The 285744-nt window shown below is 35.8% G+C and overlaps 4 protein-coding genes and 2 long non-coding RNA genes across 18 annotated transcripts; 1 reads left to right on the plus strand and 5 right to left on the minus strand.

Annotated features, from left to right (window-relative positions):
• Positions 1-11150: 11150 nt before the first annotated feature.
• LOC106059813 (FRAS1-related extracellular matrix protein 1-like) lies at positions 11151-169557 on the minus strand. 7 transcript variants are annotated; one of them, XM_013217518.2, is made up of 26 exons: positions 169362-169557; positions 168200-168536; positions 100866-101371; positions 57123-57986; positions 54830-54955; positions 53529-53689; positions 48134-48373; positions 46539-46762; positions 38503-38715; positions 37894-38048; positions 36369-36607; positions 35865-35958; positions 35168-35331; positions 33382-34838; positions 32821-33062; positions 32067-32265; positions 31446-31536; positions 30660-30803; positions 30190-30399; positions 29671-29873; positions 27519-27668; positions 26775-26857; positions 18259-18450; positions 17570-17717; positions 16315-16485; positions 11151-15364 (listed from the first exon to the last, which is right to left on the minus strand). In XM_013217518.2, the coding sequence occupies exons 3-26, from the start codon at positions 101100-101102 to the stop codon at positions 15027-15029; spliced, it is 6345 nt and encodes a 2114-aa protein (XP_013072972.2). In that variant the 5' UTR covers positions 101103-101371; positions 168200-168536; positions 169362-169557; the 3' UTR covers positions 11151-15026. The 7 variants fall into 7 exon arrangements, with proteins under 7 accessions (XP_013072972.2, XP_013072957.2, XP_013072964.2 ...); XM_013217503.2 differs by having other exon boundaries at positions 18259-18570; positions 169385-169556; XM_013217510.2 differs by having other exon boundaries at positions 18259-18570; positions 168200-168427; positions 169362-169556.
• Positions 169558-183692: 14135 nt separating this feature from the next.
• LOC106060134 (uncharacterized) lies at positions 183693-188036 on the minus strand. Its single transcript, XR_001216385.2, has 3 exons — positions 187891-188036; positions 186452-186516; positions 183693-183916 (listed from the first exon to the last, which is right to left on the minus strand). It is a non-coding gene; the product is annotated as an uncharacterized LOC106060134 (long non-coding RNA).
• Positions 188037-215029: 26993 nt separating this feature from the next.
• On the plus strand, positions 215030-245346 carry LOC106059804 (uncharacterized). Of its 6 annotated transcripts, XM_056028474.1 has the most exons (21): positions 215589-215707; positions 215953-216007; positions 227823-227980; positions 228432-228922; positions 229100-229174; positions 229284-229360; positions 229461-229538; positions 229723-229792; positions 230861-230928; positions 231944-232019; positions 232832-232937; positions 233637-233730; positions 234003-234147; positions 235639-235695; positions 235867-236079; positions 237160-237228; positions 237343-237420; positions 237555-237626; positions 237955-238020; positions 238906-238929; positions 241412-245346. In XM_056028474.1, the coding sequence occupies exons 3-21, from the start codon at positions 227827-227829 to the stop codon at positions 241781-241783; spliced, it is 2385 nt and encodes a 794-aa protein (XP_055884449.1). In that variant the 5' UTR covers positions 215589-215707; positions 215953-216007; positions 227823-227826; the 3' UTR covers positions 241784-245346. The 6 variants fall into 6 exon arrangements, with proteins under 6 accessions (XP_055884453.1, XP_055884448.1, XP_055884454.1 ...); XM_056028478.1 differs by lacking the exons at positions 215589-215707; positions 215953-216007 and adding an exon at positions 215030-215173; XM_056028473.1 differs by lacking the exon at positions 215953-216007 and having other exon boundaries at positions 215568-215707.
• Positions 216721-224755, minus strand: LOC129926169 (uncharacterized). The gene is made up of 2 exons (XR_008777826.1): positions 222513-224755; positions 216721-217214 (listed from the first exon to the last, which is right to left on the minus strand). It is a non-coding gene; the product is annotated as an uncharacterized LOC129926169 (long non-coding RNA).
• A 4373-nt stretch (positions 245347-249719) lies between the features above and the next one.
• On the minus strand, positions 249720-260191 carry LOC106059793 (COP9 signalosome complex subunit 5-like). The gene is made up of 8 exons (XM_013217478.2): positions 260027-260191; positions 254981-255215; positions 253460-253588; positions 252470-252535; positions 252272-252357; positions 252014-252125; positions 251206-251351; positions 249720-250450 (listed from the first exon to the last, which is right to left on the minus strand). Exons 1-8 carry the CDS (start codon positions 260158-260160, stop codon positions 250327-250329), a joined length of 1032 nt encoding a protein of 343 aa, XP_013072932.1. The 5' UTR covers positions 260161-260191; the 3' UTR covers positions 249720-250326.
• A 3516-nt stretch (positions 260192-263707) lies between these two features.
• Positions 263708-276532, minus strand: LOC106059777 (4-galactosyl-N-acetylglucosaminide 3-alpha-L-fucosyltransferase FUT6-like). Of its 2 annotated transcripts, none has more exons than XM_013217459.2 (3): positions 276332-276532; positions 268107-268800; positions 263708-267910 (listed from the first exon to the last, which is right to left on the minus strand). In XM_013217459.2, exons 2-3 carry the CDS (start codon positions 268798-268800, stop codon positions 267054-267056), a joined length of 1551 nt encoding a protein of 516 aa, XP_013072913.2. In that variant the 5' UTR covers positions 276332-276532; the 3' UTR covers positions 263708-267053. The 2 variants fall into 2 exon arrangements, with proteins under 2 accessions (XP_013072913.2, XP_055886628.1); XM_056030653.1 differs by lacking the exon at positions 276332-276532 and adding an exon at positions 268994-269274.
• Positions 276533-285744: the final 9212 nt, after the last annotated feature.

The following is a 285744-nucleotide window of genomic DNA, read 5'->3' on the forward strand; positions in this document are numbered from 1 at the left end:
GGATCATCCAGGTAACAGGAAAACTAATAACTTAGTAAAGATCTAATTAAAGAAGGCTACACAATTATTTGAACCCAAACATAAGTGCAAGACGCCATTTTTTTTTACAAGTAACATATTGTATGTTATTTTTTTTTAGATTTTTTATCATAAATATTAATAGAAATAAACTCCTTATTTAAAAATAAAGATTAAGGCACATTCCTCGTTCCATATGCTAGGACAAATTTGTACAAAAGCTCCTTCTTCCCTAGCGCTATTAAAGCATGGAATGGGTTGACTGAGCTAGCCAGGAAAACCAGTGACTTGGCAGAGTTTGGGTCATTGGTTAATATACATGACTAAATGCATGACGCGTAGGACGCAATCATCTTCTTTTTTTGAAGTAACGTCTGTATCATATAAGATAGGAATAAAATACAATAAAAGCTACATAAATAAACATAGGTAACCTTTTAAAATAGAAACTACATATCCTATCAACAGTTCCTATAGTCTGTACACCAGATACACCTAAATAGCTGGCTATTCTTTAAAGTTGAGACTCTCAACTAACGTAGTATTTATGTAATCATCTAAGCAGAGGTTGCAGTGGCGTAGTTAGGGATTTGGGGGCTCGGAGGCGTGACCTATTTAGGGCCATGCATTTTGATACTCGACATCATGACATGGGATAATGTAGGCATACTTAATAAATATATGTCTAAATTCCAATTGTTACAGTATAAAAGCAAAATTAACAAGAAATAATGATTAAGACCCTTTTAATGAATAATACCGTTGTTTATTGGCGAGGTAAAGCACAAGTGACAAATCTCAATTCATATCGCCTCTCGTCGTGCTTTCTGTGCAGTAAAAGCATCTTTAACATCATCTAGATCAATGCTGTCTAGTATTTTTTTTTTACTCCACGCGAATAGCAAGATTTTATGGCAGTGGCGTAATATTTAATGTAATAAAAAATTAGGACATTCATTTGGGGGACCCTCAAGTGGGAGACCAGGGGGACTTTCCCGAGCTACGCTACTGAGAGGTTGTAGACATTAACAGCGTAACAAAATGTTCAGGTATATGTAGGCCTATAGGCGATTTTAGAAGTATATACTTTTATTCTTTAAATACTACAAATTGTTGGGAAGGAATTGGACTACGCTAAGATGTCTAGATGTTTAGATCTGATTCGAATACATTTAAAATAGAATATGAATGTTTTGTAGTGGCAGTACCAAACAAAATATGAACTCAGTCAAGTTATTTAGAACCTATATTAGAACACTTACGCCTGCTATAACAGATGCACCAACTAACAATGCCTAATAAATGTTCTCAGTATATAAATGTTATGTATGCAAAGTTACGTTACATTTTATTTTAATTTTTTTTTACAAATATTTTTTAAACTGTTTGTTGTAATAGTATCTGCTAGGTATCTACAGTATAAGCTAGGTATCTACAGTATCAGATAGGTATCTACAGTGTAAGCTAGGTATCTACAGTATAAGCTAGGTATCTACAGTATCAGCTAGGTATCTACAGTATAAGCTAGGTATCTAATACTGCAACAAGTCAACAACACAGATTAAGACTTCGATACTCTAGATTCTAGATCTACTGAAATAGCATATGCTGTGTCAGCGAGACATCCATTAAAAACGTGGGCATCGACTCACTAAGAAGGCGTGGAGGACAATTCAAAAAATCAACTAACATTGAATTTAGATTTTTTTTTTAAACGAAGAATTCATCAGCCAACTAAGTAGCTTGTCTATGTTTAAAGACAATGATAAGGCCCTAATATGAACTTCGTAGGCAGGTCAATAAATTATAAAAAATAATTGAAATGTTAAGACTTTCCCAATCTGAAATAAAACGTATTTAATTAAAGAGGTAACTTGTCTCTTATCTCATCATGAGGACGTTGTGTACACGATCTTATTATCCTGGACTTTGTTTTCATTGTCAGTTCACAGACGCACATTAATGCTAATCAAAATAAAATAATAAAATAAAATCCAAAAGTCATTAAACCATTTAATGGGAAGAGTCCCAGAATCAACAGACGATGCATTAAGTAAATTATGAGTGAGTCTGGTGTGAGTGTAATTTTTTTTCTTGTAGTTTTAATGTTTTGTTTGGTGTAATGCACAAATTGTAAGACAAATTTCTTTACGGACAATAAAGATTATTATTATTATTATCCCAGTTATTTTTCTACTGGCAGAGAACATCGTTCAAATACTCTTTTTGTTATTGTATGGGCTGGATTTTAATTAATGAAGGCAGGCTTGCTACTGCCCCTGGGAATACACAAATTTGGGGCCCCACAATATCTAAATTTTGAAAGGTCAGAAACTTTTAGTTGGTTTTTTTTTTCACATTTTTTTCTTATTGTTACCGACATTACAATCCGGCCCTGATTGTGTGCGTGTTTGCCTCTAGAGTCTTAGGAAGCGTTACTCAAAATACAAATGGTCTCGAAGTGTTGTAGTTAGTAAAACCAATAGCGCAAAACAGTTTTGAAAGGAGGAAAGACAAAAATATTTTGGATTGGTATAAAAGGGAAGGAGTTTGAGAGAAAAAATAACGAGACGTTAATGGAAGCTTGCTAGCTAACGGATTGAGATTCACTGTAGGGTAGATTTAGGCCATTTTCCATTAATTTCCCCACTAAAAATGACTTTTATATTTATTTTTTTAATATGTTCAATAATGTAACTTCTAATAAAAAGGTTTTTGCCAGGAATTTTATTTCGCTTTTCCAAACAACAAAAAGTGAATGCATTGTTAAATTTGATGCTGGATAACTTTTTTTTTTTTACTAAGATAAGTAAAGTAAGGAATACATCTCAATTGTGTTAATATTTGTTAATTGTGTTAATATAAAAACTACAAACAGTAGTTTAGTTAATTTTTTCTTAAAAAAGAATCTCCGAAGAGTTCTTTAATTGGCTCATATTATCTTGTGACATTACAATTAGACGAGCTATTCATTAGGAGAATTCAATAAGTATAGTAAGGGATACATCTCAATTGTGTGTTTCGTTAATAGGCCTATAGTATTGACAAACAGTCGTTTAAATTTTTTTTCTTTAAAAAAAGAATCTCCGGGCATTCCTTTAATTGGCTCGTATTATCTTGTGACATTAGGCCTACACTTAGTCGAGCTATTCATTAGAAGAATGCAATAAGTCTATCCTGTGGGACTCAAGACAGTGTATCGTAATGAAACAAACACTGATCGTCCCAAGTAGAGTGAAATAAAAAAAATGTTTTCTGTCAAACTACATAACACTCTCTAATCTATACAAATTCAAGATGACAACTCTACTCTCTAATACATTATCTGTATTCTCCCACTTACGGGGTAAAACACACACACGCAAGACAATGTGACGACGAAGTCTTATTAGAACAAAACAAGCGTCTGGTCAGTCAGACGCGACGAAACGGGAACATAAGGAAAGATGGCATTTCCTTTATTGACTTTGCGGTCAGTCGCTAAGCCAGTCGGTGATGTTTTCACCCCCCTGGCCCCACTTCAATAAAACAAAAGTCGTAGATGTTATCTACCTTGTTTGTGTTAAGTGGATTAGTAAAAGAAAAGTCTACATGTCACCTTTGAATGCAGGGAGGGGGAGAGAATATGAACAAACGTGAGAGTTTGATAGCACAGGGTCAAACGTTGCAAACAATAGTTGCCGTAATGGAGGATTATTAGGTTACCTTGAAATCGACTTATAAACTTGAAGTGTATATATTGTACAAGCAAAATACAGAAAAAAAAAATCTTTTTTTAAAAAAAGAGAGTAGTTGTAGGCCTTTCAGTTGGTTTGGATCAGTCATGTAATTAAAATTGTAATAGATCTAGACTAACATTAATAAATGTGTGCGATTAGAAATATTTTTTCCAAATCGTTTTTGTTTAGCGTAATCGCAAGCTTTCTCAATACGCTATGATCCTATCACTGTCTAGTTAGAAAGAGGTAGAGGGGGGGGGGGGTGATAGAAGAGGGTATCTGGGTCAACGCTTTTTAAATTTTTTTTTTTTTTTTTAAGTGAGCGACCTGAATTCGAACTCGAGAGCTAAGGCCTCTTCAGCCTCATCAGAAGCTAATACGGTCGCCACTGGGCCAGGGGTCTGCTTATGAAAATAGGTTTATAGTTATTTATAATTATTTACATTTTTTTCTACAAACAATAAAGGGGACTAATTCAGCTTCTGCCACTTTATCAGCCAAAGAAATAATCCTGCAAAATGTTCAGCTTGATCCGAGATTGGGTGTGGAAGAAAAAAACGTGTACACATTTTTACAAGACAGATTGTGTTGAAATAAGCTTTGTAATGAAAACAAGTAACTTTTAAAAAATTAGCTTTTTGAGAAAACTAATGTTAAATTTATAACAAAACAAAATGCACAAGATGCCAATGTTTCTAATAAAAAGTTAAAATGGTCACAAAAAAACATATTTATTTATTCCTTTTTCTGCGGAGAGCTGGGTTTTGAGATCAGCCCACAAATCGCGTTCCACATGATGAGCACTCATTCGTACATGCTCTCATCATAATAATGTTAATCTTGATAGTCCATCGAAACTTATCTAATGCGTACGATATCACATCTGAGAGAAAAATAGTGTAATACGATGATTCCAAATAACACATGCATTACGACTTAATTTGCACGCCTAGATAGGAAGTGTTACATTAGAAGCCTTTTATTCACCATTTATATATTAAAGCGTTACAATATAAAGTTAATAATCTGACGGTCAAACCCGAACCAGTGCGGACGTTATAAACAGGTATATAGCCAAACCAAATAATTCCTTACTATGCATTCGAAAACAATGTCTATTTCTGTGCCGGTACTGGTGTAATTGGTCTTAGGATGGAGTGCGGCGGTACACATGCTCTTGCTGGTTTTTCATAGACTCGACTGAGACCATTTAGAAATCTGTCTTGTCACACAAAGATAACATGAAACATCTGATCCTGCGACATGACACGAAAGAGACCCGTGATTTTATAAATCTAATTTTGAAAATGAAAAAATGATCCTCACATTTTAGATTTTCATACATGGAAGAAAATCCAAAAATAGCAACATTATAAATTATTGGTGTATCCGGTGTAATAAATAATGAAAGTGCTGATAAGCTATGTTTTTTATATATATTTTTTTTTTTTCACTCTTTAGAACCGCAGAAATAAATTGTCTAAGCTCTTTCGTTTGAAGCTTTTAATGAGTTGGCAACATTCAAGTTCCATTCATCGACTTAATTACAAGGTCAAAACTCGACACTAAAATCATTTAAAACAAACAAAGTCACAAAGTCATTTTTGTTGACTTATTGTGTGGGATGTGTAGCTGAGTGACATAAGCCAATCTATCAAGGGGGCTCAAGTTCGAATCCCGCATCCAGCTGTTGTGGTTGCTTAGCGTCCTAAAGGAAAACTTCTGCCAATACTCCCCCCCCCCCACACACACACACGATGTATATAAGAGCGTAAAAGACACACTATACAAAAGCAATACAAAGAAAAGAAACCAAAGATGATATATAGGGGCTTGAAATGAAACCTGATAATTCTTACACCACCCCTTTTCCAGCCCCATTGAGACAATAAAGCATTAGAGACCTCATGAAACTTAGTGGTCAATAAAGCATTAGAGACCTTATGAAACTTAGTGGTCGATCAAGCATTAGAGACCTTATGAAACATAGTGGTCAATCAAGCATTAGAGACCTTATGGAACTTAGAGGTCAATCAAGCATTAGAGACCTTATGAAACTTAGTGGTCAATCAAGCATTAGAGACCTTATGGAACTTAGTGAACCATTGTCTTATGAGCAAACATTTTACTCGGTAGTCGAGTTGACAATTGTTTTTCCCCAAACTTCCAATTGTATCATCTCAGTTTATAGCAATCAATTGTTTAACTTTAAAAAAAAAAGGAAATAAGAGACAATTAATTTACTGTTACATACAAATGGACATTGACTACCTCAGCATTATTAGTATATTAATAACAACATAGACGCAAACACAAATAATATACACTCGACAATATACAAAGGCACTATCAGCGTTTGATTACTCGAGCTCCTGTGTACTTCTAGGTGACGACGAATGACATGGAAACGCCCTGCTGTTTTGTAAGCTAAACGAAAAGTATTTTTTTTCCCGGACACTTTCCCATTGGCCGAAGAGTTTACTTCAAATGGACTCACAGAGTTGAATTGCAAGACCGAACTCATATATCAAGATATTTTGTAACACTCGAGAAATGTAGCGCGTGTCCAGAGATATCTAAAGTGTTAGGGAGATAACTGCTCGCCTGATTGAGAATGTGAGTGTGTGTGAATGAAAGAAAGTGAGAAAGAGAAGGAAACCGATTGGAAGGAAAATAAAAACGAAAAAAAAAAGTTCCAGCTTTTGATAATTAAATAAAGAAATACGAGGCGCCTAGTTCAATGTTAACCCTAGACACACACACACACACGAGGCGCCTAGTTCAATGTTAACTCCCGACACACACACACACGAGGCGCCTAGTTCAATGTTAACGCCACACACACACACACACACACAAACATACACACACGAGGGCATGCACTACGTTCAAGATGTAAAGGTTTAGGTCAAAAAGGTTGCGCACAATGTAGCTGGTTCACTGGCGGATCCAGGGGGGGGGGGGGCGGTAGGGACGATCGTCCCCCTTCCCACTACAAATATGGATCGCTAGTGAGCTGGTTGGGGAATCAAACGGTTACTTTTCTTACGTAACATGAGAGTCCGCTGGAAGACTCTCGGTACAATCAAACGATGCCGAGACTGCGGCTACGATACAGTCGTCCTATTTTCCCATACTGTGGCGAAAATTCGTTACGTGGTCACTCTCAGCGGTATACATCCACGTGGCGACAAGATTAAGGACACGCACTGTGACTGCTTGGAGAGCGTGAGAGAGAATGGGAGGGGGGCGGGGTTAACAACTGTAAGCGAAACTTGATCAACCTTTTATAAAACTAAAATGGAATTGTGTGTTTAATTGTTGCTTTTATAATATATGTATATTGTGGTGGGGAAAAATGCCACACATAAGTGGAATAAAGTTTGCAACTATAAAAAAGTATAATGATGAAAAAAACAACTAATGATGGACTAAATATAAACCAAAAAACGAAACAAAACACTAGTTAACTGAATTATTGTTTTGTTCCATTGTACAGACCAATTTTTTAATGATTTTTATTTGTCACACTTAATTTTAACAATATGCTTTTTTTTTTAACCTATCTATTCTCTGCTTTCGTGGTGTTTTGAAATAAGGCCACTGGATATGAAATTAGGCCACCTGCAATTAGGGCACCGGAATTATGACCCTCAGAAAAAGGCCATCGGTAACATGGGCTTTTTTGACAAAATAGAAAAATGGACATCGGGAAAATGAACAGTCTTTAATAGCAACTTTAATCTTGAAGATTATTCGATTTTTTTTTAACGTATACCTTATTCTTTTGCTTGTGACGTTATAAAAAAAAATCCCAAATATGATTTTAACAGTATTTTCATAACACACTCACACACAAACAAAAGGCTAGAAAATGAAAAAAAAAAGCAGTCATAAAAATTGCTCAGAATAAAGTGTCATTATCTAAAACATACATTTTCGTTATTGAAGGACAATACCCTAGCCCATATGGTATACGTTTAAAATCAAAAGTAGCTTAAATAAATCTGAGCATTTAGAAATATTTTTACTAATTGTTTAATTGTTTTCGTTTAGCTATATTTCATGCTATTAGCTTTCTCAAAGCACTATGATCCTATCACTTGTCTCAAAGCACTATGATCCTATCACTTGTCTCAATGCGCTATGATCCTATCACTTGTCTCAATGCGCTATGATCCTATCACTTGTCTCAATGCGCTATGATCCTATCACTTGTCTCAATGTGCTATGATCCTATCACTTGTCTCAATGCGCTTTGATCCTATCACTTGTCTCAATGCGCTATGATCCTATCACTTGTCTCAATGCGCTATGATCCTATCACTTGTCTCAATGCGCTATGATCCTATCACTTGTCTAGACCAGTTTGGAAAGGGGTGGGAAAGAAGGGGGTTCTATATTGAGGTACCATGATCACTTTTTAAAAAGCCTTCTCAAGCCACTACACTAACCTTTGTGCTTATAGTTATCTATTGTTAGTTTTAATCTTTTAAGCGATGTCCTTCCTACACAGCGCCTTCTATAAAGAGGACTAATTCAACGTATACCACCACATCTGTCAAGTACTATTATTTCCCCTTGTTCGATATTTAAAAAAAAAATAATTACCAATAGTTTTTTATATAGATTACAACTTTATAAATTGATTCTTGTTTTGTCTGGTAAAAAAAAGTTACTAATTGTAAGTTTTAAAAATTGATTCTTGTATTGTCAAGTAAAAAAAAAAGGTAAAGTTACTCTTTCAGACCCTGCGATCTATAGGGCAGATGATGTTGTGAGATATGCGGCATAGTCGTATAGCCGCTTGGCCACCTATCAAGGGGGTTTGAATCCAAATCCCGACTTCAGCAGTGTTTACAGAGCGCCTAAAGGAGGCTAAAGGCATCACGTTAGATGTGGTGAAGTGGTAGGATCAAGTAGTAGTATTAACCTTGGTCACATCATTACCAACATTTCCTAAGTGGTTTCAGTTCCATAAGCAACGAGAGCAAACATGGATGTGAGCTACCACAGTTCTGCTCTAGCGAGTGTACTTGCACGTGGTGGGGATGTGAACAAGACTTGCTAACCAGTCCGAGTCTTTATCCTCCATTATTTATCTCACAAAGTCGTGAGTGGTTAAGCACTTGGCTTCTGAACCTGGTGTCTTGGGTTCGAATCTCAATGAAGACTGGGATTTTGAATTTCGGGAATTTTAGGGCACCCCTGAGTCCATCCAACTCTAACGGGTACCTGACTTTAATTGGGGGGGGGGATAGTAAAGGCGGTTGGTCGTTGTGCTGACCACTTGACACCTGCTTGTTAACCGTTGACCAAAGAAACTCAGAAAGACGCAAAGATAAAGGCACATTCCTCATCTCATATGCTATAGACTAATTTGTACAAATACTCCTTCTTCTCTAGTGCTATTAGAGCATGGAATGGGTTGCCTGAGCTAGCCAGGAAAACTAGTGACCTGGCAGAATTTAAGTCATTGGTTAATATGCATGACTGAATGCATGACGCGTAGGACGAAATCATCTTCTTTTTTGAAGTAACGTCTGTATTATATAAGATAAAATAAGATAAGAAACATATGAGCTTTACATCATCTGCCCTGTAGGAACTTTACTTACAATGTCATATACCTACTGCTTTCTCAATAACTTGGAAACTTAAGACTGCCTGCATCTTAGAGCTGACTACACACACAACTGAACATGTTCACTTGATTGAAAGGTAATTTAATATCCTTACTTTCAGTAAAACAAATGCTGTCAAGTTTGTTTCATATTTTAGCAAAGCCTCTTTGTATTTCGACCTAAGTCTATAACTTTGCCGTCTTGGTATTAGTATTTCTTATGGCGTTGAGCCTGTTCATTCATAAATGCTGTCATCGTAAGGTTGACGAATCTCTAGTAGGCCTACTTGTAAGAAAACATTAATAATTTCAATATACATTCTCTTGCACAGGATCAATAGTTGCTTTTTATCTTCTTATTTTCTGTTATTTCTGCTCCTTCTGTTTGGATTCTTTTGCATTTTGATTTCAAACAAAGCATTGACATTGCTACACTATTCAAGATAATAATTGTGATTTGTGAAAGACTTCGTAGAGGGGCCAACTCGAGATCATACGCCACTAAACCAATAAAAATTCTTATGTGACAGGACATGTCATCTATAGGACTTGGAACATTGTTGTTGGTCCCTTTATAGATTCATCCGAATATATTTTAACGAACGTCGATCTCTATAAGAAATAAAGGTTTCTTGTTTATCCTTTAGTAGCCTATGAATAAAGAATTGACGCCTACCGGAAGCATTATAGGCCTATAGGGATGTAGGGTATTTACGACAATACTTAAGGTTAGTATTAGACTTTAAAGTGTTGGGGCCTATAAGATGTTGTTTTTTTTTAAATCACTATGCTCAAAGTGTTGCTTTTAAAGAGAATATTATAAAATCTTTAAAAACAATTTACTGGTATTCATACGGCCCTTTCGATGGCCCTACCGGCCCAATTGGTACCGACCCACCGGCCATTTGCCCGAGTGCCCATATAGTCAGTCCGCCCATTGCACATTAGAATATCCTGCTAGTGTCCAGCCGTGCTACGCTACCCAGCAGCAACGTGATAGCCGGATGCAAACAGTCGTTAGAGGAGGCGGCTAGGCCAATAGGGTAGCACAATAAGACCTGTTGGGGTGCCTCAGAACATTGTTCTATGTACGGGAATTTATAGAGAGCCCCCAAAACGCCACAAGCAGTTCCTCAAGAGGCAATTCTATTGCGAACTCGCGCACGGTTAGTGTAGTTGACCTAAATTGAAAGAAAATGATGGAGAATCCCCGGTGTGCTTGGCCTTCCGCCCTATCTCTAGTCCCAAGAGTCTTGGATTTTGAGCCACTGGAAATAGAGATGTGACCTATTTAGCCTACATCTGCCAGGCAGACGGACAGGAGCTTCGGCTAGCCTAGAGTTTCAAGAGTCTAGGATTAAACTCTCTCGACAATTACAAATTTGGTACTTGTATATAGATGGCGGATTGTACACTTTTCTGCTCAAGTGTATGAAGCCAGCCAGGAAAACCAGTGCCTTAGCAGAATGTAGGTCATTTGTTAATATGCATGACTAAATGTATGACGCGTATCTTCCTTTTTGAAGTAACGTCTGTATTATATAAGATAAGATAAGACATCACAGGCCTGAAATGTTGTCCATATTAATGTTAATAAATAAATCTGATTGCTACAACTAATTTGAAGTGACTTAATTATCTTCGGTGTGGAGAAACTAAGCTTCAATGAACAGGATGGCCAAGTTGGTTTACACTTTGTAATGCATGTTGTTTCTGGTACAAAAATCTGGTCGCCCACCTTAATTGATATGAAAAAAACATGCTTCTCTAACAAAGTCACAACACAAACCTTTGGAAACAATATTTTTAATGTATTTTTTTTTTTTACGATTGAAGATAATGATATACATGAATTAAATGAAATCAAATAAAATAAGTTCCATCTAAACAACTACAGTAAATGAATAAAACAAAGTTGATTTTACATCTAAGTTAAAATAAATGTTTTATGTAAGAACAATATTGTAACTTTTACTTAAAACACAAAAGAAATTATTATAATCAAAATAACAATATCAAGTTTTTAATGAATCTGTCAAGTCCATATTGATTGTCACATTATGCAGTGTTGAAAATATATATCTATTTAGAACCACTTGTGTATTTAGTATGAAAATTATTTTATTTTTGGTATGACAAAAAATATTTAAAAGCTTTTGATATATTAAAATAAATTGTTTTTGGTAAAGTAAAAACAATCAAGGGAAAATATTTTGCTGATCAATATAGAACATTGAGAAGAAAACATGGAATAATAAAACTGCACTCTAAATCTCTCATGTCAGTGATGGTACATACGATGTCAATACATAGGCCTAATTGTCATTTGTTTAGTAATATTTTTTTGTGTGGTGTTTGATGAACAAACTTACTTTTTAATAATTCATAAACATGTTTTAATGTCTGTAAAAGTTATAAAAAAAAGAGAGAATATGATAATAATAAATGCCCTAATACTGTGATATCAAAATAGTTTATTTCAATGCCTGCAAACTAATAAGATGAAAGGAAACTTAAACATAAACAATTAACTACAATGACATGTCTACACACACAGATATATACTACAGCAGTTCAATGTTGTTGTTTTTTTACAGCAATACAAAATTATTTATATACAAAAAAATTACAAAACAACAGAAATAGATGGTGACTCTAGGAGCTCCTTGTACAGCCACAAATAATCAGTTTCTTATTCTTCCAAATACTCACATCATTTCAGTCAAAAACTTTCAAGATAAATATAAAAAATAGATACATCTGATGGTTATTATATAAATGAAAAAACATACTTAGGACAACAACATGTGAAACACACCAACAAATTTATTGCTTATGTGTATCTACTATATTTTATTTGTTAATGCTTATATATACAGGTTTACATAACATCTGGTATTTTATCTTTATTCTTGACCAGATAACAGACCTTTAACTGTGATACTCCATGTAATCAGAGACTTCAAATGTTTGTGATGGTTATTAGTTTAAAGAAAGTACTGAAAGGACAATTTTAGACTGCAGTGAAAGGAAAGCTCATTAAGATTTGTAGAGAACATTATTATTTTTAAAAACACTTTCTTTAAAAGATAGAGAAATGTATAAAAAAAAATATATAACTAGTATTATAACTAGTATTACCAGCCGGATATATTTGTACTTTGATTCAGTATTTATCATTTAATAAATTCAGAGGTAAAGCCAAAAAAAATTAAAAAAAAAACAAGATAGTGGAGATTTTTCCTCAAAAAAAGATGCTGGACTTAGACTAGACCTTGATGTATTCTACTGATGTATTCTACTCTCAATAGGGACTGCACAGTATTTCTAAATAAATATCTTCTCTCTGTATGTATTTTTCAGTTTAACAAAATTACAAATAGTTTCAACAAAAAAGTATGTAATCCATGGGCATCCAACTTTAAACAGCGTTATAAAAATGTGTACAAATAAAATATAAGACACACATTCTTTCCCAATGTATTGCCCAATAATCAACCAAAAACTATTTTTAAACATTATATATATTATTATTTGTAAATGGATCTAATTAAACATTTTGATTATATCAAATTTTTTTTTAATGGTTTCAAATTTTTGGATATATTTTAACCTCAAAGGATATTCAAAATTGTAATTTACTTCTCTTCAAGCAAAAGTCACATTTTGTATATATAAAGGCTCTTTAAAAAGCATGTCTATATAAGTCAAAATTCATTTTAAAACCAGTGTATCAATTCTGTGGCTCATAAGTTTTTGGGATAATGCTCACTGTCTTGCCTTTCAGTTCCAAATGTAAACAAACTTTTAATACTGATACCTGGAAGGGAGCTTGGAGGTACAAATAAAATATAAATTGTTTTTATTCATTTATTGATTATTCAAGTTTTCATTCTACATTAATGAGATAGCTATGAAACACAATGAATGAACAATCAAGGGGCTCTTACAGTGAAAAATGTAAAGTTTCCACTTTAAAAAGACATTATCAAATCAAGATAGTCAAATCAAATGGGTTGCCTGAGCTAGCCAGGAAAACCAGTGAATTAGCAGAATTTAAGTCATTGGTTAATATGCATGACTAAATGCATGACGCGTAGGATGTAATCATCTTCTTTTTTGAAGTAACGTCTGTATTGTATAAGATAAGAAGAAATCTACACACATCAGATTTGAAATCAAAACATTCAAAAAATTTCCCCAAAAATGACTTAACATTGTTTGAAAATGTATAAATAAAATAAAATACAACTACCTAGATAGCAATAAGTTAAAAAAAAAAAGCAACTCAAATCTAAAATACTCATATAAATTAAGATTTATATCTACATTTCTCTAAGATAAATATATCATGTAGGCATATTATACAATGCAAATAAACTATCAGATAGTAAAGCTACTGGTTCCAATCATATGCAGTGGCAAACAGGACAGTAATGCTTTGAATTTCATTAGTTTTAAAAATGTATGTTTGAGGAAACCGCTACATCAAAAAAATTTGTAAAAAACATTTACAAAAATAAATTTATACAAATAAAGTGTGACCGTGTTATTTTATGATAAAAAAATCTCTAAATGATATATACTAGGAAGTCAGTGCTCCATGCCAATGGATGTAAAAAAAAATAAAAAAATGTTAATTCTACATCCAAAGAGCACTTACTCTCAATATTTTGATAAATTGTGCTGTAAGAGAAACTGGGACAACTTACTGGGAAGATACAACACAATTACACTATAATTACTATAACAAAATAATAAACAGTATACACATGTATCTATCACATGTATTTAAATTAATACAGACGCAATTCTAGAGCAATCATATGTAAATATTATGTGTTCGTTCAACAAATTAACCAGACTTAATTATCCTTCTATACCAAGATAGATAATCAATGTATAAAAGCCATGATACATTAAGACACAAGTTATATTCCTTGGTCTTACTGTTGGTTCCAGGGAGACAATACATTTAAAAGTCTTAACACATAAATGGCAGAGTTGTGTATCTTGGTTATAATGAAATGACTTGTTACATTCCAAGAACACCAACAATAATTGAATATTTATATTGAAGTACAATATGTTAATAACTAAAAATCCAATCTCTTTTATGCAAGATAATCATTACTAGAATTCATGAACAGAGTACCATTAACCATTATGCTCATCTATCTAGAAATATGACAAACAATGTTAGCCTACAATCAAAGTTAAGTGGTACATTTAATTTCTTAGTAAATATTTCACAAAATAGTACAGGATAATCCTGACAAAAATTTTGATTTGGGATAAGACAACCCTAAACTTCTAGGAAGCTGTCATTTTTTTTTTTTGGTCCTTAATATATGCAAATGACAAGCAAACAGCCGTTTGATTATTATGTCATGTTTTTCAAATGCTATAAAAAAAAAATTGTTTTACTAATAAATACACACAAAAAAATCAGCTTATCACATGTCAGTCTTACCAAAATGATAAAAAAAACAAGCATTCTAACATTCTGAATTGTCATGCCATTTGCATTCTGAAGCCCTGAAACTTCTGCAATCGATTGTTTATCACAAGTAAGTCAATGAACACTTTCAGTCCACATTAATAGGTACATCTCTTGTCATGTAGTTTTGTAAGTCATTTGTAGCCTAGAATGTTATTAAAATGAATCAGGAATTTCCATAGAAATTGAAACCATTTCTACTGGGCTGGATTCTGTCTGTTATCCTTTGGTGCCTGGTCTGCCTCTTAGTGGAGCCTCTCTTTGATTTCAGTGGCTGTTTAATTACCTCAGATGGCTGCTTATTGGGCAAAGCCTCACACACATACCTGGCCTGGTAGTTGTCGCACTTCTTATTGCGCCATTTGTATTTCTTTTTGACGACAACACAGTTTTTCTTGTGCCCCTTCCGCCACATGTGAGGCTTGCCATTTTGCCAGTTGTACATTGTAACAGAGTCCCCATTGGTGTATTGCCATCTGCCATTATGAACTTTGTCATTGAGTCCTATGTTGAACAAAAAAGAATTATATATATTCTTTTTTTAAAATAATTTAGTTAGCTAATACAAAGTTTCCATTGAAGCATTAGCTTTCAATTATCTTATCCACATCTTCCTTTCGTTTTAAACATTAGTACTTTTAATTACGTACGTTTAATTATTGTTTTTGTTCTATTTTACATGTTTCAGATGTTCTTTTAGAATTGAAAAATTATAACATCTTGGACCAGACTTCCTTAAATATATCAATGGATTGTAGTGGGCAGGGTTTGAGTCCAGTACTGATGAGACCACAGTCCAGAAAAAGAAAGGATTGTGGAGGGGGAGAACAACAAGGATAATGGCCAAGTTATAAAAAGTTTTTTTTCTCCACCAATGTCGGAAAGTGGAACTTTACTTTTAGTATGATTTATTGTGTATAAGCTCTCTTATGCTGTGTCTTGTTGTGTATTATAGTAAATTTAGTCTCTTATTTTGAAAGAAACATGGAATAAAATTAAGTAAATTTGTATACTTTTAGTTATTTTGTAGTTCATTAGTTATGACTGATCTAAAGTAGGCTCATTCATAGTCACTATTATTTGAAAGCTTGTTTAGACATGAGCCTTACTAATAAAACTAAAAAAAAAAATTTTTAAATTCTATTTTAAAAGATTCAAACCAAACACATCAAATATGAGTAGTTTATGATTAACACAAAGAAGAAACTCATTTCTTAATGAAACCCACAGCTTTCTTTGGGCATATCAAGAGAGTTTTGAAAGAGATATTTTATAAAAGGCAAGTCATATATATATATATGGGTTGCCTGAACCAGCCAGGAAAACCAATGACTAGGCAGAATTTAAATCATTGGTTAATATGCATGACTGGAGGCATGACACGTAGGACATAATCACTTTTTTGAAGTAATGTCTGTATTGTATAAGGTAAGATAAGATAAAAGTGCACAGACCTATCCAGAATGGTTTCTCCTCCAATTTTTCTCCCAACCATTTCATGTGCTTGACATTTTTGATGGTGGTAAGGTGTCCATGAAACATCTTGACACACTTGTCCTCAGCTTCATCCCATGCCAGCCTCTCATTCATTGGTTTATAACATCGACCCTCATAATCAAACCAGCCTGAAAATATAGGCCTATAATTGAAAAAAAGAATACTATGCCAACCCTAAATTTTTAGATAGCAACAAAAAAAACAACAACCCAAAATCTATGAAGATTTTTTTGAAAATTTTGTGTAACACAATGGCTTCATCTACATGTGAACATAATGACTTCATCTACATGTGAAGAAAATGTCTAAATCTGAGGCTAATAAAGTTTTTTGTGACTTGATATGTTCTATACCATGTACCAACACAGAGAATTATTTGGTTAAGAGTGTGTGAATAATTAAGTCTTGTTATTTGCAGTTCTTGAGATTTACAGGCTTGAAAGAAAAAACAGTGCATGCAGTGTGTTCAAAGTTAAAAACTTATTTAATAATGATAATAATAATAATCTTTATTACACAAGGAAATTTGTTTTTAAATTGTGCATTACAAAAAAATACAAGCTTAGAGCAAACAATATACATTTCTCTTTAACATTACATGCAAAATTGACAACAGTAATTTAGATTTAATTGCCAAAGGAACAAAAAAGTTCTTGTGTCTATTTGTTTTTGTGATCAGTGTCTTATATCTTCTTTGTGAGGGTCAAATGTTAAGATCCTGGAGAAGAGGGTGACTTTTTTATGCTTGAAAACTTTTATCTTCTTAGCAATGTTTTTCTCAAATAGGTGTCCAAGTGTGGTTTGTTTGTTGCTTATGATCTTAACTAGCAGCATTTACAATTTTATAAATTTTATTTTTATTTGTTTGTTCAGATTGCCATACCAGGCAGTGATGTTGAAACTTAAAATTCTGCAGATGTGAGCATGTTAAAATATTGACAATGCTTTTTTCCCTAACATTAATGGATGACATTTTTATTAGTAGCCTTAATCTTTTTTGCCCTTTTTTGGTGATCTGTGTTTTCAATAAATTTAATTTATTGTATAATACAGTTCCAAGGTACTTAAAGCTTTGAACTATTTCTATGTTCTTCCCAACTTCTGAAATAATATAATTTTCTTTCTTGTCCTTTTAGAAATCGATAATCATTTCTTTCATTTTTTTTTACATTCAATTTAAAAAAAAATTGTCATGCAAATTAATATTCTAACCAGTTTCACATATGGGAGTGGTGACTCCATCATTGCCAGAGTTTGGGCTCCAAGCCTGCCATTCTTTCCCATCACATTTACGCAGTTGATAATTGATGTCATCATAATGGAGGAGGTCTTTGGTTGCTGGAGTGCACTTTTTGATAACCTGGTATAGTAGGGAAAAGATGATTATTAAAGGTGATTAGTCATTGTCATGACCTGGTATAGTAGGGAAAGATGATTATTAAAGGTGATTAGTCATTGCCAACACAGAATTAATCATACCAAATTGCATTTCTCAGACATTGTGAACTTTAATTGGTCAGTGAGAAGGTTAGTCAATTTAAAAAAAGGAAGACTTATCTTTTCTCTGTGGTGGCTGCGTTCTTAATGGAAAAATACATTATTCTTTCCTTAAGACATTTCTTTTTTTTTTGGATGCTAAAGCTGAACTCCATAGCATTTAATTAGGGAAACTACCTTACTCCTAGCTCTTAAGCTTTTTGAGCCTCTGGAAAACTCCTGACACTTTCTTAAAATTAGCTTTCAAGGCATTATCATTTCAACTATTATTCTGTTCTTCAATGCGATACTCACTTAAGGTAAATAGTGCTGTCAATGGATGGCTTTTTTTTGAGGTTACAATAATCATGCTAGAAACTCTAGAAAAATACCTCATAGGTATATTAGCAAATATGATGACCCACCTGCTTTGTGGACAAGAGGTCAGGATAAGTAGGGGGGGTAACATCAAATGGTCCTTTTCCCCCAGGCATCAATGTGTCATTCTTTCCTCCAGGCAGCTTTTTCTTCTTTCCATTTCTTCGTCTCTTCTTCCTTCCTTTATCTTTTTCCTTTTCTTTCTTCTTTCGCTTCTTTTTTAGGGGAGAGGAGGAACTCTTAGGAAGAGAGTAAGATGGAGAGGATGTTTCTTTTGCTAGAATTTTCTGCTCTGCCTCAGTGTTAAGGTAAGTGTTGTCAAATCCATGAGTCAATTGACGATTGCCAACTTTGTTGTACTGAGGAATGCAAAATTGCAATCTATTTTACACATCTCAGACAGAGTAGCAGGGAATGTTTTAACATTTTCTTTTGTAAGTTGTCACCGTAGTTATTTTATATGTTATGAATGTGGCTGTGGTTATCAATGTAGGCGTGGTAGTGACATTGGGTTCTTGTTACAAATCACAGAATAATGAAACGACGCTGGGTGTAGCAGACACAAGTTTAAGTTTAATATAACACCACATAATGAATACACCATACAATTCGACCCAGGGATGGTCAGTATTAATCCAACAGTAATATACGAATATCACAACTTAGTACTTATTCTATAACCAACTACTTTAAACATCTAACTCTACTGCTTATATCTTAAGTGACTCAATACAAGTGCTTGCTACAAGATCTCTATGTGGACTGACTGCCTTTAACTCTCTGGTTCACCTAAGGTCAAAAGTGTTCACTTTAGTGCAACATGGGTTGTGAATAAGATTCACAATATAGAATTAACATACACAATACAGAATTAGGGTTTCTACTCTATGGCACCAACTTTGAGGTGGTGACATTACCTATCACCCCCCTTTTGAAAAAAATTTTGAAGAAATTTTTTTCAGCTTGACGACATAATTATCATAAGTAGGATCAATTGGAATTCTTGGGGTCTATGAAATGTTCAATTGCTGAGTTCAAATAGAACTACAAACTTGAAATAAAATATATAATATGACAGTGTTACACAAAATATTTGCTGAATCAAAAAAATTCATACAAGGGCAAAATTCTCTAATTCATCATATTCTTGTAAGGCAATTCAAATAATTCTCTGAGTCAAATGCTTAACATCCCAAATAATTCTTTACATGTAGTTCTAATATATACATCAATATTCAAATGTGTTCAATATTTACAAGTCTTTTTCATAATAATATGTGCAAAGTGTGACAAAAATTTCAATGACAATCTCCTATGTCACAATGTGAAAAATTAATACAAGTTTTTATTCACAATATCTATTTATAAAAAAATCTTTGACACTATAGAAATGTTAGAAGTCTGGTTTTTGACACCAATAATACAATATGTATAAATCATGTAGAAAATGTTACAAGTAAGTCTCAATATGTAAGTGATAAGTATAGAAAAATTAAAAATATGTGTCAAAATTCAAGATCAAATTGATTAATGATCATTGTTACAAATTCAATGTATCTGTTTACTTCAATATGAGGTTTGACATCTCCATAAAAAATTGTTGTGCATTAATATTACACAAGTAAATATGTATAATTCAAGTATCAAAATATTGGATCAAAAGTATCAACATGAAATCAAAATAAATATCTTTCATAGTGCTTGTTGCATGCACCTTATGTTTCAATTAAGTATTTCTCCATATGACAGTTCAAATAATTTGTAGCTAGTAATGGCAAAAGTTTAATGTTACATTGTTTATCAAATAATTATTGTGTACAAAGTTCAAAAAAATCTTTAGTCAAAAAAAGATTCAACTGAGAAAATGTGTCAGTTGTGATACAATCTTTGAGTTTACATTAATTTGTTCAAGCATATATATACAAGCATAACATCATAATGGTTTAGTTGTATTCATTTTAATCTGTTGTGAAAAAATGTGTAAGTCCAATTTAAAAGAATAATATCAAGTGTCTCTTTCAGTACTTGAAATATCAAAAAGTTTGTACAACAATCTTCTTGTTTACATCAATACAAAAAATATAGTCCATAAGAATAGTTTGACAAAAATGTTTTCAAAAATACAAGTGTATGTCAATATTTCATTACACTAATTGACATTGAATAAATAAGTTACATTATGAATCAATCTCCTTTTTCAATAGTATTGAAAAATGTGACTAAGTTATATAATTGTGATAAATGACATAGTAAAAAAATTCCAATCTTGTTTATAATAGCTGTAGAAAAAAATTTGTCACAGTTGTTCTCAATACAATGGGAAAAAATAATGTTTACATTGTATGGAAAAAAATTAAGCTAGGTACTGAATAAGTTTGGAAAAAATTCAATGTTTGTTTACATTGTTGAGTACAAAAATGTTATTCTTGTTGACAAAAGAATGTGAAAAAATGTTGGTTACAATGTAGTAATCAAATTCCAAAGTTTGTTTACAAATAGAGTTTTTTAAAAAAATGAAGTCTTAGTTCTAGTTCAATGTTTACAAATAGTACTCAATGTTTACAAAATAATGCTCAATGTTTACAGAATAATGCTCAATGTTTACCAGATGCGATGTATTAAGTCAACAACACTGATGTTAATTGTGAGTCCCTTAATTGGTGTTCCGTATATTTTATGTAATAACTCTTTGTAATGGCCAAAGTTTTTTTATTTGTACCCACATTGACTCTCCAAGTTCTGGATGTTTCCAAACTTTTTTATATCCAAAATCACAAGTTATATCTTGTACTATTTGAAAAATTTCTTTCTGAAAATCAGAATCAGACAGGTCATAAAACCATATTGTTTTATGTATTACTGGCTTTTGATGCACTTTGACTTTTGGATAAGATCCAATAATTACTGGACTGATAGTATTTTCAAGTACTACAACTTTTATTTTCCCTTTTATAAATGGTGATTTGATTTCAGCAATGGCAGTTTTACATTCTATCTTTCTAGAGTTCGGTAAGGTTACAATGGCTATATCATTCAAATAATCTTCTTTTTCTACTAAATTGGGCTCTACAAAAGTGATTGTGGATTCTTCATCAACTATGCATACAACATCCTGATAATTGACTTCTAGATCATATACTTCTATCTGTTTGCTGTTTTTAAATGTCAAGGCTAATATTTCTTCTGTTATTATTACTTTAGGTGAGCTAGTGTTAATGTCATTTTGTATTTCTTGTTTTTCAGCTTTATCTTTATCATCTATTTGTATTTCATCTGTTTGTATTTCACTATCATTTGTTTGTGTGTTAATTGTTTGGCAATCTTTATTTAGTTTAGATGCTTCTGTTAGCAAATGAGTTTGACATTCTACATCTATTTTATTTGTATTTGTAATTGACAGATTATGTTTAGTTGCTTCATGTATACTGACATTGTTGTAATCATGTGAATTAGTAGTTGATGCTAACTCAATGTTTTCTTGATTCACACTATTAGCCCATTTTACTAAGGCTTCTTCTGACAGTTCAACTATATTCTCTATGTTCCCTATAATTAGTTCTTCAGCTGGGTTGTTCATTACTATGGCTTTGTGTTGACCAGTGAACCATGGCGATTCAATGAAAACTAATGCTGTTTCACATTCTTCCCATAAGTCTTTATTTGCATAAGTCAGAGTGACCTTGTCTTTTAGGATCTGTTCAGGTTTTACTAGTGATTTCTTTACAATGATTGAGGTGCAGCCGCTGTCACGTAATGCATATACCTTAATGCCATCCACATATGCAGGATACACTTTCAATTTGGCTAATTTTGTCTGTATATATGCTACTGTTTCATATTCTATTGGTCTTTCAGTTGCTACAGCTGCTATGTTTTGTCTGGTATGATTGTTATTGTGGTAAGTATGTTGTCTGTCTTGAAATTGATCTCTTCTAGACATTCTGTTGTTTTGCCATCTTCTGTTTGTTTGATGTGATCTACTGTTAGTTGGACTGTAGCTTTGCCATGTTCTTCTGTTATATTGTTGTTGATAGGATCTATTAAAGTTAGGACTGAAGCTCTGGAAAGTTCTGTTATCTCTTCCATATTTATGGTTTCTATTTACATATTGCTGTTTTTCTGATGCCATTCTCTTTCTGCACTCTGCTTTGGTGTGACCCAATATGCCACAGAAAAAACATTGTATGCTCTTGGCATATTTAAATTTATTTGTAGTTCTTGGATGGTTTTCTGTCACTGTTGCAGCTACATTGTATAATTCCCTTTTGTCAATGGTGATGTTTGGGTGTGAGTCTTTGTATGTTGTTAAGTTTGATATCAATTCAGCTTCATTTTTTATTTTTCTCTCCTTCAGGAATGAGAATGCTGCATCTGTAACATTAATTAAGACGTTCTCAATGAGAAAGAAATCTAAGATCTGTTTGGGGTCATCTAAGTTACAGTTTGCGAGTTGTAGCCACTTTGTCATGTTCTGGCGCATGTCATGCACTGTTCTTTTTAAATCTGTATTCTTTGCTAGTTTTAGTTCCCTAAAAAGTTTTCGATAGTGCTCCTCCGTTTTGCCAAAATGTTCAATAAGTCTTTGTTTTACTGTGTTGTAGTCTTTTCTTTGCTCCATAGTTAGTGTGTCGATGATGTTTAGTGGTTCACCTCTTAGGTTAGCTAGAAGTTGTTGAGCCATTTGTGCACTATTCATATTTGCTGTTTGACAGATGTATTCAAATTGAATAATGAAATTTTCTAATGTGTCTTCTTTTGGATCAAAGTTCCTAAATTTGCTATGATACTGATGATGAGATGAAGTTTGACTTGCTGAATTGTCTTTATTTTCTTTTGCTAGCTTGGCCATTTTTTCTTCATGTTCTTTTAATTTTATTTCATGCTGGCGTTCTTTTTCTTTCTCTAAGTTTTCTTGTTCTTTCTCTCTCAGTCTTCTTTCATGTAGCCTTTCTTCCCGTTGCTTGTCTTTTTCTACTCTAATTCTATCTATTTCAATTTTAATGAATGCAGCTCTATCATCTTCTTTTAACTTTAGTTTATCCACTATCTCTATTAGTTTTTCATACTCAGCCATTTTCAAAGATTCAAATTAGTAATATAGTTTATTAATAGATATGTGTACACAAAAAGGTAGTTGTAAATGAATATTGTACAATAAATACTTATTATTGCTCAAATAGTAATTACAGGTAATAGTAGATATATATTTTGTGCGAAACAATTGAGGTTATGAGGTATCTTAAGTTATTCTTGGTACTTTGTCTAGTTCGTAATGTAATACTTTACTGATCAATTATGTGATTATGTATTTTTAGTATCTCCACTTGCAATGTAAAAATTTATTGCAACAAGTAATTCACAATTATGTGAGCCTTATTAGTCTGATAAATAGTGATCAATGTATCAATAGTATCAAAATAGTTCAATGTGCTCAAAGTATATATTATATACAATCAATCTTGTCACAATCTCAAATCAAAATATATCACATAGTGTATCAAGTGTGTAGTGTAGTGTTGATAATAATAAAAAATAGGTTGAAATAAGAAGTAAAATAAATATATATATATTAATAAGTAATTAGACAAACATAAATACACTATAGATACTAAACAGTCTGCTTTAAAGAGACATTACAAGATAGTAGAAATAGTAGACAAAAGAATTACAATGAGAAATAACTATGACGCAAAAGAAAATTCAACAAATGTAAACAAGACAATATCAATACAAGAGTTTAACAATATGATAGATACTTGACGAAATACAAACTTAACTAATACAGCTATACGATCAAGTATTTACTTTATCTAAAGAGTCCCTACCAATACCTGGATGCTTACTTGAAAAAAATATAAATGCTCAGACTCAATAGATAATTAAATTTAGTCCCTAAAGTCAAATGTATATATAAATACAAATGTAAACAATGAAAAAAAATTGTGGTGTAGTTCAAAGAGAACTAATCAATACTGATAATACTAAGGGTAATTAAAGTTACTTCCCTTAAATATTCACTTGATGCTTGACTTGTACATAAAGTTCCGGTGATGCTCCACATAAAATATGTCCACAGTACAGTTCATAAGTAATCCACTTGCTAAATCCGCAGCACAACGGTACAGTTCATAAGTAATCCACTTGTTAAATCCACAGCACAATGGTACAGTTCATAAGTATTCCACTTGTTAAATCCACAGTACAATGGTACAGTTCATAAGTAATCCACTTGTTAAATCCACAGTACAATGTTAAATGATACGGTACTCAAGTTCTTGAACAACAGTAATCCAATATATGTATATATTCATATGTTTGACAGATAATCCATTAAACAATTCATATAGTTGACAAGTAATCCAATAAATAATTCATGTGCTTGATAGGTAATCCACTGTTTTGTACAGTTGCTGAAACAAATATAAATAACTAAAAATGACCTTAGGTAGTGACGACAAGAGAGGTCTAAGAGTGAGAGCGCTCTCTTATTAAATGTGCTGTTAGACAGCGACAATATGAGTGTGTCATTAGAATTATGACGAGCACTCGATGTAGATGATTCTTGAATATGTCAGCTACTTCGACTGACCATATATCAGCTGTCTTCAAACGATGACTTGAATGACTTGTAGTACTAGATTTTCACCCACACCGGTTGTAGTATCACGGTTGTCTAGTTTCACCCACACAGGTTGTAAGATCAGGTTGTCTCAGCATATCATGTTTGATCTCTTTCGCTTAGGATGTTAAAAAGTAACTTTGAACAATGCTGTGCTCCTAAAGCTATCTCAACTGGTGTAAAAATACAACCACATAAATCAGGCTTCCAGATAAATGACACTTAGGACAGTAGTCAACTGGAAAAGTTGAAAATACAGCTCACACAGGAACAGTTCAAATTGTTCAGTTCATCACAGATGAAAAAATAGCTTGCTAATGGTAACTGTGTCATGGCAGGTCAACATGACATGTAGTAGTAGATCTACATACCAAGTGTGTAGTCAAAAAATTTAATAAATTCTGGATTAGTTGCAATTCATGTAAAGTTCAATCTTGAAGTACAAGTTAAAATAGTAGGCACAGTTTACTTTCAATTTCAGCTCTGTTTTTTGTTAGTAGTGTTAGACTAGCTGAAGATTATAATAATGTCACTCTTGGATCACGTGAATCTCACTTGAAAAATTGTGTGCTGGTCTCAATAAATGTAGATCTAGGTCATCTCTATAATGTTGAATGTGTCGCTGAACGACCAAATGAGAAAAATAGTAGAGTCTATAATAATCAGGTTTTAGCTTTCTTGCTCGTTGAGTGGCGTCATGTGTAAACAAATATTTTTTAGAGTTACTTTTTCATGTGTTAACTAAATAGTTCACTTGCCAACTTCAAAAATATCCGTATAAATGTTACTGTAAGTCACTGTAGTATTAAAATATTTCTGACAGCAATAGGAAAAAAATTCTTGACTTGTTCCTCTGGTGCTCATAAATCCTTTAAGTTAGTAGATCTGACACTTCTGATATCATAAAATATCGTTTGCTGACACTTCTGACACTATAAATGCTGTTTGCTGACACTTCTGACACTATTAAATGTCGTTTTCTGACAATAAATGACTTGCACTTTGGACACTTCTGACACCAAAAATGTCGTTTTCTGACACCACTTCTGACACCATTAAATGTCACTGTGTGATTTTATATGTTATGAATGTGGCTGTGGTTATCAATGTAGGCGTGGTAGTGACATTGGGTTCTTGTTACAAATCACAGAATAATGAAACGACGCTGGGTGTAGCAGACACAAGTTTAAGTTTAATATAACACCACATAATGAATACACCATACAATTCGACCCAGGGATGGTCAGTATTAATCCAACAGTAATATACGAATATCACAACTTAGTACTTATTCTATAACCAACTACTTTAAACATCTAACTCTACTGCTTATATCTTAAGTGACTCAATACAAGTGCTTGCTACAAGATCTCTATGTGGACTGACTGCCTTTAACTCTCTGGTTCACCTAAGGTCAAAAGTGTTCACTTTAGTGCAACATGGGTTGTGAATAAGATTCACAATATAGAATTAACATACACAATACAGAATTAGGGTTTCTACTCTATGGCACCAACTTTGAGGTGGTGACATAAGTAATAACTTGATCAAAAATATTTGCCTCCCTTCCCAAGCTTAAGTTTTAAATTGTTTTCTCTCTTTGAATAAAATGTTTGCAATATTCTCAGTTTGGCAAAAGTCTTGAGGTTATTTTAATGAGTAGTTAGTTGGTTCTTTCTTTTGTTTATGAATGAATGATTGGCTCATAATTAGTCATGTGATCTGAACTAGATTATGCCAAAAAATGTATAAAAATGCTTTATCTAATGATCTGAGAGTTGTAAAATGAAAAGATGATTGTAGTATCAAATATTGCATTGCTGAAAATATTATATGAGGTTTTCTTTACAAATGAAATTAGTCATTCTTCTGTATGATGAAATCATCACCCTAATGGTTCTAGAAGTAGGTAGCCGAATGTTATGGTATCAGATGTTCTCTCACCTGTCCACTAGACTGACCAGCAGTAGACTTGTCATCAGCCATGGAATGTTTGCTAACCATGCCAAGAAACTGTTCACACTCACCTGTTAATAAAAATTCATCTGACAAATGTATATTGTAATATAAAAGAAACAAATATTGGAAATCAGTTGTGAATTGATAAGTGTGATCAATTGAAAACTGTGCCTATAGAAAAAGCTTTGAAATGTGCAGTGCTCACTAAACTACAAACTCATCAAGTAAAAAAAACAAAATACTCCTTCTTCCCTAGTGCTATTAGAGCATGGAATGGGTTGCCTGAGCTAGCCAGGAAAACCAGTGACTTGGCAGAATTTAAGTCATTGGTTAATATGCATGACTAAATGCATGACGCGTAGGACGTAATCATCTTCTTTTTTGAAGTAACGTCTGTATTATATAAGATAAGATAAGGTAAATGTAATAAAATACTCAGAAAGACACAAAGATAAAGGTGCATTCCTCGTCCCATATGCTAGGACAAATTTGTACAAATGCTCCTTCTTCCCTAGTGCTATTAGAGCACGGAATGGGTTGCCTGAGCTAGCCAGGAAAACCAATGACTTGGCAGAATTTTAGTCATTGGTTAACATACATGACTAGATGCATTTATTACTAATTGTATTACTGATGTGAATTTCTAGTGTCATTGAAATATTAAAAGAAAAAACAGAACAAAGGAATGAAATGTTGATAGGATATATATAAAACATAAGTATACTTTACCATTCACAGCATTTATTATTAATACTTTCAGCTTCTTGTTCTTGCCAAGTATTGTGTTGACAGGGTCGACTAATGTTAATCTCAGTTTTTTATTAGGCTCATACAGGCCATCATCCAATATAGAGAACTGCCATGTAGCTTTAGACTCTCCTGAAATATTGATTAATATAAATCATTGAAAAATAATTTACAAATAAAAAATAAAAAAATAATTTTGAATTGGAATTAAAAGTTTCAGCTTCAAAATAATCCAAGGTAAGATCAAACATCTAGTAGTTCAAAATATTTGTCTCATCAAAGGCAAATATCCATTTAACCAATGTTAGGTTATTAGATATAATAGGTACATAGCATTAACTTAATAATAGGCACAATGTTATGCATTTTTTAAAGATTTTTTTTTTATTTTCAATGACAGTACACAATAAGTAAAGCAGGAAGATTTGAAAGCATAGATGGAAGAATTTTGTTTTTTTGTATTCCGGCTGTTACCATCCCTTCTTTAAATAAATCTTATTTTTTAAACCTATGCATATGTTAATAAGGCAAGTTTTTAAAATTTTACATTGAAATGTCAACTCTTCTTATAGCTGGCTGCAGCTGTTAAATGAGCTTTCATTTTTCATATAAATGTAACCATTGTATCTTATTTCTTTTTCTTTAGAACTAAATACATTCAATTATGAAAATGCCAGTAAACACAGTTGCCTGTATTTTCCTAAGCAGTTCTATACCACAAACTTAATGCCCAGACTCAACTACAAACAACCAACCATTAAAACATATTTGCTAAATAATACCTTAACAAAAGAATCAAATCCACTGGAGCTCAAAGTAGGCACTCTCGAAACAAATGAAATCTATCCAAAAAACAGCTATTGATATATATATATATATCAATGGATCGGCCTTCAAAGCCACCATCAATGCTGGTCCTGGTGCCTTACTGGTCTTCCCCAAAAATAAACACTTTGAAATAAGTGCACCCTGTGGCGATTACTGCTAAAACTTCCAAGCCAAAATTGAGGCAATTACCATATCATTACAGACAGTGGAAAACAAATTATATGAAGGAGTGCAATCATCATCAGATATTGTTGTCTTTACAGATTCCCAATCCACTCTGCAAGCACTTAACAGCAGCACCTCAAACAGCCCAAGAGAGTTGACAACACTAATTGTGATAATCTATCAGATGATATCAAAATTAAATATCAATACTACTACAGTGGATCCCTGAACACATTGGCATCATGGGAAATGAAAAGGCAGATAAACTATCAAAGGCAGGATCATCTATGGAACAAAGAGATAGACCTGTTAACTACATCACCCTAAGGTCAATCTTAGTCAACAATCACAAAGAGGAGTGGCTCAACCAATGGGCATCAGGAAACACAGGCAGAGCAATGTAAAAAGAAATGACTATGCCTAACAAACTGGACAGTATTAACTTCTTCCACTGCAAGGAACAATCTACAATTTTCCAACTAAGAACAGGACACACACCTCTGTTAAATTACCATCTGAACAAAATTAATTCCACACAACTTCCCCTTTGTAGACACTGCACCCACCCTTATGAAACCGTAAACCACATCCTCTTTGAATGCCCCTTCCTAATCCTTCTTAGGCAGACCCTACTTCCACTACAGCCCAACATAAACAACACCCTGTACGGCAGTGCTGAACAACAGAAGAAAACAGCACACTATTTTTTCTTGGCACAGTCTGCAAAAGAGCTCACAGCTCAGCAGCAATAAAGCTGGCTAGAAGAAGAAGAAGAAGATACCACAAAAAAAAGATGTTGGCTTTAATTTGAAGCTTATTACTAAGGTTAAACATTCCTTTTTTTCATTATATATATTTCAGATGTTTCAGACATGAAGATTTTTACGTCTTAGCTCAAACCTCCTGCAAGATGGCAGAAGTTAATAGCAGTTGGCAGCAAGCAGCATTAAAACTCAAGACCATCACGATGACAGTCCAAAGTGCATGCCACATGATTGGGTTTCTGTATGGTGGTTTCTAGGTAAGTTTTAAATCCAAAGTTCTGTTTAAATAAAAATTAGGTGCATATCCAGTTCTTAACTGAATATATTATGAATAAGCATCTTTTCTGGTTGTCTATTCTATATTTTCTAAAAACTACCTGAAGCAAAGTTAATCTGTTTCATGGCGCCTGGAGTAAAGTCTATTCCTTTCTTTGCAGATTGTTCTCTTAAGGTTATACCAACGGATGCTGGTTGTGCCAGGTTTCCAGACCTAGTCACTGTGACATACAATATGCCAACATTTTCACAGGCCACTATTTCATCTCTGTCAAACTGTGTCCTTGACCAACTAAACACATAGCTGAAATGATTACAGACAAAAATATTTTTTCAAGAAATCTTATCAAATAAAAAATAAAGAAAGCTAAAATTTTATTAAATATATCTACTAAAACGTTACATAAGATTTATAAGAAACAAATAATTTTTAAACACATATTTCTTTTAATTAGTTTAAACATCTTTGCTTATGTTCTTTTCTTTAATATTAAATATTTCTATTAAATAATAAAATAATTCCAACAAATCTGGTCTGTATTTATTTTGACTATCATCAATCAGATTAACAATGTTATTTTATTCATTTGAATACAACAAATTATATAACAAAGTCATACTGTTGTCCATCTAACACGTTCCCTCGAACGTCTTCTATTCTAAAACTGAAGGAATCAGCAAAGTGTTCTGCTTGGTGGTCCAGGATGTAAACTAAACTACCGTCATCCACATCTTTCTGGGTAAATCTCCTCCTAACGTAAAGTTTGGCCTGCGTATTCTCAAGATGTCCATATTTTGGTAATGTTGTCATGACATAATGGAGACTGGCACTATTGAAATATAGAAAATCATAAAGTATTTGAATAATTAAAAAAAACCAAAACAATGCAGAACATTATTAGCTTAAAAAGAAACAAGGCAGATCTTTATAAGTAAGACTTAACAAATGGCTATTTTTTAAGTATTATTTCAAATAGAACTCTTGATCCCAATAACTGGTAAAGAATTCATTATTATATTACTATATAGTAAAACTATTAATAAAATATGCATTGATTTCTAAATTAGATGAACTAAAACAATGAAAGACCTGTCCGAGTCAGTATCCACAGCCCTCAACATTTTAGTGGTCAATTTGTATCCATATCTTTGTCTGCCTAAGTGTTGTAACAGGTCTGGACTTTTATTGACCACTAATCTTGGTGCATCCTCCACAAGAGGCTGGATAAATATACTGGACAGAGAAAATCATGTAGCAGTGAGAACATGAAAGTAAATCAGAGTGGCAATTTTCTTAGGTTTTGGAATTTCAGACAACTTAGTTTGTTGTATTTAAATTTTAGTAGTTAAAATTCAAAATGTTTATTTACCTGTCACCATTAGATATTGCATTAATGATAATAAGGAGCTATTTAGAATACTTTTTTTTCTTGTGTCGGTAAATACTTAAAATATATTTTATAGTCATATTTTAGTTATCACTAAAATTCCATTTGTTAGATTATGAATTAAAAAAAAAAAAAATAAATTTTTAAAAAGATCACATAGTTTAAAATTATTTAAAATCTTAGCAAAATATACTGAAAGCATAACATACAAATCAACTACAACTAATAATATTTTTAACATTTTTAACCAATTTATAGTTTGACCTTTGTTTTACTAGAATAAAAAAAAAATAATGTATTGTTCCATAAACTTATAGGCTATCTTTCTACAAAGTTCTGCCAACCTCTCCCCTCTAATGATTACTTTGATGGTTGTGGTTCAAAGTATAAACAGAAAGAATTATTTTATGAAGGGCTACTATTCAGTATCACAAATTTTAAACTATTTTAATGTTATCTATAAAAAACACACACACACACTTGTTTACCTCATCATGGCTGGTTGTGTCTGGAGTGTTCCATTTATGAGGAATCCCTCATGTCGCCCATCGGTCAGTGTGAAGAGGAAGTTGTCTAGCCCTAATAATGTATAAATGTACAAAGAGATTAAGGGAGAGAACACAGCTTATCAATGTATAAGTTCCACATGCTCACTTTGTCATGTAATTAGCAGAGTGTGGGAGGACAGATGACAGACTTATGAAACATGGTTAAGTGGGCAGGTAAAATTGGCATGGTTACTGTTTATAATACCAGAGCATAAAACACCTGGATTTCAATCAAAACTGCTTCTCTCCTCCTCTAACTTTAAAAAAAAATTGTTTATTATCAGTGAACAAATTCCACAAATGTTACAGGATAAGGTAAAAAAAAAATGGATGAAAAGAATGTCCAACTTTAATCATTAATGAAGTCAAGTGTTGAGAGATTCACTAATTTTGAGACTCAAGAGATGAACTGCATCTTGTTGAAACAAAAACCAACTGCTTCCTTGCAAAGCTACAATAACATTCCAGGGCCAATTTATATACACATGTATGTTAAAAATGTTGCATCATTAGCCACATAGTACATTTGGTTTGCATAAAAATAAAGCCATAATTACTTGCCTGCTTTGGATCCATCACTTTCATAAGAGATAAAGCCAAGGTCAACATCATTCTGAGTGAAAGCATTTGTGATCTGTACACCTCGGTTAAACAATCTGCCATAAGTAGGAGGCTTGGCAATGACAAAGGAAATGTTATGAGCAGCAGTGTCAGGGTCTGTAGCCTTGAGATGAGCTGGGGTCAAAGGTTCCTCTGTACCCTGAAATTAGTTACAGATTATAATGTATAATTATAATGAATTTGATACACATAATAAGGCTTGTCTTTGAGTCCAAAGATTAGTGATGAATGCAGTATTTCCCATTGCTGCCCAGCACCAGCTGTGACCTACATATTTTGCTTGATACACATAGACATTAAAAAATTAAATTAAAAAAAATTTAAGAGCTATCAGGGTGAATAAAAAATTTGAATTTGTTACATTAAAACTCATTTTGAGAAACCTCTTTAAAATAAAGCACAATTATCAAACTATCATTTATACTTGCAGTTGCATTTAGATCGAATCAGTCATAATAAATAATAAATTGCTGATTGGAAGTTATCTGGATTGAAAACTTATAAAAGCATAGTCTGTTGATCAGACTTACTATATCCAGTTTAAATGATTAGAAAAAAGAGAATTAGAAAGTCTCAAGGATTAATAAAATATCTAATTGCTTCAATAATTTCTACATTAGACCTATATGGATGAACATCGTAATTGGTAATTTTGTTAATATACAATGTTAATGTGATAGAAGAGATTATCAACCTGGAGGACCTCCAAAAGCTTGTTGGAAATCAATGATGGTAGGACCCTGTCCATCGGCTGAATGTTTATCTTGAATTCTCCATCTCTGGCAACACTTAGGCCATTGGTGACAGTGAATGTAAAAGAGTCATCTGTGATGTCATTTTTGGTTAGGTGATTATAGACCACCCTTTGTGATGTGATGTCTGACTGAGTGAAACTGCTGATGGGGACAAAACGTTTCTTGATGTTCTCAATCTGGCCTGGAAAAGGCAAATAAAAGGTTTACTTTAAATCTGCTTAACTTATTCAAGAATACATTATTAAAAGATAATATGTTGAGGTGTAGCCAAATAAAAGGGCCACTTCAAAATAATTTACACTAGTCTATTGATTCAAAAATTTTTAAATGAACAACATACAGTTGAACAATTATATATATGTCAATTAAAAAGTAATCAAAGAAGTTGTAATTAATAACTTTAGTATTTTCAAAATAAAAAAAAATATTATAAGCTTAAGCACATAATGAATCTTAACACTTATTTAACTTTAACAAAAATTAGGATATGATATAATTACCTAATCTTGGTGGACGAATGATGGCAAAAACAATGTCTTCTGCCTTTGTGCTCTCATCTGTTGCACTTAAATTTGATGTGCTGATAGCCACCCGCTCACCTTCTCTTACAACCATCCCTTTGTTCAGCACAGCAATGTTGGCCTTCTTGGTGTTTCTGATCTTAATCTCAAAGGTCTCCTCATGACGCTTATGTGTGCCATCTGTGAGAACAAATACAAAATTGTCTTTTTCTGTGTCCCCAAGACTAGTGGTGTGGATGTACCTGATTCGGTTTTGGTCCAAGTCTGCCTGGGTAAAGTTACTTCCCATCTCCAGATCCTCACACTGCAATTCTAATGCAGGGGCCTGTGGTTCAGGGCAGAACTGCAAAAAGCCTTTCTCTGGTGTCTCCACTAGAACAAAGGCCAATTCATGGTCATCATTGTCCTCATCCTGAGCCTGAAGAAAATTGTTGGTGATTTGGGCATAGTCCCCATACTCCAGTTCCATACCTGTATTTTTAAAAATCTCTGGACGTTCATCATTTTGCAGTTTGACTGAGATATTGCAGACAGCTTTGACTTCATGCTTTCCATCAGATACAGTGACAGCAAATTTGTCACTGAAGACTTCCGAGCCATCATGTTTGTACAGCAGCTGGAGCCCATTATGGATCTCTTCAATTGTGACCACCTGAACTTCTGACTCAGCCAGCCCTCTACGTGTGTTGACTAACAAAACAATTTTGCCATGAGCTGGGGGCTGGGAGATGGAAACTTTGAGCTGATCTTTGGGCACATCAAGATCTATGGCATCTAGCATGGATGGACCAAGAACCATGCTGCCTCCTTCAGTTATGCTGAAATCATTCAGCATTAGGTCAGGAGGTTCATCATTGGCTGGAACTATTGTTATCCTTATTGTCCTTAAATCAGAATTTAACTTGCCATCACTAGCATAAAATTCAAACTCATCTCTGACAGGCTCAACACCTTTATGATTGGCCTGCACATAGTTGATGGAGCCATCCAGAATATCTCCATATGTAAATGAGTTGATTCTGACACCAATGTTTTTTTTATCTGAGCCAGGAGATGGTTTAGTGTTTTCAATATATCCCCACTGAGGCTGTTTAGTAATCATAAACAGTATCTCTTTTGTTTTTGAGTCAGGGTCTGTTACTGTGAGAACCTCTTGGCTAAACCTAAAAGATTCCCCCTCAGCAACAAAGACAGGATTTCCCAATGTGATCTCTGGCTTTTGGTTATTCACTGGAGTGATGGTAATGTTCAGATCATACATTGGCATGTCAGATGTGGCTACAAAGTTTTGATTCGAAATGATGAAAGTTGCATAGTCCTTGAGGATTGAAGTTCCAATCTCCCCACTAGTGTGAAGAAAGCTAACATGTCCTGCTTTCACATCACCTTGAGTGAATTTTGTAGCAGGCTGACCTTTTAGTTGTAGAACTCCATATCTGAAATGTTATATTGTTATTCTTTAATGTAGTGTATGTTATATTTACAGGGATAAGTAAAGCATCAAAGACTGTATAGACATGTTTAACTGCAACCATTAATGAAGGAAAGCTTATGTTAAGGTGACATTATTTTATTACCTGTGCTATAAAAATAAGTGGAAAATTAGAGCCAAAATATGGACTTATAAAATATATTTTTAAATTTTATGACTCTAAGACAGTAAAGATAGCCAAAAGAAATGTCAATAAAACAAAAATAAACATGAAAAAAGATATGTAATATGGTGCTATCCTTTCTGGCCAATTTCTTATAAAGGAAAACCCACCTTGGCTGTTTGACAATTAGGAATACAAGTTTGTCGTTATTTGAATCTCCATCAGTGGCAGCAACAATTCTGGTTGTTATGGTGGCCTCCTCTCCTTCTGAAACAATTAACTGTGGTCTTAAGTTTTTTGACAATGTTGGAGTTTTGTCTGCCACTGGCACAACCTGCAGAAATAAGGAGTAGGCTTTCTTTAAATTACACCTTTATGATCAACATGAATCGATATATTAAGTCATTCCTAATTATTTTTTAAGCTTAATTTTTTTTCGTGAGAAGAATTTTTGGTGACATTGCTATCAGAGTAATCAGAAGTTAGTTTTATCTCAGACTAACTCTTAAATAAAAAACTTAATTACAAAATAAATGAGGAAGAAAACCAAAGAGCTCATTTGAGTAAAAAGGCCATGAATTGCTGCCTGTGGTAAGCACTTTGCTTTGTTGTCTCAATGGTTTCATGTTCAAGCCCTGCTACCACTTCCTTTTCATCCAGGAGGTGGTTTGGGCAAGGACAGAATAATATTCATTTTTGAAGAAATGTCTCAACATCAAGACAAAATATGCATATAATGATGTGGCACTTTTTTCAAATGTATTTCCTGAACAACTGTAACTTAACTGGACTTTCATAAAACCCTACTTGTTCCTAGTTTCTAGTTGTTAGCCAAAACTGAGGAGAGATGTATGCATTCTACAATACCTGTATAGAAAGAACTTTGGTAGCTTGATTCATGCCGTCTGTCAGTGCAAGAGTAAAAGTGTCAAGAACAACATCAGATCCATCATGGAGGTATCTGTAGGCACACAAAATAGTGTAAAATTATAATTATTGTATTAATGTAAATGCTTGGGCCTTGAATACTTCAAAGAAATATTTAAAATATTTAGTAAAATAACAGTAAAAATCCATTTTCAAAAAATCTTTAAATCAATTTTAGCAAACATCTAAAAAATCTGAGAGAAAAAATGTGCTTACCAGTTTCTACACAGGCCTTAAAACTTAAAAACGAATTTCTCAAGGTACCAGTATTTAGAAAGCACAATATAGTCTAATCTTAATTTACTCATATAAAACATTGAATTTGTTTCAAGAAATCTTACCAGAAAAATATTTGTTCTTCAAGACAAATCTTTGGAGAAATAATAGGTTTCAATCTAAGGCTACAACATCCACAGTTAAAATGGTAGCACACCATACCATTACCTGATGCGTTTCTTTTGCAGGTCTTCATAGAGAAAGGAGGAACCAGTCTTTAGCATTCTGCCATCATTTTGGAGCGTGCCATACTTTGGTGGAGCATCCAGAATAAACTTCAGTGAAGTCACAGGGGTATCCACATCCACTGCTGACAGCTGACTGGTAGTGATGCTCAGTATGCCTCTTTCTTCCACAATCAGTTTGTTGGTCACAAACTCTGGAACATGGTTGTTCACTGGATTGACCTTCAATCAAGAAAACAACAGTTCTAGATTTTGAGTCTGATATATACATCCCAGATTAAAAAAATCTCATTTACTTTGCAACATAGAAATGATTAGTCTCAACTTTAACCTTTGTCTAATTTGACCATTAGTCTCTGACCATATGTCTTTAATTTGACCATATGTCTCAGACTATATGTCCTCGTTTGATCATGTGTCTCTAATTTAAGACCTATACTGTTGTGACTAGCAAAGAATTATCAGCTTGAATTCTCTATAAAATTTTATTTCATGTCCTAACAAATTAAAAATCTTTTAATATAATATAAGTAGAGTGGCTTAAGGAGTGCCAAAAGAAAATTTAAAAATCTAAAACCTGTTTTTAAATTGTTAAAATAAAAACAAAGAATTCTAAAAATGTGCTCTTATCTTCTGAAGATAGTTAGTTGAGTTTGTCAATTTTTTCATTTTTCTGATCTTTCCCCAACTTGAAATATGTAACAAGTAGGCTAGAGGTGCACATGAAGCTTAAAAACATCAATAAAACTGGACTGACACTTTAATATTTTAAGACAGGAAGTTAGACATCATAGAACTTGAATTTCTGTTTCAGTCTCTGGAGTGGAGGCTGTTTTCAAAAACAGGTCAGCCAAAGAAATATGAAATGCAGAAGTTTAACTTCTAAAGAAATAGTTTGATTATACAGTCTGTGGTTACTTTTCATGAGTTTTGAGTTTTTATATAACACAGCATAATAATAAGCATTAGTTAATTCATAGTGGATAATTGGTTAAGAGCTTGGCTTCCTAACTGAGGGCTCTTGGGTTTGAATCTCTGTGAGGACTGGGATTTTGAATTTTGGGATTTTTTAAGACACTTCTGAGCTCACCCAACTCTAATGGGTGCTTGACTTTAGTTGGTGGTTGGTCATTGTGCTGGCCATACGTCACCCTCATTAACCATCAGTCAAAAAAAAACAGATAACCTTTACATCATCTCCCATATAGATTGCAAGGTCTGAAAGGGGAACTTTACTTTTAATACTTAATTCATGAACAAATGATGTCTTGAAAGGACATGAATGGTCTCATTTTAATATTATCAGCTATAAGTTATTTTAGAACTAATAGTAGTACTATTTTTAAAAATAGCTTGCTAAAAACTACAACTGGTTTCTGCAACTTTTATAAATCACTTTAGCTAAGCTTAACCCAAAAATTATTTTTTCCATTTACATGAAATTTGATTAGTAAGCTTAACTTGGAATGAAGGCATATGGAACTAATTAAAACGTAAGTCTTTCTTACTTCTATATCAAATGTTTGTCCATAAAGTTTGTTACCACTGCCATCTTCCACTGTGTAAGCCAACCTGACCAGCCTGGACTCTGGACCTATGTCATTGGTAGGAGGTATGTAGGCAATCTTTTGTTGATCTATGTCAGCCTGGGTGAATTTGATAGCTGTTGAAAAGTTTTTTTTAGAACAGTTCATTATTTTTTTAAGAGCATTCTACAATGTAGTGCTACAAATATTTATAATTTCCACTGCATTTGTAGTTTCTTAATTCCACAATTAGTAAACTGTAAGTGATGAGACAGAATGTTAGGCTTCTAAGTTATTTCTAATTAGTATTTATGAAGAAAATAAAACAATATTTTCCTTATTATGCAGTCTGACAACAAGGTTCGATTCTAGCCGTTTAGGATATAACACAATTCAACGCTGAGACTTTTGATATAAATAAATGTTAACATGATACAGCAAAGTTTAATGTTAACCTTATAATATAACAAGGTTCAACTCTAGACTCAGCCCATCTGCTAGCCTTATAAAGTAACAAAGTTCAATTCTAAACTCAGCCCACCTACTAGCTTTAATACAATGAAACAAGGTTCAACTCTAGACTTAACTCACCTTGAGGAGCATCAACAGTTTTGTCAACTTTGGTCAAATTGTGTGTGGCCACGAGCCTCCCAGCATCCCTCTCCCCCCTATTGTAGACAAAGTAAGGTGGAGTCGTGATGGTGTAGGTCAAATCTTTGGGTGGAGACTCCACATCTGTGTAGCGGAGTTCAGTGGACTTAATGTAACCAATGCTGGTTTCTTCCACGTACATGATGCGTTTAGCTGAGGATGGTGAAGACTAGACACATGGATTTTTTTTAAAGTAATGTCTATAATATATAAGATAAAATAAAATAAGACGAGAAGTTTCAATAATAATATTTGTAGGCGTTCGTGTGCCGCATAAAACGATGCGGCACTTATGCGGCGTGCCAACCCTTCTGTAATTCGCCCACCCCTGCACTAAAGCCATAGACTCTAGTGTAGGCCTAATGCATGTTTTATACCTTTGTGTTCCATTCAACGTACACTAATAAAGGTAAAGGTATTTCAATTTTATTTGCTACACACATTTCCTCATGGATAATAAAGATTATTAATATTTAATAAAAAAAAACAAAAAAAGAGGAATGGGAGACCTAACAATGAGAACTTGACAGAACAGTTTCGCTTTTTTTTTTTTTTATGTATGATTTAGAATTAAGAATCTCCATCTGCTAATATACGGGGGAAAAAAACCGTTTCCGGTTGGAAGTAAATTAAATAAATCTGTGGACAGATAACTGTGTATCGTTTACCTGACGATGCCTCCTCAGTGTATTTGCGTCGTTAGTGAGTAGTCTCCCCCTAGACTTATCTAACTGCCTCATCCAGCATTCCACTAAACTTACATAGACTGAGTTAAAGTCTACATAAAATGTCTAAGGACAACACTTATTACGCTCAAGTCTTCCTAGCACAGGATATATATATATTTTTTTAAAGCAGACTTTTTATGTCACCTATTTAGAAAGAGAGGTAACCCGTAAATTGCGTTTCTCAGTGCTTGTAATCGTTGCTGAGATTAAATTATTGTTCCTTTCCCCGACGCCATTTAATAAGGAAAGCAGTTTTCCCCTGACGATAGAGGTCTGACGCCCCCTGGCGACCAAGCCAATATGAGAAAATTAAGAAAGGAGAAGGGAGGAAAAGGCCAGGGCAGTCGCTGAGAAATTGTGATGCCCCGGGGCTAATGGATACTCCAAGAGCTGTGTTGTGGCATGATCGCAGGAAGAAGGAGGGGCTCGCCACGGGAAGATATTACAATCAACTCAATGGGCAGTTCCGAATTAGTACTTCACGTCCTTCTAGTATTTTGATTGACTCTACGAGCTAACACACTGTTTTGCAGAGAATCAATTGTATTATTGATATTGAAAGTTGAAATAAATCTCTCTAACACCCCTCCTCCCAACCTATAAAAAAGTGCGGTATATGTAGTATTTTCACTAAAGAAGTAATGATCTTACATTTATTTTCCGTTGTCACTTGAAGTTTAAAAAGAGAAACTCTCGCCATCCTTTTAGTTTTCATCGGAGATAAGAAGATAAGTTTGAGATGAACAAGTTTGAGATGAACAAGTCTGAGATGAACAAGTTTGAGATGAACAAGTTTGAGATGAACAAATTTGAGATGAACAAGTTTGAGATGAACCAGTTTGAGATGAACCAGTTTGAAATGAACAAGTTTAAGAGGAACAAATTTGAGATGAACAAGTTTGAGATGAACAAGTTTGAGATGAACAAGTTTGAGATGAACAAGTTTGAGATGAACAAGTTTGAAATGAACAAGTTTGAAATGAACAAGTTTGATATGAACAAGTTTGAGAAGAACAAATTTGAGAAGAACAAGTTTGAGATGAACAAATTTAAGATGAACAAGTTTGAGATGAACTGAGATGAACAAGTTTGAATCGAATAAAATTGAGATGAACAAGTTTGAGATGAACAAGTTTAAGATGAACAAGTTTAAGATGAACAAGTTTGAATCGAATAAATTTGAGATGAACAAGTTTGAGATGAACACGTTTGAGATAAACAAGTTTGAGATGAACAAGTTTGAGATGAACAAGTTTGAGATGAACAAGTTTAAGATGAACAAGTTTGAATCGAATAAATTTGAGATGAACAAGTTTGAGATGAACAAGTTTGAGATGAACAAGTTTGAGATGAACAAGTTTGAGATGAACAAGTTTAAGATGAACAAGTTTGATCGAATAAATTTGAGATGAACAAGTTTGAGATGAACAAGTTTGAGATGAACAAGTTTGAGATGAACTGAGATGAACAAGTTTGAATCGAATAAATTTGAGATGAACAAGTTTGAGATGAACAACTTTAAGATGAACAAGTTTGAATCGAATAAATTTGAGATGAACAAGTTTGAGATGAACAAGTTTGAGACGAACAAGTTTGAGATGAACAAGTTTAAGATGAACAAGTTTGAATCGAATAAATTTGAGATGAACAAGTTTGAGATGAACAAGTTTGAATCGAATAAATTTGAGATGAACACGTTTGAGATGAACAAGTTTAAGATGAACAAGTTTGAGAAATAAAAATTGCTACGTTCTTCTTCAGGACGGCAGGGGAAGGAACCATCGTTACGACAGTCTAAAGCACATACTACATGACCAGCCAGCTATGAATTATCAGTTCTCTGTTGGGAAGCAATTGTAGGCGTTATGACGTCTGTGGCGACACATAAATGTTTCCCTTTATCAATTAGACAAGATTGGACGTCCATCAAAAAAACTAAATCACTGTTGACACTGATCCTCACAATCTCATGAACATACAAAGTTTTGGCTTATAGCATAACACAGTCAAGCACTAAGTCTAGCGTATAATTAACTCAAGAAATACTTTGAATGTAATAATTAAAAAATAATAATTTAAATATTTTTTAATCCTTTTTTATCCTATCAATAAATCCATTCCAAGAAAGTTTATTTTTATTTTAAGCTGTGCATCTTGGTTCTGTTGTTATTATCTGGCTCTTTGTAAAACTTGATCAGTCAATAAGAATGTGAAACTTGTCAAATAGAGACGTTATTTTTTTTTTTGTTGAATACGTCCTACGCGTGTTGTTAGGTCCATCTAGGTCACTCTAGTTATGCATGTTAGTCAATTACTTTTATTCTTCCAAGTTTTTGGTGTCCCTGGCTGATTCAGGCAACCCATTCCATGCTCTAATAGCACTAGGGAAGAAGGAGCAAGGAAGATAAAGGATTGCTAATAATGAATAACATATTTGTCAGTACTGGGCATCGCCCTAGACCACACTTTTAATTGCCAGAGATGGACACAAAACAAACTATGGACACAAAACAAACTATGGACACAAAACAAACTGTGGACACAAAACAACTATGGACACAAAACAAACTATGGACACAAAACAAACTATGGACACAAAACAAACTATGGACACAAAACAAACTATGGACACAAAACAAACTATGGACACAAAACAAACTATGGACACAAAACAAACTATGGACACAAAACAAACTGTGGACACAAAACAACTATGGACACAAAACAAACTATGGACACAAAACAAACTATGGACACAAAACAAACTATGGACACAAAACAAACTATGGACACAAAACAAACTATGGACACAAAACAAACTATGGACACAAAACAAACTGTGGACACAAAACAACTATGGACACAAAACAAACTATGGACACAAAACAAACTATGGACACAAAACAAACTATGGACACAAAACAAACTATGGACACAAAACAAACTATGGACACAAAACAAACTATGGACACAAAACAAACTATGGACACAAAACAAACTATGGACACAAAACAAACTATGGACACAAAACAAACTATGGACACAAAACAAACTGTGGACACAAAACAAACTATGGACACAAAACAAACTATGGACACAAAACAAACTATGGACACAAAACAAACTATGGACACAAAACAAACTATGGACACAAAACAAACTATGGACACAAAACAAACTATGGACACAAAACAAACTATGGACACAAAACAAACTATGGACATAAAAAAAAAAAAAAAACGAGCCAAACGAAAAATGTCAGGTTGACCTACCACCAAAAGTGTCTGTATCAGGACGGGACTGTCTGTCCAGAATAAAGACTCGACAGACATATGGAAATAAATAGATAAACTAGAGTCGTTATACGACTGAAGAAGGTCAACATTGACATTGTCAATCAATCATTCTATCTCTCTCTCTCTCTTCTCTCCCTATCTTACATGTTAATTAAATGTTCATATAGAAAACATCGTTCAACTTTAAGTCTTTCAAAAACAAGACAACATTAAATCACAAGGGTCAGGCTGGAATGGTGGGGCAATGTCAGAACTTTAGTTTACCTACCTGGCATATTTATTTAGATTAATGTGCGCATTTAGAAGAATGATCGCCCTAAAAGAGCTCTCTGTACACAGATAAACCGGAATTGACGTGTAACATGTTTCATGTCTGGACAAATAGGTCACGACATTTAAAGTACCAAAATTTCATACATTTGTTTTGATTTTTACCGATGAAATTTATAAGAGATGATTATTATTCGACAATCTAATAAATCTCTTTTGCTACACCAAACAGAGGAAAAAACAAACAACTCACGCAGGAAGTCAAAAGAGTTTCTCTTATTTCATGAACATTATTTAGCAATGCAGGTTACGCTCTGTGTTCTATTTGTTTAGAAAGTTTCACGTTCGCAAGATCATAAATGTTGTTTGCTCAACTCTGTTGGCTTACATTTCCCATTCAGCGAAGAATTTCAGCAGGAATAGGAATTATCTTTGAATTCTAGTTTATGCTCACTGGTTTCACGGCAGGGCCGGCCCTACAGATTGCGGGGCCCTATGCGAAACGGATTGCTTGGGGCCCAGTCTGGTTAAGAATAAGGATAAAAAGTGAAAACAAAGATTTTTTTGTTAGAAAATACACTTTTTGCATGACAATTTTGTTTATTTTTCAGGACATTTGTATGAGTTTTTGAGGATGTTTTAATAATTTCGGGATATTTTCATGACTTTTTTCGTATACTTCACATTTTCAGGAGATTTCCAGGAACTCCAGGCCGCGGGAACCCTGTTATAAATTAAAATGGTTTAATTTAATTATTTACAACTAGAATTAGCGCGGGGCCTATGAAAGTGCGGGGCCCATTGCGGCCGCATAGGTTGAAGTGCCCTAAGGCCGGTCCTGTTTCACGGTGACTTCTAGTTGAACCACTTTAGTCCACGCTCCTGAACTGCCAGATACTATGGCCGCTGGCTTAAGATGCAATCGTGGGCATGTCCTGTATTTACATGTATTAATTAACAGTCCGACCGACACCAGTTCCAGCACAGGTCCCGACGTTTACCTGTTTGTACAGACAACATCCCAACCAATACAGCACCCGCACATGCTTTGACCAACACGAGTCTATAGAAGCAGGATAAGATGAGAAGGAATCGCGCGAGGAGACGAGCCGCAGTGCTTTACAAACAAACTATCCCACATCTACACAAAGCATCTAGCTTCTAGAAACAAAAGAAAAACCCCCAGAGCCTTCATGCATCGCCCTCCTCCTCTTTCTCGGCTCAGGGCCCCAACGTTTATTTACTGTGGCCAGCGACACATTTCTACGACACCAAAGTCGAACGCTGTATACAAGGGAGCGAACAAATGTATACAAAAACAACAAAACTAGGTCTCGATATAAGCTTTAGATGTAGTCGGATGTAAATAGTTCATTGAAATTTGAGACTACTATTCTGAAAACGATGGTTAAATTAAATTTTTGCAATTTTAATAATATTTGGATGTAATAATAATAGGCCAGTGATTGTATATAATTCTATATGGTAAAGTAGTTTTAGAATGCATAGAGGTGCAGTGCTATAGTTGTGTTATATGTTTAATTTGATAAACATAAAGCTAAGCATTTAAATTATGTATAACTCTTATCATAGCTTTCTATAGAAATATATTTCATTATAATAATGAAATGCCACCGGAATTAATAAACTATACATATTGTTTATTATTCATTTATTGATACATTTATTAAAAAAATCAGTATCGATTCAAATAACTAACGAAAGGGCGGATCGAAAACTCTAAGATCAGTATATACACATTATACAGAGTTGTCCACCTTTGTTGTTTATGGAGAGTTTTTTTTTTTTTTCACTTTGCTAAGTTACAGCAGTGTGACCTTCCATAAAGACTATTTGTACATAAAGACTATTGCATCATTGGACACTGACTAAAATGAGGTCAATACGCTATATTTACAAACGATAAAACTGGGCTGTTTTATTTTAACTAGACTTGGAAACAAAATGATTATGATTGATCTCTAGAATGTTCAGGATTTCTATGCTCGCAAAAGCACTCACACACTACCTCGAAGACACCGCAAACACACACACACGAAGACATCCAACACACACACACCAATGCAACCTCCTTATGTTTTCTTCATAGCGACGTGTCTCCACAGGGACATCTCTCTTGTAGTAACGTCAACAACGAGACCTACTCCTCTACCACCTCTACCACTTCTACCACCTCTACCACTTCTACCACTTCTCTCCAAAGTGTGACACCCCCTCCCACTTTAAAACGTTTCCAGCATTCTCGATGGTTATAAGTCCACCCCCACCCCGACTCCAGCCTCTTTGAGCTAATTATTCAATTGAGTGGATCTCTGTAAGCAAGAAGGTAAACATGCTAACTAAGTCAGACACACACACACCACTTGAATTATGTCAGATTATCAGCCACCTTATAGGTCAAGGTAACATGTAGCACACACTGGCATATAAAAAAAAATCCTAGAGTGAGTAGAATTAATGTTATCATTTGATGTGTTGGCTTCAGTTTATCTGCCTAAGCAGATGTATTGACTTCTGGAGATAGCTCACAAGGTTTTGTATCTTTTAACAGTAACAAATGTAGCAAATCAATACTAAACCACTATATTTTAATAGTACTAGGATTTGCTGTATACATTTGCAAACATTTATTTCATTCCTGGAAGACAATGAAACTACATTGGTATGAGGTAGGCATTAAACAAAAAAGAACATCAACAGAGACATAGTGGGATAACATAACAACCATCTCGTTCCAAATGAACGCACGAGGAGATTGGAGGATGCACTTACACATTCAAGTTTGCAAGTCGATTTAATTATTCTAGATCTAATCAGTGCCACTTGACCTTAAATTATCTGCTTTTACATGGGATCTGAAGTAATGTCGCTTCTACCACTCAAATTTTGTCTTGCTCATTTGAATAACAATAATAATAATACTAATAAAGCAAGCCTTAGAGTAATGAGTAATGAGTAAAAGTACAGTATTTCACGTAGATATAGAGACCCAGATGTGACCTACATATTTTGTTACACTTTATACGGACAAATCTCTTATCGATAAGGGTCTATTTTGAAGTTCTATTTTTTTCGCCGTCTTCACCAATCTTTGGTGTTGGCACTAATTTTTCTTTGGATATCTCTTTTCAGCCCAGTGAGCTCCACAGAATGACGACATGAAATCTCTCCATTTTTATTCCTGTTCACACCTTTATACATTTATGAACCCCCATTACTTTCGCGATAAACAAAACAATGTCCAAGAGGTTAAATTGAACTTTAATGCTACTAACTTAAACAAAAAGAGCTTAGACAATTGAATTCTGTAGTGGATACGAATGATTAAAACACCTTTCAAAACTAACATAGCAACACGTCCTTTCTTCTCTACACCGGATATACCGAACAGCTATTTATAGATTTTCCTCTCCGTAGATGAAGATCTCTAGACTAAAAAAAGTTGCTATCCATATGTTTAGAACACCTGCATTCAAGAGATAGATGCTACCAATGAGTACAACCACGATCAATTCAACAATATGAAAACCATTTCTGTGCTGAACCTTTCCAACTAGTTCTCACCAAATGTCTTTAATTATACAAGATGGACCATCTCTCATGTGATTGTTACACCCCCCCACCCCCCCATATTTTTTTGCACTAAACGACAAGCACTCACCAGTGGCGTCAATCTGAGGTGGGTTCTCGTTCATGGGTGAGATGATGATGGAGAACTCCATGGATTCTGACTCGTTCGGTGGATCCTGGTGGTCCTGGACGGTGAATGTAAACGAATCCTTAAATACCTCCTCCCCGTTGTGACGATAATAAATCTGACCTTTGACAACATCCCTCTGACGGAATCCAAATATTTTGGTGCCAGTGTCTGACGGACGGAGCTTCCTAAAAAGAAAGATAAGAAGATAGGAGTCACGACAATGAAATTAATCAGAGCGTTGTACACCAATAGCAAGATCAAGTAGAGCTTCATGAACTTTGTTACACAAGTAAATATGTCTTGTTTTAAAGCAAGTTTAATAGATATGTTAAAGGAAGGAAACATAGCAGGCTGCAAAGGGACACAATAAAATGGTACACTTGATATTTTTTCAAATAATTGTTTCGTTCTTATTATCACAACCCATTTTGTTTCATCGTGAAAAAGAAAGGCAACATAAAAAGTTTTATTTTTTATTTTTTTTTATCACAATTGCTTCTTATGAAGCTAATGACTCTATGTAAAATCGATTACCATAAATGCTGAATGATATGAATGATAGATCTTTAAAAAAAAAAGGAAGATTTTTTAACAAAAAAAAAAATCCTGGTGAAGGGCAGAGTTAATTACATTCAAATGATAGGCCTATAGATCAAGACTTAGACGAGGAAATTGTATTTAATTATTGAACTCTTTCATCGTGGTTTAATACACTAATGCACAGAAACATTTAGCGCCTTCTAATTCTAGATCTAAAGTCGAGTAGATTTATAGATTTGCTTAGTAGTGTTCTTGTTTTGTTTTTTTTTCCTTTTTTTAAATGATATTCCCCGAAATGTTTTACTCTTTTCTTTTTTTTTTCTTTTTGTTTTTTTTAAAGAAAAGGTGATGTTGATATGGTGCGCAAAGGTGCACTCGTTCAAGAAAATAAAGGTACATTCCTCGTCCCATATGCTAGGACAAATTTGTACAAATACTCCTTCTTCCCTAGTGCTATTAGAGCATGGAATGGGTTGCCTGAGCTAGCCAGGAAAACCAGTGACTTGGCAGAATTTAAGTCATTGGTTAATATGCATGACTAAATGCATGACGCGTAGGACGTAATCATCTTCTTTTTTGAAGTAACGTCTGTATTATATAAAGTATTATTTTCCGCCATGCCACAAATGGCAGTTGTTTGCTTATTGCTGACTGTGAGCCTAGATCTTAATCAACAGTCTTCTAAGTCTAGATCTAAAGGCATATCGTTATAATTTTATAAAGTCGAGTAGATTTATACATTTACTTAACCATGATTTTTTTTACATTTTGCATTTATTTTAAACAAATCTAACATTCAATAGTTAGTAGGAATAAAAGAATTGCTCTATAATTTGTACAAAGGAATTATAGTCTTTTTTTTTTTAAGTTTTTTTTTCTTGTTCCTTTAAAGAGTAGATGTGTGTGTGTTCGTGTGTACTCTAAACTAATGAATTATTTTGAATGTGTGTTATACATCGTGTCAAGTTTTGCAAATGAATGGGCATTCTGTGCTATTAGATTTCCAATGGTCTCACCTGATGATGTCTCCAGCTGTGGGCGAGGTAACGATGGTGTAAACAATGTTGTTGTCCAGTGAATCGGAGTCGTGGGCCAGCAGCATGTCCTCACTGATCTTCCTCATGCCCCCCTCGTTCACCTGGAGACCCAGGTTGTTCACCAGGTAAGGGGGGGTGTCGTCACGTGGAATGATGATGATGGGGAATGATGACAGGACGGTGTTACTACCATCGCTGATGCGCAGTTCAATTCTATCCCTAAAAAAAGCGGAAACCAAAATGCATTAGAAAAATCCAGAGTCTAACGAACACACACACAAACACATAAACCTATAAACGCTGCACATGAATCACAGAAAGAACATGTCTACATTGCAACAATAGCATTCTTTCGGACAGTGGTGCCCATTCTATGGCTTGAATTTTATTTGGCTTTAACAAAGTGCTATTCAGCCCTGTAAACTTATGTCCACAGTGTGTAATGAAGCGGCATCCTTGGATTGAAGTGTATATGAACCTCATGCCTTTACCGGATACTGAAAATATTTTGAACTATAAGATCACTCAAGCGAGCAGCAAATATATTGTGAGAAGAATGATTTCCGAACAGAAAAAATAATCTGAAACAAATCAGACAAAGATTGCATCCTAAACAAATCAGACAAAGATTTCATCCTAAACAAATCAGGCTAAGATTACAACGAGTGTGAAAGCTGAAAAAGTCAGAGAAAAAAAAAGTTGAGTGAAATAACATTGCAATGGACAAACTAACTCAAGTGCATTAGGCCATAGAGAAAGAAAAAAAAGAAAAAAAAACAAAACAAGAGAGTCAAAACGTGTAAGTCATATATCAAATGTGAGGCAAACATTAAAATAACTGACAGAAGTCGGGGATTAAATATTTTGTTTGTGCAATCATAAGCATCGTGTTTAACAGGGAACATATGCACGTTGTAGACTCTGGTCCAAGTTGGAACATATGTACGTTGTAGACTCTGGTCCAAATTGGAACATATGTACGTTGTAGACTCTGGTCCAAGTTGGAACATATGTACGTTGTATAACTCTGGTCCAAGTTGGAACATATGTACGTTGTAGACTCTAGTCCAAGTTGGAACATATGCACGTTGTAGACTCTGGTCCAAGTTGGAACATATGTACGTTGTAGACTCTGGTCCAAATTGGAACATATGTACGTTGTAGACTCTGGTCCAAGTTGGAACATATGCACGTTGTAGACTCTGGTCCAAGTTGGAACATATGTACGTTGTAGACTCTGGTCCAAATTGGAACATATGTACGTTGTAGACTCTGGTCCAAATTGGAACATATGTACGTTGTAGACTCTGGTCCAAGTTGGAACATATGTACGTTGTAGACTCTGGTCCAAATTGGAACATATGTACGTTGTAGACTCTGGTCCAAGTTGGAACATATGTACGTTGTAGACTCTGGTCCAAGTTGGAACATATGTACGTTGTAGACTCTGGTCCAAGTTGGAACATATGTACGTTGTAGACTCTGGTCCAAGTAGGAACATATGTACGTTGTAGAACTCTGGTCCAAGTTGGAACATATGTACGTTGTAGACTCTGGTCCAAGTTGGAACATATGTACGTTGTAGACTCTGGTCCAAGTTGGAACAAAAGCACGTTGTAGACTCTGGTCCAAGTTGGAACATATGTACGTTGTAGACTCTGGTCCAAGTTGGAACATATGCACGTTGTAGACTCTGGTCCAAGTTGGAACATATGTACGTTGTAGACTCTGGTCCAAGTTGGAACATATGTACGTTGTAGACTCTGGTCCAAGTTGGAACATATGCACGTTGTAGACTCTGGTCCAAGTTGGAACATTTGTACGTTGTAGACTCTGGTCCAAGTTGGAACATATGTACGTTGTAGACTCTGGTCCAAGTTGGTACATATGCACGTTGTAGACTCTGGTCCAAGTTGGAACATGTCAGAAATAAATGGACAGAAAACTAGACAACCTTTTATTGATATGCCCACCAACTATTCTACTTTAAATGTATTCAGTAATTGATCTCTATTTAAAATCGTATTCCATTTTATGGTGTAAGAAAATTTGCAGGACCTGTCTCGAGATAGGACTAGAGAAAAATATGACTAGAGAAAGATAGGACTAGAAAAAAATATGAATAGAGAAAGATAGGACTAGAAAAAATATGAATGTAGAAAGATAGGACTAGAGAAAAGTATGACTAGAGAAAGATAGGACTAAATAAAACTGGAGAACTAGTCACAAGCACAAAGTGAAGAAATACTTAGAACTGGAGAACCCTTCAAGAGTAGATATAAGTAGACTTAAAAATTGAGGGAACTGAATTCATAGTATTGTAATAAATAACAACATGAAGCTTCAAAGATTGAAATGTTCCATCCCCTCTATTTCTATTGCAAATTGTCTTCAAAGAAAGAAATGTTTCATCCCCTCTATTTCTATTGCTAATTGTCATCAAAGATTGAAATGTTTCATCCCCTCTATTTCTATTGCTAATTGTTCTATGTCTTCAAAGATTGAAATGTTTCATCCCCTCTATTTTTATTGCTAATTGTTCTATGTCTTCAAAGATTGAAATGTTTCATCCCCTCTATTTCTATTGCTAATTGTTCTATGTCTTCAAAGATTGAAATGTTTCATCACCTCTATTTCTATTGCTAATTGTCTTCAAAGATTGAAATGTTTCATCCCCTCTATTTCTATTGCTAATTGTCTTCAAAGATTGAAATGTTTCATCCCCTCTATTTCTATTGCTAATTGTCTTCAATAATTGAAATGTTTCATCCCCTCTATTTCTATTGCTAATTGTCTTCAAAGATTGAAATGTTCCATCCCCTCTATTTCTATTGCTAATTTTTCTATGTCTTCAAAGATTGAAATGTTTCATCCCCTCTATTTCTATTGCTAATTGTCTTCAAAGATTGAAATGTTTCATCCCCTCTATTTCTATTGCTAATTGTCTTCAAAGATTAAAATGTTTCATCCTCTCTATTTCTATTGCTAATTGTCTTCAAAGATTGAAATGTTTCATCACCTCTATTTCTATTGCTAATTGTCTTCAAAGATTGAAATGTTTCATCACCTCTATTTCTATTGCTAATTGTCTTCAAAGATTGAAATGTTTCATCACCTCTATTTCTATTGCTAATTGTCTTCAAAGATTGAAATGTTTCATCCCCTCTATTTCTATTGCTAATTGTCTTCAAAGATTGAAATGTTCCATCCCCTCTATTTCTATTGCTAATTGTTCTATGTCTTCAAAGATTGAAATGTTTCATCCCCTCTATTTCTATTGCTAATTGTCTTCAAAGATTGAAATGTTCCATTCCCTCTATTTCTATTGCTAATTGTTCTATGTCTTCAAAGATTGAAATGTTCATCCCCTCTATTTCTATTGCTAATTGTCTTCAAAGATTGAAATGTTTCATCCCCTCTATTTCTATTGCTAATTGTCTTCAAAGATTGAAATGTTCCATCCCCTCTATTTCTATTGCTAATTGTTCTATGTCTTCAAAGATTGAAATGTTTCATCACCTCTATTTCTATTGCTAATTGTCTTCAAAGATTGAAATGTTCCATCCCCTCTATTTCTATTGCTAATTGTTCTATGTCTTCAAAGATTAAAATGTTTCATCCCCTCTATTTCTATTGCTAATTGTCTTCAAAGATTGAAATGTTTCATCCCCTCTATTTCTATTGCTAATTGTCTTCAAAGATTGAAATGTTTCATCACCTCTATTTCTATTGCTAATTGTCTTCAAAGATTGAAATGTTTCATCACCTCTATTTCTATTGCTAATTGTCTTCAAAGATTGAAATGTTTCATCACATCTATTTCTATTGCTAATTGTCTTCAAAGATTGAAATGTTTCATCACCTCTGTTCCTATTGCTAATTGTCTTCAAAGATTGAAATGTTTCATCACCTCTGTTTCTATTGCTAATTGTCTTCAAAGATTGAAATGTTTCATCCCCTCTATTTCGATTGCTAATTGTCTTCAAAGAACAACGTGTGCTACAATTAGTGATCTCACAATCAATGCAGTAGGATATTTTGTTTCAAGGAAAGCTTCTATATGACGCACATCAGACCAAAGACGCTCAAGAGATTTTTGAACCTTTAAAAAAATTTCGAACTTGCACGTGAACCAAAAAAAAAAAAAATTAATTCCTCAACCTTATGATCAGACACGCAAATGTCTTCACCCTTGACCCTTCCTCCATTAGCATTCATGTTCCATTAGCCTGAATTCATATGCTAGCTATTCACTACAGATGACATACACACAAAAATATCTAAAAGGAATGGAAAAACTAAAAGTGAAAATCCCAGCAAAGATTTCCACCTCCCTCCCCCATATGTCTCCTTTCTTTTCAAATCCCAATCAAATTGACAACAACAACTACAGTATGTTGATTGATATTTCTTTTATATTAACAACGGGATTCGCCAACCTTCACTTCTCCAAGATTTGTAATAATTCCTTAGATAATGATCTGTTACAAAGTGAATACAAAGTGTATCTATTCTGTTTTGAATTATGTGAAGACAGATCGAATAATGAACTTGTGACAATATTGCAGTTGTGGGACATTTTGAAAGTGTTAGTAATTCTTCTTATTGGTCTGAACTCAAGCCTTATAGATCTAGTGTAGAGGACGTTATAGTGGACTATACGCCACGGGTGAGCAAGGATAGATTTAATAAGATCGTTGTAAACACGGATTGTGGACTTCTAAACCTCACTAGTCACTAGGATATCTTTTTTTTCTATATGTATTATCAACTCGCATGAGTCTTTCCAAAAAGGTTATTTCTCCCATTATCCATTCTAGAATCAAGTTGAAACTTTGCATAATTATTCATTGTCCCTAACAAAAAACATCAATCAAGTTAAAAGAAACTAACCAATCAGTTAAATTTAATAGAAATAATTATTAATTAATTTAGTTTAATATCGAAAATGTAAATAAATATTACAGTATTAAAAGAATGAGGCTGTAAATGTGAAGCTCTTCCTAGTAGATAAGCATTTAAAAAATATATTTATATTATGCTTGTTTTTTTATTTACGGCTGAACAATCCAACACAAAATGTAATTTAATTTAAAATCAAATTGTAATTTAGAGACTTAGAACTGAATGCCAACTTATTTGTTCAAAACATGCCGAGAATTACAAATGACAGTTACACCATTGAAGGAAATGTCAAAATGTATTATTTCAAGTAACTACTCCTGTCTCTTACTTCCCTATTGTGATTATAAAACAGACGAAATAGGGATATTTTCTTCCTACATTTTTGTTCAGGTTCTACACTCTTCTACCCTTCACGTTCTTCCAGGTCATTTCTCATTTTCGATTTTCACTTGTCCAGCCTGAATCTTACCTCGTGGAGTCACTGTCGTCATGCTTATAGACCACGTGACCCGCCTCCACATCCTTCATGGAGAATATGACCGAGTGTTTGCCTCGGACAGTGATGGTGCCGTGGTTCAGACCTCCCTTGACGTACATCCTGACCCTGTTCAAGTTATCCTTGTCTACAACCTGGAGATGTCACAGGACAAGTAGCCACATTATTTTTTACATCATGGTCAGTCGTCTTTTAGGGTTAACATAGTGTTGACTTCAACAATACTTTCTTCTGTGCATGCAGTTATACAAGTAAACTAAGGTCACTGTTGTATATCTACACTGCTATTTTACATCAATACCTATTAATATTAGAATTTAGAATCAAATCAAACAGCCGCTAGAGATATTAGAGGGATTAGTTATCAAGCGTTTTGCATCCCAGTCAGTTGAAACAAGGATTCAAAGAGACCCCTGTTGGATCCCAGTTCTTAGAAACAAGGATTCAAAGAGACCCCTGTTGGATCCCAGTTCTTAGAAACAAGGATTCAAAGAGACCCCTGTTGGATCCCAGTTCTTAGAAACAAGGATTCAAAGAGACCCCTGTTGAATCCCAGTTCTTATAAACAAGGATTCAAAGAGACCCCTGTTGGATCCCAGTTCTTAGAAACAAGGATTCAAAGAGACCCCTGTTGGATCCCAGTTCTTAGAAACAAGGATTCAAAGAGACCCCTGTTGGATCCCAGTTCTTAGAAACAAGGATTCAAAGAGACCCCTGTTGGATCCCAGTTCTTAGAAACAATTATTCAAAGAGACCCCTGTTGGATCCCAGTTCTTAGAAACAAGGATTCAAAGAGACCCCTGTTGGATCCCAGTTCTTAGAAACAAGGATTCAAAGAGACTCCTGTTGGATTCCAGTTCTTAGAAACAAGGATTCAAAGAGACCCCTGTTGGATCCCAGTTCTTAGAAACAATGATTCAAAGAGACCCCTGTTAGATCCCAGTTTTTAGAAACAAGGATTCAAAGAGACTCCTGTTGGATCCCAGTTCTTAGACTCCTGATTTCACTGTTACTTTCAATGGTATGAGGAGAGTTACTAAAGGTTTGATCACTGTGCTGTCTGAGAGAATAGATAATCGTACTAAACTCTCAATGATAGAAAGACTATTTTTATTTTAAAAAATCTACTGGCTATATTTATTTATTTATTCTAATATCATAATTAAAATAAAAGTAGTAAATATTTCGCAGTAACAATCTTTTTTTATTATTCAGTATATTTAGCTTTCTACTTCTAGGTAAGCACAATGCCTACAACATATTTAGTCCAATACCTGGAATTGTTCTGTGGTAATTTCTCTACTCTGTCCCTCCAGCAAAGTGACACCAGTATTGAGAGACACCCTTGGAGCCGTGGTGTCTGCTGGCCGTACAGCCATACGTACGCTAATTGGCATACTCTGTTGAGAAACAACAACAACGAATGCATTAGTTACTACGTTTCATACACTCTTTCCATATCTTAGTATTACGATCGGACATTAGCAATGAAAGACAACAGTGGATAAGAGAGGCGGAGTTAGCTAGACGAGGATATGTCAATCATCCTGTCGATCATCCGTGCAGAGCTGGAGTATAAGTGTCTTGGCATCATGTCATAAGCACTGATTGCTATGTAATTAGGATAGAGATACAGACGTATCATATTAATATGGTTTGCCTCAGCCGTGAAGTGACTATGGATTATTTCATAGACATTGGATAAGTGTCAGGGCATTAAATATGGCCGGAACGATGTCGCCCACACAGCAGTTCCCCCCTCTCAATGCAGATGATTTTTTCAAGGGATACATAGATATATAGGTATGTGGCTTAGAACTAGAGCGATGTTGTGAAATGGCCCAGGAAATGTTTTGTTTGAAAAGTTTCTAACATTTGCCTTCGTTTGTGACCAGAAACATTTTTTGTTTTCTACTAGAGACACTTCATAAAGTCAAAGGTCTAGGCCGAGACAATCGTCCTAGAAGGCCTGAACACTGACCTGCAACGTAGCAACATGTGGGCAATTGAAATAGCTATTGTCACGTCACAGGTCTGTACAAGGTGGCAACGAGCTATATTGGTCTCCACTGCCCCCAGGTTGCGACGTCGTAGGTCAGTGTTGAGGACTTCTATTACGAATGGTCTTGTCTAGCCTCGCGCAAAGTTTGAAAACCTTAGAGACCTTAGTTTATTTTGTTCAATGTTTGACATATTTCGGATGCTCCTTCAGAGTTGAAGATTATCTACTTCCTAGTCCAAACCTCCCGCAGGACGACGGGGGATGGGAGCGGGAAGGATATGAACCCAGGACCATCAAGACGACCGAACGACAGTCCAGTACGCATACTGCATGACTAGGTCTAGGCAACAAAAGTCAGAAACTGTAAATTTTCTATAATCTATTTTGATCTAAACAAAATAATATTTGCACCAGATGTAGAGTTTCTTCTGACAGGGTTAAAGTGCATGCAAAAGGCATTTGTTTGGTAAGAGTAAATTGTCACCCCCCCCCTTTTGTTTTGCTTTTATTCTGCACAAGATTTATGGATTCTGGAAAAGATGGTCTCCGAATTAAGAATTAAGTAATCCAATTATATAAAAATACTGCACAGGGGATAAGCAAAGTTCCTTTGTTTCAAGAATGCTGTTAATGTTATCAGTTTAGTGCTCATGTTTCGACTAACTGTATTTGTGAAGGTAGTCTTGTGCCATGTTTTTAGAAAGAGAATATCAACTCTGTCAGGTAAAAAGTGTGTACACGTTAGTTCTCCCACACCCATTCTCGGATCAAGTTGAAACTTCGCACAATTATTCATTGGCATACACATGAATCAAGCTACAAGCTCTATGCCTGCTTCGGATTTTGTAACAAGCCTTTCACTAATTAGTGTGTGCAAATTTTCATTAATTGGAAAAAAAAATCTCTGACCATCTTGACGGTTTCTGCCGAGGGGCTTCAACGGTTTTCAACTGAGCATTTCAGTTGTTTTGTCCCTACAGTGTGGTGAAGCTGAGAATAAAAAATACGGCATTAACCTCAGGTGTTTTTTTTTCCCAACAGTAGTAAACTTCAGGGGTTGGTCCGAGTAGCCAGTGTATTGTGCATTATATTTGACGTATTCATGCTTATCATTAATTTCGATGTACATGAAGGATTCTCTAACTTTAAGACTGGGGTGTACCAATGCACAAGTAGGGCTAAAGAAATAGCCTTACTAGCACGAAATGTGTCCCCTCCCCCATATAGATATGCTACACAGTGCTCTATATGGGGGTCTGGTAGCCTTACATTGTGTTGTATACATTGGTCTAGTGTTTTATTTAGTCTCGTTCTACATAAAGGTCTAAAAGCCTTTTACGAAAGCGCTTGATATAAGACAATCTAAAGTTCTGTTTGAAAAGGTAGAATAAAAAGTCTAAACTAGACTTTAGCGCACAACAAAAAAAATGCTTAGAAAAGGCTGGAATAGAGTTAGTAAATACCTGAATATTACGAAGGATTTAGGCCTACTTTGATTACAGATAATTCACCAATAGCATCAACATATTTTTAAGACGCTTATACATAATTGAGAGTCACTGTACCTGAGCAAAGTGGCTGTCAAAGACAACCAGTTCTGCGTCGTAGATTCTCTGGTCTGGATAACTAACACTGGGCGGTCTGTAGGCGATTCGGTTGTTGTCCAGATCGTCTTGCAAAAATGAGTGAATAGGCTTAGCGTGGTTATCCAGATGGACAAAGTAACCTTTGCCCTCACCAAAGGGCTTGGTGATATTGAACACAAGCTGTCGTTTAGGGGTCTCGTAGTCCTCGGCGGAAATGACCCCAGGGACCACAGTGGACAGCACAAACTGGTCTACGTCCATCATGTACATATTCAGAAAGGAAGCGTGGGGCGGGGAGTTTTGGAAGGCGCCTTTGATGTGAATGGGCAGGTAGAACCGCTCGGATACAACTTCGTCACTGACTGCGGGGTCGTAGACCTCCACACTCAAAGGGAGATAATCCACTTCTGGGGTTGGGGAGCGCAGGTGCTCGTAGTGAAGATTCATGAAAAGGAACTCTCGGCAGTCCTTCTTGACCGAGTCTACCACCTGCCGCTTTTCCCCCATCACGATCTGTCCGGCCACCGGCCAGGGTGAGAAAAAGGTGGAGAACCCTACTGTGCAAGAGACATTCTGGTTAGGACTGTGCTTGAACCTCAAGGCCGTGGAGTCGATTGTGTTGGAGCGCCCATTGTATTCCGGCACCACCAACGGCCTAAGTCCTTGCGTTGAGATGATGGAATGCGAGGCGTTGTTGACGTTGACCCTAAGGATGACCGACTCAGTGAAAGTGGTAGTATCCGTAAACTTGTGTACAAGGAGACGAACGCTGTCCTGTTGGAGCAAGGGTGAGCCGTTGTGAACATATTGCACTGTTTTGGGTAGAAAGTCGCAGTCGAATATCTGAAAAAAATTGAAGAAAAAGGTTAATGCTAAATACTCTATCATAAATGTATTCGAAGAACATGTCACTGCATGGGATTTCACAAGCATGTTTGAGCAAAGATAAACTACTGGCGTACAAAGTTTCACAGAGCCAATTCAAGATTATGTTGAACAGGGCCAATTTAGACAGACATGCTAAATTTAATAGAGCCAATTTAGACTGACATAGTGCTGAAGTACAAAGTGAAGTGTTTTTCTACCATCAAGAATTCATCCCCTTTCCTTGTTAGAAATCCTCATTGAAAACAGTTGATTGAAAGAATACGTTGGCGCAGTTTGTTCACGTCTACCTCTATAGTGATGGCGAAAGAAATCGACCCGGCTTACAGCCCACAGACTCTTTCCTATTCAGCATGCACTCACAGACACACAGGAACACTCACTCACAAACGCGAGACCAAACATACAGCCATTTCCGCCCACACCAAGCCAGAGAGCAGAAGCATCAATGCCGGGCTGATTTGTAGCTCTTCACCGACTACATCTCGCCCACTTAAAAATCAGGAGTGAAATATTTGTACGGCCATTGCAAGTCACAATTATTCGCAGACGTGAGGGAAGCAGCTGGGCGCAAGAAAACAACTCACCAAAACACGTGACCAAGTTATTGGAAACTAAACGGAGGGAAGAGAATTGTGAAGGACTCATTAACATCCATTGTGCTGATAAAATAACTTAGGGCTGGGACATCTAGAGTAATTGTATTAGCATGCCTTTTCATTTCTTATTTGCATTTAAGATACCAAGTTCCTTCAGCTTTACATATCCTTTAGTCTGTTGGGGCACCGCAAGTGATGTATCGACCGTCTTTCTCCATTCTTCTCTGTGTTTTACTAACTACAAAATGTAAAATCTATGTCATCTTTAGTCAAACCCAGAATGAGTCATACGAAACTAGCGCCACAATGAACTTTGAAACAAAGGATTTCTTACCATCCTCTATGTGTTCTACTTATGTTCAGTTTCTGTCTAATAAATCTACCGAAACCCTTATTTTCCTGCTAAAGTTCTAATATACAATGTTACACAACTTTAAAAAAAAAAAATAAACTGTAGGCTTACATGGAACAAATTAAAAAACAAAAAAAAAACAACAGAAAAACAACAACATTGAATTCTATCCAGCTCCAGGCCCTATGCGGCCATAAACTTGCTACATCGTTAAGTCCTTGCCAAGGTAGACCTTAGGAAACACACGCTCTGTTTTCTTCTTATGTTAAAAATGTTTAATACACGTATACACATACATGTTGATATTTAATTGCAACAAACATTGCAGTGCACTCTGGGAAGTCCGTAAGTAGAAGCAATTGTGAAACGGGATTCAATTGAAAACAACTTTTAGCTTTGAGGCAGACCGGCTGTACCTATATATAGATCTATATACAGAGAGAGAGAGAGAGAGATAAATAGATATATATAAATATATAGATAGATATAGATAGATATAGATAGATGGATAGATAGATTGATAGATAGATAGAGGTTAGATATAGATATATATATTCTACTGAAACAGCTTAAATAACGAAGAATAAATGCTATTCTTAAATTTGCTCTGTGTCAAGATTGAAAATGTGTGATGTGTTTTTATGTGCCTAGATGTAAGAAACTTTGCATCAAGAAGAACAAGTATCATGTGTCTATACTTGAAATGTCTACAATATGTTGGTGTACTTGTGTATCCATTGATGTAAACATTTCTATACCTGTAAGAGTAGGAAGAAAGAATTGTTGACACTAGTGGTAAGTCCAGGGGTGTGGTTCCAAAGGTAAGGAATGGAAGCGTTGCCATTATTCTATTTCTTTAAAAACTCATAGACCATTTGTGTGAGATATCCAGTTAGTGTCCTAGTCTAGATATGCCTCTGAGCTCTGGCATACTCTGGCTAGGTCTGTGTGTGATGATAAAGTTGGCTGCCTCCAAATTTCATGTTGAGATAAAAAAAATTAGCTGTATAACTAGATCTATCTACCTGCTAGATACATGAAATTTATGGAGTCTGCACAAGGAAAACGAGTGCCACCTCTTTTTTTTTTCTCTTCTGTCTGTCTGCCTCAGTCTCTCTCTCTCTCTTCTTCTCTCAATCCAACCAAATTTTAAATTCGAATGAAAAAAAAAAGTTGACTTTTTATTGTTTACCTTAAGTTTATGCCCGTACCCTTTTTCTTCACGCTCTGTATTTTCCGAGAGATTTTCCGAACCGAGGGGTCTTAGTTCGAATACCGGTGAAGAATTTGATTAGGGATTTTAATGACGCCCCTGAGTCCATCTAACTTGAGTACCTGACTTACTTTGGGTAATTTAAGGCGGTTGGTCATTGTGCTGACCACATGACACATGTTAACGGTTGGCTATAGAAACAGATCGTAAGGTCTCAAAAGGATACCTTTACTTTTTCTCTATTTCCCATTAATCTGCAATGGAGGGTTCTAGAAATCGAGTTACACAACTTTTCACGTTTGAACTTAGTTCTACTACAAATGCCAAGCACATAGACTTATATATACTACTAGACTGGAAACCGGAAATAAATTCTTATCCGCGACTGATCGATCGTGAAACTGAATATTCTAAAAATTAAATTATATCTTATATAGGTTAGGGTTGAAAAAAATAGCATTTACTTCTTTTAACTACTTTACAAAACAACACCTTGATCCAACTTTCTAAAAAAATTTCACATTTTTTGTAGTGTTAAAAAGTCGCCATGTCCAGTCTAGATATAGTATATATAAGTCTATGGCCAAGCAGCTATGCCTGTAAATAGATCTATGACATCTGCAATTGCGTAGTCAGGAGATTAAAAAAAAAAAGATGACAGTATAGTTACACCAGTACGCCCAATGTTAAACGTGGCTGTTGACTTTTCAGTTATGTACTAGATTTGCACACATATGTACAAGGGATGATTGCTTGTACACAATGCTCTTAGTCGACTGAATAAACACAAATACAAACAAAGCAATATCAGTCCAAGTCTAGCTGGGGCATGTCTTTCACCATACCATCGTGATTGACAAGTTAACTCGGCCACCATCCCACGCAGGCCGTGTCTAACGAGACGCGTTCACAGGACGTGGCCGCGCAGCATGCAGTGGAAAGACTGGTGGTGTTACGCAGGTGCGCGAGCGAATCTCCGGAGGAAAACATGCGGATAAAATAAAAACACATACAAACATACAAACGTGGTTTTGGAGAAAAAAGTCTCAGAAAACAAAACCTTCCCCTCCATTTTCGTCCTGCTCATCTTAACTCACGTTCCTGATTGGATAAAAAAAATCACGTGACTGTCTTATGGTTTAAAAAAAGCTCATCATTCAACACCACTCAAAATGCCGGGTAGCTTTCTTTTTATCACCAGCCCCTTCAGTTGCTAAGATTTGAGCTTAGTCAACGATGAAAATATTTTGTGTAGACTTAAAAGCTAGTTAAATTCGGAGGAAAACCGTTAAGGATAAATATAAAGCAAAATATATAAATGTCAAAGAATCTTTATTTCTGACATGACATACTTCTATACATAGATTGAACTGAAGTGTTCAATCCTTTTATCTTATGATTCATATCCACAATATAAAGGAACTTAATTTTTGTCAGCGGTGCGCTACAATTGTGGAAAGCTTGGCAGAGAATAGATAGTCAAAAGTTGTAGATATCCAATAAGTGGTTCAAATATGCATACTTTTTTTTATATAAATATTCTCTTTCTGTCCTTTTCCGGTCTTTTTCATTCATACAAATTGTGAGATGACCTATCGAACAGACACATTAAATGATGACAGATTGAATGATGACTGGCTGAATGATGACTGATTGAATTAATAAAGATGAAACTGTCAGGTTTAAAGATGGCAGATAGAATGATGAGCTATTGAATGATGGCAGATCGATTACAAATTGATTGAATGTAAACTGACTAAATGATGACGAATGATGACAGATTGAATGATGATAGACTAAATGATCGCAGAATGCATGATGACAGCATGACTGATGAATGATTGAAAATTGAACTTAATGATTAAAATATTAATGATGACTGATTGAATGATCGCAATCTTTTTTTCTGCAAACTATACAACGACGTCATCTATCTTGTTTATTTTTCCACAAACCTTACACTTCCATTCGCCTGTTTGTTAAAATAATTTTAAAATTCCTTTCAGTCAAAGACCGCCGATGACCTACCTTCCTCTTGTAGACAAAAAATCCAGGTGACTTTTAAAATAACTGCATGTCTGGCTTTTTTTTTCCTTGAATGCTTTCAGAAGTGCCTTCTTGTAAATAAATGTTCTAAACATTGAAAACTTTATTTGAGAACAGGGGCCTCACTGATCCGAATACATTTGAATCAAGATTATGATATTTACATTGTAAAAGACAACCAAGTTATCGAAGATGTTCAGCCTTCAAAATGTGTTGCTGCCAAGATTACATAGTGTTTGTTTAGTGGAAGCTGAAGCAGTCACAAATGAGTTGTAGTCGAGATGCTAAGTACGCTTGAAGGGGGCTCGAGGTTCGACACCCGACTCGAGCAGAGTTGTGTTTACTGAGCGCCTAAAGGCAGCATGGAAAATCTTCTCCCAAATACCCCCTCCACCCACTGGTCCATAGCTGAGATTGGACCATAGCGCTCTGAGCATGCTCTAAGCATGAAGGTAGCGCTATATAAGAGCTATAGTTTAATTTTAATATAAAAGGTTAAAAATTTACTTGATAAAATCTCATTCATAACTGAAAACCACGTGAGGCTACGTTTTTTCTTGTGCTGCTATTTTCTGACATAAATAGTGAGAACTAGACACTTGTATTCCTGGCTGGTTCAACGAGAGGAGAAGTGGAGGACAGCCACTTGCAAGTTTTCAAAACTCTATCAGCCAAGCTAAACACTACAGCCTCGTTTTCAGAAAGACGATAGGAAGTAAATAGCAAAACATTTGATAGCAAGAAGGTCAACAAAACTAGTCGAGTGAACATCAGACATGAATACAAACAAATTAATCCCTTCGTGTTGCTCAGGAACATGATTGCTGCCCTTTTTATGTCAAACTAACGACAGCCAAAGTTATGCTTCTTATAGGTTCAAAAGTTGGTATCAATTTGAGAGTCCCACCAAGGATGGATAACCATAAGTTTCTGGTCTACAGAATATTACAAATGTTATGTTTTATAAAAACTATACGATTTTTTCTGATCTCTGTTGAATACTGTGAAATTAATCTCTAAGCTCATTAGTATCTTTATCCATTCAATTGTAGTATTTAGTTGACAGCAGTGATCTTACAATATGGAAACCTTGACATTGTTCACTTTGTCTATGTATTTCAAAATCTGTTTCTTTCTATGTTACACTCTCATCCACGTATCTTTCATTAGATCACTACTACTTGTAAACACCATATCACTCAATAACGCCCTTTTTCTATTGTTTTACTACTTAAAGAATGTAAACCGGGTCTTTAAAATGTTTAATTTTTTTTTTATAAAATTATCGTGAAAATCTGAAAATGATTTAACCAGATTAGATGCAGCATTCAGCAATGGGTTACCTTTTTTATATGTTTGAAATAATTTCAAAATCTGATTCCTGAATCAATGACTGGCGCATATTGGTAGCAATGTTTTATTTTAAATCTATTCTGAAGTTCAATGAGAACTCACATAGATCGAAACAATTAGCCCATGTGGAGTGTCACCACAGAATACCTACCATTTGCTTCAAAGCTGCATTCTCCATCGAGAGGCCCAAACAAGACTCTGGCCCTAAAACACCCCTATAGAAAAAAAAACTATATGGAGAGCTACTTGATCTGGAAACTACTGCACAGTTTATCTCATTAAACTAGTCCTCTGAACCATCTAATAGAATAGTGAGAACCAGAAGAAACAAAAAGACCCATTTTTAATTGCCATAGGATCTAAATTGATAAGTCAAAAATGACATTTTATCATCCATTCGTTGTCTCATAGAAATGTGTACTTCTGAAAGCTCATTCCAATGACTGTGTCAGGGGGTGAGTTCAAAGCCTGGAGTACAACGTGCTAACCATCACATACTAAGTAGCAGGTGTGGCGGAAATCAAAGAGTGAGTTGTCCAGACTTGGCAGCTGTAAAGATTGGGTAACTAGTTTTATATGGGGACTCTGATAGCGTAGGGAACATGCACAAGGGGAGAGACAGAGACAGAGAGAGAGATAGAGAGAGACAGAGAGAGATAGAGAGAAGCGAGAGAGAGAGAGAGAGAGGCGAGAAAGAAAGAAATGAGAGAGAGAGAAAAAATAGAAAGATAGAGAAAGAAAATGTAAGAGATGAAGAATGAGAAAGAGAGAGCAAAATACATACTAACAGAATTTAAAAAACAATAGAACTTAGAAATATGATAAAGATTCTACAATTGAAAAAAATGTTAAAGAATAAATAAATACACAAAATAACTTGACATCTAGTCAACAACAAGGGGTCAAAGTAAAAAAAGAAAGAGTCAGAGAGAGATGGAGGAGAGAATAGGGCGAGGAAGGAGCAAGACAGACGTAGAGAAATCAATAAAGCAAAAACTAAACTATAAGAAATCTCAAGTTGTAAAAGTGACAAAGCCAATGTGTATCAACATCATCGCCAAGAGAAAGAAGAGAAGAGGAGAAGAGAGAAAGAGAAAGAAAAAAAAATCTCCGCTCAAATCATTTGCTACTCATTTCACCGGCAAATTTACTTCTTCTGCCGAGCTGATGAGCCGAGGATGCCAGCTCGGGAAGTGCTCACGGCCCAGGGCCCCGAGGCAGGTACAGTTTTTACCCCTCTCCCCACCTCCCCCATCACCAGCCAGCTGTCTTTGCTATTCGAAGCGACGAGAATGAAAAGAAAACACACGCAGGCGTACGGCGTGAGGGGGTGGGAGTTCATCCAGACCTGCACTCCCCCCTTCAGACCCGAATCTCGTCTCGAGGAGTTCTTCAGCGATCGCTCCTACCTTGACTCATATCTACTGCCTGGGGGCGATGAAGTGCGACTTAAAATTTTTTTTATATAGTGTTTGCTTAATACAAATCTTATTGGAAATTGTAAAATTATGTTTTTATATTCATTTTTGCTCCAGTCATTCCGTGACCTCCTTTAATTTCGTAAAAAAATAAGACAGACTGATATTTAAAGAAATGAATACATTTACAAGAACTGCGGTGTTTTATTAATAAATCCTTGCCGTAAAATCAAAATTATTACTCTATTTTTTTATTTTTTTTTTCAATTTAATTTTTTTTAAATTCTTGGTACCCCGCTATTGCTTTTTAAAGAAGGGAATTATTTAATTCTGTTTTGACCACTACAACTAAATAGGTTAGTATAACTTTGAATAAAAACAACTCTGCTTGATACATATTTGCACTATTGAGGACCAATTGACCATTTACCACATCCATGAAGCTACTCACTTATTAATAGACTCGATTAATAATATTTCAAAACCAAACTATTACATTTTTGAATTGTGTTACGTACATCGAGGATCAGCGCTGTTCTTTGTGCATTGTGAATTTCTGCAGCTTAGAGTACAGAAGATCTATTGAAGGCCGGATCTTGGAACGATCGCTCAGAAAGCTAACTGCTATTACCTTAATACGGCCCTCTCAAATAATAAAACTAATGATTCCATGCTTTGATAGGACATCGCATAGAAAAGAAGATACCACTGATTGATCACAATGGCTAAGATTTTAAATATTGAATTCACTGCGGTAATGTCTACTAACACTCCAGTATGTGTACAAGGCTTCCAGTTGCATCCCCTGGCCTTCTTGTGTGTTTCAGATAGTGTGTCCGACGGAAATGTATTCAAGGCAAGTAACTAGCGCCCAAATCAGTAAGCTTCGGGCAGGAAAGGCCAGTTAGACGTGGCTGGCAAATCTAATTTAAATCTCTGCTGCTTTGCAGCTATACACAAACATTGGAAAGGCTTCGGGAGTCTACCCTGAGGAAAAATCAGGAGCCGGCGGTAACCCTTAGACAGCTTGCAGTACTCAGCGGTACATCATGGCGCTGATCTCAAACTGTATAGGCACTTGCCCTTCCTTTGGACTCATCAGTTGCTGCGTGGAGAGGGGGGAACTACTGTGTGGGCAACAGCGTTCTGACCATACTTAATGCCCAGGTATTCATCTTTTTTCTACGAGATGATCCATAGTCGCTTGGCGACTAATTAAGCCAATAGTCTAAAATTGTCCCTACTGTCCTCTCAGGCCAATCCTGTTTGCCGTGTGTGTGTGTGTGTGTGTGTGTGCATCAATTGAATGGTTGGTGCATCCGGTGTAGAGAATGCGGAAATTGATAATGTAGGAAGTGGTAGAAAGTGCATGTTGTCATTTATCCGAACTAATTGACACATTTACACTTAATATACGCTTTGTTTTTAAAAAGTATTTAAAAAAATTTTTTCTTGTTAAATTGAGTGTGAAACTATTGAATTTAAGAAACTTATTCAGAACTGTATTTATACATGTATCCAAACAGTGCTGTATATATATATATATATTTAAAGGCACGCCCTAATCCACCAAGTCTGATGATTGTGGGGACGAAATAATACAGTGCTCTCTTCAAATACAATCTTGACAATATGATTAAAAGAAGCAAAATGTCGTTTTTGTTCATAGTGTTTCACCTTCCAGTTCAAGAAAAAAATGGAAGGATATTTTGAAGGAGGTTTATTTCAATATATATAGGGAATTGTTTTCAAACGTAGTCAAATTTAATGAGAGCATTCTAGAGCATTGTTACAACTGTGTGATTCCACAACGTGTCTATAACAGCCATCTATTTTACATTATCCTCGGCTAAGTGTCCGGTAGTTGTCACCTGTACAGTGCTAAAAGTCAGACATCTTCCAGCCACTACTCAAGCTCAGGTAAATCTGTTTTTAAACAGTCTGGCCAGCCAGACAATGACCCCCTGGGTGTTTACAAAAGTGACGTCAATGCTTCGCTCGTTAGCCATTTTCAAAGGAACAGAAATAGGAATTTCGTTCTTGAGTTTACGAAACAAATAACAAATTGCAATTTATTTGAACCATTTCAAGACAGTTTACAGCTCAATAAGCTCTTCAGTAGGTCTTCAGTTGGTTAGAGATACAAATGTAACAATCGAAAAGAAAACTTCGCAATTCTCATTCATAATATATTCGAACATTTTAAAAGTTTCTTCCGGTTAATCTTTGGAAAGTTCTAGCACAGTACCAGTGTGTTTTTTGTTTAAACAAAATTAATAACGAGCAACCCAACACGGATTATTACAATTGTAAAATATAAAAGCACTGTCTTCTCCCAGTTCTTCGAATTATTTCATTTATTATTATTGCACACATATAAATGTTCATATATCTATTTGTCTACATTTATATATATATACATACAGTGCTTTTTTGAGGCACCTTTTTCAATGTGAGGGAAAATGATTACATTTCTTGTATTTTAACGTTTATTATTAATTTATTAGTAGTTGAGAGTTACGAAATTCATCACTTAGTACTGTATCTATATCTATATCTATATCTATATAGCTTAGCCCTCAGCACCAAAATCAGACTAATGCGCTCCCTGGTCATGGCCACATTTTTATATGCTTGTGAGTCTTGGACGCTGACCGCAGAGCTAGAGAGGAGGATCCTAGCAATGAAAATGAGATGCTACAGAAGGATCCTAGGCATCACATTCAAAGACCGCATCACAAACCAAGAGATTAGAGACAGAGTTACTACAGCCATTGGACACCATGATGACTTTTAACTTTCGTAAAAAAAATGCAAGCTATGGCCATATTACAAGATTTTTGGGTCTCGCAAAGACCTTCCTTCAGTACCAGGAAAAAGAAGTAGAGGCAGACAGGGAAAGCGATGGGAGGACAACATAAAAGAATGGACGGGCCTACCATTGAAAGATGCTCTAACTAAGGCATTTCTGACCCGTGGAAATTGGAACATTTTTTTAATCTCTATTATGGTGGCCAGCTCCTGTAAAGACCCAGGGGCACTGGTCCTGCCTGCACTCCGGCTCTGTATCTATCTAGATATATGCCTTCAACAATTGACATTGTCACTTGTATTTTCTTATCTGCCTAAACGAAACTTGTAGCAGTTTAGCATGAAACACAAAAGGTCAAAGGTTATAGGCCAAGCTCAACTCCAACCCAAAACAGGTTTCTCTATTTCCCGCCACTTGATTGGTTCCATTCTAACCAGCGAGCTGTCTAACGCGTTGTCACGTGCGACTTAGTGCGTAGTGTGCGTAACGTTTGAAAAAAAAAGTGTGTGTATGAGCTTAGTAGGTGTGAGTTTGTGTGTGCCACACGTGAGAATTTTCAAGTATGTATATGTGTTATTTAGAAACCGCAAAATGAAACACACACACATACACAAGTCTACATACATAGAGTCTCTCTATGCGTACGCCGCACGCGCACGTTTGTCAGAAAACTAGTTGCGTTGATTTTCACGTTTATTAAAGAAATACTACTTTGCGAAAGATGATCTGGAAACGACAAATTTCAAACCATTAAAATAGACAAATCAATCCTAAACAAAATCAGTTAAAAGAATTATTTATATATATATATATATATATATATATTCCATTGGGCTCCTTCAATATTAAAACAACTAAATTTAATCTGGTGAAGCAATTTTTCGTGCGACTCTCGAGCCCTATTTTAGTTTTAAGGGCGAAGCTCTTCGCCTTTAGTAAAATTTTTTTAAAGGATTTTTTCATATTTTGCTTGTATAATTTTGTATGTTCTATCCCAAACCTCCAGCAAGACGGCACGGATGGACATTGAAACCATCGAGGCGACAGTCTGGATAGTTTAGCACTTGAGCAGCCAAGTCTTACTGTTATTGGCAGTTTATGTAACTGAATATAGATTGTAGCCAACTACAACAACAATCTCCAAGAAGTCGACAGATGAAACGAATTTTACTCCTTCAAAGTTCGTTCCTGTTAATACAATTCTCAGAAGGTTTATTTCGGGTAACTTGTGACGGCGGTTCAGGTATGATCTTACCTGTAATGTCATGTGCTAGAATGACTGACCCTTTTGGCTATTTTCTGTACAATTCAGGAACAAAGAAAAACATTAAAAATACTTTGTAATGTAATGAATGTTTGATTAAAAAAAATGGAACATTATTTTACTCCCCCCCTCCACTTCTCCCCGAGAAAGAATCCTGGGCGAATGTATAGATCCGGTACACTTTATTCCAATGGTAAGCATTTACATCTAGAATTAGAAGACGATGCGCAAAATTTTCCTGAACAATTAATTTATTTCAGTCAGAAAAGTCTTGCTTTCGGAAATTGCCGATAGCGATAGTCACATCAAGAACGCGAAAGTCCTTTCAAATCCGATGTTGAATATAGACTTAGATCTAGATCTCTAGTCAAATTTAAATTTATTTCATTTTTTTTACTTGAAAAATGATAAAGGTCAAATTAGAGAGAGTTTTCCTTGTGTGGCCAACGAGCTAGTGCTTTTCGCAGCTATATACATCAAGTGTTAAATTTCTAGAAAAATCGTTAGAGCAGCGTCCAGGTTCCTCCATGAAGTTCTGACTTGAATAGAGGTTTTGTAAAACCAAATATCAGAGTAACATTTTCACCAGTTCAAAGATCGCGAAAGTAAATTCGGTACAAGTAACATTGCTTGTCCAGAAGAGGTGCTTGGATGTGAGGGTGAAAATATTGAGAACCACTGCATAGCTCAATTTTCTACAAAATTAGGCCCTTTTAACACAAGATATTGTTGTCAAGACAAAACAAACAAAACAAATAAAACCAAACAGACTCAGTCAGATGGTGAGCTGGGATAAAGGAAATAGTTTGGGTTTGGAGAAACCTTTTTTTTTTATTTATTCGCGGCTCACATCCCCTGGTGCACCTGCCTCATTATGTACTCATCTCTAATACATCTCGACATTATGCACTAAGCCATAATGCATAGCGACACAACAAGACCGGGGAAAGACCTACCTGCCATAACTCTCATTTCAAACATCACTTACCCATAAACTCAAAGGCAAGTTTCTTTCTTTCCTTTAGAGCTTTTTAATTCTTTATTTTCTTAATTTTAAGCAAGAATATATATTTTTTTTTACGTAAAGCCACCGGGGGCGCCCGTGTCTCTGAATGCGCCCTCCTCAAATGTCATTAATTATAGGAGTAGAGCTCCCCTGGACGGAGCTCAATCCAATCCATTAAGTAGGGGATAGACGCAGCACTCAAGTACGGCAAGACACGTGTCACAACTTACACCAAGTGATGCGGGGGGCTAGAGATGGAGATCTTGAACGGCCCACGCCCAACTCTTCCACCCCCAACAACTATTCCAACTTTGTTTCTATCCTTCAAACTTGCCGTCCAATCCTTAAGGACTCGATGCAACGAAATGCAATAAAAAGAACATATATTATATATAAAGAGAATACTTCCTTTAGACAACTTATTGAGCGATTGTTTTCCTCTTGAAAATATATGATAATTAGATTGAAAAACATTTTTTTCACCCCGCCCCCTTCTCCCCTTGAAAGAATCCTAGTTAAGCGAATGTATAGATCTAGTACACCTTTTAATATTCCAGTGATAACCATTTAGATGTAGACTTAGAAGACAGTGGCACAATTTTCCTGAACATTAATTTATTAAACTCTTGAATCATTATGATTAGAGCCTTACCTTAGGAAATCCCCGAACGCGATACACCTTTTAAGAAAGCGATAGTCCTTTCAAAACCGATATAGGATCTAGACTCTAGACCTAGGTTTAGTCTCTAGCCAAATTTACATTTATTTATTTTTACTATAGAAAAATGATAACGATCAAACTAGAGTTTTCTTTTCGAGGAATATACATCAACTGGCTGCCTGGTCGTGCGGTTTGCACGCTGGACTGTCGTTCAGATTTATCGATGGTCCCGGGTTTAAACCCTGCCCGCTCCCATCCCCCGTCGTCCTGCGGGAGGTTTGGACTAGGAAGTAATTATCTTCAACTCTGAAGGAACATCCGAAACATGTAAAACATTTTTACAATTAATTGGAAAATCGTTAGAGACATTTTGAAATCAGCAGTCCGTCCACCCACCATGAAGTGGTGACTTGAAATAATATAGACGTAATGTAAAAATAGTTCTTTTTCTTCCTTTCCTCAATATTATGTTGGGTGGTTCGAATGACTAGTTGAACATCTGAGATGAACTGCCCAGAAGTTTCCAGATCAGACAATCCTTGATATTTTAAGAAAGATATATACACCTATCCCCTTCCAAAAGAGAAAAAAGTAAAATAACCTAGTTCTAAAGAAAAACAATTCACAAAAAAATAAGGTTGTCTTACAGACATAGTGGCCCATGAGTAGCTGATGTTAGGTCAGAGATCTGATTATATAATTTGGCTCAAAGTTGACCTGTTTTGATGCAAGGTGTTCTATCAGCAAAGTCATGTGTTTTTGAAAGTCGTAGTTCTTTGAAAGAAATGCACAATGTCGAAATGTCAAACACTTAGATATTTCTTACAAGAATTTCTTTTGTTCTTGTTGAATCAAGTTTATAAATATGTATTTTGTTTAATGCTCAATCTCAAAGTGAAAGCTTGGTTTCAGAGCGAGACATTCTGTTTGTTTAGTACTACGCGGCACTAAAGTTTTGGAATATTTATGTCTAAAATTATTTTCTACTGTCTGACGGAAAGCAACATTTTTATCATACAAATTTTTGGATACACGTTTTCCGGGTACGCTATTCTGCCTCAACGTGACACTCGTGTGGAAACGATCATTTGAGAATTTGAGGACGTGATTAGGCTAAATGAATAGCAAAACAAAACTCCTGTGGGAGTGTCCAAGGGAATGCGAGAGCTTTCCCATTGCAAGGTGCGGAGTTGAAAAAGAGCTTCCAAGTCCCTATCGATAATCCATGCGCCGTTCCTCATGGGACCGTTAACGCAAATGGCGAGTCCCGCACGTTAGCTTGGTACAACATAAGAAAATGGCGGAGGTTCCCGGTGTACTCGGCCTTCGGCCATGCATTCTAGTCCATGCGCTCAGGGTGCCAAATACATCAGAAATAGCAATGCTTTACATAGGCATTGACTTGGATCTCTTCCAGACAGAACGGTTATGTTCAAGCAGGCTTTATGCCTAGATCTCGAAGAACCTTCGGCTCAGCTCTTTTGACAATCAACGTTTAAACAATAGGCTGACTGCTTCTGTATTTTTTCCTTAGGCTTTGATTATAACGTTCAATTTCAATCATTATCAATATTTATTAATTATGCATCTCCCTCTCTAGCTCTCTATACTTACATCTCTCTCTCTCTCGCTCTCTCTCTCTCTCTCTCTCTCTATATATATATATATATATATATATATATACAGAGAGAGAGAGAGAGAGAGAGAGAGAGAGATAGACAGAGAGAGAAAGATTTGGGCGGGGAGGATAGATAGATAGATAGATAGATAGATAGATAGATAGATAGATAGATAGATAGATAGATAGATAGATAGATAGATAGATAGATAGATAGATAGAGGGATAGAAATTTATTTTAGTTATTTTACAGAAAATCGCATGATAAGAAACAGTGTGTAACAGATTTTCCCAGCATCTTTACAATCCTCAGATAACGCCCCCCCTCACCCCGCGCTAGCTTGTCATGTCCGCTGGATGGAGGAAAATTGTATCTCGATCCTTTATGGACGGCTTGCGACAGTTTCAAGAAAAACTGGTCGTCACCACCTCTGATATGTGGATGTCCTAGAGAGCACCATTTGGAGAGAGATAGTGACCAAGAAAGCTATGGACAGCAAAAAAAAAAAATGGCTCTGGAAGAAAAACGTGCCAAAACAAACAAAAAAATGACTGACCCCTCTACCACCACAGCGAATGTCACCTTAACCTGCGTTATATATGGACGGAAATGCCTCTCGTGAATAGGGCAGTTACATGAAGAAATGCCTCTCGTGAATAGGGCAGTTACATGAAGAAATGCCTCTCGTGAATAGGGCAGTTACATGAAGAAATGCCTCTCGTGAATAGGGCAGTTACATGAAGAAATGCCTCTCGTGAATAGGGCAGTTACATGAAGAAATGCCTCTCGTGAATAGGGCAGTGACATGAAGAAATGCCTCTCGTGAATAGGGCAGTGACATGAAGAACTGCTCTACGAAATGAGCCATGTCGTTCTACAACTAAAAGAGGCCAACTATGTGAAATGCATTTATAATTTTCGTTTTGCTAGGGCTCAGAAAGTAATAGGCCACAAAATGTCGAGTTCTCTGGAGGATCACGTAGTGGTTGTACATTGTCGGCACCAGCTTGAGGGTGCTCCATTGAGCGAGGTAACAGAAGACCCGATTAAAATTTGAGAATGGTTCTTACATTGCTCCGTCATGGGGGTTCCTAAATATTTTGGTTGAAGATTAAGGCCTCTTATCGTTTTGCCTCCATTGGCTGCGGGGCAAGGCGCGAGGCATCAAATGGACAGAAAATTGCTTCTTTAAAGTTGCCACAACAACCCTACTTCCCAAGACAAACATGACAAGCAAGACATGGAGGTCAACGGGTCAAAATATCCCTCGTTCCCCCCCCCCCCAACCGCCCTTTTCGACCGTGGTCACAATCAACGTTCAAAAGCGGAACTCTCTAGCCTCGAAATGTAACATCTGCTCTGATTGGTCCAGACAAGCGACAGCGTCTGTAACAGCTCATATATTGGTTTGCAAAGAGAGAAAAAAAAAGGGAGGGGGGATGTGTCATGACGACCTTAATATGGCCTCCGGACTGTTGAGATCGAGCATAAGAAAAAACAAAAAAAGTCTTTTCTCTGAGCGCGTTGTATTAAAATGGAAATATCACTATTTGCTAACACTCGGCTACCGACAGCGCGAGATCCACTTAAATATGGCGCTTGGGTGAGCCGTGAATAGAAAGAGTGGGCAAGAAAAATAGCCTCCCCCCTCCCTATAGCAGCAACCTCTGGGTTAGAGGGTGTGGCTCTCACCATTCATTTCCTGAGCAGCCCGAGGGTGGAAGTGTGTGGATGTTAGTTGAGGTGGGGAAAAGGGGGGGGGGGGGGTAGCGCGTGTGCCAGTTCGTGTGCTGGAGCTAGAGAGTCGTTAAGACTTTAATCAGATGTTTGGAGAAGTTCATCAAACACTGAGTGTTTCATTCCGCAACATGACTGACTGACAGACGCACTTCTGTTTGATTGATTCCAAGCACAGTTGCCAACTGAACTAAAAAAATGCTGCGAATATTTTTTTTTATTTTAGATGTCTGAAAAAATATTAGAATGTATTTTTTTTTTCTCTCTCAAGTCTTGTGAGCGCATCTTTATTTCTAATTGTTGTGGAAAAATGTTGCGAATGTATTTTTTTCTTTAGACGAGGTCTTTACTCTTTGTTTCCTCTAAGTACTAATTAATTTTTCAAAATGTCTACAAATAAAATGTATCTAACATACACACACATACATACATACGTACATTCGAAATTTTAAATGATATTGTGCATCGACAGAGAGCAGGACCGGCTCTAACCATTACGGGGCCCTATGCAAAACAGATTGCGCGGGGCCCAGTTTGGTTAAGGATAAGGATAATAAGTGAAGATTAAGATTTTATATTAGAAAAAATTCGTCTTAGCATTTTATTCATTCTTTACTAAGTACAAAATCACGATCAAATTAACTTTACATTATGAGCCTTGTGTGTAGCAAAGTCATATAGTAATATAGTGTATCATCAAACTTTTCTGTTTCCTATATAGATCACGCTCAATACCAAGAATTATCAAATGTTTTAATCTACCTTCGAAATTTAATTTTTCATGTCTACATTTCAGGAGATTTTTATGAGTTTTCAAAAGATTTTTAATAATTTCAGAAGATTTCCAAATTTTTTTTTTTATATTTCGCTATTTCAGGAGACTTCAAGAAGTTCCTTGTAAATCCGGAGGCCGAGGGAAATCTGTTATAAGTTATAAATAGTTTAATTTATTAATTTACACCTAGAATTGGTGTGGGGCCTATGAAAGTGTGGGGCCCACTGCGGTCGCGTAGGTTGCAGTGGCCTAAGGCTGGCCCTGAAAGAGAGTAACAAAAAGAAATGTCTTTGTTTCAGCTAGTTTGATGCTCACACACTCGTCAACTCTATTTTGTATGGGTTGACCAATTGACCTATGTATGGTGTAGCTGTAAACTAATACGTAGCATTCAAAATGAATTTTATCTGCTCTCTAAAATCAGATTGTCTAGCTGTTAGGTTCACTTCTGACCTCTGTAGGTGTTTTCTACACAGAGGCTCAGACTAATCGGTCGCAGTATTCCTAGCGATTTCGTAGTTTGAATTTACAATGCTTACCAGGACTTCCTACCCACAAAATGTCCTACTATAAGATTACATTTTCTTCCTGGAAGGAAAGTGAGTTTAGAACGGAAAGAAAAAGATGCATGGAAGTTGGTTGTAAACTCAAGCGGTGCCAATGTAGAAAGCTTGAAATGCGTGTATTGAATGGAAGTCTGAAACTTATGAAAAAAAATAAAAATTTATTTCAAACTAAAATTTCGCATACAGTAGTATCGTTACTTAGCTTGAGAGATAGAATTTAGTTGATAGAGCGTTACGTGAATGTCGTGGGTTCGTTTCACAATTTTCTTTATCATTCTTTTAAAATAACAAATTATAAATGTTTAGTTTGCTTACTTGGATATAAAGTATATACTTTATACTTTTTAATGATTTCAATAGAAAAGGCTTATTTGTTTAAATATATTACACATTTTTTTTTTGTTTCGGAAGAATTTGAACTAAAAAAAACGCCAAAGGAATACGGGCCAGGTGATACCTTACATTTGCCAGGCTCAATCCTCTCTAGACTAGACTTTCTTTGACTTTGTCAATATTGCTAAATGACATATGACACACGGCCGCCACATCAGGCCCTACTGCTCGAGGGTATCCCCATCGCAGAGTTAATAGAGATTTGTTTAAAGAACGTGCCATCACCATAAACACCAACGATCAACCTTTTTTTTTTTTTAAAACTCGGAAACAGGGAACATTTAGCATTAGGGAAACTGTATATTATTATCTCCCTTTTAAAGCAGGCACGGTGTATCCAAGACTGCACAAAGTTATTCAAAACTTTTTTTTTTATTGTTACTGCCCCTTCCTTGCCCTCGATTTCTTCCGTCCTTAGCGATCCTTCCATCTCTCCCTATTTCCTCTGAGATCTCCTAATGGCATCTCCTGTTCTTACTGCCCGTGTTTTAAAAGGGAGATTAACACTTAGCGATAAGAATCTGCCCCACCATCGTGGCCACACGGTTGTGGTTCCTGGCTGCATTACCGTTTCCGAATTAAGATTCTTGTTTAAAAAAAAAAGATGTCCGCTTCCCTTTCTTTCATTCTTTTCTTTCTCTTCAAGAGAACGGAAAAGTATGTCTTCATTTCTACAGTGGACTGGGCTCATTTCTTTCAGTAGTGATCGCTAGACTAGCCGCCTGAGTAGTATCTGGAGCGTTAGTCAGTGTGTGCGTGTGTGTTTGATGTGATGATAAAGGCATAGAGCTTTCTAATGTTGTCAACTTCAAATCTCGTAGTTAGAAGCTTCAAGATAATGTCATTAAAGTTTGGGGAAGTTGGCAGGACTACATCATTTTCTCATTAACCACATTGAAAGGAGAACTGGCAGTTGAACCTTTTTACTTACACGCACAATCTCGAGCTCTATTTGGTTTCGTTTTTTTGCTTAGGAAAACAAACAAAAATTATAAAAATGTACAAATGAGAAAATATCTATTTATCCGTATTATGTATCTAGAAAGTCTAGTTCTGCTCAGTTGTGTTTGAAGAGGTCTTAAAGCAGCTTGCCATTACAAACGTGTCGTGTTACCTGTGGCGTTGTGCACCACAATCGCCCCCAAATGGTGACGGGTCACGGCTCTCTTCACCCCGCTTTTTTTTTGTTAAACTAGTCGTCTGATGTGCAGACGGCTAACAGAATGCTCAGTTTCCAGCGCGTGGCATGAGCATATGATTTCTAGCTACCAAACATAATAACGCATAGAAAATCAGATACAAAATTGGTAGCGCAGCATGTGACTTCGTTTTGGAATATGTTACAAGTTAAGTGTTATTCAAGATACTGTTTACTTCATGGCATCATGACAACAGACTGACTGATTAGCCCCAAAATGTGTTGTAACCTTACTTCACATAGTACATATCTAGAGTTTTGTAAATGTTCATGGTCCCTAAGCTACATTCCAATTGGACATTTAGTATGTACTTTTAAAATAACTAAAACAAAAAACATAGTTTTATCTGTTAGCTGACAGTCGCTACTGTAACTGCTATTTAATGTACAAAGTTCCTTTTATATTTACCATTAAAAGAACTGTTTTCAGTTCCAACCTTTAAATTCTTTGGCCATGTAGTGATTTCCTTTTAGAATTTTGTTCAAACATAAACCTTTTTGGACTCGAGATTTAAAGATAGACTTTGCAGTCAAAGATTTACAGATAGACTTTGCAGTCAAAGATGTTTTTGCTCGGAGGAGGGAAGGGGGGGAGTATATTTGGTGCTTATGTTTTTCTTTCTGGTCAAACGTGTTAAGAGGACCATCCTAAGATAATCATTGTCTGTTTCTGTGGCCTCCCCCCCCCCTCCCCCGCTTCCCTCCTGCATGTACCGAAGTAGGGTAATGGGGTCGGTCATGATTGGCGGCGGTCTGTTGGTAAACAAACTTTGTGTAATGATATGTTAGTCCAGGGCAGAGAGGCTTGGCCTTACTGCTACTTGACTTGCCCGGCTAATAAGATACTCAAACTTAACTATCCACCCCCTTCAACCCCATCCCGCTTCCTCTCTCTCTCTCTCTCTCTCTCTCTGTCTTTCTCTCTCCTCACACACGCACTCGCATATACCGTCTTACTCTTTCTCTCTGAGCTCCTGGCTTTACCCTAAAGCACTATGAGGTGAATGACCCCAAGGCTATTCCAACAATTTTTTTTTAACTCATTGACTAACTGCTTCAAAAAAAAAAAAAAGAGGCAATAGAATGAGCAGTTCGAGTCGATGTATATATCTAGTTCTAATGAAATATATTAAACTCCAATAAATACAAATATTTTTATGAGATGCTAACAGCGGGATGAAAGAATAGGTCTCACTGCATGAAAGAATGTGTCACACTGCATGAAAGAATGTGTCACACTACATGAAAGAATGTGTCACACTGCATGAAAGAATGTGTCACACTACATGAAAGAATGTGTCACACTACATGAAAGAATGTGTCACACTACATGAAAGAATGTGTCACACTACATGAAAGAATGTGTCACACTGCATGAAAGAATGTGTCACACTACATGAAAGAATGTGTCACACTACATGAAAGAATGTGTCACACTAAAATCACTAAATTTAAAGAAACTTAAGGACAAAAGATTAATTAGTAAAGAATGAAAGAATATGTCACACTACATGAAAGAATGTGTCAAACTACATAAAAGAATGTGTCACACTACATGAAAGAATGTCACACTACATGAAAGAATAGGTCACACTACAACATGAATGATACACAAGTTCTGTGATGCAGACACTTTCATTTTTCAATAAGCATTTCTACGGAAGACGTCTCCCAAAATTACACAAGGATAGCGGTTTGTGTGTGTGTTGAGGGGTAGAGCAGTTGTTACTGGTGGCTGGAGGTTCAAACCAAGTCCATCAAGTTGACAGCCAGAAGCAAGTACATGGCTATTAACAATCGATTTCAACGTCTTGCCTAAACTTGTGATTCTAACAATAAGAAGAAAGGTTTTTAAAGTCTCGTTTCCCTTCATGGCTCACGTGATGCACGTGCAAGCAAGAGAAGAGATAAAATAATATGCCCTATGCTTTTCAGGTGTCGATCTATTCATGTGTCTTTCTGAGAATTTTATTAGGTTTTGTTTACTTTTTAATTGTAAAATTTGGTTCAGTGTTTTATGTATTATTGCCACTTTACTAATTAATCTTTTGTCATTAAGTTTCTCTATATTTAATGATTTTACTAATGCTGTTACTGGAATAAAATATGACCATCGGTTTGTTATAAATCTCACGGCTCTAGTTTGCGTCTGTTCTAGTTTCATTATGTTTTCTTAAGTTTGTTTTTAAATACGTGTCAAGTGATAGGGTGAAAGTCTAATGCTTCCTCCCTAAGAACATTATCTTCTGCTACCAACGAGGGAGCTTAGAAAAAATGTGCTTCTGCAGGGCTAAAAGTGTCACACAAATAGTGTCTCGTATACATTCAAAAACACCTAGCGCATCAACACGTCCTTTTGTTTGGACACCGGATACACCAACAAAACTAGGTGTGTATATATATATATATATTGTTACAAATGACAGTGATAGGTAGAGGTCAACGTATGACCCCGGCGAGATAACACAGCAGCGGGTGTTCTCTGGAATGTACATGTATCAACAAAGACAGGATGTGACGTGTCCTTACGTGTTATTTCAGAAGGTACTAGCAATGTCCAGTGACAGATAGAGGTCACAACTTGTGACCCCGGCAAGATGACACTGCAGCCGATGTTTTCTGGAATCTACATGTATAAACAAAGACAGGATGTGACGTTTCCTCACGTGTTATTCCAGAGAATACTTGCCGTGTTTGTGCAACTTTGGACAAGCGATTAGGGACTCTATATAAGCCAGAGAGTTAATGTGAAAGTCAGTTGTATGGAGTCGTGAGTGAGCCGTTACAGTTGATACAGACTATGTAAGACGTGTGCGGCTCTGTGGAAGAGAAATGAGTACGACTCGATGCAAGTTAACTAGGGTAGAGTTAACTGGAGTGGACTACTGTCGTTAAAGTCTATACAGCGAACTACAGTGGACTTGAGCCGTTACAGTCGATACAGTCGATGTAAGACGTGTGCGGCTCTGATTCGGTAGACTTGAGTGCGACTTGGTTCAGCTTTAGGAGACCTGGAGCGACACTGGGAAGTGTGTCGTTGGTCTGTTCTGTGGAATACGGCTCGATGCAAGTTGACAAAAGATGAATTGCAACGAAGTGAAGAGATGAATTGCAACGAAGTATAGCTAACTGTAAACTGACAGATATTGTACAGTCTTCTACGCTACATGTTACATTGACGAATTGTTAGGGTTAATAGTCATTAAAGTTATATGAAACTGAAAGTTGAGTCGTCATGTTCTTTGCAGTGTTTTTATTTGTGTGCCAACTAATACATCTAGCCAGAAGATTCAGAAATACGTAACAATATATATATAGTTTGTCCGACATGTATGAACATCTATGAGATAAAAAATACGACATATTTATACTTTATACTTTTTAATGATTTCAATAGAAAAGGCTTAACAACTGTACACAAAGTTACAGAGATTATGAATAACAATAAAGACAAGTCTTAATTAAGAATCAGAATAAATTGTATTTTGGCAGGACGAAAACTTTCTGATCTTCGCAACAAAGCAAACAAAAAGTTGGACTGATCAAAACGAAACAAAAAGGAACATGTTCTAATTCCGATTTGAACTCTGGGCAATTTACAGTTAAGAAGTGAGAAGACATTGGCGTTTTTATTAAAATCCCAGGATTCCAAAGTTTAACTGGGGTGTTTCAAAATTCAAACAAACTTTTCTTTTAATTTACATCAATACATCTTCAGAATTCTAATTTAGCACATGCTCCAGCAATACACCTTTAACGTTCTCATTTAGCATATGCTCCAATATTTCACACTTTCTCTCTCCTCCCACGCAGAGACACCTAGTTTCTCCCAAATTAACAGGTGTTTAATCCCTAACAGAAGTAGTTTATTTAACCGTCACGTCCGAGGCCTCTTGGCTTTCGTTTCGTCCTCCCCCTCTCCCTCTACTTCACTTTTTTTTAAGCAGCCAACTATTTTGTTTTTCCAACCAAGTCTAGACACCGCTCAATTCAAATAAAACCAAAACATCCATTGTATTGGGTAATAATTACTTATAATTCGGCAAGAAGTGAAATGACATTTTTTTTCTTTCATTTCTAGCTAGATCTAGAATGGTGTTTTTTTTTTAGCTAGGCCAATGTTAGTTTGACATTTATATAGTACGATCTGTCACACTTTGAGAGACAGAAATCTCATTCATAAACTTTCATTCATGTATTCATTCCTTATATATTCACAAGAATTCAGTTGTACATTGTGACATTTCAATTCACATGTCGGAGCTCTTGAAACAATGTCCGACTTGAGCGTCGACGAATTCTTTCCCTTCAATCCTCAGCGCTGTCTACTTTCTGTGCCTCTGTTTGATATTCCGCAAAGAAACCAATTGCTTGTCAGTATTCCGTTCTCTTTTCATTAATTTCTGTGTTTGCAGTCCTCTTTTTTTTTTTTTTTTAATTTTTAGTCAAGATACTAATTGAATTGCTGAAGAGAGTTGTCAGCGATCTCGTAACAAAATGGAAGCATGAACGGACCTCATTTACCAATCGTAAACAAACAACACTTAGTCACGTGATAATATTGTTAAAACAACGGAAAAAAAATTGTCACGTGATAGCCATTGTGTATTAAAAATTAGATCGTAATTTTTATAGAAGAGCTAGAGAATCACGTGGCTAAGTGTTGTTTGTTTACGCTAGGTGAATGAGGTCCATTGTTTACAAAACAAAACCAACACTGGATAGGTCTACTTACTTTTAGTGTTGCAACAGTTTAAAACTAAAACGAAATTTAAAAAAAAAGGGGGGGGGGGAGGGAGAAATACTGGATTTTGTTTGACAAGGTTTAAGTAGAAATTATTAATTTTTTTTTAAGTCACTGGTTACATGTTTGTTATATGGAATTGTTGTTTATTGAGATTCCATTTTCTAGTCCAAAATTTCAATGTAGATTTAAGTTTAATTTTAGATATAAGATTGGAGATCGACGAAAGTTTAAAAAATTAATTATAAATTTTAATGTACATTTAAGTCTTATTCCTTTGAACAGAAGATCTATAGTAGTCTCTATACTACATTTGGCCAATACACACCAGTAATTTATTTATTCCACGTTTACTCAAACAGAAGATAAGATTGAACTTTCGGGGTTATTACACTCCACGAGACCAAACCAGCTCTATTCAGAGCCTGATAGTTCTTTTATTATTAGATTATTAGATTTTATTATAAAAGGCGAAGGAGTTTTACCACATAACAAGCCTCATTTCGTTACAGCTAAAGAGGACATCAATAGCCCATTGATTATCATAACTATCTGGATACTAGTTACTCTGTAGATAGTTTATAGAATAACGAGGTGATCAATATAGCAAATTTGGTATAGGCCTAATGATTTAAAAAGAAATAAATAAAACAGAAAATTTACAGCTGTAGAGTTTAGTCAAATTTAGGTGACCCCTACAAAGTTCATTTTGTTAAAAATAATTTTCAAACTCATCATTACAGAATTAAATACTGCAACATAGTAATAATTTTAAACACAATAAAAATACCAAATTGAGACACTGAATATGTTTCAATAAAATTGTTCAAACGACAATTGTAACCTTCTAAATGTTTACATTTGAAATAAGAAAAGCTGTTTGCAAAATGGAACTTAGCTTCCGCATTCCTTGTTGGTTCTAAGAACATGCATATTTGAGGAGATCTGTTCGATGAAGTGTTCACCCCTAGCCTCCCCTCCTCTAGTTCATTTGAACAGCTCTCTTGTTGTTGCAGCTGTTGGAGTGAAGATTATCTACTCAACTATTTGATGGAAAATTCTTTTAACGCAAAGTCTGGCTTGGCTGCCTCTATAACATACGACTGGATTTTTGTGTGTGTGTGAGAAAGGTTTGCTTTGGACATTATACCAATAGGTCTACTTTTTTTCTCTTGCTTACACCTCTCTCTCTCTCTCTCTCTCTCTCTCTTCGGTCTCTCTTTCCTTCTTATAATACTTTCTATAGAGCTCTAGTTTTGTTTAACGCTACCCGAATCTGTCATTTTGTTTTATTTTCATTTGTTGTATGATTTAATATATTATTTTATTCAATTTATTTTGAATGACTGTTATCAGGACTAGCGTTTAATACCGATGAAATCGTTTCATTAATTTTTCATCTATGTATTAATGTCTTAAAATATATTAATCTAGATGGTATGAACAAGATATTTTGTTAAAATAATATTTGTAATGGTATATTTATTGTTAGGTGTAACTTATCTTATGAAATACAGACGCTAGTTCGAAGAAGAAGATGATTACGTCCTACGCCTCATGTATCTTGTCATGCATGTTAGTCAATGACCAAAATTCTGCTAAGTCACTGGTTTCCCTGGCTGGCTCAGGCAACCCATTACATGCTCTAAGAGCTCTAGGGAAGAAAGAGTATTTTGGTAATCTGACTTAGCATATGGAACAAGGAATGTGCTTTTATCTTAGTGTTTTTCTGAGTATGTTATTATGTATTCAATAGTCCAGAATTAATACGATACAAATTGTAATATACTTACTAAAAGAGAAATCGTTGGTCATTTTCTAATCGAGCTAAATATTTCAAGAACTTATTATATTATTATTTCACTGGTCACACATAGGTCCAATTAAAGATCTGTTTAAATAATATTTTTGTGACTATTTCATCTTAAAGTAATATGAAGAGGAATAGGTTTTTGTGTCATCTAAAATATTGGGAGAAGGCGCGGTAAAGCGCTTGGCTTCTGAACCGAGGGTCCCGGGTTCGAATCCTGGTGAATACTGGGATTTTGAATTTCGGGATCTTAGGCCGCCTCTGAGTCCACCCAGCTCTAATGGGTACCTGAAATTAGTTGGGTAAAAGTAAAGGCGGCTGGTCGTTGTGCTGGCCACATGACACCCTCGTTAATCGTAGGTCACAGAAACAGATGACCTTTACATCATCTGCCTATAGAACACAAGGTCTGAAAGGGGAACTTTAATATTTTTTTACTAAAATATTGGGGACTGTCGTGTAGTTTGGACACGTGTCTTTTGCTTTCTCCCAACTCTGTTTTATTTCCTCTACTCGTATTACTTGTTTGGGGGTAGAGTGCCTTGTATTGTTGTTTTGAATTGTTTTTGCTACGTCTCAAAGTCAGGTGACATTTATTGGTCATTCGTTGTCATGATGCAGTTCTGAATTTGGTTGAAATGGACGGTGTCTTGGTTCGTAAAAGGTTATTAGTCTGTACTAGTTTGTTTGACTTATTATTCAGTAGGATTTTTGGACCCCTGTTTAGGGTGAGTTATTCGTTTGTGATATCTCTTATTGTATGTTGTATGAGGTTGTCACTATTTCTAGTTTTAGAGTAGAAGTTGAGTTTTGTGTTTATTTCGTTTGTAGGGTGCCAGTGTTGGAGTTGTAGGTACCTAGCTCGATCCTAGGCCAGTTTGGGTGTTGCTTCTCGTCTTAGAAATATATATATATATACTACAGTCTTGAGTGTCATTGTCAGATTGGCGATCATCGACGGCGTTGAGTGTCAGGCCCTTAGGCATCATTGGTATCAGTTGGGATCAGCTGAGGTCTAACTTTATTATTGCCGATGTTGGCAGTATTGTGACGTCAGTTGGTAGCAGTAGCAAGGTGCTTATGTGAATTATTGAATTATTATCTTTTATATATATCTATTATCTATTCATCATTTTATAATTCTCATTGTACATATACATATATCCGTATCATACCATTAAATTCATTTTTTTTTGTTATTTAAACTATCCACATAGTTGGTTACTGTATGTACGACTGTGTGTGAATGATGTTCTTGTCAGGTTGAACCCCGGGACCTTAATTGTGTACAACTAGTTAACAACACAAATAACTCCTCAACCTGACAGGGACATGGCAGTGTGTATCGCCGAGATTCAACATATAACGACTTTTAGAGCCAATGATAATTGGATACAAATATTGGTAATGGACACTACATCAGAGTTTTATATTTAGTTATATTAACATGTAATCTAAGTGAAGTCTTCTACTATCTATAAGAGAAACAAATTAATTCATTCTACAATTTTGTATGTAGATTCTGCAAGACGTTGAGAGCTCAAACTTAAAAGTGATTTTATAAAAGAGTTTTACAATTTAATAAATATTAATTGGCTTTACCTTTAAGAGCATGCATTTTTAAACCGTAGTTGCGGCTAAACGGGATTTTCGATGTACAAAGCACACAGGATTCTGCCGCTGAACATACACAAACAACTTCTAATTAAGCATAAACATTTTAACTGGGTGTCAGTTTTTAATTAGCAGACGATTTCAATTCACGAGCTCAGAAGGGAATATTTCATTTGGATGGAGTTGAAGCTCCAATCGAGAAGTCTTTCTAAATGGTCCGATGACAGTTCAATGATTTCTGTTAGAAGTTAGAGAGCAGACTACATCGAGTTCGTGGGAACAACAAAATATGTTATTAATAGATGAAAACCCAATCGCTTTATCAGCTTTCTTGAGTTCGCTGTGACCTGCTATCAAAAGTTAATGAAAGGTTTTAATGAAAGGGGCGGCCCAAGCGGGGGCGTTCATACTGAGCGTGGTCTAAAAAAAAAAAATTGAAAAGTAAAAACCAACAACAAGACATTCGTTAAACAAGAAATTTTGATAATCATCTCAGCAGACGACAAGTCAAACTGATCAGTTCCGTCATTTACTAAAAAATAAAAAAAAAATATATACCCAAGTATACATAGAGGCAATACTAATAACAACGAAGTAGAGACATCAAGTGTCTATTCTTAATGCAATCTTTCAAACTATACTTCTTCGAACCAATTAGGCCACAAGTTATTTGCATTGCTGGAGCACTCCGGAAATTCTATACTCCCTTTAAAGCATTTTAAAAGTTTTTTTTTATGAATGAGTTTACAATTTTTTGTTTACTTTGTTCATTTCCCTGTATTTAACCTAAACAAAAACTTCAAAATATGAAAATGTGTCTGTTTTGACAAATCAAACGAAACGTTTACCAAAAGTCAATAGACAAGTTGTTTTCTGCTCTAACATGACCCGAGCGATGGATTGTAGGATTGTATGCTAGGCTGCATTGAAAATGATAATATTTGCTGGAAGGCTCTTTCATAGTGCAGTGTGAACCAGCGTGTGAACAAGAAATCGTTTTGAAGACTTATTAGTTTTTCTTTATTGTTAAGTTGAAATATTTTTTATTTGTTCTTTTTATTTCTATCCAAAGACCACCTCAGACGTGGGACATTTTCAAGTGATTTTAATTTCTTTTTATGGTATTACAAAATAATGCAAACATGATGAAAATCTTAAAGAGACGATTTAATTTTGATACGACTAATGCTTTCAGTTCAAATCTTAAGTCCAAAGGAAACTATGAAAGCTAGAAAAAGCCCGAGGTTTAAACCCACGACCACATTATTAAGTTGTTCCCATAGGTAGTGCCGTCATTGTGTCTGTGTGAACAGTGTGTCTCGAAATAGAAAGCGTTACAGAAAATCAAATTCGCATGCGTATAATGGCTGCTTATGGTTGTCTGTACTCAAGAACCCTTTTTTTAAAAATTCAAATTCGTTAAGTATGCATATATGTATAAACTATTTTAAAGTTATAATAGAACATCCTTTTAAGAGAGACAATAAAGTGTCTTTACAATCACAAGAGCATAAATAAAAGTTAGACCAATATACATGAATTAAAGTTACTAAAAACGAATACGTTTGTGTGAAGGCGATACCATATTAATTTGCATTGTATTATCATATCTTATAAAATACAGACGTGACATAAACAAAGATGATTACGTCCTAGGCGTGTTCCTAGGTAAAACTAGTCATGCATGTCAATCAATTAAATTGTATTGTTGGTTCACGAGAAAAATTTCAAATTTTTAAACAATTTCGGAACCATACGCTCTGCTGGCTAGGGTAAACTCCTGCAAGTTATTGTATAGATTTTAGATTTCCTTTTGTCATCATATGTTTTAACAACAGGCTTCTGAAAAGTCATGGACTCGACAAGAACTGAAACAAACAAAAAAAAAGATTTTAAACTAATAGAAGAATATATAGCCATCGTCATTTAAAAACAGGAAGAAACTTTATAACTCTAACACGGAGCTGTGCTGTGTAGTATGCACAAGGAAGTGTGCTGCAGATGATGTGTTATGAGGTACATGCATGGCACAAAATGTTGATCGTAAATGTATCCCAGATGGACACACAGGAAGAGCTGGGCGCATATAAGGGAAAAAAAAAAGACTCCAATGATCTTTTTTAAAAACAAGGAGCAGACAAACTGTTGAACCAACCTTGTGAGCAGACGAATATCGCTGTGGTGACGTTGCTTCACTAAGATGTTCACTAGAAATACATAAAGATATAACGCGTCCGTTGAAAGACAGAATGAAATTAGATCTAGAGATGTTCAAAGCGTTTTCAGGAGCATTACTGCAGACAAGATGGACGAGATAGACAAAGAAGTGAGACACGAGGTAGAGGAGGTAGAGCAAGGTGTGTGTGCGAGGTGTGGGAGTGAGATCCAATCCATTTTCTATTGCCCTAACATTATATAGTGGCTTAGTGGTTAAGCGTAGGGTTACCCGTATCAGAAACAGGTTCGAATCTCGTTGGAGAATGGGGGCACTAAACATGTTTGCCGAACTCCGTGTTTTATCTCAGTATTTAAAACATTTAAGAAAGTAAAAGCGCCGGGTCGTTGTTCTGCCTACATTGCATCCTGGTAAATATTTGTTATTACACCTTTCAATACTGTGTTTGAGGAAACAAAAAAAGAAAAGTAAGGGCCTCAGTGACTTTAAATCAGCAAATACTATTTGGACACACATTAAGTTCAGAGTAAAGCGGTGATGACATGTTAGTGGCGCCATAACGTAGTAAATAGTTTCTAAGCCCCCAAGACATAAATAACAACAACAATCTTGTAGAACATCTTGGCCGAACCCAGGCACGATAAACAAAAGGCGCAAACTCTCGTTTCTTGAAGTAGACCCCGTAAAATTGTTCTGCGCTCTCTCTCTCTCTCTTTCTCTGTGTGTTCTCGTTGGTGGCATGGGCCCAGGTCCCCCCTTCCCTGCACACATCACATTTAAACAGTTACCGCGCCCACGAGTTACCATTGTCGCCCCAGGAGTATCCCATTACCTCGCTGGGGTCATGTACACCCAAGGCTCACGTGGGGCTGATTAAACTACTCACCTTGTGGAGGCCGCCTAATGGAAAACATAAACTTTTGGCACCTCAGCAGGCCCCACCCCCAACCTCCTATCGATATTTATAGTACTCTCTAGCAACAGAAAGGCAAGTAACCCTCGTGGTCATATTCCACATTGCATCTCAACTGCTAAGCTTGTCTTTAGATTAGCTTAATGACCCAATTGGAAGGTCTCACTTTTGATGTTTACATACCTGTACCCACGTGGTATTTAGCGATTCCACACCAAAAAAAACCCTCAAAGGAAGATGACGTTATTGGTACACAGACAACATCAGCAACAGAAAAAAAAATGTATTTAAGAAATAAAAAAAAATTGAAGTGAGAATTTACAAGTAGTCCTCATCATCATCCAACTCCATTTGAGTGAATCTTATCTTATCTTATATAATACAGACGTTACTTCAAAAAAGAAGATGATTACGTCCTACGCGTCATGCATTTAGTCATGCATATTAACCAATGACTTAAATTCTGCCAAGTCACTGGTTTTCCTGGCTAGCTCAGGCAACCCATTCCATGCTCTAATAGCACTAGGGAAGAAGGAGTATTTGTACAAATTTGTCCTAGCATATGGGACGAGGAATGTGCCTTTATCTTTGTGTCTTTCAGAGTATTTTATTAAATTTTGTTTTTGTATTTGAAGATTATGGTTCAGTGTTTTATGTATGATTGCTACTTTACTTTTGAGCCTTCTGTCCTGAAGGCTTTCTAAATTTAGTGATTTTACTAAAGGTGTTACTCTAGTCAAATGTGAATATTCGTTTGTTATGAATCTCACTGCTCTATTTTGTGTCTGTTCCAGTTTCTTAATGTTTTCTTGAGTTGAGGGGGTCCCAAACGGAGGTTGCATATTCTATTATTGGCCTAACCAAGGTTAAGTAACATTTTAGTTTTATGTTCTTATTTGATTTATAGAAATTTCTTTTAATAAATCCTAATGCTTTGTTTGATTTTTTTGTAGTTTCATCAATATGTGGATTCCATGATAGTTTTTCATTTATTATAACACCTAGGTATTTTGCGTTTTTAGTCTGTGATACTGGTTTGCCATGAATAAGATAAGTGGAATTAATTTGTTTTAGTTTTTTTGTTACTCTTAACAACTGACATTTTTCTGGGTGGAAAGACATGCTCCAATTTGATTCCCATTTCTGTAATTCATCTGATTCTCTTTGTAAAATATCTGTGTCTTGTGTTATTTTTATTGTTCTATATATAATGCAATCGTCTGCAAATAATCTGACTTTTGTTCCTGAACTAATGCAATTTGGTAAATCATTTATGTAAATTAAAAATAGTAGTGGACCCAAGACTGTACCTTGAGGTACACCTGAGTTTACTGTTATCGGTGTTGATTTAGAGCCATTTATTATTACAGTTTGTTCTCTCCCTATCAGAAAGTCTTTAATCCACTGATGCAGTGGACCATTAATGCCGAAATATTTTAATTTTTTAAGCAAACTATGGTGGTGAACTTTGTCAAAAGCCTTAGAAAAATCTAGTAAGATAGCATCTATTTGTTCACTATTATCTAAACCTTTTGAAAAATCATCAATTAGTCCTATTAGTTGTGTTTCACATGATCTATATTTCCTAAAGCCATGTTGGTATGGTGTGAGGACATTATGTTTGTCTAAGTGGTTTATGATGTTGCTACATATTATGTGTTCTAGGATTTTACATGTGATGCTGGTAAGTGATACTGGTCTGTAGTTCCCTGGGTCAGATTTTTCTCCTTTTTTAAATAGGGGGGTGACATTAGCTTCTTTCCAGTCCTTTGGTACTCTGCCCTGGTTAAGTGAAGCCTGAAAGAGTATTTTGAACACTGGGGCTAGCTCATTACTTAGTTCTTTGAGTAATCTAGCTGGAATACCATCAGGTCCAGAAGCTTTATTTGGTTTGGTGTTGGCTAATAGTTTTTGAATTCCATTTTCTTGTACTACTATATCTTCTATGTTGTCTACTTGGTTCAAATTCAGTAATATGTCTTTGTCTCCTGGGGCTGAGAATGCTGATGCAAAGTATTTGTTTAGAATGTTTGCTTTAGTTTCATTATCATTATGTATTTTGTTATGTTCATCTTTTAATGGCGAAGGCTTGAGAGGCTGCTGTTTTGCGTGGTGCATACATGTCACCATACATGTCGAGAAGAGAATTTACAAGTAGTGTCTTGTGATTTGCAAACTAAGTATGTATCTGCATAGTAGTATTATTTTTAATTGGTTCCTTCACCTCAAGTCAGGTTCTACTTTGAAATGTAAGCATGCGGGCGAGAATGCCTTTCCATAATAAGGTTTTATAGCCACTACAGGAAATATTCCTTAAGATAAGCCAACCACGTTTTACAAATGATGGTGGCCAACTATTATTTTGGCACTTCTAATTCTTAGGAAATTCTACAAAAACATACCAATGTACACATTCAACACATTGGTACACACAATTTCATGAAGACATATTTAGCGATCACAAGCGTAGCACACAAACTTTAATCATTAGTTGAATTTCAATGCTGCTAAGTCTACTTGTAAAACGCAGAACTTATGATGCTGGATCACACGTGCAAAGGTGTTCTCAATAATCCTATGACTTAAAAAGAGATGTTTGAGAATCTGATTGGCAAAGTTGTGGGGGAGTGGGCTTGGGTTAATGAGAACTGTTGAACTTATTATTCATTTTTAGAGCAGCACAATGGTTAGATCTTTTGTTGGAGCAGCACAATGATGAGATCTTTGGTTGGAGCAGCACAATGATGAGATCTTTGGTTGGAGCCACACAATGATGAGATCTTAGGTTGGAGCAGCACAATGATGAGATCTTTGGTTGGAGCCGCACAATGATGAGATCTTTGGTTGGAGCCACACAATGATGAGATCTTTGGTTGGAGCAGCACAATGATGAGATCTTTGGTTGGAGCAGCACAATGATGAGATCTTTGGTTGGAGCCACACAATGATGAGATCTTTGGTTGGAGCCACACAATGATGAGATCTTTGGTTGGAGCAGCACAATGATGAGATCTTTGGTTGGAGCAGCACAATGATGAGATCTTTGGTTGGAGCAGCATAATGATGAGATCTTTGGTTGGAGCCACACAATGATGAGATCTTTTGTTGAATCAGCACAATGATGAGATCTTTGGTTGGAGCCACACAATGATGAGATCTTTTGTTGGAGCCACACAATGATGAGATCTTTTGTTGGAGCCACACAATGATGAGATCTTTGGTTGGAGCAGCATAATGATGAGATCTTTGGTTTGAGCAGCACAATGATGAGATCTTTGGTTTGAGCAGCACAATTATGAGATCTTTGGTTTGAGCAGCACAATGATGAGATCTTTGGTTGGAGCAGCACAATTATGAGATCTTTGGTTTGAGCAGCACAATTATGAGATCTTTGGTTTGAGCAGCACAATTATGAGATCTTTGGTTGGAGCAGCGCAATGATGAGATCTTTGGTTGGAGCAGCACAATGATGAGATCTTTGGTTGGAGCAGCACAATTATGAGATCTTTGGTTAGAGCCACACAATTATGAGATCTTTGGTTAGAGCCACACAATTATGAGATCTTTGGTTGGAGCAGCACAATGATGAGATCTTTAGTTTAAGCAGCACAATTATGAGATCTTTGGTTGGAGCAGCACAATTATGAGATCTTTGGTTTGAGCAGCAAAATCATGAGATCAATATAAATATGAAAAAAATTAACATCTGACAAAGCTATTTGATATTGTGTAGAAAAATTTGACTGGTAGACTTTGAATCAAGTATTATCTGATTATGCTACATGGCCTTCCATCAGTCACAAAGCGACAATGTATCATAAAAAATGACATTAAAGCCTGGGCATTAGCAATGGTCAGAAAGATGTCTCCAACACAACAATTTCCTCATTTCTACGATACATGAATCTCGTGTTCTAAATACGTTTTGTTATTCATTATTTTCAGATCATAAAAAAATACATTCTTCAAAATCTTATTTACTATTAAAAAAACAACAACATGTGGTTTACATGATGTAAAGACCATCTTTGTCTATGGCCCACGGCTAACGAGGGTGTCATGTGGCCAGCACAACGACCAACCGCCTTTACTTTTCTCTAATGTCAGGTACCCCTTAGAGCTGGGTGGACTTAGAGACGCCCTAATGATCCCGAAGTTAAAAACCCAGTATTCACCAGGATTCGAACCAGGGCACTTACTTACAGCCATCGCGTCTCTATGAGTTATATAATTCGGCTGTAATCAGATATTCCGAAAATTACATAAAGATCTAGCAGAATGACCTGCCATGCTTTCAATACAGTTGCTAATATCTTTAGGGAATGGTCATTGCCAATAGTTGAGTGGTCATGTTGTATGCGTGCTTGACTGTCATCTCGACGGTCCCGGGTCGAACCCTGCCCTCCGCCATCCTCCGCTGTCCTGCTGGAGGTTAGGTGATATTTTTTTTCAATTCCTAAGGAACATCCTAAACATGAAAATCTACTGTATCGGGGTATATCTTTTGTGATACTAGCTTGAAAGAAAACAATCAGACAGCTAGATCTAGATCTCAAAAACTCCTGTCATAAATTGTTCTGTGTTTGTTCGCTCTTGTCTTCGATACCATCTAGTCTCTCAACCAAGAAACAAGGAAAGAGAATCGGCCGTTTAGCGCAATGACAGCGTGGCAAGGGGAGAGTACAGCGATGACAGCAGTGGTGTGAAGTAATGAGCTATTTGTCAGACATTGCTACAAACCAGACAGACGCTTCCGTCATTCACCAAAGCTCGCCTGCGCAACTCGAAGCGGAATATCATTATCATTCGTAATAAAAAAAAAAGTTTTTAATAGGAACATTTTCTTAGGTTAAGAGGCGCGTCGCGTGTTATGAATGTTACAACTTTTATGGTCGTGTTCTCTAGGAAAACTTTGACAGGTACAAGTATGTTTTTTTTTTTTGTTAAATGTTTTCTCGCCCAATTGTACATAAGAAAAGAGTGTAACAAAGGTTTTTTCATGGACTTTCAAACAATTTGAAGTGAAGAACTTCTAATACTTCAGAAATACGAAATAGCCTTCCAGCTGAAGTACTCAACAAGATCACTCAAGTTTGAGATGATTTGTTCAACTGGACAACTCTCAGACTTGAAGTTCGACAGTCTCCCCCCCCCCCCAAACTCTGTTATAAGTAATTTGGTTAGCTGTATGGTATGTTACGGACATAATATAGTAGTCAGGGGCAAGATGTATAAAGCTGCCATACGTCCAGCGTCATTAAGCTCGAGAAGCTCACGATATTAATGAATAAAGGAAACGTCTGCAACTCGTAAGCAGACATTTGTTAAAGACTTTCTTAAGTTGAATTTAAAATATTACAGTGTGTGCGAGTGTGCGTTCATTTGGAGGAGTTGACAATCACGTGACGAATGACCTCCTCTTTGCTTCCCCCCCCCCACCTCCCATGTTATTTTATAGTGAAAAATAAAACAGTCTACCTCCCATGTTATTTTATAGTGAAAAATAAAACAGTCTAGAACATGTAGAGTCTTGGATTAGTGTGGATACAGCCCCCCCTCCCTTTTACTCAATGCACCTCTGTGTTTTCCCCCCGTCTGTTGCTCGTACACTCCCGACGTTGACTGAGTTGAAAGCGACATTTATTGTGACACCAGTGGACCTTGAATTTTTTGGTTTTGTTTCGCTTAAAACGAATTAAATGAGATCCTACTTTCTAGACAATCTTAAAACTATTTCTTCTAGATTTTGTTCAGGGGGAAGGGGCGGAATGCAGTAAGAGGAGGCCAAGAATCTTTAAAAAAAAAGTTTAACATTATATTTTTCATTCTTAGACATTTTATTGGCCTATATTAGTTTGAAGTTATTGTTGTATCACTGATTATACTGAGATAAAGGCTAATTATGATTATTGCTTGGCCGCGTTTATCACTCAAAACTGTGGACTTTTTTAAATACATGAACCGAAGGTTTGGAACTTGCACCCTGTAAAGTTCAGACATACCACATGATTCATTTAGCTCAAGAAAAAAACCTTTTAGAAGTTCATTTTAGCTACAGTTTAGCTTAAATTGCATTTTATTTGTTCTATGGTAGTTACACTCCCAGAGCATCGTATGTCGCTATGTACATGAAATTATTTTTATTCATGTAAGTGTTAATCAGTTAATCTAGACCCCACCGCCCGCCTTTTTTAATGTGATTTTTTCTCAGTAATGTAATTTAAAATAAAATTAATCAAAATGATTTTTATAGTAATAAGGCTTGTCTTCGAGTTCGTAGATTAATGAGGAATGGAGTATTTCCCGTGGTTACGCATCCCCAGCTGTGACCTACATATTTTCCCCCACATATCTCAGGCATAACCATTGTTCCGCCGGTGGTCGATTTAAATTTTCTTTTGCCGTCTACGTCTGTCCTCGGCAGCGGATTTTCTTTTGATCTCAAATGTGTATCTAGTGGCCTTTGTGTGTGACCTCCAGTAAGAGACTGAAAAGAAATATCTATACAACAAATGTCAACAATAATACGTACAAGTTTATACAACGAAATAAAAACACTTGGCTTTGGGTAGATTGGCTCATGTTCAAGCTTTACAAGGTAATAGAAGTGACGAAACGATAAATCTTTGCAAATCAGACCAGAAGTTAGCAATTATTAAAGACTACTGAAACTGGTCTAGAAGTTGTAAGCACTGACCAGCGCATATGTAGAGAATAAGGCTTGCAAATAGTGGAGAGGGGCAGGACATGGAAGTATATGAAAAGAGAGAGAGACATAGAGATAAACAGAAAGTAGTTAACATGGATATAAGCAGAAAGAGAAAGAGAGAGAGAGAGAGAGAGAGAGAGAGAGAGAAAGATAGAGTGAGAAACTTTAAATGGAACACACTTATCTAACGTCAAACCAAGTCTTTATGCTAAGTAAAAGCAAAGAGAATGTAAAGGCCAGGGTGCGCACGTTGTGTTCAAAAGTCATGATGGTGGGGGGGGGGGGGCACGTACCACTTTTAGTATGAGCTGATAAAATATCAGAGTTTATTTCAGAACTGTGTAGCGATTGGAATTTTAATATTTTCATTACCATTATATTATACTATTAAAGAATAGACATTTTTTTCCCTGTATTTTATAGACATGAGTAATAGTATTGTTATTGTTATAATATTTTGTATTTCTAACTCTTATTGTTAGCCATGCTGGCATTTTTCAGCCTCCAGAAGTTTCGGAAGAGTTTTTAGAGAAAATGACAAAAGTTGAGTGTGGAAAGTTTACAAAAAAAAGTTGAGTGTCGAAAGATTAAAAAAAAACAACTAAGAATGAAATATTTTTTTTGGGTACAATTCTCTAAAGCCTTTGTTAATATTTACTCTCTTGTTGTAAGTCTGCCTATGTGTAATGTAGAACAAGCGAAGAACATAGTGGCAGCTCTAATGTAAGTCGATAGTTTATCTCTGTAGGTGTCTCAGAAGTTTATCGGTTAGTGCCTCCTAAAAGTTTCTCTTGTGTCTTCCTTTAACGTAGTATCAACTGTATATGTGACAGAGTGTCATATCGCCAGTCGCGATGACTATAAAAATAAAATATGTGTAACAAAATGGCTTCTCTAATCTGTTCCGTTTTCTGGCCATAGATTCCCAAAGCCCCGACCAAGCCCGTAAGAAATATGTTTAGAAAGAAATAGCGCTCTCGGTTATTGCAGAGGAGGGCAAGGAAGGGGCAGGGGCGCTTCCACACCCTTCCTTACTACCGACCCCCGTCCTTCCCCCTCCTACTTACGACGTGAACATCTAGCAGGAAGTGTGAGTTGTTATTTGTATGCTCACACCTTTCAGTAGCGCTTATCGCCCCCTCGTCCTCCCTCTAGCCCTCTCCTGTGGAGTGTCTTCTTCTTTCGCAGTGTCCTCTCATCTTACCCTCTTCATGCCAAATGAGCTTTTTTTTTTTTTTACCCCTCCCTAGTCTGAATGAATAGCTCAAAAACTTTCAGCTTGAGTTCCTGCGTTTGGTCCAATCCATACAATCTTCTAGTTATTGCCGTCGGGATGGTTTAGTCTTTGCTAGTTCATTAAACGTCCGGTTCACTCTTCTGGTCACTTTCACTAGTCGTGGGCTTTTTTTTTTTTTTTGGGTTTAGTGTTTCAGACACACAAGACATTAATAAGAAGAGCAATAAATTAGGACTAAATGTGATCTTAACTTATTTCAGCAAATCTCTTTGACTTTATAATCACAAAAATAAAAAAAATGTTGAAATTGTATGACAAAAGCTATTTAATTGAGCTTCCTGTTTTCCAGATAGATCATTAGATCTAATTGTATTATTATATTACTCTCGAATAAGCCAGCTTCTATTTCTATCAATGAATCACAATACAGTGAGATCATTTAGGGACCAAGACTTAATGTTTCTCATTCTTTGACCAAAACGTGAGTCTTGACTGTGCTGTAACGATGCTCGCTGCCAAGACTCACCAGTCCTCTCGGTCAAACACAATCTGCTTGAAGGTATCAGAAAAAGGAGACCACGTCAACCAAACTTTTTTTTCAGGTGTCTTTGTCTACGTACACCGTTTCTCGCAAAGATTATATTTAGAAACAAATTACATCGCAGTTTTGGTTGCTTCTCGCGATTTACCTTCCTTGTCTACCTACCAATTAATGGATAAATAGCAGGCTGTGGTCATTTTACTCCAAGTATTTTTACCTTCATAGATCATTCTTCCAAATTAGAATTTATAGGTCTAATGATGACATATTTTTTTAAACCCTTAAACTTTTTATATGATATAATTTAACTACTAATACTAAGTAGCCATCTAAAACATGAAGAAATTTTAACATAGATCTATGTTTTTATAAGAGTATGCGCGATCACTCGTCAAACAAAAAAAAAAAAAGTTATGTTAGCTGTATTCTAGCCACGAGACAACTAAGTACAAGCAACACTATGGACACCAAGGTATCAAAGTAAAGGCTTTAACCTTCATATTTATTTAAAGAGGGAGGGAGACAGACAGACGGACAGACAGACAGACGGACAGACAGACAAACAAAAAGACAGACAGACAGACAGACAGACAGATAGATAGATAGATAGATAGATAGATAGATAGATAGATAGATTGAGAGAGAGAGAGAGAGAGAAAAGGAGCTCTATATATTCCATATAGTAATGTATAATAAAAAAAAAGAAATATAAGAAATGCTGGTTAGATAATGATGTTGATGGATTAAGAAAAAACACTGGCACTAAAGAACAAGAACTACACACAAACACACCTGCACACATACACTTGCATACATACACACACATAACATGCTAAGGAACCTTCTCGTACAGTTGTTCTGCTCCCGAATTTATTTTTTTTTAATTTGTATTTTGGACGTGTCATCTCACCCTAACAATGTGACAGAAATACAAATTACTGGTCTGTCACGGTGACACTAGCGCGCGGTAAAGTCTGAGGTTGTCAGCCGAGAGCCCACTTGTCACTTCTGGAGAGGGGCGCCAGATTATTTGCGTTGGTGCTTTATTGGCTACGAGAACTAATCTATCCCTAGCAGGTGCTCTCTACACGCTAGAGTCGACAGGATTGAGCAAATAGTTTTTCTGAGATCTACCGGAAGTTATCGAAATGTTGTCTACATTTAGAAGTTTATGGCCATTACAAAGAGTTTCATTTATAAAATACAATATGACTACTTAATAACAAGATAAATACCGGTACTGTCATTACTGATTTATAAAAAAAAAATGTAGATTTGGAAATGATGTCTCTACTTACAATTCTGTGGCATAACAATCTAAACTAAAATGGTGGATGAGAGATCGAGTAGTGGTTGATAGTCTCTTAAAACTCACAGTCAGACACATGGTCAAAGTGTCAATAACGTCACGTTTCTATAACACCATGTCAAAGTCTCTATAACACCATGTCAAAGTCTCTATAACACCATGTCAAAGTCTCTATAACACCATGTCAAAGTCTCTATAACACCATGTCAAAGTCTCTATAACACCATGTCAAAGTCTCTATAACACCATGTCAAAGTCTCTATAACACCATGTCAAAGTCTCTATAACACCATGTCAAAGTCTCTATAACACCATGTCAAAGTCTCTATAACACCATGTCAAAGTCTCTATAACACCATGACAAAGTCTCTATAACACCATGTCAAAGTCTCTATAACACCATGTCAAAGTCTCTATAACACCATGTCAAAGTCTCTATAACACCATGTCAAAGTCTCTATAACACCATGTCAAAGTCTCTATAACACCATGTCAAAGTCTCTATAACACGTCGCATAAATCTATTAGAAAAAGAAAAACTCGACCTTTCAGAATTCATCCTTTCCTTTACACACCATTTTGTGGACCACACAAGACCTTTTTAAATGTACTAATAACCAATCTAGTATGTTTTATTATTTTCTTATATTAAATATGTTAAATATCTTTCCTTGCCCTGAAGTATGTACCAGCAATGCAATTTTGGTATATCTCTACTTTTTCACAAGTTAACTAAAAAAGGAAGTTAAGGCCTTTGACTTGTATTGTAGGAACGACATTGCTTAAGACAAACTATTTACACATTTATTGTGCAACATCTCTATACAAACTAAAAAACAAAGTTCACAATTCTTGTGTGTAGATTAAGGGAAAGAAACAAACACAAAGACAGACCTAAAGTTTTATTTTCAGCGTGTGGGTCCAACGTTGCCTGGAAGCCCATGTGTAGAGCTGGCACTGCTGTGTTCACGTTAAGACCCTTTATCTAACGTGTCTTGCATTGATGTTATCACTTCTAATGAACTTGTACATAACCCATGGCTAATCTTCCTTCTCTCTCGACCTGTCATATCTCTCCAGTTAGGTCTTCACCAAAGACCGCCCGTGGACATGGGCGACTCTCCCCCCACTTCCCTCTGCTTCCGTTGCAGGCGCCCTGGGGTTATGTCTGACATATAGGAAACCCAAAACTAGATTCTTTTTTATCATCTTCTATCTCCTCCTTTCCCCTCCCCTCCCAGTCTGACGAAAACAAAACAACAAAAAAATGTTCTTTCTGGTTAAAAATTTGAAGAATGCTGAGATGTATTCTTTGAAGTAAGAGTGTGTTGAAGCTTCGTGTGGGGAGTCAAATAATGTTAGCACTAGTGCTAATTTGAATTGAATACTGTCACTAAAAATACTGACATTTCTAAGCACTGGCTTCATGAACCATTACGTGAAAGTGTCTTTAGAGAGAGTGTTTCTCTTTTCTCCTCAAAGCATTTTGTTAAAGACTATTCTAACCTTCAATGACATTTAAAGGTAATACTAATTACTGCTGGCGGCAGAACACACATTTTTACCCCTCCCCCCGACAAAAAAATGATATAAGTTTAATACCCAAAGAACTTAATCACTAGTATGAGCATGAAGCAATACACTCATGAAAATCTTCATATATTTTCTGATCAATTACAGGAATTCGTTTTGGTTTGTCAATTTCATTGTGCATGTTTATTAGAAACTTAAACTCTACTAAGTCTTTGGTTTTCTCTAAATTTGATAATTCTACTAATGGTATTGGGTCCAATGTGAATATTTATTTGTTATAAAACTGAAGGCTCTATTGACGTCTGCTTCTTGATGCCTTCTTGAGTTGAAGTGTTCCAAACGGACAAAAAATGTAAGAATCTAATATCTAAAGTAAAAATTAATTAAGGCAATTGATTATACATAAATGAAGATTATTTTGACTTTATGCTCTATAGAAATGGGGGGACAGTGAAATCAGGGCCGGCCTTATGTTATTGGAGGCCCTATGCAAAGTAAATAGTGTTGCCCCTAAATGAAATAAAAAAAAATAATACCGATAAAAAGAAATGAATTGAAAACCTTCCTGTATCTACATCTAAATCAACCAATAAGTTAAATTCATATAACGCCGATTGGACAAATGTGCTTCATGGACGATTCATGATCACCAGACTTGAGATAACGTTTCGACATTTCACCAAAAGGAAGAAGCAATGGTCTTCTAACACATGTGGTCTAACAAGCTGATCTAACATTTTTTAATAGACCTTGGATACACGGATCATAGTCGAGACTTACACGAGTCTAGTAGACATAAAGCCATAGAGTTATGCAATAGCTGAGATTTCATCAATGTTTCGCATTTCCTAAAATAAAATGAGTCTTGTGCGAGACCCCAACCAACTGGAAGCCCTAGGAGGCGGAGTAGTTTGCTTATGTCTAAAGCCGGCCCTGGCGAACTGGAAAATTAATGATAATGAACTTCCTTGGGAAGGTTACAGTCTCTAGACTGATATCACTGTTTAACAAGACAAGATTGCAAATATACACACAATTACTGCTCTTGCAGTATGCAACTCATAGGCCAAGTAAGGCGGAATGATACACTGTGAAATCTTAAAGATTTGAAGATTCTTATTGTGTATCAGATAGTTCTTTTTTTTTTCTTCTGTTCTTTATGATATTATCACCTAGCACGTCTAGAATCTCTGCTCTAACGCATAAAATCAAGATTAGTTTGAATATTCTTTAACTTACCGGCGGATGTATTCGTCCTACTCTCTGTGTGATTGGGTCATTGGTCACAACCTCTATCCTGCAGCTCTCCCCTCTTCTAACGCTGGAAACCACCAAGTCCTCGCGCCCAAGGAAGGTAGACCGCCCTATATCCACAGAGATGTCCTTTTGCCTGACCACGAGCTGCGCTGGGCAGTCGCGCGGCATCAGCAGTAAAACCATTGTCAAGACAAGCAACGCTGTCGATACCGGTGCCATGGTGACAAACCGGATGTGGATCAAGCCGAAAATAACGAGATTTCGGAAATTTCCGTTCTCATCCCTTCTAATCCACGGTTGGCGCTTGGTTAGGTACTCGGGAAATTCCCTAAGGAGCCTCCCATAGAAATGGCGACTCCATTGTTCCCAAAAGACTTTGGCACAGCTAATCTTTGCGCTGACTTCAATAGCAAAACTTAATTCCAATCTTTGCAAACTGTAGGAATGTTCTAGTACATCGATTTCGTGCTCCTGTTGACGATTCAAACCTGCAGAATAAAAACAACAAAAAAAGTATTATTAGATTTCTTTACAAATATTTTCAAATATTTCCTAGTATTCCCATAGTTACAAAAGATTATGAGTTGTACACGTGTCGGCACGTATTCCAATTGAGTACAAGAATGACAGAAATACGACAGAAAATGTTTCCTTCAAATTGGTCGAATTTCATAGGCATCATCAATAACTGGATTCAGGGCTTCCCTTTTTTGTGTGTGAATTCCCTACACTTTTAAATCTGAGTGATGCAATAAAGTGCTCTAGTCTATCAGCGTGTAATGCCTATTGCTACCAAGTACTTTCCTGTTAGAGTGCTGTCATCTTTTGTGCTCTTTTCTCTTTGTCTCCCTCATTATTTGTTATTAACATGTTCCCTCCTCTCTCTGTCTCTCTCTCTGTCTCTCTCAGCCCCACAAGTCTATCTCAGTTCTTGTGCTAGTTGACTGACTTCCTCCAATGTATGCTTTCTTTATTAAACTGTATGAAATGTGGCAGGATGTCAAAATATTCATAGGAACACCTTAGGAGTGAGCTCGTGGGCCAATGTTACACAAGAAAGCAAACACATACTCTGAAACAAATTCAGACACACGAACACACACACTCTTAGATTTACACAGAATTCCCTACAGTTAAATAAAAGGTAGAAATAGTCGTGTCAAGGTTAATACCGTTCCATAGTCAATGAAAAGTAGAGGGCGCTTTGTACATTCAATGTGACTAATGAAATTATTAGAAAGGGGACGAAGAATGGTAAATGTGTATTTTTCAGCATTTATCATAATGGCATTATACGAGAGAGAGCAAGTGAGAGAGAAGAGAGAGAGAGAGAGAGAGAGAAGAGAGAGAGGAGAGAGAGAGGAGAGAGAGAGAAGAGAGAGAGAAGAGAGAGACTGAGAGAGAATGATGGAAGGGGGGGGCAACAGAAAAAAAAAACGAAAAAGAAAAAATATTTAAAGTGGGCAAGAGATGGAAAGAAAAAAAAAAAAGAAAGATAAATAGTTTGACGCTCGCAATTAATGATTCCCCAATTAAAGACTCTTCTGTGCGTCTGAACTGACTCGCCTATCACGTGATCCTGTGATGGACTGAGATGTACACTGAGTGAACATCGCAAACTGATAGGGGAGGGGGGAAGTGGACGTTCAGGGGATGTGCAAGGGAAGGATCCAATATTTCACACCCTCCAGACACAGGCGCTCGTAGGTCTCGTCCTGGAGGGTTGTGGAATAGATAAGGAAGGACACAGATTTTTTTTTATCAGAGGGGAAAAAATATTCTTATGACGTCAAAATATAGACACTTAAAATAAGATAGAGAATAGGGAACAAGAGAAAGAGAGACAGAGAGAGAGAGAGAGCGACAGAGAAATGAGCAAACAATTTTAAAAATTTCGCTTTCGGAAAAGAAAAAAGTAGCCGTTCCATCAGAAATTTGAAAGGTCTAAAATATCAAGATGTCGGATTTTCAATATCTTTTATAAACGGGACGGACGGACGGACGCAAAACTAATTTCGTCTTTTCCACTTTCGGTGGCCGCTAAAAAAGTGCTGTTAATTGATGTGAAAATATTTCATAGCTCAAATATTTTACCATAAGTGTTTATTTTTACGTGCAAGTTTGATCTTTAAGCTTCTTTCATACAGTTCAAAATTCGAAGTAGGCACCACCATTTTGGCGCCGGATGTTTTGACGCTAAATATTGTAGACATATATTATGAATACATTTTATAACGGGTTCGAATAGTGGTGAAGAATGGGATTTTCAATTTCGGGATCATTAGGGCACCACTGAGTCCAGCCAGCTCTAATGGATTGGGGAAAGCCAATTTGTTTGTTCGTTATGCTGGCCACATGACACCTTAGTCAACCACATGACACCCTAGTTAACCACATGACACCTTAGTTAACCACATGACACCCTAGTTAACCAGCTGCCCTAGAGACCGAATGGTCCAAAAGGGAACTTTATTCTTTTTTAAAGGGGGACATTGTAACAGATGACAGGCGCCATCTAGCCCTCACTGGTTCAGAGGAAGGAAGCTGGCAGCAGACAGCCTGTGAAAGAAACACCTGGTGATCTCTAGCGACGTGACATACACTTGAAACCCAAAGAAAAGCTTGTCAAAGAGATATGCAGAAAACGTAAAAATAACTTCAATAGATCCCCAGGCAGACAACTGTCTGCATCATATGTGCATATGTAGGCAGTTTGCAACTGGGTTTGAGTAGTCATGTGAAACAATGCGCTCATCCTTACTCTTGGAATCAAAAACATTGACATTATTTCGATAGTGTAATTTGGAAATGGACCCTTGTCCTTTAAAATCGAACATGTCCTATAGATCAGCAATAATTTCTACTTCCTGTGGTTGTGCATGCTATCACTAGTGCCTATGTTTAAGAGTGTAATTCTTACACTGCAACAGAAATAGTCCTAGCTTAGATCATGATGTGTGCAAAAAAAAATATATATATATATATATGGAAATTCTTAGCGTACATATGATAAGCACCACACACCAGATTAACGGTATAGCATAACATGATTCGTTTATCTCCCCTTAGAGACTACAAAATAGACAATGGCGTGCAAGAAAGGCAACAATAAAGCAACTGGTATCAACAAACAGAGTCCACCATCAACACAACGCAACTCGCTAATTGAGTCAAACATTTTGGTCGTCTCCGACATGCTAGAGCCAATGATAAACAAGAGAATTCTTTCTTTCCACGCAAATATTGAAAGCGCTGACACGGCGCTCGCTAGCTGCAGATAAAGGAGTTACCTTTCCGATAAACATATCTACCTGTGGGATAAAGCTGTTACCCGCAGCGATTGTTTACCGTTGGAAATAATGAGCTCCTACAGCTAATAGCTTTCATTACAGCAAACACATTTTTTTCCCGACAGAACACAAAATTCGAGGCGTCTTCACCATGTACCACCTTGCATTTTCCTTCTCCGCCCATGACTCCAACAATCACAAGGGCGTGCAGCATCCGATGCATTCTGAAAATGTCATCCAACAAACATGTCATGCAGCAATATGGCGACCTATGGGGCAGATGGTGAAAAGATAATCCGTTTCTGTGGCCCACGGTTAACGAATGTGTCATGATGCCATCACAACAACCAGCACAACTAATATCAGGTACACATTAGAGTTGGATGGACTCATGGACAGCCTAAAATTTCTGAAATTTAAAATCCCAGTCTTCTCCAAGAATTGAACCCATGACCCGTCGGTTCGGAAGCCAGGCGCTTTACTACTCAGCTGTCACCAATTCAATCAACATAAAATGAATCATAATTTTTTAAATATATTTTCTAATTAGTAAATAATTTTTATTTTATAATCATCAATAGAATATCAAATCTAACCTGTCGACAATATCATTGATCTAAATTCTAATGTGAGAACATTTCTAAATCAATTTTTAAAAGTATATGTCTTTAATCTCGTATCGATAAATATTGTTTTCTAAATAGACACAAAATTAGCTACTTGTACTAACCTACGCCTGTTTTTTTTTTAACACGTCAGCTCAAAAAGCTCCAAAAATTTACGTCCGTGTTTAAACGAAGTCCTCACAATAAGGCACACACACCACCACACACACCACACACACACACCACACACACCACCACACACACCACACAATTATTACCACATACCGACTTCCGTTTTCTCAGCCGAATCGCTCACGTTTGAAGACCAACCTTCGCTACACCAGAGAATCGCTCACGTTTGAAGACCAACCTTCGCTACACCAGAGAATCGCTCACGTTTGAAGACCAACCTTCGCTACACCAGAGAATCGCTCACGTTTGAAGACCAACCTTCGCTACACCAGAGAATCGCTCACGTTTGAAGACCAAACTTCACTACACCAGAGAATCGCTCACGTTTGAAGACCAACCTTCACTACACCAGAGAATCGCTCACGTTTGAAGACCAACCTTCACTACACCAGAGAATCGCTCACGTTTGAAGACCAACCTTCACTACACCAGAGAATCGCTCACGTTTGAAGACCAACCTTCACTACACCAGAGAATCGCTCACGTTTGAAGACCAACCTTCACTACACCAGATGAAATTCGACTTTTGTGTTTAAATAAAAACTTAAGCACCTTGCAAATTTGGCAACCCTCGAAGCGTTCTTGTTCACTGTGAAATAGGTTAGCACCGGCTAATATGCTTTTGATTAATACATGGTGCCCTCGTATCACGCTCGGTGTAACTCTTCCCTTGGGCTGGAGGAACTCTACCAGATAACGAAGGTATTTCTGCGAGACTCGCCTCTTCCTCCGTCCTCTACTTACCTCCGTATTTCTTAGCTAACTTTTGGTAATTAGCTTTCGTCCGGCTCAGAGCCATAGTTCTCATATCCTACGAAGACTGTACTATCTTAGGCAGATTGCCATGTATCCCGTTAAAATGGTAATTAATATGCATAATGTGGGATTAGGGGACTATATGGTTTACTTTTGACTCTGGATTTTACCTTTTCAAAATTATTACAAACATTTCAGAGCATGTGTTATCAAGAACTTGGGGAATTGAGCTGAAGATACGGAATTCTAAATTTGAGAACTACTGGGTTATAGGACTGGTAAAGAGATGTATTTTCAATATGGCAACATCCATTAGGACTTAGGGAAATCACATTACATTCTAAGGGGATCTAATCAGGAGGGAGCGCGCGTTGAGATTATCTCCAGTTCACCACGGGCTTGGCCGTGATCTGTGAAACGAACTAGGGGGAAAAGTGGGAAGTCTACTCTTCTACTTTGTAACAGATATCAATCTTATGCAAGTTTTATGTCAAGTCATTACTTAAAGACCTGAAATAGTATGGAGAGAGAGAGAGAGAGAGATTGTGCTACAAGAAATAAAAAACAAGTATATTTCACATATTGTCTTCATAACAAACCTAGGCGCATTAAATCTTTTTTTTTTTTCAGATAATGTACATTTTCAGCTCTCGCAGTGTTATGATTTACTTATTGGCCTACCGAAACTCATTATCAGAATGGCTAAAGTTCTAAAGCCAAGCAATTTTCAAAGGACGCAATCAGTATCGCAAGCTAAGCGTTATGTCGAGTATCACACACTACATCTGCAAACGTATCAAACTATACACATACACTTGTAAAATTATTTCTATAATCATTAACAATGTTCAAAATCCTGCTATCAATGCCAGCAATACATATGACATGTTATTGATCAGAAATAGATAAAGAGAACTACTTTCTTGATCATTGAATAGTTACGCCCCGCCCAAGTGGACATTGAGGAGCTGCCAATGGTTATTAAAAACTTTTTCTTGTATGATAATGATTTTTTTTATGTTTAGAATTGGATAAACTTAAATAAAATGTAGCACACGATCATTGTCAGAAAATTAAAAGCTCCAGGAATATTACCCAATTACTGAGACGGTGTTTCGGGTAAATTACTCCATACATGGCAGCATTTGTGTGTGTCTGTTGTTATTAGTTAATGTCTGCCTGTTATTCTGTTTAAAACTATCTATCTATCTATCTATCTGCCTGTTTGTTTACCAACCAACATCTATATCTAAATATATACTTCAAAATGATACGTCTAGTTAAGGGTGCTGTCAAATTATACTATAATATATAAAACAATAAAAACAACACAAGACTCAGATATTTTACAAAGAGAATTAGAGGAATTACAGAAATGGAAATCAAATTGGAGCATGTCTTTCCACCCAGAAAAATGTGAGTTGTTAAGAGTAACAAAAAAACTAAAACAAATTAATTCCACTTATCTTATTCATGGCAAACCAATAACGCAGACTAAAAACGCAAAATACCTAGGTGTTATAATAAATGAAAAACTATCATGGAATCCACATATTGATGAAACTATAACAAAATCAAACAAAGCATTAGGGTTTATTAAAAGAAATTTCTATAAATCAAATAAGAACATAAAACTAAAATGTTATTTAATGTTGGTTAGGCCAATAGTAGAATATGCATCCTCCGTTTGGGACCCCCCAACTCAAGAAAACATTAAGAAATTGGAACAGACACAAAATAGAGCAGTGAGATTCATAACAAATGAACATTCACATTTGACTAGAGTAACACCCTTAGTAAAATCACTAAATTTAGAAAGCCTTCAGGACAGAAGACTCAAAGGTAAAGTAGCAATTATACATAAAACACTGAACCATAATCTTCAAATACAAAAAAAAAATTTAATGAAATACTCTGAAAGACACAAAGATAAAGGCACATATCTCGTCCCATATCCTAGGACAAATTTGTACAAATACTCCTTCTTCCCTAGTGCTATTAGAGCATGGAATGGGTTGCCTGAGCTAGCCAGGAAAACCAGTGACTTGGCAGAATTTAAGTCATTGGTTAATTTGCATGACTAAATGCATGACGCGTAGGACATAATCATCTTTTTTGAAGTAACGTCTGTATTATATAAGATAAGATAAGATGTACAAATATAGAAGTGTCTCTCCTACTGGGACACACTCTGATGTTGCTCTCTTGTCTCCCTGCATCTTATCAAGAAAGGACAGTGATAACACAAAGTAACGCTAGGCCTAAATGATAACCATTGAGAAAACCTAGATCAGAGAAAAAACCTAGATCAGAGTCTACACCACACTATATAGAGAGATGTGGTGACAACATACTGGCAGCTTGTAGCCACAAAAAGTCTTCTGATCCTGAAAGTCTACATTCTCTATATTTTCAACAGACTTTTACCAGTGTCTATGTAACATAAGAAGCAGTTTGGTTTGAGATGGAGTCAAAGAAACATAGTGACGCATTTAAAATTCAAAATGACGTATGCCAGTAAACATCGATGTTGTCTCACCGGTAATCAAATATTTAAAAACCGGAGAAAACTTCATCAAAGTATACTACAAAGGGGTAAGGTTTAATCTAGACTCTACAAATCATACCATGCTTTAACCTACGCTATGTCACACTACAAGAATGATGACATGACAAACTCACTAAACACCCTCTTTCCTCCCAACACCAAAGCTCAATGGCGTATTTTTACTTTCTTTCTCTCACTTTCTCTTTCCCCCACCTTCTCTCTCCCCCTTCTCTCTCCACCACTTTACACTGAAAGGGTCATGTAGTTTCTTTCCTATTGCAGTAGCCCGAGAACGAGGCCAGGCTTCAAGTACTGGAGTCAGTATCGCTTGCTCAGGTAGATCATTCAAATATTCCTGACATCTCTACGACGGCGACTGTTGAAGGGCTCTTGTACATTATGCGCCAGACATTTTTATTGTCATCTCTTTTTAATTACCAAGACTCACTAGCCCTGCACTGGGGGAATACAGAATGGGGTTTTCAATTGGGGGTACGGGGAGAGACACTAATCTCCTCCAGTGGGTCACTACTGGACCTGTGCAACCACATACACTACTGCACTCGTCCTTAATCTCATGATCTGAAGACAATGCACTATTATTATTAATCTCCCCCAGAAGAACGAAAAGGTCTGTCTCCGGATAGACCTAATCACATACATATACTTCAGGGTGCTGTCAAACATTATTGTCCACATGTTAAAGAAATAAACCAGGACATAAAACAAATTATCTTCTTGTCTTATATGTTACAGACGTTACATCAAAAAATAAGATAATTACGTTTTACGCATTTCATGTGTCAATCTAGTCATGCACGTTAATCAATGACTTCAACTTTTGCTATGTCGTTGGTTTTCCTGGCTGATTCAGGCAACTCATTCCATTCTCTAATGGCATTAGAGAAGGAGCATTTGTATGAATTATTTCTACAATCTAAGATATTCATATCAGGGGGAAAAAACATTAAAAAGGAAAATGTAAGAATATATGTTAATAACAAAACAAACATTTAACATCAAAATATTAGAAATAGTACCTAGACCCCCCCCCTTTTTTTTTCCCCCAATGGTTGGACTTGACAACACAAAGAAAAAAAGCTAATGATGCTATTATATGATGGTGGACATGCACACACACACACACACAAACATATATATGTGTGTATGTGTGTGTGTGTAACAGCTAAGTCTAGGTGTGCGATAAGGTTAATAGCTTGATTTAGTACAAAACTTAGAGCCACAAAGGTCCAGGTGAGCAATGGTGTGGGATCCATCAAATTCCGTGCCATCAGAAACCCTGAAAAATGCCATTAATTGAATTGATGCATTTGTGCTGCAAGACATCTTTTCTACTGCTGGAGATGAACTCATTACAGAAATAAAAAAAAAACAATAAGTAGACTTATTTTTACTATACAGGACGCCAAAGTTCACTCACAGTAAGTAGTGAGTATTCTAAGTGAGAGTTTGTGAGCTGTTAAAAAGTCCGTGTTTGTTCAGTTTTCATTCATTCTTGTTATATTAGTCTCTTATCTGATTGTAGGAAGTCTATCAAGTCAGTGCCTCCATACCGCTCCACCTTTCTGTTTCCTCATCTTTTTTTTTCTTAAATTTTGTTCAGAGAGGCGTATAATAATAGCCCCTTGGCCAAACGGAGACCACTGGACGCTCATTGTCTCTGCAGGTGTCGGGGAGATTGCGGATACATTTTGATCCCAGGTGGCAATTAAGCGTGGAGCCTGGCAGATTACAGACTGGTCAGTGACAGGTGGGGTCACTTTCAGAGAGAAATGTTTCCGCCCCGTTGGAACTGTGTTGTACCCATTAACGGCTGGAGATAAGAGAAGCATTTTAGTCGAGTTTAGTCGAGTTTAGTAGAGTTTAGTAGAGTTTAGTCGAGTTTAGTAGAGTTTAGTTAGCTGCCAGATGTCAATGTGGAAGTGTTGTACTGAAGTAGCTAAAGACACATTATTAAAATGTATCTTAAATAGTCTTTTAGTAAGTAACAAAATATATACGCCTATGTTGGAAGTGGTGTGTAATTGAAACATGGTGTAATATGTTTTCGATGGAATGAAATAATATCAGACTAAAATTTCCTAATTTAGTATAAAGTTCATTGAAGAATATAATAATAATCTGACTTTTCTTCAAGTCCGAAGATTACAGAGGAGTACAGCATTTCACGTGGTACGCAGTCCCAGCGCGACCTACATATTTTGCTAGAATATAAAATAAAAGAAATTAAAAGGTGTTTTAAGTTCTATTCTAGAACTTATTAACTTATTAATGAGCCTCTTATAACGTTTCAATTTTGTGTGTGTGTGTAAAATACGTGTACGATGATTAAGCCTATATTCTCTCTCTCTCTCTCTCTTATACCACTAGGATATATACAAATTAAGATACACTTAAAGAGTCATTAAAAAGAGGAACACCTTTCCAGGTTCTTGAAGAGAGATCACCTCCCATTAAACATCCATGAAGAAACTTCAAAAGCGATGTAGAATTATGTTCCTACTAATGCAGACATGTGTATAGACAGTGTGCATTAAACCTGTTGAAAGAACTTGTACTTGATATAGAGCCTGCATTCATGAGTTCTATCATGATATTGTTTTACGAACATCCACTATATCATCACAAGTATGGCATCACGCTAAGAGATCTTCTAGTTACTTACTAATTCCTGTAAACCCCCCGAGGGAAGCATCGGGCCGCAACCAATCATCTTCACCGAACTCGGCTCTGAGAAGCTTTCTTCATCTGCTATATCTCTGCTTCGCTGATGACTCAATAGCTTAAAACTAAATAAGAAGATCCTAAATAATTTTTACGGCGCGACTATACAAAGTCTGTTAACTTACGGAATAACTTGTTTGCAAGGCAACGCTTCATCTAACATGTTGCGACGTCTAGAAAACATCATAAAAAGGGCATAAAAACTGCACTCAGAACATTACCACATTTAAAGGAACTTTTTGAACAAAAGTATCTAAGGAAAATCGAAAAAATCTTGGAAGACAACGGCCACCCGCTCCATCAGAACTATGTCAGGTCGTCGTGAAGTGGGCGACTGCTGTCAATCAAGACAAGAACAGAGCGGTACAAAAACTCGTTCGTACTTCACTCGGTCAGACTATATCAACGCCACTCGTTGATCAGGAAACATGATCAGGACCAAGATGCCTGTGTGTAGTCGCTGAATGAACTTTCTATGTTGTGTCTGTTATATTTATGTGTATGTTTCTGTTGTGTTGTCTTTATATGAGAAAAGAGTCTTTGTAATCACAACAAATTTCCATAAGGATCAATAAAGCAGTCTTAGTCTTAGACCGTCCTATACAAGGTTTGTGTGGGTCTGCCCACTTTCCTCTTTCCCTGCGGATTCTAATCAAGTGCCTGCCTTTCAACATCGGTAGTTGGTTTTCGCAGAATGTCTCTTATCGAGCTCCACTTTCGCTTTTTTTCATTTTTTGCTTGGTTCTTTCCAATAAGTTGTCTGTAGATTATTTTAATGGGGCGACCAAATTCCCAATTTCTGACGTAGGCATTTGTTGGCAAAGGTCTGTAGTTTTCCATATTTGTTTTCGTGACTCTTCGTGTCTCGGAACCGTCTAGAAAAAACGTTTTTTGACGTTGATGCTAAAGATTAGGATCTTGTTTAGTAACGACACAGTGCTGTCAAGCTCTACGTTGTTTGAAGAATGGTAAAGGAAATAAAAAAATCTCTCTATATATATCTCTAAATATCAAGGCCATTGTCTTGGTGGGCGAAGAACTCTAGCGGAGACAATCCCAGTCAATTGAAGCGTTTGTGTTTCCCTCTGTTTGATTTGTCTAGCCTGATCAGATGTAAAATCACTCGAGGGAAGAAACACAGATAACTACAGTAGAGATTATAATGGATAAAGCTGTCTAGGTTTGCCTAATCCTCTCTAGCTACATTTTATTTTTACTTGATACAAATGTCCCTGTAGTTCACTGCTGGGACTGCGCAGCCACGTGAAATATATATATATATATATATATATATATATATATATATTAATCTTAGTACAATTGTATACAAGCCATTGTTCAGTTTTTAGTTTTTTTGTTAGAAATATATTTTAAATAGTTCTTTATCCATATCCTAATGTGGACATCGTTGGGGTGCGAATGTAAACCCTTTCACAATGGCACTCAAATTGTTTCGTCGTATTCACTTTCTTCAGCTTTATCCTTTATCAACACGACACTATCATTACGTTTCTTTGGTCAGATGGTTCAACAAGAACAGATATATGGGAATAATACTTTGGGAATTATTTTTTTTAGGAGTCGTAAGTAATTAACCAAAAATCTTAAAAATTATAGCAAACATAACAATAACATAACAATAACATAACAATAACATACGGTAACAATAACATAGCAATGACATTTCACTTTCAATACACAATAGAGTGTAGAAGGTCGTCAGGTCTAGCTATGGACTCACTGTAAATAAGTAGAGAAGGATGGCTGCACAAGAAAAGATGGATAATAAACACCAGGGATTGAAGGTGCTTCAGAAAGGAAGTCAGAAGAGAATTAGAGGAAAGTGACAACTTTGGGCGTTTGTCTAAACCAAGGAGCGAGTGGGCTGACAGTACAACGACATACTTCGAGTACATGGTCTTCTGTTATTACATTCAGAGTTATCAACGTTCTGTAAGCTGTGGAGGCTGATACCAATATCAGATCGATAATTAAATACATCTATTTAGAGAGATTATGTAACTCTAATATATTATGTAAAGCTGTAAATAATTTTACACTTTGAATACTTATTATGGAAAAATTGTGGTTATAAATTCTAAATAAATTATAAGGGTTCAGAAGAATATAAAAGTAACTTAGTCTAAGTACCTACCAAATATAAAAGGTGAAAAGTTTAATAATGGTATATATTAATTTATAAAGTTATATCTTAGTAGTCTAAAAATATTAGTTAATGAAACTTTCTACCTAGTCCAAAGAGCAATGACAAGCTATGGTCATTGAATACATTATTTTCAAGTTATCGGTATTGTTGTTAAAAATAGATGCTCTATAAATGGTGTGTACCATTTTGTAAGTCTTCGTGAGCGCGAGAACCACTCTGTCTGCTTGTTCTCTCAACTTCAACAAGTTTTTGAAGACTAGAGAAGACTGGAGCTAATAATAGTCAGCAGAGTGAATAGAAAGAACATTCGGGGGAGCTGATTTAGAGGGGGGACAAGACCAAAGTGGACTCTCTCATTCCCTCTCTCCCCAAACTCTTTGCTAGCTCTCCCTTTTTGTCTTCCATATCCTCTCCCTCCCTGCTGTTTAAATGTAACTCCCTCTATTTTCTCTGCTCTCTTTAGTCTGCCCTCTCCATTATCCGTCCCTCGCTTTCAAGTCATTGAAAGAAATCATGCAGAAAAAGAAAGGTTTTCTCCCTTGTGTCAATATAGACAAATAACAATACAATAGTGCGATATAAATATGCGACTATACGAGAGTCTAGTCAGTGGGACAGAGTCTGTGATTCAAAGCTTGCTGGAGGTCTAACGGCTTTGATAAAAAAAAAAGTTAATTCTACATATTGAAAAGCGAAACTAAAAAAAACTGTAACAGTTTTCTCCTTTTTTTTTTTTTTTTTTTTTTAGAACTTTTAAAAGGGCTTAATAAAAATAGGATTTGTAGATCGATAATATAGACACAGACTAGCAGTGAGCTTTGTGGTTTAGATCTAGAATTAAAGGGCGGAGATTGGGTTTGAGGTTGGAGAGAGCAAACAGCAATCATAATATTGTATTTCCCAATGTCAACAGTGTTAAGAGATTTAGCACTAGAGCGTCAAAAATTCTTCTTTCAAAGACTGTGAGCAGTGGTGGGCGAGGATCAACCATTTTCAAGTTCATGCTCTGGGAATCTTTAAAGAGAAAGTGTTTTATATTCCACAAGAATTGCACTGAAAAGAAATCATTTTATTTTGACAATGGACCTTGTAAACTATTTGTTGACATTAGTAGACAGAATAGTAACTGGAAACTGACTAGATTTAACTATTGACTTGGATTCGTACAACTGATTCAGACACGATTTTTTTAACCTGGTAAATATAATAAATTTTCTCAGCCACTCTCACCTAATGGGATGGCCGTACCTGTCTCAAGTTAGGGAATACATCAGATGACAACTCTCTCACTTACTATAAACTATCTCCTAAAACTGAGGTAATATTTTAAGCCAAAACTTACGAAATGCAAAGCGTCTATAAAATAACAATTCAATTATATTTATTTCTATTAAATTTTCTACAGCGCTGACACATTAAAAAGCTCACACGATTTCTAACACCATTCTAAAAGACGCTTTCTAAACTACTGTTGTAACCGTTTCGATAACTTAGCAGTAGCATTGCGTGTGTCTCCTGGATAACTTAGCCAGTAGCATTGGGTGTGTCTCCTGGATAACTTAGCCAGTAGCATTGGGTGTGTCTCCTGGATAACTTAGCAGTAGCATTGGGTGTGTCTCCTGGATAACTTAGCCAGTAGCATTGGGTGTGTCTCCTGGATAACTTAGCCAGTAGCATTGGGTGTGTCTCCTGGATAACTTAGCCAGTAGCATTGCGTGTGTCTCCTGGATAACTTAGCCAGTAGCATTGGGTGTGTCTCCTGGATAACTTAGCCAGTAGCATTGGGTGTGTCTCCTGGATAACTTAGCCAGTAGCATTGGGTGTGTCTCCTGGATAACTTAGCAGTAGCATTGGGTGCGTCTCCTGGATAACTTAGCAGTAGCATTGGGTGTGTCTCCTGGATAACTTAGCCAGAAGCATTGGGTGTGTCTCCTGGATAACTTAGCAGTAGCATTGGGTGTGTCTCCTGGATAACTTAGCCAGTAGCATTGCGTGTGTCTCCTGGATAACTTAGCAGTAGCATTGCGTGTGTCTCCTGGATAACTTAGCAGTAGCATTGGGTGTGTCTCCTGGATAACTTAGCAGTAGCATTGGGTGTGATGTGTCTCCTGGATAACTTAGCCAGTAGCATTGCGTGTATGTGTCTCCTGGATAACTTAGCCAGTAGCATTGCGTGTGTCTCCTGGATAACTTAGCAGTAGCATTGGGTGTGATGTGTCTCCTGGATAACTTAGCCAGTAGCATTGCGTGTATGTGTCTCCTGGATAACTTAGCCAGTAGCATTGGGTGTGTCTCCTGGATAACTTAGCAGTAGCATTGGGTGTGATGTGTCTCCTGGATAACTTAGCCAGTAGCATTGCGTGTATGTGTCTCCTGGATAACTTAGCAGTAGCATTGCGTGTGTCTCCTGGATAACTTAGCAGTAGCATTGGGTGTGTCTCCTGGATAACTTAGCAGTAGCATTGGGTGTGATGTGTCTCCTGGATAACTTAGCCAGTAGCATTGCGTGTATGTGTCTCCTGGGCGGCTGCCTTCTACTTCAGAACTTGATCATTTTCCGTTATGCTGGTAGGTATGCCATCAGCATAGGCCACAACTGTGTTGACTATTCAAATTTACTTTTTAGTTGGAAATAATCAATTTGTATCGTCAGTACTTCAATGTTATGAGTGTCACTAATAGTTTATTTAATTATGCAAATCTTCCAACTTTCACTCCATTAATGAAGAAAAAAAATCCTGAACACATAATATATATTATTTATTTATTTATTAATTACCGTACTCGGATTTATTATATTAGAAAATACAGATGTTGTTAGTCGTATGATCATATTTTATTTCTAAATAAAAATTGTATTATTTATTTTACAAAACAAAATTTTTAAAGAATAAATAATAGTGTTAGTCTACATGTGATATCCCCCAATAAATTAGATAAGTGAAGCTTTTAAAAAAACGCTATGAAAAGTCATACATTGTAAATAGCCATGGTTTTGTCACAAGATAGTCATATCTGATCTTATAAAATACAAACATTACTTCAATTTTAAAAAAATTGATTACGTCTACATCTGTCCCTAGTCATACATGTTAATCAACGACTAGTCTGTAGTCATACATGTTAATCAATGACTAGTCTGTAGTCATACATGTTAATCAATGACTAGTCTGTAGTCATACATGTTAATCAATGACTAGTCTGTAGTCATACATTTTAATCAATGACTAGTCTATAGTCATACATGTTAATCAACGACTAGTCTATAGTCATACATGTTAATCAACGACTAGTCTATAGTCATACATGTTAATCAATGACTAGTCTGTAGTCATACATGTTAATCAACGACTAGTCTATATTCATACATGTTAATCAATGTCTTAACATCGACAGGTTGTGAAGTTAATCAAGCAATGTCTTAACAACGACAGGTTGTGAAGTTAATCAAGCAATGTCTTAACATCGACAGGTTGTGAGGATAACCTTGTAATGTCTTAACAACATCGTAAGACAAAAAAAAACAACGAAACTTATATCTGACTCTTGTTCCTGAATCATTAAATCTTTGCAAAAAAAAAAAAAAAAAAGAATGACTCAGTGACTTATAAAAGAGACCCAAATAACAAACCTCTCGAGATGCATTATGTTTTGATTCCTGATAACAGCTTGACAAAATTTTTACCGTTTTCAAAGGGCTCGCACGTCGTCCTACCAATGCACGGGATTTACAGACACGGATCCGGCGCGTTCGCGTCGAGTTGCGACAAAGTTTCCACACGATTTCGAACCTGGACGAGAAATTCCCCTCCAGCGGTGTCCCACCTCTCAGGTGAATCGTCCAGACGGGGTCTCTGGCCATGTATCTAATTTTCAAGTGGCCAAAAGTGAATGAAGTACAAAGCACCCACTTCCGGTGCAACGATTCAAACACTGCACGTACTGGACTGCCCCTTTTATTCTCTGACCCTCAAAATGGGAGGACAAAGCGTTAACCATTTACAAGGCTGGACTTTGGACGTCTTATGAATGAATACTTGAGATCCGTTGTTTAATTTCTGACCGACTGAAGTGAAGAAAGAAAGAGGAATTAGAAAGTAAGGTTTTAAAAAATATGGACTTGAGCAAAGAGTGAAGACTCAGGATTGTGTTTTAGGCAACGAGAGAAACTTTACCAATTTTTTTTTCTTCCGTTGAAAAAGTTTTAAGTTTTTAAGTCTGCTACCTGGAGCGAATGGCAGCACCTGCTTGCTAGGCTGCTCTGTCTGCCCCTGCTCTTAGCACTTCTCCAGCACTCCCACTCCCTTCCCCTCACCCCCCCCCCCTTATCCTAGAACATTTTATTCCCTCTTTCATCCATTTTTTTCCCTAAAGAAACCCTCTCACAAGAGATAAGGTGAGAGAAATCATGTGTGAGGCAGATAGACGGACAGGAAGAGAGGACGGATTGAAGCATATTGGTTGTCTCAACACATGGCATGATGTGTCATTGACAAAGTCTCGCTTTCATGACTGACACGTTACACGCGTGACAAATTGAAGCGGGGAAGGGGGCAGATGACAGACGACAGGGTAACCTGGACGGGTAAATTAATGCTTAAAGATAGACAGAACTCATACAGCGGAACATTACATTCGATTTAGGAGTTAAGATGTAGGTTTCTATTTAGGAGTTAACATCTAGGCTTCTATTTAGGAGTTAAGATCTAGGCTTATATTTAGGAGTTAAGATCTAGACTCATATTTAGAAGTTAAAATCTAGGTTCATTAGATTTAGGAGTTTACATCTAGGCTCATTAGATTTAGGAGTTAAGATCTAGGTTTATTAGATTTAGATGTAGGGCGAACATTATTGCCTTCTGTATTCCTAATTCTCTGCCACATTTCTTGGTCACAGAACAGAATTTGTTGTAAGTGTGTCTGGGTTAGAGGAATCAAGATAGATATTGTCTATCATTTCATAAATTTGGTTACTTTTAGAATTAGAATGTGTCTTAAAGTGGTTTAATAATTAGGAATATAAGTCTTCTTGCTTTTCAAATTTAGTGCTGTTATCTTTTTAAATGCAAACTTGAGAAACCCTACAAAGAGAGCTCTCATATTCCAACAACATGTTTCTAAAATAGATCCAACTGGATTAAACTACATGACACAGAGAAAAGATCTACGTACCAGTGCCAGAAAGTTGACATGAAGTGCTCATATTTTTACTATTAGGTTACCTAATTATTGCCTTTTTAATACATTATGTCAAAATTCTTGTGAGAGTAACGAGCCAATAAAAGATTTAGAAAGCATACAAATAATAAAAGATTTAGAAAGCATACAAATAATAAAAGATTTAGAAAGCATTTATTATTTAGTTTAAATTACTTACATGTTGCTTAGTATTAATTGAAAAAAATGTAGACATTTTTCTAAGCAAAAATGATTTCATTGAAATTTGTTTGCCAGTTTGTTACATTTCATATCCAAACCTACATTTCATTTCCAAACCTACATTTCATATCCAAACCTACATTTCATATCCAAAGCAACATCTCATATCCAAACCTACATTTCATATCTAAACCTACATTTTATATCCAAACCTACATTTCATATCCAAACCTACATTTCATATCCAAACCTACATTTCATTTCCAAACCTACATTTTATATCCAAACCTACATTTCATATCCAAACCTACATTTCATATCCAAACCTACATTTCATATCTAAAGCAACATTTCATTTCCAAACCTACATTTCATTTCCAAACCTACATTTCATATCCAAACCTACATTTCATATCCAAAGCAACATTTCATTTCCAAACCTACATTTCATATCCAAACCTACATTTTATATCCAAACCTACATTTCATATCCAAACCTACATTTCATATCCAAACCTACATTTTATATCCAAACCTCCATTTTTTTTTAAAATCACGTATTAATACCATGATTAATAAGAGACGGCCTTCGAAAGATGCAATCTGTTATGTGAGCATTGCAATGAAAAGGCAAGTTTTAATCTTCTCAAACGAATATCGAATACTATAAAATATAAACCATCAAAAAAACACAATCCTATCTCCAAAGTAATTGTAATTTTTGACGACAATATCATTTCTAATTTTTGAGATATAAATTTGACACATGTTTGGACGGACGGACGGACGGACGGGCAAACAGTATACACTAAACTAATAGCAGCTTTCCCCCTTTCAGGGATAACTAAAAAAAAAAAAAAGACATCAGTTGAACAGACTAAGTAGAACGGGGCGTGTGTGGTCTGTAGTGGTGTAGTATAGTTAACCTACCTGCCCCAACAACAGACTTGGGTCAACACTTGACAAGTTTTTTTGTGTTTCTCTAACAACTAAAACTTGAGCTTAAAAACCAAGTCATTGCCTTGATGTAGGTTAGGGAAATATTTGCAGGACGACGCTTCTCTTTCTAGTAGTCCGTGTCTAAGTGTGTCTGTGTTTCATAGATAGATAGATAGATAGATAGATAGATAGATAGATAGATAGATAGATAGATAGAGATAGATAGATAGATAGATAGATAGATAGATAAGATAGATAGATAGATAGATAGATAGATAGATAGATAGATAGATAGATAGATAGAGATAGATAGATAGATAGATAGATAGATAGATAGATAGATAGATAGATAGATAGAGATAGATAGATAGATAGATAGATAGATAGATAGATAGATAGATAGATAGATAGATAAGATAAGATAGATAGATAGATAGATAGATAGATAGATAGATAGATAGATAGATAGATAGATAGATAGATAGAGAGAGAGAGAGACAGACAGACAGACAGACAGACAGACAGATAGATAGATATAGATAGATAGATAGATAGATAGATAAATAGATACAATTTCTGGTTTAGTTTTATATTTTGTGTTTATTTTCAACGAATTTCTGACATCAATAAGAAGCATTCTTGGAGTTAATGAGCTCAAGTGAACACAATGGTCAGTAAGACCTCGTCTGGACGTCTAGGTCAAGGATGTTAAAGCAAAAATGAATATTATTGAACGTAAGCCTGAACTGGCAACAGGAAACTGCAAATTTCTTGAAAATAAAAACTAAAAAACCTACGGAAGAATATGATGTTTGATAAATATGGCGTCACTGGAGAAATGATTCATGTCATGAAAAAATTGTCTTAGAGACATGTGCATATGGGGGAGGGGAGAGCTTGTGTTTTTGGAAGATTTGCACTGTATTACTCTCTCCCTCCTCCCCAAATGCAAAAAAAAAAAAAAAATACTCGTTGGTTGAAGCATTCTGCATTACAAACATGAGAAAAAAAAAAACACTTGTAGGGTGTGATGGGACATAAGCCTCTTGGCTAAAGGGAATTAATTCATCGAAACGTCTTGGCCCCCACCCACCTTCCCTTCACACCAGCTGTTGAAGAAGAAGCCATTTGCCTTGTTACTCAGAGGCTTAAAATATTTGTGTTTTTATGTTGAAAGAGAGAACAGCTAAATTTTTTGTTTTATGGTGACCAGCAAGTTTCAAAGTTTAGCACAACAAAAATGTGCTTAAGTTGACAATTTCTTGTTCTTGCTGTTTTTAAATACTACAATCGATAACATAGGTACAATAGAAGTGGGATAGGCCCAAATTCTTTTAAGCAGAAATAAAAAGTCATTTCTTCCAGTATCAAAACAAGACTATAACGGAGTTTAAAATTTCTGTCAATTTCAAAAAACAAAATCACTGCCGTCTCTTAATCCTAAATAAGCACGTTGGTAAACGAATGTTTGTTTCTGTACAATGTAATGATGATATGGTTATCACTTTATAATAATAATAATTATTAATAATTTAATTTATATATATATATATATATATGTCATTGTCACAGTCTTAGTTGACATTGCATGATCTAAAGTTCACGTCATGTTAATAGTTTAAAAGACACGTGGAATTCCTGATGTAGAAAACAGGAAGTAGAATGAAAAGTTGACTTTGAGTTCAGTCAAGTCAAGTCAGTAAGGTCTTGCTCCCGGTACAGGAAGGTTGGACGTTTCTTCCTGGACTGGTGTATATATATGCATATAGCATGAAAGTCGATGGACTAGTCATTGTTGATTAATAATATTTGAGAGTTGATTTCATAATGTGCTTATTGGATATTAAGGTATTATTCGTATTTCAATGGATATCTATAGTTGAAGCTCCTGTGTCACTAGTAGTAATTGTTCTTATTGTTACCCGCTGAGATGCGGACGTGATTGATACTTTTGATACCGCTGTTATGCGGATAGGATTATTATTTCTTGACTTGTAGCACTAACAAGGAGTGCAGTATATTATTATTATTATGTTGTAAATAAACTTAATGTTGTCTGCTGAACGGACTTGAGTCAGTCGTATAGTGTTTGTCTTGTCACGTGTCTAGAGTACTTCAGGAAGCAAGAACCCAGTATTACACCATTCAATCAGTCTCTAATATTCAACGTTCATTTACAGTCATGCGCTGCAAAAGTAAAATAATTCTATATGCCTTGCGTCGTTTTCAAACAAATACACGTTCGACTTACAAAGTAACTATTAAGGAACCAACAATGCTGACAATAATTCGGATTAAAAGAATGAATAGCTGAAATGTCCACACAAGGTGGTCAGAGCGTTTAATCTGAACCCATTAAGCTTGTGGTTCACTCTAGTTGTGTGTGTGTGTGTGGGGGGGGGATAATAAACAGGGTCCAGTTACAAATAGAAATACAGGGTCTGATGTTATTTAATTCCGCCTAAAGATGAGAAACTGTGCAGTGCAAATGACTTGAATGTTTATGAAGATGACACTGAGAGAGAGAGAGAGAGAGAGAGAGATACCCGCGTGCAGTGCTGATAACTCATATGTCGCTTGTCATGTTATCAGTGCCAAAGTTCGCTGTCATGATTGTGATATACAAATACTTTACACCTGAACATGTCGTGCCGCTGTTACCGTCGCATACATGACAGCTCTCTGTCACTTCAGGGTCCTGTCGGTGACAACGGTATTGTCACCTTGTAACTACGGGGGATCGTCAATTGGAGCTCAACTATCTTGGTGATGAAATAGCACGGATACTCCCCCATAAAGTTTTATTTTTAAAATTTGTGGTTTCACCACCTGACACCTCCCCCATCCTTTAACCAACTTCCTACCCCTCCGATTCAGCTACTAGCTATTAAAGTGCTCTCTGTTGTCAAATGGCGCCCCACGCCAAGAGGTGGCTCTTGGCAGCAGCACACCAAACATTCGCGCACCAGCCAAAGGGTGTCAAGCTGTCGCTTTGAATAGTAAGAAAGCTGCAAGTGTTTTACCCTCCCACTGAAGGCCCAATCTGAGAGACAGATAAGCCTCTTATTCGAATTCATCAGACTAGTATGTCTTCGAAAGCCGTGTTAGAGTTAAACGAAGAAAATAAATAGCTTATTATATGTAGTTCTTAATCTATTCTGATTCTTCTATTTTTTGTTAATTAAAAAAGTAAGAAAGAACCATGGACACAATCTGCGGACGTATGTATTAGTCCAGTGGTGACCAACCTGTTTTAGGCATAGGATCCATGTAAATTTCCAATTAGGGCCACATTCGAAGAAACAGAACCGATCTTCTGCAGTTTGATTATGTAATTAATGTAGGCACAAGTTGGCAGGGACTGGATAGTACCTCCTCACAGGTCGGATGTGTCCCACGGGTAGTAATTGGGGCATCACTGTATTACACAATACCCAGTAGGTCAATGTCATGTCGAATTATCGTTGAAAGTTAAGATTAAAAAACAACATTCTAATTAAACCAATACGTTAACCCACATAGAGGCGGCTTAGATACTCGTCATCACGCCCTAAGTTACTCAATAAACAAACAATGTTAACAATTTTTTTTACTATGGGGAATTTTTTCCTCATAGTAGAAATAGCTGCAAACTATGATGTCCAGCAACACACATTGACCACCTGTCTTGTCTATTCATGACATACTCTCAGGTTGACAAGATTCTCCAGTGCTGCAGAAGATTGGGTTGACAGGCAGCTTCCGTGAGCAGACAGGTGGGCAACAACGTCTATTAAAAAGCCTGTAGGAATTAAAATACTTTTTTTTAAACCTGGGTATGTCTAAAACTTGAAAGGTTCACTATCAACCCCACACACATTCAACCCGACACACATTCAACCCCACACACATCCAACCCCACACACATTCAACCCCACACACATTCAACCCCACACACATTCCGCAAAATGGGTGCGTCATGTTGGTTCAACTTCAAGACCACTCGATGCGGATAGCGCCTCAATGAGGGATGAACACTTGTACAATCATATGAATCTTTTCAGACGCGTAGTTTTTATTCGAGAATCGGATTTGTATTCTATACATTTTTCTATAATGGTAAAGGTCCAGTATAAGACTATAGGTAAAGGCTGCTACTTTTTAGCTTGACAGTGCTGACTGGCTTTCAGTGTTTTATTCGCTTGGGATTTTGATACGATTGTCTGGAGTTCGAATCCCGCTAACTCCGAGTAGACAAATTCAGTTACTGGTGTCGTAAACAAAAATGTTAATGACGTCACACTTTAGTAGTTCGTTTTTGTTTTTTGTGTTTTGTGCTCCAGACTGAACAGTTCATGACGTCACACTTTAGTGGTTCCGTTTTTGTTTTTTGTGTTTTGTGCTCCAGACTGAACAGTTCATGACGTCACACTTTAGTGGTTCCGTTTTTGTTTTTTGTGTTTTGTGCTCCAGACTGAACAGTTCATGACGTCACACTTTAGTGGTTCCGTTTTTGTTTTTTGTGTTTTGTGCTCCAGACTGAACAGTTCATGACGTCACACTTTAGTGGTTCCGTTTTTGTTTTTTGTGTTTTGTGCTCCAGACTGAACAGTTCATGACGTCACACTTTAGTGGTTCCGTTTTTGTTTTTTGTGTGTGCTCCAGACTGAACAGTTCATGACGTCACACTTTAGTGGTTCCGTTTTTGTTTTTTGTGTTTTGTGCTCCAGACTGAACAGTCCATGACGTCACACTTTAGTGGTTCCGTTTTTGTTTTTTGTGTTTTGTGCTCCAGACTGAACAGTTCATGACGTCACACTTTAGTGGTTCCGTTTTTGTTTTTTGTGTGTGCTCCAGACTGAACAGTTCATGACGTCACACTTTAGTGGTTCCGTTTTTGTTTTTTGTGTTTTGTGCTCCAGACTGAACAGTCCATGACGTCACACTTTAGTGGTTCCGTTTTTGTTTTTTGTGTTTTGTGCTCCAGACTGAACAGTCCATGACGTCACACTTTAGTGGTTCCGTTTTTTGTTTTTTGTGTTTTGTGCTCCAGACTGAACAGTTCATGACGTCACACTTTAGTGGTTCCGTTTTTTTTGTGTGTGCTCCAGACTGAACAGTTCATGACGTCACACTTTAGTGGTTCCGTTTTTTTTTTGTGTGCTCCAGACTGAACAGTTCATGACAATGGGAAACCAAATGCACATTTTACGACAGGGACCATTACTGTAGAATTTGAGCAAGCATTACTCTCTAGCGAGGCACAGGGCTACACCAGGAACATTTATAATCTTCACATGGTATCAATCTTTTCATTTGTGTACGTATGACTCGCTAGTCATATCCCGTAAAGTATTTTTTCTTGACCCTTTGAACTTGGGCTTAAGGTGAGCGAAATAGGCCTAGTAAAGAAGAAACATAAAGAAAGAAATATTGAATCGGCTCGTCACATGACTTCTTGTTTAAAATCTTTACGGTGCCTCTGTTGCATACTGACTGTAACAAAACTTACTTGATGTTTAAATCAATGAGATATGTTAAGTTGAAATAAAAGAACACAAATTTCGACTCTAAAAATGTAGAGACAACACTGTCAAGCAGACGGTGAGAGACAACACTGTCAAGCAGACGGTGAGAGACAACACTGTCAAGCAGACGGTGAGAGACAACACTGTCAAGCAGACGGTGAGAGACAACACTGTCAAGCAGACGGTGAGAGACAACACTGTCAAGCAGACGGTGAGAGACAACTCTGTCAAGCAGACGGTGAGAGACAACTCTGTCAAGCAGACGGTGAGAGACAACACTGTCAAGCAGACGGTGAGAGACAACACTGTCAAGCAGACGGTGAGAGACAACACTGTCAAGCAGACGGTGAGAGACAACACTGTCAAGCAGACGGTGGCTAAAGCAATTAGTTGTTATCTCTAGGACGAGGTGTCAAAAGATAAAGAAAGAAATGACTTCAAGAACGTAGAGTTATTAGCAAGGTTTCTATTCAATGTTTTGTCTCCTTCCTATTTAGTTTTGTTTCACTCATAAACGTTCAAAGAAACACAAAGAGGTTTACCGCATAAAAGAGATTGGGGGGGGGGGGGAGGTGTCAAGCGTTGTTGTTTTTAAATCGACTTCACAGAATGGCAAATGGTTGATAGGTTTTACCAAAAGAAAAAATGATAAAAGAATCATTCTAAGACATTGTATTGTCATATCCCAAACAAAAACTATTTAAACTAACAAACATATTAGGAGAAAAAAAAACGTAATGATAAAGACCTTTTAGACATAACAAATATATTCGAAACGAATTAAACACACACACACACTTTCTATTTGATATCGTTAGGCAAGCTTTACGTGACGCTGTTATGACATGAAACTCGTTTAAACCTAAGGACATTCTCATGCAAATCTTTGTTATTAACAGGCCATAAAGTCTTTTTTATGTTTTCAACCCGTCTCGAAATTCTTGACTTCATGAAATAGCCACTGCAGGTATCAGAGTGCTTAGAATGGCTGAGCTTTCTTCAAACGTTCTTAATGGAAGATTAGAGATCCAGTCCCCAGTCTTCAGGGCCGGCATGTAAGAAGGTGCGAAGTACGTATTGAAATTTAAATACAAAACACTGAAGTCAAAATGTCCTTTAACATTATTTGACAAGTTGTGTTCTGATAAAACAGGACACGTACCATACAAAGTGCTGCATACGGTACTGCCACACTCAAGACACATACAAAGTGCTGCATACGGTACTGCCACACTCAAGACACATACAAAGTGCTGCATGCTATCACACTCAAGACACCTACAAAGTGCTGCATGCTTCGACAGTCAAGACACGTACGAAGTGCTGCATACGGTACTGCCACACTCAAGACACCTACAAAGTGCTGCATGCGGTACTGCCACACTCAAGACACCTACAAAGTGCTGCATGCTTCGACAGTCAAGACACGTACAAAGTGCTGCATGCTCCCACACTCAAGACACCTACAAAGTGCTGCATGCTCCCACACTCAAGACACATACAAAGTGCTGCATGCTCCCACACTCAAGACACCTACAAAGTGCTGCATGCTCCCACACTCAAGACACATACAAAGTGCTGCATGCTGCCACATTGAAGACACCTACAAAGTGCTGCATGCTCCCACACGCAAGACACCTACAAAGTGCTGCATGCTCCCACACGCAAGACACCTACAAAGTGCTGCATGCTCCCACACGCAAGACACCAACAAAGTGCTGCATGCTCCCACACGCAAGACACCTACAAAGTGCTGCATGCTGCCACATTGAAGACACCTATAAAATGCTGCATGCTATCACACTCAAGACACCTACAAAGTGCTGCATGCTATCACACTCAAGACACCTATAAAATGCTGCATGCTATCATACTGAAGACACCTACAAAGTGCTGCATGCTATCACACTCAAGACACCTACAAAGTGCTGCATGCTATCACACTCAAGACACCTACAAAGTGCTGCATGCTATTACACTCAAGACACCTACAAAGTGCTGCATGCTCCCACACGCAAGACACCTATAAAATGCTGTATGCTGCCACATTGAAGACACCTATAAAATGCTGCATGCTATCACACTCAAGACACCTACAAAGTGCTGCATGCTGCCACATTGAAGACACCTATAAAATGCTGCATGCTATCACACTCAAGACACTTACAAAGTGCTGCATGCTATCACACTCAAGACACCTACAAAATGCTGCATGCTATCACACTCAAGACACCTACAAAGTGCTGCATGCTATCACACTCAAGACACTTACAAAGTGCTGCATGCTATCACACTCAAGACACTTACAAAGTGCTGCATGCTATCACACTCAAGACACTTACAAAGTGCTGCATGCTATCACACTCAAGACACTTACAAAGTGCTGCATGCTATCACACTCAAGACACTTACAAAGTGCTGCATGCTATCACACTCAAGACACCTACAAAGTGCTGCATGCTATCACACTCAAGACACCTACAAAGTGCTGCATGCTATCACACTCAAGACACTTACAAAGTGCTGCATGCTATCACACTCAAGACACCTACAAAATGCTGCATGCTATCACACTCAAGACACCTACAAAGTGCTGCATGCTATCACACTCAAGACACCTACAAAGTGCTGCATTCTGTCACTCTGAAGACACCTACAAAGTGCTGCATGCTCCCACACGCAAGACACCTACAAAGTGCTGCATGCTCCCACACGCAAGACACCTACAAAGTGCTGCATGCTGCGACATTGAAGACACCTACAAAGTGCTGCATGCTATCACACGCAAGACACCTACAAAGTGCTGCATGCTCCCACACTCAAGACACCTACAAAGTGCTGCATGCTATCACACGCAAGACACCTACAAAGTGCTGCATGCTATCACACGCAAGACACCTACAAAGTGCTGCATGCTGCCACATTGAAGACACCTATAAAATGCTGCATGCTATCACACTCAAGACACCTACAAAGTGCTGCATGCTATCACACTCAAGACACCTACAAAGTGCTGCATGCTATCACACTCAAGACACCTACAAAGTGCTGCATGCTATCACACTCAAGACACCTACAAAGTGCTGCATGCTATCACACTCAAGACACCTACAAAATGCTGCATGCTATCACACTCAAGACACCTACAAAGTGCTGCATGCTATCACACTCAAGACACCTACAAAGTGCTGCATTCTGTCACTCTGAAGACACCTACAAAGTGCTGCATGCTATCACACTCAAGACACCTACAAAGTTATGCATGCTGCCACATTGAAGACACCTACAAAGTGCTGCATGCTCCCACACTCAAGACACCTATAAAATGCTGTATGCTGCCACATTGAAGACACCTATAAAATGCTGCATGCTATCACACTCAAGACACCTACAAAGTGCTGCATGCTGCCACATTGAAGACACCTATAAAATGCTGCATGCTATCACACTCAAGACACTTACAAAGTGCTGCATGCTATCACACTCAAGACACCTACAAAGTGCTGCATGCTATCACACTCAAGACACCTACAAAATGCTGCATGCTATCACACTCAAGACACCTACAAAGTGCTGCATGCTATCACACTCAAGACACCTACAAAGTGCTGCATTCTGTCACTCTGAAGACACCTACAAAGTGCTGCATGCTCCCACACGCAAGACACCTACAAAGTGCTGCATGCTCCCACACGCAAGACACCTACAAAGTGCTGCATGCTGCCACATTGAAGACACCTACAAAGTGCTGCATGCTGCCACATTGAAGACACCTATAAAATGCTGCATGCTATCACACGCAAGACACCTACAAAGTGCTGCATGCTGCCACATTGAAGACACCTATAAAATGCTGCATGCTATCACACTCAAGACACCTACAAAGTGCTGCATGCTATCACACTCAAGACACCTACAAAGTGCTGCATGCTGCCACACGCAAGACACCTACAAAGTGCTGCATGCTATCACACTCAAGACACCTACAAAGTGCTGCATGCTATCACACTCAAGACACCTACAAAGTGCTGCATGCTATCACACTCAAGACACCTACAAAGTGCTGCATGCTCCCACACGCAAGACACCTACAAAGTGCTGCATGCTGCCACATTGAAGACACCTACAAAGTGCTGCATGCTGCCACATTGAAGACACCTATAAAATGCTGCATGCTATCACACGCAAGACACCTACAAAGTGCTGCATGCTGCCACATTGAAGACACCTATAAAATGCTGCATGCTATCACACTCAAGACACCTACAAAGTGCTGCATGCTATCACACTCAAGACACCTACAAAGTGCTGCATGCTATCACACTCAAGACACCTACAAAGTGCTGCATGCTATCACACTCAAGACACCTACAAAGTGCTGCATGCTATCACACTCAAGACACCTACAAAGTGCTGCATGCTATCACACTCAAGACACCTACAAAGTGCTGCATGCTCCCACACGCAAGACACCTACAAAGTGCTGCATGCTGCCACATTGAAGACACCTATAAAATGCTGCATGCTATCACACGCAAGACACCTACAAAGTGCTGCATGCTATCACACTCAAGACACCTACAAAGTGCTGCATTCTGTCACTCTGATGACACCTACAAAGTGCTGCATGCTGCCACACTGAACATTTTGCATATATTGTTGGTCATCATTTTGTTAGGCAGCATGGACTTATTTTACAGAGACACTATAGTTTAAAATAATTTGCAATAATGATTTACAATTACCCGATATTTATTGACATATAATATATGAGACATTGATTTGAAAAAAATGAATTAAAATTAAATAAACAAAATGGAAAGAAAGGAAGAATTATTATTGACTTTAGAGAGCTCCTTTTTTTGGCATTATTTATTATAATTATTAAATTTCCTTTTTTTTTCTATTTTTCACAATCAAATAAATTGGAAGATAACAATTTAAACTAGACATAAGCATTTTTTTCTTCTTTATCAAAACAATAAGCACTTTTTTTCTTCTTTAATTATTATCTTTTTTTTGTATTCCAATTTCCTTTGCGATGCCATAGTAATAATTGCAAAGGACAACATCCACTTGTCTGCAATGATGGCATGTCCAGAAGGGACAAAAAAAAGTGCTTTTTGTTTATTATGTAACGAGTTGATTTGTTCAGTGTAAAAAAAAAAACATAACAAAAGAGTAAACGTTTCAGTGAACAGTTTCACGGGACTGTATTATACAGACAAGTGATTAGGTGATTATTAGCACAATATCTAGCCTCGTTGAATTTTGAAGGAAAGACAAACACTTGGAGTTGACAAGGCGAACTCTTTTTGTCTTGGGAATATGTTTCTAGCATCAACTGGTGAGCTGGGACAAGGGAGACAACGCAGGAAAACATTAGAAGGGAAACTGTGTGTGTGTGTGAGGTCGTGTGTGCGTGTTTTTCTGCTTGCATGCTTTGATTGTGAGCCTTAGGACTTGAGGAAACATTACTCATCGTCATAGTGTCGTTTTGACAGAGTTTGTGTACACTTGAGGGAGAGAGAGAGAGAGAGAGAGAGGAGTCAATGAAAAATGGTGAGCTAAACAGATGTTCGTTTACTGAAGGAAGGCATCAAAAGAAACACAAATGCTGATCAATAAAATGAACCAATCATAAGCGGATATTTCATTTTGTTCTTACTAAAAACACACACAGCGAATGTTCGCTATTTTACATAACAATTCACAATGAAAGAATCTTAAAAGGTTCCTGCTGGTTGGCAAGACTATGCATGGGCATAGTCGTAAATAATGTAGTTAACATCCGCTATGTTGTCAAAAAGTCCTTTATGTTGATATGAAATCCTTGTATAGAGATTTTAGGCTATTGTTTGGATTTTTTTAAAATGGTGAAACTTGTCAGCTTAAAATAGTGCCACAAGGTCAGGGACATAGCATCCAACTAGTGCCACAAGGTTATGGACATAGCATCCAACTAGTGCCACAAGGTCATGGACATAGCATCCAACTAGTGCCACAAGGTCATGGACATAGCATCCAACAAGTGCCACAAGGTCAGGGACATAGCATCCAACTAGTGCCACAAGGTCATGGACATAGCATCCAACGAGTGCCACAAGGTCATGGACATAGCATCCAACTAGTGCCACAAGGTCATGGACATAGCATCCAACTAGTGCCACAAGGTCATGGACATAGCATCCAACGAGTGCCACAAGGTCAGGGACATAGCATCAAACGAGTGCCATGGACATAGCATCCAACTAGTGCCACGTGAAATTCTTGTTGTATATATGTTCGTTTTGCTCTACAGATCTCTCCCTTCGCAAAAGAACCTCACCAAATGTCAGTGTAACAAGTGACATTACACGGCCCTGTCACGCATGAATATCAACACACACACGCTAACTCACAGAAACACACCGACCGAAACCGCAGCCAATAATTTGACAGCTTTTTTGTTTTATTTTTGGCAGTAAGAAAAGTTGCTGTTTTGTTGATTTTTCTAGCATTTTTCTGCGGCATCGACCCAGCAGGGAGTGAGTAATCGTCGCGTACAGCGCTATGGCATTCTATTGATCGAAGGTGTGCAACATCAGGTTCCTCAGAATGAAAGGTTGTCCCACTGAATTTGTTCAGTGAAGAGCCTCAATGACCCCCCAACACCCACACAAGTGGCTGTGTATTCCAAATGAGACAGTCTTATTTTACTATGAGACTTTTCGCCTAGAACGAATTTCTTTCAGACACACTATGAACAAACCTGCCCAGAATCATTCTCGCCCTAACCAATATTTAAAGCAATTGATCTGTAACTTCTTTTTAACAAACATCATTCATAATGATTCTAGCATTAGCAGCATCTTCAAATAACGCAATGAATGTGATCATTATTTTTTTTTATACATTTCTACGATAATGAACTCTAAGTCGAGGGTTCTTAAAATATTTAATAATGATCTGGTTGCTGTTGTTCTGTTTCCTTGGAAACACACATACCAGCACGGTGTTGAACTGTTCTTTGAACAAGTTTCCCAGAACCAATCCTTGGTTAAATCCACATCGATCGCTCATATGCTCAACAGATACATTGTTATTTGAAAATCTGCAAAATGTTAGTTTTTTATAAGTATAACACTGTGTGTGTGTGTGTGTGTGTGTCATTATGACTCCAACACTTTAAAAATGCCTAGTTCACATTCCATCTTCTTATTTTTTTATTTTAAAATCTTTCTCATAATAATTTTTTACATAGTCCCCCTTTCAGACCTTGCGATCTATAGTGCAGATGATGTAAAGATTATCTGTTTCTGTGGCCCACGGTTAACGAGGATGTATTGTGGCCAGCGCGAATGCCAACCACCTTTACTTTTCCCCAACTAATGTCAGGTACCCATTAGAGCTGGGTGGACCCAGAGGCGCCCAAGAACCCTGGTTTGGAAGTCAAGCGCTCTACCGCTCAGCCACCTCCATTTTTTATGTCTTACTGTAAAATATGGTCAAAGCCGGACGTTTTAGCGCCGTCGCTTTGGCGTCGCCGTTTTGGCGCCGTCGTTTTAGCGCAATGTTACTGATAATTGGTTCAGGACAATGCTCTACCGTGTATTTCGGTGCTAGAATAATAACGGAGGAAAATGGTAATCCCCACGATAATAATGTATTTAACATTTATATTGTAATGATAATCATAGTAAAAATGAGTTCTTTGCTGACATTTTGATTTGTAAGATCCGGTTTGCATTACAAAACATCAATGTCGGAGAGAAAAAGAGATACGACTATGGGACGACAGTGTAATGGAACTTATAAAAATAAACAGACCAAACAAACAATGTCAAGAACGATGTATAGAAAGATTATTGCTTTTAACTAAATAATAAACATTACCTTTGGCTGCAAGTGAAAGAGGTAACACCCTCGACTTCGCAATGCTGAAAATTGCATAAAAAATATTCTCTGCTTGCCTTAACAAATAAACTATCAAAACGTCTGTATTTTGTGCACCGATTACACCAAAAACTCCATTTATGAAAATGGCGCATTCTAAACAGTCTTACGCCTGATTAAGTTCAATTAGTTCTGCACTAAAATGCATTGTTATTATTTTTTTTTTTTGCACTTTGGTTGTGAACAGCTGGATAGATTTTGCTTGACCATGTAGTCTAAATTGCTCGTTTTGTTTTCTTGAAATGTTTTTTTTTAAAAATCTTGGACTAAGTCGATGTTGCTAATAGGTTTATAATTTGTAGGTTGAAAGTTTTGTTTCGTGAAATTGTATTTTAGCGACGAGAAAAATCTACATGCTCTGAGAACATTTGAGTAAGTAGCGGAGTAAGAACATACAAGAGAAGTACACATTATGAGAAATAACAGAATGTTATTATATTTTGTGGGATATTGTGATATATAATCTTTTTAACATAAATGTCCTCACCTAAAGTATGCAATAATTTTTTTTTTTGTCATAGTTTATATCTGTTTAACTACTTATGCATATATTTCAATTAAAAATGATACCATCTTTGATCATTTTTGCGGTAGAGCAGGTTAAGACATTCGCCTCTATGAAACTCGAAGCTGTGTAGAGTTTATCATTGTATTTTCATTGATGTCTGGATCAGTGAAACCAGTAGTAACCATCCTATAATCTGGAATTGGATCTTTTGATCCGCCTTGTTGATCATCACACCATTTATATAATTAAAACATGTTGGCCAATTTTACAAACTATAATATTCACATGACCGCATATATTCCGGAGTTTCAGTGAGAATTGTAAGCACAGTGATCTCCTCTCTGTTGTTTTCCATACGATCCAGTTTTAGCATAAATTCACGTAGACAATGAAGAGGTAACCGAAAGAAAAACTTGAGAACATTTGGGAGAGATTTTCGAATAAAGAAATACTCTGGAGTAGATCCAGAACGCTTTATCGAACGATCCACGTGACCATCTAAACGATAGACAATGACTTTGTTCTGCAATCGACAGAGCTGAGAAATATAATTTTATAGGACTGAAAATGGCACAAAACTTATCATATCCATTTAAAATAACAGATTATCAACACTTTCTATAATCTGTATACAAAAATACCAAGACAGCTAGCTGTTTATAGTTAACCACTACAGATGCAAATCTTCAGTAGTTACAACGTGTCGACCCTAGAGATTTACAATCTCTCATGCTGGCAATCGGTATCAAGTCCCAGTTTTCTAAAAGTCATTAGTTTGAGATCCACTGTTTCCGTGGGAGCCTCTATGCTCTAGTTTCTCGTAGACAATACTTAATGACTTTTTAATGACAAGCTCACTGAGTTAGAAATCAGGTGGGTGTATGTGCGTGTTGGTATGTGTGTGTTTGAGTCGAAGATTAGAGAGGGAAGTCCCGGGTGTGAACGAAGAAAGCAGGAGTGTGTTTGTGTGTGTGTGTGTGTCTGTGTTTGAGTCGAAGAGTAGAGAGGGAAGTCCCGGGTGTGGACGAGGAGTGCAAGGGCGCTCGATTGCTCGCCGGTATGCTCAAGTACTGCAATCAAACACGATTACGGATAAAAGATCAGACTTATGTGTGTGTGTGTGTGGGGGGGGGGTTCCTCGGGGAGGGGGGGGGAGAAAAAAAGTTAAGTGAAGTAGACAAAAGTAAAGGACAGAAAGTTTTTTGCTGCCCACTGTCCGACGCCCCAACTACTTCCACCTTTCAGTATTTACATTAGCCACCTCAATGAAAGGATTATCACTACTCGATTGTACCTCGAAAGTGGACACGAGGGAGTGACCCCAGGGAGGGTGAGGGAAATGGATAGCGCAAAGTGAGTCGAGAAACGTCGTTAGTAATGAGATCGCGGTCGTAGCCCACTAATTAAATACCAATGAGTTATTTAGAAGGGCGTCGCTAGGTTACCCGTTAGGCCACCCCGATACAAGAGGATTATAAAATTCAATAATATAGATCTAATTGAAAAATAAATCTTGGAAACTAGAGGGAGACTGCTGGTTAAAATAAAGAAGAAAAAAAAGCAATAGCCTCTATGCAGCGATGACCCCACCAAATTTTGATCATATGTAGAAATATAAATTATATAAACTACAATGCAATGCAGGGATATCATTGCAGCTACTGTCTTGTCTAACGGTTTAATCCATTCTTCTCCTCTCAAACCCCAAAGCTCTATCAATGTTAATTAGTGGATCTCAAAATTTAGACCCATGCATCGAGTGAATATGGAGAACTATTGGCGTTTTTTTTAAACGACGGAAATATTAATCATTAAATATTTACTTTAGTCAATGACTAATTTCTTGGAATACTGATGATATTCGAGTCCTGCTTGGACCAATTTTCAGTATCAAAATATCCTTGTGAAAAAAAGGCCAGTTTTACATTTAATAAGTGTGACTTGAAATTTGGAAGACAAGTATAGATATAGCTCAAAACTAATATTTAAAGTAAATGGTGATACAATTCATGTGTAGCCTGTCATTGTGCCAAATGTAGCCCGTCATTGTGCCATATGTAGCCTGTCTTAGAACAATGTTAGAGATCCTGATTCGGTCAACAATATCAACATGCAATACTTGTTCATTAAAACTAGTAAATTAGTGTGTGGATGGTCACCTGGAAATGTTTCTCAACTTCCACGTGACGCCCGGGTGGAAACTGTCTTTAGAGGAGACGATTAAACCAATAGGGAAACAAAACAGAACCCCATTACGTGCCTGAGTACCGAGTCCATTGCACTAACAGGGATGGAAGAGAGCCCCAACAACCATGTCACTAGACTCACAATCCAGACACCGTTATTCAAAAGGCCGTTTTATGTCGGACACCCATACGACTGTTGTGATCAAATAATAATTATGGCGAAGTTTCCCTGGTGTTCTCCACCCTGGGCCTCGCCTCTAGCCTGAGTGTCTTGGGATACGAGCCATTGGTAATATAGATGTAACAAATTTACTTCTGATTGAAGACAACAGTAGTTCAGACAGGCCGGTGGAGATGAGCTTCCATGGACCTAGAGTTCCAAGCTTTTGACTCAACTCTTAAGACTATTACAAAGAAGAAGAAAAAGTGAGGATGGATCTTGATCTTTGTTTTGAAGCCTATGAATGACTCAGTCAAAGTGTTAAACACATGATACATTCGTATGCGCTTGTGAGCAAAGTCCTTGTCAAGTTTCAAGTGCATCTCAAGTTTTTTTTTCAAACCTCAGAAAGTAACGTCCTAGCTACTAAATTCACTAAATCCAAAAACTTATAAGTGAAAACAAAGTCAGCCTGTTTAACAAATAATAGGGTTTAGATCAATTAAAGAATTCAAACTTGTTCTATCCCCCCTCCCATTTTTTTTAACTATTTATGTTTCCATTTCCCCCTATCCCCCGCAGTTCCCGCAGTACCTTCAATGACTAATGCGGAACCGTGCCCATTAAGGTGGAGCAAGAAGAGGTACAAAGCGTAGCTACAGGTACACCATAGGATTAAAAGATCTAACACTAACCCCGTTTGCCTTTATCAATAGCAGAACACTGTGGCTTTAAATAGCTTACTCTTTTATCCCTGGACTGATTTTATTGCTTCGCTAATAAATTTAATCATACTCTTTGAGAAATTCTGTTCGACTGCTTAGAACTGTAAGATTAACAAATAAGCCTGTTCGACGAATACAAACATATGAACGGAGGATACGTCTTATCTTATCTTTCATCTATTGACGTTTCTTTAAACAAGAATTTTGTAGTTCTGATGTAATTTGTGTATTAATACATTCATTCAATAAGATCGATATGGTAAAAGGCCATTTCTTATTTATCCATACAGTACATTTATCTATCCCAGACTATTTGTAGGCCTAATAGACATGAAGAAAAAAAACAACTGATATATCCATTGTTTTAAGCAAACAGCTGTGTTTCCATCTATTTAAATCTTGTAATTATAACAGGGAAATTAAAATGTAGTTAATGCCTTTTGGTTTTGTTGTCTTCCAATAAATAAATAAATAAATTTGAAAGGAACAAAAAAAGTACTTATATAATTTCCCCCCCCCTAGAGAGTTTTACATTTGCTCTTCTTTTTGAGCCTCAAACTAAAATGGGGACTAAGTTCCTGTAATAAAAAAGATAAAAAAGATGGTAGAGGACTCATCAGAATTCAGCTATTATTTTATGCCAAAAATACTTATTATAAACTGTAAAACAAATCCCTACTTCCTAGTGCCTCATTCCCCAGCATGATGGTAATTAAATTTAAAAAAAACACATTCGTTATGAAATTCATATGAAAGCTTAAAAAGAGTATTTCAATACTTTATTAGTACATATTAAATCTGAACGTTGACGATACACCATATTCATTAATGTGAATGTATTTATTCCTAATATAGAAAAAAGTCAAATATTAATTGTAATAATTTCATGAAGAACGTGCCGAGCCTGTGTTACAAGAATATCAGACAGAGTGTATCCTTGTTTTTGAGATCTGGGTTTAAATAATATGAATTTAAAAAACAACTCAGAAGTAAAGTAAAATAAACTGAGAGGCGAAGATTGTTTCATGGCTTCCAACCAGATAACTAGATGTAGGCAGTCCCCACAGCCAACTCTAAACTTGATCCTGTTTGTACAGAGATGTCTTCTTTAAACGCTGTCTGAGGTTTCACATAAACCTTTATTTCGTTGGTTTTTTTCTTCGCGCTCCGTCTTGCACCCCCCACCCCTTTTCAAAAACACACACCACACACACACACACACACACCACATAATTTCTTTCCCTTACTTTGTGTTGAACTCATAGTCACATTTATTACATCCATACCTGCAGAACAAAATATTGCAAAGTTCATTACAATAATCTTACTCTGTGTACTTCATTACAATAATCTTACTCTGTGTACTTCATTACAATAATCTTACTCTGTGTACTTCATTACAATAATCTTACTCTGTGTACTTCATTACAATAATCTTACTCTGTGTACTTCATTACAATAATCTTACTCTGTGTACTTCATTACAATAATCTTACTTTGTGTACTTCATTAAAATAATCTTACTCTGTGTAGTTCATTACAATAATCTTACTCTGTGTACTTCATTACAATAATCTTACTCTGTGTAGTTCATTACAATAATCTTACTCTGTGTACTTCATTACAATAATCTTACTCTGTGTACTTCATTAAAATAATCTTACTCTGCAGCTTTTCGCCCGTGACATAGAGAGGTTTAAGACCATTTGAGACCATTCTAAAACTTGAACTATGTATCAATATGTATGTATATGTCTTCTAACCTCAGTATCTAATATCATACGATTATGTAAAGGGGAAAAAACGCTACTTGAAATTCAGGAACTATAATAGATTATTTTATATAATTTAATTAAATCTGCGTGAAAGAGAAATGTGTTTAGGAAATAATTCCAACGCCATTGGACATTGAGTTGCATATTGTTATAATTCTAGCAGATCTTCTCACGTCAAAACATTGAGAGGAATATTTTCAAGACGTATGTCTCTGAGACTTGCAACAAAGAAATGCATTTATATTCTGTGAATAGACAAAGACTGTACATTTGGAGGTTACAGCCAAATTAGAACATGTTTCAGAAAACGGCTAATTATATTATAACAAAAAATTAGTTTATTAAGCAGCCAACATAATTCTTCGAAAATATTTGAAATGAATACTAAAATAGTGTAATAATAATAATAAATGAAATTCAACAAAATGAAACAACGAAAATACTTATATTAATTAATTCTTTAAAAATTCAAAACAAGTACTAGTTGGACTTAATTGGTGATTGGAGATTGAGACTAAAATAATTTTTTGGGGAGGTTTTCCAATCTTCAAATAGCTAGGTTTGTCTGCATCCAATAGAAGAAAAAATATTTAGTTAGCAAGAGTTTTCAGAAGACGCTCCAAATATTCTTCTTTTCATTTCTCTTTAAGCTTCATTACATCGCCTTTACATATCTCCACATTGTTTTCGGGTTAAATCGATTTATTTTCAATGTGAACGGATTAAAAAGCCCTATGTAGACAAAGAACAGATAACTAGGATTCACTTTAATTATGACAATGCCTATAGCAGATAAACTTTAAAAGCAGAAATAAAAGCAGAAATGTGCACACAGATTAATATAATAATAATAATAATAAACATAATAAGGCTTGTCTTCAAGTCAGAAGATTAATGAAGAGTGCAGTATTTCCCGTGGCTACGCAGCCCCAGCTGTGACCTACATATTTTGCCACATTCAGGGAAAGCCTTACCATTGTCCGTCGGTGGTTGTGAACTCCTGGCATAGGGCTCTGATCTGGACAATTAAACGTAAGTATTTCAACTATTCAAGATCACCATTTGACAATACACCCGAAATCTACGATTTAACTAAAAAAAAGGAAACTGATTTATCGACATGGCGCCTTGAGTAGCATCATTATTTCTCAATTTCAATCAATCAATAAACATACTATCAAACTATCGATTTCGCTGATTCAATTACCTATACAATGTTTACAAATTATCGATTTTTAGTTTTTTTTTCCCCTGTCCGCGTAGACCGCTAGTCAATGCTATGAAGAGAATACCTTGAGATCATAGCGAGTAATTTGAGTATATAAGATTAGCATTGGGCATAGACAATAAGTACAGAGAAAATAATGACATATACATTTGTATTAACTTCCCTGCATGATTCATAATGATCATAAAGACATTTAGATCTGTACCGGGTACTAATACTAAAGTAAAAGTAAAGCTCCCCTTTCAGACCTAGCTATCCAATTATCACATGTTTCTATGTCCGACAGTTAATGATGGTGCCATGTGGCCCCATTAAGGTCTTTACTTTACGCTAACTAATGTTAGGTACCCATAAGAGTTGAGTGGAGTCAGGGGAGTCCTAAAAATCCGGAAATTTAAAATTCCAGTCTTCGCTGGGATTCAAACACGAGACACCTCTATTTGGAAACCAAGCGCTTTGCTAATAACAATAATAATAATAATAATAATAATTATTATTATTATTATTATTGTGTCAGAGGGCTATACTGCTGCAGACCTGCCACATCACTAGAAAATTCCCCAGTGGAAACTGATAAAGAGACTACGATGAATTTTGTTTCCCTTTGACGAAACTCGACCCTGGCTGCGCGGGAGAATGAATACTCGATTTTTCTAACATAATAATAATAATAATTATAATAATAGTAAAAATAATAATAAAAATCTTATGGAAATTTGTATTACAATATGTGCATTAAAAATAAATTACAACTATAGAAACAAAATATACATTACCACTAGTTTCACTCCAATGTCTCACGTTACATCAGATAGATAATTTCTATTCAATTATGTGATTGTCAGGGGGAACAAAATAGTATGGTATAGGAGTAACTGAAGGACAGACATTGAAACCATAAATGTGAACATTAAACAAAGTGTACAGCGGAAGAAGTAGAAACTGCTATTCATATTTCATAATGAATGTGAAGAGAAACAATTCGCTTCAGTATTGTCATAGTTATACAACTTGACTCAGAAACGAAGTTTGGCTCAGTTTTTATAAACATTTCTAAATGCTTTATTTCTCTTAAACAAGGTGAAGTCGATATCAGCTACACAATCTTCTCCACTCCCTTCCATTAGAGAACACACAAAAATACCCGCCATAGCGTAACAAATAAGAGTCGATCCATTTGTTCACCTTTCTAACCTGCTGTTGTCTTGGTCAATTTGGGTTCAACACGCTCTAGTGCGTCATGTCAAATATTGGCGAACTGATTGGCTTTGATTGATTAACTAATGAAGCTAATCGATTATTAAATAATTGCCATCTTCAAGGCTATATTAACTGATATCGTGTTGTTCGGTAAGAATTTTTTATTTTATGGGTAAATTTCTGAAAGAAATGAAATATGAGAATAGAATTAATATGTATAATAAACACAAAAAAACAAGAATAGTTAGAGTTAAAACTATCTTCTAATACAAGCTTAATTAGAAAAAAAAAATCTTTATTAGAACTATTACAATCTTGTAATTCAAGCTAATTCAAGCTAAATTAGGATTATTCAATGTGAAATACTAGTTTGTCAGTCTGGTATACATCAAGCTTTGATTCGACCATCTAGCTTTGTTTTTCAAGGGACTAAAATTTTCGTTTACACTGTACATTTCATTAGCCAGGTTGACATACCTATGTGACTGATAAGATACTGTCTAGGCTTATAAATAAGAGGCTTGGAAAATATTCAGGAGAAATCTTAGGTGACTACCAATGTGGTTTCAAACCCAACAAATCCACAAACGACCACATCTTCACACTAAGATGTATACTAGAAAAATGCCACGAATACAACGTACCAATCCACCAACTCTTTATAGACTATAAAATGGCTTATGACAGTATCAGAAGGAAATACCTATATGACACTCTACAGGATTTTGGAATACCCAACAAGCTGACAAGACTTATACATATGACATTAAACAACTCAAAAAGTAGAGTCATAATACAAGGAGAACACTCACGGGAATTTAGGATTAAACGAGGATTAAGACAAGGAGACGCACTTTCCTGCATGCTTTTCAATTTAACACTGGAGAGAGTTATAAGAAATATATACACACACACGAGGGGAACTATCACTAACTACTTCAGGAGAGAAAACACGGGTCCACAACCAACAGGGACGATATACAGCCAACCTCTACAATACTTTGCTTATGCCGATGACATTGCCTTATTGGGTAAAGAAACCTCGCTAGAGCCTTCACACAACTAGAAGAAGCATCTCGACCAGCAGGACTTGAGGTCAATGACAGTAAAACCAAGTACATCACAATGACAAGAGACAATCGAACAGAGGGACAACATATCAAAATCAAAGACCACGAATTTGAAAACGTCCAAACTTTCAAATATCTAGGAAGTACTATTAATTTAAAAAATGACATACTAACAGAAATAAAGGAAAGAATAGCAGGAGGCAACAGAGCATTTTATAGCACCCACCATTTACTTAAGAGCAAAACGATTTCAAGGTAAACCAAGAAAATAATATACAAAACCATAATAAGACCAACAGCAATGTATGGAAGTGAGACCTGGACACTGACCAAGACATCTGAAAATTTACTTAATACTTGGGAAAGAAAAATTCTTAGGAAAATCTATGGTGCCATAAAGGATGAAACAGGGCGGAGGACACGCACTAACCATGAGATATATCAATTGTATGAATACCCACCAATAGTGACGGAAATAAAAAAGAACAGACTACGTTGGGCAGGTCACCTTGAAAGAATGTCAGACAACAGAGGAGCGAAAATCGTATACAGGCAAAAACAAAAAGGCAGGCGACCCAAAGGCAGACCCCGAATGCGATGGATTGACGATGTGGAAGCAGATCTGAAGCAGCTTGGGGTTAGGGCGTGGAGACTGTGACGAGATGTTAATTAGTTAATATATGGCTTGTTTATTTAGGTCTAGGGGAAATTTGATTAATTTTATCCCGCTCACATATAAGATTTTGTACAGGCACACCGCAACTAACAGTAAGAACAGACCAATATCATATGTTTATAAATAAAATAATTTAATAAATGAAAGTTTACAAAGGAAAATGATCAAATAAAATTATAATTAAGAAAATAAAAGAAGGTGCTAATATCTAAAATAACTGCTCATCATGGATTGCTAATTATTGAGTGATTGGAGGAGAAGAATGTTCCTATGTCTGCTACTTATTTTTCTTAGCTGCTAGCTCCTGGGTCGTCTTCTGGCGGTCGTAGGACTAGCACTCAGAAGGATGAGTCATCCGGCTCTGTCTTAGGACGTCGGCTCGGGATATCCCTATGCTGTAGGCAAGCTGGCTCTATAGGTGAGGCCGCTGCCTGTTTAGCAATAGAGATGGTTGGTGCTGCAGACTAAGTTGTAGTGGGACGATCTCTCAGCTGTGATCTCTAGCTCGTAGAGAGCCGTGCTAACTCAACACCAGTTTATCTTCTGCTGCGAAGGTTGCTCTGATCTGTCGGCATTAGGCAATAACTATTGGGCAGTGGACAGTTTGGGCCGGGTACTGGGCAGATGATACTGGGCAGTATAGGGCACTGTGGACACTGGGCAATATGTTAGGGCCAAGGACAGTAGGCAATGCCTTCTTGCTAACAGGTATGTAATTGGGGGGGGGGGGTGTATCTGGTGTGGTCTGCCTCGGTTACAGCTTTCTATGGAGATCTGGTAGTTGTAGCAATCGTGTGTAGTAACCTTGGGTAGCAATCAGAGGTAGCAATCAGGGGTAGCAACCAGGCTGGGGATAAGACAGACAATTAGGAACCTCCTAAAGACATTGAGTAGGGATTCCCATATGCCTTGCAATCATTCAGACGTAGGCATTGGTATCAATCCCAATAGGGCATTTAAGACAATTATGTATAAAACTTTAAAGTACGTATACAACTCAATAACAAAGGATATAAGTAAGATAACCACAATAAATGTGCTATAGTACAATGTAGGATGATACTAGTCAAGATTCATCCATTAAATTTGATTACGACGATAAGTAATCAGTTACAGTAAAATGGGGAATGAGCATATTATATACTAAAGGATAAGATGAAAATAAAATATTAGGGATAGGGCTACCGTAATAAGTGTTTGATATAATTAATCAAAATTACATTCATCCAAGGAACTATAAGTTCACAAGGGTGGGAGACATAATAACATGCATGAGGGATATACAACAGAAATGTGAATTGATTAATTTCACATGGGCTCTGTAAGTTTAGAGCACTGTGATCTAAGTTCTTAGACAGTACTTAGATTCACGAAAGGTTATTGTTTACATCCATCACTAAAATACGGGAATGGAGAAACATAACAAAATCAAATATAATAACTATGGTTTCAAATGTAGACAACCATAGCGTCATTAGTAATACTATATGAAGATATAGCATTGACATATAATAGTACGATGTATATACATAATAAAGTCATAATATAATGACGGGGAACGTGGTTGTGTACTAATATGTACTCACACATTCCTATAAGATAAAATGAGTATAGTAAAAGGTTTACACTTACCCGTTTGTCCCTAATGAAATCTCACAACTAAACTTCCTAACAGAGGAGACTGCATGAATCCTAGCGGGCCTAATTTGGAATGCTTTGGTCTCTCTCTATATATAGATGGGACTTTTCGTTTAACGGGTGGGGAAGAAAGCTAGCTGATTTTCTCACATGTATCGATGTACCGGAGATGTCAGGCGTCAGGTCAGATTTATGGTCAATATTCGTAGCCTACCGTGAGAGTAAAGTCTTAAGCGAATATGTATCTGTCCAGCCCGAGTGCAATGCTATTCTTAGAGCGATGTGTATCCTGCGGGGGGGGGGGGGGGGGGGGGTGTGAAAAGTTATTAGGCCGCGGCGTGTAGCGCGGGTGCAGCGACTTCATAGTGTCACCTGTCCAGCGGTCAATAATTAAAAGTTAGCCCTGGAGAGGCTAGTTAATGTTTTACGTGGAGATTCATCCCGTGAGAAACATGCGAGGGGGGATAAATCCTACAAGAAATTAGCTGTGGGTGGACAGGGAAATAATTGTTTTAAGTTAAAAATAAAGTTTCTCACGGTTTACTGGGAAAAACTAAAATGAACTTATGTATGCAAGTTTCGTATCGTCACATACCCACCCACTTAAAAAGTATTCGCAGAATACTATCAGTACTTGCATACATGTTTCATTTGAGCTTTGTCGTTGTCCAGTCTAATTATCCAAGGGGGAAAAAAAATGAATCTGAATTCGAGGAACGAGTCGTAAGGGAGATTGGGCGTCCAGGTTTCCGTTTTATGTCTAATTTCGATCCCACCGTGGACTGTTGTGTTTGGGTGGAGAATAACGTGACCTGTGGTTGAGGTCAGGTTTGTTTGGGTACCTGTGCGTCCTACCTGAAGCAGTGAGGGGTGATGGGGTGGAGTTGCAACATGATGGACTGGGCGGGAATCGGTGGTGACTACCACCTTTGTGATTCCATGCAGGTATCATATTTATACGTGGGGGCCAAAACTGTTGACCACGCCAACGCCTTCTGACACTGTCAATGTCAGGAATTAGGGGTTTAATTTCCTTAGTTCGGTTGAACTGAGGTGTTGAGTGATGGCGCCCAGTGTTTGACTGATTTGGGCCATCCTTCTGTCTAGTCGTTCTACAGACTGGCAGGGAAAAATATGGCTTCTTAACATTTCCCAATGGTACGTATTGGGAGCCAAGAATAAAGTCGTACACGGGTGACTCCATAACAGCAGCGTTTATGGTCCCGTGCACGTATCGACATTCTACATGCACCCTCGCTATGGGCAAGACCATTGGAGGTGTAGTTTTGTCGACAGTTTGGATCTCTACCGTTTCACCGGTGAGATCCGCCGAATCAATCAGCGCTTCCTTTATTATAGAAGTAAAAGAGCAGGCTGTATCAAACATGATATAAGTTTGAACGCCGTTTATTAGGGCCTGCTCTACACCTGGGGGTGATGTAGAGGGGTGAGGAGGTATATAAGGGATTTCTGGGCCTACCGGGTTACCAGTCTTGGGCCGTCGAAAGGTCGTCAGGGCCGATACGACGTGTGGGGCATGTTGTTGTCGAGTCCTCCTGTCGTCACGCGTGTTATGTGAGTCACGGTGAGGGGGGTGGTGGTGGTAGGAATTATTCTGGCGTGATTGATGGGGAGGGCGGTTCGACTGGTTGGATGGGTATTGTGATGGGACACGTGCCTGGTTGTTTTGATTTTGGTTGTGAGGTGTGGGCTGGGCAGGGGAGGTTTCGCTAGATTGTGGTTCTGTTACTAGTGTCTTAGCTTTCTGGTCTCGTCTGGCAGCTATGTATCGGTCTGCAGCAATTGCAATGTCAGAAGGGTCAATTGCCTGTTGCTCATTAACATATATTCGAGTTTCCTGCGTTAAGCAGTCTCGAAGCTGCTCAGCCAGAATAAGGTTTCTAAGACCTTCAAATGTTTCGGGCATTTTGCTTAGGGCTAGCCATTTCCCGAGGTATTTGTCCAGCCTGTCGCAAAGATTGACATAAGTTTCTTTGCGCTCAAGGCGGGACCCTCGATACTTCTTATGGTATGAATCAGAGGTTAGTTCAAATTGAACCAATAGTGACTCTTTTAGGGCTTCAAAGTCCTCCCGTTGGTATGAGGGGAGCTTTGTGTAAGCCTCGTAAGCCTTGCCTCTAAGGCATTGAGCTAGCCTAAAACACCACCTATCCTTGGGCAAACTATAATAGCGTGCCACCTCTTCGAATCGTGTTAAGTAAACCTCAACCCTTTCGCTCTTCTCATCGAAGGGCTCGAATGGGATGTTGGGTGAGCTGCTTGAGGACCCTTGGCTGGAGGCTGGGCTAGCAGGCTGAGAATCAGCGACTGTGCGAGCCGTCTCATTCTCTTGAGCTATTTTAGCTCTTTCGGTTGCCTGTCTTTCCCGCTCCATGGCTAACTCGTGCTCATACTTCTCTTTATCTCTAGCTAGCTCCTGCTCATTTTTAAGTCTTTCATGTTCATTTTTCTCTTTGTCTCTAGCTAATTCGTACTCATTTTTGAGTCTATCACTTTCGTTTTTCTCCCTCTCTATTGCTAACTCGAATTCCCGCTTCTCCCACTCATCCAACTTTTGTCGGATGTAGTCAGAGCGGCTAGGCCCCTCTAACTCTAACAATGCCGCTGTCTCTGTCAGCTCTTGTATTTTTAGTTTTCTGTCAGAGTCAGTTTTGGACCTAGTATTGCTGGCCATTATTTACGTATGAGAGAAATAAAATTGGAAACTACTAAGACTACAAGGAGGGATATTACTGAAGTAAGAACGTTCTATGAAGCCCGTATGAAACAACCACGTTGCCCGTAATGATAATATAATATTAAGCACAGTAATGCTACTTAAAATAACCACAAATAATAATATTATACTAAGTTAATATGTGATAACATCTAAAGTTAGATAGATATAAAATAAAGACTTTAGCAACACTCTTCACTCCGTTTGCAATCCGTTACTTTAAGATAATGAAAGTATATTATATTTAGGAAAGTTCTACTGCTGTATGCCTGTGCCTGTCTAATAAAGGATTCTAGTTTCAGATACCCGGACGGGACCACATTTATATGTGACGAGATGTTAATTAGTTAATATATGGCTTGTTTATTTAGGTCTAGGGGAAATTTGATTAATTTTATCCCGCTCACATATAAGATTTTGTACAGGCACACCGCAACTAACAGTAAGAACAGACCAATATCATATGTTTATAAATAAAATAATTTAATAAATGAAAGTTTACAAAGGAAAATGATCAAATAAAATTATAATTAAGAAAATAAAAGAAGGTGCTAATATCTAAAATAACTGCTCATCATGGATTGCTAATTATTGAGTGATTGGAGGAGAAGAATGTTCCTATGTCTGCTACTTATTTTTCTTAGCTGCTAGCTCCTGGGTCGTCTTCTGGCGGTCGTAGGACTAGCACTCAGAAGGATGAGTCATCCGGCTCTGTCTTAGGACGTCGGCTCGGGATATCCCTATGCTGTAGGCAAGCTGGCTCTATAGGTGAGGCCGCTGCCTGTTTAGCAATAGAGATGGTTGGTGCTGCAGACTAAGTTGTAGTGGGACGATCTCTCAGCTGTGATCTCTAGCTCGTAGAGAGCCGTGCTAACTCAACACCAGTTTATCTTCTGCTGCGAAGGTTGCTCTGATCTGTCGGCATTAGGCAATAACTATTGGGCAGTGGACAGTTTGGGCCGGGTACTGGGCAGATGATACTGGGCAGTATAGGGCACTGTGGACACTGGGCAATATGTTAGGGCCAAGGACAGTAGGCAATGCCTTCTTGCTAACAGGTATGTAATTGGGGGGGGGGGGTGTATCTGGTGTGGTCTGCCTCGGTTACAGCTTTCTATGGAGATCTGGTAGTTGTAGCAATCGTGTGTAGTAACCTTGGGTAGCAATCAGAGGTAGCAATCAGGGGTAGCAACCAGGCTGGGGATAAGACAGACAATTAGGAACCTCCTAAAGACATTGAGTAGGGATTCCCATATGCCTTGCAATCATTCAGACGTAGGCATTGGTATCAATCCCAATAGGGCATTTAAGACAATTATGTATAAAACTTTAAAGTACGTATACAACTCAATAACAAAGGATATAAGTAAGATAACCACAATAAATGTGCTATAGTACAATGTAGGATGATACTAGTCAAGATTCATCCATTAAATTTGATTACGACGATAAGTAATCAGTTACAGTAAAATGGGGAATGAGCATATTATATACTAAAGGATAAGATGAAAATAAAATATTAGGGATAGGGCTACCGTAATAAGTGTTTGATATAATTAATCAAAATTACATTCATCCAAGGAACTATAAGTTCACAAGGGTGGGAGACATAATAACATGCATGAGGGATATACAACAGAAATGTGAATTGATTAATTTCACATGGGCTCTGTAAGTTTAGAGCACTGTGATCTAAGTTCTTAGACAGTACTTAGATTCACGAAAGGTTATTGTTTACATCCATCACTAAAATACGGGAATGGAGAAACATAACAAAATCAAATATAATAACTATGGTTTCAAATGTAGACAACCATAGCGTCATTAGTAATACTATATGAAGATATAGCATTGACATATAATAGTACGATGTATATACATAATAAAGTCATAATATAATGACGGGGAACGTGGTTGTGTACTAATATGTACTCACACATTCCTATAAGATAAAATGAGTATAGTAAAAGGTTTACACTTACCCGTTTGTCCCTAATGAAATCTCACAACTAAACTTCCTAACAGAGGAGACTGCATGAATCCTAGCGGGCCTAATTTGGAATGCTTTGGTCTCTCTCTATATATAGATGGGACTTTTCGTTTAACGGGTGGGGAAGAAAGCTAGCTGATTTTCTCACATGTATCGATGTACCGGAGATGTCAGGCGTCAGGTCAGATTTATGGTCAATATTCGTAGCCTACCGTGAGAGTAAAGTCTTAAGCGAATATGTATCTGTCCAGCCCGAGTGCAATGCTATTCTTAGAGCGATGTGTATCCTGCGGGGGGGGGGGGGGTGTGAAAAGTTATTAGGCCGCGGCGTGTAGCGCGGGTGCAGCGACTTCATAGTGTCACCTGTCCAGCGGTCAATAATTAAAAGTTAGCCCTGGAGAGGCTAGTTAATGTTTTACGTGGAGATTCATCCCGTGAGAAACATGCGAGGGGGGATAAATCCTACAAGAAATTAGCTGTGGGTGGACAGGGAAATAATTGTTTTAAGTTAAAAATAAAGTTTCTCACGGTTTACTGGGAAAAACTAAAATGAACTTATGTATGCAAGTTTCGTATCGTCACAGAGACGAAAGGCCCAGGAGAGATCTGAATGGAAGGATGTGTTAAAGCAGGCCAGAGCCCTCCATGGGCTGTAGCGCCACTGGGATGGATGGATGGATGGTTGACATACCTATGTAAATACTGGACTCCTACTGCTCAAGGACGATATATTAATATTATTGTTATACCCTTTAAATATTCTTATAGAAAAGAACGATCGTTGTCACTTCAGGTTACTTCTCATAAATAGTATGGAAGAAATAAAAAGAAAAATATGCATTGATTAACTTTTCGTGAAATCTATGAGTGCTCCATTCCCCATGCACAAGAAACTGTGTAAAAAAAACAATGAAAATTATGCAATTTTTTATAAGTTAATTTACGGTACAAATAAAAATAAAGAAGATGAAATCGTCGCCGTTAAAGTGTAACCTCACGCTATTGTAGCGTGGAAATACTCAGGAACTTTCTGCCTACATCTATTTTGTTCCGTCATCTAAATCGTTACGTTCCCGCGCTGAAGTTCCGTCCACTGAGCTGTAGTTGTTCCGTTCACTGAGTTGTTGGTGTTCCGTAACATTAAATGTGTACGTTTTTTAAGCCACATAAATTTCTTTTAAAAGTTGAGAAATTCGTTTTTCATTTTCTTTCGTCCAAAAAGAAGACAAAAAGTTGTATCCTAACACATTTCTAAGCGAGTATGTAGTTTTTACTTGTTCTTTATTCCTTATAAATTAGAATCATTAATTTTGAGTTACGCAAATACAAATCAAGCATGTTAGGCCTATCCCGAAGACCTTTTGAATGAAGTCTGAGGTCTTTACGGAGGCCGTTGGGTGCCATAAAAGATCTTTATTTGAACTTTCAAAATAAATCTGTACAATGCCGTGTATTTCTGCTAGTTAGTAAGTTAGAGATAAATTCAGAGCTAAAATTGAAGGGTGAAATAAATAGTTCAAAATGGATGTTATATAACTTAAAAGCCTTATCGATGGGTCTGTATTTAGTGCAATAAAATGGGACTATGTTAATGACTAATGATTGCTGTATGATATGTTTTTATAGACTAGAAGGAGAAGCATCATACAGTGATTTCATTTTGAGTGAGAAAATACTTTATTGATGATTCAGACTTGGCCACCTACTGCATTAGTCTGTGATACTGGAAAGGGCAGACACATGTTTAATATTTAATGTATTAACGAAATTCAAAAGAAAAAATGAAATCCTCTTCTGCCATAAAAAAAAAACCGTACCTAAACATATATTATACATGGCAAGTTGATATGCTTGTCAGAGGTGTCATAGCTAAAGGTGTTCTTAATGATGCCGCGCGCTGGAGTTTTGCAGCTAATCATAATGTAAGAGTGTCGGGGCCCTGCCCAGTGACCTTAACGCAGCCAGATTCGGTTGTACGTCGCCTCGCTGCGTCCTTAACGGCCTAGAGGAAATATATTTGCTACGTCATTAACAGGCAGAGATTTACAGCGATACAGATAGGTAACAAAACACAACTGAACTTTTCACCCATGGCGCATCCACAAACATTGCAGGTTTTTACCGTAACGTCTCCCCTCTTTTACAAAGAAATAGAAATAGTGTCTAATACTCCCGAGTTTGTCACAATAAAAAAAAAAGGTGACAAGCCAGTTTCTTGACTTTGTCTTTTCAATTTCAGTTTCCACCACTACCTAGTGAATGCAAGGCAGGCCAATACCTGGATACAAAGGCAGGCCAGTAACTAGCGGATACTAGGGCGTGTGAATAACCTCCATTTTTTTAAGAGCGTATAACTGCACATGAACATTCATGGTGTTTCGGTTATCCAAAATTAAGATTCGAACTTGATGAGTTGTTTGGCTCAAAAGCCAATCGCATCACCTCTCGATTTGAAAATGAAATTTCAAATGTCTTTTAAGATGGAAATAACAAAAAGCTAAGAGCCTAGGCCAACGTGTCCAAAAAATAAATAAATTTACTTACATCTTAGATTTAAAAAAACAAAACCAAGCCCTGAGGCCACACGTATAGTAAGATAACTTTTTGACGAAACTTTGAACGATTGTGGAAGCCATTCTTCATCCTTAACATGATATGCTGTATCTCAAATGCAGGCCAAGGGAGATAAATTTGCAATGCATTGCGATAAATGAATCAGCCCCAGTCTGGTGCTGAAGCTCCTACACTCTATAACACGACGACGTAGCTGATATTGATATTTATTCCTTCACCCAACAAGTCGTGATGGTAAATATTTACTGGTAGTAACTTTGGTACACATTCCTCCCATAGCTGCAAGTAAAAGCAAAGTGGTCCATTGTTTGTTGCCCGTTGAGTGAATGGGCTTTGCAATATACCCGTGTTTGTCGTAATGGTAATGATTGAATTCCTCCATACACTTAACAAGAAAATTGTTGATCGATCTATACAATTGATAGTATTATGTGCGACGTTTGACTTACAAAGAGTGTCTTTGTCTCGTGACTTAATAGAGATTGATTAGGACATCACTGCACAATCTGTAACTAATAGAGTCTGATATGAAAAACAGTTTTTAGACGTTATGCTTGTCTTTTTTAGCCCCGGTTAGTAGTTGTGCCTCACCTCGGTTAGTAGTTGTGCCTCACCTCGGTTAGTAGTTGTGCCTCACCTCGGTTAGTAGTTGTGTCTCACCTCGGTTAGTAGTTGTGCCTCACCTCGGTTAGTAGTTGTGCATCACCTCGGTTAGTAGTTGTGCCTCACCTCGGTTAGTAGTTGTGCCTCACCTCGGTTAGTAGTTGTGCCTCACCTCGGTTAGTAGTTGTGCCTCACCTCGGTTAGTAGTTGTGCCTCACCTCGGTTAGTAGTTGTGTCTCACCTCGGTTAGTAGTTGTGTCTCACCTCGGTTAGTAGTTGTGTCTCACCTCGGTTAGTAGTTGTGCCTCACCTCGGTTAGTAGTTGTGTCTCACCTCGGTTAGTAGTTGTGCCTCACCTCGGTTAGTCTTTGTACGAGCCAGTGAGCTTGAAACCTCTCTTTTTGTGTCTTTAATGTGGACATTAGGTACTTTTAAATACATCTTGCATGTCTCAGACAAATCTACTCTCTATCTTTCACTTACCCTGACATCTTGCATGCCTCAGACAAATCTACTCTCTATCTTTCACTTACCCTGACATCTTGCATGCCTCAGACAAATCTACTCTCTATCTTTCACTTACCCTGACATCTTGCATGCCTCAGACAAATCTACTCTCTATCTTTCACTTACCCTGACATCTTGCATGCTTCAGACAAATCTACTCTCTATCTTTCACTTACCCTGACATCTTGCATGCCTCAGAAAAATCTACTCTCTATCTTTCACTTACCCTGACATCTTGCATGCCTCAGACAAATCTACTCTCTATCTTTCACTTACCCTGACATCTTGCATGCCTCAGACAAATCTACTCTCTATCTTTCACGTACCCTGACATCTTGCATGCCTCAGACAAATCTACTCTCTATCTTTCACGTACCCTGACATCTTGCATGCCTCAGACAAATCTACTCTCTATCTTTCACGTACCCTGACATCTTGCATGCCTCAGACAAATGTACTCTCTATCTTTCACGTACCCTGACATCTTGCATGCCTCAGAAAAATCTACTCTCTATCTTTCACTTACCCTGACATCTTGCATGCCTCAGACAAATCTACTCTCTATCTTTCACTTACCCTGACATCTTGCATGCCTCAGACAAATCTACTCTCTATCTTTCACTTACCCTGACATCTTGCATGCCTCAGACAAATCTACTCTCTATCTTTCACTTACCCTGACATCTTGCATGCCTCAGACAAATATACTCTCTATCTTTCACTTACCCTGACATCTTGCATGCCTCAGACAAATATACTCTCTATCTTTCACTTACCCTGACATCTTGCATGCCTCAGACAAATCTACCCTCTTTCTTTCACTTACCCTGACATCTTGCATGCCTCAGACAAATCTACTCTCTATCTTTCACGTACCTTGACATCTTGCATGCCTCAGACAAATCTACTCTCTATCTTTCACTTACCCTGACATCTTGCATGCCTCAGACAAATCTACTCTCTATCTTTCACTTACCCTGACAACGTAGGCTGATAGATAAAAAAAATCACACAAATAAGGTCCATGCATAATTCCATATTAACAAATACTTCTAGTCAAATAAACATCGCAACATCTCTGACGTTGAAAATCTGATCAAGTAATTACAGGATTAGTCTGTGCATTAGGCAGAATAACTAAGTGACAGAGGGCACCGGGGGGGGGGGGGGGAGAAGGAGGGAGGGGGTAAAGGGAGGTATGAAAAGAGTGTGTATGAGGGTTTGTGATAGTATTGTCACACATGTTTAATTGTAGGTGCATGCACACATTAAAATGACAAAATTTCAGCCCGAACATGTTGTTTTTTTTTTATAAGAAATATAAACGAAAGACTACTTATGCTTTCATTTCTTTTAGTCTATGTTATCAAGTGTGTCAGTGTATAAGGTAACACCTAAAAGTGTTTACATTCAGTGTAAGCTAGTTACTGCCTCATTAGAGCAGCGTCTTCATATAAAGCCAAATATTATATCCGATTCAATTAGCCGCTGTATATGTTATATAATAATATAACATTTAACTATTATTAATATCTATAGTACTCGAAATATAATCCTCTCTGTCTCTCCCCCCCCCCCTCTTTTTTTCTCCTCCACTTCTCTTGCTCTTTCTCCCTTTCTTCCATTTCCCCACCCAATGCTACCTCTCCAATTCAGTGTGTTGAAGGATTTCCAGTAAACACTAGTTCGAACAAAGTTTTGTTTTAAATAAACCATCTAAATCTTTGGGAACTAGATCAACGGCCAATGTATTGCTTGGTTAGCTCGTGAGAAATAAAACCTAGATCCAAGTGATTTCAAACAAGCCACGTATCATTTTTAAAAGCAGCTATATCATAGGATACGTTGATTTTGTTAGCAAAAGCATTTTATTTAAGGATGCATGAAAATCACAGAAGAAATGAATGTGTAAGAGAAAGGGAGAGAAAGGGAGAAATGAGAGAGAGAGACAGAGAAAAACGGAGAGACAGAGAGAGAGACATGGAGAAAGAGAGAGAGAGACAGTGAGACAGAGAGACAGAAAAAGACAGAGACAGAGAGAGAGAGAGAGAGGGAGATAGAGAGAGACATAGACAGAGAGAGAGACAGAGAGACAGGGTGAGACAGAGAGAGACAGAGAGAGAGAAACAGAGAGAGAGAGAGAGACAAAGGGAGAGACAGAGAGACAGAGAGAGAGAGACAGAGATAGACAGAGAGAGACAGAGACAGAGACAGAGAGAGAGACAGAGAAAGGCATAGAGAGAGACAGAGAGAGACAGAGACAGAGAATGGAAGCAAAAGAAATAGAGACAGAACGAAGGAAAAAAAAGAGTAAAGAAATAAAAACGAGAATGAGAAATGGAGAGAAAAAGCAAAAGAAAGACAGCGAGAGATAGAGTGAGAAAAAGAGGGGGGGGGAACTTCTTTCAAAATAACTTTAAAAAAAAAACGGTTTGGTAGAACAAAAAAAATGTTTGTTTTTTCATTGGGTCACGTGGTAAGTAGAAGTCTCAACACCTGGCGACTTGCTCAATTGAGTACTGGAGTGAAATACCTGCCCTTAATTACCAATAGAGTCAGAATGATCCCTCCAAAACCAACCAGGGCACGTTAGGGATGATGCTACTGGAACTAAACCCTATCAGGCCAGTGGGTGAAACGGCACTGACGAAATGACAGAGTGGGATGCGTTGGGATAACTAGAGTCTGAAAGCGAGATAGAGACTGGCAGAGAAAAAGAGACTGAGAGAGTGAAAGAAGATAGAAAGAACTTGAGAAAGATAAGAATGAAGAACTGAAAAGAAAATAATCCAGAGATTGAATTGAGAAGAAAATTTTAAACTTTGGGATCTGGAAATTTGAGGCTAATCTGTCTTAGTAAAACGACTTGCCGTAGAAAAAAGAATATATTAAAATAAGAAAGACCTATATCTCTGTATCCTGTAGAAACATTCTGTGTATCGTAAATCATTGAAAATAAGTATGTGTATGCCATAGAAGTGTCTCTAGTGCGGAACAAAGTCCCCCCTCCCCCCCCTTTTTTTTTTTACATTTGTTTGCTCATATTTTTTAAGAGGATAAAAGTGATCGGTGAATTTCGTTAAAAAGTTTACCAAAAGAAATGGCACTCATAGTTCCCTGGCACCCCTCCCCCTCCCTGACGGCTCGAGGTGTTAAAAGTTTTCAAAGAATAATAAACAAGGCTTAAGTGGGCTTTGACCTGAGGTATGAATGCCTCATAAGGGAGCCTTAAATCATAGATCAGCGTGACATGACGTGGTGGGGAGGAGACAGCTAGCGCCTACACTTTTATTGCGCCCTGTAGTAGGAGACAGAATTCTTTGACCTCAACAAAAAAAAAAAGTAAATCCATCTGTAAAACGACGCAGTGTTAAGACGATAAAGGTTCTCAAATTACTCTGAAGTTGACGGAAGGCACGTCGTCCAATAAAAATATTGGTCCCGTTGATTTTTCAAAGACTTTTATTCATCTTCATGCTGTTGGATGTTGTTTAGTCAATCAGGTAAATGGGTTATGCTTAAGTAAGTTAATCTGCACGTAGCATTGTATTCTTCTTGCACATAAGAGGGATGACCAATCTTTGTGCTGAAGAGGAGGACGAAGTAACCGAAGTGCTCCCACTAAGCGCTGCCCAACCTAGTCTCAATGTTACCCTCACTGGCATAGAGGAAAGTAGTTGGCAGCAGATGGTCTCTGAAAGAGACAGTTGGAGAGCTTTCAGAAAGTCCGCAGGACATACAATTGATGCCTAAATACAAACCCTCCTAGAAGACAGACAGAGAAGACGTAAAAGAAACCCGACGGACTGCGTCAGCTGTAGAAAAATATATAGGTCACCAATAGGTTTGCGTCGAGTGAAAGAAATGCGCCCATCCTCTGAATCGAATACATTGCCAGTAGTATTAATATTTGAGACCATTTTCTTCTCTTTAGTACATTTTTGTAATACAATTTTCTTCCCATTAGTTAAGCTGTACACAACTTTTGTTTCGTGATTTGTGAGGGGCATTGAATAATTGTACAACTTTTCAACTTGATCAAAGAATGGTAAATGGGAGAAATAACCTGTACACAATGTGTACAGACAGGCAGATAAACAAGCAGACAGAAAGGCAGACAGACAAGCAGAGGGAGTTGATGAAAATAAAAAAAAACATTGCTTACTTCATCTTCTAGGTCAGAGATTATAAAAACTTTTTTGAGTTTTTCTTTCAAAACTTGCCCACAACCCCTAAGCGAAAAAGCTACACAAATGCAAAGTATATCGGATACAAATGTAAAACAAGATTACAAGGACGGCCATTGTGGGAACAAAAACTCAAAATCGGCCCCCGATATTACAGTGGTCCACCCAGGCAGGTATCAATATTTTCAGAAAGAACATCAGAATTAAATTCTATCAAAGACAGAGAAGAATGGAGAAAGAAGGTTGACAGATCTTGCGTGGTGCACCAGCGGTCCAGCAGACCAAAATATAGGTGAAAGTTAATGTGAAGTTAAATGTGAACCTGGCCTAATTGATGTCTTACAATGAGTTTCTAATTGATCTAATTGTTTTGTAAATACTCTTATTCAAATCCTCAAAAAAAAAAACAACAAAAAATACATTTCGTAGAATTAAATTGTTTGTATTTCAAGTGCTTCAGTTCATGCGATAATATGAAAAAACTACTTATTAATTGTTGTTTTAACTTAAGTCCAAATAGTTTTTTTCTCTTAAAAAAAAAGAAAAATATATTTTTGGGTAAATGTAGTAGTTAGTAGGACATAATTTACATAACGTAGCAATATTTATGTAAAAAAAATAAAATAATTTTTTGAAAAAAAAATCTAAAACCATTTGCATAAATGTGTTGAAAATATGACAAATAGTCATCTCCCCTACTAAAGAGCATCCAGTGTTTGTTACTTTTAATAGTGAATAGTTGTAGGAGTGGCGTATTTTATTAAAAAACTGCTTGCATAAGTGATTTAAAAAATTAGATTTTTTGCTTTTAGAAAGTAGCCGTTGCATCAGAACTTTGAATGGACTAAAATATTATGATGTCGGATTTACACTATCTTTTCTAGTTTACGAGATCTAAAAGGGACGGACAGACGGACAGACAGACATTTCACACAATACTAAAAGCGTCTTTTCCCCTTTCGGAGGCGGTAAAAACAACAGCATATCTCGAAAGAGTTTATTAAGTTTATAACTTTTGGTCCGCATACTACAGTTTGAGAACCTCTGTTCTAAGGCAATCTCATTTATGAACTATTTCTTTCCAATTGCTATTATATTATAATATGGTATGTCTACAACCAAAAGGAAACCAAGGACTTATATTAGAATTTAAATTCTGTGGAATGAACAACAAATATGAAACAGAGATTAGCCAAGTTACGATACGTCTGTAACTCATATAAAGTCTATAATAAAATGTAAGTTTGAAGCGAATGTAAAGAGGAACCTTTCAACCGTACACTCATAAAACACAACGATGACTCAATGATGTGGCCATCTAATGAGGGAGGGAGGGAGGCTGTCCCGTCCAAGATTATTTAGTGCGGACAGATGGAGAAGGTTCAAAAGTTCACACCTTTGCATGCTCCTTTTTCCCCTAAATCCTCTCGCCCCCCCCCCTTCCCGTCTCAGCATTCATACCTCTGCCACACTGTTATGTTGTTTTTTCTCTCCATGCCAGGGCGCTTGGAAAGCAGTGACGGGCGGAGGAGGGTGACAAGCGGACAGGATTTGACCATCATGACAGAAGAAGGAAGGTGGACGTCAACGTCGTCCGGCCATTCACGAAGTCCATAAAGTAGCCAAGAACTATTTGGACAGGTGGCTAATTTAATGCCTGCTGTTTCAATCACACAAGACGCCCAACTATGTGAACTATGTACCTACCTGTAAACTAAGCCAAGTCACTGTCTACCACTGGATTAGTTTCACATAGTCATATAGTACTTCCTTAACATACATCTACTTTCAATTTGAAAGATAATTTCCGATTCTAGTCAAACTAACGGGTAGCAGGGCAAATTGCTCCAAAAAGATTCTTACTCGTAACAATATAGATTGTTTTACATGTTTCGGATGTTCATGATTATCACACCTTAGTCCAAGCCTCAAGCAGTTCCAAGATACAATAGAGCTGATAAACACTTATCCAACCAAAGAAAACAATGCAAGCTTTCTTATCACGCAGTTGATATAAACAACGCATTGTTTTTGTTTTATATGAGGAAGTATTTGAAATATTTCCAGATAATCCATTTTCGTAGGGAAAAGAAGGAAAATGACATTGTTTCTGTAGCTGGAGAGACCATTGAAATAGGGCAAACTTTGAAATATCTTGGTGCAATCCTAGACAATAAAATAAATGTTACTGCAAGTACTGATTATATCAGCAAAAAGAGGCAGCAAAGATTACGACTTCTGAGAAAACTGTCCTCGTTTAATGTTAGTGAAAAGGCCTTGGCTATGTTTTATCACGCTCACATCTGCAATATTTTAAGTTTCAATATCACTACCTGATATGGCAATCCGAGCATTAAAAACAAAAGTAAACTTCATAAAATCCTAAATGCTGCTGATAAAGTCATTGGCAAAAAAAAAAAAAAAAAAAAAAACATTTGGGCAGCTGTTTGAGACAAACATCCTTAAAAAAGCTAAAAGATTCTAGAAATAAAAAATCACCCTTTGGGTCAGGATTTTGTGATTTTACCATCACAAAAGAGATACAAGACACAGATAGCAAAGACAGACACAAACACTCTTTTGTTCCCCTGGCAGTCAAATCATTAAATATAAACAATCTGATATAAACTTTTCACATTTAAATTATGAGTGAGTACATTATGAGTGTACATTTTGTTTTTTTATAATTATAATGATTTTTTTGGTGTAATGCACAAATTGTAAGACAAATTTCCTTACGGACAATAAAGATTAATAATAATAATATCATTATTATTACAATTAGAAGTATTTGAAATATTTCCAGTAGAATTAGAAAAAAATAAAATCTGGAATGGATGCTATTTACATTCTTAGTTTTGAACGTAGAAGACAGGAAAATAAAATAGAATGCAACCAAGAAGTATTATGAAAGTTGAACTAAGTTTTGTATTCAAACTAGATTGACATTGCTAAGTGGAAACTAGTAGGCTATGTTTCCTGTTTATGAAATGCCATGCTGTCATCTCAAAACTTCTTTGCAATCCTGTCAAAAAGTGACATGCCACTATGTGCTGTGTCAAAGACATTTGCTTCTAGGGGAATGAATTTACTTTAACTCCTCGACTAGAGAATGCTTTGTGGATAAAAAGCAGGACAACGTGGCATTTCTCTCAGACCCACGTGGGCAACGTTTTAATTAAACTCTGGACTATGTCAATAAATGAAGATTTACTTCTAGCGTAATCAAAGAGCTTCGCTTCGGGTTCACCTAATGATGAAGTGGATAGTGAATTTAATTGTTTCATGACGTGGCACTATTTGAACGGGCAGTGGCTTCACTGATGTTATTAGAGAGCAATGGTGTCCTAAATGAGAAAGTTGCCATTAATATATGACTTTCCAATGGGACACAGAAGTTCCTTAATGACTAGTTTGTACCACTACACAAATGATATATTGGTAAAGTGAAGGTTAAAAAAACTTGTAGTTAATGCTCTTGAGCTATACGTGTAATTACAAACAGTAATTCAGCAATAAAGTCTCAAAGAAGAAACAGGATGTAACGATTTAATTTGTTTACTGTTTGTTTTCAAAATATACAGGACAAAGCAAACTAGGTCATTTTGTTAGATTAATCTTACACATAATTATATCTAAAATTAAATCTAACACATAAGGTTGTACATTACTTGACTGATACATCAAAGTGAATACATCTTTAAATCCCATCACTTCAAAAGGAAATGATTTCTCAAATAACGTGTTCATGTTCAAATAGTTGTGTAGTTAGCGGCGAGTTTGGATGGAACAAGATTGCTGAGGAATTGACGAGAGCAGTTGAAAGACAAATTGAACGTTGCTTGAAGCGACCAGACAGTCGCCGAGTATGTGAACAATGTTTCAACTAGTTCAGTTTTAACAAGTTCACGCGCAATACGCTGTCAAAGACCTGGTGGATTATAAGTTAGACAATGTCAAGTATTTTTACCAACTGTTTTTGTTGAACTTTTAGCTTTCTCGATGTGCTATGATCCTATCACTTGTCTGGAACAGTTGTTAAAGCGGGAGAGGAGAAAGGGGTATCTCTGTGGATGTTTACATGATAGTTTTTTAAATGCATAAAAAAATGTTCACTCAGGGATCAAGGAGACTACTTCAACTTATACCACCACATCTGTCAAGTATGATTCCTTTCCCTTGTTCAAGATATGAAATAAAATAATTAATTACCAACAGTTAAATAATTAACAAATTGGTTAAATGTTTTTTTATTGATTCTTGTGTTGTCTGATAAAAGAAATAATTGTGTAAAATTTCATCTAAATCCGAGACTGGGTGTGGGAGAAATAACGTGTACAAACTTTTTTACCATACAGACAGACAGAGAGAGTGAGTTGAAATAAGCTTTGTAAATAGCTGGAGTACGCTGAATAAGCTTTGTAAATAGCTGGAGTACCCTGAATAAGCTTTGTAAATAGCTGGAGTACCCTAAATAAGCTTTGTAAATAGCTGGAGTACCCTAAATAAGCTTTGTAAATAGCTGGAGTACCCTAAATAAGCTTTGTAAATAGCTGGAGTACCTTAAATAAGCTTTGTAAATAGCTGGAGTACCCTAAATAAGCTTTGTAAATAGCTGGAGTACCTTAAATAAGCTTTGTAAATAGCTGGAGTACCCTAAATAAGCTTTGTAAATAGCTGGAGTACCCTAAATAAGCTTTGTAAATAGCTGGAGTACCCTAAATAAGCTTTGTAAATAGCTGGAGTACCCTAAATAAGCTTTGTAAATAGCTGGAGTACCCTAAATAAGCTTTGTAAATAGCTGGAGTACCTTAAATAAGCTTTGTAAATAGCTGGAGTACCCTAAATAAGCTTTGTAAATAGCTGGAGTACCCTAAATAAGCTTTGTAAATAGCTGGAGTACCCTAAATAAGCTTTGTAAATAGCTGGAGTACCTTAAATAAGCTTTGTAAATAGCTGGAGTACCCTAAATAAGCTTTGTAAATAGCTGGAGTACCTTAAATAAGCTTTGTAAATAGCTGGAGTACCCTAAATAAGCTTTGTAAATAGCTGGAGTACCTTAAATAAGCTTTGTAAATAGCTGGAGTACCCTAAATAAGCTGTGTAAATAGCTGGAGTACCCTAAATAAGCTTTGTAAATAGCTGGAGTACCCTGAATAAGCTTTTTAAATAGCTGGAGTACCCTAAATAAGCTTTGTAAATAGCTGGAGTACCCTAAATAAGCTTTGTAAATAGCTGGAGTACCCTAAATAAGCTTTGTAAATAGCTGGAGTACCCTAAATAAGCTTTGTAAATAGCTGGAGTACCTTAAATAAGCTTTGTAAATAGCTGGAGTACCCTAAATAAGCTTTGTAAATAGCTGGAGTACCTTAAATAAGCTTTGTAAATAGCTGGAGTACCCTAAATAAGCTTTGTAAATAGCTGGAGTACCCTAAATTAACTTTGTAAATAGCTGGAGTACCCTAAATAAGCTTTGTAAATAGCTGGAGTACCCTAAATAAGCTTTGTAAATAGCTGGAGTACCCTAAGTGCCCATGTATTCCATACAACTATTTTATTCATTTAGTCTCTTATAAGTAAATTCAATACTTGAGACTAGTGTGCCTTACAAAATTAAACAGCGATGGATCGTATACTTTGTGTTCAGATGTCAGTGCTTAGATTAGCAACAGCTTCTAATTAGAATTTACGTTTAATCTTAATACAAGTGTGCACCCCCTCCCACGCCCTCTATGGCGCATGTAAGCATAGCACAATATGCACATACTAATGAAATGCGCTGTTTATCAAAGATTTTTTAATTTAAAAATTTGATCTTTTGACGTTAAGTTAGTCTTAAGAGAATTACTTGAATGTTAACATGTTAACTAACTTATCCTCAACTTGGTCTACCTTTCTTGTTGAACTACATTGTAGTAGCATAGGGATAGGTAGCACCAAACGATTATTTTAGATCTACTAGGGATTACATAGAAAATACGAAAAACATGCATATATGTAACCCTGCCGGACCATGTTTATGCATGTTTTTCGTATTTTCTATACAGTCGTTTACCCCTGCAGCAGTAAATCTTTGTTTTTACTAGGGATTACGTATGCCAAATAAGAGAATTCGAGCAATTCTTTAAACATTTTCTTGTCTAATGTGATTCGTATGTTCAATGATGGACATTGTGTCTGTGTATTGGCACCACAGTTTCAAGTCGGCTGCTCGGTTCTTTTGTGCTCCCCCGACTCCCCCTCACCACAACAACGAAAAAAAAACAACCTAAACCCAAAAGCAAAATGTAACACAATTCCCGTATTCCGGGCTGTTATCAGATCAATCTCTAAAGAGCAGGATTTACTTTTGGGTTTGTATGAGGCCCTCTGATGGTGTCGTGGATACGCAGGTGGGGGTGGGGGCGAGGATAATATATCGCCACCAGAGATAAAGGGAAAGATTTAGCGACCACAGCCACGGAGAAGGTGCCACAGTAAGAAAAAAAGTTTCGATTGAAATGTGAACACATTCGCCGCCTCTAGGCTCGACACGACTGATGCAGAGAGGGAAAAAAAGGGCAACAGAACGTCTCTATGCGATACACAAATGATGTAGACATGGGAACATGCTGTGATCAAAGTTTAAGTGAGATAGTGAAACATGAAAAGCATTTTAAAAAATAATTTTAAAAAAAAGCTTATATTCAGTGTCATTGTATCAATTAGATTGGATCAGTCATGTGTATAATCTACCAAGACATAATAAATCTGTGCGATTAGAAATAATTTTACCAATTGTTTTGTTTAGCTTTAAGCTTTTTCAATGCGCTCTGATCCTATCACTTATCTGGACCAGTTGCGAAAGGGGGAGGGAAGAAGGGGTTAACTTGGTGAATGTTTACATGATAGTTTTTTGAATGCATAAAAAAAATGTTTACTTAGGGCTACAGTCCTAAAGGGGACTAATTCAAATTATACCACCACATCTGTCAACTACGATTTCTTTCCCTTGTTCAAGATTCCAAACAAAAAAAATAATTACCAATAGTCAATTAATTGGCTATTCTTTTGGGTTGATTCTTGTGTTGTTAGGTAAAAGAAATAAACGTGCAAAATTTCAGCTTAATCCGAGATTTAGTATGGGAGAAATAACGTGTGCAAACTTTTTATTAGACAGAGTGAGTTGATATTAGGTTTTTTAAAAAGTAGTATGACCACTAAAACTTATAATGCAAAGAAACCGTTCTCTTAGACATTCGAATGTAAAAATAGATCTTTAAAATATTATCAGAAGCATGAGGCACACAGTGACTGAGGCAAACGAGGGCAAAGCTGAGGCACACTGAGACTGAGGCACACTGGAACTGAGGCACACTGAGGCTTAGGCACACTGGAACTGAGGCACACTGAGGCTTAGGCACACTGGAACTGAGGCACACTGAGGCTTAGGCACACTGGAACTGAGGCACACTGAGGCTTAGGCACACTGGAACTGAGGCACACTGAGGCTTAGGCACACTGAGGCTTAGGCACACTGACACTGAGGCACACTGAGGCTTAGGCACACTGACACTGAGGCACACTGAGGCTTAGGCACACTGGAACTGAGGCACACTGAGGCTTAGGCACACTGGAACTGAGGCACACTGAGGCTTAGGCACACTATAACTGAGGCACACTGTATGTATGCATGTATGTATGCATGTATGCATGTATGTATGTATGTATGTATGTATGTATATATGTATGTATGTATGTATGTATGCATGCATGTATGTATGTATGTATGTATGTAATGTATGTATGTATGTATGTATGTATGCATGTATGTATGTATGAATGTATGTGTGTGTGTTTGAAAGTATGTATGTATGTATGTATGTATGTATGTATGAATGTATGTATGTATGTATGTATGTATGCAGGTATGTAATGTATGTATGTATGTATGTATGTATGTATGAATGTATGCATGTATGTAATGTATGTATATAATGTATGTATGTATGTATGTATGTATGTATGTATGTATGTATATAATGTATGAATGTATGTATGTATGTATGTATATAATGTATGAATGTATGGATGCATGTATGTATTTATGTATGTACCCGGCATATTCAAAGTTGGGTAACAGAGTGTCTACACATTATTTCTACCTGACGAAGATCTGTAGTCTGTAGTTCCACAGTTAAGTTTTATTTGAATGGATTCTACAGAAGTTAAACTCCCATCTAAGCCCCCCACACACACTACCACAAACTACCACACACTTCCATACACTACCACACACTTCCAAACACTACCAGAAACTACCACACACTTCCATACATTACCACATACTTCCATACACTACCACACACTTCCATACACAACCGCACCCCCATACATTACCGCAAACTGTGTAATGTGAGAGAGAAGCTGCATGCGGTATGCGTCTTTATTAAATATAACTTGATCTTTTAATGTTTCTCTGCTGTGACTAAACTTTATGGTCTCTGAAACAGGAGCTGGATAAATAAGGGAATCTGACTTTCACAGAGCAAGACAGATGATTGTGATTGATTTAGTCAGGGCTTGGGATGTATTCAAACTGTTGTGATTGATTTAGTCAGGGCTTGGGATGTATTCAAACTGTTGTGATTGATTTAGTCAGGGCTTGGGATGTATTCAAACTGTTGTGATTGATTTAGTCAGGGCTTGGGATGTATTCAAACTGTTGTGATTGATTTAGTCAGGGCTTGGGATGTATTCAAACTGAGTGAATGTCAAAAAGCGTCAATGTCTTATGGAATTCCTTAAAGTATTAAAGAAATATATCAGTACTTGATTGAAGTTCAAAATAGCCTTTTTGTATACATCACAAGTGACCCCCCCCCCCTTTGCAAATAAAAGAAGTTTCTAGAATTGGAAAACTTTCGAGTTAAGCTGAAGTTGATATTTGTATGCACTTTTACTGAACTTGACATGTCTGTCGTTCCGTCGTTTCTTCCTTTCGTCCAGTGGTGTTTCATTTAATTATTTATTTTTTTTATATAGTTTGTTCGGCCACGTCACCAAAACTGTATTTGTAGAATCAATGAATCACAAACGATGTTTTTTAAAAACACTTTTTAACAATTACTTGATCTGCACTCTTTTCATTGGTGCGTGGAAGTGAAAACATGGAAAACACTGGATTGATATTTTGAAAACGGTTCTAACGGTTTGCCTAGAAATTTGACGGTATATATATTTGGGAAAAACAATTGCAGCTAATTGCCTATTTAGTAAAAACTCTAGTTTGAGCGTTATTATTTTTCAAAAATATATTCATCTAAAACTAACTTTGGCTAACATCTTTAAAACAACAAACAGATTCATCGAGAACTAGCGCACTGAACTCGTAGGTTACTTTGTACCAGAGTTGACTAAACAAACACAGACTTGAACGTCTTACAACACTTGATTGTGCAAGGCTAGATAGATAGACTCATGGCAATAATAAAGCATTACACGAAATGAATAGAATGATCAGTGGCGTAGCTAGGAATATGGGGGCCCGAGTGGAGCCTAACCTCTTTGGGGGCCCCTTGATTTTGACATTTGACATCATGCCACGAGATAATGGCGTAATATTTAATGTAAAAACAAATTTCTGACACTAAGTAAGGGCCCCCTCAAGTGGGGAATAAGAACTGATATATCGCCTCAAATCCTTGGAGTGGAAATCGATAAAAAAACAACAACTTTGCATTTGACTTGTTCTTCGCATCTTGAACTCCACACACTGTTGCCTTGGATTTTGAATGTCCCAAAAGAAAACTAAAGATACTAAATTGCTTTTTCTGGTACTTTTAATTACGGAAATTTCAAACTAGTTTGTACATATAAAAGTGAATAATTTACTTTCACACTGTATCTATGGCTGTAGTCTCAACATTGTGCAGGGAAAAAAGATATTTGTAATGTGTTCTGAAGGTTACTGTTGCAGTACTTAAGTACTAACTGTAAAACAACGGTTTGCTTTTTAACTAGGTTTCAAAGATCATTTAATAATTTAAAACGTTTAAAAACACTTTAAAAAGACTTTAAATTTGAGTGCACAAAATAGATTTTGTTTAAAATAAATAACTAGGTGAAGCACTGATCTTGGAATCGATAAAACAAATAATTGTATCGATAAGTTACAACCTTTGAATTCAATTTTTATCCGCTTTAAATAAATCATGTATACGTTTTTACCCCGACCCAAAAGATGCACAAAGTACCCAGGAGTACTCTTACCCCTAAACGATGCTCAAAGTACCCAGTAAACATACCTTTTAAAAATGCACAAAGTTCCTAAGAGTACACATACCACTAAACGATACTCAAATTACCAATATGCATACCTCTCTAAAATGTACACATACCCCTAAATCTAAACGATACTCAAAGTAACATGTAAACACACCTCTAAACAATGCACAAAGAAGCCCTAACCAAAAGTAAACAAGTTAAGGCAGTGTTATAAGCTGAGTTTTGTCAAGACTAAACTATATTAAAGGTATTATTTGAAAAAGAACTCGATTGTAAACTGTTTTTGTTTTGTTTACATTTGGTTTCGATTCGTTTTGATTTCCCCAAAAAAAAAAAAAACAAGCGAAGGTTGGAACAGTTCTTATAAGTTGGAGAGTTTAGAGAAAGTGGAGAATTTGTGTATGAACAGCATAACAAAATTTACTATTTTTAAAAAAAAATGACACATTGAAGTACTGTGATGAGATTGTGAAAAGTTGTTTTGATGAGATTGTGTCAAATTGTGTGAAAAGATTGTGTAAAGCTGTTTTGATGAGATTGTGTAAAGTTGTATGATGAAATTGTGTAACGTTGTTAGATGAGATTGTGTAAGGCTGTTTCGTTTTAAATTGTGTAAAGTTGTATGATGAGATTGTGTAAAGTTGTGTCATGAGATTGTGTAAAGTTGATTTGATCAGATTGTGTAAAGTTGTGTCATGAGATTGTGTAAAGTTGATTTGATGAGATTGTGTAAAGTTGTGTCATGAGATTGTGTAAAGTTGTGTCATGAGATTGTGTAAAGTTGTGTCATGAGATTGTGTAAAGTGGATTTGATCAGATTGTGTAAAGTTGTGTCATGAGATTGTGTAAAGTTGTGTCATGAGATTGTGTAAAGTTGTGTCATGAGATTGTGTAAAGTTGATTTGATCAGATTGTGTAAAGTTGAGTCATGAGATTGTGTAAAGTTGAGTCATGAGATTGTGAAAAGTTGTTTTGATCAGATTGTGTAAAGTTGAGTCATGAGATTGTGTAAAGTTGAGTCATGAGATTGTGTAAAGTTGTGTGACACAGTGCTCTCCTTTCACCACTTGTACCGCTGATCTCATGACTTAGTGACACACTATTTCAACAATAGGCCTATGGGCTGGTAAGTTTCTATTAAAATATCAATAGTCGCATTTCAACACTCACAATATAAAGTCACAAGTCTCCAGCGAGATATTGACAGGCACATTGCAACTTACCTTGCAGTCACTTCTTCGCCTCACAAATATCAATGAATATTATCCAGCGGAGTGGGAAAGTCGATGAATCAGTGAGTGGCTCTCTTAGGCTTTCTCTACTTCAACCTAAGTCTCTTTAAATCCATATGAATAGTTGGAACACCAATAGAACTAACTCTAATACAGTTCAAGTGACGCTGTCCAACATCCACTTTAGGGCAGACACTGCCTATTCACGTAATCCAACTTCTAACCATAAGAATGAAACAATGAAGAAACATAACTCTGCTGCACCTACATGGACAACACCGTGTTGCGGCCCTTAGCAAGTCCACAGGAAGTCCATAATTTAGACATTCTTAGAAAGATGAACGGTATAATAAAATATACTTTTCAAGACTTAGGATAAAATATAATATGATATAGATATAGATATAATTATAAAACTGTCGCCTCCGCACGAGAGAATAAATATAAATGTGACAATATATTTGAGTAATTACGCCGGCTAGTAAATTAGTTCAATTGGAACTAAATATCAAGTTTGTTCACGGCTTGTCTAAATGCTATGTGGAGGTTTCTAAAGCTCAGTAGTCTTGCGAAGCCGCCTACAAATTAAATGAGTCTTAATTAAGTTAATTTGTGTGTCAGGTAAACACGGTCTTTAAAAAAAGAGCTTGCTAATTATTTGTTTATAATACACTGAGTTTAAGACTTTAAAGTGTATTTTTTATATTTAGAAATAAATGCATCATAATATGGCCAATCAATGAATCGGATATGTTTTAATGTTAAGTGTCAACATTCATTCGTTGTACAAATATTATTGATTCAAAGTTTTAATTAATACCCAAAAAGGAAGCAGAATAATTAATTTGATTAGACGTCGCAATTATTAGGTTTTAAGCCAATTTAAAATAAGACCCTAATTAACAGAACGCAAAATCAAAACAAAAATAAAACGGCAAATATTTTGTATACTTTATTGGATGGATCAAACAGTTATCCTTAATCTTAGTGTAAACAAATAATCCGACGATTATTTCAGATTTTGTTTCTAACGTTTTCAAGTAAATATAAAGACGGTACATTAAAATGCACTTTTTTTTTTACAAACTTTATTTTAAAAAGTATCTCAGAAATTCGTTAACACTAAAAAAATAAGAATTAAAAAATAAAACACCAGAAAAACACAAATTGCACAACTGGTCCAATCAAACATCCACATAAGCGTAGAGCCTCTGAGACTGTGATTCCGTACAAATGATCTCTCTCACGGGACCCGAGTTACTAAAGAACCAAGAGTCGAACGAACTTGTCGCCTCGGCTTAAGCGTGCTTGGTCGGTGTAACTCCACGTATTTTTTTCGGTGGCAGGACGCAAGGTTGTGGTTCTGCGAACGCTGCTTGCCTAGTGTAAGGCCAGTAAAGATTGGTGCGTGATTGGCGCGGGGGGGGGGGGGGGGATAGCGGGCGGGGGGCACCCTACTAGAAAACTCTTGCTTCGCCGCACCGATTAGCTCCTCGTCTGACATTAGGGGGGTTCGGGGGCCGCTTGGGCCTTTCTTGTTTTCTACTATATTTTTTTTTGTCTTTAGATTCTTAATTTTTTTTTAAACTTAACTCTTTTTTTTTTTTTTGGACTGGATTCTCCGGTTCCATGAGTTTGTTAAGGCGTTGGAAACAAATCAGTTGTAGGATTCAATCCATTGCTCACCTGTGAACGACTCGGTAAGCGTAGCACTGCAACAACAAAGAACGAATTTTCAGCTTCGGCTTGGTCCAATTAGATTGTAGGAAACGGGGGGTGGGGGTGGGGGGTGAAGAGACTAAGGCATCTTGGGATGGGGGTACTGGTGGTGGTGGAGGGAGATGTAGTTGACGTGACGTGCTTAGAGAAATAAAAAAGACGAGAGGAGGAAAAAAAGCTTTTTTTAAAAAAAAAAAAAAGAAAAAAAAAAAGTCCAGTACCTCTTTAAAAAAATGTCTTTCAATTATTTTGTTGCAATGGACGTGCGAGTTTTGTATTTGCCAGAGACAGATTTCATGGGGACATTGACTGTCTTGTTGGAGGAGTCAGGAGAACATAACTCTGCGCGATGATCAATGTCAGAGACAAGTCGGATACAGCCTTTAAAACATGTGGGTTGACATTTTCTCAGTCAACTATAAATACATGGGCATACATTGGTGGGAGGGGGGAAAGGGAGGGCATGACAATTCTCAACATTTGTGTACATTCAAGTCGATTTCAACTATTTTTGACATGAAGAAACGAGAATACAAAATAAAAAAAATGGTATATACTTACTTCGGAAACACAATCAGTAAGTGGTGAGAACAAAAAATCAAATGTACATTTGAAATTATTTGTTATTTAGACATATGTAACATAAATAAAGTTTTGAAAATAGTATTTAAATCTAATTGTTTGTTTTGCGAGATTCAGAATTGAAGATAATTATATTCCAAACCTCCCGCAGAATGGGGGTGGTGGGCAGGGCTAGAACCCGAGACTATTGAGACTGAGATCCAGTTCAGTGTGTATGGTTATTGTTCAGGCCAACCAATTCTGTGAGACTGCATCAATGCTGCTCGTTGACTAGGGAATATGAACACGATCCAGATGCCTGTGTGTCTCTCAATCCCTTGGCTGTGCTGTCTGTTATTTTCTGTCGAATTCTATGGAATGTTCCAGTTATTTTATTGAAAATAAGTTTATGTGATTATAAAACTATTCCGATCACTTGTTGGACTTACCTCTAGGCAACATAAGGAGGAGAGGTGGCTGAGTGGTAAAGCACTTGGCTTCCGAACCAGCCGTACCGGGTTTGATTCCTGATGAAGTTTGGGATTTACATTTTGGGATCTTTAGACGCCTCTGGGTTCACCCATCTCTAGTGGGTACCTGACATTAGCTGGAGAAAAATAAAGCGAATGGTGGTTGTGCTGGCCACAGAAACATACTCTAACATAAGCTATAGCTTAGGGCAACACTAACTTGCTCCCCCCCCCCCTCCCTAAAAAAGGTTCCAGGGATATTTTTATCATTTTGAAGGAAGAGCAACGAAAAATTGCTCTATGTTGATTATAAAGGGCCCCATATTTTAAATAACATAGGACCTTATCAAGTTTAAACCCGGTCCTGTTTCCAATCAGGATCTATACATCTAAAAAGAAGATGATTACGTCCTACGCGTAATGCACCTAATCATGCATGTTAACCAATGACTTCAATTATGCCAAGTCTCTGGCTTTCCTGGCTGGATCAGGCAATCTCCTAATTTTGTCAGGCCTACTGGAAATCTCCTGAAATTGTAAAATATACGAAAACGTCATGGAAATCTCTTGAAATCATTAAAATTTCTTGAAAACTCATAAAAATCTCTTTAAAAAAATAGACAAAACTGTCATTTTGGGTGCCAATCGTACGCGTGATAAAAAAAAAAGTCATCGTCAGCTTTCATTTAATAAAAATTTATTGCAAATAAGAATGTTGCTGTATAATACAAAATCTTAATTTTGACATTATGCTTATCCCAACCCAGACTGGGCTCCGCGCAGTCCGTTTCGCTTAGGGTCCCGCAATTGTTAGGGCCCGCCCTGGTTACAAGTTGATTTTGTTATAAATTTAGTTTGATCCATGGTAAACCTATGATACGGTGATACACTATGATACGGTGATACACTATGATACGGTGATACACTATGATACGGTGATACACTATGATACGGTGATACACTATGATACGGTGATACACTATGATACGGTATCCGAAAACACTTGTGTCATCACGATGCCTTCCTCTAACTATCTAGGTCACCAATGAGTAGTACAAAATAAAATACTAATAATAAATGGAAGGTTATGCTCACAGTTAATCTAGCATGGAGGACTTTATCAGCAAGCCAACGCCTCGCCGCTAACAAACTCCAGATAGTGACCTCATTGCGATGCCAATCACATCCGGGTTAGATCGATGTAACGAGACTTTTTCCCCATTCTAAATGCGAAGGCAGTGTGTGTGTGGGGGGGGGGGGAGATCCAATTGAAGAAATATCAACTTGAAAGTCAAAGGTCAAATCTACCCACCGTCTTGCTACTAAATTCAACGCCCATGTGAAGGTGTTTTCTCTCCCTAACACCCCCTCTCTCCCATAGTTTCGCCCTCTCCCTTCGTTTCTCCTTTACCGATCTATTGAGTTAGTTACTCAAACAGCAGCGTCGCGTTTAGCACCCACCATCAGCTTTAAGTCAGACATCTGCAACTAATAACGGTAACTCTGTTTGGTTAAACTTTTCAGCAGTTTAACACTCTCCCTTGATTGCTATTTGAACCTATAGGTTGCTAGGTAAATGTGTAGAGGGAAAAAAAAATCAATATTTAGACATATTGGCAGTGTGAGAGTGTCAGAAAGGTGGTCATTGGGTGTTGAAAAATAATTTAATAGATTTCATTGAGCTTCGCCATTACCAGTAAGTAGGAGATCTAACAATTCATTTCAATCCAATTAGCACTATTTAAAGCCGCCCCTAATTTTAAAATTATATTGGCAGAGCATTGTCAACATGCCACAACAGATTAATTAAATTCGTTGGACACTTTAGAACTGCAATGCAGGGGGATTTCGTACTCTGAATCACATCCCTATTGCGTTTTACCAAGGAGAAAAATATAAACAAAAAAAAAAAACAAAAAACAAAAAAACCCCCGGAAGGATTGAAAAGGGGAAGAGGAAGGCTAGTCGATAATTAAAATTCAATGTCTATTATTATAATTAAAATACTGCACTTTTGAGAAGCTAAGCTTCGAACCCCAATTTGTCAAAGCTCTCAAATATCTAACTCCCAAAGGTTCTTGTTTCTAGTTAGATGCAACCTTCCTAAAGTTTGTAGCACACTGGGACTGCACTTTCCGAGGGGTTCAAAGTAAGTTTAAAATGACATTATTTGTTTTGTTAACGGTTTAAGATGACGGATGGCTCGTTAATTTTCATGCATAAGTTGATACAGATTACATATTTCATTTAAAAATACTGTTAAAAATCTATCTATCTATCTATCTATCTATCTATCTATCTATCTATCTATCTATCTATCTATCTATCTTTATATCTATCTATCTATCTATCTATCTATCTATCTATCTATCTATCTATCTATCTATCTATCTATCTATCTATCTCTCTATCTCTCTCTCTATCTATCTATCTTATCTATCTATCTATCTATCTATCTATCTATCTATCTATCTATCTATCTATCTATCTATCTATCTATCTATCTATCTATCTATCTATCTTATCTATCTATCTATCTATCTATATATCTATATATCTATATATCTATATATCTATCTTATCTATCTATCTATCTATCTATCTATCTATCTATCTATCTATCTATCTATCTATCTGGCTGTCTGTCTGTCTAAGTACCTGTCTGTTAACAAAAATCCATTCTGATGCTCTTGTAAGTTGTAATATATCACTATAAAAATTTCACAAATATAGCTGGCTGTACTTGTATCTATGTACATAAAGGCTACAGTTTGAATAATGTGATATCTAAATGTATTTTTTTTAATATGTAAATATCAATCTATTCCTACCCTATATAAAATATTAATCATAATCCAATCCTGATTGAGACAGGGGTTTGAAACACTCGAATTCCGATTTGATAGGCCCTGAATAGTTGTTCTGCGCCAAACACTTGTATACTATCACTCGGTTCCACATGGTGCCATATGCCAGACCTGTTCGATCGGAACTCAAGTAAAAGGAAGTCTCTTTCTGGACAGTTGGTGGTCAACAGTTTCTGCAGTTTAGTGTTTACTTATGTATTATGTGGCCAGTAAATTAACAACTCTTATAACCCTCACTTCCCCCACCTCAGAGAGGTATCTTGACATTAAAAAAAAAAAAAAAGAGGCCCAGTAGTCCAACGCATTCTTTTGCAACCAGCGCTCAAACGTCTATAAACGTAACATGTATATATACCCTCCCCCCCCCCCCATTTTTTTTGTTTTGCTCTGATTTGTTCACGTCACATCTACCTCGGTAAGTAGATATATCATTTGTTAATGTATTCTTTTCTTTTTCTGATGTCCTCGTCCATTGTTTGGTGTTGCAGTACCGTACATCCTCTCTTCCCCCGCCCATTCCATGGCATAATTCATTTGCGCTATCTCGATACAAGACAAGGGGAGATAATGAGCATATTCTAATATCTAGTCCTGGAGACAAATAAATTGTCTGCTCTCTTACGGTTTAAAAATTCTTTGCGTAGACATTACGCTAGAGCGGCTAGAGCGCCACAAGACCCGGCACTACTAGCCATGACACTAATAGTGGAATTCCCTTAGGCTAGCATTTATTATCTTAGGCGAGCTGGTGGGAGGGATAGGAGGATGAAACTGGCGCTTGGCAGACGGTTCGGTTAAAGGGCTGTGTTCAGAGTAACTCCGTAATAGTGAAAGTATATTACCTAAAGGGACGAATTTAATTAGAGGAGTAATTCCCCCTTTTTTTCCTTCATTCTTTTACATTTGTGTATTAGACTATCACTAAATGTAAGAAGCTACTGTCTATTCCACATCTCCACCCCACTTTTCATTTTTAATTTGTTATTACAATCTCACTCAAAACTACTTTTTATTGATAAATAATTCACATTATAAGATACAAATACGTATCTTCACTCTTAGTAGATCATAAATGACCAATGGCCTAATTCATATTGTGGCATAGTTTGATTGTAAAAATAAAAGTTATTCAAAGCAAAGCGCAAATATTGGCGCACATCCAGACGAACTAATAGTTTTATTTAGAGAGTACACAAAAAAACATTTTATCAACTACGTTGTATTTATCTGTGGAACTGGGGGGGGGGGGATGGGAGGGGATGGGGCGCCTCCAAAATCGAAAACGTTTTAAGCTGTAGACGACATTAGCCTACAGGCCACACAGCGTTCCCTTGGCTCCAGTCAATAGCCTCCTGCATGGTCCCAAGCAAATCTGTGTTCAAGGACAGAACGTTTGCTCTATCTACTTGCACATTTAGAGGAGGGTCTTGTCCGTTCCTCGGTCACTACTGGACGTTACACACAGTGCCAGGAGGGAGGACATCGGACTCGAGTTTTGTGTTCGCTTTGTTGCCACGTTTCTGTCAATGTTTTGATGTCGACCAACCAACGTACACACACACACACGCACACACACACACACGCACACAAAACGTTCGGTCCAGCGCAGATGTCTTTTGAGTTGAAGTACATGGCAAGAAGATCTCCTGGTGGAAAGTTCTGCACAGGTGTAGGTCAGTTGCTAGATGACTTAACAGACCGGTAGTAAAGAGCAGTTTGAACGACATTTCTTTTCTCTATGTGACTTCATCGGATGTATCTTGAGGGAAAATATTGATACATATGCTGAAAGTTATGCTCTCCGTTTTTTAAAGTTCTTATTGAAACTGTTCAGCTGTTTTTAACCATGATTGCATCGCTTAGTTAATTTATGTTGATAGCTCTAATTCCATTTATGATGGATTCTACCCTACCTCAGGCAAAAGCTGTTTAAAAATTGATTTAGATTTGTTACAGTGAATGCTTAAAATATGTCTTACGTTTGACAGATGGTAACTCGTGTATATTATGTCATATATTCTTTGCTGTCCTGATGAGTGTCTTCTATTCTTTTATTGACTAGTTTCGGGATTTAGTTATATAAATTTAACTCTTTCTCTCCTAACTGACGACACCAACGTTGATTCCACAAGAATGTGTTAAATAATTACGGAAAGAGTTAAATGATCATATGCCTATTCGCTCAGATAGTACAAAGCAATTGATGTTTAATTCTCTACTTTGCAAAGTCTAAGTTAGTTTTTTTTTTAATTCAGTCATTGGTTAGGCAGATAATTATTTGACCAAATAATTTTATTTACTTATTGTTTCAGACAAGTCATTTAAAAATAGCTCCTGGTCAATGTCCATGATTTCGTCTAGTTACGCTTCACACCGGAAGTAGTCCAATTACATTGAAATCAGTGTCACCACGACCTTCTTTATGTCTCCTCGCCCCACTGCTTCTGGAAGGAAAATAATTTGACCAGGAATTAGCCACAGGTGTTGAAGTGATTTCCCCAAAGCCAATCGGTAGCCACAACACAATGGTCACTTATCAATTCGACATCACACACCTACTGCGCGTCCGTGACGACATGTTAGTTTAACGTTAGACAGCCAAAAAAAAAAATAAAAGGTAAGGGAGGGGGGGGGGGATTATTCTCCTGACATGATGAAGGCGTTGTTCTCAATGGGACATAACCGAAGGCGTTGTTCTCAATGGGACATAACCGAAGGCGTTGTTCTCAATGGGACATAACCGAAGGAATCTGTGCAAAGAATAAGAACAAACTAAAAAAAGGAAAGTTGTCACACCATTTGTTGTCTGACCATGTTAGAAATATTTTATAGACATTGTTCTTTACCCAATAATTAAAAGTGAAATAATAATACTAATCTGAATTATCCAAATGGAAATTTGTCTTATGATTTGTGCATTTATATACACCTTCCATCCATCCATCCCAGTGGCGCTACAGCCCATGGAGGGCTTTGGCCTGCTGAGACGCATCCTTCCATTCAGATATCTCCTGGGCCCTTTGTCTCCACGCCCTAACCCCAAGCTGCTTCAGATATGCTTCCACATCGTCATGTCCTTTTCCAGGCCTAGGTTGTTTTCCGTTGACTGTCGGGTTTTCTTGTGTGTATTATCTTTCGTAACAGTATTTTATTATATGACAGAGTTGTTAGCCCTGTGCATAACCATCTGGGGGGCTGCCTCTTTCAGCTCTCTGGGTAGCTGCCTTTATTTTCAGGTAAGGTGCCCTAGCCTTTGTGGATCCCTCCACTTCCTGCAAGGCAGCAGGTTTGATTTTGGTCCACCCCGGGTATTTTATTTCCCCGGTACCCACCACATCTGGAGGGCATTCCCCTATCCGCCACCTGGGGAGGCGCTCGATGGGAGATCAAAAACTCCATACGAGATTTATATACACCTTACGACAACAAAAACTATTATAACTTTAGAAAATAAATTCTTATGATAATCATTCACACTAGAACATTCCACAACATGAACTTTTACATGAAGAGCAATTAACAATAAGTTTTTACAGTCAATGTATAGTGTAGTAGTGTACACTCCTCTGATCAGTAGCCATTTTACATTTCCGTTACAATGTGCCAGGCCCATGTACAAAATGAAATGCATCGATTCCAACCTGCACACGTCTCATTCAAGAACGGTTGATAGGGTATCATGTGGCTAGCACACTGACCAAGTCCTTCGTCAGGTACTAAACACATTTTATGGGCTCAAGACAGTTTTCAAAGCATAATTATTCAGTACTAGGAGAGGGAGGGAGAAAAGAGGAAGGACATTTTAAGGTCAATACTTTAGAGCCACTAGTTCCAACAAAAGGCAACAATTTGAAGTAAGTAGATCAACTTAAGGCAATAATTTAGAGTAACTATAAAAACTTACGGCAATAATTTATGGCCGCTATTGCATTGATGAGCAACAATATAGAACACTTTTGAGATATACTACTATAGGTAAATGGTAATGGTTAATTTGATCTATATAGTGTAAGTTAAATCTGTTTGATTGATAAACAAGTAACAAGTTGCCCCTGAAGGAAAACTATAACTGTAAGAATAGTAGTCCACGTATGTTGTTTATGTCATGCTATTTATCATGTTTACTTAACATGTAGCTAAAGACTCTGAATGAGAGAGGTAAAGAGAGAGAAAGAGTGAGAAAAAGAGAGAAAAAAAGAGAGAAAAAGAGAGGGAAAAGTGAGAGATAGAGGGTGAACAGAGAGAAAAAAGGAAGATATAGAGTGAAGAGAAAAAGAGAGAAATAGAGAAGAGAGAGAAATAGAGAAGATAAATAGAGAGAAAGAGAAAGAGAGAGAAAGAGAAAGAGAGAAAGAAATAGAGAGAGAAAGAGAGAGAAAGAAAGAGAGAGAGAGAAAGAGAGAGCAAGGAAAATAGAAAAAGAGAAAGAAGGAGAAAGAGAGAGAGAAATAAAGAGAGAGAAACAATAGAGACAGAAAGAGAGGGAGAGAAAAAAAGAGACATTAAGAGAGCGCCAGGCGGGATAGTGGTAAAGAGGCTCTAAAAAATAGATGTTAAAAATAAACAAAATAAGCGTGTATCATAACTAAGCCAACATAAAAAAAACTAACAACTAATATGTGCTAAGAAAATAATAAATTAGATCCTGCTATTCGCACATCGATGCACTGATGTCAAGCTAACCGATCTGTACACTTTGATCTTCTTTCCACATGATAGTTCCAACAATTATTATGATAATAACATTAAATCTTCAAACAAAATATTGTGCGTAATACAATAAAGACGGGCCTAACTGTGTAGAGTATAATCTACCTGAGCTTCCATCACATTAGTTCAAGAACAGGAACTGGACAAAAAAAGAATATTAAAAGGAAACGTAACTCTACCGAAGAGTTCAATGTCAAAACTGAAATAAGAATGAGATACTATATATGTAGTAAACTATTGCCAACATAGACTATATAAGTATATCCAACAGATGATCATAATTGAGTGCCTGTAGATATAATATAAAGCAATGTTTCCTTATTTAACGACAGACTAAAGGAAAGGTGAAGGTGATTAAAGAACAACAGCATACAAACTTTGGAAATACATTCAAAATAGCCTAAAATTTTACGCAAAACTATAATCAAATTCGTGTACAATAATTATATAGTCTTTTAATGAATTGTATAAGGAACAATGGAACTTCATGTCTGATGAGCCACTGTCCAAAGTATGAGGAAGATACATGACGAAGGTACAGAAATAACAGAGAGCTCCTATTTACGAAATAAAACGACTCAATTTTCCAAGTAGAAATCACGAAAGAACACACTATGAACACACAATATAACTTCATTTCTTTAATAGTTTCTCAAAAGTATTGAACAGAAAGCTTAAAACGTATGGAGTGATATAAGCTTGTCTCCCCTTTTTATAGGTTTTTAAAAATAAACATCTTGAACAGGAAATAAAGTACAACGTTTCATTTCTGATTTACACCATTTCATTCTCCAATCATCATGTTTAAAAACTTCGATTTTCGCGAAACCAAAATGTAGGTTAATTTCCTGTTTACACATCTCTTGAGACACTGGTGAGTACATCACTACACATAACTGGTCCCAGAATGTGTAGGGCCCGAGGTATGCATGCTGCGTTAGCCATTTCTGTCTTCACATGTTACCTGTACTTTCGAAACGTAGTGTCTTGAGCCGGCCCTGCTAGTCACAGCACAAGCATTACTAATTTTTGTTTATTTTCTCTTTAAAAAAAGAGATATCTAACAAGCGCTATTGCCGTGGAACTAATGATGACAGTTATAATTTCTATGCGGAAGCAGTTCTCTTAATGCTGTACACACTGGCCTGATGACAGATCGGTTCTGTGCTAAACGTTTAAGGGAATAACAAAGATAGAAAGAGAGAGAGAGAGAGAGAGAGAGAGGGAGAGGAGATACCTATATGGAGTGAGAGAGAGAAGTAGAATAAGATATTACAAATTTAAAGGAAATGACGAGGAAAAAGAAAGAGAGAAACATAACTAGTGGTGTCACTTGGGGGTTTCGGTCCGCACCGTATGACACCAGGGGCGTAACTAGGGATTTGGGGGCCCGGGGGGATTGACCTCTTTGGGGGCCCCTTGCATTTTGACATTCGACATATGACATGAGATAATGTACGCAAAAATATATAAGCCCCAAATTGGTTCAGTATATCAGTAAACTTAACAAAAAGTAATCAAGACTCTTTTAATGAATAAAAGCTATGTTTATTAGTTAAATAATGCACAAGTGACAAATCTCAATTGATATCGCTTCACGTCGTGCATTCTGTGCATCAAAGACATCTATAACATCAACTACATCGATACTTTCTAGTATTTGTGACTTCACTGACATTTAAGCCATGATAAGCCTTTCTTGTGTCATTGTGCTCCTGAGATAGCTTTTGATGAACTTGAGCTTTGAGAATGATCTCTCACATGACGTAATGGAAGTGGCCTGAGTTAGCAGTATTCGGAGGAGGTTGCAAAGTTTGAGCACACGTAATTACCATATGAAGCCTGTTTCCTCAATATGTCGGTGATTGTATTACTGGTTTGTTGATGAAAAGTGCTCGTGCATCAATGACATCATACAAACAGGAAAAGTAGCACAGTTTGTCATAAGCGGGTCTTCATCTAACAGGTGTCTTGGTTCAAGAAGAAACCCAAAGGTATCCTTTGGAATCTGCCCTTCATCTCCATATGAAATCTGTCCAGCACTTCTGTCGCAACACGTTTGAATTGCAGTTCTATTGACAGTCCTACATTAAAACTCAACTTCCCATCAAGTCTTTTCTTTCTTCTATAGCTTTTATATAGCGTTACTTTCATGCTTATAGCATGCTCAGAGCGCTTTGGTCCAATCTAGAAGTTGGTTTTCCGTTCTGCCTTTAGGCGCTCAGTAAACGCAACTCTGCCCGAGTCGGGTGTCGAACCTCGAGTCCCCTTCTAGGCCAAGACAAGCCAAGTTCAAGCGCACTTAGCCTCTCGACCACGCTTCCCACAGGGATTACAGGGAATCCATAGTATTCACTACCTTCTTTTGCTTTTTTGATGGATTGGGTTTTTGTCAGTTTCTCATCATTTTGCAGAAAGCATGAAAGGGTACTAATTTCTTTAGCAGCTTTCCATATATGCAGTCCAGACTTTTGTAGTTTCTTCCGAACTATATTAATTGGGAGCAAGAGCTTTGACCAGAATTCAAGATAAGCAAAAAATTCTTAATTTCCCACTGCATGAAGAAGATTCTGTCCTAATATTATATGGTACTACGTCATTGTTGGTTGTTTATGTATTGTGCGCAAGCAAAAGGATTCAGAGCATACAAAAGTGGGAAAGATCCATATCTCGTTATGCTCGTGTATAGAAATACTCCGATAAGTGGACTGCCGTATTCACCATCACAACTGCTGACGAGTAGAAGACTCAGGGAATCATTCGAACTGATCCCAAACTTTTGAAACCATCGGTAGCTGAAAATGCAGAGACATTACTCAACGAACGACAGATGAAAAGCAAAGTGAAATACAATGCAAAAGCAAGACTACCTAAAGATTATTCTGTCGGAGAGTTCGTCTAGGTCAAACATGGCAGAAAGCAGTTGTCATAAAAAACATTCAGCACCCAGATCTTACATCATAAAGACAAACGGAAAAACATACAGAAGAAATCAACGCTTTTTGAATAAGAGTTTCGATGAAGACATCTCTGGGTACTATGATACCGATGGAGACAATGAACTGCAAACTGTTGGAACAAACGAAACAGACAGTTATAGACCAACGTCTAGAGAACTTGTTGTGCCAGTCAAGACAACCAAAAGTGGACGAATTGTTAAAGTTCCTAGTAGACAGGGCCGGCCTTAGGCCACTGCAGCCTATGCGGTCGCAGTGGGCCCCGCGCTTTCATAGGACACGCGCTAATTCTAAGTGTACATTATTAAATTAAACCATTATAACGTATATAAAATAACAGGGTTTTCGTGACCTCCTGATTTTCCAGGGCCTCCAGGAAATCTCATGAAAAGGCAAAATATACGATAAAGTCCTGAACTTTTTTTTAATTTATTCAAATCTCCTGAAGAATAGACGAAATTGACATTTTGGGGTGCCAATAAATAAAAAGTGGCATTTCGAGCTTTCATTTGATAAAAATGTATTGCAAAGACGAAAGTAGGCCTATTTTCTAATTCAAAAAAAAATAATATTGACATTATGCTCATCCCTACCCAGACTAGGCCCCGCGCGATCAGTTTTGCATAGGGCCCCCAAATGGTAGATATCACTCTTAAGAACTTTAAAAGGAAGGGTGTGATAATAACTTCAAAAGGAAGGATGTGCTAATATTATATGATATTACGTTATTGTTTGTTGTTTGTGTTTTGTGCGAAAGCAAAAGGATTAGATGGAAATAAAAATAGAGTTTCCATTGGATTGATGAAAGATGAATAGAGGGGTAATAACTCGAGTGTGAAGTTTAATGCTGAAATTATAGACGCCAAACCCGAATAATGGACTATTCTTGCATTATTAAGAATAACTTTTGGATCTGTTATACTCGATTCTGTAAATTTTGCTTCAATGTTAATTAGTGTAGCCATAAAATACTCGCCATTTAGATCTATTATTAGTAAAGGTAACAAGATACCTGGAATTCGCTGTATATCATGCAGTTTTATTCGTGGCAACAAAGTTTAAAATGTAAAACTAACTTTAAAAAAAACTTTGATCTCTGTGGGAAAAAATATTTTTAAAATGTCAACAAAGTCAACGTACTGATAGACTTAGATCTAGGTTTAGTCTTTGTGATAAATTTTTAATCCATAAATGTTGAAAAAAAAGACACCCGTTGACACTATTTGTCAATCAAATATATTAATTTATGTATTTACAAATAAATTTCGGACACCCATTTGGGGGCCCCCCCTAGGTGGGGGCCCGGGGGGATTTTAAATTTCTCCCCCCCCCTCCCCCCCCCCCTTAGTTACGCCACTGTATGACACCGACCCTAGTGACGCCACTGGAGAGAACAATGGATTTAATAAGATAATATTGGTGCTTTTGTATCAGAATTCCATTTACTTAAAAAAAATGTTCCGCCGGTAACCCCCAGGTGCGTGTCCTGATAGTGCCCTCATACCATTCCGTGTCATGATGGCATTAAGAAGCGCTACTGATACTACGTCCTCGGCACCTGTAAGATGATGCAAGAAATAACGCCTTTGTGTGTGGCTGGCTGTGTGGCTTGTGGCTAGCTGTGTGGCTGGCTGTGTGGGACAGGGAACGCACAGAAGAATAACGAGGGGGGGGGGGGGAAATCCTGTAATAAAATAAGAAACGAATTCATCTGTACGATATAAAACCCCAGCGGGGACAATTTACTGCGCTGTTGCTCCTTGGGCCCCAATATATGGAAGGGCCTCAAGTGTTGTTGCAGGTCAATCTTGTACGTTTAAAGTGTTAACACGTCCTAAAACTGCCAGAAATTGGGCCGGTTCACACCCTTTCTCTGAATTCAACATGGGAAATTACAGGCCCATGTTATGTGAAGGAAAGAAGAAAGAGGAGAAATGTTGAACATGTGTGTGTGTGTGTGTGTGTGTGAGAGAGAGAGAGAGAGAGAGAGAGAGTCAGAGTGTATATATATTTTAATATATATATGGTCAGTGCTTTTCTTGTGACGGTACGGCGTAACGTCACCTTTTTCAATGTGGAAACAATTATAACTTTTCTTGTATTTCAACGTTTATTATTAATTTATTAGTAGTTAAAAGTTAGGCAATCCATCTGTGAGTGTTTTTTTTTACAAAAAAGCACTATATATGGTTATATAGATTTAGGGTTAATATCCCTATAACTGTATGGTTTGCAGAATCGTGGAGCGGTCTTGTGCTTATGTTCCGCCTCTGCAGTGCATGATCTACTCATTTGCATGAACCTTCAGTGATGGAGATGTACAGTACCATTCTTCTCAACAAAACTTGTTCGTTTTTTTATCATCAATAAAAATGTCTTTCATTGTTCTCGTGTCGCTGTCAAAATGTAGACCAATATTCAAACCTATAATATAATATTTATAGTTTACATTAGAATCCATATGGTGTTATCAATTGGGTTGTTTGTTTTGGCATGTCATACCAATAATTATTTTTTTTATTTACTTTAATAGAAAAATACCATTTTTAAAGAGTTCAATATTACATTTAAAGAGGTTTGACTATAATATGAGATTGAGCCTATGAATACTATACACACATAAAAGATACATTTAATGGTGTGGGTTACCAAACTAGCTACCTATCTATAGTATTTTTTCTTGTTTTTTTTTTTTTGCCTATTTATTTCTCTGAGAAAGGACCACGGTCAATTTAATGTATTTTTAATGACTTAACATGCCATAAAACTTTCCTGCTGTGGAACCACAAAGTCTAATCTGTCACTCTAGACTTCACAAAATCAAGCAACACTAACTACTGAGATTTGTTTTTTTAATAGCTTGCCCACTTTATCCCTCGTCTTCACCAGACACCCCCCCCCCCCTGTCCTTTAATCACCAACTCAACGCGGGAATAAGTGAAAATATGTGTGTGTGTGTGTGTGCTACTAAGGCGGAGTTCTGTGAATAGAGGGGCTAAGCGGTCAATGGGATTCTGCTCAACCAATTTCTAGTACTAGATCTATACAGTAACATTATCGGAGTTAGGATGGCTGCCTGGTCGTGCGGTTAGCGCGCTGGACTGTCGTTCGGATTTATCGACGGTCGAGGGTTCAAACCCTGCCCGCTGCCATCCCCCGTCGTCCTGCGGGAGGTTTGGACTAGGAAGTAAACTATCTTCAACTCTGAAGGAACATCCGAAACATGTAAAACATTTTACAAAACAAGGTTCTGGATCCCAGAACACCTCTACCCCAGAACTAACCCTGTGTGCCTGACATATTATCGGGGATAAGCTCTGGATCCCAGATCACCTCTATCCCAGATCACCTCTATGTACCTACGTCTTTTTTTCTGACTAATTGATGAACCTACAGACAGACGAGACAGACAGATGGAGTGAGTTGATATAAGCGATATATAACAGAAAAGACATGGCAGTAATTAGTATTTATTAATAAGGCAGTAATTATGTCAACTTAAAATATACAAAGAAGAATGTGTGTTGACCTCCTTCAGTCTTAGAACGTGGAACACTTTGTTTCATGTGGCTACTGAGTCCTATGTATCATCCTTTGTTTCATGTGGCTACTGAGTCCTATGTATCATCCTTTGTTTCATGTGGCTACTGAGTCCTATGTATGTATCATCCTTTTTGTTTCATGTGGCTACTGAGTCCTATGTATCATCCTTTGTTTCATGTGGCTACTGAGTCCTATGTATCATCCTTTGTTTCATGTGGCTACTGAGTCCTATGTATCATCCTTTGTTTCATGTGGCTACTGAGTCCTATGTATCATCCTTTGTTTCATGTGGCTACTGAGTCCTATGTATCATCCTTTGTTTCATGTGGCTACTGAGTCCTATGTTGGAGAGACATTTCCAATCATGTATAACGGGCAGGTCAAGTTGGCATTTCCCAAATGTGGTGGTTGAGGAACCAAACATATTTCACACTGACCTCGCTTTTCTACCAGAGCTGAAGTCATCGCCTTTGGTCACTGTCACCCTCTCACTGTGATAGAAGTACAGACACATGTAGACCTTGATTAAGATGCAGGTTTTTTAAATTTCATTTTATTTCCTTTTTTTTTCTTGTTCTTTTCCTTATAATTATTTCCCCTCTCTAATTAGATCATTTGAAAGAATTGTTATTGCAAAGAGGTCCCGTGCTAGAAAATTTGAATATGACCTTGAGACGCTTTATCGACCTTGGATGAATTTCATTCCTGCACTCGGAGGGGGAAGGGGGGCGGATTGATTGTTTTGCCAGCCACCATAAAGATTGAGAACCATTGATCAGCGGGTGTCCACATCTTCTGATTATCTTCAAGATTAGAGGATGTTGTTTTTTTTTTTAAGCGTTCCACCTGTGGCAATGGTTCCCAGTGAGGGGCATATAAAACAGTTTACACGAAAGCGGGGATAAGAGGGTGAGAAGAACGTCTGGGGACAGTTGATCACCCTAAACACAAATTCAAAAAAGAAAAAAATTACACGGCGAACAATGTGTGTGCCTCATTCTGGCCCTTATCCTTGTCTCTTATCCCCGTGACCCATCGCATGATTCAGCCATTAGCAGCGCTCCAAGGGAGGTAAGGAAGAAAAATGTTGTTCTTCTATTTCATGAATGACAGGGGCGCTAACCGAGGCGAGTCCTGACCCGTCATTGACAAACTAAATGACTCGGAACTTGTGGGAGAGCGAGGGACAAGAAGGAAGGGGCTGGAGCGGGGGGCATGAATCAAGACAAGCAAACAGTGATTTGCATGCTTATTATCAGGGGTGTGGGTGTCCGACACTCAACAGAGAGGAGCGTTTTGAAGGGAAGGGCATTGGAAATACTTGTGTTTATTTTCTTCTTTGTGGTTGTTTCATTTCTAAAGGTCATATAATGTATGACAAACAACACAGGAGACACTACTTCGATAAGCACTTACTGTTTTGGTATGACATATGTCCAGTACTAAGAAAACCCATTATCTTTTGATTCTATCATCAGAGACTGCAAGAGAGCAAACAAGAGAATTTTGTACAAGTGAGTTAAATTGTGCTGTCAAAAGTTTATGATGTAGGCTACTGATAACAGTTGATGATAACTATCTTGTAGAATCTATTAAGGGCCTGTGGAATTAAAAGAATGTTCCGGAATACTATATTCTAAAATCTCGTATATAAATTTGGTTGAAAACTGTTGAAAAACAACAACATATGAATCTATCTCATAATGACTTTAGACGTACAGCTATTGTACTTTTGCTTCTTTTTCTTTCCTGTCTTCAACACTCTAGAAATGATTCTTTTGGTTTATGAAACTATTATTATTAATTTATTTTTTAATTTTATAAACGTTTTTGATTGTTTCACTTTTGATCTTTCCACTTCAGCTATTTACATTTTGTTGCCGGTATTTCACTTTTTTTTCCTTTTTTTTTTATGACTGATCTAAGGAAAACACAGATTTCCTATTTTTTTTGTCCAATCCTAAAATATTTTTTTTTCTTAAATCTTATTCTTTCTCTAGAAATGAGGATGCAGTGTCAAATTTAAACGTTTTAGCCCGCAAGAACAGTGAATGGTGTTAAGATGGCTTCCTTCCAAAACAGGTCATTTACATGTTTATTCAGAAGAAAGCCTGGGGTCATTATTTGCCAATCCAAAAAATGGGACATGGGTATCAATGGAGGTAACCCGCAGTCATCTGGTGACTTTGTCCAGTCATGATTGATCAAAATGTTTTCCTAACGTTTTCCATTAGGCCACCCCCTCCCACCCATTTTTAAACTGAAAGTCTGCTAGCCAAGTATGAACATCTTCTGTCTGGTCCCATTCTGCTACTGAACATGTCATGAGTTCAACAAAAATCTGTCAGCAATAACATTTGGAATTAAATCCAATAGCGCCAAAACTTTGACCGAACTAGTTGCAAGACTTCATTGAAATAATATGAGAAAGAAACTTAAAACTGAAATTTTTTCAGAATTTTGTAACTGATAATTTGCCGTACAAGAGTGGAGTTTAAAAACGAGGAAAAATTGAGAGAGAGAAAGAGAGACGGGGGGGGGGGGAGATATATAATTATAACAAGCTAAAGGAAACGATGGGAAAAAAACATGGGGAGGCAGCTCGTCATCAGAAAATACTTCTGTAATTGGATAGATTTATTGATCTATTTATAATATTAATTTTCGAGTAGATAAAATAAACAAAAGCAAAAGCAATTTGATTGAAGAAAAATGAAAGAACAAAAAGACCGCCAGACAGTGCATACAACAACACCGAGTGAATAGTTACAATAAAATAATAAAATTGCAACCCGAAAAAAGAAAGATCATTTTGAAAAGATAGTGTCTAGACAAGTCGCGAGAGAAATACTTACAGACATATGGAAATGGACCGAACACAGCAGTGTGACTAATGGTGTTTATCTCTTCCAAGTGTCCCTGGACATCTGAAGGACAAATTTAGTCCTTGAGGTGTCGTGCTTCTGCTGTGATAATAATTATTGTTACCACTAGAAGCAGCGCCTGCTCGTTAGGCGCGAGATAATTGGCTCACCACCACGTTAGCAGATGGTAGCCGTTACATCAATTGTATAGCCACTGTTGTGCCTGAAGGGGGGGGGGAGGGATAAAAAGAGAGTTGAGGGGGGGGCAGAGAGAGAGGAGAGCTGAGTTTTTAGCTCATGATTAGTAGCTTCACAGGCCGACTCTTCGTTGATTTGGTACTTTTTTTCCCCCTCTCTTTTCGTTATGTTAGAAGATAATACGCCATCTTAAAGTGATTGGGCTTTAAGTCCGTCTCAAGCCGCCCCCCTTGAAACTACTTTCGGCTTGAAAACGTTGAAACTGTTTCGCTTTCATGTTTTCTTAATGAGAAGCTAGAGTAGATTTGGAAAGTAGGAGACTAGCACAGGACATGAATGAAGATATCGCACAGAGACGAAGCAGAAACTTTTCATCAAAACATAAAGAGAGAGATAAAGAGAGAGATAAAGAAAGATCAATGAAATAAAGAGAATGATCAATGCACACATGCTGATTCATGTTTTTTAACAATGGAGCCTAGAAGATATAACTCACTGGTGTAAATAAAATGACTTAGCTTTCTGATTATTCCCAATAAAGTTGTAGATTATAAGCAGTAATCAGACTTTGAAATCAAAGATACAAAAGGTAAACTATTTTTAACTCTTCATCTCCGTAATTATTTGTCCACGTTCTGACAGAATTGTTCATTTTTCACATGTGCACATTCTCTACCCTGGTATGATTAAACATCAATAACATTTTTGTTTGTGATCAGAAAACGTTACTTTGGGTATAGAATTATGTGGATATGCATGCTCTTTTTATATAACACAAATAGAAGTTTATAAAACCAAATAATTAAGTTTAATAAGGTCAAATCAACGATGGTATCGTTAGTTAGGAGGAAAGAGTTAAAAAAAAAAAAACAACCTGAGATTTATGATTTGATCAGCTAAAGATCTGAATATAGTTAATGAACTTAAAATAATGAATGAAAAGAAAGTTCAGTATCTCAACATAGTTCTGAACTCATTCAGTTTCAGCTCGGTCACATATTGACTCACGTAGCATTGAAAATATCTAATTAGAATCCTAATTTATGAGTCATCCTCGATAGTTCTTTTTTTAAATTTCTCTCTCTCTTTCTCTCCCTCGTCTTATTTTTTTGACAACACCTCCCCCCACATCTAGCATACGTCCCCCTCAGAGGGTTTCCTAACTGTGTGCCATTGAAAATAGAATGTGTTTCAAACAACATATTCTGCAAACTTCTTTTACTTATTAAATTTACCGCCCAAAGACTGGACAGGACTGTTGACAGGACTGTTGACTGGACTGTTGACAATACACCATTACGTCTTCTATAATTCTAAGACTCGAGAGTGTCGCAGACCAAAGACATTGACTATTGACTTTCAAAATAATCCCAAGTGCAGGGTAGTCACGTGGTGTGTACATGTCTGTAACATGAAACAAAGGACATCCAAATGAGCATAAACTAGGAACAATTTCAGATTTACGTGGAGTCAGAAATCTGAGATCTTCGTGTTTTTTGTTGTTGTGATGACATTAAAAACTTGTTCTAACAACTCGTACTGCTCCTATATTTGGAGCCAATGAATTCACATTTCATAAATTACTGCCGGTATATAACAATTTACAATGTAAATGAGATTATAGGCTATATACAATTCCACAGTCTGGACGCGGACTTGTTAAAATGACTGTCTTGTGTGCTAATGTAATTGATCGAACATAGGAACAAAAACAAAAAGTATCACTTAAATTAGACGCTATTTTTCCTTGGCCCAGTCTGCCAAAGAGCTGACAGCTCAGCAGCCGCTGGCTAGAAGAAGAAGACGAATATTAGACGCTAAGCAGAACAAGTAAAATATAAAAATACTTTCAAAAACAAACAAACAGAGCTTATATTGAGTGATATTGCATCCTTTATTTCACTTTAAATTCGGAAATATTTTTTAAAATTGTTTTTTGTTTAGCGCAACTTTCATCATTAGAGCCTGCTCAGTGCGCTATTGCCCTACTTTTGTGGACCCGTTGGCAAGGGGGAGGGTTGATTGGGGAGAAGGCTTCCGAGTTGCCTTTTCAAACATAAAAAGTTGCTCGAGTCTGAATTCGATCCCGGGGTCTTTAGTCTCCATGATGGAACTACGACATATTAACCACTGGGTTATTCAAGTACTTTAAAAAAATATTTTCTATTTTAAAAAAGTCTACAGTTTTAATTTTTTAGCGAAACTAATTCTTAACACAAGGCTTATCTTAGCTGAGTACATTTAAAAAAAAATATTCATTACGACTAAATGATTAATTAATTGGTTAATTTTTTTAATTGATCCATGTGTTGACATCGACAATGAATAATTGTGCAGTTTTCAATTTGATCAAAGAATGGGAAGTGGGAGAAATAACGTGTTCTAACCAAACAGACAGAATTGATCTAAGCTTTGTAAACAAAAAATAGAGTGATTTTGGAGATTAATTGTAAAAACAATATTCTATAAAAAAAAAACACCTTCTGATTGCTTTAGATCTTCATATTAGCTTTTATCTTTGTGTTCATAAGAAAAGTCTGCATATGAACATATGAGCCCTATATCTACATTTCTTATGAACAAAGAGACAACAGCTAATCTGAAGATATCAAGCATGGTGACGATACTCGATCACCTTTAAGAGAATTTATCTCTTGATTAATTATGTCGGCAGTTTGCGTGTTAGCTGGATGTTTTGTGGAGGCTAGCGTGCTGTGAAGACATTCATGCCCGACTTGACGACCGGATAATTGCTTTGAAAAGAAAATTGTTTAAATTTACTTCACATTTATAGTCTTTATGGTTTGAAATTTGCACCAAAGTTAAAGGGAATAAAAGATTCTCAAACGTTGTCCTTATGGATAGTAAAGATGATTAGTATTATAAGGGCTAATATATCAACAACATTATTGTCAGGATTTAGTTTGGAAAAAAAAAAGAAAGAAAAAAGGAAAGAAAGCAAATAAGACAGAAAGCAAATAAGAAAGAAAGCAAATAAGAAAACTCTATGTAGGTATTACTAGTGAGTTCAGCCAGCTATGTCCTTTTTGGAAGCCTCCTGGCCGTGTGATTAGCTATTCGAGGTGTCGTCATGATTGTCCCGAGTTTGAACCAATGCTCTCCTCTTTGAATGCCCCTCCCTAATCCACCTTAGGCAGACCTTACTTCCACGACAGCCCAATATAGCCAACAACTTGTAAGGCAGTGCTGAACAACTGAAGAAAACAGCTCACTTTTTTTCCTTGGCACAGTCTGCAAAAGAGCTCACAGCTTAGCAGCACTAAAGCTGGCTAGAAGAAGAAGAAGACGAGCCCCTGCTCATTATCATCACCTGCCGTCCTGCAGACGTTTGAAAGGTTGACTTAACAAATTCAAACATGACTCACAGCACTCAGTCGAAGAAAACTAGGAAACAATTGTGAAATAGTCATCAGTGGTACTCCAACGACCGTAACACAGCATAGTAAAATTTAATTTTCTTCGCTGCCTCCTGAACACCAGCCTTTTCAATACTGAAACATTTCCATGGCGTTATAAGTCTAAGCAGAGGACACCCGTTACCAGCTATATGAGACCCGCCTTCAACGAACTATCGCAATCATCTTCTCATACCTCTCCAGTTACACGTCAATTAATGTTATGACTAGCTGCTGAGGTTAAAAGCCCTAACAAATGGCGAGAATAAAGATCAACAGAACAGTAACTTTCAGGTCTCGCTGTTTCCAATCTCCCAGAGACGTCCTTTTAATGTAGCCCACAGTGTTGGTTCAAGGAACTCCCTGACTCCTTCATGTATGTGTTTATGATTGCAATTTTCACGTCAAAGTTTTTAAAAAGTTACGCCGGGATTCAAGACGAATTGATTCCTACAGGAATGTAACTTAGACCTGTCATTATTATAATATATCGGGAAGGGAATGTTGGGAATAAATCACAGGGCTAGACAACATGTAAACAATGGAGCTCATTCTAGATGTTTATTAAGTTCACAATTGTTTAGAAGGTTTTCAATACAAGAGTTGTTTTTAATGCCAAACGCATACAAATTGGAAATGATGTATTCACTTCAGAGGCACGATATTTGGTCTTCTCACAAAGTTGAAAAAGACCTGGCCATGTTGTTAGGGCACTGAGCTGTCCACTTGGCTGAAATGTGTAAGACGTAATGATCTTCTTTTTTGAAGTAACGTCTTAAAAGAAGAAGATCCAGTTCGAATCTCTGATCACAGACGCATATGCTTGGCCTTGTTAATATTTCTTCATTATTGTTGTAATTTAAACCTTGAGCATATACCTGCCTTATAATATTACAGTTAGTTGGGATAGTAGGCTACTTTCCTGGTTCTAGAAGAAATGGTATTAAAAAAAAAAAAATTAAAAATACATTTTATGAGATGCCAAATGACTTATTAATCAATAGGTTTTCATGTCAAACTGTTCAAAATTTAACTTCTGACTGATTGCACTTCAATTATATATTTAAATATTTTAATAACTACTTTTAGAAAAAAAATGATGTAAAGATTTATAGATGTGAAATGCGTTACCATTGTAACACTAGACACTATAATTTTAAAAGACGTTTAATGAGCTCTAGTCACGAAGTATTCTAACGGTAGAATTTTAATATAGATTTGTTCCCCTTTTGCAATATCAACAATTATATTATTTTATGAAATATTCATCAGCAAGTATCGCTCTACACCGGGGGCTGTTCAAAGAGAGAACATTTCCCGTCGGCTTCTTCATGTCGAAGGAAAGTTGACGTTGGTGTGTTCAATTGACCACAACAGGGGTACTAAGATTTCAGCGTACTTCTTGTTAAGTTACAGTGATACAACAGTAAGAACATATCAGCGCAATGCTAGTTAAGTTACAGTGATACAACAGTAAGAACATATCAGCGCAATGCTTCACATGGACGAGCTTTAGTTTACAATTACATAGTACATAGTACATAGTTATTTCCATACGCAGGGCCTCTCAAAAGACACTTAAAGATTTTTTTTTACAGAAAACATTGCGAAACATGGATCAAATCTCAAACCTAGCAAAACTCTACGGCTCTATGTCTGCTAGCCTAGCTCTAAGAACTCTACGGCTCTATGTCTGCTAGCCTAGCTCTAAGAACTCTACGGCTCTATGTCTGCTAGCTTAGCTCTAAGAACTCTACGGCTCTATGTCTGCTAGCCTAGCTCTAAGAACTCTACGGCTCTATGTCTGCTAGCCTAGCTCTAAGAACTCTACGGCTCTATGTCTGCTAGCTTAGCTCTAAGAACTCTACGGCTCTATGTCTGCTAGCTTAGCTCTAAGAACTCTACGGCTCTATGTCTGCTAGCCTAGCTCTAAGAACTCTACGGCTCTATGTCTGCTAGCTTAGCTCTAAGAACTCTACGGCTCTATGTCTGCTAGCTTAGCTCTAAGAACTCTACGGCTCTATGTCTGCTAGCTTAGCTCTAAGAACTCTACGGCTCTATGTCTGCTAGCTTACCCCTAAGAACTCTACGGCTCTATGTCTGCTAGCTTAGCTCTAAGAACTCTACGGCTCTATGTCTGCTAGCTTAGCTCTAAGAACTCTACGGCTCTATGTCTGCTAGCTTAGCTCTAAGAACTCTACGGCTCTATGTCTGCTAGCTTAGCTCTAAGAACTCTACGGCTCTATGTCTGCTAGCCTAGCTCTAAGAACTCTACGGCTCTATGTCTGCTAGCCTAGCTCTAAGAACTCTACGGCTCTATGTCTGCTAGCCTAGCTCTAAGAACTCTACGGCTCTATGTCTGCTAGCCTAGCTCTAAGAACTCTACGGCTCTATGTCTGCTAGCCTAGCTCTAAGAACTCTACGGCTCTATGTCTGCTAGCCTAGCTCTAAGAACTCTACGGCTCTATGTCTGCTAGCCTAGCTCTAAGAACTCTACGGCTCTATGTCTGCTAGCCTAGCTCTAAGAACTCTACGGCTCTATGTCTGCTAGCCTAGCTCTAAGAACTCTACGGCTCTATGTCTGCTAGCTTAGCTCTAAGACTCTACATTTGTTGGCAGGCCATAATTGTTTCTTCCTTTTGGTGAAATGTTGAAACGTTCTATCTAGTCTGGTGATCATGCATTGCCCGTAAAGGACATTTGTGCTATTGGCAATTGGATTGAGCTATTTGTTGATTGAGATCTAGACACAGGAAGGTTTGTAATTCTTTGTGTATCTTTCGGTCATAATTATTTTAATTTTCTAGATCAATTGGGGCCACCCAATCCACTTCGCCTGGGGTCTTCAATTACCAAAGGCCAGCCCAGCCATACCTTTATCAATGTCTAGAATTTTCTTAACTGCTATTCTAGGCTGTCAATGTCCGTATGCAATTCAAATTCCGTTTGAATCTCAGTTGATGCTCAGTTTGACAGTGTCTACGTGTATTTTCCTTGTCAAGCAATACATTTTTAAACAAGTTCATCTACTGATTTTTAGCACTTGAACAGTCTCCAATTTAATTTACTATTCGAATGCATCTTAACATTGCATCCTATGTCTAGGTCACAACATAATAAATGAACCTAACACAAGAAGTAGGGGTAGAAGAGGAAGTTCTACAGAGCTTGATTCGTATCTCAATATTAACAGTGCATTCAATTTTTCTTTTTAAGCGCAAAAAGTTTTCCCTGTGAACTTACATTCTTGAAGGATCCGCCATGGCGCCCGAGAGATTTAGTGCTAATTCGATTGCCGCTACAGTGATTCGTCTAATTGCTTACTTCCAGCGGATTGGACATGGCTCCCAAATAGCTCACTTCCAGCCCGTGGTGCGACGATTCTCAAAATATTTTCGTAAATCTTGGGGGATGTTGTTGAGTCCAGGTTTACTGTCTGACAATGTCCATTGCTTAGCTGCCCCGATTCCAAATAGACTGATTGAATAGTGTGTGTGTGTGTGTGTTTTCTGTGTGTGTGTGTGTGCGCGCTCGCACGGGCGTGTGCGTATGACTAAAGTACACAAAATAATATTAACTCAAAATATAGTGTTATAAATAAATACATAAAATATTTAAAAAAAAAATAGACTTTATATATTGTCAACTGAGAACGTGATTAAATCTGAATCTCCCTTAAAGGAATACTATAAAATAAAGTCTTAAGGTGAATGAAGGGACATAGGTTCCATAATTGATGAATTATTTAAGCCTATGTCCCGTTCACTAGTTTCTTATGTGTCTGATGAGCTTCTTCTACAGCTGAGTGTTGAGTACAATGTTGACTTATTTCTAGAGCCATAGATCTCCAGTTGCACCTTAGTCTTTCAGTAACGTCTTACAGAAGAAATGTGGGGTTCAAATAATCAAAGTTGCATTAAAACATAAAATAACAACAACTCTTATTTGAGGACGTTAACGACCATGCCCATCTCGACCTTCCATCCAAATACCGGTAATAATTCTTTTCTACTTGCCAGAAATACTAGGGTCATTGTTGCAAAGGGGAAAAAAAGTACTTTTTAAAGCATATTTTCTTATGTCTGGAAATAGGCAGATAGTTCCTAACATTTGTATTGAATTGGTTTATTACTGCGGTCTACCTATCTACCAGAGCTTGGGTTTGATTGATTCCCCCCCCCCACACACACACACACAAACACACACATGTTCTTCAAGTAATCATTGAAATGTACACCAATAGTTTATGTTAGACTCAATTGTTAGGAGAACCAAGATTTGGAACTGAATCCCTTATGGACTACAAATAAAAACAATGTACTTTGGTAGAAGGAAATCATTTTGGAAGAGGTGCACCACTTGTGAAGCCAAGGCTGCAGGTAGGATTGGAATCTAACTTTAGGAGCAAACCAAGAGTACTGAAGACGAAAGACCAGATTTCCTGTGGGCAAGACAAAAAAAAATAAGTCAAATCAATGTGCTGTATATGAGTAAAGGAGAAAAATGGATGAACAAGGACATACACATATTTTTCAATTAGAGAAATTGTTGTTGGCAAACGGTTGTGGGGTGGCATTTAATGGTTGTTTCTAATCATAATATTTTAATGTTACTTTTTATTTCAACCTACGTTTGTAACTGTTAGCAACCACTGTATCTCGTCGTCCATTTTGTGTGTGTGTGTGTATAAACACGCCTCATCTTCTGTTTACCCACACGTGTATTCAACTAAAGACATTAGTAAAAGTGTTCTACCAGCAGGATGTCAGCATGGTGAACTGACACCATTAGTATCTGCACAGAACACTGGGGCCTACCTCCGCCTCTTTGGAATACAGACAGAGGTTCTCAACTTTGCAGTGGGCGAGTGCCTGTGATAGTAACCTTACAATTAGTTTGGAACAAGAACGTTACATTAGTATTCACGGGGGTGGCGTGGTGGTTGAGTAATAAAGCTTTGGCTTCCGAAACGTGGGGTCCTGGGTTCGAATCCTGATGGAGACTGGGATTTTAAATTCGAGAATCTGTAGAGCTCCTCAGAGTCCAACCAGCTTTTATGGGTACCTAAAATTAGTTTTGGAATAGTAAAGATGGTTGGTCGTTGTGTTGGCCATACGACACCCAACCATGGACCAAGAAACATATGGCTTCAGCTGGCCTAGTTCTGATTGGGAAACTTTACTTTACTTAGTATTCATGGATATAGTGTCAAGTTAACTAACTAGCATGTGTTCACTTATTCTGTTATATCACCTGCCTTATTGAACTTAATGAGCTTTTTTTGTTAGACCATCAAAATCCGCTGGGTCTCTAAATAGCGAATAGCACTGCCTTCGATGCCGAAGATTATATATTACTAATAGAAAATCATAAAACATATATCAAGTTGTTAAAGATTGTGTAATATTTTAAACACTGAAATTTTCATTCATTGAATCCATAAATAGCAAACTACAGAACACATAAGTATTGATAAGCGAAGTATTTGAACTAATTATAATAGATATAATTTGAACAATTCAGAACATTTCTAAGATCTTGCGCCTGAAGCCCAAAGTAATCTTCATTAATTAGTTGGCAGCAGTGATCTTTCAATATGGCGTCCCGATTATTTATATATTATTATTTTAGTCCATCTATTAGAAGATCTCCCACAAGTTTTTCTTTACGTTCCATTCTATTGTACCAAATTTCTTTATATTGCTATCTATAGCTTAGAGCAGTGTTTCCAAACTTTTGACCTATGCGTACCCCTTCTAGAATTTTCTTAACGCTACGTACCCCCAGGGTATCACAATTAAGTATTCATTTAATGAGTTTATTTTATTTTTTTTATGCTTCAGAGTCACATCAAATACATTCTAAAACAATAGAAACCTATTTTTTCCATTGAAAAAATGGGCGTGTCGACGGAAGTTGTAACATCCCTATCCATTTCCTGATCTTTGTAGAAAGTAGTACTAAAATGTAAAATGGTACCGCATTTGAGTTTGTAATAACTTAAAATAAATAATAAAAGGGATTACTTTTATTCTAATTTATAAACAAAATGTGTATTTTAAAAGAATCAGCATAGTTAGATATGTGCAACTCGTACCCCCTTCAAACTCTTCGCGTGCCACTTGGGATATATGTAGGCTTACTATACTCATGGAAACACTGGCTTAGAGAATCCAAATGTTAATTTTAAAAAATCAAGGTGTAAAGAAGGTGCAGATTAGGATGTTTAATGTTTTGTGTGAAAATCCCTTTGAACACACTTGTATTTTGAATAAAGTGCTATCTATGTTGTAATATATAATATAATTATGAATCATTCAATTAAAAGGCCGATTGTCAAATATTTGGTGCAAGCAACTCTACGCAAGTGATAAATCATATCTTTAGCTAAGGGATGTTTACTTATAACAGACCGTAGCTAAAAAAATAACATTAACTCAATTGATATAGGAATGTACTGAAATGTAGAAATAAATAAGCTACAGTGTGCATTCAAACACAGCCAACAGAAATGAGAAGGGACTGCGGCCAGACGAGCAGTGCAAGAACCACTGAGTGAAGCTAAACTACGTGGGCCAGACGAGCAGTGCAAGAACCACTGAGTGAAGCTAAACTACGTTGATCGGCTTGATCCCCCAGAGTTTTTCTCCGTCTGCGGAAGGAACGACTGGATCCCAAGGCAGTCGGCATGACGAGTTCTTTGAATCTCCGAAAGAACTGTGTAAGCCAGGCCAAGTTGTGTGGGAGTTTAGTGGGGGGCTGATCCAGGCAGGCTAAAGCAAGACAGGAGGCAGGGGGTCCGCAGACTGGGATGTCAGCCGTCGAGTGATTGATAGACAAACCGAGAGCAAAGAATTTAAAAGGGGAGGCTATTGTCACTGTTCCGCTGTCGTCCTGTCGCGCCGGGATGTTGCGATAAGACGGTTCGTGGTGTGCCATCCATGACGTGGTTCTCTGAACATCCTTTTACCGGTAGGGGTCGCTCATGATTGTTTGCATAATTTGTCATAGTTAGACTCATTTCAATCTGTTAAGGCTTGGATCTGATACTAGAAAGGCCTATGATTATATCATTTTATTTTAAAGAGAAAATCAAGATAAAGGCGCAAAGATTAATCTTCTTTAAACATAAATTAGTAGGCTATTATTTTTAGATCTGAGTATTTCTATATCACTACAGCTACACACCCACGTCCTGTGTATAACACCAGGATTTCAACCCCAAAGTTTCGAACTTAGAATTCCGAGCACATTAATGTTGTCAATGGATACCTGATATAAGCTGAATCATTTATTCTTGGTATAAATAATCCAACAGATGTTCATGAGTACTCAGCCTAAGATATAACACGGTAAGTGTCGCTAAGACGTTCCGTGTTGTTGACTTGATCCATTAAACCAAAAATGTTAACCTCCACATCTAGCTGGTAACTTTTTATTCATATGTAGAAACGTGGACAGTTTTCAAAAGTTTCAAATACGAGACATAAATTATTCTCAGTGTCTTTGACCACAAAATCACGTACTATTGCATCCAGAAAAAGAAAACGTGTTAACGTGAATATTTTCAGTAGTCATGTCATTTTTTTTTTTTTTAATTATTATCTACCGGACACCGAGTTCAAAGCTTGGACATAAGGAGCTTGGGTTATAATAAAGAATATTTTCTTAATAAGAGTAAGTATATAAGAGTGAGAGTGGTGTGAAAGGAAGAGATAAATTGTAAGATAATGTATAAAAGAATGTCTTCCACCTCCGATGCGGATCTATAAAATAAGGTGGCAAAATAAAATAACCAATGAGGAAGTGCTACGAAAAGAAGGGTTATCAGCAGCAGACGCCTTGGCTTGCTTGGCCACGTTTGTAGAACGCCAGTAGGTCGACTTCCACAAGACATTCTGTATGGAGATCTAACCGAAGGCAGGAGAGCCGCTGGTCGCCCACTTTTATGGTATACGGATGTATGCAAACGTGTCATGAAGCTCTTCAAAATCGACACTAGCAGCAAGGAAAAAGTGGCACTAGGTAGATCCACATGGAGAACATAAAGGAAGGGTCTCGGATTGCAGATGCCATACAAAAGCAGTAGAAAGAAGCGTGAAAATGCATCGCGCTTGGTGATCACATATGCCCAACCTGTGAACGCAGCTGTGTATCAACGATTTGCCTTTTTAGTCACACAAGAAGTTGCAAAGAGAAAAGATCGTCTCTCGAGACGTAAAATGCCACAGATAAAAGAAAGAAGCAGATTTTTAAAAACATTTTATGGAATAGTTTCCCATTCATAGAACACCTTAGTATCGTGCATAGACTACCGGCATCATTGTTATTTCAATTACAAAGTGCAAAGGTCACTGTGATAATCGTTAACATGAGTTTTTATTTTGTAAGTCTTCCCCCCCCCCCCTAAAAAATACAAAAGTGTAGGGAAGGGAAATAAACATTGAACATCTTAGAGAGACCGTGACTTAGAACGGCGCACTTTCATAGCAGATATATGAAGCAGTTTGTTCCCCCCGATAAAAAATAATATAAACAAAAACTTTGTTCAACATCATTTTCTTTACAACCGTTCAAGAGCCAAGTTTTGAAAAGCGATCATTCTCTTCACCCCATATTTATAACGCCTTCTTATTTTTCTATTTAGACCATTCAAGATCCACTCTGGCATCCGAAATTTCAATATTGTTCACGGACGTTCACAATTAATTCTCTCTTAAATGCCGGAAGCGCACAATCCACACTTTTTTTTCCCCGAGACACTTCACACTTAAGTTAACTGGTTCTTTAAAAAGTGTGACCGTTCAGACAAAGAGACGTTTAAAAAAAAAAGAAGTAAAAAGAAGAAAAAAATCCGCCTTTTTCATGTCGCAAGCAAACTTGTACAAAAAGCCTTCTTCGTAGTACGCGCCTCGCACAAAAGGGTCTCTGCTCGGTCGATCACACCTAGATTTCTAGTCTCTCCTTGCGATAAATGGGCAAGCTATGTCTGATCCATAGAATGTTGGTGCGTGCCTGCGATGGCTTGGCCTTGTCGTCCGTTGAGTTGGTGCGGCAAGAGGAGTGTCACTCCGCCTTGGCATGTGACTTTTTGAAATATAAAAATGACGTCTTACCAGCGACATTTTTTTTTTGGTCTTTTTATGAGCCCAAATACACTCAAAGAACGACCTCAGTCTGACAAATCCTGTCACGTTTTTGTTTAGAAATTATCTTTTAAGCATTAATATTTAAATGCTATCTAAACAAATATATATATTTAAAAAGTAAAGCTCCATTTCAGATCTTGCGATCTAAAGGCAGATGATATAGAGGTCATCTGTTTCTATGGCCGACGGTTAACGAGAATGTCACTGGGCAGCTAAACGACAAACCGCCTTTACTTTACCCAACTAATGTCAAATACACAGTACAGTCCTAAAAATCCAAAACGCCAGATATTCAAGCCCAAGAAGCCTCGTTTCGGAAGCCAAGCCACTCATTGGAACTCCAAAAAGTTTATGTCAATGGATGTTTTTGTAAGTTAGTCTCTGGCGAAAGTAAAATGGATGCTTTTGTAAGTTAGTCTCTGGCGAAAGTAAAATGGATGCTTTTATACCAGACAACGACGTAGTTGATGCAATATGGCGGCAGCGTTGTTTGTGCTTATCATTTTGTTTCGTACACTCTGTGCAATAAAAAAAAAGTTATTGAAATTTTATATTTCAGATTAAAATATCTCTTTCAATAAATGTTATATTTGTTTTTCGCTTGAATGTTTTAATGTGATGAAGGTAACTGAAACAATAAAATATATTTCCAACAAGCTTGCACCGCTGGGTTACCTAACTAGGAGGTTCTGGTTTGAAACTTTTTGCGTTTTTTCAATAACACATAGAAAGTGTCATAATTATCAAACAAATGGATATTGTCAATGTTATCACTCACATTGATATTGTCATAGTTATCAAACACATTGATATTGTCATAGTTATCACACACATTGATATTGTCATAGTTATCACACACAATGATATTGTCATAGTTATCACACACATTGATATTGTCATAGTTATCACACACAATGATATTGTCATAGTTATCACACACAATGATATTGTCATAGTTATCAAACACATTGATATTGTCATAGTTATCACACACATTGATATTGTCATAGTTATCACACACAATGATATTGTCATAGTTATCACACACAATGATATTGTCATAGTTATCACACACAAAGAAAGTGTGAACGTTAACACAAACAAAATGTACATGACAATAATTGAACTTAAAAAGTAGATACTAAAACCTTTAAGTCTTAACACAGAAATTCGTTCTTATTCCTCTTACTGTCACCTTTAATTTATATCGCAAACTATGTGGACTCCAATCCTATTAAGTCTCACATCAAAACCTATGAGAATAGAAAATTACAATGATAGGGTATATTCAGTTGATGATGAAGATCTGTTGCGTCATTGATACAATTCTATCTATAGGTTAAATTATAAAGGGTTTTAAACCAGAAATATGTCAGCGTCAAAAAGTAAGAATTAAGATTTTAAAAAAGAAGGAGGGTGGAAGGGGAGTTTAGTCTTGTCCAGTCTTTCTGTCCACATCATTCCGGAATGAATCCTCGAAGCCGCTTTAGCAAGTCTTCCATTTCCGGTGTTTACCAGCGCAAATATGGCGGACCTTTTGGATCGATATTTGTCAATTTAAAACTTTAGAAAATGTAAAAAAAAAAAAAATCGAATCAAGAAGAAAAATGGAAGAGAAAGAAAAAGAAGATAGAGAAAAAATATTCCTGAGAGAGATAAAAACTAGATGAAAGGGTGCGAAGCCCAAAAAATTGTGAAAAGTGTTCTTATTTCTAGCAGATTCATTCCAAATTTTGACAGCTGAAGCTCGGTGTTTAAACAAAGTGTAGAAACTTGTTCCAGAAAGTTCCAATCAACCAGCCGTAGGATTGGTTCACAAAGCAAGATAAAATTGAACTTGGCGATAGAAATGGAACTGTCCTGAATAGAAAGAGGGGGAAAAAAGTAAAGTGAACTATTGAACGCTTGGCTGGCTATGAGTAAAAAAAAATACTTCCAGGCTTTTGAATGCCTCTTACAATCCAGGCCTCTGAGCAGTGGTTAGGCTTCACTGAGTGGGGGAAAAAGGAGAGAGGAAAAACATTTTAAAAATCTGTTTAACATTTTCTTCTCCATTGCATTCATTTGGATAGAGCTTTGGTTGCATCCTTTGTAATGAATCTACTTGCAAACCTAATCTAATGAATACACCTGCTAAGTCTTAAAGCATCTGCCCAATTATTATCAATTTTCCCAATAGCCTAATAAAAAATCACAATTAGTGTAGTCTCTGTACAAAAATTATTTAAATTTGTTATCGAGTGTGAAAAAAATGTTAGTGTATACGAGTCCAATCTTTATAAAAGACCTCAACGTCATAGGTTTGTTCGACGTGGCAACGAGCTATTGGTCTTAACTGTCCACAGGTAGTGACGTTGCAGGTCTGTGTTGAGGCCTTCTAGAACGAATGGTGTTGGTCTATACTTATTGCTTTGGTCTGGAGGAGTGACTGTAATTCCCTCCTCATATGTAGGTGTCAATCAGACATTTCAATTCTATGTCAACAGTTTTCCTAATTTAGGCCAATCCTTACATACTCAATCTAGATCTAGAAAGAAAGAGCTCTTAAATGAGTTTGTCGAACATGTTTAATGTGCCCAATCTTATATCGTCGAGTTTTTCTGAGTTTCTTATCAGGTTATGTTTTATGTTTTTATTAGTTCCCAAGGGCCATATTCTCGTTTGAACCTAGCTTAGTTTCAATAACATTTCGATTTATGTACTCATTAAATGAATAAAGATGAGTAAGGATCTCATGACACAAATAATAAAGTCTTGATTAGTTTTTCAACTATCTTATGGGCTTTGTGTTTTCATTGATTAAACACAGTTGCCCGATTTAAGTAAAATAAATGCATAGCTTTAATGGGTTCTTATTTTTGTGGGTTTGAATCCTGGTGAAGACAGGGATTTTTTTTTTATTTCGGGATCTTTAGGACGCCTCTGAGTCCACCCAGTTCTAATGGCTGTTGGTCGTTGTGCTGGCCATATGACACCCTCGTTAACCGTGGTCCACAGAAACCTTTAAATCATCAGCCCTATAGATCGCAAGGTCTGAAGGGGAGGGGGGCTACTATTTCTGTATTAATTTTAATAACAATTAATATTGCTGTAGGTTGAGGGACATGCCTCGAATTAGTTTTTGTGTAATGAATCTTTCCCCCATATGTCAACATAGTTGTGTCTACAGTTCTAGGTCATCTATCCATCAGATACATTTACGTTGTAGGTTAAGCATCAGGGTTGAGCAGCCATGTTTTATTGCTTGAATTTGATTGTACAAAGCTCACTGGAAAGACTCTTTGCCTGATTCAGATACCGAAAGAAAAAAATAGAATAAGAAATGATAGACCAATATCAGCTTCATAAAGAAGAAAATGATTTCTTGAGACTGTTTTGTTGTTGTTTATATTGTTTTATTCCGAGTACACACTACTGAAAAATATATATGCAATAACAGGAAGGTTAACGTAAGGGAGATAACCATGAAAATATTAACGTAATGCACACCCGTTTCAGACGTTTCTTCATAATGAATATTTATTACATCTGATCCCAAACCTTCTACAGAACAGCAGGGGGTGGCGGCTGGCATGTTGTGAACTCGGGACCATCACAATGATAGTCCGTCGCAAGACAAGGCAAGTATCCGTACAGAACATTTATGTGAAATGTCTAAGGGTATCAACATGAAGAGCATCGTTTGGATAAAGTAGACATGAAGCTTAATTCTTTGTAAAGTCTGTCTGTCCTTCTTTAAACGTGAGTTCCACAATGTGGTCCGTATAAGGAAAAGGCCAAGTTGGGTCATCGGATCTGGCTTTAATTGACACACTTACGATACACCGAAAGGCAAACTTTTCTTTATCTCTTATGAGTACAAAATCCAACTATCATTTAATATCTCTTAATGTATCCTTGATGTAACAGCACCTTAGTATCAATTATCCCGGGCGAACACGAAGCTGTGGCATTTATTTTGAGAGCGCCCAACAAGCTTTTTAAACATTAAAATCAGCATCAAGTTGAAAACGGCCAAGGTTGTGTATACTAACTATCTCCTTGACAACTTTAAAATACAAAAACATTAAAGAACAAATATTTTACACACCATCTGGGTTCTGGTGAGTATAAAATCCATAGCTGACAGACGATTGTTGGCACTTTGGTATGGGACGCTTTGGATAAGGTTCGTGGGCTTTGGAGACAGATGAGTAGACCAGACCGAAAGGATTCGTGGTGGCAACTTAAGCGCGAGGAACAGGCCGTCCTAGCCAAGTTCTGAGTAGCCACTAGCCACTGCCCTATTCGTGTTTACTTCGGACGGTTTCGAGAACACTTCGACACAGTGTGTCGCCACTGCATAGAGGGCGAGGAGACAGTAAGACTTCATTACTGGGTCTCTTGTTAACTTTAGAGGAGAAAAGGGGGGGGGGGGAATTCAGGTTGATGATTTTAAAAATATGTTTTTGTTTGCATCATAAATAACTTTAATTTTTCATTTCATTTGTGAGTGAGAACAAGTGGCCATCTTGTCTTGGGTATGTCGTTAGCAGTAGCAGTCGTTTGGAACAGTTCAAAGTAGAATAACAAGTCCTCGTTCTCTGTCATGCATTTTAGGTTTTTGTCTAACGTTTACTCTGTTGGGGGTTGTCGTTAACTGTCATGTCTTTCTTATCCATTTCATGTTGTCTTGCTAGTTGTTTGTCCTCCATCTCTCTTATATGTCTTCTCTCCTCCGCTTATCCATTTCATGTTGTCTTGCTAGTTGTTTGTCCTCCATCTCTCTTATATGTCTTCTCTCCTCCGCTTATCCATTTCATGTTGTCTTGCTAGTTGTTTGTCCTCCATCTCTCTTATATGTCTTCTCTCCTCCGCTTATCCATTTCATGTTGTCTTGCTAGTTGTTTGTCCTCCATCTCTCTTATATGTCTTCTCTCCTCCGCTTATCCATTTCATGTTGTCTTGCTAGTTGTTTGTCCCCCATCTCTCTTATATGTCTTCTCTCCTCCGCTTCCCTTCGCTTACCTTGTCAGTCTATCTAAGTCAATTTTCTGTTGGGCCTCTATAAATTTCTTTAACGTTTTGCCCTTAAACCCCAACATCTGAGCCTGGACTACTATCTCCTCAAATGGACGAGGTATAAACTCGGACATTTTCCTGGAGTGGTGTCCTTTTATATTAAATATTACCTCACAAAAAATGAAATAGTTACAAAATAGTTACATACAAAAAAAAAAAAATAAGCAAAATTAAAATAATACGAACATAATTTCTCCTACTAATGGGTTCAACAGGTAATCCAAAAGATTAAGGCAATTGTCCACGGGTAATTCAATCATGTGATTTCTCTTAGTCTATTCCAAGCAGATAATCCGGCAGGCAATCCAATTACGAGAAAAAAAAATGTAATGGCTTTATACATACACGCGGTACTTAGAACATACCACAAGAGTTAGATTCATAAGTATGCGATCCAGTATCAGCTTCCTCAGTATAATCAAATGAATCAGCTAATAGGTAATCCAATTATGAGGGGGGGAATATGGTCATGTATATACACTTTTGTTTAGACAAAAGCGTGCTACTATTATTTGATAATAGTGAATACATTAGGCATGTTAAATCATTATTATTAGATTAAACGAAAGTCTAAAATACAGACGACGAGTTTCCGCTCAGCATGGACTTGAACTCTTTCATTAGTATATGTACACACACTCAGAGACAGGCGTTGTCTGGATACAGTGTATTACTTCAGGTTACAGTACTATCATCTTTTCACCCACACTCAGAGATAGGCGTTGTCTGGATACAGTGTATTACTTCAGGTTACAGTACTATCATCTTTTCACCCACACTCAGAGATAGGCGTTGTCTGGATACAGTGTATTACTTCAGGTTACAGTACTATCATCTTTTCACCCACACTCAGAGATAGGCGTTGTCTGGATACAGTGTATTACTTCAGGTTACAGTACTATCATCTTTTCACCCACACTCAGAGATAGGCGTTGTCTGGATACAGTGTATTACTTCAGGTTACAGTACTATCATCTTTTCACCCACACTCAGAGATAGGCGTTGTCTGGATACAGTGTATTACTTCAGGTTACAGTACTGTCATCTTTTCACCCACACTCAGAGATAGGCGTTGTCTGGATACAGTGTATTACTTCAGGTTACAGTACTATCATCTTTTCATCCACACTCAGAGATAGGCGTTGTCTGGATACAGTGTATTACTTCAGGTTACAGTACTATCATCTTTTCATCCACACTCAGAGATAGGCGTTGTCTGGATACAGTGTATTACTTCAGGTTACAGTACTATCATCTTTTCACCCACACTCAGAGATAGGCGTTGTCTGGATACAGTGTATTACTTCAGGTTACAGTACTATCATCTTTTCACCCACACTCAGAGATAGGCGTTGTCTGGATACAGTGTATTACTTCAGGTTACAGTACTATCATCTTTTCACCCACACTCAGAGATAGGCGTTGTCTGGATACAGTGTATTACTTCAGGTTACAGTACTATCATCTTTTCACCCACACTCAGAGATAGGCGTTGTCTGGATACAGTGTATTACTTCAGGTTACAGTACTATCATCTTTTCATCCACACTCAGAGATAGGCGTTGTCTGGATACAGTGTATTACTTCAGGTTACAGTACTATCATCTTTTCATCCACACTCAGAGATAGGCGTTGTCTGGATACAGTGTATTACTTCAGGTTACAGTACTATCATCTTTTCACCCACACTCAGAGATAGGCGTTGTCTGGATACAGTGTATTAATTCAGGTTACAGTACTATCATCTTTTCACCCACACTCAGAGATAGGCGTTGTCTGGATACAGTGTATTACTTCAGGTTACAGTACTATCATCTTTTCACCCACACTCGGAGATAGGCGTTGTCTGGATACAGTGTATTACTTCAGGTTACAGTACTATCATCTTTTCATCCACACTCAGAGATAGGCGTTGTCTGGATACAGTGTATTACTTCAGGTTACAGTACTATCATCTTTTCACCCACACTCGGAGATAGACGTTGTCTGGATACAGTGTATTACTTCAGGTTACAGTACTATCATCTTTTCACCCACACTTGGAGGTTCGCATTGTCTGGATACAGTGTATTACTTCAGGTTAGAGTACTATCATCTTTTCACCCACACTCAGAGATAGGCGTTGTCTGGATACAGTGTATTACTTCAGGTTACAGTACTATCATCTTTTCACCCACACTCAGAGATAGGCGTTGTCTGGATACAGTGTATTACTTCAGGTTACAGTACTATCATCTTTTCATCCACACTCAGAGATAGGCGTTGTCTGGATACAGTGTATTACTTCAGGTTACAGTACTATCATCTTTTCACCCACACTCAGAGATAGGCGTTGTCTGGATACAGTGTATTACTTCAGGTTACAGTACTATCATCTTTTCACCCACACTCAGAGATAGGCGTTGTCTGGATACAGTGTATTACTTCAGGTTACAGTACTATCATCTTTTCATCCACACTCAGAGATAGGCGTTGTCTGGATACAGTGTATTACTTCAGGTTACAGTACTATCATCTTTTCATCCACACTCAGAGATAGGCGTTGTCTGGATACAGTGTATTACTTCAGGTTACAGTACTATCATCTTTTCACCCACACTCGGAGATAGGCGTTGTCTGGATACAGTGTATTACTTCAGGTTACAGTACTATCATCTTTTCATCCACACTCAGAGATAGGCGTTGTCTGGATACAGTGTATTACTTCAGGTTACAGTACTATCATCTTTTCACCCACACTCGGAGATAGGCGTTGTCTGGATACAGTGTATTACTTCAGGTTACAGTACTATCATCTTTTCACCCACACTTGGAGGTTCGCATTGTCTGGATACAGTGTATTACTTCAGGTTAGAGTACTATCATCTTTTCACCCACACTTGGAGGTTCGCATTGTCTGGATACAGTGTATTACTTCAGGTTACAGTACTGTCATCTTTTCACCCACAATCAGAGATAGGCGTTGTCTGGATACAGTGTATTACTTCAGGTTACAGTTTTCACCCACACTTGGAGGTTCGCATTGTCTGGATACAGTGTATTACTTCAGGTTACAGTACTGTCATCTTTTCACCCTCACTCAGAGATAGGCGTTGTCTGGATACAGAGTATTACTTCAGGTTACAGTACTGTCATCTTTTCACCCACACTCAGAGATAGGCGTTGTCTGGATACAGTGTATTACTTCAGGTTACAGTTTTCACCCACACTTGGAGGTTCGCATTGTCTGGATACAGTGTATTACTTCAGGTTACAGTACTATCATCTTTTCACCCACACTCGGAGGTTCGCATTGTCTGGATACAGTGTATTACTTCAAGTTATAGTACTATCATGCAACTTCACTAGAGATTGATGCATCCATCGCATGTAGTTGTTTTTTGACGAAGACTAAATGTACCAATTGAAACAAATTTGGACATGACACATTGATGTTGACATTGGAATTTCAGTAGTCCTTTTAGTTGTTGAAACATTATAGACACCTAAAAACATCAGCAGCTTTTTTTACCCTGAAAGGGTTACTTAACTAAAATGTATCCAAAATAAAAGTTCCACGGAATGAGGATAACTTGTATCTTCTTGATGAAAGATTTTAAAATATATATGAGAATTATAATATATATAATATACAATATTATAATATATATATATATATATATATATATATATATATAATATATATTATATATATATATTATATATATATATCTTATGATGAGCTTTTCATTTTTAAATCATTTTTAAAGTTTATTTATTTTGAAACTTTTAAATTTGAATTGAGTCAATGAAGCCAGATGTAGATATATTAATGGGAATCTTTCGATGCTAGGAAGATAACCAATAAATATCTAAACATAGGCAGAGTTGTCTTTCTTTCTATTGAAATATCTGTCCATTACACGAGGTCTGATAAGATTTAGAAGTGTGGTCTGGTATTAGCGTGGTATATGACATTATAATAAATATAAGATTATAAAATTATTAGATCTAGAGATTAAGATCATGATTATTTTACAGATTAAAAGAATAACTACGTGTAGATCTCCATGAGAGTTAATTTGGTTCCACAATCACGAATGTCAAACAAAATTTAATTAAGAAGGGGTGGGACGGGCCATAGCTGAAGTGTAAAAGACAATTGAGTTAGTAGAGCGCACGTTTGTCAAGTGCCTGATTGTATTCAGATCATCCTCGAGTTTAACAAACAAAACTTGCGACAGACATCAACAGAACGGTTTGAGGTAAGAACGAGAACGTGTAGACTTTAGAACCTTATTGAGCGAAAAAACTTTTTTTTATTGTTTTCTAAAATTGAAAATACTGATGACTTTCGTCGTAGGGATGCTGAGACAGAGTAACCAAATCCCTCCACTTTGCCCGGTCAGCTGCTGTTCTTAGTTCTTAGCAAGAGAGCGGCCGGTCCATTCTTTTACGTTACCCAGCCAGCTTTTCTTTGGACGTCCCTTGAATTTAAATGTCTACTAGATTAATAATCAGATAGATATTTATATGATTTAATCAGATATAGATTTATAACGGCAATAAAAATTCAAATGAAAAAAAAATTCGCCCCCTCCCCTGTCACAAATATCTATTTAGTTGCATAGTAAAAATGTTCTTAATCTAATAGCGCCACTTTCATCAATATGTAATGACATCATTTTCATATTTTTATTTTTGTGTACTAGTTGCTCTCCCTTTGTCGCTTCGGCGTAATTTTTCTTATGACGTCAAACTTTTCTTCTTGATCGTTTGGTAGACTCCCTCCATCTTGGGCTGTAGAGCGAAGCTGTATCTTTGGAGTTCTTGAATTCTACTGGTGTCTTCGTTACTGGATAGCCTTAGCGTTGGCCTTGGTATATATTCTTGAAGGATTATTTGACCAATGTTTAGGGTGAGTTTTATTCCACATTGTAAGGTTATTTTAATATGGATTCAGTGGTATTTTGTATTTTGTTAGATTTGAGGATTAGAAGAATTTGTTATTTGTCTTTCTATAGGGTCTCAGGTTTCAGGACTGAGGTTTTCGTCTGAGGTTTCAAATTTTGGGTTTCGAGTCTGAGGTTTCAGATTTCTATGTCCAGACTTGGTGTTGCATTGTGACATTGTGAGTTTTGGTACTACTCTGAATTTTGACTCTTCATCGTGGTGACATTCCTTTTGGCTAGAAGATACTTATGTTACCTTGTTTTACCAGTTTACAGAATCTTTGTCTTCGAATGAAATATCGTGAGAAGGATGCTGACGGTGGTTATGATTGTATTTTGAAGTAATAATTCAGTAGCTAATGGAACTAGTCTATGATTTTGTAATTTCTCATATCGTATTGGATCTATATGTACTTGCATTCATTTACCATTAATCATAGGTCATTTCATTGTATAAATCTCATTATATTAAATTTATAGTTTAATTTAAATCATCATACACATCGTTTATTGGTTTATGTACAACTGGATGTGTATGGTGTGTCTTGTTGTGGGCTAATCTAATCTGACTTCGACTATGTATCAATTATTACTTAACATTAGCCACAGAACATTACAAGTCCAGTTCTATAAAATGATACTTTATTAACCACTGGGAAATCCGTCCAGTCTTCCTAAAACGTCGCTATATCTAATTACTATTCAACTACTATTCAAAACACAACCTACTTCTAACATAACGTCATGTTGGTCTCTCGTTCGCCTAAGTCTACCACGTCATTAGTCTGTCTTACTACGTCATTACTTTTACCGTCGCTAAAACTATACACAATATATTTATCTAACAAAACTAACCTACTATCTAAACTAGTACATTACAGTCTATTGGGCTGAACCTTAGGACTAAAAGTAATAATCAAATATAAATTAATTATAACAAGCAAACACATTGCAAATTAATTACTTTTATTACCTAGACACATTAATATTCAGTAATTAAATCAACAAAGTCCTGACTCCCCCCCCCCCCCCCCCACATATTGTCAACACAGTACCACCTTTACTGGCTGAAAAGGATGGTTGACAAAGGGAGATTACTACTTCACAAATAAACATTTTCTTCACATCTCTGAGACGGTTAACACCTATGGTTTATCTCCCTTTGGTCTCGGTGTCTGAAATGTGTGACTAATCTTCCCGAGTACCGTTTTCTTTAAGTCTATTTGTAGAAAATCTAATGGATTTAGATGTAGGCTACTTGTTAAGCAGCACACCAAGGAAATTACATGGATTCATTTTGAAAAAACACACTCACACTTGCTACAGCGAATTATAATAAAAATAAAAATTAAAAGAATTTTATAAAGAAAGAGAAAATCTACAACTTACGGACATAACAAAAATTAGAAAGTATTTAGGAATATTTGTATGCTTAGGTTTTTTAATTAGACTATAGTGTAAGAGAAAAAAGCAACATACTATTGTTCAATTTAAAAAAAGGAAATCTAAAAGTGATTACTTTTTAAATAAGTCCTCACAAGAATCATCTTACATCAAATTATACTCATCTGAAACTCTGAACCACTGTGTGGTATCTGTATGCACTGGGTTATACAACTACAATGTAGAACAAAAATTATGTTCTAATACAATCTTACTTTACAAAATTAAAAAAAACGGTACGTCATTCCAAAGAACAAAAGCAGTAGTTAAGCAGGGTGGTCGCTTTGGTAAAACTGGATTTTCCCTAGCGCTTATAGTTTCTGTCAACATTACAGACAGAGGGACGAACAGACAGACAAAAAAAAAGGAACTTTTTTCCTATGGGTAAACAGGTGAAAAAAAAGGCATTATTATAATGACTATTTGGTTACAACCATAGACTATATAGAAATGGTTACAACTAAATACGCTTTATTAAAATCCAGTCTCACTTATGACTACTTCCCTATATAGCTTTCATTGAATATGAATGCACACACACACACACAAATAGGTGATTGTTCAAAAGACGTAACACTTTTATTTCTATCTTAAAATTTATTTGCACTTCTAGAATAATATTCAATAGTATTGCCAAAGTAGCAAGTGTACAATACATTTCTTCTGAAATAATCATTGTTAGTATAATTCATTATATTATGATAATTATACAATCTTTAATGACACTGACATGAGAGAAAAGATTGATTTGTTAAAGAGAAACAAAATATTCAAGTATTTGTTTTAGTTCTCTGGAAGATTCATCTGTTCAAGACGTAGACTGGTGTGAGTCTGAATGGCAAGGTGGTGCAGATAGATCTGTTGGGAAACTTTGAGACCGGACTATGACAAAATGGTGGAGATAGATATAGTCGGCAGATTTGAGAGCGGACTTAGGCGGACTATGACAAGGTGGTGGAGATAGATCTAGTCGGCAGATTTGAGAGCGGACTTAAGCGGACAATGACAAGGTGGGTCCAAAGAATGGAAAGATGTAACGGAGTATTAACGCGCGTGACCTACAGCATGACTTTTATCGTGTGGGTGAAATGGTGGTCCCTACATCTATAACCAGTTTATACCAGTTGTTATCACTTGTCTAATTCTAAATAGTCTCTAGCTTTCTTAAATAAATACTGGTTATATCAAGTGATGCTTGGCTGACCATACAGCGTAATCCGGAATACCCGCAGGCAGTGTTATGGTGGTACAACTTCCTGTAGTCAACTATGCAAGTAGGACCTATATAAACCATCATTTGGGCACTCAGTTTTTCGACTGGCTGCAAAGTTGGACTTTAAAGGTGGCCTCATCGAAATCAAATCAACAAGGTAGAACTACTTTAAAAAAAAATATACTCTTTTAATTAAATAATAGGCCTATTATCCATTCACTCTCACGTATCCTATTCTAGTCTAATAAATTGTTATTACTTTGCTAAGAGCAAATCTTTATTCTAAACATTATGGTTTAATTGCTAAATATAGAATGAGATTTGAGAATAGAATAAGATAAGGCATTTCTTTTTATTAACTATCTTCCTTTAAATGAGACGTGTACTGCGTTTAATGAATATCTATTTGATTATCTAGACCTATTATATAGTTCTTAATATTAATTAGAGATTCAACTGTACTTGCATTTGTGTTTCATTGCCTTATCCACGCACTATTGTGTCATTGTTACTAACTAATGTTTTTCACATTTTTAATTTACTGCCTTTCTTTCTCAATAGGCCTACATATATTCTGTTTTGGAGTGGTTCTAAATTTGAATGAAAATATACCCTCTTATTTTAATGGACACAAATGTCTCAAAATGTTAAGAACGCCAATAACGACGGCGCTATTTGTTGTTGTGATTTGTCTGATAGTCTGGATGAAATTAAAGTGCACTTCCCCGGAAATGAATATGTCAAAATATTTATAACTTCAAATCGTTTCTAAGTCCCGTTTGAAAAGTGGGGATTCGACAGTGGAACACCATTCCAATTGAATTTCAACATATCAACAGCTTTTTTTTTTCTCTCAGAGCTCGTCATAGTTATTTAATTTAAGAAGTTTAACAAAATGTAACCCAGACAGGTCACGTGTTAACTTGTCGACTGTAGGCTTCATTTCTTTAACACCATGAACAAAAAACTCAGTGCGTGTATCCGTCAAAACAATCAACAAAGCCAATAGACGAAGGCTGCATACAACACTATTAGAAAAAACAACAACAAAACAACAACTTTGCTAAGTGTTATATCCTGTATTTACTAATGTTAGCAATATATATATATATATATATATATATATATATATATATATATATATATATATATATATATATATATATATATATAGTGATATAACCCTATTAATGTTAGACAAATACATTTAGCGTGATTTAAGGAAAATTAATATAATTATGAGAACAATAATAATATAATAATAATGTTATTCTAAAGAAAATCTGTCTCCACATAACAAAACATAATGACGATATCACACGGAATATACTTGTGTAACACACTTCTCACTTAAAAACACTATATAATGTGAATTGTAAACCCGAAAGATGGATTGCATCCAATGCCACCCAATGATTTAATTGTCAAGGGAATAAAGGAGCTCTTTTGTTTGTTTCTCTTCTGATTGGTCTCTTGTATCTTCCCTCAGATGATAAAATAATAAATTCATGGCCCTGGAGGTGTTTAAAATATGTTTAGCTTTATTAAGAATGTGGCCAAAAACACAATTGAACACAGTGCTGAGTAAACTATTGTTAGTCTATGCTATAGCCTACTCAAATTACTTACAAAATTTAAAGTCTGTTGGTGGCATGTAGGCAGATTCACGCAGCGAATACCATGTGACTGAATATTTAATTTTTTATAAGTAGAAACTCCAGCTCTGAGCTTGAATTTTAAACGCATATAGCTGTAGCACGAAACTATTATTTGTTTAAAGGGCTGTAAAGAAGCAAGGCATCTAAAAATAAAGCTTTCTGTACATTCACTCAAATGTCTTTAGATCTATAAATAACATCAAAAGTAAGTCTTATATTAGACTTCAATAGTGTGTTGTTGTTTTTTTAATGCTTTGAATGCCTTTCATATTGTTCGTAAGAAGTAACCTGTTCGTTATTTATTTAGTCTACATGCATGTATGTTATAAGCTTGTAAACTTGTTTCCGGGTGTAGCTTTAACTTATTGTCCTTGTAATATGCCTTAAGACAGTGGTGTTCAAACTACAGCCCATGGGCCGATTCCGACCCGAGACGCGATGCTGTATTGTGTGCTCACAGAGCAGTACAAATAAAGCCGGATCGGCTTTCTTTTTTCTCTCGGACTTTTTTTTTTTTGTTTTAATGATGCGAATTTTATATTATGTTTCCTATGCCAAAGAAGTTTGGGAATCACTGATTTTAGCTCCTCTGGTGTACACATATTCTAACCCTTTCCAGTCACGGTCTACTTAACACAGTCATAATCATACTAAGCTTTAGGCCTATGTGTAGAGAAGATCGCTGTCAATGGAAATATAATAATTTTATTCATTTTTACAATTATTAATATGCAAGAAGGTAAAACACATATAAGTATGTTGTTTATTATACTTTTACATCACTAAAGATATAGGCTAATTGGAAAATTAGACTATTTCCAAATACAGGAGTGAACAGCCAAACGTCCATTAATTTTACTTTGGTTCAACAGTGTTTCCTATAGGTATGTAGGTGCCTATATGTCTATTAGCTATATTTTAGTATAAAATAATTTATGCTCACTTATATATTTTTTTAAATATTTTTTTTACTTTTCTACTCAGCTGAGATGGCGTGTTGAAATGTAGATTTATGAAACTTTAGCTTATTCGTAGCCTCGTAGGTATATTTTCTCTCGATATTTTACTCTAAATTATTGACTTAATAATCGAGATCAATCGGTTCGTGTGTTGCATGACGTCAAGCCCACCAGTTTCAGGGGACACTTCGGGGTTAACAGGTGTAAAACTATAACCGCATTTTCTTTTCGGATAATCGGGGCGATTGCATATTGCTCACCCCAACATCATCGGACCTGACAATGCTTCTATCATTATAGAGAGGGGGCGATATAATAAGAATAGGTAATCCTATTAATATATATCATATATATAATACGTACCTCATTGTGCCCACCCCCGCAACACCCCTTTCCGATTCGCTAGTGATAGAAAGTTGTCCTTAATCTGGTGTACATAATTTATTTCAAAATCTATCATAATCTTTTTTGATAATTATTTCACTTTTTTACGTTTTTCCTTAGCTTCCTTATATATTAGATCTATATTGAACCACATTAAATTCTTCACATTGCTTTCACATTTTTTTCTTAATTGACGAAACAGATATTAAAATCGGTATATAGATATATATATAGATCTAGACGTCTATACAATGTGATGTTGCTAGTTCAGGCTGTCTTGAAGTCAACCAATTACTCTGCAATCGTTTGGGTGTAATTGTCCGGGTGTATTACGTGTAGTTGCACAACAATACAAACAAGAACTGGCACATCGATTTTAACTAGTGAAGAGATGTAGTCGACTCTGATGAACTATTCAACATGTATTTATTATGATAAAAGGGCCACAGTAGAAGTCTCTGTCACTAAACACGTCGTTACCCTGGAATGTTCTATCGCTAACTGATTTTCCGGTCTCTAACCCAACATATCCCAAACGTCACTAGTCCCGTTCAATATGCGTCTACTATGGTGCGTCGCTAAATAACTAAAATAACTAACCTATATAAATAAGGTGTCTAACAGATTCCTCCCCCCCTTGAAAAAAAAATATGTCAATATTTTTCCACTACTGTCAAGTCTTACAAGGGCATTTTCAATTTAAGGGGAAGACCACAAACATAAAATCTTGATCTCTTCATCTTGACATCTTCATCTTGACAGTTCCTCATATTCATGTCAATGTTCATAACAGTTCATAACATTCCAGAATCATCTTCATTGGTATACAGTTCATCATAGAGGAAAATGTGGCATCCTATGGGCATGTCCTACACATCTCAAATGTTCTTCACTGGCAGTAATCTGATAAAATACAATATTTCAAAAAACAATTACAGACTTTATTTACACATTCAATACATTTTTTCTTACCACCCTTTTATACGCTTTTGTCCATTTTTCTTTTATACTCACCCTTTTCCATAGAACTAACTTTCGTCAATGATATATGAAATGATTCACACAAAAAAAATATCCATACTTACTTTTAAATGCTTAACATCAAATTTACTTATCTCCCTTTTTCATAACATATAAATGGTGTCAATATATTAATATATATTACATACTCAATATAATCATAGTTTATTTACAAAAGTATTTCATTTCAATGTCATTCTAGACAATAGATCAGCTACAATATTCCCAGATCCACTAATAGCTTTCACTTCAAATTTATATTCCTGTAGTGCTAAGAACCATCTATAAACACGACTGTTTTTCATGCTCTTTTGCTGTATATACTGAATAGGTTTATGATCAGTTAATAATATGAATTTCCTTCCTATTAAATAGCTCTCTAGCTTAGTAATTACCCATATTACAGCTAAGGCTTCTCTTTCAATGACACTATATTTTTTTTCTGCCTCTGACAATTTTCTGCTTACATATAATATAGGATGTAAGTTATCATAGTTCTGCATTAAACAACCACCAATAGCATTACCAGATGCATCAGTTGTGACATAAAATATTTTGTCTTTATCAGGTAGTCTTAATATTAGTTCATGACTAAAAACATCTTTAATTCTGTCAATAGCTTTCACACATTCCTCATTACAAACTACTTTTTGAGGTTTTCCTTTTTTAAGTAAGTCATTTAGTGGATTCACTATTTCTGCTAAGTTTTTTATAAACTTTCTGTAATAATTTACTATTCCCAATATACTTTTAATTTGTCTTTTTGTTGTAGGTATTTCAATATTAAGTACTTTCTTTATGTTATCTTCAATAGGGCTAATCATGTTGTTATTTATTTTATGTCCTAAGAAAATTATTTCCTCCAATCCTATTTCTACTTTTTCTGCTTGAATTGTAAGTCCACTTTCTTTTATTATTTTGAATACTTCTTTTACATCTACCAAATGTTCCTCCCAACTATTATTAAAAATACATATGTCATCTAAATAGCAAATAACATTTTCTTTGTTTCCAATTATCATGTTCATCATTCTATTAAATGTGGCAGGTGCATTTACTAATCCAAAACTCATATAATTCCATTGAAAAATACCATATGGTGTTACAAATGCTGTGTAAGGTTTTGCATTTTCTGTTAAAGGTATTTGCCAATAACCTTTAGTTAAATCTAATTTAGTAAAAAATTTTGCTCCATTTAATTTATGTAAAATATCCTCTATATTTGGCATTGGATATGGGTCAAATTCTGTGATGTTGTTAAGTTTCCTATAATCAATACATAACCTTATATCTCCATTCTTCTTTTTGGCTATCACAATTGGTGAAGCATAAGGAGATGTTGATGGTTCAATTATACCTGATTCTAGTAAATTGTCTATTTCTTTCTTTACTTTGTCTTGTAAATGTAGTGGTATTCTATATGGCTTAAGCTTGATAGGTTTTGTGTCTGTTACTTTAATGTCATGTTTAATAATATTAGTTTTTCCTGGTATACTGGAAAAAATTTCTTTGTATTCTTGTATTATTTTAGTTATATCTTTTGACTTTTCCTTAGTTAAATTATTAAGATTAATCTTTTGCCAAGTTTGATTCTCTTTTGTTTCTATTACAGGTATTTCCTTAATATCATTTTCATTGTGATTTTCATTTGTTATTATCATCAAGCATTCTTCTCTTTCTGAAAATTTATTTTCTATTTCCTCCTGAATGTTTTGTATTAGCTCATCTTCTCTATCATTATACAGTTTCAAATTATTTATGTGATATGTTTTAATTTTCCCATTTATTTCAATTTGATAATTCACATCACTAATTTGTTTTATCACCTTAAATGGACCTTTCCATTGTTTACCAATTTTATTTTTCAGGTCATTTATCAATATTAATACATTGTTTCCTACTTCTAGTGTTTTCAATTGTCTTTTCTTATTTAGATTCTCATGAGCACTTTGTTTGTACTTCTTATTGTTGTTATATGCTTGAGTCCATATTTCTTTCAATTCTGTTGTGATTGTTGTTTCACTGTCATTATTTAATTTATTCTCATTGTCTATTAGATTTTCTTTAAAAACATCTAATTCATCTCTGGGTTTTCTTCCATGTATTATTTCATATGGTGAAAATTGTGTTGCTTCATGGATGTTGTTTCTATGAGCAAATAGTACATAGTTAATGTAATGATCCCACTTGTTCTGATTATTCTGAATTATTTTTGTTAGTGATCTTTTTAATGATCCACCATATCGTTCACATAAACCGTTACTCTCCGGGTGGTAAACCGAAGAGTATATGTGTTGTATATTGTATTGTTTAGTCCATTTCTTAAATTGTTCTGACTTAAACTGAGATCCCTGATCACTCAATATAATTTTAGGTATACCATGTCTTGTAATTACTTTTTGAGTTATGGCATTAATGATATTTTCTGCACTTGTATTTGATAATGGGATTGCCTCTGGGTATCTACTAAACATGTCTATTACTGTTAGAATGTATTTGTTATTATTTTCAGTTTGAATTAAAGGACCTATTAAATCAATAGATACTTTCTGAAATGGTGCCGTAGGTTCATCCATTTCTTGAATAGGTGCTTTATTCACTAGGCTTTTGTTAGATCTCTTTTGACATATGTCACATGAGTTTATGTATTTGTTGATTGTTGCTTTCATTTTGGGCCAAAATACTTGTTTTGACAAGTTCCTATAACATTTCTTTACTCCCCTATGTGCTGCTAAATTATTATCATGTGTCATGATTAAAACATCTTTCCAATATTTCTGTGGTAAGACAAGTTGTTTTATTTTCTTGTTATCATTACTTGTTTGTCTAAACAATATTTTATTCTCTATACAAAATTTCTCCATTGGATTATTATTGTTTTTATCTGATATTCTTGAATAAATTTTCCCAATAATATTGTCATTCATTTGTTCTAATGCAAATGTGGGTGTTGTTTCTTTTTCACTTTGAGATATTTGTGTTTCCAGACTATTTTGTGTTTCATTTTCTATCTCACTTTCCTTAACATCTGTATTTTCTATTTGTATTACATTACTGGTTTCTTTTTCTTCATCCTTACTTATTACATTTATTGTATTTTCCTGTTTCTCATCTTGTTTATCCATTGATCTTGTTATTACCATACTTGTTATATTTTGTGTTTCTATGTTTCCATGATTTTGTCTTATGTTTTTGTATTTGTTTTGCCAGTCTTCTAATTCTTTTCTTGAACATTCTTTAACTCCTTTTATGTTTCCTACTAACATATCATATCTCATTTCTGGTATTGCAATGCCATCACAATAACCAGTGAAAAATGGAGTTTCAATGTACACCCTTATAGCTTTAAATTCCCTTACAGTGCCATCTGCTAATTCTACTTTCTTAGTAAACCCTTTATACCAATGAGGTTTGACAAATTTAGTTTTTACTGCCAAAGTGTTACAACCTGAATCCCTGATTAATTCCACCGGAATTCTATCTACAAACCCTGGGTACACTGCAAAATTGTTCCTATTTCCTTCCATGAAATATATCCTATCTGTACCTTTATTTTTGTATTCCCTACTGTAACTCCTATTTCTATAATTTCCCCTGTCATTCCTATCTCTACTCCTATATCTACTGTTATTTTGTTCATTGTATCTATTTCTACTTCCAGATCTACTATTCCCTCTTCTACAGTTAGCTGCTATATGACCTTTTCCTTGACATTTAAAACAGGTTATTTCACTATATTTTCTATTTCCACTATTTGATCTGTTTCTATTTCTACTTCTATCAACATTTTCTTTGGTGTATCCTATTAAATCTACTTTGCTCTTATCCCTATCAGAAAATGGTTTATTTGGATATGCATTTTTGTATACTCTCATTATCTCTGTTATTTCATCTATAGTTTTTGGGTTTCTTTCTCTAATAAAAGATTGTAATTGAGGATCACATTTATTTACAAAGTTGTCCACTAGAATAAAATTTTTTAATCCCTCATAAGAGTTTGTCACTTTTTCTAATTTTACCCACTTATTGAAAAAATCCTTTTCCATATTAATGGTAGTTTGGGGTTCTATTCCTAATGATGGTATATTGTCAAAGTATTTCTTTCTAAAAGTTGTAGCATTATGACCATAGGCATTCAATAACTCTCTTTTTAAAACCTGATAGCTATCATCAATATGATGGTCATGATTTTGGCATATTGTTAGAGCTTGACCATGAACAAAGTCTATCAGTATTTCAGACCACTCTTCTTCAGGCATATTAAATGTAGACATTTTTGCCTCATATCTTTTCAGAAAATCACCAATGTCATCCTTCTGTTCATCAAAACTTTGTATCTTTCTCTTTAGCCATGTCTGCGAATTAGGGTTGTCTCTTTGAGTGGTATAATTATTTGAGTTATTTGTGTTATTTCCTTGTTCAGTTTGGGCTCTGGCTTGTGCTGCATCCAATCTCATCTTCTCCATTTTAGCTTCATGTTCTCGGTCCTCTTTTTGCTTCTCATATTCTTCCTTTCTGATCCTATCTTGTCTCTCTATCTCTTGTCTTTGACGTTCTTCTTGTCTTTCTATCTCTTGTCTTTGACGTTCCGTTTCTTCCTTCACCACTTGCTGTACATAAGCTGCTAAGTCCTTTCCTTTTAACTCCATGGCCTTTCCATCCTGCATAGCTGTTTCCTTAACCTCCTTAAGGTCCACATATGATGATGTAGCCATTGTGTTTTATATTTTATATATATTTTTACTTAGCCTATATTAGTTATGGCTATACTTTAAACTTATTTTATATTTAAGTTTTTCCACACTTTTATACAAATTTTTAAATGTTATGTCTCTATCTATAGATTTATTAAATGTATAAATCTAGTCTGAGTTATTATGGTTATATTCAAATCTGTATATTGGATCTAGTATCACACAAATTTAAATCCAGTATATTATAGTATGTATAATATTACCATTTAGATCTAGTTATCAAGAGCACTATGACTATTAGATCTAGTATGACCAACTATGATCAATTTTAAAATCTGGTATGACTGAAATGTCTAGAGTAAATTCAAAGACTGTCTAGAGTCTAGATCTAGAGTAGATTATGGTTCTATTTAACCATATAAAACAGATACGTTCATAAAATGTCAAATATATCTTCAACAAGATATATATATCTAGAATGTACTACCTTCATTCATCTTCAACTTAATAATATTTCAAAGTAGAGTCTAGATAATTAAATTGTACCAAAGAGATGTACAACAATTTGCAGATCTAGATTTAGCCAGACGATAGTGTTTGACTACATAGCCAGTTTCGGCATTATTCTCATGGCAAAATCATATTTGATTTTAACCGCTCAAACTAAAATTATTTTAGTCTGATTCACAGTAAAAGAATCCTACCCGCACTTTCTATCATTAAGTGAAAAAAAAATACAGATCTAATTAAATTAATAAAAATAAATAATTTAAAATAATATACACAAATGAAATAATTAAATGAGACTATCACTATGGGTTGGGATGTGACAATATGGCACACAATGATAACGTCACGAAGTAACCAGGCAACAACGGATATGACGTTTACACAAACAAAACAAATTACAATCCTAAATATATAATATAGCTTTTCATCTAAATTACGTCTTCTACCCCGACGGGTTTTAAGGCGCACCACCTGATTTTACTCAGGCTAACGTACCAAATTTAGACAAAATCTATTTCTAAGGGCAATCTAAACATATACTAATAAGAAAAATGGCACTTAGCTTTTGATAAGAAAGATCCCTTTGTTCGGACTCCCGAATATTCTAGATCACAACAAATTCCACTGCCTCTCTTCCAGTTCTGACTCTGTTCTCCGGTGCTACCAGTATCCCACGTAATGCCACAGATGTCCTGATATGCCACAGCAAAATGTTCCAGTTTCTTCGACGACTGTTGATGAGCGTATGTGTAGTTCCGACGACCTTGTGTACACAGTTACTGACGAATAGGTTAACGGTTCTTCTGGCGATGACTTGACTTGTGTAGACGACTACTGACAAATAACAGTCTCTTGACGGCAACTTGATCTGGACGACTGACGAATAACGAATTTCTTGACGATGACTTGATCTGGGCTGACGAATAACGGCTTTCTTGACGATGACTTGATCTGGGCTGACGAATAACGACTTTCTCGACGATGACTTGATCTGGGCTGACGAATAACGGTTCTCTAAAATAGTTCACTGCTTCTGCTGCTACTCTGGTAGTACGACGAAGTTTGCTGTTGTACTCTGCTTCACTAGACCAAACTGTCCAATGTAGACTAGGTGAAACCAAGGTCACCTCCGACGACGTTCCGTTAGACGATTAACGGTTTTCAACGAAATTAAGTGGATGTAGCTGTTTCCACAACTTCACTGCTAACAAGTCTAGGTATGGTCTAGACCGACGAATACTAGATATATCAATGTTCAGTACTGTTAAATATTACTTCACTAACCTTCCAAAGGTTAAACACCGTGACCGTTATAAACGTGGCAAGCAACCGGTTCAATGAGCAAACTGCTCCACAAGAATCTCTCCAAGGGTAAGACGACAGAGCGATTTCGATTTAGTTAGCTACCAAACTTGTAGTACTCACAATACTTCTGACAGCGGGCAAACTGTCCTTCTCGAAACTGACGAGGTAAAACTTGATACTCGACGTGGCTCCTACGACGAAGAAAAAATATGTCCAACAGGTTCACTAACGATCTCTCACCCGTTATGAATGAACGGTTTCTCTGGTTGTAGGTCGGTTCAGCATATGAAGATCAGGCGTTGCGATGATTACGGTCCTGACGAAGGTCACCCTGAGTTAACGGCTCGTTGAACGTGCGATCAAACAGGCGACGACTGTATGTAGATCCAGAACAAAGTCACTCTGCGATGCTGCTGTGTTCAGCCGTACTCCGATGAAATCTTATAACTTCGAGTGCACGACCCTCACCTGAGTAAACGTTCTGCTTCGAGGTCCGGTTCGATGTTCGTCTTCATCAGGGTCCGGCTTCGAGGTTCGGGGTCGCCACTGTGATGTTGCTAGTTCAGGCTGTCTTGAAGTCAACCAATTACTCTGCAATCGTTTGGGTGTAATTGTCCGGGTGTATTACGTGTAGTTGCACAACAATACAAACAAGAACTGGCACATCGATTTTAACTAGTGAAGAGATGTAGTCGACTCTGATGAACTATTCAACATGTATTTATTATGATAAAAGGGCCACAGTAGAAGTCTCTGTCACTAAACACGTCGTTACCCTGGAATGTTCTATCGCTAACTGATTTTCCGGTCTCTAACCCAACATATCCCAAACGTCACTAGTCCCGTTCAATATGCGTCTACTATGGTGCGTCGCTAAATAACTAAAATAACTAACCTATATAAATAAGGTGTCTAACAACAATAATTTCGTTTTCTCATCCAACTTAGTGATTGTTTTTTTTTTATGCACATAGATTTTGATTTATATAGGCTAGTGCAAACCCCCCCTCCCCCCCCCCCCCCCCAATACTTTCATTATCCCCCTTCTAAGATTAGACTAAATAAAGCCAATAAAGTCTCTTCATGACTAGACTTAGATTGTCTCTAGATCTAGAATAGATCTATCTCTTGATTTAGAAGAATCTAGCCCTATCTAGGTCTAGTTTAGTTAGGGCTAGGGGCTTGCTTTAGCCACTTTACTACTTACTACTTTAGGCTGTTTAGGTAAGCCGATAAAATCGGTAGAAGTTTTAGTTCAGACTGCACTCACTGCACTGTGACTGTCTATAGTCTAAGTCTATGACTATAGTCTACTATATACTATAGAGTATAGACTCTATTCACTACTTATACTTATGATCTTAACTTATACAGTACATAATCTTACATACTAGTCTAGACCTTAGCCTTAGTACTATAGTATAGAGTATAGTCGAGTATAGTAGATCTACTCATCTACATGATACTAGAATAGATAATAGATATATATTAATATATAATATAATATAGAATAAATTATTATAGAATAATATAGTATAGTAGATCCATCATCCAGACTATCAGACAATCTAATCTAGTAATCTAGTCACTCTCACTACTGAAGTGTCAGCTGTCTCTTAGACAGTCTCAGAGTCTGCTGCTAGATCTAGTCAATCTAGATAAAGTTCTAGAATTTGAGTAGAATCTAGACTAGTAGAGTGCCCTTACTACAATACTAGCCCTTACTTAGACTACAGAGTTAGAGTCTGCTCTATACTATACTAATAAATACTATAGATTGAAGAGAGTAGAGTAGAGTCTAGAAAAATGGATTTTAGATATCTAGAATTCTACTAGGTCTAATTCTAGATCTAGATTCTAGACACTTTAGAGATTGAATCTCTAGATTATTCTCTATAGGCTTTATCGTACATATCAATACTATCAGCTCTTACTAATTCCAAAGCATCGCCTATATAATCCTAATTTAAGATTTAATAACATTTTTATGATTGGGAGGCGCAGTGGCTTAGCGGTAAAGCGCTTGGCTTCCAAACCGGGGTCCGGGTTCAAATCCTGGTGGAGACTTGGATTTTTAATTTCCGGATCTTCGGGCGCCTCTGAGTTCACACAGCTCTAATGGGTACCTGATGTTTGTTGGTGAAAAGTAAATGCGGTTGGTTGCTGTGCTTGCCATATGACACCCTCATTAACTGTAGGCCACAGAATCAGATGACCTTTACATCATCTGCCCTATAGACCACAAGGTCTGAAAGGGGGACTTTACTTTTTTTTTATTATGATGATTATGATTAACACTAGTAGAGAGTCTTTTATCTATTCACTACTAGAGTAGTTAGATCTAGTAAAATCTAGTATTAAAATTTCTCCCAACTTTGATGGGCGGGACATGTAGTCCGCATTCCAGACAGTCGCCTTCCCAAACGACTTCTGTACAGGGAGTTGTGTGCAGGAAAGCGCTCCCATGGAAGTCAATACAAGCGCTATAAATACACTCTCAAGAGCTCCTTCAAGCAATGCGATATCGACATTCATGGCTGGGAAGCACTAGGTCTCAATCGCTCCTCATCGCATGAAGCTGTGAGTCTCGGAGTCTCGAGATTTGAAGCAAGAAGAGTGGCCAGGATGAAAGAGCGCTGAAATAACAAAAAGCTGAGAGAAGAAGCAGGCCTATCTGCAACTGCCCAAACCTACCCATGCCTCTTATGTGGCCAGCTTTTTAAAGCGAGGATTGGACTTTACAGTCATCTCTGAGTCCATAGGATATATGAGAAATGTGCTAATTTACGATTACGAAGGAGGAGCTATAGATACAGTTAGTTATTAGTACTCCTCAGTCCATTGTAATCTTAACTGTAATAGATCATGCATTTATATTGAATCAAGATTCTAGACTCTCTAGATTTTTTTTATCTAGATCTAATCTATCTGTACGACTAATAAAGAGTGTATCTACATCTAGAATCTATATACTGTCTCAAATCTCTAAACTCTAAGACTAAGCCTAGGTCTAATCTAACTTAAATAGAATATCTATATATATATATATTATAAATATAGATCTAGATCTCCGAGATATCTAAATAGTATAGAAATTTAGTAGAAATGATACAAGATCTAGATCTAGAATCTAGATCTCTATAGTCTATAGATCTAGAATCTAGATCTCTATAGATCTAGACTCTATATAGACTATAGTCATATAGAGTACATAGAGTCTAGATCTTGAATCTTGTGACGTAAATAGACAGTCCAGTACTAGATGAATATTCAGAATATATATAATAATAAGTAGTAGATCTAGCTAGACTCTAATCAGCTCATACTCTAATGTCTCTATCTCTACTATAACCACTAAACAGTAACTAAATCTACAACCTAGACTAGACAGTGCATTATTCATTCTTAAAAGAAATGCAGGTCAAAATAAATTAAATTAGAGTGGGAGTCATGAGCTGATACTGAAGTGCAAGTGATAGTCTAAGATCATTTAAGTTTTGTCTTTATTGATGATCAATATCATAACATTGTCATATTAAGCTTGTTTTGGTTAGCAGAAGAGGTTAACAGAATGATGGAAAAGTACAAAATTTTAATGTGCGCATAACCAGTACTTGATCAATATTCCCATATTTTCTAACTATAAATTGATGCAAATATAACTAAAATTTAGTCAATATAAAAAAGATACCTTTCAACTTAGCTAATCATGCTCTTCAGGCTGAGACAAACTCGTTGGGTTGTGGTTGCCCTCAAAATAAAAATTAAATGCCTCAGAAAAAAAAAAATTAAATTTAATATAATTAATTAATATCATTCAATACATGTGGTTTTACAATTAGTCTTACAAAGTTCTGAAAAAACAATAATAGGCTTATAAAAAGGTGTGGGGGATCTCAACTTAAACCCTCTATTGATTGTCAATTTCTTTACAAATGATTAATTCAATGAAATGATGAATGATAAACTTTTTTTTTTTCAGAACAATGGCTAAAGTTCTATTTGTCCTACTTGTGCCTAATGAGGCTGCTGAAAAAAAGTTAAAAGACCCAGAAGAAAATGAGAAAATTAAACTTGAAGATGACAACAAAAATTTGGCGACTGAAAAGTCCAAACCTATTTTCACTGTCAATTCAGAAGGTAAGTTAACATCAAAATACTGAAACTAGTCACAGCGAAAGAATAAGTTTTGAGATATTTATGTAGATCTAAATATATTGGACATTATTTATGATTATGAACTATCAAGGCACCTGAAATACTCACTTCAATTGTACTAAAAAGTAAAATGATGAGAAGGCTAGAAAAGATACTCTAAAAATGAAGCTAAATGTCAACGATAAAGAGAAATTAAAACTACACTATTAATCCTATTAATAAAGGTAAAAAAAAAATGATAACCAGCACTTGTTTACTTTAATTAACCATAACATAGCATTAAAATGTTTTATTAAGCTTTTGAAATTAGTCTCTATTTCTTAGAATTAGTTAGTTAGTGACTAACCAAAATGGTAGAAATTGATTTTCTTACTATAATATAATTAAATGTAAATAATGTTTTTATTGTTCATTTTTTAAATATTCTTTCTAGAAACGACTGAATCAACAGAAAGAGACAAGAAAGCTGTTAGTGGATGGAACTTTGAGGATGCTAATAAAAAAGCAAAAATAAACATTTCTGGAAGTACAGCTGCTGATAAATCATCTGATCAGTCTGTAACTACACTTAAAAATTCAGAATTATTACAAAGAACGGAAAAAAAGGAAGAGAATGTTGATGAACTGAGCAAAACAAAGGAAGAGAATGGAATCAAGCCAGCAGAGCCAAAAGGGCAGCAAAGTAAAAAGTCAAAAGAATGCTTGATGGAAAGTGATGCACCAGATGGAGGTGAAAGAAAACGGAAGAATAGTTTGATTGCTGCTCTTTTCCACCCCTCAGATTCTTGCAGTAGCATGAGTGACAAATTAGCACAAGGGGAAAATCTGAAAAATAGGAAGAAGTCTTTAGTTGTGGCTGAACTGACAGATGAGGAGAAAAAAAAGTTGGTCAGTCTTATTAATGACAACGAAAATGTTCTTGAGGTAGCTATACTCTTTCAATCACATTATTTTGAAATCTTTTTAAGATGTTTAAAATTATTACAAAGTTATTTGACAAAAATAGACAATATATATGTATATATATATATATAATATTTGAAATATGACACAATACAAATGCTATTACTTGTATGAATGTTTTACAATTTCTAATTTTAGAAAGTGAAGAATACATTGGTTGAAATGAACATAACTGGAGTTCAATGGAGCACCACAGAAGATGCTTTGGAATTAGTAAGAGCTGATAGTAGTGATATGTTAGGATAAAGCCTATATGATAGATTTTTGTTTTTAAACCAAAGAATGTATATGAGTTCAGACACTTCTAAATTTCTCTTGTCAGGGAATGTTTGTCACAGATGATGGGGAGACCTGTGAAATTCTATTAAAGAAGTTGTCAGCATTAAAAATCTCTATCAAGTAAGTAGAAACTACTCTTCATGGATGAACAAATTAGTGAATTTGTTGCAGATTGTAGTATATGAATGATGTATAAAATATGTTGTTTTTTTGCCCACAGTGTCTTTCCAGCTTCCATTAGTATTGCAAGCCTAAAACAGAAAGAAGAAGCTGAGCATCTGAAACAGATTCTTGATCAGTAAGCCATTCTGTGAAACTTTTGATTTACTAGATGATTACAAAACAGTTCAATAAAAATAATTTGAATTTGACATCTATCGGCAACATTTTAATAATTTAGTCATTTAATGAAACAAATAACACACATAACTTAGTTTACCAACTTGGCTACTAAATACACAAGAAATATGTTTCTCTTGCAGGGAAAATAAACTTGCAGAGAAAGTTAGTGAGTTCAAGAAATCTATTAAATCAAGACTTGTTGTAGCTCAGGTGTGTAATAATTATGAATGACTGCTACATATATATTGAATTATAAGCTCCTAAATTACTTCTTTATATTATTTATATTGTTTCTCAAACAGACATTTTTCCATTTAAGAAAACAAATATATCCCTATGCAATGAAAATTAACCTTTTTTATTTATTTTTAGTTAGACTGATAACTTTTATATTTTACTAGATTTATGACCCTATAAATGCTTTTTATTTTGTCACAATTTTTATTTTAAGTTTTATGAGTCATGTGAATCATCATCATCTATCCTTTGAACATAGAACATAGAGCCTTAGTAAAAACATGCCAGTTGCCATGGTCTCTTTCTATTTTTTTAATGGCTTCCCAGCTCTTTCCTGTCCCTAGACTTCATCTAGTAAATGAGGCCTTCTGAATAAGGAAGTGTTTCTTTTTCTTTAGCTTACGTAGAGTGGTTGGCCTTACCGTAATAGAAGTAAACCAAGCAATATAAGAAAGAATACTATTTTAAAACAAAGCTTATCCCCTGGGAGGAACCGCTAAGTACTGCCATTTATCTGAAAATTATGGGGTTTAGCTCCCTTTCTGCTATATTATACAAAATCAATTAATTAGTACTAAATGATTAACTAATTGGTTAATTTTTGGATTGCTTCATGTATTTTTATTGACTATGAATAATAATGCAAAATTTCAACTTGATCCGAGAATGGAAGGTGGCAGAGAAAATGTCAAAATGAAATAAGGGGACTAAATCCATGTATAAATATATCCACATCTCTCATTAAGTAGCATTTATTCCCTTTTTTTAAAAATCAAACAAAATAATTAATCACCAACAATCAATTCACTAATTGTTTAATTTTTTTTTATGATTGATTCATGTCTTTCAGGTTTAATGAACAATGTGTGCAAAGTTTTAACTTGATCCCAGAATGGAAAATGGGAGGAAAAACATGTTCAAACTTTTTACCAGATAGACAGACAGAATGAGTTGATACAAGCTTTGTAAATAAAATTGAAGCTAACTAGGAGAACATTTAAAAATGTTTGAAATCTAATAACAAAAAAATCTTCTTTTCAGGTTGTGGATGCAGTAAAAAGTGATGCAGTTTTTACATTTGATTTTCTCATGCTTGTAATGCTGGCAAGGTATAGTAACTTCTATAGTATTTAGCTACCAGCATTTATTGTCATTTACTATCATACTTATTATTATTTTATTGTTAAACTGTTTATTAGAAGATCAATTTTTATGTTTCAATTAATTAAGATGCTTTTAAACTTTGAATCACTCAAAATGAAACCAGATTTTTTTTCACATATTTTTTTTTTATACTAAATACATTTCAAAGAACTAAAAAAAAAAATTTTTTAATACTCCCTAACTTGCGATTTCCCCCAGAATTTGAATGACAGAATGTATTTTCATATTCTTTAGTCCATGATACTATTAATTAAAGACCATCATAACTAAGCTGCAGTGTTCTATAAGGTTAGGTAATTGTATTATTTTAAAATGCTTTCAAATGGTCATTATTTCTTATGCACTTTCTCCCAGTTGAAGGAAAAATTAATTGATCAGATATACAATTATAGCATTAAGTTTTTAAATGATATTATCTTCTAATCATTTTTATTACCACTTTTTATGGAGGATGATTAATATAATCTTAGACTTTGAGTGATGTGATTCGATATTTATAACATGATTCTATCATTTAATTCCTTAATGTTAAGATATAAATCTCTTAATCATTAACATGATGGAATACCATAAAGTATTCTTATAATCACATAATCTTAGGATGATGTATTATCTGCAGGGTAGGTTCTTAAATCTTCTAAAGAGTAATTCATTGGAACTCTTTGCTTAAATTTGCTAGGCAGCAGGGACTTGCAGCCAATATTGAGCTTAGGACACATAAAATGGAGTTAGTGCTAACCTTATGACCAATCAGTCCTAGGCTACAGTGACCTAACACTAATCATTTAAATTGTCTACATCTTGATAGATCTTTGAATCAAGTTTTAGTGTTTTGTCTGATCAGATTACAGTATATTTTTTTGTTCTAGAGAGGTCTTAACAAATATTTTTTGTGTGACGTTTTTTAGGTTAATATTTTTTTTTTACTAATTCTTTATTTGTGCATGCATTTGTTTATAGCATGGTAGCTGTTATGGGTCTTCTAGAAGCTAGCTCAGTGGCACTTGTTGCAAGCATGCTAATATCACCTTTGATGGTAAGACATGACTGTACCGTTAGAAATATGGCAACTTTAGTAGAATACCTATGTATGATAATAGATATTTAAACAATTTTAGTTTGAAATGAAAAAAAATATATATATAATTTTTTTTAAAACATACTATACTCCTGAGAAAATTTGTGAGTCTTGCTTTCAAAGTCTTATAGCTTGTTAAATGTATGTAATGTGTAACTTTAACACTTAAAGTGTCTCATCATCTATACATATGAATAATGAGTGTCTACTAAACCAGATAAAAACACTAACAGACACAAGAAAATTATAAGATAAATAGCTAACCAAAAAAAAAAAATATTTTCTCAGTGGTTAAAAATATTTTCACTTGTCATGTTGGACTTTTCTCATGGTAGGAAATGTTTTCTTCAGTCATGCCTCATAATGATATTCCCTTTTGCAGTTATAACTTTAAAAAAAAAAAAGAATTATAGAATTGGCCTGGACAATCCCTTGACTGTGAATAAGAGTGCCATCACCCTGACCAGTGTTCTGTACTCATACTATGTTAATGCAGTTTTAAACTCTTGTTTGTTAAAAGAACAACCTAATAGCCAGCCTTTTTTTTTTAGCTTCGACTAAAATGCTTGAACGATTTTGTAATATATTGTGGTTCATCTTAAATATGAAAACTGATGTTTCAATAATAGATCATGTTTTTTTGGTCAACAAAAGAATAATCATTTTAACTTACCTGTGAAGTTTTTTTATTTCAATTTTTCTGGCTTAATTACTACAAACTGAAAAATTGCTAATATCATCTGACAATTATGTCATTTTTTTTTCCTCAGGGACCAATTATAGCTGGAGTATTTGGTACAGTTATTCGCAACAGAGATCTGTTGATGGTAGGATTTACGTCAGAAATGAAAGGGCTTTGTTTGTGCATTTTAATAGGTAAGTTAAATTCAGCAAGGTGAAATGCCACATTGAGCAGCTTGTTTCCAAGTTGAATGTGAACAGGTCTTAACACTGGAACTCTAAAAGTATAATTATATCTCAAATGTTAACTAGTTTAAGCACAGAGGATCATACTAATTAACAAAACAAAATTTTTTACCTCAAAACTAGTGGCTTGAGTGCCTATTTAATACATGGACCAAAAGTTTGGAAGTCTGTCTCCCCATTGAGCTCAGACATACAACATGCATCACTCCATTTAGAAAAACATTAAGACCTACTTGTTCTTAATGTTTTTGATTAACTTGAATGTTTATTTGTTTATCTCTATTAAGTTTTCAAAGCTTCCTAAGCCTACTTTAATAGCAGTATAAAAAGGAAATTATCATTATTATTGAAAAAATGTTTCTATTTAGACTATAAGTGCAACTAAATTCTAAAGATCATGCCTTTTTTGTAAATACCTGACTAGCCAATGCTTCTAAAAGCTACAAGAATACTTTGGCATCTTCTAGACAGATCATATAGATTTTAGAAATTCCAGTCATCTTGCTTGCTGTTGTGACTGTGTGATGGGACAATACGTTGGCCTTATATATTTGCTTAGTATGTACACATTTGTTGTACTACCTGAATGTTCTGCACTTATTTGAGTCTATCAAATTTTTGTCAACTTTATATTTGATTTATTCTCAGGCTTTGCAACTGGATTCATACCAGCAATACTAGAGAGTGCAGGGCTTCAGTGGAGAGCCACAGATAATTGGCCAACTATAGAAATGTCTTCAAGGTAAAAACCATCTGCATTTTTTTGTGTCTTTAATCACTACTTCATTATTTTATTTTTTAGTGCACTTTTCCCTCAATCTAATCGTTTTCACTAAGTTCTCTCCCTTCCTTCCATATATGCATATCCTAGTTTGAAAAATGTTGACTTTTCATTAGCTTTTTTGTAAAAAGAAATTTTTAATCAACTCATCACTAATAAAAGTATTTGTTTAATGATAAAACAAAAAAGAATTTTGGGCTTATTCTTGAGAGCTATTTCCTTTTTATCTTCAGGGGCTCACTAAGATCACTTTTGGTGGGTGTCTTGATTGCCATACCATCAGGTGCTGGAGTTGCCCTTTCTATTCTTGGAGGGAAAGTTGGATCCCTTGTGGGTGTTGCCATATCTGCTTCACTGCTCCCACCTGCAGTCAATGCTGTAAGTTTTTTTTTTAATTTGTAATTAGTACTTTCATTTTGTATTGATTTTTTTTTCAATAGCCTTTATATCTTTGCTTTTAAATTTACTACCAGAAGGGGTGGACTGGGTGTAAAAATGGGCCCAGGTGTTACCATTACCATACAATATACTGATTGCCATATAGTATACATCTTTTGTTACCTGCCTTCATAATAATTAAAGGTTTGATAATGCATAGAAGACTGAATGCAAGCATGCAAATGTGGGTTTAGATATGCCTAATTTAAAGTATTGTACTTCATCTAGATAGACTTAGCAGCTATAGGAAATCTCAATTTGTACAAGCAATTGTACAATAGCAAGCTTTATTAGTTTGAATAGAATACTTTATTGCATGATTTTCAAATGATTTGATATAATTATAGGAATGATACATAACACTTGTAAAGGGAACTAAGATGAAAGTTCTCCCAATACAATAATTTATCAAGGATAAAAAGTTCTTTTATTAACAAACTTTATCAACAGTCTGAAACCTTGCAAGTGTTCTTTGTGTCGAGATATTTTTCAGCCTATTCTTTAAATATTTCAACATGCTCTAAACTTCTTGTATTAGTTACTTGCATACATTAACATAGTAAGCACTAACTCAAAAGCCAAGCTTATGATTACAAAACACAGCTCTTTCAATTAATTGTACTTCTTTAAACTTCAGTAACATTTATTTGAAAAGTGATTACTAGACAATTCTCTTTGTTCTTACCTCCATTGCTCACAATAGACATCATCCTGTTCATATTCTTTGTTTCCCCACACTTATATTCATAATGAGCTCTAGTCATTAACTCATTACATATATTGTTAATGCAGACTTGAGTAATTCAAAGTCATATTCCTGTATTGCCTCAAGACAATACTGTTTCATGATTGAATGTTGATTGAAGCCACTTGTTAAAAGTTTTATATATGTATGTGGATATGAGTTAGTGTTTCTACTTTATCTAATGTGGCTTGGTTTTGCTTAGTTTATATAGAAGATTGTAAATCACCAGTTCCATGGTAAAAGTATCTAGATTTGATGATTCCTTTATTACAAAAGCATGTATTTAGTAAAATAGTATAACACAGTAAAGTCTGTAAAGTTCTTTTATGGTACTTATTGTAATTCAAAGTAAAAAATTAGGCGATCTCACCAGCCCATTTAGTATATTCCCACCGGACATTGGCCTGGATGCCCATAAAGCCAGTCCGCCCCTGACTACTGGAATGTGTTTTAGTATATGTGGACTTAAGTTTTAATCCTTGTTTTTTTTATTCAATAATTATTTGATACCTTTAAGTTTCTGGTGTAATTACATTGTACCATGTACATGTTTTTTTTACTGCATATTTGTTTAATTATCTGTACTTTTTTTTGTTTAAAGTAATGCTTTTTAAAGCTTTTGTCTTCTCAGTATTTACTTCTTCTTTTTAGTTTGAATTTGTTACAATTTCTTTCTATTAATTCAGGGACTACTCTGGGCCAATGCTATTGTTGTAGCCATTAGACCACTTCCTACTACACAAGTAAGATTGTATAAACATTTCAAATACTAGTTATAGTAGCTTACTAGTTCAGTAGTTCTTAAAAGTGGAATTATTTTCCTTATTAATTTCAATTTTCCTTACCAAAATTACTTTTTTGAAGGGTTATAATAAGATTTCAAGAAGTTGAAATGCTTTTTGACTTCATTGCAGCCACTCAGTACTACTAGTGGAGATGGTTTGAATCAGTCATCACAAGTACTTGGCAATGGTCATTTGCAGTGTCCATTTTATGTGAATAATGACTTCATCCCAGAGTACTCCTGTGATATGTCCAAAGAAAGTGCTGTTCTTGGTGTTGTCAGTCTTTTGCTTACAATCCTCAATATCATCTGCATCATTATTATGGGCATTGTTGTCTTAAAGGTAAATACAAAGTTCTAACGTGTTGCTTTTTTTTTTTTTTTTTTTTTTATAAAACATGCATTTCATAGTTTGTGAAACAAGATAGCTTTAAAAGAGTGACTTTTTGGATATATATGCAGCTGAGCTGAGCTTAGCCACTGCTCTATTTTTATGTTTCAACTATCTGTTTTGAAACACTTTCAAGTGGTATGACAGTGAGCCCTTTGAACTGCCTGTATGATGTGTTCTAAATGTAGAAACTTATTTTTAAAAAAGTAATTATAATTTTGAATTACGGTTTGGATAATTAATAGTTTTTATATTTATCTCATTTATAAAAAGATGAAAATATATGACCAAATAAATGGATTTGCTTATATATAAAATCAGTGAATATAAAAAAAACCACCATTTACAATTTATGTACAAAGTATTTTTTTCACATTGATGTAAAATTTTCAATATGTTAATCAAAAACAAGATTTTATATGACTGGTTCACTTTAAACAAATAAAAAAGATAAATATCAATCTGATAACATTCAAGGACACCATAAATATCAGTAGTTCCTGTTTAAAATAAGGTTTAATGAAAGCACTATATTTGAAGTGAACTGCTAATTATTAAATATCATCTTACATTTTTCTGATCTTTTACTCAACATTTTTGTTTAAAATCATTTACAAATTTTTTGTTTAAAATGTCTTCTCTAAGTATTAAAGATTCACAATTGGTGATGGAAATACATTTATTCAATAAATGGGATGATTTTTCTTCCTTACAAATTTGATTCTTTCTATTTACATTTTTAGTATGGAAAGTTAATAAAAGACAACTTTGAAACAGAATTAAAAAAAAACTACCTTTGATTCACTGAAATTTTATCAGAATACATCTGAAATGGCACATTAAACTTTGTTCTTTGTTGTTTTGTAATTCAATAAAACTGTTCCTGTTAAATATTATAAGCACAGATATTTTTCTATTTTTTTTATCTCAGTTTTTGTAGAGTATTTGAGATTCTTCTTCCTCTCAGTATTAATACCTTCATGTTATGTTATAAATCATTTTCAAACTTGTGTGTTCTAAATTAAATTCCAGATCAAAGAAGTTGCACCCATTCGTACTGTGGCAAGTGCTGAACATGATTTCTTCGTAGAGGATATCAAGGTACAGTGGTTAATAGTTTTTAAATTTAACACAATGATGTGACCATGATGATTTTAAATCCATTTTATATTCTGGTGTGAAAAAAAATAAATTTGTATATTATTTATTGTTTAGATTGCTAGAGAATCTTATCAAACTACTAAAGGTCAAGATTCTTATCTACTTGGTAAAAGATTTTTAGAAGAATACAAGGTAAGTTGATAGATGTTTTCAAACAGAAATTTTTAAATGTTGATTTTATTATTTGTTATTATTTTGTTAATCTTACTGTTTGTGTTGTCAAAAATGTTTCCTTTTAAAAGTTTTTTTTTGTATTTCCCTAATAGACTGTGAAAAATGACCTTGGTGTAGAAGATGATTCAGATGAAGATGAAGATGAACTTCATAGAATTGTGGAAGTAAGTGTAAAGATGTGTCTTCCTCTGTACTTGTCAGCTGAAATAAAGAATTTCATATCACATGTAAAAAATATTTCTTTGCACATTGTCAGTGAATTAGAGAATTGATGGCAAAAATTAAGGACACCAAAATGAACCTTTAAAACAATCATCAAAATTTATGTTCTCAAAACATATTGCAATGGTTAAAGAAACAAATATTTTAGAAACAAAATTTTTTTCAAACCCACTCTGAAGATATTCTGAAAAAGCATTTATGAATATATTTTTATAATCCGCTCAGAAGACCATAAAAAGACATTCTATTGATGATTTATTTCTGTTCTAGGAAGTAGAAGAAAGTGCTGATGTGAAGGAGATTATTGATCACATGCCTCACAGACCAAAGCGCTGGGTATGTTTTAACTTTTGCTGTTTCACTTTGTTTGTCATAAAATGTTCTGATATTGAATGTCACAGACAATGATATCTTTCTAATGTCTCCTAGATGGTTGCCTAGTCGTTAGGTAACCCTCTGGCCTGTCATCAAGATCATCATGGTTGAACTCATGGTTGAACTCTTCTCAGTGCCATCCTCTGCCTTCTTTCAGAAGGTTTGGTCTAGGACTTGATTATCTTCATTTTGGAATAAATGTATAAAAAAAAGTCAATTTATTTACTTTAGTCAGTAAACACTTGTAAACCAAGAGATCATGGCCATACCATATACCCTATCTATAATGGTCTATCATCTGTCACAAAAAAATATAATAAGGTTAATTTTGTAATCAAACTGTTTGTTTTATATGTGGCCATATAGTGTTATCCAAATGAAATTCCAATTAACTCTTGAAAAAAGAAGAGACTAAATTCAATGAAAATTCAAGTAAATTGTTTTCTAAATTATTAATACAGTTAACTGTTATAGATTTTACATAAGGTAAATAATCACAACTTGAAACTCGTGTTTTAACTTATAATAGAAATATAAAGTATTTAGTCTTTCTATTCGGCTAGTTTATTCTCAATTTATCCAAATATTATTACAGTAATTTTTTTCTTATTCTGTTAAAATAACCTCATAAATAAATGAGATTTTTGACATTATGTTTTTGGTGCACTAAGATAGTAATACTATTATTTTACAGTCCCTAAGGCTCTTAAAGATCATCACATTATGTCATTGCATTAACCATGTGCTCTTTATAAAATAGAAGTTATTTTAATACATATAAAATAAAATACAAATTACTCCATTCATTAGATTGTTAATACTTTTTAAAAATTTATGTATTAACAGAGAAATAACAAAAAATGGACTGGGGTAAATAGTTTGTTTAAGAGTGGAATTTAACATTTTACAAGATATTTCTTTTTCCAATAATCAACATTCACAATAATATCACATCATTTGCACTTTCATAACATTTTTTTTTATATCTTGGACATGACCATGATGTCTGACATTTTTGTGGTAGTGAAATTCTTAGGTGTGTTTCCATAATTTGATAAATAATTTCTAAAAAAAATATAAGACCTGACATGGTGTTATTTCCAACTCCAATACTTGTCTCTGCAGTTTGCTCTCATTCATTTTTTTTTTGTTGAGTCTTTTAAAATAAGTCCTTTCATTATTTTACTAAGTAGATTTAGTATCTGAATTCATGTAGTACAGTACTGTTCCATTTCTTTTTTTTCTTTTTTTTTTTATAGCACTTATAATAATTCAGGATTTTTTTAACATCTAGTATTTTAAATGTGTCTTAACTCAACAATAATTTATAAAAAAATTTAATTTGTTCCAATCAAGTTTTTATCGCATTATTTCCTTTAATACTAAATAGCAAATATGATTATTTTGTCATCTATTTTTCTAATAAAGTTTCTACTTCACTAATGTTTTTACAAAGAGATTGGTCTTGTCAATTTTTATTATTGATACTTAACAAATAACTTAAAGGGTAAAAGAGACAGGGCTTCCCAATCTTCTTGCTTTTCTCATTCTGCTTTTATGGATTGTTTCTCTCTCCCTGGGCATCACTTCCTCAAACACAATGCTGAGTGAAGCCTTTCTCATTCCACTAGTTGCAAAGGATAAGTCTTACAAAATAACTGCAAATTTAATTAATTCTTTGGGTGTGTTTCGCTATCTTATAGTCTTTTGATATTTGTGGGTTTGTTTGTTTTTTATTATTGTTACAATTTGGAGACTGGGGTAGAATAATCTTGTTAATAAGACCTTCCAAAGTTGACTGATCAAGGAAATTTTATTGCTTATATTTCAACAATAACAATCAATTCAGAATACGTTAACATTTCTTTCTTTTCCTTGTAGTGACAGCATATTAATCTTGGCACTAGCTGCTAATGCTTAAATCAATGTGAACAAAAAATTCTTTTGATCTCTGTTGGACCATATTTAAATTTAAATAACATTAACATAAATTATAGTAAATGATAAAAAAAAGTATTATTAATTACTGAAGAATTATTTCTTTATTTTTTTTTTAGGTTTTCTTTTGTTTAATATATAAGAAGCACTGAAAATTATTTTTAAAACAAATTTATTCCAAATCAAGAATTGTCTACCTTATTAAGAATGGCTGAATTCTGTAAAAGATGAAAACTAAAATATGGACTAGCAACAGATACCATGAGAACAAATAATGAAAATAATTATTGATTTAGAGGAATAGTAGCTGTGCTATTACTTTTCCAATTTACACATGTTTTTTTTTTTTTTTTTGTTTTTTTTTTGTGTTTAGTTCAATTGGATATAGAAAATAAGAACAATATATATATATATATATATATATATATATATATATATACTAGTCAACCCAAAGCGTAGCATACACCGCTACTTTGCAGGGCCGGCCTTAGCCTATGCGATTGCAGTGGGCCCCGCACTTTCATAGGACCTGCACTAATTCTAGGTGTAAATTATTAAATTAAACCATTTTATAATTTATAACGGATTTCCCACGACCTCCTGATTTACCAGGAGCTCCTGGAAAGTTAATTAAATTGCAAAATATATGAAAAAGTGCTAGAAATCTCAGAAATTATTAAATCTTTTGAAAACTCATAAAATTTCATGAAATATATAGATAAAAATTGTCATTTTTGGGGTGTCATTCAATATGGAAACCCCCCAATGCTACATGCGATAAAAAAGCGGCATTATGCAATACACGTAATTGTGGAATTGTGAAAGAAACTTCTGGCACCTCAATCCAATGAAGAATTACTTGATGTCAACAATTCTCGTAGATAGAGTGAAACATTCAGTAATTCTTACTATTGAGCGTGATCCATGTAGGAAATATAATTTTTATGATATACTGTATGACTTCGTTACATTCGTTACACACAAGGCTCATAAAGTTATTCTGTATGTAGTAAAGAATGAATAAAATGCAAAGACGAATTAATTTTCTAATACAAACTCTTAATTTTGACTTATTATCCATATCCCTACCCAAACTTGGCCCTGTGAAATCCGTTTCACATAGGGCCACACAATGGTTAAGTCCGGCCCTGCTATTTAATGACGGGTGAATTCTTCTTGTTCTCCCCCTCCCTTTTTTTTTTCGCCACTAAAATTACGTGGGGTAATTCTAGTCCGACTTGTAGAAATAAAAGAGTGATCTTTTCTTTACTTCTTGGTGTCCAAACTGTTGAGCCATGAAGAGAATTATATATATAGATTAATATTTTCTAAATGCATGGAAAAAATAATGTTTCTGTGTTAATTAAAGAAATAATATTTATGGTTATCATGTTTTTCTTTCTTTTTGTTTCAGTCTGCTTTAATGAATGATGATAAACACGATGATGATAGAGTCTATAAAACAATTCAGATTGTCAGCCCCAAGCAGTTAGATGATAGTATTCAGCTGAGAAGACGCAAACACCCATCTGGAACAGACAGGGCTATTTCATTAGATGTTACCACTCCAGACAGTACTTACTTAACCATCCATCGTCTACCTTCACCACGTGCTATGTCTGGAAAATTCCACATCCCTAAAACTGGGCGCTTTAAGGTGGACAGAGTGGCGGAAAAGAGCCCTTCTAAAACAGACAAGGGGTCAGTGACCCCAATAAATAGTTCCTCCATTCCTAAGATTGTTTTAGAAACTCAGCCATTGCTTTCAGTTAACACTAACAACTAAGTAAGGACAGAAGACATGTATATATATATATAGAAATATATATGGTGGTAGTTAATTCTGAATGTACCGAATGTTGCAAGCAAGTGTTCCCTAAATTTTTTGTCTGAGGCTTTCTTATCATCATCATCCTATTTGGAAGCCATCCATATTATTCTTACTCTTAGTCTTCTAGGTGATTTTAAGTCTTCCCCATCTCCTTCTTTCTATACCTTTAGGACTTGTCCTATCGTTAGCAAAACAATACAACTTTCTTTTCATTGAAATTTAGTTGATAGTTGGTTTTTTTTTTTTTTGTCTTTTTTTTAAAGTTATTTTTCTTGATTAACCCACACATATCAGAGATTCACTCTAGCTAGCTGAATATCTGTAAAACTTCATACTTTAGTAGTTTATATACTATTAAATAGCTGTATTTCTTATTACCTAAGGCATACATTAGTCTATTCTTTATATTTTACACATCCCAAAAGTTTTTTTATATAATGTTTATAATTATTTTCACTAAAACTGAATACTTTCTTGTTTTCTTGATACTTTTTTTTTGACTGTGTATGGCAACTTTGATTTGAGATGATTTTGTTATATTAACTTTGTGTAATATATTTTGGCCCTGTAAATAAAACTATTTTTTCAGCTAATTTGCTCAAGGTTTTTATAAAACTGATATCTGAACCCTTAAACAAAATAATATAGTTATATATGTTATATGTATACATATATAAAATACCATTATTTCATGTAATAAGAGTTTTGTTATATATTTTTCTAATTCAAGCTGTAAGCATCAAGATATAGATCTACTAGGTTTTAATATCCATGCTTTAGTTTTAACTGGATCACCCATCTCACTAAGCCACAATTCATATTGTAGTGACATACGAAAGATCGTAAAGTCAGGTGTTTATCAATGTGTATAGCAACACACATTCCCTAGAAAATGTTTTTGTGTGTGGCTATATACGAATGTGACATTTTTAGAAAATCTTAAGTGAATCTTGACTGAAAATCCTTAGTGAATGTTGACTGTTTTCAGAACAACCTTAGTGAATCTTTTGATTTCAGAACAGCATTAGTGAATCTTGACCTGTTTTCATTACAGCATTATTGAATCTTTACTGTTTTCAGAATAACTTTAATGAGTCTCAACTGTTTTCTTGAACTTATAAAAATTCCTAAGTCTTTCAAACAAAGGTTCTTATACTTTCTTTACTTTTATCAGGACTTTTGTTAACATTACCATCTTTTTACTAATGTATACATTATTAAATCCACTGTATTCTTGAAACTTTCTCAGTTATTGAGCATCTCAATATTTATAAACATGTGACATTTTTTTTTACTTTGATATCAACATTTAGCCTTTTGGCCAACAGTTTTTAGATTATTTTTTTTGGTTATGTAAATAAAATAATTTTTGCTGCTCGAACTATCTTACAAAGGTAGAATTTCTGTCATTTTTTTTCAATTATCCCATAAATCAAATTTTATAGCTTTTTTTTATTTTAATAAATATATATGGGAACAAATCAGCAGGTGTGTTCATAGATTAGGCGCATAAGCTTGAGTATATTATAATACACTAGCATAATGTACCTATAAATCAATTTTAAAAACTCAGCTGCTTCGCTTTTGTTTCACATTTGTGTTTATTTTATAGAGAGAGAATCAAGCTTTATAGTTTTATAGTCAATAGTGCCACTAGCTATTCTTCTCTTAGCAAATACATTCTTAAGTTAAGGGTTGGATGTAAGTTTTTCCTTATATTTTTTATGCACATTGCAGATCTATTTTTAAATTAAAAGTACGTCATAATGTTAATCTCAGTGGAATTGATTGAGAAAAAAAAAATTGTGTAAACAAAATACAAAGAGTCGGGATCAAACCTGATATAGGTCTGAAACATGACATATTCATGTGAGCAAATTATACTTTTGTAACTTTAAAAGGAAACTTCGATGGTTTTGACAATATTTGATATTATATCTGTTTTGATTTACAGAAAATAAATGTTTTTTTATTTTATTTTCAATAATAACTTAGTAATGGATGTTTTTTTTATGTAATTTGTCTATGCATTCAAAATGGTCAGATTTTCACCGGGTTTCTATGTGACATCACACAAACCTATTAATTTAATCTATTGTCTTACTGTATAACAGAAAACCATTCACTAAAGTTTACAATTTCATCATAAAAGAAATAGATCTAGGTCTATGCAGTTAGATCTAGATCTTGTAAGCAAAGAAAAAAAAAAGTGTTAAGAGTAAATCTACATATTCTTGACTAACCACGACAGTGTGTATATTTTCGCCTGACTACTCAAAATGAAACAAACACTATTGCTTGGTTGTCTTGTCATGACTGACTACACATAGCCTAGGCTAGCCTAACACTGACCAGTTTGTTAGAATCAGTCAGGGTGGGGTGTAGATGAGTTGGTTATCCTAGTGCTTTTAGTTTTCTATATATATATATATATATAGACAACCCTGAGGAAAAATCAGGAGCTGGTGACCCTTAGGTAGATTGTGACACACTGTGCTACAGCCTGGCAGAACATGCGGCACAACTGATCCAAACTGTATAGGATATTCCATTTCTTTGATCACATCAGCTGCATGGAGAGGGGAACAGCTGTATGGGCGACATCGTTCTGACCATAAACAATGCCCAGGCTTTCATATCGCTTGTTCGAGATGAACTATAGTCTTTTTATGACTGAAGGAGGCCAACTAGCTATGAACTAGGCCGTCACTAAGCCCAACAACCACTGTAAGAATGAAGCGATACAATTGGTTAGAGCTAGATTCGATTTCAGCATGTGACGCATGCCTAACCTAAAAACAAGAGCTCAAAGAACCCCTTTGTTTTAGATGGCAATAATATACTGTTAAATCTATTAAATATAAATGTTTTTAAGCATCTAAATACAAAATGGTAAAATATTTACTATTACACAGAATTTAAATGTCAATAACTCAAATTTGAAAAACTATTGAGGAGTTTCCCTTTAATATGGGAATGGGCATCAAATTGCAATTTGCAATAATTTACATTTCAGCAACTTAGCCCATTTGAATGTCATGGTCATTTTGGCGTAACAAAATATTTACAACTATTTTATACACTATTACTTGTAAATGTTATGAAAGTACAGGCAGCTGCTCAGATTATTCACATTCATGATCTACAATTAGCATAATTTATATCAACCATCTTTTCAGTCTTCTCTTTGTATGTTTGTATTTTGAAGGTGCTAGCCAATGTTGCCTTGTAGTCTAAAATTTTTCGCTGAAGAGAATGTAATCTCATTCAATTATTGTATACTTTTAATATTTAATACTATTTATCTTTTTATTTAAAGTCTTCTCTATATATATATTAAGCCATATAATCTTTATTTTCACACTTAAGAACCAATAGTCTATATATTTGAGTTGTGTAAACTATTAACATAATGTTCAAATATACTGTTGTATTGTTATATAACTGAAAGGTTGATATTATCACTCTAGGCGTGCATTGCTTCCAATTATTACTAAGAATTAAATCAGTAACATTAATCAAGAGTTTATTTTTTATATTCATTCTATTCTAATCTGTATTTAAGCTAATTATATAAGGCACATGGGGGAAAAAAAAGTGAAGGTAGGCCTACTTGTTAGATAAGAGTGATGTTGCAAAGGATAGCAAATGTGATGAAAGTGTATTTACTTTGAAGTGTATCTCACCACCAAAAAACTATATTTGATACACATTGTTGAATATTGGATCTTTATAGAAGCTAGATCATATGCATATTATAAAGGGTATTTGAAGTAGCTATGTTATTAACTGTTAACTTATTTTCTCAAAATTTCAAATAGTCTAAAAATATTTTAGCGAGAACAGAGTGATTGAAGCCTGCCTTAAGAGATATTTGGGGATTTTGCCACAAGAAACGGGGGTAAATGCTGTTTCTCATAACTTATGAATAAATTTTCTTAAAAGAAACACTTCCCATTTTCAGAGAATTTAGCAGAACACTGCTTATGGTATAGGTTGGATTATTTATTTAAATAAAACAAATAATACTAGTTAAATCATATTCTAAATTTAGAATTATTATAGATTTATTTGTGAGTATAAAACTAAAATAAAATGCAGATATTAACATATAAAAAAATATGCTTTAATGACAAATTAGCTTTAACTTGGCTTGTCTTGGCTACCTATGAAGGGGGCTCAAGGTTCGACACCCGACTCGGGCAGAGTTGTGTTTACTGAGCGCCTAAAGGCAGCACGGAAAACCTACTCCTAGATACCCCCCTCCCCCCAACTGGGCCACAAATGAGTTTGGACCAAAGCGCTCTGAGCATGCTATAAGCATGAAAGTAGCGCTATATAAAAGCGATAATTATTATTATATAAGTCATAGCCTTTAAAAGGCTTTCTTCCATGCCAGTTAAAACAAGCACCAGAACATTTTCAGTGGAATCTTTGTAATGCCTTCCTCCTTTCAGATCACCAAAAATGATTGCCTAAAATACAAAATACCACTGACTCACGAAATCTCTTAAAACTGTCGTTACATATCCGCATGAAATGTACACCTCCTAGGTGCTCACTACCAACGGGGGAGGGAGGGGAGCAGTGCTAATAAAATTAATGGGCCCAAAAATCTGAGTGTGTATGTGTCGGGAGATGCATTATGAAGTGACTCTTTCTAAATAAGTCAAAAGTTTATGTGGGAGGAATTACAATGCACAGGTAAAAAAAAATAAAAATAAAATGGGGTTTCCAGAGAGCAAAAGAGTGAGCGGGACGTGAAATGACATTAGAACAGTTACACTAATTTATGGGCTAAAAAGTATGGTTGATCGTTTAAATGAGATCCTTTTATTAAAATTCGAAAAAAAAAAAAAAAAAAAAGGAAAGAAGGGGTGTTCCGACCATAATGATCAATAACAAGTCTGGGAACAAATCTAATGGCATAGCCAGTGTGTACAGCTAGTTACCAATATTTGAAATATATGTATGAGCAGTTGGCTACCTGAACTGTCATAAGAATTCTGGCTGTGATGACACAACTATATTCTTGAGCCTTACCAATAATAAGCTCTTCATAATGCTTCATTAGTCTTACCAGCTTTGATATTTATTAAAAGTTTAGACCAGTGGTCTTCAACCTTTTTTGGCCTACCGCCCCCTTTTCCTATTTTTTTTTTTTTTTTAAATCCGCCAGCACCCCCATCTAAGAAAAACACTTATAAAGAAGCGTGAGAAGGCAAATTGGAACATAATGTCATTTATTTATAAATTTTTATGCTGTCAATAACACTTATCCCGCATGGGAGAAGACAGCATGCCAAAGTCGAACTTCTTTGATGAGCTTTAAGTAGGACGGAGTTACAGAGGTACCCCCCCCCCCCGGCAAACGCTATTAAGATGCCCTCATTGGCATAGAGGAAAGTAACTGGCAGCATTCTCTGGCAGCAGATGGCCTCTGAGAGAAACAGTTGAAGTGCTCTCATAAAAGCTGCGGGACAAACATTTGAGACTAAAAGAAATGCCATTTTTGAAGACAGGCGCTAAAGACGGAAAGAAAACTTAAATAGACCGCCAGCAGACAACGGCTTTGTCTGCACGAAATTCGGGAAAATATGCCGGTCACAACTGGTGCGTAGTTATGTGAAAAACTGCACTCAGCCGTAATCTTCGGAATCGAAGGCATTGGGGATATTATCATTATACAAAAATTGTGTCAAATAATTTGCAGCGATTACACATTAATAGATCTGATTGTCATGACTTTCTTTCAAATCCTAAGAATTTTGGAATATTAGGGCCTACTGTTTTCAGGTTTAATTGTAAATTTATTTTTATTTTTAATATAAACATTATTATTGCTGAATTCTTTACACAATGAAATTAAGCTAATGGGAACTATTGTGCCTCCTGCAGTCTGACAATATTAAAAACTTCAAGCTTTAAATTAGCCAAAGCAAGGTGAAGGTCTCTTCTAGGGCTACATCCAGTCTATTTCTTTGCTTATTTATTAAGTTTGTTGCGCACTAAATCTAGGTTTACCATGTAAATGTATGTTGAAAGAAACGCTATAACACAATTCCATTTTCGACCACAGTTTTGGAATTTTACTGAAACATTCAAGTGCAGTCACATCTCTGTTGTGCCTCCTATGTTAACATTCTTTTTACTGAAGACTTAATTTTGTAAATCTATTTTTTCCTGCAACTCAATTTGAACATCAGTAACAGATGTTTAATAATTGTCATTTATATTCAATTTTTTAAAAATTTAAATCCTTAGAGCATTATTATGTGAATTGCATAGATATCGATGTCCTTAAGCAGTAATTCATTTGTCAATAAACAAGTTATGTGACATTGTAAAACTCTTTAAAATATTTTTAATATCTCAATAAAAGTAAAACTGATATATTTTATATAATCAATGAGAGTACATTTCTTTCCTAGCAGTCGGAGGTTGGTTTCATTCATTTGCATTAAATTCCTACCATAAAAAAACATTTTTTTTAGCCTGCTTTAAGTCACCACCAACCAAACGCTAAATCTTCCTGTTTCTCAAAAAAAACAACATGAGAATTGTATTTAAGAGCTGAACAAAATGAGCAATAATAACAAACTCTTTCGAAATCCAGTGAACTTCAGTTTACAACAAGAGTCTAACATCTTTTTCATTATTTGTTTCACAAAACTGTTGAAAGATGAGATTATTTTCGGTCATTTTCAGCATGGGTTTGTATTTTATTTACAATTTTTATAATTAGATTAAAATAGAAATGAAATTGCAGGCTAAACTTTAAGCATTGCCTGTGAATCATAACTCCAAAGGTGAATAATGAATAGATCTGTTCTTTATTCTACATTACTTATGAAGCTACTGTCCAACCACTGATGGTTCCCTACATGTCGTCATATGCTACATAACTAGATAAGTTTGAAATGATATTTCATCACTTAAAGAAAAAAAATATTTTTGTGTAACATTTGTTTTTTTAAAAATTAGTTTTAATCAATTTTCAAATAATATCATAAGACTTATGAGGCCACTAAAACATATCCTATTTTGCTGTTTTTTGTTTTTAATATTGTTTTAATAGTAGATTTTTATAATTGTTCATGAATATTCTTAAATTATTTTTGGATATTGCTATATGTTCGTAAAGCCGACTTGGTTTCAAAACCTCATCTGAAAATGCTGTCATTCAAAGTAGAACATTGGAATAATTTTTATCTAACGGCAATTCACTAAAACTCTTAAAACTCTTAGTAATATTCCATTACATACCAGTGAGTTTTCATAACAACACTTTGTCAATGCTTTTTGTTTAAAAAAAAAAAAGATAAAATTTTTCTATTTGAATGTTAGCTTTAACGTTTTTTTCAATTAATATTTATAAATCAATATATTAACATATATGTAGATAAAATAAACTATAACCCAAATAGCCTATCACCAGGTTTGTTTATTAAATCATAAACGTTTATGCGCGCAAGATCTAAGGACACTAGATACCCTACAATTAAAGCAAATTAGTAAGAATTTAAAATAGAAAATTGGATTCCCCGAACTCAATTTCTAATGTTATGTTCTTAAATTAGAAGCAAGCTAACTAGAACTTGTCTATATGTAGACTTAATGTTGAAGATTTTTTAAAATTCAGTGCATCTTTAGTTTCTTCTTTCCCCCTTTATGCCGAGCGCCCCTATTGTGCCCAGCACCCCCCCAAAATCTCGAAAATGCCCCCTAGGGGGTGATAGCGCCCCCGTTAAAGACCACTGGTTTAGACATCTAGCGTAATGACACTAAAATGTTTTATCCAATCAGCCAATGCATATTGTTGGTTATGAAGAAAACAATTGACATGACAAACATACAAGTTGTGTACTACAAATGAAAGGAACAAAATAAATACAAAATAGAGCATAATTTATTCAGAATTAAGAAAAAATAGGAAAAAAAAAGAGTGGAACACATTTATGGCTTATTATTAATCCCTAGCATTAATGCACTTCAAACAGAAGAGATTTTAAACCTTTTAATGTGAACACAATGTCAAAACAAACATGTTCCCCCGGGTAATACACCTTCGCAGAGGATCCAGATGTAGACATAGTATGAATGTTTCTTAAGTGTGGGCATACTCACAAGACAAAACCTATTACTTATTATAACGTATTACAACAATTACTTCACAATTGTGCTACTGGGTAGCAGGGAGTCAATGGAATTTGTTTAAGTCTTATCTAGTAATGTGCTAAAACAGGTCGCTTCTAAAGGAAAGACAAAACCTTGGAGATAGAATAAAAAATGAGATTTGAAAAATTAATTATGTGATTTGATGCATGGGAATGAACATTCCAAAATGGTGGTCTTATACAAATTAATAATTAAATAAAGCCCAATCAATTAATACATACTGCAAAAAAAATTGTGAACTAGTTTTGGCCAAATATTCTTAACTTTATTGAAACATAAATAAGACCATATCAAACATGTTCATTTTCATTGCCAGGCAGCTACTGAGGAACTGGAGTAGCCTGATGGTTTTCTTCTAAGGATTTGCAATGAACTTTGTTGAATAAACGATCTTTGATGACTTGTGACATTAACCCATGAAGAACTTCCATTGTAGTCTTGCAACTGAAACATTTAGAAAGATTAGAAATGATCAATTAAGTTCAACTATGCAATAAAAACATTACATTTAATTTAATAAAGGTTCAAAGGATTTAATGTCTATTTACAAAAACAAATCTGCTGAAAATTTCGAAAAGCAAACAAATGGAAATTAGATTCAAAATAATATTAAGCAGAGTGAATGAAAAGTTACATGATGGATTAGCAACTGATTATAGCCTAATTTTACATAATTTAGGAATATTTACAACCACATCTTTTATACTGGAAATATCTAGGCCATGCCTTACAGTCTAATAAAAATGTCCATTACCTAACAGTTTATAATAGTTACTAGCCCACATGCCCAAAAGCCAAATTTCCTACAAGAACAAGACTAATTGGTTAATTTTTCAAAATTGATTCATACTTTGTTAGGTCCAATAAATAATTGTTTAAAGTTTCAACTTGATCTGAGAATGTGTTGGAGAAATAACACATTTAATAATCTAAGGGGATGAAATCCTACACATTAAGTGATCAACATGAATACTGAAGGATTAGTTTCCTTTGTTGTTATCAAACAAAATTATAATTACCAGTAATTAATTGACTAATTGTTAATTTTTTTTTATTGATTTATATCTTTTCTATGCCAGTGAATAATAGTGCAGTTTCAATGATCAGAGAATGGGTGAGGGAGAAATAATATGTACGAGTACCGCCTTTTTACTAGACAAACTGAGTTTATATAAGCTTTGTTAAAAAAAAAGACCTACCCATCTTTTGTAGCTTTGGTGAGTTTATCTTCTGTTTTCTTATCCTGAGCATCTGTACCAATTAGACCACCTCGACCTAATTGAGATTCAGATTGTTCCAACTTGTCCGATAAGTCAAAAATCATTCCTGTAGTATAGTCTGCATTCTGAAATAAATATGTGCACAGTTCATAGACAAATCTTTCCTTTACTATTTGGCTTATAAATGTCCAAATTTTATCTGAATTTGAATATTATATTACAGAAAAGAACTGAATAATTATAGTAAAAAAGTTCCCCTTTCAGACCAATAGGGCAGATGATGTAAAGGTCATTTGTTTCTATTGCCCACGGTTAATGAGCATGTCATGTGGCCAGCATGACAACCAACTGCCTTTCCTTTCCCAAACTAATGTCAGGTGGACTCAGAGGTACCAATGATCCCGAAATTAAAAATTCCAGTCTTCACTAGGATTTGAACCCTGTACCTTGATTTGGAAGCCAAGCGTTTTACTGCTGAATAATTATAGGCATTTCTTCTATATTTATTCCTTTGAATTCTAAAATCCAACAGAAACCACAAAAACATTGGAATACAAACTTTTGAAAAGCAAATTTGCAAATTAGGGAATCAGTAAATAGGAAGGCTGTAAACATCTATCTCTATTGGGTCTAACAGCTTATAATAAGGTAGAAATAATAACTACTGTACCAAGGTAGTTTTCCTCACTGAGCTGCACTTTAATTCCCTAGATTTTAAGATATACTTCAGTCACCATGTACATTTGTACTCTAATGCATTTCATTAAATAATGATCCAGCTACTTACTGTTAAAAGACTGGAAGAGCTAAGTGTGTTAACCCAATACTTGTTCCACAGAGACTCCAGTAAACGTCTATCCATAGATGATTTGAAGTATGACATTTCCAGAGGGTAGTAACTACAATAATCACACAAAGAATACAAAGTTAATATAAACATGAACAACATTTACACATGTAAAAATCATAAATGTTCAAACTGCCTGTTATTAAAATCTACTCTCTAGAGCCAAGTGTAACTGTGATACAATTTGAAGAGACATACGCTTTGCAATGAACTCCAAAATCCTCTATTTTATTTAGTGGTATAGACTGATATTCTGAGGGATGTTCATCTGGTGCTTTGTAACCCTGTTGAGAAAGGTATATAATCAATGAACACTGACAATAAGGAAGAAACAAAATGAATTCTAAAATAATTTGTACTTCTATATTCTATTAAAAGCTATTTCAAAAGTTACACCTTGGGATATGTTCTAAATGCACCAATGTTTACTTTTCCAGCAGAGATTGTGCGCACAGGATCAATCTGTAGGCAAGAACATTTTTATACATTATTTTTCAATAAAATATTTAAATAAAAGAAAACTATTTAGATAAGCTTTTCAGACAGGAATAATAAATGCAGAAGAAATAACTCTTGCATGCTGTTGTTTATACAGGTTAAAAAAAAAAATTCTCTTAAATTGCTATATTTTACAAATTATCTTTCACAATCTATAACAAATAATGAATCAGCTTTTCAAAATAAAATGTAGGAAAAAGACTATTAGTAGGTAAGGGAGGTAATTTTCTAAGAATAGTGATTGAACTTTTTTTTTCATGACATAATTTGAGCAAAATAATTAGACAATTGGGTTTCAAATACTTCAGGCTGTTCCAACGATAATGGAAACATGTAGAGAAAAAGAGGACATCAGTGTGTTCTTTAAGTAGCACTGAACAAATAAGAATGTTCTTTAAGTAGCACTGAACAAATGAGTCTAGATGATTAAGATACATCACTTTGCAATCAGTGTTGTAAATGCCAGAAAAAAAAGCAAAGAATGACTATTTTTTTTAAGGCCAACAGCACCTTTATCCTCTTGATAAAAATAAGCATTGTTTTAAATTGAACCTAACCAGTTGGAAACATAACTGTTAATTTAAAACACACACACACTATGAAGTTCTAACTGGACTAAAGGACAAACTTTTGGGTAACTGAAGCATCAACAAATAAGTTTGACCTAGAGATAATGATAAAACTAAACACATGTGCAGCACTAAATTTAAGTGTTCAATGTTTTACTCTTTGTATCAACGTAAGTCAAGACTTCAATTGTTACTTAGTCTTTGAAACACCAATGAAAGTTTTAATTGTTTTTTATGTTTAATAATAAATTAAATTTCATTAATTAGTAGACAAAAAAAAAACAGCAACAATAACAACAACATAGAAAGTTCTAACTACCACTATAGCAACAAATGGTTCCTGAAACTGCTGATTGAGCATCTGAGTTGAAACATCAATTCCAGAGAGCCAACAACCATATCCAGGATGACTGTGATACCAACCAATGGCATTCTCTAGTCTTTTTACCTGCACATAACCAAAAAAAAAAACAAAAACAAGTATTCAATGTTAGCATAGTAGATATAAAAAGAAACAGAAGCAAATAAAACTCTAGTTAACACTGCATGTTATTGTTTTATTTCGTGTTTTCAGAATAAAAAATGTTTATATTTTAATGCATTATGAGCACAAAAGCTTTTATTTTACATCAATTTCAAATTAAAAAAAAACTAAAAGAAATTATTGTAAAAGATAATGTGTTTATTTCAATGAGGTTATTTTAACTCCAAATTCTAATAAATTTATATTTTGATAATTTGTGAAAAAAAAAGTAATAGAAAAACAAAAATTTTTTTTTTTTTAAAAATCAATTCTCACTTAATGAAACTAATGGAGGTCTCTAAGTTCACATTCATTTCTTGACATGCTTTATAATTACAAGAAGTTTAACCAAAGACCTTCACACAATCATTAATCTAGAATCTAGATGTAGTCTAGTATTTTAATTTTCTATATTTCAAAACACTCTTGGAGCTTAGATAGGGTTACCAGACACCAGCACACTCAAAGGAGAACAGAAAGAAGGTCAAAGCCTTATAAAGGAGGAGAAGAATACAACGAAAACTTTAAAAACTAGGCTTACAATTAAATAACCGGACATTTTCACCTTTTAGGTCAACTCCTACAAGACAGAATTCTTTTTGCCAGATGTCTGGTAATCCTAAGCTTACATTTGTGACATAAGGCAATGCCCAAAATGCTCATGTATGTCTACATATTTACAGAAATCTTTAATGAATATAAAGAAACATTTAAGCAGTGTTTGGCAATTTCAGCTGAAGAAGTGCTAACAAAATTTTTTTTTTTTTTGACATCATTCTGAATATTTCATTGATGAAAAGGTGGAAGCCAAATTAAATTTCAGGATGCTAATATAATTGTTAAAAAAATATAATTGTTAAACCAGTTTTCAGTTTCCAACTAGCCATTTAGTTAAAGATATTTACCCCAAAGATATGCATAATCAAATTTCTAGGAAAATTTTCAGAAGTTTCCACCCCTCTTTTACCAAATTTGTCCTTTGACGAACCAAGAGAGTGAAAACTAATAGTAGGAATTGAAAAAAGTGTTCATGCACTTAATTAGCAAATTCCTAAAAGCACATTCCTAGTTCCATATGCTAGAACAAATTTACAAAAATACTTCTAGTGCTATTAGAGCGAGCATGGAATGGGTTGCCTGAGTCAGCCAGGAAAATCAATGACTTGCAGAATTAAAGTCATTGATTAACATGCATGACTAGATTGATCTAGCAACATGCGTAGGATGTAATCATCTTCTATTTTGAAGTAACGTCTGTAATTAATAAGATAAGATAATACTAATGGGAGAGAAAAAAAAGAAATTAAATGACTTTACTTGTTTAGCTGCTTCTGTGTAAGCTGCCATATACTCATAGGCCTGTGCTTGGGCATTGACTCTGGTTTCTGTGCCTTCAACTGGTAAGGCCACACCATCCATCACAATCATTGTATTGCCATCCACTTTACCGAGCAGGAGTCCCATGACTTCCAAGTTACCTCCTGACCTTGCATGCATGACCATTTTTAAAAGCGCCAAAGCTGAGATCTTGATGTGCTTGAAATAATGTGGACTGAGGAGAATACAATGTTGCTTTGGCATATGAAAACTTTTAGCAACGAATCCCGGACACCAAAGAGGGGTGGCAAAATTTATATTATATATTTTTTAAGGAAGGCTCTCTGGTAAAGTTTTGAAGAATGCTGCATATAAAAGACATTGTATCCCCCCTTCACGAGAAGTGCACCTCACAGTTTTAAAAAATGTTGTATAAATCACTTTCATTTCCAGCATTTTCTGGTCAAGCATAAGGTGAACTACCATACATGTGGATAAGAGAAAAAAAAAGACTAATTGCCATACCCATGCCACAGTGATAGTTCAAAATTTAGGAATGTTCAATGCTATAAATAGATTTGGTAATGGCAGGTAGAACACACCTCATATAATTTTTTGGAAGGAAGAGTGGTAATAATTATAAAAAATTTTTTTTTTGTTTTACTTTTATACAACAAAAGAAATGTGCTGTTTGTCAAATAATGTGTTAAAATAAAATGCAATTTATAAATTGCTTGTAAGTGTGTTTTGTTGACTTTTAGATACAAAGAATTAAATGATTACATTTATTTTTGCTTTAAAAAATTTCAGAAAATTTAACACACTGCATTAGAATACGTTAACACTCAAAAAGAAATTGTGTTTGATGTGGTTGCGTTTCATTTCCAGAATGGTGCCTTATGTGGCACATTGTACATTCATCCTCTATAAAATTGTAGGTTTAATCACTTTAATGGATAGTATGGGTGCTTCCTTTTCAATCCTGAAGCCAATTTAAAGGGCAAATATGTAGGGTGGGTCTTGCCCAGATGATGCATCATGGAACTTTACAATATTATGGCCTTACTCCTTTAGCACCCTCATTCATATGTATTAGATCAGAAAAGGAAGTTTTTATACCACCTACTTAACTAATTTACCAGTGCACCTTGTTGCCAATTTAACTATAGATTCTATAGTAACTAAAGATCTACAAACTAGCATATGAATACAAAACTTAATGTGTTTAAAATTAGAAAAATAGATTGTATTTCTGTAATAACTATAAAAAAAAAAGAGGCATTGATAAAAATATGATTCAGGTGTTCGATATGCCTGCTAGATCTGGAGTACAGTAACAATGGTTATGGATTACTTTTCAAAAAATTATAGAGCTAAACACTGACTAGTAACAGATGAAAACTCAGGCAGATTGTTAATTGTTAATATGCAATTTTCATTTTCCCACATACCTCAGGAAGTTGGGTTTTTGGCCCCTGTATTATTATTTTAAAAGAAGTGTAAGTGAAGTAATGAGTAATTAGTAAGTCTGTAGAGCTTCAAAAACAAGGATTGTCAATTTGAGACTACGGCCTACGTACTTAAACAGAAAAAACAAAAAGCAATTTTTTTTACTAACTACTAATCAGATCTAGATCTATAATGACTAAACAAAATGTCAAGACTGATCTAGATCTATGCCTATAGACTAGATCTAGATCTATGCCTATAGACTAGATCTAGATCTATCTAATTATAATAGAGTTATTAGAGTAGTCTTAGATATATCTAATAGAATTTATTATTTTTATAGAATCTAGAATTTATAATCTAGAATAGCTCTACTAGATCTAGATCAGGCATGTCAAACTCATTAAAAAAGGTTTATGGGTCACACATGAAAAACTTACTATGACCTGAAGGGCTGCAGCCAAAAATCAGTTAGAAAACATAGCCTACTACTAGTTTTATGTAAATTAGAAACAATACAATAGAATACTATAATTAATGGAATACCTGTCCTTTTGTTTTAACTAAATTTGTGGTACTATTTCAATAATTTCGTTCATTCAAAATTACCATGATTATGCATTATTTTCTTTATCCTGTTGCTTAACATCTTTTCTGGGATACAAGTAAATTAATATCTGGTTAAAGATTGTTTACTACTGACACTTTCATCATTGATGAAAAATTTTTATTAGATAATCGCGAATGGTTAGGTGTTTTTGTAGCGTTTCATTATGGAAAAGAACTGCTAACAGAGATTTAATTTAGAAGTGCTTGCAAACATAGAAACAATTCTGGCTGCAAATTTCCGCAATTCAACATTCTGTTCAGGTAAATAACTGTAAAAATGTTTTCACCTTTTCTATAATTACTTTGCAGCGTTATCGACACACTCCTTAATAAAATCACCTTCACTAAATGATTTACTATGGCTTGCATTTAAGTTTGACAAAATGTAGCTAATTTTCGCTGCAGATTCACTCTTGTTGTTCAGTTTAACAAATACTGTTTGTTGCCTTTTTAAACTATTTTTCAATTCAAGTAGCTTGTTCTCCCTCATTTTCCAGCTGTAAGATTAGCGTAATGCCTTTGGGCACTCTAATGCAGGAATTGCATATTAAGCGGCAAATACCAATGTGAAGAAATAATTTTTAATTTTTTTCACTTTTTTCTTGAAATGATCTATTTTCGTCCTTAGTTTTTCTTTTAATTACTGCTTCTTCATCATTCTGGGAAATGTTAGTCAACAATCATAAAGAGGAGTGGCTCAACTAATGGTCATCAGGAAACACAGGCAGAGCCATGTACAGAGAAATGACTATGCCTAACAAATTGGACAGTATTAACTTCCTCCCCCGCAAAGAACAATCTACAATCTTCCAACTAAGAACAGGACACACACCACTATTAAATTACCACCTGAACAAAATAAACTCCACACAACTACCCCTTTGCAGACATTGCGCCCACCTCTTTGAAACCGTAAACCATATATCCTCTTTGAATGCCCCTCCCTAATCCACCTTAGGCAGACCCTACTTCCACTACAGCCCAATATAACCAACACCCTGTACGGCAGTGCTGAACAACTGAAGAAAACAGCACACTTTTTTTCCTTGGCACAGTCTGCAAAAGAGCTCACAGCTCAGCAGCAATAAAGCTGGCTAAAAGAAGAAGAAGAATCATTCTGGGAAATTAAATTGTCAGTAAACTTACTAGTGTAAATTCTCTTGTGACAGCAAACTGACTTTACAGTAGTGACTAAAATAAAATGTAATTACAATATTAATCACTGATAATTTTTCTGTAAGTCTAACTCTAACAGTCTAACATATTGGCTTATTTATCATGTGATTAAAACAAATTTTCCATTTATTTGTTTCCAAAACTCTGATCATTAACATTAGAATCATTAGAGAATACTTAAGTTAATAAGTTCAACGAAGTTGATTGTTATGTTTTAGTTTTGTTCGTTTTTTACCTGAAAATTAGTGGTGACTGTTAAACGCTTAACAGGCTGTGTCCTAGCACCTACACTGTTCAGTATCATGTTCTCCGCTATGCTGACAGATGCATTCACAAATAGAGAAAACAACGGGATAAATATATCATACAGATTTGATGGTGGCCTATTCAACCCGAGGAGGCTTAAAGCAAAATCAAAAACAAATGCAGCAGTAATCAGAGACTTGCTATTTGCTGATGACTGTGCCCTAAATGCCTGCTCTGAAAACGATCTGCAGAGCATCGTCAGTGACTTCTCAAGAGCATGCTCAGACTTTGGCCTTACCATCAATACGAACAAGACTGAAGTCTTATATCTACCTGCTCCTGGGAAAGCCTACTCGGATCCAAGCATTACTATAAATGGACAGGATATAAACGCAGTGGACAAATTCACATATCTTGGCAGCACACTCTCCAGAAATGGAAAAATCGATCTATAGTGAAATCGACCTGCGTATCGCCAAGGCCAGTGCATCCTATGGCAGACTGTCTACAAATGTCTGGAACAGACGTGGTATCACCACAAACACCAAGCTAGGGGTCTACAGAGCTGTCATCCTCCCTACATTGCTCTATGCCTCAGAAACATGGACAGTGTACAGTAAACATGCAAAGAGACTAAACCGCTTCCACATGACATGTCTGAGAAAAATACTAAATGTCAAATGGCAAGACAAAATACCAGATACAGAAGTCCTTCGAAGAGCGTGTCTGCAAAGCATCCACACAATCCTGATGCAGTCCCAGAAGCTGCGATGGGCAGGTCACGTCTACAGAATGGAAGACCACCGCATCCCAAAACGACTCTTGTATGGCCAAATAAGCGAAGGAAAACGCTCGCAAGGTGGGCAAAGAAAGCGCTTCAGGGACACCCTCAAAGCTTCTCTGAAGGCGTTCAGCATAGACCCTGGCACCTGGGAGACAGAGGCACACGACAGAGCATCATGGCGTCACGCTGTGAAAACTGGCGCACAGGTTGCTGAGGAAAAAAGAACAACGCAGGCAGAAGAAAAATGCCAGAAAAGAAAAGCAAGACAAACGACACTAGCTCCAGCTGGAATAACCTGCCCAGTGTGCAGCCGAACATTCCGGGCTCACATAGGTCTCACCAGCCACATGAGGAGGCATAAAACCCCAGTGCAAAGCCATCAGCCCCCTGGATGACAAAGTGGTCATCATCGAACCACGATGGACGAACTATATATTATCTATATATATATATTTAATAATTCTTGAGGTTGCCAGGCATGCGGCCTGCAAATGCAGTGTCTGACATGCCTGATCTAGAATAAAACTTCTATAGTAAAGTCCCCATAACAGATTAATAGATTTGATCTTCTATAGTAGTATAGTCTATAGTAATCTATCTATAGATAGATCTAGAACTATCACTCGCTGACTCAGTGGACTCAGTCTCAGTTTCAGTCAGAGTTAGAGTAGCAGTAGAGTTGAGTAGAGTCAGTAAGACTCAGTAGAGAGAGAGAAAAAAAATCATGTTTCTAGATCTAGACTATCTAGATCTAAGAATCTAGATCTAGATTAGATCCTTACTCTTTTTCCCATGGTTTGGCAGTGAGTATATCTTGCTGCTGCTTCGAATCGTATCGATAAATATCATCGACGCTGGATACACTTTCAACATTATTAGCCAGTTCCCAAGACTTTTTAGCGATTTTGGAATCCATCTTTTTTTTTTTCCCTTTAAAATATTAGCACGATAGCCGTGTTGATTAAAAAACAAAAAATCTACTAATACTAACGGAAAATGTTGCCACTTGGGCTTTTTTTTTTTCTCTTTCAATCTCTCCTTCGCATCTCAGCAGGCCTAGTAGCCTATTACATATTGAAAAATTAGTATTACTCTATTACTAGATATTATGATAATCTGTACCATAAATTTGCTTGAAATGACCCCTTCACACAAACACTCTGTGGAGTTTTGTTATGGATTTTATTGAAAAAAAAGAGGATATTAAATTAATGGTGCCAAGAGACTTTTTTTGAAAAATAAAATGGATTTGGAATGGAGTTGAACCAAAGGCCCTCTACACTCATGTATTGGCGCCGTTCGAAGCTAAAGAAAGCATGTTCTATCCATAGGCGACTTTCACTGTCTCTTCCAAACTTGTGCCCACGGATTTAAGGACTTCTAAGAAGGTGCAACACCATGTTATACAGCTTTGCTTTTTCTTTCCTCTTTTCGTCTTCCTTGTTATGGCTGACTTTGGTAAACGCGAGACACTGGCGGATCCAGGGTGAGGGGGGGGGGGGGGGGGCGGTAGGGGCGATCGCCCCCCCCCCCACTCGGCCGACCCCCCCGGTGGGGGGGCGGACCAATTATAGTATAGAATTCACACAATTTATATGCGAATTTACTACTTATGTTAATAATATATACTAATTATTTATATTTCAACCTATTTTTAGATTATTTCGCCCCCCCCCTTTCTAGTATTTTGGCCGATTTGGTAGGGTCGGGAGGGGGCGATGGCATCAATCCGCCCCCCCCCCCACCATAAACTTTCGAGTGGGGGGGCGGTCCTATTTATTTGTAGAAATCACAGTTTGCTAAGAGAATCAATTAAATATCTATATGATTAAAACTTGTTATTGGTATTTTAACCGGTCTTTATATAATTTCGTTCACCTGTTGGCCGATTGGAAGGGGAAGAGAAAATACCTCCACCGCCCTTCCCATCTAAACCCTTTGAGTGGGGGGGGGGCGATCCTACTTTTATGGAGAAATCATAGTATGTGAACAAAATTAGTCGAATATCTATATAATATAAACAGGTGGAAGTGCGATACATACAATCCCCTTCCCCCCATCGGACAAATCAATACTTTTTCTTTTTGTATTATAGTAAGAAATTACAAAATTAAAAAAATCTGTCACTAATATAATTTATATATGCTATAAAGTAAATTCTTATATCGAGTCGCCCAACCCCTATTCTTTAATGCAAAATGCAATCAATAGCAGAAATTATAAAAAGGAGCGAGAATTAATAGTTTTCATTATACCGCCCTTGCCCTTTCCAGACAGAGTTTGTGTAATTTGACATGAATTTATCATAACTATTTTAAAAAAGACTTTGCTTTGGAAAAGTTATAATTCAAACGAAATTTTTCAATATAACAGTCACGGTTGAGATGAGTTCAAAAGCCAGATAATCTTTTCCTAGTCGACTTTTTCCAACCTTTACTCTATCTCATATTTTTCTAGTTAAATAAATTTAGGACTATAACTCACAATGTAAGCTAGAATTTTATTGAATATTATTAATCGAATTTTTTTTTTTCTGCGGAGATCCTCAAAACCTTAATCTAAATATGTGGGGTATCTAATCTTTTCAAAGAACAAATCGGTTTTATTTGCAATGTATTAAGGGACTATAAATTCATATTAGAATATTTTTCTCATTATTCAAAAGGCACTTTATAATTGAATGAATAATGAGCTGTAGGGCACGAGAATGCGTTATTGCAGTGAAGAATGCCAGAGCGTCGAGGCTTCGCCCCAAACCTCACTGATGAATAATAAGCTGTAGATGTCAGGAGAATGCGTTTCTACGGTGAGAAATGCAAGAAAACGCTTTTGGCGTCGGGGCTTCGCCCCGAACACCACTAATAAGTAATGAGTTGTAGATGTCAGGAGAAGGCGTTTCAGCCGTGAAAAATGCAAGAAAACGCTTTTAGCGTCGGGGCTTCGCCCCGAACCCCTCTGATAAATAATGAGCTGTAGATGTCAGAAGAATGCGTTTCTGCAGTGAAAAATGCAAGAAAACGCTTTTGGCGTCGGGGCTTCGCCCCGAACCCCACTGATAAATAATGAGCTGTAGATGTCAGAAGAATGCGTTTCTGCAGAGAAAAATGCAAGAAAACGCTTTTGGGCGTCGGGGCTTCGCCCCGAACCCCATTGAAGAAGCTTACAGCGCGCTCCCAGACCCCCAAGCTTGCAAAGAAAGACTGTTTTTTTTTTTCTGTTTTTTTGCCGAAGATTGAGAAACAGTCTTATTTTATTCTCATATATCGAATATATATATATGCTGTACGAAAAGACCTGAAGAAAAATCAGGAGCTGATGACCTTTAGTCACCTTGCGGTACAAAGTGCTACATCCTGTTAGAACCTGCGACGATAGTGATCCCAAACTGTATTGGATAAGAATAGCTTAGAGGGGGGGGGCTGCTTTGTGGTCTGATCATAAAGAATTCCCAAGCTTTCATCTCATACATCTAAAGCCCTAACTTTAAAAATTGGAGAAGGCACTCCAGCTTCGCCTTTGGCGTCGACAAAACACAGGAAGTGGCAGTCACCAGTAATAAATTCACTTTTGCCTAGGCCCTAGGGCCTCCAATTTCTTAAGGCCGGCCCTGCTTCCAGTCTTGTCCTCACACAGAGTCTATCTCAAGGCATTTAGTAAGCTTATTTGCTTGTTAATTTAATAGCGTCTGACTGGGTGTAGTTAATATAGGCATGCAAAGTTAGATTATCTTTACCCCACCTAAACACATACACATAATTGTAAGGGCTCCTATAAATATTGAAGTGAATGCGCTTGTTTTTACAAACGTTATATGAAATCATTCTGTCTGGTAAAAAGTTTGTAGGCCTACACGTTATTTCTCCAACACGAAATCTCGGACCAAGTTGAAATTAAATCTAGATCTAATAATACTAACAAAACATGTAGCCCTGATAAAAAAAGCGGTTTGCATAAAAAAAAAATAAAGTTTAATAATATAAAATAATATTCCTAGCACAATATATTTATCAAAAGAATAAAGAGAGTTGAAATTAAAAACAAACATAAATATCAAAGTTTTTAAGTAGACTATTCATCCATAAAAAAGTATTGCGAACAACAAACAAGCAAAGTAAAACAAACCCTTCAAAAATTAAACAAAGCTTATCTAATGGATAAAACTATATCTTTCATTATTCGATATCTAAAGAACATAAGTAATTGCCAATTATCAATTCACTAATGGGTTAATGTTTTTTTTTTAAACAGATTCATGTTTTGTAAAAAAAATAATAATTATTGTTTAAAAATTTCAACTTAATCCGAGAATGGTTGAGGAAGAAATATCATGTACAATTATCTAAGGAGACGAAACCCTACATATTTAGTCATATCTGTGAATACTGTAGGATTAACATTTCATGCCGGTTTCATACAGCTATATATATATATATATATATATATATATATAGTGTTTTTTTGTAAAAAAAAAATTGGTGCCTGTACTCAGTTATTGATTGCCTAACTTTTATTGCTTTTCTTTTATTTTAACGTTTATTTTTAACTTATTAGTAGTTAAAAGTTAGGCAATCCATCACTGAGTACCGGCACCTAATCATTGAGTAGGGGCACCTATTTTTTTTTTTACAAAAAACCCGCACTATATATATATATATATATATATATATATATATATCACACACACATGAATGTCTGTATGTGTGTAATGTGCATAATCTATTTTTATAGATATACGTCAGTTTGAATTTATATGCGAACGACCGGAAATATGTTAGTTAAGGAGGTCAACCTGTGATATGTGCTAGGAAGTCATTGAAGATTATTAAAGTTTCTGTGTTTTGATCGAGTTGTTAATTGTTTTGTGTTATTACAGCTAAACCCAGGGACACCTAGACGTAGAGATAAACCAAGGTAGTTTCTAGATAGCTATAAGTATATAGCAGAAAGCTGTAGCAATATATTCACGCGAAGCTGTTGACTCAGCCTCTCTCAATAAGTGGAATACTGTAAAACCATCAAAATTTAAATCTAATTTGATAATTCACAAACGATGTTAGTGATTATAACCCCCTCCCTTTGCCCCTATCTATATGGCTAAACTTACAGTAATAATACATAGTACACATTTTTAAGGCCAACAACACACACCATGCTAGCTAAAAGTAAATAAACAATCATGGTTACACATGAAATAAGAAAACGAAGTATCTTTTGTAACTTCTGCATCCTTAATACAAACTTAATTTCAAGAAAAAAAAATCAATCTAATAAGATACACCAGTGAATAAGTAGCCATAAAAATTATACATAAATAATACCCATAAAAAGGTATATTCTTAAAGTAAACATTTCCAAAATTATAAAGAAATGGTAAAAAAACAAAAACAAACAACAAAACAACAACAACAAATAACCATATCCTCTTCATCAGTCCGTCCAACCGGGGGGGGGGGGGGGGCGGAATTTAGTGACTGATTTTTCCTCTTGATTTTGTTTATTTTAGGAGAGATTTTAATACTAAACCATCACTTGCCCAGCACAGCAAAGGGGGTTTTGAGTTTAAAAACCCCCTACCAGAGGGTTTTACAGTTAAAGCCCCCTCTTCTATGAAAAAAAAATGCCAATAAATAATTAATAATAGTAAATAATAATTCCTAAATTCCAAGAGCATATCTAAGAGGGTCTTTGATTTTAAACCTCCCTCCGAAATTTACGATAAAACTCCCTCTTCAATATAAGACTATCCATACATCACTCACCAGATTCTTTGAGCGTAGCCAAGCGGGGTTGTAAGCTTAAAAATACCTTTTCAATATAAAAAAAGCAAATTACACACTCAAAATTCTATAGGCGTAGCCCTCCTCCAGAGAGCTTTTTTTTAAAGTTTAAATCCCTCCAGATGGTTTTGAGTTTAAAATCACCCTACAGAGAGTTTTGAGGTGGAAAACCTCTCTCTACAATATTTTAGGAATCTGTTATAGAGATCGTGTCTCAATGAAGGAAATCCTATGCCGAACTAGGAGTCGACCCCTTGGTAAGGTTGTGACAGAGCGTCAAATGAGATTTGCGGGACATGTTCTCCTACAAAATGAATTACGCATAATAAGAATTGTGTTTGCATAAAGAATATTACAAGGAAAGTGCAAACAGGGAAATCCTAGTATAACTTGCTGCCACACATTCATGAAAGACATCAGAGCAGGTGGGAAGAGGTTTCAGACATTGCAAGGCAAGGTAGAATTTGTACTTTAATGAAAAATCTGGCCAGTGACAGATTTTTTTGGAAGCAGCTTGCCGCCCAATGCGCCGAACGGCGCGGGAGGATCTAAGTAAGTAAGAATAAACCTTTTTAATAGCAGGATAATGCACTGTAGATACCTCAGAATATGCATTTTGTTGGCTTTCAATACCGGAAATAGTGTTGTTTGGCGGCGGTGCTACGCCCCAAACCCGCAGGGGGAGCTCACAGCGCTCCCCCAGACCCCCTGGCAAGGGGGGGGGGGAGTCTACAATTTTCCTACTAACTTCAGGAAGAACCTATTCTAGGGTACAATAAGCGTCTTTGGAAAGAATGAAGGGTCAGAATGTAATAAAAATAATTATGTGCACACACACATATATATATATATATATATATATATATATAGGTCTATATATATATATATATATATATATATATATATATTTGGCGGGGGGGGGGGAGAAAAAAATCCCCCCCCCCACGAAAAGAAATCCTGGCTACGCCCACGCCATACAAATGAAATGTTTTTTATGTATGTATGTATATAATTGTGTTTTAAAATTATCACCCTAGCCTCTTGTGCCAAAGAGGCTGCTCAAAAACCTTGACTACCCACTTAGCATACCTGCTCTCTATCTTATATAAGGTGCAACAGACCTTAAATAACTAAACTGAAAATCATATTAAAACAATTCTACAGACATAAGGCTCTTCCTATAAATGCCAAATTTCAATAGATTACCATGGAAAGTCTTAGGACCCCTAGTTAATTTCTCCAGGTAATCATAATGGTCAGATTTACTGATGATCTCAAAAGGACCTCTACTTGCATTTATCGTAAAAGGAAAACTAGAATTCTCGGTAGTTTAACTTAAGAACATACTATTTCTTAGCCCCTCAAATAAGCCTACTCAAGTTTTGTCATGGCGATGTTGCAAGTCTCTTCTAATTTATTTTTTAGATCTATCCCATTCTGAAATAAAGTACGAATCTCAGTATTTTTGTGTTCTTTGGTCCATAGTTCACGGGGAATATGGCTGTGATTCCTGACACTTCAACTGTACAAAAGCATAAATGGTGAAAACCATAGGCTTTCTTGTGGTGCCTCTCTATAGGCAAGTACAACTGCTGAAAGATATCTTTCCCAGACTCGGGGACTTTCCCTAAACACACGCATTGTCTTAAGAGTTTCGTTAAATCTCTCAACGAGAGCACTGCACTGAGACCACTGAAAAACTGAGCATTTTTATCAAAGAGCGCCGCCCATCCTCCTAACCTCCTGGGTCATGTGTTGGAACGGCTAAAAATTATTAGAAAGCTCATTTTCTGTGCCACATTGAGTCTTTTAAAGCGAATCCAGCCGTTGGTGAGAGCCTTAGAACTATGCCTTTTCGTAGGGGAAATGTTGAAAGGGTGGGGATCCAACATAGCACTCAGGAGTTTGTCCAATATAGATTAAACATGTATTTTATGTGAAAAAAAAACTTTTATAACTTTATACAAGAGAGTTTTTGGTGATGGTTAAAAAATGTTTACTATTGAAGTAAGCAATATTTAAATGTCTTTGTTTACAAATCTTGGGCATCATGACATTGATACTCTTTCTTGTTGAACCATGCTCCCATATCTTTGACTTCTTTAGAATACTTCTCCAAATTCCAGAGTCTTTGACAAAGTTCACACATTGGAATAGATTCATAACGATGTTCTATATACATAGGCGAGGTATGAATCAAAGGATAGTCTTCGTATATAGAAAAATACTTATCCTTTTCTTTTAGCATTTGTACATACTCTTGGTCGTGAGAATTAAGGTAGAGAATTCTGTCAGCAAGCTCTTTAGGAGACTTAAAGTTGGCAGTGTTAAGAAATATTTCTGAGGGTAAAAGTCTGGAGTACGTATTGTAACCACGGGCAATGATGATCATATCACTGTCTAGGTATTTAAAAAGTTTCTCTGTGATGTAATCTTTGCAGAATCTGTTTTCAAAGGCAAGGTAGAATTTGTACTTTAATGAAAAATCTTGAAGGCAATCTTTATCTTTGTTTCTGGAACATTTAAATGGACCACAATTTCCATAAATATCCACAGGTACGTATTTTTGTAACTCTTTTACGTAGTCTTGTCTTCTGGAATAGGCATTGCAGCTAGAGACCATCCATGCTACTACTCCTTTCTTCCTGGACAATATTTCTTGATAGTTTTTTTTTGGCTCAACTCTACGTCTTCTAACAATCCCATGGTATGTAACAATGTCAGCGTCCATGCGGTAAGACATTGTCCAGTTGAATATATCGTTCCAGCCTTTGGATGGGTCAAAGAAATACCCATATAACCAATAATGAGATGGCGCTTCTATTTGATAGTGCACAAAAACTTGCTCTGAACGTTTCGGAGGTGGCCGTTCATTGTTTACAAACTGAGCTGAGAAAAAAAAAAAAGAAAGCTGGGTGTATTAATTGTTTGATATCTGCATTGGCTAATGAATGTTTTCAAGGTACATAAATACATGTGCAAATAAAATATAATATAGTTTCACCAATAATCTACCTTTGATTTTACAACAACAAAATTTAACTAAATATAAAAAACAACAATTGTAATACCAAACGTTTCTTACAATTGACCAATAAAGCACTGCTATTTTTTGTATACTTTCTTTCTGAAGTGACCACACATGGAAAGTCTGGACACGCTCTCAGTAGATTCAGTCCAGTGATAGGACCTTGGCCATACTTATGCTGCCACCAGAGAATTATTTTCTTGTCTGTAATATCACGTGACATACTTGCAACATCTCCTTCGAAAAATTCCGTTTTATTAAAAGGAACAAAAGCTTCGAACTCTGACGTGTAAAACGGATTATCAGCTTTCTCTAGAAATGGATATGGACGATACTGGACACCATTCTCTATCCAAATTTCTTCATTCTTCTCAGTTGTGTAAGGTTTAAATCCTAAGCCAGATCTTAAAATATGTTCAGATATAGAATCATTAAATAAAGATTCTTCATGTAAGAACTTTGTTATTGGTGTCAAATATCTTCGAATCAAACGAACGAAACTATTGTTGAAATGAGTAGAGATATAACTTTGTATCGTGTCTTGTTTTTTCTTGGTTTCAATTCCATGGATAGAAATGGTATGGTTAAGTAAATTGTCTTTTAAATGTAAAGTCAAATTGTTAGTTTGACTAGTTTCAGGAGTCTGATTGTTAGTCCAATTTGCAGGACTATTTAACATCCAAAACAAGGACAGAACGAGGAAACCAATGAAAACAATGAGGAACAGCTTCTTGTGACATCCAGTATTCATCTAAACAGAAAAATTTGAAGATATTTGTAAAATCTTAACAAGCAAAAGAAAAAAGATTATTTTTTAAAAAACTAAAGTTTATCTTAGGAAAACAACCGCTACTTACTGCTATCTATCTGTAAATGGCAGGGTTTAGCTCCCTTTCTGCCATATAAAACTAAATTCATTAATTAGTAATAATTAATTAACTAACACCATTTGGTCAATGTTTATTTTTGATTGATTCGTGTATTGTCATATTGTTATGAATAATTATGCAGAATTCGAACTTGATCCGAGAATAGGAAGTGAGAGAAAAAACGTGTCGAAACGTGATAAAGGAATTAAATTCATTTATACATCTACGTCTCATTAAGTAGCAGTTAGTCCCCTTATTTCGATATCAAGCAAAATAATTAATCATCAACAATTATTTAACTCATTGACTAAATTATTTCATTGATTCATGTCTTGTCAGGTAAAATGAATAGTTGTGCAAAGTTTCAACTTGATCTTAGAATAGGAAATGGGGTTAAAATATGTTCAAACTTTTTACCAGACAGAGTGAGTTGATATAAGCTTTGTCAATAAAAATAAAATTATTCGTAAATCAATTCAATTTAGTCATGATGCTGCGTATATAATAAATTTCAAATATAGGATATATTTCATAATTACATATCTTGTACATCGGAGATTATTGCTTTAACTGCATTTGTAAATTTTGAACTGTTGTTTGCCTAACTAAATAAAACATAAAACAAGATTATAAAGAGAGTTTGTGTTACTACACAAACTCATGGGCGCCCTAGTTGGATCCCTGTGGATCCGCCTATAAGCAAGCAATATTTTGATTGTCAAAAGTAATAATGTTTCATATATATATATATATATATATATATATATATATATATACATATTTGTTTTACATATTTCGGATGTTCCTTCAAAGTTAAAGATAATTAACTTTTTTGTCCAAACCTCCCGCTGGACGACGGGAGATGGCAGCGACAAATGCTATTTACATTAAAAAAACGGAACAACATATTATTGATCATGTCGATTATGCTATTTCAAACAATCATTTGACATAATTTATTTTTTATTAAACAATATCAGGAACAACTTTATAGTTAATAAGTCAGTATAGAGATTTTCATTTAGCATTTATATGCTATTTACACTAAAAAAAACGGAACAACATATTATTGATCATGTGTTTTTGCAACGTTTAAGCATGGAAATTAAATGTAATATAAATTAGAAGAGCAAAGAAACATTCGTTTGCTCAAAGTTCCACAACAACATCCGGAACAATATAGTATAGGATACTTAAAACTATTGAGATGTTTCGGAAGGAACATTAAAGGTTAAATCAGATTTTCAATACCTTTTAAAGTTTTTTTTTTTATCTAAACGTGACGAAGAGAAAGACTGACAGACAAAAGCAAAAAAATTAGCGTCTTTTTTCTGATGAGGCACTAAACAAAAAAATAAATAAAATCTGATTTTTATAAAAATTTTGAGGAAACTGATTAGTACCATCTATTGCCGCTGCTCGTCACGCTACTGCACGGAAGTCGCTAAATAAAAAGTCCATTTTAAATAAATGTTCGTGATATTTAAATACAAAACTGCATTCTTAGCCTTTATAAATAAACATAAATGTTTTCTTTTAATTTTACCAGCTAGTGGACCAGAAAAAACACGTTGAACTAATATTTATATTTGTTGTGAACATTTCTTATACATTTAATAAATATAATTGACATAGTGATACTGAAAATTAAAAATAATGGGTTTCTTTTTTTAACATACTGTAACATTATCTTCCTTACATTTATGTATTGTTTTATACTTGGTGTATTTTTATGAAAAAATCGCTTGCATAATTAATTTTATAAATTAAACGGTTTGCTTTTAGAAAACCATAAGTAGCCGTTGCACCTAAACTTTTCAAGCTGCATCGCATGGTGAAATAATATTTTTCATTTCTCTTCTAGTTTTCGAGATCTGAGTGTGATAGACGGACATTTTGCATAAACCTAATAGCGGCTTTCTCCTTACGGGGGCCGCTAAAAAACAAAGAAAGAAAAATGTCTTAAAAAATGGGCAACCGTAAATATCATTCCATAAAGAGAATCAATAAAAATAAAGTTGTGAGATGCAGATTTTAATTGTGCATTTTTTTAATTAACGCAAGGAAACAAAGAATTGCATTGTTCTTTTACATGGAACTCCACACAGATATTTGCGCCAATAATAACTACGGTGTTAAGTCTTTTCGTCTGTGAACTTGAACTAAAATGCTTAAATAATTTGATTCCCAGAAATTTCATCTAGATCCGGGAGAGGGAGAAATGTTGCGTTGAAAAAAAAAAAAAGTAACAGCAGCTATGACAAAATCTATAAACAGCATTTTTCAAACTGTGGGGGTGTTACGAACTAACAAGGGGGGGGGGGGATTTGAAGGCATGAAGGGACACGAAAATTCTGATCAATTTGATTTGATGTCCCCCTGCATTCAAATATTGGCCATTCAGTGCATTAGAATTAACAACACCAGCGCTTTATTTGAGGGTGAATATTGGGCTCTTGATGCCAAGAGAATGCATTATTGCAGTATGAAACACAGCGAAATGCTTGAAGCCGGGGAGGATCCATTGACACCCCCTATCGGCTTAAAAGGACTTTTAAAGGGAAGGCGTCATGGGTAAAAGTTTGAGAAACAGTTTATCTTTTAAAATGGGCTCTGTAATCTGCTGCTTAAGATAAATGTCTTTACTAATTATTTTTCAAAGATGTTTTTTTTTAAATTTTATTGGACTATTTATTTTAACGTCCTTATAGTCAAATAATCCAGGGATAATAAAACAATCTATAAGAAGTCCATTTCTGTCAGTAAAAAAATAGTATAATATGTTGTTTAATTTTTATTTTTTTTAACAATTATCTCTCAACGTACATTTTCTATCCTTAAGTATTTGATGTTGGTCTATACTTCTTGTTTTGAAAATAATGTCAAGGAGAGACAACTCACACAAGATCCAAACACATGCGCTTTTCTCAGCAATGCTCCAAACTAAATTAGTTGGTCTGTAGTTACTTCCTCTTTAGAAAGATGCTGTTATTGTATTAAATTTGCCAAAATGTTTATTCAATTTTTTTTTTTAAATTTGATAATTTCTTCTGCTTAAGTGTTGTTGTTTTTTATTATGCTAACCTAAGTCTTTATTAAACACCTAAATATTTCATAATTACTTTAGTAAATTTCTGATTTGAAAATGCCATAGTATAATTACGTTACTGTGCCTCAGGCATTTCCATTTTTAATAGGATCTCTAGATGTTTATTTAAATATAAATATTTTACGGCGTTGTTTATTTTGTTATTGTTGTTTTTGTTAGATTGGAGATTTGATAGGAGTTGGGAACTTTGCTATTGGTTCATAAATGGATTTGAGAGTATTTAAAATGCTGCATGGGCTAGAAATGTCTGCATCAAAGGAATCAAACAGAGAATTCTTTAGAAAATTCTTCTATTTGCTCATTTTTATTTAATTCCTTTGAAAAATTCCAGTAACCTGTTTTAGGTTGACCTAAATTATTAAAGCCATCTTGTTATAGAGTATCTTATCTTATATAATACAGACGTTAGTTCAAAAAAGAAGATGATTACGTCCTACGCGTCATGCATTTAGTCATGCATATTAACCAATGACTTAAATTCTGCCAAGTCACTGGTTTTCCTGGCTAGCTCAGGCAACCCATTCCATGCTCTAATAGCACTAGGGAAGAAGGAGTATTTGTACAAATTTGTCCTAGCATATGGGACGAGGAATGTGCCTTTATTTTTGTGTCTTTCAGAGTATTTTATTAAATTTTGTTTTTGTATTTGAAAATTATGGTTCAGTGTTTTATGTATAATTGCTACTTTACTTTCGAGTCTTCTGTCCTGAAGGCTTTCTAAATTTAGTGATTTTACTAATGGTGTTACTCTAGTCAAATGTGAATATTCGTTTGCTATGAATCTCACTGCTCTATTTTGTGTTTGTTCCAGTTTCTTAATGTTTTCTTGAGTTGAGGGGTCCCAAACGGAGGATGCATATTCTATTATTGGCCTAACCAAGGTTAAATAACATTTTAGTTTTATGTCCTTATTTGATTTATAGGAATTTCTTTTAATAAACCCTAATGCTTTGTTGGATTTTTTTGATAGTTTCATCAATATGTGGATTCCATGACAGTTTTTCATTTATTATAACACCTAGGTATTTTGCGTTTTTAGTCTGTGTTACTGGTTTGCCATGAATAAGATAAGTAGACTTAATTTGTTTTAGTTTTTTGTTACTCTTAACAACTGACATTTTTCTGGGTGGAAAGACATGCTCCAATTTGATTCCATTTCTGTAATTCATCTAATTCTCTTTGTAAAATATCTGTGTCTTGTGTTGTTTTTATTGTTCTATATATTATGCAATCGTCTGCAAATAATCTAATTATTGTTCCTGAACTAATGCAATTTGGTAAATCATTTATGTAAATTAAAAATAGTAGTGGACCCAAGACTGTTCCTTGAGGTACACCTGAGTTTACTGTTATCGGTGTTGATTTAGAGCCATTTATTATTACAGTTTGTTCTCTCCATATTGGAAAATGTTTAATCCACTGATGCAGTGGACCATTAATGCCAAAATATTGTTATAAACTTGGTGGTGGCACAGAGAGGGGTAGTGGTGTGTGTGTAGTCAGCCGACGCAAATCGCCCTAGGCCAGCGCTAGAGGAGCGGTCAACCGTGACGAGTTACGACGTTCAGCCGAGACAAGTGTCAACACGGCGGTTCGGGAAGGATCGACGGCGGTCCGGGAAGGTTCGACGTCGTGAACAGAGCTCAGGAGCGTCACGAGAGTTGTAGTCATCTGACCACCTAGAAACGTCGAGCGGCGTTCTGTCCGGTTCGAGAAGGCCAGTAGGGACCCTATATAGGAGCGGAGGCGACGCAGTCAAGACGGTTGAGAAAAGGGGCTCAATACAGCAAGGTTCACGACAGAAGGTTCAGAAAGGAGGTTTACGACAGAAGGTCCACTACAGTCCGGTCGACTACAGCACAGTTCAGCGGTGTGGTTCTGTACGGAGCATTACGACGGTTCAGTGCGGAGTACTGTCAAGTACAGTTGAGACGGCTGGCGTCTTGATCTTGGTCTGCGATCGAGTCCGACACAACGAGCCTAGTGTGTGAAGTCAGTCCTGAACTGTTGAACCCAGTGCAAGCCCGGAACGAGACGGAGAGGCCAGTGCAAGAGTCGATACGGCGGAACGGCTATTAACAAGAGAGATATTTGTACAGTGTACGTGTTGCCAATTGTATAGTATTGGCTGTTACTTATTCAACTATTAAAGTGTTACGTTACTTTGGAGCCCTGAGTTGTCAAGTTCTTTAAGTTGGTGGTGTATGGTGCAGTTTGCAGAGAGCCTGGATAGTGAGATTCGTAACACTATTTTAATTTTTTAAGCAAACTATGGTGGTGAACTTTGTCAAAAGCCTTAGAAAAATCTAGTAAGATAGCATCTATTTGTTCACTATTATCTAAACCTTTTGAAAAATCATCAATTAGTCCTATTAGTTGTGTTTCACATGATCTATATTTCCTAAAGCCATGTTGGTATGGGGTGAGGACATTATGTTTGTCTAAGTGGTTTATGATGTTACTACATATTATGTGTTCTAGGATTTTACATGTGATGCTGGTAAGTGATACTGGTCTGTAGTTTCCTGGGTCAGATTTTTCTCCTTTTTTAAATAGGGGGGTGACATTAGCTTCTTTCCAGTCCTTTGGTACTCTGCCCTGGTTAAGCGATGCCTGAAAGAGTATTTTGAACACTGGGGCTAGCTCATTGCTTAGTTCTTTGAGTAATCTAGCTGGAATACCATCAGGTCCAGACGCTTTATTTGGTTTGGTGTTGGCTAATAGTTTTTGAATTCCATTTTCTTGTACTACTAAATCTTCTATGTTGTCTACTTGGTTCAAATTAAGTAATATATCTTTGTCTCCTGGGGCTGAGAATGCTGATGCAAAGTATTTGTTTAGGATGTTTGCTTTAGTTTCATTATCATTATGTTATGTTCATCTTTTAATGGCGCTATGCCTGTTGTTTCCATTTTCTTAGGCTTAAGGTATGACCATAGGTTTTTGTTGTTATCTTTTGATATTACATTGTTTATGTATTCACTCTGCAGCTGTCTGCTTACTTTTTGGGTTAGGTGTTTAATTTTTATATACTTTTGTAAAATCTTTCTACCTTGGTTTCTTTAAATTTTCTATATAGGTTTTCCTTCTGTTTACAAAGCTTCTTTAGTCTATTATTAAATCAGCATTTATTTATTTTGTTTGATGTGTATTTAGTTGGTATATGATTTTCTATAATGCTTTTAAGATGGTTTTTAATGAAATTCCATTTCATCGACTGGTTGGTTAATGTCTTTTTCTAATAAGAATGTTTGTTGAAAGTTTAATGCAGCTTGGTGTAGTTGTGTTAGGTTACATTTATTCCAGAGTAAGATTTTTCTTTTGGGTTTTGTATTGGCTACTGCTTTTATCTGACTGTGTATTTTTATGATCTCATGGTCTGATAGACCAGGGATAATATCATAATCAACTACTAGTCCAGGTCTGTTGGTTAAGAAGAGATCTAATGTGTTGTTTAATCTAGTTGGCTTTTTAATGATTTGATCTAAACTTAGGTTGTGTAAAGTTTCTATGAAAAGCTCATTTATGTCCTTAAGGTTTTGGTGTTTATCTATGGTTGGTGTTTTCCAATTTATATCAGGTAGGTTGAAATCACCCATAATCCAAAAAACTGCATTTTTATTTGTCTCTTTAAGTGTAGTAATCTGATTACATAGTTCCTGCATGTATTCTAAACTAGAGTATGGATATTGTGTTTAGCCAAGTGGATTATGATGTTGCTCGTGTCATTATAATAACTTTAGATCGAAATGAAAACAATTGAAACTCATTTCTAGTGTGGATGCCTGGTCGTGTGCTACGCGCTCTTAACAGTCGTTCGATGGCAAAGATAATCCCAAGTTCAAAGCCCACCCACCGTCATCCTTCGCCATCTTGCAGGAGGTCTGGACTAAGATGTGATTATCTTTAACTCTTAAGGAAGATCCAATACATGTACAACGTTCTAGAAACAGGCAGTTCTTTTGGCTGAAATGTAAATCTAGATCTCACACGGCTAAATGAATTTATTGTTTCTTTTCAAAACAGTACAGGCCTACTACTATGTTGATATGAATCAGCAAAATATTATGCATTCTTAAGTTTAAAAAAAAAACAACTGTACACTTTCATCAAACTTATAAGTATCTTATTAATTAAAAAAAAAATGAGATTGAGTATCTAAAACGTTAAACTGATTCAGGAGAATGTAAAGTTTTGTAAATTGAGTAATTGTCCCGTTAAAGCTTATTGAGTGACACATAACATTTTGATCTAGATAAATCAATTAATAAATTAATCTTAAACTATCACATTATTGGACACACCTTCAAGAAGAATCATTCAATTATGTTTAACATCACAATGTATCACTATTTAATACACTAATTTTGAAACACACAGAAACTAGTCCAGGCATGCGCATTTACATAAACTCCAGTAAGGGTTAGAATAAGAAGAAAAAAAAAGATCTAGCCCAATGGGTTCCATTTTGTAATGCTTCATGGCTCCCATACATATGGACTGACAAGCTCCTCTCTCTCGAACCTTTGAGCCTTCGGGCTATTGTACAAAATGAGCCAAGCGTAACTAGAACGACTGTGTTATACCTTATTTTTATTAAACAATTAAAAGCGGCTTTTTATTCAATTTATACTTCGCTGTTTACTCCAACTGAATTTGTCTCTTAACGTGTAGATATGTTTGTATTTCAACTTTATTAACAAGAAAAGAAAAATACTTTCAAACAAGGTTACAAAAGACAGTTTGTGTGGAAACACAAACTCAAAATCGGCCCCCGAAAAGGTCCATCCAGGCAGGCTTCAATATTTTCAGAAAGAACATGCAAATGAAATTATATCAAAGACAAATGAGAGATAAGAATGGAGAAAGAAGGTTAACAGATCTTGTGTAGTGCCCCAACGGTCCAGCAGATCAAAGGATAGGTGAAAGTGAATGTAAAGTTAGATGTGAACCTGACCTAACTAGTTCCCCTTTTAGACCTTGTGGTCTATAGGACAGATGATGTAAAGTTCATCTGTTTTTGTGGCCTACGATTAGCGAGGGTGTCATGTAGCCAGCACAACGACCAACCGCCTATACTTTTCCCCAACTAATGTCAGGTACCCATTAGAGCTGAGTGGACTCAGAGGCGCCCAAAGATTCCAAAGTTGAAAATCCCATTCTTCACCAGGATTTGAACCTGGATCCCCAGTTCGGAAGCCAAGCGCTTTACCGCTCAACCACCGCGCCTCCCTTGGCCTAACTGATGTCTTATAATTGATCAAATTGTTTTGAAAAGGCTCAACCTCTTATTCGAATCCTCAAAAAAAAAAAAAAAAAAAAAATCCGCAATAAAAAAAAATGTTCATAAAAATGAAGTTTATAAGACTACTATTCATTTTAAATTAGGTCTAACTTATAATGCATACTAATTAGCCTTTTCTCTTTAAAAAACTGCTTGCATAACTGATTTTAAAAATTAGATTTTTCGCCTTCAGAAAAAAAAAAAAGTAGCCGTTGCATCAGAACTTTGAATGGTCTAATATATTGTGATGTCGGATTTTCAATATCTTTTCTAGTTTACGAGATCTAAACGGGACAGACGGACAGACGGACAGACATTTCGCACAAAACTAATAGCGTCTTTTCCCCTTTTAGGGGCCGCTAAAAAGCTAATATTAAGCGTACTTGTTTCAATAAGTTTGGATCAGTCATGTCATTAAATAGGTAATAGATGTAGACTAACAATAAACAAGATTACAGAGGCGGCCCCGTGGGAGACGGATCCTTTCGGATACGCATATTTGTAAGAAATATTCATGGAGGATGGCATCGAGCAGGGTATGAAACCGAGACCGTAGAGATAATCAGTCCTGCGCGCTAATCGCAAGACCAGGCATTGCTCTTAACCTAATGTCAAACTGGTTACAAACTAATAGCCTATTATTGATAATATACCTACACCATAGGTGTAGCCCGGATTTTTTTTCGGGGGGGGGGGTTGGGGGGATTTTTTCTCCCAACGGCGAAAAAAAATATTTATATGTATTTATGTGTGTGTGTCTGTGTGTGTACATAATCTTCATTACATTCTGACCCTTCATTCTTTCGGAAGACGTTTATTGTGCCGTAGAATTTCATCCTGGAGTTAGTGGAAAAATTGTAGATTCCCCGCTGTCGCCAGCAAGGGGGTCTGGGGGAGATACAGGAGCTCCCTCAGCACGGGACGAATCCCCGCCGCTAAGCACTACTTCTGGTATTGAAAGCCAACAACATGCATATTCTGAGGTATCTACAGAGCATTTTCTTGCTATTAAAAAGTTGTATTTCAAAAACCTAATTTGCTATTCTTACTGATTTAGACCTTCCCGCGCCGTTCGGTGCATTTGCGTCAAGCTGTTTCCACAAAAATCTGTCACTGGTAATGTCTAAAGCCTCTTCCCACCTGCTCTTAGGACCTCCATGAATGTGTGGCGCCAAGTTGTACTAGGATGTCAGTGCAACTCTTCTTATGTTTAATTCATTTTGTCAGAGAAAATGTCCCGCAAACCTCATGCGACGCTCTGTCACAATCTTACTAAGGGGTCGACTCCCAGTTCTGCATAGGATTTCCATGATTTAGACCCGATCTCTATAACTGACTCCTAAAATATGTCTTAGCCATCTTTGTTTAGCCACATTTAGTGTTTTTCAATTTCGGCAGATGACTATTCACTGCACTTTATTAATGGAGCCCCTCCACTGGTAGAAATGTGTAACCTCTCTTGAATACGCTCTTGGAATTAAGTGAATGTAGTTTGCTTTAGATTTATATCGAAAAGGGAAGTTTTAGCGTCAAAATCATCTGTTGGGGTTTTAAACTAAAAATTCTCTGGGGTTGTTTTTTTTTATATTCAAAACCCCATTTAGCTACGGTAATATAATTTAGTAACTGTAGTTTGCTTTAGAATAATATTGAAGATAGAGGTTTTCATTAAAAATGCGTAACAACCAATTTTCGAAAATGAGAGAAGTATTTGTTTTATTTATTAGAAGAGGGATTTCAAACATTTATTAGCGTTATTACATTTTTTATAGAAAATTCGGATCATTTTTGGCGACGATTAGTAAGAAAATGAAGATAATGTAGGTCGATTTCTTTTTCGAAACAAAATCCTTAACATTCTTTACCGATTAAACAACTTTTATTATGTTTCGGCAAGAAAAATAACTGTAAAATAAGTCTAAAAAGTGATTATCAATTATCGTTTCTAGTAAATTACTTCCTTATTTTAAAATCCTGAACAACCTATTGTCGATATTTTTGAAAAAAATTAAGTCATTTGGCATAAATTTGTTTTAAGTTAAAAATTCGGAACAATTGATATTGATAAATAAACTATAGTGACGTAGTGTCAAAGAATATAAGTTTAATATTAGTCAATAATGCGATTTCAAACAATCATTTGACATAATATTTTTTTTATAAAACATTATCCGGAACAACTTTATAGTTAATGAAATATAAATCAGTAAAGACATTTTTATTTAGCATTTACATTAAAACACCGGAACAATGTATTAAAGATCATGTGTTTATTGCAACGTTTAAGCATGGAAATAAAATCTAATATAAGTTAGAAGAGCAAACAAATATTCGTTGGCATTGATTAGTTTTTTCACAAAACATCCGGAACAATCTATTATAGATACTTAAAACTATTGCAATATTCCTGAATGAAAAATTAAAGGTTAAATCAGATTTACAATAGCCTTTAGTGTTATTTGTTAATCTAATCGTGACGGACAGACCGACCAACAGACAAAACGCACAAAAATAAGCTTCTTTTATTCGGATGGGGGAATTAACAAAAAATAAATAAAATCTGATTTTTTAAAAAAGTTTAAGGAATTGGTTTAGCATCACGATATGTTGCGACGTTACGCTACTGCACGAAAGTCGCTGCATAAAAGGTTCATTTTAAAAAATGTGTGTGATATTTACATAAAAAAGTGCATTATTAGCCTTTATAAACAAACAGAAATGTTTTCTTTTAATTTTAGCAGCTAGTTGACCAGAAAAAACACCTTTAACTATTATTTATATTTGTTGTAAACATTTCTGGTACATTTTATAAATATATTTGACTTAGTGATACTTAAAATACACAAAAGTTGCCAATCTTTGTTAGCATATTGTAACATTGCCTCACTTACATTAACGTAATTGTTTTAGAAATGGTGTATTTTTATGAAAAAATTGCTTGCATAATTAATTTTATAAATTAAACGGTTTGCTTTTAGAAAACCAAAAGTATCCGTTGCACCTAAACATTTCAAGCCGCATTTAATGGTGAAATAATATTTTTCATATCTCTTCTAGTTTTCGAGATCTGAGTGTGACAGACGGACAGACGGACATTCTGCACAAACCTAATAGCGGCTTTTTTTGCCCTTACGGGGGCCGCTAAAAAAAAGCATTTGAAAAAAATGAACGATCTGAAATCGAACTTGTGGGCTAAAGACTTCTCATAGTTCTCAAGCCAACGCGGTAACCACTCTACTAGCGAAGAGTCCATGAACATGGAAGATTGTAGAGTTATCTAATGTTTCTATTTCATGTTTGTGTTCACTAAGCCTGAGTCGGCAGCCTAATATGAATATGATTGTTTCTTTCTCCATTCCTCTCAGTATTTGCCTTAGATAGACTCACTTTCACCGACAGGACTGGGCCTCTTTTTTTTTTCCTAGTACTTTTCCCGATTTTTCATGAAAAATACATCTATGAACTCTTTATGTTGTGTCTGTTCTATTTATATGCATGTATCTGTTGTTTTTTCTTTATATGAGAAAAGAGTCCTTGTAATCACAGCAAAATTCCATAAGGATCAATAAAGCAGTCTTAGTATTTGTCTTACTGCATTTTTTCCACGCTGAATTAAAGATGTAGTTCCATAAGTTGTTATGAAAGCAGTAAATAATTTAGCATTTTCTTATCTTGACTTCTCTTATAAATTACAGACGTTACTTCAAAAGAGAAAATAATTACGTCATAGGCGTATCCCCTTGTCAATCTAGTCGTGCATGTTAATCGGTGACTTTAAATCTGCGAAGTCGTTGGTTTTCCCGGCCGATTCAGCCATTCCATTTTATTTTCTAATAGCAGTAGGGAAAAAGGAGCACTTGTAAAAGTTTGTCCTAGTATATGGAATTTGAAATGTGACTGTACCTTTGTGAATTTCTAAGTATTTTATTGTTTTGTTTTGTATTTGTACATTATGGTTCAACGTTTTATGTATTATTGCTAGTTTTCTTTTTAATAAAGATAGTAAATGGTATCCTTCAATAATCCTTTATGAGGAATTTAAAATGTTATAAATTTTGGCTTAAAAAAGGGGGATTCCCCCCCCCCCCCCCCCGTTTAATTATAAGTGGAAAATAGAATGTTGGGTACACGTCAAAATAAACCATAAATAGCATGGAAACAATATAAAAATATATAAACAGCAAGAATAGGGGCCGATATTAAACATTTCCCGTTTAATGAAATGATCCTAATACCCTCCTCCAACTCATCAAGACTTGTGGTAGCCGATCTATTTTGGTCACGCAAAAGACTTCAACTCAACGATTGTTCGACGCTCTGAAAAATGTCGGCAGTTTCAAATGAAGAGGAATAAAACATGCGTCGGAGCAGATATATTGACATGTCTTCCTACATAGGAATTATTTGAATCAATAGTTTTGCTTGTACTATATCTAGATATATTGACATGTCTTTGTACATGCAAACTATTTGAATCAGTATTTTCGCATGTCCTATATCTAGATATATTGACATGTCTTCCTACATAGGAATTATTTGAATCAGTAGTTTTGCTTGTACTATATCTAGATATATTGACATGTCTTCCTACATAGGAATTATTTGAATCAATAGTTTTGCTTGTACTATATCTAGATATATTGACATGTCTTCCTACATAGGAATTATTTGAATCAATAGTTTTGCTTGTACTATATCTAGATATATTGACATGTCTTCTACATAGGAATTATTTGAATCAATAGTTTTGCTTGTACTATATCTAGATATATTGAAATGTCTTTGTACATACAAACTATTTGAATCAGTATTTTCGCATGTCCTATATCTAGATATATTGAAATGTCTTCTAGATATAAATTATTTCAATCAATATTTTAGCATGTCCTAAATCTAGAAATATTGCAATGTCTTCTACATACAAAGTATTTGAATCAATACTATTGCATGCCCTATGACGTGGCAAAAAGCTATTGGTCTAAACTACCCATAGGCTCTGAATAAAGCTTGACAAAACCAAAGTTTGTCTACAGGTCAACATGTCCCCGTCAACATTGGTCACACAGAGTTCTTGGCAGCGTTATCACCAGCTGTTGAATGTCGCACAGTCAAAGCAGGAGTCATCTTCTAAAAACAAATCAATCTGTTTCTGTTTTCTGTTTTACATGTTTCGGATGTTCCTTCAGAGTTGAAGATAGTTTACTTCCTAGTCCAAACCTCCCGCAGGACGACGGGGGATGGGAGCGGGCAGGGTTTGAACCCTCGACCGTCGATAAATCCGAACGACAGTCCAGCGCGCAAACCGCACGACCAGGCAGCCATCCAGCCTGGAGACCCAGATCCACTTACGCTTGAAAGACGTGGGAATCATCTGTGAAGGTTTAAAAGAGGCTCAACTTGGCATAGCTGCGATGACTGAAAAGGATATTAGAAACAACATGCTAAGATCATGTCACCAATAGAGAAACCCCTTCCACCAATGACAGTTTTCTCTAAGAGAAGTGCTGACTGAACGTTGTATGAGACTCGCGAGACTTATCCTTAGACAAGAAGAAAAATGTTGACCAAAGTCAGACATAACATGGAAGACAAAAAAAGGAGCGCCTAAACAGGGTAATCCGCGTCAAATTTGGCGTCGCACCATCTTAAAAATCGTTGGGCACCAGCAGGGAAGAGGCTGTGGAAGTCACCTATGGAGAGCCTCTGTGGAGAGAGACTGGCGCCAAACGGAGGGACGACCTAAGTATAAGTTGTGTACGGCATGCACTACATACATTGCAGTTTACATTTCAAGCTTCTTATACCTATACTTTTCTGGTCTGTTGGACCGTTGGGGCACCAAGCAAGATTCGTCAACCGTCTTTCTCCATTCATCCCTGTCTTTTGCCTTGTTTAGAACCTCTTTCAATGGCAGGCCCGTCCATTCTTTTATGTTGTCATCCCATCGCTTTCTCTGTCTGCCTCTTCTTCTTTTTCCTGGTACTTTTCCTGAAGGAAGGTCTTTCCCTTGTATCTCGGATACTATACCAAGACGTCTCCTTCCAGATAAAACCTTCTTCCACAACATCTTTCATGAACTAGCTAATGAAATTCTGGATTTTCTTTTTCATGAACGATGATCCTTTCCCTGTCTAGAAATGGTTATATTTCAGTAGATGCTTCTCCACCAGAAGTCAACGACATTCAACAACAATACTATTAAATCTTCCTCATTAATTTTTCTATTTGCACCTCAGCAGTTACGCCAGATCTTTTTATTACATGTTCCTAGTGCTAGATTGAGCAACTCTTGCTACTCTATTCCTACGTTTGTGCTCAATTCTTGATGCCCGAAAGGTTCCCGATAACGAAATCACTATTACTATATTGTATCACACGCACTCGCCGTCACAGTACAAATAGTGAACGTTAATGTTTATGAGAGTGAAAGGTCAATTGATTGGACTTGTAGTTAAACAGGTCTTGATTTCGCCAACGTATTCATGATCGTCCAACAGTATCTGGTTAGCTCCAAGAATAAGGATTTCTCTCTAATAGTCACAGCTGTTTTGTTTCCGTCATAAGTCTGAAAATAATTGAAACTTCCTTTGTATGATCTACATGACTTTTGAAATAGAATAATGTTTCTGTCTATCTGTTGGGTGTCTTCCCGACTTATTGACAACGTCTGAGGCTGTAACAGCTGTGTGTCTACGTCTTAAGCCAGTCCTAGATGTACCTGAAGGCAACATAAACTATAGCTAAGGGCTCCACTTGTATGGGGGCCTACCCAAAATGGTTCCAGGGATATTTCAATCATTTCGTAGAAAGAGAAAAGGACACATTTTTGATGACAAGGGGCTCCATATATCTCAAAAGGCTTAAGGCCTTATCAAGTGTAAATCCATTATTGTCTCTAGTTAAGCTTGGAATGTGCCATTTCATAAATCCTTAGCACTTTTACTGTCACGTCCGTCAGTGTTAATGATATTACAATATTAACCATAATATTGCTATGTCATATTATATTACTACAATATACTTTAATAAGTAATTTGGTACCTAGATAATTAAAGTATTTAATATTTTGCTATTACAATGTATTATTTCTTATAGTTTTTGTGTTGTGTGATTACTTGAGAATGTTCATACGCACAAGTTCTAATTATATCGAGTTCAGCCTGACAACACGCCATGCCCACATGTTCACACATACAGCACATAGACCTATGTAGAAACAGTGAGTGATGATTGAAAACAATAAATGTTAGCTTACGATGTAGATTCCCTTTAGTTTGCGCGCGCGCGCGCGCACACACACACACACACACACACACACACACACACACACACACACACACACACACACACACACACACACACACACACACACACACACACACACACACACACAAACTAATGCAAAACTACAGTCACCGAATTCCCTCCTCCCCCTGTACTCCGACTACCCCCTGACTACGCCCATGCAATAGAGTAATTTTAGAGTGTTGAGTGTTTTCTCTGTTTATAATGACTTAAGACTGTTTCGCCATTTAAAAAAAAAAGTCAAGAACCATGCCATCCGTAACTTCAGGAATTAAATCATTTTCAGCACAATTACGAATTGCAATAGTTAATGTGCGCTTTACCAAGATAGTTTGTAGAATAACTGATTTCTCAAAAAAAAGTTTGGTGGGAATTTTATTTCAAATCATACTGAACACACGTTTTTTCTCTGTTACTTTTTAGCGCGTTATTTAATTTTAGTTTTAATTTTGTGTGTTACTTTTTTTATTATAAAAAAAAACAGTAAATGGTCAGCGAAAAAGGAAACAGTACTCATGCAATACACGCTTGAAAATCGTCGCGGTAAGACACGTGAATCACCGTAGATAAAACAAAAACGAATACATTTTCTATTAAAATTCAAAAAAACACACGGTAGATCATATAAAGTCTTGTGCAGTGTTCATTTTTAAAAATGCGTTGTCTAAAACTAAATATAGACCTATAAGCTTTAAAACTAGTCTATGATCCTAAACATAATGGAAGATAGGGCCTACTATTTATCATTTGTTTACCATTACATACATTCATTTCTTAAAATACCGCAAAACTTCAGTGATAAGACGTAAATGACTCACCTGACTCTAAGAGATATTTAAAACATTTAAAAAAATATATGAAGTTTAATTATATCAATGATTTCAAACAAATCATGTAATTAATATTTTTGATAGATCTAAAATAACAATAATAAATAATTCGATTTGAAATATTTTACAATCGTTTTTGTTTAGCGCAATGTCATGCTTTTAGCACTCTCGATTCTCTATGGTCCAGTCACGTGTGTGGGTCAGTTGGGGGAGGGGGGAGGAGGGGCATCTGAAAGATGGTTTCCATGCTGTCTTTTCAAAATTATTTTTTTTTTAATTTGCTTGACCTAAATTTCAA

This window comes from Biomphalaria glabrata, chromosome 5, assembly GCF_947242115.1.
Source record: "Biomphalaria glabrata chromosome 5, xgBioGlab47.1, whole genome shotgun sequence".
In the NCBI taxonomy this organism is placed as follows: domain Eukaryota; kingdom Metazoa; phylum Mollusca; class Gastropoda; family Planorbidae; genus Biomphalaria; species Biomphalaria glabrata.

Excerpts from the sequence above, each read along its gene's own strand:
- LOC106059804 (XM_056028478.1), top strand. The coding sequence starts at position 227,827 with ATGGCTAAAGTTCTATTTGTCCTACTTGTGCCTAATGAGGCTGCTGAA. Across the intron at positions 229,539-229,722 it reads CTGAAACAGATTCTTGATCA|GGAAAATAAACTTGCAGAGA; the intron begins GTAAGCCATTCT and ends TTTCTCTTGCAG. Across the intron at positions 230,929-231,943 it reads ATGCTTGTAATGCTGGCAAG|CATGGTAGCTGTTATGGGTC; the intron begins GTATAGTAACTT and ends ATTTGTTTATAG.
- LOC106059793 (XM_013217478.2), bottom strand. The coding sequence starts at position 260,160 with ATGGATTCCAAAATCGCTAAAAAGTCTTGGGAACTGGCTAATAATGTT. Across the intron at positions 252,358-252,469 it reads CATTTAGAACATATCCCAAG|GGTTACAAAGCACCAGATGA; the intron begins GTGTAACTTTTG and ends CTTTCTCAACAG. Across the intron at positions 252,126-252,271 it reads TTTGGAGTTCATTGCAAAGC|TTACTACCCTCTGGAAATGT; the intron begins GTATGTCTCTTC and ends TGATTATTGTAG.
- LOC106059813 (XM_013217503.2), bottom strand. The coding sequence starts at position 101,102 with ATGGCACCGGTATCGACAGCGTTGCTTGTCTTGACAATGGTTTTACTG. Across the intron at positions 54,956-57,122 it reads TTGACAGCCACTTTGCTCAG|AGTATGCCAATTAGCGTACG; the intron begins GTACAGTGACTC and ends GTTTCTCAACAG. Across the intron at positions 16,486-17,569 it reads CACTCCCATATGTGAAACTG|GCTGGTTTGATTATGAGGGT; the intron begins GTTAGAATATTA and ends CTATATTTTCAG.
- LOC106059777 (XM_013217459.2), bottom strand. The coding sequence starts at position 268,800 with ATGAATACTGGATGTCACAAGAAGCTGTTCCTCATTGTTTTCATTGGT. Across the intron at positions 267,911-268,106 it reads CAGTGCTTTATTGGTCAATT|CTCAGTTTGTAAACAATGAA; the intron begins GTAAGAAACGTT and ends TTTTTTTCTCAG.